The sequence below is a fragment of the Chelon labrosus genome (genome assembly GCF_963514085.1).
Source record: "Chelon labrosus genome assembly, chromosome: 7".
Classification (NCBI taxonomy): Eukaryota; Metazoa; Chordata; class Actinopteri; order Mugiliformes; family Mugilidae; genus Chelon; species Chelon labrosus.
The window spans coordinates 29,944,053-30,163,471 of NC_140343.1; the positions used below are offsets into that span (position 1 = coordinate 29,944,053).

Sequence of the window (219,419 nt, forward strand, 5' to 3'; positions counted from 1 at the left end):
GACCAAATACAAATCTCATGCTCCCTGAACCACTCTTTCACAATTTGAGCCCCATGAATCCTGGCATCGTCATCTTGGAATATGTGCATGCCATCAGGGAAGAAAAAATCCATTGATGGAATAACCTGGTCATTCAGTATATTCAGGTAGTCAGCTGACCTCATTCTTTGGGCACATAATGTTGCTGAACCTAGACCTGACCAGCTGCAGCAACCCCAGATCATAGCACTTCCTCCACAGGCTTGTACAGTAGGCACTAGGCATGATGGGTGCATCACTTCAACAGGCTAAATCTGGACTCATCAGATCAGACCACATGACCTTCTTCCATTGCTCCAGAATCCAATCTTTATGCTCCCCAGCAAATTGCAGCCTCTTTTTCCGGTTAGCCTCACTGATTAGTGGTTTTCTTAAGGCTAGACAGCTGTTCAGTCCCAATCCCTTGAGTTCCCTTTGCATTGTACATGTGGAAATGTTCTTACTTTCACTATTAAAATAGGCCTGAGTTCAACTGTTTTGCGACTACATTTCTTCCTCAAAGACGATGGTTCCCCACTATCCTTCCAGTTTTCAATAATGCGTTGGACAGTTCTTAACAAAATTTTAGTAGTTTTTTCCTTTTGATGCATGCCAATGATTTGACCCTTCTCAAACAGCCTAACATCTTTTCCACAACCACAGGATGTGTCTTTCGACATGGTTGTGTAAGAAATGAGAAGCTACTCATTGCATCAGTTGGAGTTAAATAACTTGTTGCCAGCTGAAAGCTAATCGTCCATGCAGTAATTATCCAACAGGAGGCTCGTACCCATTTGCTTAGTTAAATCCAGGTGGCGACTTTTTTTTTGGCCATGCAGTGTATCTCTACATGGCCGGCCTTAAGCAGATGGGCGCCCCCGTTATGAGCTGGGTTCTACTAGAGTGTTTTTTATGTAAAAAGGTAGATTTTCCTTGCCATCATCACCTCAGTGCTTGCTCTGGGTGTTTAAGGCATCTTCAGACAATTTGGATTGTTACTGACAATATATAAATAAAATTTAACTGAAAGATGATATCACCCCGCCTCTCGCCCAATGACAGCTGGGATAGGCTGACAGGCCCTGATTTTTGAGCAGACTGAGCGTTTTTATGCTGACACACTTATAGGCGTATCTGGTCATTTAAAAAAAATAAAATAAAAAAAGATGTTATCATTTCATGAAATCACAATCAAGTTAGTCTTGCCTTGTACACTTGTAGTTTCTAAAACAAACTACAAGCGTAATATAGGTCATGAATTGTCACCAGCCTGTGACAAAAAATTATATTGTGATGACATTCACACATCTTGACATGTATTTAATGGAAATATGTCTTAAACTGCATGCCTGTTCGCCTGTTCTGCCTATATGCCTAGCTAAAAGTGTCTGCCAGTGTCTGCAAAGTTGGTAACTTGGTAGAGGTCCTAGCATTTCCCTTTGCCAAGGTGTCAATACATATGCCTACACCTAGGTGGCGCTATAATATGCCACATTACATTTTGGCTCATATCTTGAGAACCGTGTGCCCTAGAAACAAAATTCTTTCTCCCGCTGATTCCTTATATAGCCCTTGTTCTAATGGACTAGGCTACGCCCATTTCCACCTGCCATTTTTTCCAACATTTTGAAAAAATTGCACCTCAAAGCAAAATCAACTCCTCCTAGCCCGTTCTTCCAATTCTCACCAAACTTGGCATGTATCATTTATGGACAAAGATAATGAAAAATCTTCAAAAGATCTTTAGGTTATTCATTACAAAGTTAATGGCTTATTCATTTTTACGGCGCGGTGCAGTATAACTCCAAAGCTAATATTTTGTGAAGTATATACCCAAACTTAATCAAACCATATCATTGATTATAATATGATTCTGTACAAGCACCCCAACTTTTGTGACCCTTGGCCTCTAGGGGGCTACACAAGCAACATTTCAATATCTCAAAAACTGCAAGGCCTATAACTTTTGAAGTATTCAACCAATCCTTATGAAACTTAGCGACCATCATTATAATATACTTGCATACAATCATGCCAAGGTTCGTGAAATTCGGGTTGTAGGGGGCGCTACAACGACTACATGTTTATATTTTACAAACCACCACAGTAAATGCATACAAGCCCACCAAATTTTGTTGCTTCCGACCCGCCTGACTCTCATTCACTTGTCAGTCCAAGGATTCCTCCTCAGACACTTTGCTTCCTTTCAGGCCGTGTCTGACCCACTTATGCCTCTGCTTCCCGCTCGGGGACAACTTCACCACAGCATGGACCCCTTTATGATCGCTTGCAATCATCCAGTTGCGATTTTTATTCTTCTTTGCCTTTGCCTTAATTTTCTGCTTAGCTAAATGTGTCTGACCAGGAGAAACTGCAAGGGCGAAAAGGCATCAAACCTGGTAACTTGGTAGAAGTCCTGCCATTCCACTTTTCCAAGGTGTCAATACACATGCCTAAACCTACCTGGCGCTATAATAAGTCAATTTACATTTTGTGCCCTAGAAACAAAATTCTTTCTTCCTCTGATTCCTTACATAGCCCTGGTTCTAATCGACTAGGTTCATCCATTTCTCACCAAACTTGGCATGTACCATTTATGGACAAAGATAATGAAAATTCTTCAAAAGAACCTTAGCAGGGTTATTGATTTCAAAGTTAATAGCTAATTATTTTTTATGGAGTGGCACAGTATAACTCCAAAGCTAATATTTTGTAAAGTATATACCCAGACTTAATCAAACTTCATATCATTGATAATAATATGATTCTGTACAAGCACCCCAAATTTTGTGACCCTTGGTCTTTAGGGGGCGCTACAAAAGCAACATTTCAATATCTCAAAAACTGCAATAGCTAACTTCATGAAATTTGGCATACACAATCTGTACAATATTGTGTAGACGCCCATCAGGTTGCATGACATCTACAGGGGGTGCTATAGGTGACACGGAAACATTTCATATGCCTTTAAGGCCTATATCTTTGGAAGTATTCACCCAATCCTTATCAAACTTAGCAACCGTCATTATAATATGCTTGCATATGATCATGCCAAGCGCTACAACAACTACATGTTTATATTACACAAACCACCGGTCAGCCAAAGGATTCCTCCGCAGACACTTTGCCTCCTTTCAGGCCGTGTCCGACCCACTTAAGTCTCTGCGTCCCAGTTATTGATCCCATGAAGTCTTAAATACATACTGTTTTCTCAACACATTCTTGCATGTAATTTCTTAAGAGGCAGTACATTATAGTAATTCTGCGCAGCAGCTTCAGAATGTACTGAAACGTACTGGAGAAAGCTACTGTTCTCCACCCCACTCCACAGAGACTTCCAGAGGTGTCATAAAAAGTATTAGGTAAAACAGGCCATGACAACATTATTACAAGTATAACTACTCTCTAGAGACACAGTTTGTTGTACGAATATGGCGAACATAACATATTTATTGAGTATATGGTTATCAAATGACATTGTGGTCTTTTTTAAATCGCATCGATGTGACTGATTGTTGATTCAGTATAATTAAAAAGTCAGAAGAACCACAAAGAAATCCTCAGCACAAATCACAGAGTTTACCAAACCTTTTTGGAATTATTAATTTAATGGAATAGAAATTTAATTTTGTTAAAGGAAGTTTTCATTCATACACACTGACATTAATTCTATACACCTAATGAGATGTAAGACAGTTGTCATAGATCATGTTAGCTTTCTCCTGTGTGAAGCTTGTGTGCGCTAGTCTTCCCTTGTGACACAGACAGAGCGTGTGATCATAGTGATGACCCTGAGGATGAGCCCACGTTCCCCCCCTCCAGCACGCTTCTTCTTTCTCACATCTCTGCCATGCAGACCCCCATGCAGACCTGCAATGCAGACCCCCAGGCGTCAACTAATAAATGTTCAGCTCCATAATCAATTTGCAATGCTTGGGGAGCATCTCTCTTGATTTAGCCTGTAAAAAAGGGGTGAAAGAGAGAGAGAGAAAGGGATGAGGCAAAAGACAAGGAAGGTTCCTGTGAGTGTGGTGAGAGCGTGATGCGGAGAAGAGGGAACGGGGGGTCTATTAGAGAAAAGACTTCCTGTGGTGTAAATAGTATTCATGGATGACAGAGTGGTCATGGAGGATAGACCGGGTTCTTCTTCTTTGCTGAGTTTGAGTTGACTCATTCTTTACCCGGCTTTTCTTCCTGACGTGCCTCGCCAAGGGGGCTCCTTTGTGTCTTAGCAGCAGGTAGCAACGGAGTGGCAGGTCAACTCTCGGGCCAGCACAACTACTCCCTTCTCACACTGACCCCTGCTGAGTGTTTTTCTGTGCAATAGTGAAAGTGTAAAATTGTGAGTGGGTGTGGGATACTGTATATAGAATAGGGGAATTCATGGGAAATCACAATTTGAATAAAAAATATTTTTTCCCCCCATGTCTTCTCCCTGTCTGTTTTAAAGACATTTTAATCTGATTCTTTTTGTTACGTGTGTAATGCAGTCACTTTATTTTGCGTGAGAGTTGATGGACAGCCACTGTTTATGGAGAAAAATAAATATATTTAATTCATTATTGAAATAAGGATTTACAAAAAAGAAAAACCATATTCTTCTTCCACTGCACATCTTTGACTATAATAACCACAGCTTATTTTTTTATGCTTTTCATCGCAGACTGTTTTCTCCCCATGGTGACACAGTTTTCCCAGTGGGTGGTTCATTTAGCCACGGGTCTGCAGAATGGAGTTGTCCACATAGCAAACAGCCTAATCGAATAACTACCTCAGCATGGCGCCCAGCGTGAGTGTCGTCCCCAGAGGGGAGCTTGACCAGAGGCTGCAGGTACCTTTCATTGCTGCCTGGCGGGCCGGTTTCATACCCCAGAGTCCTGCTGCTAAAAATTTGTCGGCCCCCACTAGCTTTCTTTCTGGGAGTGTCATGTGCGGGGCCCCTGTTGGGAGATTTGTTGATATGATAACTCGATTAGACTACAGGATGGATGACATGGTGGCAGCAAGCCAGTCAGCAGCACACAGGGTGGTAATGACTCCTCCGTTTAACCTCTCTTCAGGAGCCTGGCGCTCAGCACCTGCCTTCGGCAAATCAGTCACTCTCACTACCCAGGATGGTGGCCGGAGAAGAGGTTGAGTTCAGGACCTCTTGAGGGATGGTGCAAACTAACATTAGCCTGCAGCCCCTTCTCAAAGGACTTTCACTCTATTATTGGATGGAGTATTTCTGCCACACAGGAAAGTGTCGCTTACTCTCTCCAAAAATCCAGACCAGTCAATAAATTAACTTTCTATTTAGGTCTATTATATAAGTTGTTACAGTTGTAATTATTCATCATGCGAGGCCCCTTGGTTTGATTATCACTGGTATGTAAAATGGTGCACAGATTTTAGATGTGAACATTCTTTTAACAGTCATTCATAATTCCACATCACTGAGCAGGAGTCTTGTGACATTCATCATTCAACATGATATCCACAGGTTTGGTATTAACTTCAGTCCGGCTACGATTCATTGCTGAAATCAGGTGGTATGAAATTCTCCAGGGTTTCATCAGCCAAGAGGCCCACAGATTTCACAACTGTTAGGACAGCCAAAAACACTTTCAGTGTACCTTCTCTGTAACTCCTCCAACTTATTTGCTGCACAGTGCTCTGGGGCCACTCAAGTCAATTAAGTTCACATCTCCACTTTGGCCAAACAAGGGATTGTGGCAAAATGAGGAGCGCTAAAGACCAACAGGAGCCTCCCCTTCCAAGCCCAGGCATTGAGAAGCCGCAAAAAGGACACCAAACAAAGGGCGGCCTCTCTGTGTCTCAATGACTCCTCTCTTTGTTGCCTTCTTGGGCCCCATAAAGGAAGAGGGACGCTCTTGTTTGCCCAGGAGGTGGTTTAATGGCCTCTGGTAGAACAATGGCACCACATTCAAGCCATCCAGAGGGTCTCATTATATTGGGCCATCCCAAAATGCAGGGTCCCTGGACGTTCCCACTGGAGCCCCGGGTGAATGATCCTGATGGGCGTGGTGGGCCAGCAAGGGCATACAGGGGGGAGAATGGAGACCATTGAGGTGACAAGCAGGTTCCATCTGCCCCCAGTGCCTCCTTACCTTGCATCTCAACAGCTAGGGGCCTCTCCTTGCACAAAGGGCAAATTTAGTGTGTCGAGGTGGTTTAAAACACTCACTTTAGAAAAGACTAGGGGGAAATATCAACACTGTAGACCACGGAATGGTGCATTCATCCTCTGGCGCCCCTTTCCAATTGACAGAGTACCTTTTCCTTTCAGTCCTTTTCTCCTTTTAGCTCCATTCAAGTCCCACTTCTCTCATCTCCCAAGCTCTTTAGTCCAGGCCATTTTTTCCATACCTTGCAAAGGGGCGGATGACAAGAATTAAGTTAGTTCTGGCCCGGCCCAAAGGTTTTGCCCTTTCTGGGCTGTGGCAGGTAACTGTGGCTATGATGAAATGGATCATCAATCACCAGCCAACCCTCTCTGGTGATGTGACACAGGCACCAAGAACCCCAGAGGTCAACAGACGTCAGTATTATAGCATGTGGCTGTTGGTGGTTTCCCACTAAGTTGCTTGCACATAATCGCAAGCAATAAATGAAAAGTGATAAGAGGGCTTTAGCCAATATATTACCTCATGTATAAGTCACTAAAAATTTCTCAGTGTTTACACGTTTATGATTAAGATGAAGAAGAGCACTTACATTTAGCATTTTCGTAATGTGACATAAAAACTGGCCAAATACGCGAGAAGATTCCCTATAATTCAATCTTTTAATTGTAAATGAAAGAGGAAGTGAGATTTAAAATTTAAAAAGTTTACAGTTGTGAATATTCATGTATAAAAATGTAAATATTTAACAGATGCCAGGCTATTTCCACTCAGTGATGGTGACAGGAACTGAGGTTCATTTGCTCTGTTTAAAACTGGTTCTTGATGGGCACCTTTAAAAGATCTTTTCAAACAGAGAATAAAGATTGGTATACCAGTTAGTTCAACAAGGTTGAACAAGATAAGGTTGGTTATTTAAGTTTTTATTTCCAGCTGAATCAACCTCCCTTTGCACCGATCTTATATGGTTTATAATAGACTGCTTTCATTGTTTGTCATGATAAAGATGTTTTCAACATCAAAATGTTAAAATGTAAAACAAATTCTGTCACTGTGAACTAAAGCACATAATTCACACTATCACCAGAAATGACACCACTGTCGAGCAGACACATATGACGTCTATTCAGGTCTTATTTGTTTCAAAGGCCTTTAAAGATGAAAACTATGATTAAATGTTCTGAAATAATTTCTCAGGACCCTTCAGGGTGAGGCCATGGGAACAGCGGTGGCAAAGGAATCAACACAATCATCCATGTCTAAAAGCATAAGTCTGGGCCTGAGAAACGTTCTGTCTTTGCAGCCTGTCTGAGGGACAAGGCCTTCATGGTCACCACACCACTCCTAGCCTTATAGTCTCCAGAACCATATCTCCCAGACACCCCACTGTGCATCTCGCAGCTAGCGCTGGAGCTCCCACTGGGCAAACTCAGCAGGAGCCACGGGACAGCGCCTGATTGCACCCGTTTTGCGCCAGGCTTTTGTCTGTGAGTCTGCATATATGAGTATGCAGTCTAAAATGTATGTTTCTGGACAAATACATAGGAATATGTGTGTTTTGGGGTTCTTGTGTGTTTTTTCTATTTGGCTACATGAGTTTGAGTGGAAGGAAGATGCTTTCCACCAGATGCCTTCACTCCCAGAGCTCTTAGCGGGGTGCCAGCGAAGTCCCGCTGGGACACCACAGTAGGAACATACATCTCGCCGCAGGGGAAGGCCATCGGTCCTAATGATGAGACACATCAGTCTTCCTCTCAGCCTGGCCTGACATGCCTGAGTGTCTTGTTCATGGTGGCATATCCAACGCAAAAGAATGCATATGGTAGGGGTGCTTTATGAAGCCCTGTGGGAACCCGTGTTCTTTCTCAGCGGTGCACAGCATTTAAAGACTGCTCAGCACAGTTGGTGCAGTTTAGTCGCTTAGCGGGAGGTTATGATCTTATTTCTCTGCGCATAGTATCCCCCTGCGTGTGCAGTTGTTTAATTAAGTATATGTCTCACTTACTACTCAGTCATTGTAGTTAAACCATTTGATTTTGAATGTTATTAATAAGATTGTGTTTGAGGGTTTTATAACTTAACCCAATACACAAGCAACACTGAGGTAAGGAGGGAAAAAACAGCCTGAAGTGCTGGAGTTGAGTTTTGGTTTCAGAGGCAAAGCAGGTGTGCTTTCATATTGCCTACGAAGGCACTGCAGTCTTCAAGCCCTAGAACATGGCTGTTTTTGGTATTTCAGTGATGATACCAGTGAGACTCAGTTTCCTTCCAAAAAGGAGAGTATCCATCAGAGGTCACTCCATTTTGCCTCGCTCGCACACATCTTCCTCCCCCACTTTGCTTTTAACGTCTCCATCACTGGGAGCTATCCACTGCTACATATTATATAATGACCAGCATTTTACTTCTGGAGCAAAAGCACATCAGAAAATCAAGCAAACATAGGGGAGAGATGGAGAAGCAGAGGGAAGAGCACAGAATAAAAAGACTGGGCCCCATGCGTGGCCATGGATGACTCCAGAGGTTGTTTTTGCTTGAAAGACTTGCTCTCTCTCTTTCTTTGTCTCCATCCCTCCCTGTCTTTATTTATTGCTTGCTGTGTGAAGAGTGAGTGGTGCTTCGCTTGCCTACAGCCAGGAGGTAAAACTGAACTGCAGAGCCAGGCTGCCAAATGATGAAAGACTCTGGCATCCAGGGATGCTCTGTGCCTGGACCAAGAGCTCAAAGCAAGAGAAAATGCTCTCTTTTCAACTTAACACTTTTTTCCTGCTACATTTCTTCCCTTTTGCTTTTTTGGTGTTGGTTTTTCCATCATGAGGGCAATTTTTTTTCTTTTTTTCTTTATGCCGCTTGCACCTCAGCCTTGGAGCGAGAGTTCCTCGTGGGAGACGGGTGGATGGATGGAAGTAGTGAAGAGGAGGGACAAAGGATGGGCAGAGAACTGATTATTTGTGTATGTGTGTGAGAGAGAGAGAATTGTGGGGTTGCAGGGATGCTGTCACAATGTGGATGTGCAGTTTTCATAATGCTGTACTACCATGCCCCACATGCACAGTCTACATATTTCACATGGTCCACATTTATTTTGTTCTTCCACTTAATCTATGGTTGTTTTTCATCTGTGCTCACCTGCAGTTGAGATGAGACGTTTCACCTCCTTGAAGATCTGCTTTTTAATGATGCTTTGAAAAATCAGTTCGCAAGATGTCAAATTCTGGTAGTCTTGTTTCCAGTAGAGCTGAAAACACGACTTTTCTTCTTCCAAGTTTCTTCTTTACCTATACTTGATAAACTGTTCACTTCATATAAAGACATATGTACTTTGGTAATTGAATATCCACCCTACTATGACCTCGATGACCGAGAACCTAGACATTTTGTAAATGGAAATGTTCTAGTAACTTTGTTTAATTTTTTTTTACATTCTACATGCCATTAAAGCAGCGGGGGAAAATAAGGGGGTGAAACCATATAGTGCATGTAAAAGCTACAGTGACGTCAGGCATTGGTTTGTGTTCAACTGTTTTTAAAATGTCAAGTTGGAATTTGACTGTCGCCATCTTGTGTTTTTTTTGGAGGGTGTTTTTGGAACCAGAAGTTGCCATGTTTGGATGAGAGGGAGGATCTACGGATGACTGAGGGGTGGATTTAACTGAGAACTCCAAGACAACTATGTCTTCCAAACATGTCAGTCCAACCACGTACGGCACAAACATACTTCTCACTGAAGGAAATATTTTCCAGGAAGGGGATTTTGCTTATAGTATCATAATGAATTATTGGGGCCAGCACCTAATGACAATCATTTGTATCGCCCTTTTCAGACCAGATGGTTATAGCCATCTTTTACTTAAGTCTATAAATGAAACTAAGTAGAATGATGAGGCTTTATTTATTGTATTTATCGGGAAAAACAAGTAAGATCCTATCATGTAGAACTTATTTTGCCATAGTACAAATTTAGGTCTTTTTTGTCATGAGCTGCTCCACCTATGATTGTTAATGAGTGATTTTTGTGAAATTGTGTTGTGGAAGGAATGTGAAATTAGTCTGGCTTCTGAAGGAGGGAACTGGAAAAAAAACACCACAACAAGACAACCATCCACCATTTAAAAACAAACAAACAAACAAACAAAAAACACTCCTTCACACAAATCTTCAATTAGCAATCAGTTTGTAGGCCTTAAAAGGTGCCACATCTGTGTTCAGCATGGATGGAGGAGGTCTAAGGCAGATGAGAGTGAGAGTAAGGGGTAGAGGGGTCCAAGGAAGAGGAGTCAGAGGAAGAGGAGTTCGTGTGCGAGGTGGAGGTGTAGTTGGAAGGGCTCAAGTTTCAGATGAAATTCGGGCAACTGTTATTGATCACCTTATCAATCATGGCCTTTCTCTTAGAGAGGCTGGACAAAGAGTCCCACCTGTTCTAAACAGAAACACTGTCGCATCCATTGTCAGAATTTTTCAACAGGAGAACAGGTAATGTTGCTGTACAGTAGATACAGAAATATCTTATTTTATATACTTTGTTATTGTTTCCTCATTCCCATTACATGTATTCTTTAAAGAATCCAAAGGCTGCCATTCTCTGGTGGTAGAGGGCAAATTTTTAGTGCTGAGCAGGAGGCAGCCGTTGTGAACATGGTTGTGGCAAACAATGTCATAAGGCTGCGTGAAATCAGGGGAGTGGTGATCACAGATCAGGGCATATTTAGGAATATCAACAACGTGAGCCTGACCACCACTGACCGTGTCTTAAGAAGGAACCATATGGCCATGAAGCAGCTCTATAGAGTTCCATTTCAAAGGAACTCTGACATTGTGAAGGAGGCCAGATGCCAATATGTGGAGGTAAGGAAACATTACTGTACTGTAATGCCTTGTCATACCATGCAGTTACAATCAACTGGAGTCACTTTTCATAGTAATTTAGCCTTTTTTTACTTGGAGAATAATGGAGCTTGAAGCTGAGGGGACACATCATGTCTTCATTTATTTTGATGAAGCTGGCTTCAATCTCTGTAAAGTGAGGAGACGTGGGAGGAATCTCTTTGGGTATAGGGCAGAGGAAACAGGTGCAGAGGAATGTCAAGGTTGGATAAGGCATGCAAGAAGATCTTTGGTAAATGGTAAATGGCCTTGCTTTTATATAGCGCTTTTCTACCTATTGGTACTCAAAGCGCTCTACAGTCACAGACACATTTACACATTCACACACCAGTGCCACGCACTGGGAGCAACTGGGGGTTCAGTGTTTTGCTCAAGGACACTTCGGCATGTGGCACATTCCGGGGATCGAACCGCTAACCCTCTGGTTCGTGGACAACCCGCTCTACCTACTGCGGCTGTGGCTCAGTAGGTAGAGCGGGTTGTGGACCACAGCCGCCCCTTTCCCTCGGTGCATTGCAAGAGAGGACATTGAATGTGATGTGGATGAGGCCACGTGGCCCCATCGTCAAGACTGAGTATCAATAGTGGCTATTTTTTATACTCTAATAGATTTTTCTACTTTACTGTAATCGACTGGGTCGCGGGGTCTGCTGGAGCCTATCCCAGTTGTCATCGGGTGAGAGGCGGGGTACACCCTGGACAGGTCGCCAGTCTATCGCAAGGCTAACACAGAGATTTACTGTGATCTATTTTATTTTTATTTTCTTAATTTCTTATACTCCAATAGATTTTTGTTTATGTGTATTGAAAGCCTATGTAGAAATACAAGAAATGGCACTGGCAATAGGCTACAATGACAAGCAATAGTGCACTGAGTGCTGTATTTTGTATTTTGTTGTCCATTGTGTAATGATTGATTGAAAGAGCTCATAAACTTGTCTGCAAGTTGTGTTGTTTGAAGTCAAAATTTGCTTTGTTGCATATTTTAAATGTTTTGGCACTGTTAGAGCCTTATGCAAGCAAAATGTGTTATTTTGACAATGAGTGCCACTGTTTAAGCCTGTGTGTTAAAGGAACAGTATGTAAGAAATGTATTTCAATTAATCATAAAATGGCCCTGATATGTCACTAGACATGAAAAAATCATGTTCATTTCAAATACTTATATCACTGACAACAGTGGTCCGGCCAGGATATTGTCATTTAAAAGTGAGCGTTGCAGCCCTCAACTGATGTTGATGTTGTCATGTTGTGTTTTGGCCTGAGGCGCCACCCTCAAGCTATCTACTAATCACGAAGTCAGTAGAGTTTCGTCTTCCGGGTTGCCAGCTCTGCTCTAGTTACCACAGCTGCAGCTACGAACGTGTCGGATAAAACATGTATAACGTTACTAAACCGAAAAGACCTCGTTATGAATCCGAAATACGTCGTGACAAAGTCCGGAATGGCATGGAATTGACCCTCGACTTTTGGATGCTATATTCTACCATGTTTGTTGGTATAGGCTAAAAGCCCCGTGCTTCCGTACATATAGACAGTGGATTTTCCATGGTCGCCCGTGCTAAATGCGTTCATAAAAAGCTTTATATCGCACCACTAGCAGGGTATGAAAACAATCTATGTTCTGACTGAAATGTGGTATTACAGTACATCTTTACGAAATATTTGGCTAATCGCCATTAGTAAATTTTTGCGATACATAATTACTTCGCAAAACATCTCTCATGAAGCATAAACTTTATTAACAGAAAAAAAAACTTACTGTGTAGGACTCGTCACTTGCCATTGGAAGCTCCTTGTAGCAGCCTACGTTCCTGCTGGATCCTGCAGCTTAGCTGGCAACCTCGAGTCAGGGGGGAGGCTGAGGGGATACACCGTTCTACAGTATTTTGAAAGTGATTGCAGTACCAGTTTTGGCCAGTTTGGGCCACAATCCTACATACTGTTCCTTTAACTGTTTTGAAAATGCAGAGTTTGAGTTGATGGCTGCATCAAAGCAATCAAGAAATACTGTAACATGTGTTTTCCCTACTATGACAACTCAAAATATCTGCTGTGAAATAAACTAATAGAGAAAGAGCATACAATCTGACTACAAAGGTGGTGACAAAACATACTCCTTATAGTTATATAATGAAATTCACACTGTCAGAAGCTGTCTAATGTCTTGCTAGACTAGTGTGTATTTATTTGGGAGAGTATATCTACAGCCCTGCGATAGACTGGCGACCTGTCCAGGGTGTATCCCGCCTCTCGCCCGATGACAGCTGAGGTAGGCTCCAGCCCCCGCGACCCTTCACAGGACAAGCTGTTACAGAAGATGAATGAATGAGTATGTGTACACTGTGGCTGAATTCATCCACAAACACAGAGGAATCCCCTGATTCTCAGGTCAGGCTGTGAGCACCCTGCAAAGACTCTGGTTCCCTACCATAATCCTGTCTCAAACAGAGCAGAAATGTGATGCAAGGTGTCGGCAACACCATCAAGATTGTATTTTTCTGTCTTTACTGTAAAGCTACTCCCTTCAAAATTCCATCCAGGGGTGTAATCCTCTGTCTTACACCATTCTCTCTATTCATCACACTTCATTTTTCATCCATGTAAAGAGGAGAAGGTGAGGAAACTGGAGGAAAGTCTTGACTGTGTTTGTATGTGCAACAAAGAGAATGTCGCCAGCAACACAGTCAGGAAAGAGGCACACAGAGAGAGTTGGAGGAGAAAACAGAGTGTGTGTCTACAATCTGTGCTGTCTGTGAGAAAGGCTGCCTGCAGCTCCACCAATATACTCCATATTTTCTCAGTCTAATTTAGTTTGTAGCCCTTGTTCCTACGTGCATGTGCTACAATGTGTGTGTGTGTGTGTATGTGTGCGTTTGTGCGTTTGTGCGTGTGTGCGTGCGCACACCGATCAGCCATATCCGTTCTCTGATGAGTCAGAACTGCTTTAGAGGTGCAAGGGAGACCTGCACAATATTAGGCAGGTGTTCGTAATGTTATGCCTGATTGGCGTAGATGTGTTTATCTTTTGTGCATGCATAACAGGAAAAAAAGTTCCAAGCAGAGGCTGAAATACAGATCAAAATCAAAATCAGTTTCATATGTGAAAGCTGGATGAAGTGGTAGGGATGATAGAAGGTCTGTATACTGTCTGTGCGCGCTTGTGTGTGTGTGTGTGTGTTTGGGTGGTGGTGGGGCTTGTTTACGTACCACACTGTGCCGATATTGAGGCCTTAAATTGGAGCCGTGCTGCAAGGGATTAGGTTGAAAAAAAATTGTGTCTACAGTGAGTTTTAGTGTTATATCCAGTCTGGGGATTTAAAAAAAAAACAAAAAAACAATTCACCATAATAATAAGAATAATTTTTATAATTAATGAAGTTAAATAACTGAGGTTCAGGAACAAGGCCAAGCCTCAAACACCCAATTAACTGCACCTGCCTATATAGGCGCATCTAATCTCTCCTCGCCCGCTTGACTCAGTTCTCAAACGAGCGTTCGAGAGCACTGACACAACTTAAAAAACTAGATTACCTTCACCATGGACCACGAGGCACGTCCAACAGCGAATCGTTCGATTTCCCACCGATCATCCCAGATTCTCCTATTCCATCTACTTCCTTCCGTTCACCTCCAGCTATTCACCTCTCCCTAAGAGAGAAGGTCATTCGATTCCACCGCAGCAATAACAAGGCAAAACTTTTCGAACTTCTTCAAAACTCCATCTCCTCCACCAGACCAACAACGCGGCAACTGCTAGCGGCGGAGACACGCTTCGACTCAGGTCTTCCAGGTGGTCCCCAACACGTCATCATGTCCGCACATGCTGACGTCATCACGCAGTCCACAGCATGCTGTTGGGGCCTAGTTCCACCAGCCATATCCAGCCAGAGCCAGGTCGTATCCACCTTCTTCCTTTATCTCATCCCTTACCCATACATCCCATCATCCCAGCATTCTTTCCTCTTCCCTTCCTTCAGCCATTTCCAACATGGTGCCTTTGGCTTCAATAGCTCCCTTATCCTCATCCACTTCAAACACCTCCGCTTCGGCAACTGCTAGCCATGGGGACCCTTCTCTTCAACCAAATCTATTTCCTACGAACCTATCCCTCTTATCCTCCCTCCCTATCCTTAACCCAGCCCCCCTCCCCCAACAACCCTCTACGTTTTTTTTGCCTCCCACTCATTCCGCAGCAGCACCCTCCTCTCTTCCAACAGTCAGTCCCCTGGTTACGAACTTCACCTTGGCAACCGCCATTCCAGCCACCCGCCCAGTGCCACTTCTAACACAACGTCCATCTCCCATTTCCACTGCTTTGCGGTAGCAAATCCTCCAGCGTAATTATGTAGATCTAGCCCAGCTCATCCAACCCTCACTCTGCAATAACACATACACCATGGAGCTTTCCACCCCCCAAGGCCCAGCAATTCTGAAACTTGAATCTCCACAACGTTCAAGAGAAATTACACCTACCGAACTCGCTCTAGCCTTTTCCCTTTCTAGAGATGTTTTGTGCTCTTCATTCCCAAACTGCAGAGCAGAACTCGACGATTACATGTCCATAATTGTAGACCTTTCATTAAGGTTCGGAGGCACTGGCTTTTACTCTTACCACGTCCTTTTTGCTTCCCAGGCCACAAACAGACAACTGCAGTTCAATCCGGGCACGTACTGGGGTGCCCTGGACTCCAAGCTATACTGCAGAGTGTTCGCTTCTCACCCAGCCATCTCCTGCTCCCTTTGTGGAGCTCCGTCCCAACCAGCCATAGCATGCGTCGTTGTTACACCTCTCGAAATGAAATAATTACGTCATCGTCATCGTTGACGAAAACAACACTGGTACACCAGATATTGGACTTTAAGCTGTGGGAATGCGTCAATATTATTTACCAAGGGAATTCATGTCTGTTAACTTTGTGGGAGTTTACATCCCTCCCTCAGCGGACAAGGCAGCAGAGTGTGACACTATCCACGCCACTATTGCCAGGCAACAGTCCAAACACCCGGAGGCCCTCGTTGTCATTTCTGGGGATTTTAATCATATCACCTTGGACACTGTTTTACCCACTTTACACCAGTTTGTTCATTGTGCGACTTGGAAAAATAGAATCCCGGACCTACTGTATGCTAATTCAAAGGACGCATACAGTGCCATTGCCCTGCCCCCACTGGGACGGTCTTATCACAACTTGGTGTTGTTAACACCTGTGTATGTTCCTGCAGCGAAGAGACAACCTGTCTCCACAAGGACAGTTAGGATGTGGAGTGAGGAAGCTAGCGACGCTCTGCAGGACTGCTTTGAAACTACCAACTGGTTTCTGCCAGCCCCACGGGCATGACATAGACAGCATGACGGACTGTATCACGGACTATATCAACTTCCGTGAGGATACAGTAATCCCTACAAGGACTGTCTACTGTTATCCTGACAACAAGCCCTGGATCACCAGCCAGCTGAAGAATCTGCTGAACAAGAAGAAGCAGGCCTTCAGATCTGGTGATAAGGATACAGTGGCAACTCAAGGTCAAGCTGAGGGAATGTAAGGACTCCTACAGGAGGGAGCTGGAGGCCAAGCTCCAGCAGAACAACACCCAGGACGTGTGGAGGGGCTTGAAGCTGATCACTGGCTTCAGCACCAAAGCCAAGCAACAGGACGGCGGCCCAGACAGAGTCAACGTGCTCAATGCTTTTTTAAATAGATTCAGTACTGGACCCCCTGCTGGCCCTCCACCCCCCCCCACCACTCCAGTCTTTACACCCCCCAGATGGCCAATCAACAATTCACTACTGACCCCTTCCTACCTATCACCTCTGCTCTGAGAAGACCAGCCCTATGACTGTGACGCGTGGCCAGGTGAGAAGACATCTGGAGAGAGTCAAGCCTGGCATCCTGCATTTCATCTTCAACCTGTGTCTGAAGCTGGAAACGATACAAGTGCTATGGAAAACATCCTGCGTAGTGCCGGTACCTAAGAAGCTCATCCCATCTGTCCTCAAGGACTTCATACTGGTTGCACTGACATCACATGTCATGAAGGTCCTGGAGAGACTCGTCCTGGCTCAGCTGAGACCCCTGGTGGCCCCTGTTTTGGACCTTCTTCAGTTTACGTATCAGCCTCATGTTGGTGTGGATGATGCTGTCATCTACCTGTTGCACCGCGCTCACTCTCACCTGGATGGTGGGAAGGGCTCATGTTCTTTGATTTCTCCAGTGCTTTTAACACCATACAGCCCTTTCTGATGAGTGAGAAGCTCAGGTTGGATGTCAGCTCCTCTTCTGTCTCCTGGATTACTGATTACTTGCCTGACAGGCCCCAGTTTGTACGTCTGGGTGGCTCCCTGTCCGATATTGTTGGCAGTAATGCGGGGGCACCACGGGGGACTGTCCTGTCTCCATTTCTGTTCACTCTTTACACCTCAGATTTCAAATACAGCTCTGGGTTCTGCCACCTCCAGAAGTTCTCTGATGACTCTGCAGTGGTTGGGTGTATTAGAGATGGACAGGAGGTGGAGTACAGGACACTAATCGGAGACTTTGTACAGTGGTTGTGGGGTGAAAAAAGGAATCACCACTCTTGCAATGAGGATCTCGAAGTCAGCGTTTCTTTATTCAAGCAGTGCACAGAATCTCACACAACATAAGGTTATGGGAGAGGAGCTCCCAGAATAGAAAAATTAAACGGTATTTATACACAACACTAGATTATCGTCAGTACACGTCATACTGCCTAGCAACAAACATGTTAAAGGAGGGAGTATCTTCCTTGAGATGGCACCAAGGTCTCAGGCCTCCTGCACTCTCCTTGAAGTAACACTCCTTGAGTATAACCTGTCTTACTACAATACTAAACCTAGTAACTAAACCCAACATTTTTCTATCAGTGGTCCCAGGCAAACCACCTACTCCTGAATGTGGACAAGACCAAGGAGCTAGTCACTGACTTCAGGAGGAAGAGGACACCAACGGAGTCCATCACCATCCTGGGCCTGGAGGTGGAAATAGTGGACCAATATAAGTACCTGGGAGTCCACATGAACAGCAGACAGCAGCAGCAAAAAGGACATAAGTAGGATCGACAAATTGATCCGAAAGGCTGGTGTTATTGGCAGTAAGTTGGAGGAGACTGGACAAACTGCTCTCCATCATGGACAATCCGTCACATCCACTACACCTGCAGTGTTAATTTTGGCAGCAAATTCTGATTTAGTCTTAGTCTTAGTCTTTTGAATAACGCACCATTTAGTCTTAGTCATATTTTAGTCATCTGAAATCTTTTAGTCTTAGTCTAGTTTTAGTCGACTAAATATCATAAGAATTTTAGTCTTAGTCTAGTCTTAAGTCTTTTAGTCTTAGTCTTAGTCTAATTTTAGTAGACCAAACATTAGCAGATTTTAGTTGACTGAATCTACAGGGGACTTAGTTGACTAATATCTTATGGAATGGTATTAAGGTTTGAATATGCAATACAGACACAGGTTTAACGGCTGTAATACAAAACATGTATTTTATTTTTCAAAAACACTGACCGTGGCTTTTTCACAAAAGGAAAAATAAAGTGCAATTCTCAAAAACAATAATAAAACTATTGGTTGTAATGCCACTGCAGAAGGTATCTAAATACAGAAACTCAGGAAACCGATAGGAACCAAAACAACGTCTGTAACATTAACTACTCAGAATGTTACACACGTTGTTTTTGGTTCCTATCGGTTTCCTGAATATATACGTTCAGTTGTGGATGTGTAAATGCGTATAGTACTTTGTAGAAGCGCTCAATGAGGCGTCTCTGTATGTACAGTATGTGTATGTCTATGGTTAACGTAACCAGAGTTGCTAGTTATTGCACCTGACCAAATTCGATTTGGGCCTCAGTTGTATTTGCACTTGATAAACCAAAACTAGCGAGGGTAGCAACTAACAAACTTAAAACACTGAACAGCACACAGTAGTAGATACCGTAGACAACCATGACATACATTTTAGAGTTAACGAGCTAACTAGCTTACCTTCGTATGGATTTCAGGATAACTCGCTTGCAAGTGTCGTTTCAAGTTCGTTGTGTTTTTACCGGCGATAGTAGGTCCACACGGTTTGCAAAGCGTCTTGTTTTCAGTAATGGTAAACTGGAAATGAGTCCATATATCTGGCCTCCGCTTTCTCCCCGGCTGTAACATATCGCGGTGTTAATAAAAAACTGCGAGTGCATGTATATGATGACCCTTGTAGCAGTCTACCGACCATCAATGAGCGCCTTACCGCTCTCCAGAGTTTGTTCTGATTGGTTGTCTTTCCAAGTCGTCCAGCTTCACCATCTAAAGTCGTTCTGATTGGATTTCGTCCTTGTCAAATATTTTAGTCTCGTTTTTATTCGTTGACGAAAATGTCAATAACTTTCGTCATAGTTTTAGTCTTTGGGCATATTTTGTATTTAGTTATCGTCTCGTTTTCGTCAGAGAAAAAAAGGTCGTTGACTAAAACTATGACGAAATTTTTTCGTCAACGAAATTAACACTGTACACCTGACAATGGAGGGTCAGCGGAGCTCATTCTCCAACAGACTGATCCAGCTCTGCTCCCACAGTGAACGCTACAGGACTTCTTTCATACCATTCTCAGTCCAGCTGTACAACAACTCACCTTTCTAGATAACTCCAGTTTATTTATGATAATGGACACTATTGCATCTTACTATTATTCCTGTGTATATAATATATATTATTCCGTCTCTGTTTCTTGTACATTTGTTCATAACATAATTTGTACATTTCTGCTTATACTCTTTTTATTTTATTTTACTAGATTTTATTTGACTTATTTTCATTTTATTTTATTTAACATTCATTTACTTGTGGTTCTTAAGAGTGTTTTTTTATGTGCAACTAAGCTACTGTGACCAAGCAATTTCCCTTGTGGGTCAATAAAGTTTATTTAAGTCTAAGTCTATTTGGACATGCTGGTGGCAAGATATACAACTTTATAATCCCACTAAAACTAAGCAAGCAAAATTGTTCGCATCCCTCTTAGTTTCTCCACAGCTCCAGCTTCAGTTCGTCTCACCTATAAAATGTTTTCAAAACTATATATACACTGTCTGGCCAAAAAAAAATGTCACCATGGATATAACTAAGCAAATAGGTACAAGCCTCCCATTGCATAATTACTGCATGGGCAATTATCTTTCAGCTGGCAACAAGTTATTTAACTCCAACTGATGCAATGAGTAGCTTCTCATTTCTTAAACAATCATGTTGAAGACACATCCCGTGGTTGTGGAAGAGATAGAGTCTGCTTGAGAATGGTCAAATAATTGGCATGCATCAAGCAGAGAAAACATCTAAGGAGATTGTAGAAACTACTAAAATTGGGTTGAGAACTGTCCAACGCATTATTAAAAACTGGAAGGATAGAAATGTGGTCGGAAAAAAATCCTGATTGATCATGATCGGCGATCACTTAAACGTTTGGTGAGAACAAATCGAAGAAAAACAACAGTAGAACTCTGGGCTATGTTTAATAGTGAAAGTAAGAGCATTTTCACATGTACAATGTGAATGGAACTCAAGGGATTGTGACTGAACAGCTGTATAGCCTTAAAAAAAAAACACTAATCAGTGAGGCTAACCGGAAAAAAGGCTGCAATTTGCTAGGAAGCATAAAGATTGGACTCTGGAGCAATGGAAGAAGGTCATGTGGTCTGATGAGTCCAGATTTATCCTGTTCCAGAGTAATGGGCGCATCGGGGTAAGAAGAGAGGTATTGCAGAATCTTATTGAAACAAAGCCACAGCGAATGTGTGCTGTAATCAAAGCTAAAGACAGTCCAACAAAATATTAGAGTGTGTGACCTTTTTTTTTTTGTGGCGACATTTTTTTTGGCCAGGCAGTGTATTATTTTCAGTGAGTGAGGTCTTGGAGTTGGACAGGCTTTAGGGACATAAGTAGTGGTGGATGGGTCAAATAATGTGTTTGTGGAATTGGGAAGCAGGCGACCAGTCAACCAGCCAGAGACCAAGAAGGATCAGTGCAGTCCTCCATGTGTAGCGGATGTTTTCCACAAGCCGTGCAGCCAGCTTGGCCGCAGCTGTCCAAATCGTAGGCACTGGGAGAAGAAGGAGGAGGAGGGCGGACTGGGGAAGGAAGAAGGAGGCTCAGGGGGGCAATGGGGAGGGTGGCGGATTTGGCAAAGGTCAGACAGGCTGAGGCGGCCGGGAGTGTGGGAACTGTCCGGGAAGGCATGTGCAAAATGCTCAGAGACGAAGTATCATCTTACATCCAGATCGCCTGGGGGAGTGGAGTGCTGTGTGCCTGCATGTGCAAGTGTGTGCGCGTGTGCATGGGTTTATGTACTTCTGTGTGAGTGTGCCGTACATTCGAGAGGCTACCGTGATTCTTGGGAAAAGAAGGTGAGCTTTTTGATATGAAAAGATAGGGAGTGAAGACAGGAACAATGCACTGAAGCATGAGGAGAGGAGGAAATAGCTCTGAAACTCCTAGTACACACACACAGGCATGCACAGCTGTGAACATTCCTGCTGCTGAATAGGTTGTCTTTGAGAGCAAGTCATGTCAGCACTAAAGACTGTGTTCAGAGGTATGTAGCACATGTGTGTAACATGATTTCATGTCAAGGGAGCACTGACACTCTTAACTGCCCTGTCATAGAGAAATTGGCCTGCTGCACCATTAATATTGTTGTGGTTTGAAGTAATGTATGGCGTGTGCTCTGAAACTGTGTGTACAATATAAATTGCTTTGGAGTGTCTCAGTGAGCTCTTCAAAGCGGCAGTAGTAAGATTCCCTCATGGGTTTTGGAGCAAACTAGCGTCATAATCATCCTAGTTTGTGTGCTGCTGAGATGTACTGATGGTTTTAATGAAACACAGACATCCTTGCTTGAACTTTCAGTGCACCCATGAATAGTAGGAGAAGTTTCCACACACAAATGCACACGTACAAACACCCTGGCAGTGGTAGTCTGGCAAGTCTGGCTTGGCTCGGCTGAGGATAAGACTCCAAGCAGGTGAGGTGAAGCTTGATCCTTCTGCGTAGATGCCTCAACATGCAATCCTCACTCCCCCAGCACCCTCACACACACCCAGTCATCTTCTTCCCATTGTACGTGATCCTTCATCTTTGACAAACCTCCAAACAAACCCACACATCGTCTGGAATGGCTTTCAAACACAATCTCAACTTTCTGTGTGTGTGTCTTACTGTCATAACAGTGAGTGTGTGAGAGAGGGTATGTGTGTGTGTGTGTGTACACACTCCCACCTTTGTCTGCTCCTCCTTCTCCCATCTTTCACAGGGCCAGGCCTTTGAAGAAGACTAATCCGGGTTATTTGCTTTCCCATGCTTGTGTCAGGTCCCACTCTGAATTGACTGTGGAGAATACACTCTAGTCTGCCGGCCGCTCCTTCTGTCCCTGATTTATCCGAATAGGATGTGGTCGATGGGCGTATATAAAGCAGACTGAATAGTGGGTAAATATGATCTCACTGCCATTCTTTTTATCTACAAGGAAACACTCTCACTGTTGCTCAAAAACTTTTATGTAGCGTGACATCCATTCAGGGCTTGTTGCATTCAGCCTGGCTCAATGAGAGGTCCCCAAAGAGCGCCACGCTCACAATGGGGCCCAGTTCATTACAGTAAATAACAGTGGCAGCCGGCGCATCGTTTCTACAATGCAAGTTGATTTAGCCCACTTAAATTGTTTTAGACCCAGAGGAGCTTCCTCTATGGGTAGGAAACCAAGGATGGACCCTTGCGAGAGTGGAGGCCCACTTTCTCTCTCCCTACTTCTGAGGGAAGAGGGATACAGCTGGAGAGAGTAGGCTTTAAGTTGTTTCACAGGGAGAAAGGTGAGGCTTGACGTGGGAGAAAAGCTTGTGTGGGTTAACATGAATGTATGTGGTTTGTTTGAAATGGGAAGGTGTGTTTGTGGGAAGTGACTGCATGTGTCCCATAGATCTAAATATATCTAGAATGCATTTACAACATGTGGCGCCTAGATTATTTGTGTCTAAGTTTCACGACATAATACACATTTACATTTACACAAACATCATATATTACTGACAAGACATCCCTTTTGTGTGCGTTTCTCTTGATGTTTTTCAGACAGCCAATTTCTCACAGTGTAGTTCCCTGGTGTTACACACTAGTCATCCCTTTCCTACAGTCACGCGATGGCCCTGCCTGCCAAGGGCTCTGCGGCTTTCCCAAAGTTGTGCATTTTCTGTTCCCAGGGGCTCTGTCTTGCTCCAGCCAGGCCGCGGCACACCGCGTTTATGTCCTGTGTAATTGCAGACCTCAGTCCGAGCAGGAGGCCAGCGTCTGTCAAAATAGCTGTGTGTTCCTTTCAAGCAAGACCTAAATCACATCAACTCCTTCACTCAGACTGCGTTTCCCAGAACCCCCCTGCCTGACTAGGCTGGGTGCCCCTAGGCCTGCTTAATGGATAAAGGGTAAATGACTTGGAAATTCCACTATGAAACTCATAGCATCCTCTCGTGCACAACAAAACTATAGCTGCTGTTCTCTAATAAGTCAGAGTTCTCAAATACACATACACACACACAGATACACATATTTTATTCCCAAAAGTCCAATCACATTAGTTCTCCCATGCCCCCCAACCAGGCATGGGGCCCACACTTGGTCCTACACCTTGAGCAGGCAACCGTGAAATGGGGCCCTGTCTGGGAGCTGCTGGCATGCCTGGTGGAAACAGCAAAAGCGTGGTCCTTGTTAGACCCGATGACGCTAGCTCATTTATTGTCTCCAGGGAGCATGCTTGGCTACCGCTGCTGCTACTGCCAGAATGCTGGGAAAGTAAGGTCTGAGGCCAGAGATTGATCAGTTTCCTTTGATCACATCACCATAAACCCATTATTTGATAAGTAGCTAATAAGTTGATCTGACCCCAGATGTTTTTGTTACAGTTTCAGCAGCTATAATAACACAGTCTGACCTCGAGATCACCCAACCCACTGACCAGGAGTTCCCGACCACATAATTCACTTGACCTCCAGCGCATCTTTCCCCTCCCACCATTTCTCTTCCCCTGTTGGAAAGCAGAGGCAGATCAAGGGGTGGGTGGGGTGATGGGTGGGATGGTGACAGGGGAGCATAAGGAGAGGGGGAAATTCCTGAGTGCGTAAATCCCTTCACATCCACCCTGGAATCAGAGAATCCAGCTCACATTCTGCTCACTCAAACCCAGCCCCTGTGACACTCCTGGAATGCCGAAGGTTTTTTTTTTTTTTTTTTCTTTTTCAATTTAGGTAATTACCGCAGCGGTCATGGTGCTCAGAACAGAGACTGACCCTGGATGGTGAAAAGTGACAGCCTGTGTAGCTGAGGTGGCACTCTGCTTACACGATTCCTGATTTGGTTGAAATGTGTGCATACCATCATTCATTGTATGAAAATGTTGATCTTTTATCATCTATAGATGGGCTTTTATTTTTATTATTGTGTTTTGGATTAGTTCAGCAGTTTTTTTATTTTTTTTGTTTTTTAGCATATTTGTGATTCAGGACAGATTCACTGTACATTTTCTGTTTGTGTATGTGAGGCAGCACAAATTCTTCAAGTTTCTGTAAGACTTCTTAAATCTCAACATGACCTAACCTACAATCTTGTGTTATATTTTTTGTGCACAAAGTCCCTCAAAAACAGTGCAGACCTTGTATAATCCAATAGTAGTGGGTACAATCTATGTGGATAAGCCATTATGTTTGTTTATGCCACCAGGTATGAACCACCATAGTAATAAGAGCTATCGCTCACATCTTTGCTGGCTCTTCAAATTCTCCATAAGCATGTTTGTTTCTTTGTTTGTAGTTTTACAGACAGCTGATGTCTTATTTTTAAACCCAGTGAAACCAGTTCACTGTTGGATAAGCTTAATACTAGGGGTGGAACTGATGAAAAAAAAATAAAAATAAAAAATTAATCTAATTAATTAGAGGCTTTGTGATTAATTAGCCTTGATTAATCACATTTTAATCTCATAACAATATTTACCCCAAAAAGCAAATTTTTTTAATTTAAATGGATTTTAGTGGACGACAGAATCAAATAATAGACAGAGGCATGAATATTGTAAACTCAAGCTTTTCTAAAGTCTGGAAAATGCATTTAATTGCATTTCAATTCAAAACAGTAGAAAAAGAAAGAAAATATGTCTGGCCAAAACTGAACAGACCTAAAGTTAAAGTGCCACTGTAAGTACTTTTTCAGAACAGTATTGAATTTAAATGGTAAAAAAAAATAATAATAAATAAATAAATAAATAAAATAAAAATGTTTGTGCTGCCTCCACGTCTTGTCCGTACTCGGACCGAGACTGCCAGCGCTAACAGCTCCGGTGGTTTCTGTGCTCACTGCAACATGTTTTGCATTCAGATGGCACCGTAGGGTTGAAGTGCTTCGGTGGTATGCTAACTCTTTTTAGCACAATTTTCACAAAACCCCGCTTTTATCAAGGCTCCCATCAGGTAGTTTTTTTAAAATAAAGTTTGCCTTCCATTAGTCCTAGCAACGTGCTTTCAATCTGATCGAGCTGTGACGTGTGCATCTGTGTAATCGGTGTACCAGGAAATAGTGCACTGACAAAAGTTCCGCGTTGTTTGGAATACAAACTGCGATTAAATGCGTTGATTTTTTGTAATTAATTAATCGTAATTAACGCGTTAAAGTCCCACCCCTACTAAATACATATCTTAACAAAAACTGTATAAATGTATTCCAAGTAATTCAGTGCAGAAATAGGGCCTGAACACAATGAGATATTCAAATTTTAGCATTTGTTCTATGAGAAGTCGATGGATATAATGTTGTGGATATAATGGATATAATGTTCTTTGTAAGTGCATTTTACTATTGTTATTTTGATTAGATTCCTAATTTATTCCCTGGAAGTCCAAACAATCACAGACAAAAACCCAGATACACTTGTTGTTCACAGGTCATGGTTCATGAGTGCTCTGCCAGAGGTTTCAGTGTGTCTGATATCCCCCTTGTGTCCAGTGGCACTGACGTATACCTTATATTTCTCCTGACATCAGCCACCTGTAATAATCTTCAAAGCCATCTGTGGTGGAATGTCTGGAGTCATAAAGCCATAACCCTGACCCTGTGGAGGATTCTACAACCTTCCATCTGTGAGTCGGTCCAGTAAAGATCTCATTTCACTGCAGGTGTTCTATCAAAGTGCTGGCTGGTGTACTTCTGGACTCAGACTCTGGATATGTTAAATGCCTGACTGGCAGCAAAGAGCCAGGCAGTGATTAAACTGCATGCGTGCGCCAGGGCATGATGGTGGGATCTCTCTGCAGCACATCTGAGCCTTGTGTCCAGAGGTGTCATCCAGGGGATTCGCTCACCAGACTCCTCGAGGGCCTTGGTCCTCCCTCTCCTCCTCCTTTCCTTTTTTGTTCCCCACTGCTTGTAATTGAAAATGTATTTATTGCAGGGCCAGGGGCTGGGGCGAGGGAGGCACTGCAGCTGATGAAGATGTGGCTAAGGTGAAGGCTGCAGGGCTTGGCTCCTCTTCAGCACCACCAACTCACTCACACAGTCATTTTTTTTCTTTCTCCCTCTTTAAAGGCTGCTCTCTTTGTTTACTGCTCGCTCACGTACTTTTCCCTCCTAACTCCTCTCTGTTTGCTTGTCTTTTCTTTCAGCATCTTGCCTTTCATTTTTGCCCTCCTCTTTCTTTTATCCTTTGTCTCCTTTCATCATTCTTAATTGGCCGTGTATAAGGTCCATTTCAAATGCAAATGGTGCCACTTGGATTGATATAAGTTTTCTGCTGCCAGTAGCGATTTGTTCAAAGGAAAGTTTGTCCATTTTAAATCCTGTTTTGTCACTCTGACTGAGTGTCTCTGAAGATTGCCTGTAAAGAAATACATTAACTGTATGAATCAGTGACCTTTTCTACCACATAATTATGTTCTGTCATCCTTTACATGATGAACCATACATTTTGAGTGGATAAAAATTTTAGTACAGTTTAATTTCTGTTCATGTTATTTCATTGTATTTTTGTAAAGGACTGAAGACGCTGCAGAGACAAATTTCTTAACTCACCTCCTTATAACTTGTACCAGACTTCCTTGCCAAATGTGGATTTGGATAAAACAAGTCTCCAGAGCTATGTGTGGGAAATGCCGATGTATGACTGATTAAAAAAATATTCCATTTGCTCAAAGAGAATACCTTTTCCTTTGCATCATGTTGTCTGCAGTCTTTGGTAGTCTGAGCACTCTAATCTTAGTTACTTTATTATACTGGAGCAAAACTGCAAGACAAAAATGGCCTTTCCCCTCAACAGACCTCTTGAGGGGCCCTCATAAAGCGTGACTATATTTTATGAGTTCCCCTCTCATTCCCAGGTCTGGCTCATTGGGGAGTGGACTGGGCCTCCCTGCTTTATCAGACCTGTGGACGGGGGGGGGGGGGGGGGGCAATAGGTAAATGAGGTGCTGGGAACTTTCTCTCAGAAATCTTCTTGGTGTTTGTGCAGGCACCAGGTACTGTAAGAGCAACGTAATCTGAAACATATGGCTCATGGCTTTTGGTTCAGTGTGTGTATTATACTGCAGATAATGCCCACAGCAGTGTTTCCTTGAATTTGATATTTGATATTTTCTTAGCTTAGTAAAGACTCTCAAACAGCAGTTTACACTAGCAGCTCTTTGAAGTCCAATAGAACAGAAACCCCTGACTCATAGCTATGCAATGTTTTACATGTCTGGCATTTCTACCCATTTTCCAAAAATATTCCCAATAGAAAGTATTTCTGTGTTATGCTGTGTATATAGAGAAATGATAAGTGGGGTTTCTTAGTTCATTGTTATCGAGTCAGAAGTAACAAAACAGCTGCCCAAAGTCAATGTCTAGTGGTTCTTCCTGATGTTGCAGCAGAGATTTTAAAATCTACCTTCTTACAAGAGAACTTGAAAAAAACTGTACTTGTGTGGTTGGCACCAGGAAGGACTACAGGGCATCTTTAGCATGCTCTATTTCCTCTCCTTCCTTACATCTGTCTCTGCTTTGACCAGATCTGTCACTAAACCAGTGAAAATCATCAGCAGGTTTGCTTAAGGCGGCACAAAGATGTGATTTCTTTTGAGTGAAAAACGTTGAAACATCTGAAAAAAAGGCTTTGCCTTTTGTTGAGAGAGGTACTTGGAAGGCGGATGGTGCGGGATGGGGTGAGCGCGTCTTGAAATCACACACAAAGGGGTTGATGGCACGGCAGTAGGCCTTGGTTGGGGATAGTTATCACTAGAACCTGTTGCCATTGCCTCCAAGACACACTGGCTAAAAAAAGAAGCACTCCTGGAGTCTGTCAGCTGTTGATGGAGTTGAGCTTACAGTAAATACTGAAGCTTTGAGAACACAATGGCTAACTGAAAACAAAAAATCACCCTAGCAGATGGCTGATAGGTAACTCTCTGAGGGTATACATTTTATTTCTAAAATAAGATAGAGAGCCTGCACTACGATGAAATTATGGCCGCCAGCATTGTCCATGTAACAATTCTTTGATTTCTCTATGACGAATCCCAGTAACACAGACACTTGGCAGACCAAAGTGAGACACTTTGCGCTATAGAGTTCGCCTGCACATGAGAAGCCAAAGGGAACCTTTAAAACGAAGCAAGATGTAATGCAGCTTTTTTATGCTCATTCTGGGCCTCTGATAGCTGCGGTGGCATGGATTTGTATCCCAGCTACACTGAAAGGACTGCTGAACTGGATGAAGCTTTAAAGTGAAGCAAGAAAGCTCTGGAAAATCGGCCCTCAAAGGCACATTTCAACTGGAAAGCATTTCTTTTAAGCTGTCACTCCTTGGTCGTTGACAATCCTATTATGGCACCAACTTATTGTAATTAAGGAGGAGAAGAGATATATGGACACAAACACATTCATCGGGCCATCAAAGACACAAAGAACCTTGTTGTTGTTCTGCGTTGGGGGGCAAACAAAGTGCTGAGCGGCCAGATCACCTTATTTGCATTGACATGTGAGTGATGTAAATGGTATCCAGAAGCCAGTTTTCCTTTCTCTCCTTTTTTGTCCTTCCATGCCTTCACTTGCGGGCACAGCTTTAAAGAGACATAATGGAAAATAGGTTTTATGGCTTTTCTTCTATCCAATTTTTAAAGGTCAGAGAAATGGGGGCATCAAAAGAAAATCCTGAAGAGGTAACGATTCCCTCACCTCATCAAGCCTCTGCTAAGGTCTCAATAAGTTTTGCACTGAAATTGCGCCCAAAGCTCAATTTAAAGCCTCTAGGTAAGGATTGTGAACGGCAAATCCATATGCTGCTATTTATTTGCGCCACAATAAGAGGATTGTGTTTCTTTCTTCTTCAGTCCCTTCACAATGGGTAGCTTTTGAAGCAGTTTAAGGAGTCCTTGAGAGTGTCATCAGCTGCCACTGTGGTAACTGAGAGATATCCTGAAATTTAGGGACTGTGACAGAAATACAAAGCCCCATGTGCATTGTGGGTAAGAATTGGGCACATGTGGTTATTATGCAAATGGTGTTCTCCTTGGGCCCAATGAAACATGACCTTTGAGCTCTGTTTTCCTGACAACCTGCCTCACAGCAACACCAATTACATTTAAAACATTTAATGAAAATTAAACAAACCTGCGTCTGCAATTTGTGCTAAAATCACTGGCTCTTTATTTAACATGTCAGGTCCAGGGGTCACGGTCTTGCAGGGTGCTCATGAAAAGGTCAAAATATCGAGGGTCAGACTGCTGACACACAAATACACATAGATACTCCTTCACTGCTTCTCCACACCTCCGGTGGCTGCATTTAGGGGCTTCACTCATTCTCTGAAAACCTGTCTACACAGACTCCTAATACCCTTAACATGATAATTGGTCGGTGGAGAATTGCCTATTGTGTCTCAATTTCAGTGCATTCCTTTAGGTTTAAATCACACTTGTTTTGGCTGGATCTCAATCAGTGTAATGTTGGATAATCCCAAAATTTGATTGCAATTCTACATTGTGGAAACCTGTCTCCTAGAAATTATGTTTTAACAGGATGCATATCAATCTTCATGCATTATGTTTGGTGGCAGTGTTACATTGTTGGAGACATTGTATCACCAAAGACTAATGAAACTTATGTCAGTGTAACTGTAAAAAAAAAAAGGAAAACAAACATACCCATCGGCTGTTGCTGTGCTGTGTGCTGCATTTTAATATTCATTCTGCTTATTCAAAATTTAACATTAGAACACAAAATCTAAGGTTAATTCATTCTTAAATCAGTTTTAGAGAGAAACAATAAAATAAATTTACCACATCTCTGTTCTCCTTTTGTGAAAACTATCATCAAACTCATAGTAAATACTGTATGGAGGGAAGTACAATTGTAACCATAGATTTCCAGTTTGAAATGTAATGGATGAAAAGGGGAAGTTAGAATAAGTCCAGTTTGACTTATGGGATGAAGACATCGAATTCCAAAACTCTTTTTTTTTTTTTTTTCCAAAATATTTTTATTGGAAAAGTATATACAATCCAATACTTCCAATCACAGAAATAATTTTTTTAAATACATGCATACACGGTCAAATATACACAAAACAAAACAAGAACTGAATGCAGAAGAAAATAATTAAATTGAATTACAGAGTACCGTGTAATAAACAATGAACAACCCCCACCCACGCCCCTACTCAGCTCATCATGACCAACACACATAATACTGGTTATTTATGCAATATAAAAGGTATAACAATAACAGCCTCGGGGAAATAGAAGGATATTTATCAGACTTCCAACGTAACAACATGGCATTTATCACATTTGTCTTCCACTTAGTGGTACAGTTCAGATAGTCAGACCTTACAATGAATAAGTCCAAGATGAGCACAAGAGGTGGTAGATCGTATCCTCTCTATGGTTTTTTCCCAGAACTCTTCATGTATTTGTATTCCCAGTTCTCTTTCACCCCAAATAAAAGAACAAATTATCTTAACCAGTGAGTCAAAAAATGTTTTGGCAGAAAAAGACTGAAATAAAAATAGAAATTTTGGTAAAATATTCATTTTAACAAATGAAAGAGGGAGGTTACCCCATCTTTGAATATTGGATGTAATCTCTGAGATAAGGGGAGTGAAATGAGCAGATGCAAGGCTAGATAAGGAACAAGTCACGTTAATACCTAGGTATTTAAACCCTGATGGAATAAACTGAAAAGGTAAATCTGACTGTTGAAAATGACATGCTGCATTATTGATGGGAAAAAAACAAATTTTTCTCCAAATATAATTTAAAATCTGAAAAGGTGCTGAAGTTCTCCAGAATAATTAAAACATCAGGGATAAAAAGTGTAGGATCAGTTATATACAATAACAAATTATTCACATAGAGCAAAGTGAACATATTAATAATAATAAATCATTTATACTGAACTGATCCCTCTTTGGGAAATTATTTCTTTACATTTGACCCATCCATTCATTCACACAGTAGTATGTACGCTTGTGCAGCACCTGCGGAGCAAATTTTGGGTTAGGTACTTGCACGAGGCCCCTCAACCATGGACATGGGGATTGGGGAAGCTAACCTCTACCCCACAACTTCCCACAAACATAATACACTGCTCACACTACAAAGTAATCTATTAGAAATGTCCTCTGGCTTGTATTTAATTGGTCGACATCAATCTGGCTCTTTTTTGGCAGACAACCATTCAAGTTATTTTGGTGGAAACTGCTGTTCGTACACAGTGTCCTAACTCATACAATTCATTCTTGTGCAGTTGTTGGTCCTTTAGTATAGCGGGGGTTGTAACAAATCGAAATTAAGTTTTAATATGTAGCCATTGTCTATACCTTTCTTGATCTTTTTTTATTCTTCCAATCTGTGTGCTGCTGTCGTTCCCATTATGATTCAAGCCAACCTTTCAACCCATCAGCAATTCACCTACGCATAGTGATTACCCAGGTGTGTTATGCTTTTGGTTTGTTAGAGGACTGCACACATATGCATATCTCTGTAGCCTCCCCATTGTAGTAATTCCCATAATCCTCCATCCTGGGACCATAAATAGGCTTTAAGGAACAGCGATTTGCAGAACTCAGTTACTGTTCATCTAAGCCTAATTCATAGAACAGTTTTTCATTCTCAAGAGCTGATGACCTCCAATATGGCCGATAGAAAGTGTTTTCAGTCTTATAGTATTGTATACAATATGCACACACATATACTACAACCTTGCTAAACTCCACTTATTTCTATTTTTATACTTGCATAGTCATGCATTTTACCAACCTTCTGTTGTTGGAGCAAACCTCTGTTTTTCAGTCAATAAAAATCAAGTGTTATAAATGTGCTGCTGTCTGCAGGCCCAGAATTTCTAGCAGTACCTCTGTACGTGCACATGAACGCGCACTTTAAATACACAAATAGTATTTCTCACTAAAAGGGTACATCACTGGCTTGGCCCCTCTGTGCAGTTTGGCCTCTGTGATTTACACTGTGCGTGAAAGAGGAGGGCTGGCTGTGTCTTACTGTAAATTACCACAAGGGGGTCAGAAGTGGCCCTTAATGACTTGTGTTAATGAGCTGGTAACTCTGCTCCAGCCCAAAGTGCCACAGTAACCCTGCTCCCTTGGCTTCAAGACAGCACAAATATAATACGGTACAATATCACACCGAGCAGAATGCATGCGTTTGGAGAAGAAAGCACTCCAACATACTGTATATACAGTACATACAGACGTCACATCATATACAGATACATAGACAGTCCCACACACACTCCCGAATATGCATGTTCACGCTCATGTACAAAATGCACACATGCACAAACACCCGGACATACACACTCTCAATCCTAACACATACTCAGTCAATCAGCGTCTCACTCCCGGGCTATACAGGCCCCTGGCTTAGAGGCAGTTAATCTTCCTCATGTTGACATGTACTTGTGGACTTCGTACACCCAGCTGAGCTGCTGAACAGATCGAGAGTCGAATAACATTTGCGAATAATTCTCACTGTTGGCTTTTTCCTTAATGTAGAGCCAGGTGCCAGGGCTTTACCACATTTCACATAAGGTCAGTTATCAGGCAATAGCAGAAAAGTATTAGTTTTAGTATTACTATTAGTAGTTTTGAAGGTATTTCTTGTATTTCCTTAAAAATTCGAATTCCCGTGTTGTGATATCATCTCTCTTCTCTCCTTTTCTGTCTCTACCCTTAGGCAGATGGGTCCCTCCATATGAGCTGGGTTCTGCTCAAGGTTTCTTCCTGTTAAAGGGGAACTACTGTTTTTTACAACCTGGACATTATTTCTAGCATAAAATACGGTATATACGGTCAATAATTAGATCAACGTATATCCATATGGCGGGAGTGACAGGGCACCGAGAGGCAGCCTCTAAATAACACATTATCTGCCGCGAAACTCGTTCATTTCGCGTATGGTTCGTCCACAACCTCAGAATCGGAAAAATATTCAGCCATGTTGCAAAAAACTAGCAGTAGCAAATTACAGGTAAACAAGCCGACCGTTGCGGGCGCCGCTCAGACATGACATCATCCAGGTCAGAAGACATCATCTGGGGTCTGTAGGTCAATCTCCTGCTAAATGGATATACGTTGATATAATTATTTCCTAAACGAGTGCAAATGACACAAAAGTTATTTCGGTGAGTAAACAACCGTATTTTATGCTAGAAATAAGGTCCAGGTTGTAAAAAACAAAACAGTAGTTCCCCTTTAAAAGGGAGTTTTTCCTTGCCACCATCTCCTTCAGGCTTGCTCTGGGAATTTCAGGCTGGGTTTCAGACCGGATTTTGTAAACCGTCTTGAGACAATTTGGATTGTTATTGACGCTATATAAATAAAACTGAATTGATGTGCAGCGTTGTTCTCTATTTCTACAATGACCAGACCATACAGATAAAATTCATAATGATGCTGCGTGTCTCCACATAAAAAATCATCCATTTGCTCTTATTTTTGAGATATTTAGCCTTCCACATTTTCCAGGAAGCGGAAACTAATAAAAGACAATTGTCCTTGTTGAGACAATCCTTGATAATTGTGCATCTACTTTTTGTTTTGATAGGATTTTAGTCTTGAAAAGAAATGCACTGAAGTGCTTAATTTGCATTATGTTTATGGCTGCACAAACACAATTAAGGTAAGCTCCTATACATATTACATAGTAATTGAATGACTTTGTCTTTTGGAGCGGACGGTTGTTGAGACAGGATACCAGCCTGCCCTCTGCCAGGAGGACAAAAGCACTCTCTCTGCACCCACATAACGTAGACTGTAAGCAAATCATGCCACGGCTGATGCTAAGCCAGATAAGCCAGCTCTACACTTCTTCACACCAACACGCACTTGCCACCCGCTGCCTGATTCTCCTGATTCAGCTTGGAAAAAAAAGAGATCCACCTATGGAGTTTGACTCACCTGAAGGTGTGTGTGTGTGTGTGGGGGGGGGGGGGGGGGGGGGTTAATACATGAGGGTGAGAGCATTCTGCTGTTCTGAATGTGCATGTGTACACTGAAATGTGTGCCCCCACCTCCTGTTGGAGGCCTATTACAGTTTTTGCCCGTTGCTTGAACATGTTCACACAAATAAGACACAACACTGGGAAATAAACCATTCACATCTGTGTCAAACTGACATCAAAACCTAACAATCCTTTGTCAAAATGTCACTCTGATGACAAAATGATACCCACTTGCATCATATGAATACACTGTCAGATCAGCAGCAACACACTAGTCTGCTTTATATAAAACACTGCAGTCTTTTGTTTTCACTGTTTTTTTCAGTTCCACAGAAGGAAAGTTTTCACAACAACCTAAAAGTGAAATACTCAATTCAAAATCATTACATTACAGTAGTGTATTTTACAGTACAGTAAATTCAGTTAAAGCAAAAATAAAACAAAAGCAAAACAAACAATACACTACTGTAAACACAGAAAAACACAATTCTGGTCGTAGGTCTTCTAGCCATTCTGTAGAAAAATGCAACCACAAATTGTTATTGGTTGCTTCTTTTTTTTTACAGTACTGAATATACTGTACTTTACTGTATTTACCATACACAGTACTGAAACATCTCAATACATTATCACGGTATGTTTCACAAAACCACCACTTTTGTTCATAAAGGAGCATTAGCCACCCTGCAATACAGAACATATGATACGGTAACATGATATGGTACAGTACTGTAAATACTCTAGATACAGTCTGAGTAGAGTATAGAGTTGAAGACATACCTGTTTTCCAGTCGGAATGTCCTTATTATGGATGAGACTGTGAAACGGCTTAGATTAGGGTGGACTCTCTGCCCAGCATCCCTCATAGTCAGGCCATGGTTTATGACATGGTCCACCAAAGTTGCTCTTATGTCATCCGAAAAAATGGTCCTTGCATGACCTCTTCGACCACGTCCCCCTCTCTCTCTCTGTCTTCCTCTTCCTCTGTTTCTAGCTCTCCCTGCCTCCATGCTTGAAAAGTTCTCAAAATGGCTTAACTGAGGTCTTTTTGTAGCTGGCTGATTGGTGTTCAGTTTTCTAAGTAAGTATTTTTAAGTGTGTGTCTAAGTGCTTTCAATTAACCAATGTGTGTTGTATTTTGAATAGATGTATTTTCCCAATGGTACCCTGAGATTTCATTTTTGAACTAAGTGTCTTCTGTATGAAATAGTGTGTAGTGTGCAGGAGCAAGTGTGTTACAGAATTCCAACTAAAGTTCAAAGCAGCGCTTTTGTTTAAGGTATGGTTACACTTTGTTTAAGGTATAGTAACAACAACTTCAAGTTATGTTACTTTGGTTTAAGCATGTGTCTATAGTATTCAAGCAACGGGCAAAAACTGTAATGGAAGATTCTGTTAAGTGATTTTAGAGACTTCGCTGGAAATTGAGGTGAAGGAAGAAAGATGGCTGCCCGCAAGGTGCTTTAATAGTCCCTGACAGTGCCAGTGCTTTATAGCTAGCAGCTGGTCCAGGTGTCAGCCTCTGCCTGAGCTTGCATACAGTACGCACATGTACACATACACCTCCTGCCTCATTAAGGCTGGTTCTAACAGGGGGGCTATTTGCAGTTTTGAACCGAGTCTGACGCAGTGTGTATTTTCAGCCTGTGTGAACACACTTTAAACTGCTAGCTGTTTGCCCGGGAGGGGAGGAAGAGAGGAAAACAGGCAGTGATTGGGTTGGTTGTCATGCTCAGGCATTCACATTGCCATTTGTTGTGGCATATAAAATACCCCCAGAAATAACTGCTGTGTTTATAGTTTCTGTTCCCAGCGCTAGACAGAGTTTTACAGTCCGGCGTTTACAGTCAAATTTGTGTTCTTGTGTATGCAACCTTTGACTGTGTTACCTTTTTTTCCTTCTTTATACTAACCAGGGTGAATGTCATTAGCATAAGCATGGTCCGTGTTTTCACAGTATGTTTAACACTTTGGTACGTGGAAGTCCACTCCCTAAATTCGCTGGATAATTAAAGTAGGAGGGGATTCTTGCTGTGTCATGCAAAAAAGGGCTTTATGTTTTTAGTTTTTAATAATCTTTTAATTCTCGGAACTCAACAACAAATGTTTCCTAACTGGACCCACTGAATGTAGGAACAACGGAGGGAGATCTCCACATGCAATAATTGTAATTTGGCTATAAGTAGCTTAACTAGCGAGGGGAAGAAAAGGGGGCGACATGTTGGAAATAAGGAGCACCAAGGGGGAAGGAATACAAGAGATTATCAGTTTGGAGGGCACAGCCTCTCCGTCTCTCTTCACCCCCCACTATGGTGCTCTTTTTCCCTTACCAAAGCCAACATTCACCTCAGGTCAGCCATACCTAATGTTACCATACCTCTCTTGGCACAGAGGTTACAGAACAAAGGCGTACTTCCCATTCACGTACCCCACACTCTCCCCAGGTGTGCTAATGAACATTACCGACTGGTTCGCTAAGCTAAAGATGTGGCTGCTGGCATTCATCCTCCCACCTCCTGCTGTTTCCCAGAAGGACGACGAACCTCAAAGAATGTGTTTTCCTTTAAGAGGCCTTTTACTTTTTGGAGTGTCCATCCTCTTACTGCCTATGTAACAGGAAATGGGATGTCTTGTCTTGACTGTGTTGGGTGTGTGAGTGCGTGTGGTGTGTGAATACTCTCAAACACACATTAATTTTAACATGTGTTTGAGTAACATTAGCTTTCAGCGGCTCTTCAAAGCTTCAAAATTTGCTATTCAAAGCAACCTGAAATTCAACAAATGTCCATATTGGCATTAAACATTATGTGTCTTCGGACAACAGGTCAACTCACGTCATCTCCATTCTGCTTGTTTGTTTTTACAGGTTTTAGTACACACCTCACATTCGGATCTGACTGACATTTGGTTCCCAGTGGGAATAAATATTTTAGATTTGGAACCAACCTTTGTTTTTGGCTGAAATGTCCAGAACTACAATAGAGGAACAAACCGATACTCAAGAAGTCCTACGTATGACTGTGGCTAAGAAAGGAGGGTAGTCTGTAAGTCATGGCCCTTGTTCAATAGCTAAGAACACACATTGTCAAGTGAGTGATAGAGGACTGACTTATGACTGACTGAGTGAAAAATGCCATTTGGAGATCTTTTACATCTGCTGTCACAAGTTGTAAGAAATTTCTGTTAATAATTCAGACTGTGAAAAGTGTTCCTGTAACATCTGACAGAAAAGATGCTGAGTATACAAATTAAACATAAGCTCTCTCTGTCTGCTCACTCTCACAACTTGTGCTTTGATCTCAGGATGAATGTGTCTATTTGTGTCAGTTCTAAAACTTCAGACAGGAAGTCTAACCAGGGTTGTACATTTGTTGAGGCGGTGAGTTTTCAGGATGTGGGTTTTCTAAAGGATTATGTATCTCAGATGATACAGTTTGCCACAGTCTGTCTTTGTTTGTCATTAGCCCGCTCTCTTTGATGGTTTTCGAAAGGTATGGGTTTTTGCATTCACAAGTAAAACTATATGCTTCTCCTTGTGAACTTGAAAGCAATTGATGATATCACAATATTATTATAAGCTGACCAAAAGCCAGGAAAAAAAAACAAAAAAACAGACTGGCATTGGTGGATCAGACGGCAATGACAGTCAGTGCTCCAAAGATATTTAAGTTTATATGCTACTGTACAGTGTTTCAACAAAAAACATTCCGAGGAAGTGTCGCCACACAGGCATATCTACCTATATGCGACTGCATGTGTGGACGTGTGTGTCTGGATGCAGTGTATAGAGGAGCAGCCTGGTTTGGCAAAGCACTTGCAGACATGCAGGAACATGACATAGTTCCTCCCGCGTATCCTCACAAACCACAGTGAAGCAGCATTAATGATAAGCACCTGGATTCCCACAAGCTCCCAGTTAGGCCCAATTGGCAGTAACTGATAAATTGGGATGAGCAGGAGTTAGACTGCAGGGCCTCAGTGAATGAAGCCTTTTCACATCAGGATGCAAAAGAGAGCTCAAAAGAAGAGATGAAGAGCTTCTTTATACTGGCAGTGTGTTCACATGAGAGGAGACCACACGCTTGAGAGAGAACGTGATAGAAAAAGAGAGAGAGGGACAGTGTCTTTCCCAGACAGCCCATGAGAATCCAATACACTCCCACGCGTCTGGATTTGTGTGTGGCCTCCGCACACACACACACACACACACGCTACACACTACATGTGTCCATGTTCATCCCCTCCTTGTAACATCAACCCTTCACTTTCTCAATCCGGGGCACACTCGCTGCTGACTTTGATGCGTTTTTTACTTAATGTGTACAACAATAATCTTTTTCACCCCTCCAAAAGAGCAGGCCATGGGAAGAAAGGCCCTGCACTCAAGGCTTTGCTTCATCTTTTGCTTCGGCTCTCTAGCGAGACAAAATCACTTCACCGGCACCACAGTGTGGTTCAACTGCAGCTGAAAAGAGACGGAGACCAAATCCCTCTCATATACAACAAAACAACACTGTAGCCTTTTCAGTGTGACTGCCCACAAGGAAAAGGCCTTTCTGTCCGTGGTGGACACAGAGTCTATCTATCCACTCCCCACAGATGTTGACACTGTTTGTTGCGGGTTAAGTTGTTGCTGTTGCCCTCTAAAGACCATTGTTTCCCTTGTATCTTCTCTGTTATTGAGTTTTTCCTCTCTTTTTCGGACTGAAGGCAGGAGGCAGAGAGGGGCTAAAATGGTGAAAGACCTCCGGATGGCAAGCTGCACTCCAGGGGTCCTTTCTGCCCAGAGAGACCTCGCCAAAGGGCTTTATTGTGGGTAGCAGCAGGCAGCCTCTGAGGGCTGTATGCTGGAAGTATTGTGTTGCTAGATAGACCCGAGTCCCTCTCCAGCACAGGGTTAAAGGTTAGCCCCCCTGTGTGCTGCTCCATACCTGCCCTGCCCTGTCTCCCCACAGCCGCATACAACAGAAACCAGTCAATGCACTACTAAGGAGACTCTTAGGATTGAGAGGTAGCAGAGCAGAGAGACTAATTCAGTACCACTCTCCACTTTTCGATGAATAGGTAATTCTATTAATGGACCCATGAGAGGGAATAATGAGCAAGGCGGGACCGATTCTCCTATGTGTGATTTGCAAAGCCATCTCTAAGCACTTGAGCAAGATAAAAATCTTATCTCAGACTCAAAACAAAAAAATATTTGATGACATCTCAGCTATCAGTATTGTTGATGTGGGTATGAGTCACAAGGTGATGTATGTGTGACACATACATGTAGATATGCAAGTAAGTATTCTTTCAGAGACAAACATTTAGAACTCTGCTGAGCCAGATGTCACCCCTATCACCTTATTTTGACACCCCTGTGCATCCAGGGAATGCATGCTCTCATGCCTCTATGCTCTGTAAGCACTTCAAACTCATACAGCTCTGCCTATTAAGTAATGAGATATAGAGTATATAGAGAGAGTTCCTGAAAATTAAATCATCATCATGGTTTAACGTTCATTGCTGGGTGAAACTATATTTTAAAACAACATCATTGATATACGTTCGTATAGAGCTTTGTGTTTTTATTTGCGTGGAACAATTCACCACATTATTTTAATTTTATAACAAAATACATTTTTGTATTGTATTTGTATTTTTGTAGTAATTACCTTAAACATAGCACTGTTTTCCACATATTCTCAGTACCCCTTGGTATGCCTGCAACAAAATATACTGAAATATTTACTGATGAAACACATTTGAGATAGCTTCTCATTTTTATTTAGTTTCAGTCCCTTTCTGTTGGACGGCAGCAGCACTGCCAGTATAAAATCAATCTTTCAACCATCTCTTTTTTTAAAAACATTTCCTTTATTAATTGGTTGTGAAATTGCTTTAATTAAAAATAAACATAAACTCAACATAAAACTTTGATGACAAGTTACAATCTTTCTGCCATTTACAAAAATAAATAAATAAATTCTGCTCTTTGACAGTGATTCAGCTATATGGTACCAACGCGCAGCATTTATGACAGGGAAGATTAGGGCTGGCCGTCATCACTGATGGCTCCCGTCAGTGGTTATGTAGAGTGAAGAGGCATCTCCGACCCCAGATTAACAGTACATTAACCCTCTCCCTAGGCAAGACCAGTGTGCCTCTTAAAACGTGACCCTTGTCTCCACACACCACCACAGGGGGCCCGCTGTCACCACTCTCCCCTCTTAGCTCTCCAAGATGCCACATTGTATTCTCCCTTCACTGCTGTGTGCAGTGCTAAATATTCTGAATTCTATATCCCCTATTATTCAAGTGAACTTCGAGGGAATGTGCAGAGCTGTAGGGCCGGAGTGTCTGGTTTAAGTGTCATCCCAGAGGGGAGCTTGACCGTTAGCTGCAGGTAGCTTTCATGGCCCCAAGGCAGGCAGGCTCCTTCCCCTAGTGTCCTGCTGCTACAGATTTGTCATTCCCCTCTGGGTTTCTTGTTGGGAGTGTCAAATGTGAGGCCCCTGTTGGGAGATTTGTTGATATGATAACTCGATTATCCTCCAGAATGGATGACAAGTTAGCAGAGGGCCTGTGAACAGCACCCATGGAGCCACTGATTCATCTCCTTAACTCCTTTCCTCAGGAGGCAGCAATTAGTGGTGGTAATTGGTGAATAACAATGTTGCTACATATATTTCCCACTTCCTCTCACTTCCTGTAGGTTGCTGATGGACTAGAAACCAGTAAACTGCCAAAGATCTCATACTTAGAATAGTTCTGCTTCAGTATTTTAATTTAACTGTGATTCATGAAATCACTTTGCCTATTATGGACCTTCGAAAGCACTAAGTGACTACCCAAATATTTTGCTACTGAGGGCTATGTTGGCCATGGCCACTGCCTTTTCTTGTTTTTCAAAGCTGCCTCTCTTTATGTGCCTGCAGTTCATGGGTGATAATTCAATTAATGCGGCCAAGGCCTTCATTTCAAAACCGGGCCTTTTTCCCTCAGAGATTTGCATCATAAAACTCTGCCATGCAGCTGAAGGTCCTCTGAGGTTTTATGCTTTAAAAACTGTTTGAGATTGTCAAATGAAAATACACGTTCATTTTCAGACAAGGTTGTTACCTCGACAACAAGATGTCCCCATTGTTTCCTCACAGAGATGTTTCACAACTGCACAATGTCAACTATACAAAATGCAGACAGAGTCTCTTAGGCTTTCAAAAGTGTTACCTTTAAGTTTTGTTACCTGAAATCAGAGTGAAAGCTGACAGGAGATGACAACTCTAAACACAAAGAAGGCATCTTATTTATACAGCTGATAAAATTACTTTAGACATTGTTTTCATGTGCTTTTCCCAGAGTACAATTAGAGATATTTATTATATATTCTTATTTATGCATTATGTATGACAAATCATGTTATTTTTATGTGTTAAATATGTATTTGCCAACAGAGGACAATTCATTATTAAAATGCAGTAAAGCTGTTGTTCTATTTGTTCTGACAGTTTTTGTGGCATCAATGCTGGCAGTCCAGAAAGATGTTACAGGCCTCTTTCAAATCACTCCTTATCCCACACTCTGTGGTGCTGGTCGACTTGGGTGACCCCTGACCTGTCACGGTCCGTGGGTTTAGTCTGACGTATTCAAGGTGTAAGCATCTGTGCCCCCACTACCTCCCCCAACCCCTTGTTTCTCTGTGGACAAGTCCTCTATGTCCAGGCTCACTGGGCTGGAAAAGTTGCTTACAGTGGACTGTTTGTTTGGCTTTGTAAATGTCTCAGCCCAGGAGAGTTGGACAGAGGAGTAACGGGGCTCCTGAAGGACACTTCTTTCTTTTTTCTTTTTGTTTAACACTGCTCCAGAGGGCATCTACAACTTAACTTGTAACACAATGACCTCTGATCCTATGTATCTAAACAGGACTACTGTGTTGGCATGCCCATATACGTGTGTGGTTAGTGGTTTCCATTTGTGTAAGACATGGCAATAATTGGTCTTTTTTTCTAGCAATATCACACAAAAAATATACTCCATAACATGCAAAAGTACTGCATTCAAAACTGTACTCAAGTAAAACAACAAAAGCTAAATGTATTTTAAATAGGGGTGAGACTTTAACGCGTTAATTACAATTAATTAATTACAAAAAAAAATAACATGCTAAAAAAATTAATGCATTAAATCGCAGATTGCATTCCAAACAAAGGGGAACTTTTGCCAGTGCATGGTTTCCTGGTACACGATTACGCTGATGCACACGTCAGAGCTCGGCTAACGGCTACCAAAATGGAGGAATCGGATGAAAGCACGTTGCTAGGACTGATGGAAGGCAAATTTTATTTAAAAAAAACTACCTGATAAAAGCAGAGTTTTGTGCAAATTGTGCAAAAAAAAAAAGGAAAAAAAAAAAAAAAAATAGTTTGCATACCACCAAGCACTTCAACCCTACGGTGTCCTCTCAATGCAAAGCATGTTGCAGTGAGTACAGAAATCACCGGAGCTGTTAGATCTAGCAGTCCCGGTCCAAGTACAGACAAGACGTGTCAGCAGCCCAAACTGTCAATACTGTTTTGAAAAAGTACTTAAAGTACTTAAAATGGCACTTTAACTTTAGGTCTGTTCAGTTTTGGCCAGGGATATTTTCTTTCTTTTTCTACTGTTTTGAATTGAAATGCAATTAAATGCGTTTTTTGTTTTTTTTTGCATTTTTCCAGATATTAAAAGAGGTTGAGTTTACAATATTCATGTCTGTGGCTACTATTTGATTCAGTCGTTCACTAAAATCCATATAAATTAAAAAATGTTGCTTTTTGGCGGAAATATTGTTATCCGATTAAAATGTGATTTATTGGGATTTTTTTAATCGAGTCCCACTCCTAATTTTAAAGTATCAAAAGCAGACATTGTGTAATTTTAATGCTTTGTTGCATATGTCGCCTATTAATAATGGAGCTGGATAAAGAGTAACTATTTTGAGCTGCTTCATATATTTTGGGATATTTTAATCAATCACAATATGTTGCAATTCATAAAAAGATTTCCTATGTTTCTTAAATACAGCTGTCAAATTAGTGTAGTACAATTGTGGTGTAAAGCGGAAGTATTCAGTAGAGTGCAAGTATGCTTTATAAAGCATTTGAGTAGATGTATTATTATTATTATCACTACTGGGGTGTTGCGTGGCCTCTGCTTGGGTTCTTCAGATTAGCTAGGGTGACCCTGATGTCATAGGCACTTCCAAGTAGCTCAAAGCTGTTCAGGACCCTTCTGAATGCAGAGGTGATTATATACAACTTGACATAAGATAATGCTGACCCAGAATTTTGAGCAGCACCTCTGCCAGCAAATACATAAGTGCACATCCACCACGCTCATTTATTTTTCAGCTGTCTGCATGCCTGACATTCCCCCCAAAACCTCAGAGTTCATTGTGTCGGCCGGCTGCCTCATGACTGACACTTGAGGGTCGCCTATTAAATCGAGAACCATCTTTTGAAGGGAAATCAGTGACGTCCGTGTGGTTTGAATAATTTCTCACAATCAATGTAGAAATCAACAGCTTAACCAGCTAAACCATGTGCCAAAGCCTTAACAGATGGGGCTGCGGTATACACACACACACACAGACTCAGGACGTTCTCTGAGAGTGACGTGTCATTCTGTAGTAATGGCACTGCAAACAAGACACTGAGTGCATGTCCAATTTAGACATATTCAACATATTCATTATTCTTTCTCCCAAATTAATGGGCTGACAATGAGTCAACATTTTCTTTTACTCTCACTGAGCACTACAGTATGCTTTGGTGCTGGTGATCTAATAAAATGTAGTACATGGCGTTTTTTGGGTGGCACTACCAGGGACTAGATTTGGCAGTAAAAATGTCCAATTTAGTAGGAGAATACTGGCATCTAGTGGGCAAAGTCTGCATAAACGTTTACTGCTAAAAAGTCACAAAGAAATAATCCTCAACTGTTCCACCATCCATATGCTATTGAATAACTGCTCAGTAGATAAAGCACTGATCTTCGTAAAAATACCATTACATAAAACTGTATTTCAACGTATGTAATGTATGTAATATAATATTATGTCATAATTTTCGGTGCAATACTTAGCTATTTGAGTTTGTCATTATTCATGATATTCATGTATATCAATAAGTATAATCAACCTCCAGCACTTCAGCCTTTTATTTAATGTTTTTTTTTTTTTTTACCAAGCTGTAGTTATTACTGGTAGTACTAGTAGTTAGCTACTTAAAACTTGATACAAACTGTAAGTACTTTTTGTACCCTTTATATAGCCCTTGCTTTCACTCATCAGCTACCTCAGTATGATAAATGCAGCTTGTGTGTAAAGTTTAAATTTACAGTGGTCTCCAGAAACCTCAGTCTAGTAGTGAAAATAATTTCATTTTACATAACGACTGCTGCGGCTCAGTAGTCCATGAACCGGAGGGTTGGCAGTTTGATACACAGAAACATCATGTAACCTGCCTGAATGACTACCGTCCCAAGTGCTTTAAGAGGATAGTTATGATGAACATAAAAAAGACCATCCCTGATACTGTGTGGACCCATTATCCATTACCCTGTTCGACAGAACAGTCAGGCCTACCGATGATTCTGTCAGCGCTTCTATCCATACAGCTCTCACACATTTGGAGGGTAAGGACACATTACCGTGTCAGAATGCTATTCATTGATTGCACCTCGACATGGTCAACACGGTCAAACAGACTCTGTGAAAAGCTCCTGATTCTTGGACTGACACCCTCCCTCTGTAAGGGTGCTGAAAAATAACATCAGAAAGCAGGACTGTAGCTCCTCTAAGTAGTAAGCATGAGGCCCGAGATCGTTTTTAAAAAACAGGGTTTATTCACAGTCACCGACCAACCCGTGAGAACTGAAGAAAAGAAACAAATAATCAAATACATAAATATGCTAATGCACGACGAGCTTAATCCTATTACACAAATACACCAATAAACATACCTCGTAGGCTGCACACTACCGTAAGGGGCTTAATCTTGTCTTCTTCTTTTCTTTGTCTTCTTTGTTTGCATTTACTTGTTGTAACTCTTTAATTAACTTAACCTTACAATGTGTGGAGATAACCGACCGTGTTACTTCTCCCTTGCCATGCTCTGCCTGAAGGTGTATTATTAAAGGGGTACCGTGTAGAAACAAAAAAATTAAAAATAGAACAATGAGCCCTGCCTCAACTGAAACAAGTAAGTAGGAACTAAAAAATAAATGAATAAGAATACATTAAACTGACATGTATGGCAGTTACAACCCTCAGGGTTGTGTGCACAGTCCACTGCTGTACCCCCTTTTCATCCATGAAGGACCTCCCAGACCAACTCCAGCATCGTAGAGTTCGCAGATGACATTGGACCAATCTCTGGGGACAGAAGAGGGGTGGTGGGTGTGGAGGCCTGGTGTTAGGAAAACAATCTCTCCTTAAATGCAGAAAGACCAAGGAGATGATTATTGATCCAAGGAGGAGGAAGAAGGAGCAGCACCTTTCATTGTACATCAGTGAGACAGAGGCAGAGAGGATGAAAACCTTTCAAATTGGAACATCAGCGAGGATTTCGCCTGCTCTCACAACGCTCAGCAGCTCCTGAAGAAGTCCCAACAATGGGCATACTTCCTGAGAAGGCTGAAGAAATTTGGCATGTCAACCAAAATCATCAGCAACATTTACAGAAATACAGTTCAGAGTGTCATGACCACCTCATGGTGGTTTGAGATATGCCACATGTTGAAATGTCATTGGGCAAGACACTGACCCCAGATGCTCCCAGTGCTTGGCACTAGTATTTGAATATGTCCGTGTGTACTTACGTGTGTGAGTGAATGTGCCATTTACCATTCATTTTGCATTTAATGCAAACATATGAACTTAACAATTCAATAAAATCTTAAATTTCTAAATCACAATTGTGCCCTCAGGCTGTATATTACTTTAAATACACATATACATTAAAGCTGCGAGCAGCGTTGAACGGGCCCTTGCACCCCACGCCCGTCGAGGACCGGCAAGGACGGGGTCACTGCAGTTCTCAGGGGACACACTGGAGTAACAATGCGACGTGGCACGATGCACAGTCTGTGCAAATCAATATTTTTCACAGCAAATCATCTGTGACAGCTGTAAGTCTTGGCTGTTTTGAATGTATTCTCTCTGTGGCATCAAAGTATGTTAAAACAGTTTCACACACACACACACATACACACACACACACACAGACAACCCACCAGAGAGAAATGTAATGGCTGGACTGTCAACATTTGAAGTGAATCCAATCACCCTGACAGTAACAGCAGGTCACACTACAAACATACTACAAAATAAGACATTTCCTGTTCTCAATAGGTGGAGCTACAATAATTGTATAATTATTCTCTCTGTGGCATCAAAGTATGTTAAAACAGCTTCACCAACTATTACAGGTTAACCAACACACACTGACAGACAGCCACCAGAGAGAAATGCTATGGCTCTGAAATATATATATGACATATTTCCTGATTTTTAGACGTAACGGGTTTCAGGGGCTGGTCTGTAGATGGTGCTACAGAGCCATTTTGCCACGCCTGTGCTCAAGGCCCTTATACAATAAAAAATTTCAGGCGCACGAAGGCGTCTGCAAATTTTCAGGACTTTTCGTGCATGTTTAGGCATGATTTCATTGGAGGAAAGACGCTGAAAGTACAAAAACAATAGGGTCCTTGCAACTCCCGTTGCATGGCCCCGTTGGGCCCCTGCTACTTAATAAGTAGCCCTAATAAGTAGGGGGTCCCCGCTCCATCTCTCTATCAGTTTGGGGGTCCTTGGCCTGGAAAACGTTGAAGACTCCTGATGTAGACTAACCTAAAATAGCGGATGTTTTGTCGTAGGGGTAGTTTTCTTTTTCCACGTTTATTTTTTTTTTTTCCACATGTTGGATACCAGATATGGGCCACTAAGGGCCGCAATTCATTTATGCATGTGGGCCAAGTGCGAGTGGGTTGTGTGGCCCATCACTGGGCCAGACCAGTTTTGGTATGGGGGTAGCAATATTATCAAACGAGTCAAACATATATTTCAAATAGTAGCAAAACTGAAGATCTCTTGACAATGTTACAAAATAAATAATGAGTGTGTCTTTGTCCGGTCCACCACTCGCGTCCCATCGCCGTTATGTTGCACCTGGAAACCAAAGTGTTCCCACACTGGTGATTTAAATGAAGCCTGCGGAGCCTTTACTTTTCTTCTTCATCTGTTTTTCTTCTTCTGTAGACTAATGACGCTTGCTCATTACCGCCACCTGGATTGAAGCGAGGACTCGACTTTTTCTTTTTTTTAATAGGCTACTCAGTCAGACGTGTTCTTCATATGACTGCGTGCACCGAACCGTGACGCCCATACCATGACACCGCCGGACGAATACAAATACCGTTACACTACTATCGGATTAAGGTCAAGACTTTGACTTGGCCATTCCAAAGCATTCATTTTATTCTTCTTTAATCATTCTTTTGTAGAACGACTTGTGTGCTTGGGCTGTTTGTCTTTCTACATGACTCAGTTTCTCTTAAGATTCAGCTCCTGCACTCACAGAAATGAATCATGGTAGAGTTTATTTTTAAGCATATAAATCTATTTGATTTTATTCAAATACTCATATTTTTAAATTAATTAAAATATGTATAATTCTGCCAATTCTAAAATATATTAAATGTAATTACTTAATACATATTAACATGGTTTAAATAATCAAAGCTTTGAAACAAACAGGATTCTTTTATTTAAAATGTATGTGATTGGTTTACAGACAACTTAGGGGAAGTGAAATCGGGAAACAGGAAGTGACATCGTTATTTTCCGCTGGACGTGAACTTCATTACACGGACTGTGCTGCCTCAGGCTTAATGGTGAGTAATCCGAGTCATCCTTTGTCTACTTGCATACATCTGTGTATTATTCGTGCAGTTTTTTCCTCATATTACATTAATATCAGTTCATTGATGATTAAATCTACGTAGTTTATCTTTAGGCCTACTACGTCGTGTGTACCGGCGCTCGCTAGCTAACGTTAGCTAGCAACTCACTAAACTTGGTGCTCTATGCGGAGTATGAAAATAATCAATGATGGCGAATTGAAATGCATTTCATTCAAAACTTTTTGGGTAGGGGTGCACGATAATTATCGGCCGATAACAGGAAATTATTACGTTATTATTACGTTACGCTGTGTGCACTGTGTGCAGAGCTGGCACATATGTTTCAGTTTCTAACCCTCTGAGGACGGATTGGGCGGTGAGTTCAGGATGGTCAAGGAGGAAAATGTCAGTGGCTTGGCTAGCCTCAGTACATGCATGTTAGTGTGTCTCTGACACTGACCAGCATGGAATCCTGTAATGTTTGTTTCAGAGTGAAGACATCAATGGGAGGCGTGATGGTGTGCTGAGCTGTCAGAGCATCTACCTCAATGAAGACCTGGACACACTGGTCAAAGAATACGTGGTAAGTATGTCCTTCTGTCCTTTGTGCCAGATGTAATTAATTTCCCTCCAGGTGTGCCAGATAACATGTGGCGTTCATGAGAATTGGATGGACATTAGGTCACACTGACCAGCAATAGTTTGAGTCCATTGCATTTAAAAAAATTTTTTTTTGAGTAAGCCATTCCCTCGAGGCAAAGGTGGTAATGCTGTCACTTGTAGAAAGTAAATCCACATGGTCTGGAGGAGTCTGAGCTTAAGGGTCGGGTCCTGGAACCTAAGCATCTCCAGTATGCCAGTGACGACAATTTTGCCCCAAACAAGAAGGTGAGGACACAGAAACTTAATCGTTCTCATAAAGCAGCAGTTATGTAATTGACACCTGTTTTGGAAATGTTATTTAGTAAGAAAGGCCTTGGTGTTTCACGAGGATGCATGTTGTGGACTGTCTGCTTAGGAACTCAAACGCCTTGAGAACATCAGAGAAAAGGAAGCCTTCTCGTCTTCCTTGAAGTTATTGCAGGTAAGTGGACATGTTGACTGGAACTCTAACCAACACAAGACTGATCAACTGGTCTTTCTCTTCCTCTCTCTCTATCCTATCACACTTTGTCTGTCTCCCCCTACTCTCTCCTTTCTGTCTCCCTCCCTCCCTCTTTCTGTGTCTGGCCGTCTCCCTCTCTCTCTCCCTCTTCCCTCTATCTCTCCGTCCTTTTTCTCTCTTCCCCTAGGTCTTCTCCCTCCCTCTCTCTGTCTTGTTGATGATCATTGAATGTACAACTCCATTTATACATAATGTAACTTTTTGACTTTTTGTTTTGTTTTCCAGGCTTTTAGCAAGTCAAAGATCATGAGGTCATTGTGACCTTGAACTTGTGTCCATCTCATTCTCACAAACGCTATATGTACAGTGCCTTAAAGGGATTTCTTTAAATTAACACGTGCTTGATGAGCTGCTTAGAATTTGGTCAAAGGTCAAGGTTAGGGTGACACAGCTCATTGTTCTCTGTTCCCTCCATCTTTCAGGACATTGAATGCAGTGAGGCCGAGGCAGACGTCGCAGGGACGACCATGGCAGTCTACCCCGTTTGAGCTGAGGGTGATGATGATGATCATCATCAACATTTTTCATGTTCCATCTACAGTAGTAGATGACTTGGTTGAAGAGCTACACGACCTGCTGAGTACTGTGTCTGGGTGAAGAGAAGAGCTTTTAATGTTAATAAATTTGTTGAATCAACAAGCTGGTCTGATTGTTTGCATCATTGAGATATTGTTGAATGGACAATAGAAAAATTAATTGGATAAAAATACATAAATCTAATGTATTTTGATTGAATTTAAGCTTAATTAATATGTATTTCAAACACATACACAGTATTCATCTTGAATAGGTAACCTAATTACTATGTAATTCAAACAAATATACTTAATGTATTCTGAATACATAATCTGATTAATATGCATTTAAATTCAATAAATTATATTAATACTGAATACATAAACCTGGTGAATATGCATTTCAAATGAATAGGCTTTATTACACTGATGCGTATGCATCATGTAAAGTTTATTAGATAGGTTTATGTTCAAAATATTAAAAAAATTTAATGGAACTTTGTCATGTAATTATTTTACATAAATCTTAAAAGTTAGGGTTAAATATTTCTGTGAGTGTGGACAGATGTCCTGACATTTTCTTTTAGAATGTTCTTGTATAATTCAGAATTCATTGGCCCATGCTGGACTGAAGTGTTGTTTAATCTCTATTAATCTCTATCTCTTTCTGTTTTTTACTTTTTTTTTTTCAGTCAATTGGTGTCTGTTAAAAATAAATGAAAAAAGCTAGTCTTATATATGTGTGAGTTTTTGTTGCTTTTTTCCCGTTGTACCGAACTGTACTGAACCGTGACCCCCCACACCGAGGTACGTACCGAACCATGACTTGTGTGTACCGTTACACCCCTACTGGAATCACCTCTGAACAGATAGGCTATACTTTTGCCTTGAAATTAACTTATTATTGGCAATTTTTCCTGAATAAACAATTACCAAAGCATAATACTTTTATTTGTTCTTCTCTAGAGATGTGTTTAATTTCAGGTCTGAACACATACCTAAAGCTTTCAATCTGATAACCCAGATTGGAGCTTAATGTAAGGTTTGAACAGGCCCTTTGATGTAATGTTAAACTAAAACGTGGTTCAATTATGTTAGGGTACTGCATGCATCGAAGTGCCTTATTCACTTTTTTATACTTTGCACACCTTATCCCCTTGGAGCAGTAGAGTTCTGAAGACAGTAGTTTTTAAAAGCGCAACACTGCACGTTTTATTATTCAAGAGTGTCCTCTTGTGGAAGAGTGAAGAAAAGCAACAAGGAAACGTTAAAACATTTCAGTCAGGACCACTTGAATCAAAGAACATTTATTTGCATTTGCAGTAAATTATTTTTGGTGGTATGGCTCTGTTCTGGGATCTCCCTGGACTTTCATGTGCATACAAAGGAAGCCTACATGTAAGACAGGGAGAGCAACAGCAAAGATGCGGATAATGAGGCATCAGTGACAGAAATGATACAGCATAGGGAGGAGCTGGGGATGGAGGTTTCAAAGCGGCATGCTGAGGAAACAGCAAGGGTAGTCACGATTAACCTGATCACCTGATGCAAAGCTATGCTTAATTTCTACACTACAGTGCCTGTGGTGGGGGGGAGTGTTGTGTTTTCAGAAGTGCTGCAGGTAATAAGTGCATTCCCCAAAATGTCTGAAAGAAGTGCTTTTTTTATCTTTATTTGTTCTATCTATATATTTTTTTACATTATGCTCTGATAACTTAATTTTACAGAGTTCAAGGAGAGATTTGTGTCATATAAATTCACATTTCTAAAACTTGCAAAGAACTATTAAAAGAGAAATATAATAATGTTATTAATCAAACAATTTACATTATAACTTGGGTTGTGTTGAGTTTTGTGTTTCAGCAAGTGCTGTTTTCATTTACAGGGATTTTCCAATTCAGGAGTGTCAAGATAGCTCCAGAAACCTGTTCTATTGTCTGGTTAATGCACTTCTCTGAGAATAATAAAAAGAATAAGATCTCTTTGGGTTCAGTTCAACATGTTTACTCATTGAGTAGCATGCCAGATAAATGTAGAATGTCCCTCATGGGTCTCTCATGGGACCACAGTCACAAAACCTGAAATCTGAAATCTAACACCCATTATTCCAGGTCCTGTCTGTTGTATATTGTTTAAAACTGGGGCATTATAACTCTGCTTCCCAGAGACACAATTCCAGAGCTGCATTTGCTTGTCTGCCCACTATGACAAAGCACAAAGTTTATTTTGGATCGCCAGAATGTGGAGGTTGGGTCTTAGTTGGTTTTGGTCGATCACTTCTTGGAATCATATTTGTTGGTAAGAAATATATGCTTTTGAATAAAAAAACACAATAGAATTGTAAACCTCTCTGTTTTATCCGTTCTGTGTCATGCTGTCTGTGTGTGATATAAAAACATTAATGCAGTTATTGTTCTTTTTGAATCCCCTTTTATACAAATGTGATGTGTTTTGTTGCTCTCATTGTTTGACAGTAATGTTAGCAAAGAGTCTATGAAAGTGTCCTCAGAACATTGCATGCTAACCATGAAGAACTTTATGGCAAACCCAGCTTTGATTCATGTGGGGGAAAACAACTACCTCTCTTCTCATGGAAAGTTTAAAGAGAAAATTGAAACTGAATATGCATAAAAAAGCTGAAGCACCTAAGTCATCAAAAATCTTTTTATTTGTCCAGTTTGCAGCTAACAATTACAATTTGTACAATAATTGGATTATACTTACTCTGTTGCAGTGATATTCTGTTGCTTTTAAGTTCATTAAAAAACATGTGTGGTTGTTTGGGGGAATACCTTTGTTCAAACTTAAGACAACCACTGCAGTATTCCACTGCAAACGGTTATCAATATTTCTTGGAACTATCCTAGTGTGAAACTAGGTCAAGTTAATATTTGTGTATTTCAGCTGCACACGCTGTTTATTTAAGTGTAAAAAAAATCTTGACTTCTCATGATGTGTCCAGGATTGATGGTGCCAATGCAGATACTCTCTAACACCAATGTGACGGAAAATAATGCCCATAGAACAGGAAGAAGCTCTGCCAGCAGTGAAGACCCTGCTTTGCCTCCAAATATTCTGACCGCCTCTCATCTCTCGTACCTCAGAGATCTCTTGTCAGACAAGAAGATCACAGGTAACACATCCTCACTTAGCTTGTCAAAGCTTGATGAAATCAACAAAACATTATTTCAAATGAAGACAACCTAACCTTGTCAGGCCATGTTCGCTGTTTAATTTTTTCTACACACAGACTTTAAGCCATTAGGAATAAAAATTTTGATAATATTTGGTGGGTAAGGAAAGGCATTTATAATCACAAGAGAGTTTCTGAGAATTATTTCAGTAGTTTTCTACTACCCAACAGTAGCTGACATTTCCAGATAAAGTAAAAAATAGTAATAAATAGTAATGAATGCATTTTATATAATTAAACAAATTTAACAATGAATCAGTTACTATGCAACAGAGAAAATTAAATGAGAAAGATAATTAGGGGAAATCATTCTATGAAACTGAAGCTAATTAAAACAGAAATAGCTACTTATGCTGTTTGACTATTTGTTATTGATTCAAGCTGGTTTTAGTAGGGTTTTTGAAATAACATATCTTTAAAGGGAGAACGTAAGGACAGATCCTGCGCGCAAGTTGATTATTCAACCACAAGATGGCAGCAAACGAGATCTTTTCAGGGATTATCTGATGGTCCATGAGCACAAACGCCCTGACTAATGAATGTTTTTGTCTTTCTTTCTCCTAATCTCTTTCCACAAATATCTTCTCTGTTTCCACTGTCAGTCCAATAAACGCACAAAAGTTTTAGCTTGCTGACCCTCCTCGTAGTGTGTTTGCCTTGTCAAAACAGGAAAAAGTTCATATGTGAGACCTGGAAATGTTGTTGTGTGTGAAAGATTCTATGTCTTAGTCAAACTTTAATGGGACACGTGCTATTTTGTGTTGGACATGCAAACTTGTGGTAAAAGTTATTAATTAAGGATGATAATGGATCTTATCATTATGGTACATTGAACTTTGTTTTTGTTTTGTTTGTTTTTTTTTCTTTTGCAGTTCGCTTAGGTCTCTGTGTCTCTCTCAATGGTCCAAGTGAGTTCCTTGACCCTCAGCTAATTTTCCTGAACAAGGAGGTCAGTATGTTGACCCCAAAATTCACACAGCATTAACAGTGGAAGATTTTAAATGTGTAGAAAGGGAAATAAATGTCACCTTGAATTACTTGTGACTCAATGGTAGTTGTGGACGGAGTCAGTTAGCTACACAACTGAAACATAAACCACCACTATGTAAAAGAATACCTTTATTATGCACATATTTTTACACATAACTGCATTTAGATGTAAAAAAAAAAAAAAAAAAAAATCTGCAGGTTACTCTTCATTAGCCCATATTGACATGTCTGGAGTTTGTGTTTGAAGAAACAATTCACATACCACCCAACGAATTATTTTTTTACCTGAAACCTCTGTATTATATTGGTCAGTTTATGGCCATCAGTCTGACTCAATCTCAGACAGAGCAACAGAGGAAATAATTGATTTAATTTGGATTACAGTTGATGGACCCAACAACATTTGAGGCAGACAGCACTTTCTGATGAAAGAAGGATAATGGGTGGATTAAAGGATTAGAGTCAGACTTTGACAGACCGCAGATGTAGTGGCGCAGCATTTTTGACCTCACAATGAAGTCAGACATTCCTGATGCTATTTCTAAACAAAGCAGGTTAGACTTGTAAAGTTCTTGTTTTTGGCCTTATTCCTGGCATCTCTTTATTTCCTTGTTTCTCTGAATAGTCGAGAATCTACAACACTGGAGGGAAGCCAGGACCCTTTACCATGCGAATTGTGGGAGTAAAGAAAGTGACCTCCACAACTTGAGATTTCAGTAATTCAGGGAAATTCATAAAAATAAAATAAAAATAAAAATAAAAATACATAAAAAAAACACTCTTTTTTTCTTCGAGCCTATGTTTCTGGTGTTTTGTAATCTTCTTGGGGAATAAATGATTATGTATTTTCAAATAAATGTTTTGTGTTTTGTTATCCATTAAAGATTAATTTCATTGTGTTAAAATAACTCGGTGTTGGATATTGTTGACTGTTGGCACCGCCCATTGGATGGATCAACCAATAGAAATACGCGTCGAGCGTTTTATACGCACCGTCCTCCCTGATGACCATGAGGAAGTTTGCAGTTTACCGGTCAGGTCGCTAGCGGGTAATGATTTGAAGAGTCATAGTATATAAATACATCAGATCCGCACACTCGCAATTGCGCAAGTATGGCAGATTCGGCCATGGACGACACGTTGACCGGGGAGGAAAGAGAATTTCAGGAGATCATAGCTCAGATTGGAGGTAAAGAGAGGATTTATTTGGTCAGCGATGCCGGCACGAGTAAAGAGGTGGACGTAGATAACGCTGAGATAATGCAGGAATTTATACGTGACATGTTCCAAGACTGTAACCTGGCGTATCTTAATGGACTACCACGATCCTGTCCCTCAAGTAAGGATGACAATGCGGCGAGTGAAAAACACATTTCCTGCAAGACTGATAGAGGCAAAGACTTACCTCTAACTACGAAGCCCAAGGATGTGAAACTGGTGGGAGAGGACGGTGAAAAGGAGAGGCGCCCAACGCGCAATGGCATTGCTCAGAGAACAGCCTCGATGCGGGCTAATATTTACAGCCTAAAACGAACTATAGACTCCGCTGTCATCGTATTCATCTTCAGACAGACATTCATCAGCCAAGGTCTAAACGAGGTGTGCGTAAAAGAGATCCTGAAGGACATAAAGGCGCGCACGAAACATTCCAGAATCGCCCGACCGGCATTAATTGGATTAATACGCACCACACAGAAGAGCGCGCAGACGAGTCAGTGTGCGCAGCTCCTGGACAGTCTGATCCGCTCAGTGTTTCACAAACACTCACGAGAGACAATATGGGTCGGCAGCTTTATTCCGAAGACCGAGGATGAAATGCTCAATATCAAGAAAAACGCATGCAGAGTTATATACGCATCTCAAACAGCAGGTGTAATAACAAATATTTTGATAATAGTTTTACACATAATAATACAGCGCAAACTTTATTTGCTTCCGGCACAGCATGATTTCAAACTTTTTGAAACTGGCTGTTTGTTTGCTCATACACGCAGAGGTCAACAGGGCTTGTCAATATGAAGTTTGGACCTCTGTCACGACACTATGCAACTTTAAAGACACATAACAGATTGTCAAAATGAAAAAATAAGGACAGAATCCTGTGTCATGGATATGTAACAGGTTGTCTATTATATTGATATCAGTGTAGATACAATACTTTTACTCACAATAAGATCATTGTAAACTCACTAATGACTAATACTACAATTGAAGTTCTTGCAGGGGTAGCCTATCTGTCACACACTGTAATGATCTGTGGCAGTGTGGTCTGTTGTGTAGGTCAGCCCATGACACTCACAAGACCCCACATCTCCGCACACATTTTTCTTCCCAGGCATGGCTGCAAAGGGCTGGGAACAATGGCAGCATTCATAGAACAACTAGCCCCTTAGATTAGCTGCCAAATAGTTTAATGCTTATTATTGCCTTTCAGATAATACCAGGGATACAGGAAACACACTTTTCTGGCCATTCCAATGTTGGTTCAGACCTCAAAGTAGAGAAGCCAGAGGCCAGGCCAGCAACTCTTCAAGCAGCAGACAAAGAGGTATACGTATCGTCCCAAAAACTGTTTAGCTGTCTAATTTAGTACTAATTTAGTACTGTTCAAGGTTGTCCTGTGAACAGAGATTGCACAACATTGCCAGTTTATTGTCAGTTTATCACTGGGCCAATAGATAAAAACATTTACTCAATCACAGGCTTCTCTTTGATGCAATGTAACAAAAGAGGCAAAGGAGTCCTGTTTGGGTTCAATATTAAAATATGTTGCATTTTGGTAAATTGGTCTCACTCACTTTCAAGTAAAGTTCAATGACCCCAACTAAATAAATTCCAAAATACACGTATTTTTACATGTATGGAGCGCATCTATGTAGAATATGTATGTCTAAATCACACTACAGTCAGACTGTGTAACATTGAATATATTTGATTGAGCCCAGATTCACTATGGTTCGTGATGTTTTCATTGTTTTTCAGGTGACACTGCAAGCGCAGAGGAAGGAATCCCTCTGAGAACCAGTGCCTTGTCTGCTGAACCTCTTGTGAACAGGGAACCAGCTGCAGGAGACAGCTGATGTCAGGACACATGACCTGCATACTAATCACTGTGGACAATCATGTTTTTACTGTGAGAAGAAAAGATGGCTTTACGGTGCTTCAGAGCCTTATTACTTGTAACAGTGCTTCATGGTGCACAAGGTCCCATCCCTGAGCCAACATATTTGTTTTAAAGCAGCATGTTTTGGAGCTACACATTGTCTTGTACAATTTTTAACAGAGACCCTCAAATAGAAACATAGTACATTGGCTTACATGGTAGCAAGGCTAGACATCTTACAGCATTGACATAATATATAGTCAAGCACATTACGTGATACAACCGGAAAAAAGGACTGCTACTAATTAGCCTTGAAAACATATGTCTCAATATGTGTTCTGTTCTGTAGTAATTCCAATAAATATTTATCCTAGAATATTGAATATGTCACTAAAGCGCAATTAAATTGACAATCAAGAGGGGCTGCATACTCTACCAGGTTGTGAGTGAAAATGTAATTTCAAGAGCCACAAAATGTTAGTTTTCATACTATATATATTTTGCATTTCTCTGTATTGTTGTGTTGAACTATTACACTGGGACCAGTCCTGTCCTAGAATAACTGTAACCTGCTGTGCTGAAAACTGGAGTAACTGGGGATCATAAGGGGCCAAGCAGTTTTTCCTTAGAAAAGTGATTTTTTTTTTTTTCATTTTCACTTAATAGGATTTGTGCCTTACACAAGTGCCATTGTCACTAGCACCTATAATTGAAATGTAAAACTCTACTTGTCACCTTTTATGTATTTACATAGGCTATTGGTCTCTTAATTCATATTAATAAACACATTTAAATGTCTGAGAATGTGCTGGAGGACGTCCGATATTTAAAGTCAACTAATATGTGGTGAAAGACGAGTTGACGTTACACACATAAACACAGTATAAAGTAATGCTTTGCAACAATGAAATCTATATTCTTGACCTGAATACACACTGTATCATCTCACACAAAGGAAAAGGAAGCTTTTCTGTAAGGTAACTAAAAGTTGAACACGGGCTGCTTTCGCTGCAGCCCATACACCATAAACACCTTCAGTCCGACACTTTTAACATGCGGGTTGCTCGGCAAAAAAAACACAAACAAAAAAACACCAACTATGATCGCAAGCGGAAAGCAAATTTCAAGCAGTTCACTGTGGTGGTTTGTAAGATATAAACATGTAGTCATTGTAGCGCCCCCTACAGCCCGAATGTCACGAAACTTGGCACGATTGTACGCAAGCATGTTATAATGACGGTTGCTTGTCATATAAAATATTTCTGTGTCACCTGTAGCACCCCCTGTAGACATAATGTCACGCAACTTGATGGGCGTCTACACAATATGTTACAGATTGTGTATACCAAATTTCATGAACTTAGCTATTGCAGTTTTTGGGATAATGAAATGTTGCTTTTGTAGCACCCCCTAGAGACCAAGGGTCACAAAAGTTGGGGTGCTTGTACGGAATCATATTTCTTAATTTTGGGTATACACTTCACAAAAGATTAGCTTCGGAGTTATACTGTTGCACGCCATAAAAATTAATTAGCCATTAACTTTGTAATCAATAACCCTGCTAAAGTTCTTCTGAGAACTTTTCATTATCTTTGTCCATAAATGATACATGCCAAGTTTGGTAAGAATTGGATGAACGGGCTGGGAGGAGTTGATTTTGCTTTGAGGTGCAATTTTTTAAAATGTTGGAAAAAAATGTCAGGCGGAAATGGTCCATTAGAACCAGGGCTATGTAAGGAATCAGAGGGAGATGATTCTAGGGCGCACGGTTCTCGAAATATGAGCCAAAGCGTAAAGTGGCTTATTATACTGCCATTGATTGACACCTTGGCAAAGTGAAATGCTAGGACCTCTACCAAGTTACCAACTTTGATCGGTTTCGCCCTTGCAGTTTGTCCTGGGCACTTTTAGCTAGGCATAGGCAGAATGAACAGAAGGCGAAGAAGAAGAATAAAAATTGCAACAAAATCAACAGGGATCCTGCAACTTCGTTGCATGGACCCCTAACAAAAAACAAAAAAAAAAACAGGCTCTACAACCACAGTAGCAATGTCAACTAATAGAACACAACAGAACTGAACATAAGGACATGAGCTTATCAATACTATGTGCTGCAGATATGTATAGCCAACAGAGGTGGAAAGTAACGAAATACATTTACTCACGTTACTGTATTGAGTAGTTTTTTTGTGTATTTTGTATTTTTCAAGTAGTTTTTAAAATCGGTAATTTAAATTTTACTTGATTACGTTTTGAGTGAAGTATTGTATTTCGCTACATTACAAATCCCATCCGTTACTGAGTAAAAAAAAAAACGTTGACTAACGAAAACCGAAAAAAAAATCGCGCCCGGAACCACGTAGTGAGTGACGTATGGTCAGCATGTAGGCTACCACTACCAAGCGCCAAGTCTTTCTGTAGGAGATTGAGAACGAGATGGAGGTGGATCAGAAGAGCGACGACGGTTCAGAGACAGTTTGATTGACAGTTGATTGTTTGAAAAAGTTTTATGGGATGGTCAGAACTAAAATTGCACATTATACCTTTCTAAGGGTCTTACATGGCATGTGTGACATGTGTTATGTTGTCATTACATGTGTATACATTTGTATAGAATTTTATACATTTGTATGGATTGTTCTTTAATTAAAAACTAAACAGTTTTGGATGTATAACCCCTTGTCCTATTTTCACTACACGGGAGAGATCCCCCGCCCCGTTCTACAGGTTTTTTTTTTTAAATGTAACTAAGTAACTTTTACTTAAAATACATTTTAAATTAGCTACTTATTACTTTTACTTGAGTAATTTTTCAGATGGGTAATTTCATTTGTACTTGAGTAATATTTCATCCAAGTATTGGTACTTTTACTTGAGTACGATATTTTAGTACTTTTTCCACCTCTGATAGCCAATATATAAATCGGCATTTAACAGTACTTCACAGCATGTTGTAAGATGACCCACATAGCAGTTATCGATAATGTAAAAGAAATGCAGTATATCGCCGAAGACTTTTTTTTTTTTAGCAGCTAAAGGTCTAATAACTTTAGACAATGATATCCATCATCAAGTTGTTGATTTGCAGCCTTATTCTCTCTGTTACTGCAGGCAAAGTTGTTAACTGACTGTTGCTAAGAGGATGCCTTTGCAGAAGAGTGTGAATTGCTGTAGTTCTTTAGTTGTATTTCAGGACTGACATGTCATGGCAGAATAGGCTTCATCTTAAGTGAACTATTTTCACACACTTGATGAACTGCTCTTAGTTTGCTGCAATGACTCACTGGGCTCCTCGTCTGTCTTTGTTGTTTTCATGTGATCAGTGATTAGTCGACTTCCTGCTTAAAGCGTCACAGTACAGCAGTAAAGTCGACTAGTCAACTAGTCGGTACTACCCCTACTTGTTTTGTGTTATTGCATTGCTGTAGGAAACTGGAACAAACACATGGCAGCTGCGGTAAGTAGAAATAGTTCAACAGACTCTGTCATTACATATTCAGCATGAATTTCACACTGTGCTTTTGATTTCCATCATCTTCATTTGATAGTTACATTGTTTTTTTTTGTTTTGTTTTTTCAAATTCATACAAAGGGTACAGGTCAATGCAACATCCAGTACCACAACATGAACAACACTCAACAGTAATGGTGATAGAGAGCCGAAGTCCCGCCCCCTCTACTTCCGGGTTATGGGACCTATCTTTCGAAAAAATATGAACGGCAGTCTATGGCGAAAGATAAATGATTTTCTGGTCCCGATCGACTTGTGCCTTGGATTATACATATGTTGTTTTTCAGAATAAAAAATGATTTTACATGTCAAGAATGTCACAGTTTGTAGCAAGATAGTTAAGTAAAACGCTATGGAAAATACGTAATTAAACGAACTACAAGTCCCGCATGCTGGCGCTTACAGAACCGACCAAAACTCCCTTCGTGTAACTACAGCTCTCGACATGACCTGATTTATAATGATTTTCACCTCGTTTGATGCTTCTGCCTTCGTCCTGGAAGAAGACGGCAAAGCTCAACAAGGAGACAGCCATAGTTCTCTAGTTACCTACATTGTTCGAGACGAGAGATGTAGTTCACTAAGCGATCTCATACAAAACCTAATGTTGTTCAGCTTATTTACGTCAAATAATTTATCTCTTGACGTGAAAAATTATCTTTTAAATTCACACACATCATATGTGAAATTCATGCCACAAATCGATCGGGACCAGAAAATAATTATGATCTCTCCATAGACTGCCGTTCATATTTTTTCGAAAGATAGGTCCCATAACCCGGAAGTAGAGGGGCGGGACTTCGGCTCTCTATTCGGGATCCGGCTCCTTTAACCGGCTACCAAAGAGACTCAAGAATCGTGAATCTAGAGTCTATTTAACCGGCTCAGTTGAGTCCTACTATATTTGATTGATATAAAATCAATAAACGGCACCATTCAAATATCTCACTCGGCAGAGAAACAAAATGTACTTGACCACTATGCTTAATTATGCCTCGAGTGAATGTACTGGAAACACTTTCTTTCGCAATCGGGCCATTTTGGGTCAAGTGACTCAAGTGACTCGCACAACCCGGCTCATATCAGTGAGTGATTGTGAATGATCCGAATCCCTCAAAAGAGCCGGGTTTTACACTACTACCACCCTTCAGTTTTACAAACGGAACAGATACAGGCAATAGAAATGCCGGTCCTAAAATCGGATAAATTCAAATACAGTGTTTCCACAGTTCATTTCAAATGCTGCTAGAGTGTCTATTATTCAAAAATTTTAAGCTAATACAGGCTGATCCATCTGGTGAGTACTGAGTGAATAATATACTATTTCTGCGTATCTTTTTAATCAGGCGCAAAATAAGCCAGGCAAACTGAAGGTCCTTCAGATAGGGACTTGCGGTAATGAACAAAAAGGACTTAGCAGGCTCTGCGTTTGGTTTTACCGTAGTGCATTTCGATATACTACAAATCTTTTACTAACCCCCGAAATCCTTACATAATTTGACAGTTGAACCTGAACTGCGGGGCTGAGGCGGTAATAAAGAGCCAACCATGATAACATCGGCCGGTAAGTAGCAGAAGGTGGCTTTATTTTTGTAGCTGTAACTTTAGCTAGCTGCCATTGATTTAGCTGAGTCACACAGCTAATCTAGCACTTGTCACTAGTTGTTTACCGGTGGCATTCAATAAAATCACCTAAATGTTATTCAGGAAGACGTATTTTTGCTGTATATCTTTAGTGTAACTAAACGACGGTTTTAATCACAGTAATGTTGTTAAGATATGGGAAATTCAAATGATTTACAGTAACGTATTGCTAACAGTCTTGTGGAAGTCATCAGTCCTCAATCCTCTGCATAGGATGCAAGCTACGCGGTCCACTTTATACAAACACGTGAATTGTTTTTCATGTTGGAAGCAATTTCCAAATACACAAATGTTTGAATAAAACATTGTTTAAGTTTTAATGAACAAGTTCAGATTTGACGACTGCCTTGCCAGTTCTGCTATTTGCTATGTTTTTAACACGTGATCTAATACAGTAAAAATCAGTCTCAATCATGAGCTTAGTTTATAATTTGCAAAAAAATATTTAAAATTGCTACATGGATGATACACACACACACACATATATATATATATATATATATATATATATATACACACACACACATATATTTATTTTATTTTTTTCCAGCTGGAATTATTTCACTCCTTGATGAAGAGGAGCCGCAGCTCAAGGTAAGAAATGGTTGCATGGTAACTGACAACATACCTGAGTATGAAAAACGTTAATATGGAAAGAATTTATTGTCACATTATCTCAAACAGCATTTGGGTCTATAGAGAGCTGTGCGGTTAGGTGTGTACGGTATGGACAAAGAATGCCTTCACAAGCCTCGTCTCCGTGGCTTCTGCCTTGCAGCAGCCTGGACTTTTATAATTTGTCATTTCCGTTCTACCTTTTATCACATTTATTGCCCATCTCTCTACTTTGACACACATTTGATGCATCAAGTTAATCAAAGCTTTAATTTCTAGAACTGCTTGTAGTGTCAGTGTGGCCATTCAAGACTTACAGGTCTCAAATGTTTCATGTTCTTTCAATCTGTACTGAAAAAAATATCAGGGCTAATTAAAAAAATTTTTGTGTTTTGTCTGTGTTACATATGACTTCTAGCATTTGACTGTAATAGGTGACGAAACAAGAAACTGTCAGTGACTGGTGCCTTCCAAAGCAAGCTTCACATTTCAGAATTATGGTTCTACTGAGCTTTGTTAAGTGTTAAGGTTCCACAGAAGATATAAGTAATGATTACACTGAAGCTTGTCGCTGAATGGATATACATGGGCCCAAACTATGGGGGATATTGTATAAGCTCAGTTGGAGTATGCAGGGTGACAAAAGTTAGGATAGTATATGTGTAACCCGCATCGTTGTTTTTACTTGCAGGAGTTTGCTCTTCACAAGCTGGACGCTATTGTGAATGACTTCTGGGCAGAGATTTCAGGATCGGTAGATAAAATGTAAGTCCTGTTAATGACCTTGGAAACTATAGCTGACATAGGAAGGTAACAATAACTTCTGCTCATAGTTTAATTAATTGCATGCCTGTAGTGTGGTAAAAACAATCTTAATTCAAAGTAGATTCAGAAAACTTCATTTGTCCCCGGGGGGCAATTTAAGGCCCATGTAAGCAGCATGGCACATGTACTATATTTTTGTTACAATTTTTGTAATACAAATTTGACCTGCTTTTGACCCATTCAAAACACTGCTGACACACGAGACAGATGACTCCAGTAGCAGAGCAGTACAGTGTTAAATGTTTCTCATGATCACTAATAGGTATGCTGTAGTAGAATATTAAAGGGGAACTACTGTTTTTTACAATCTGGACCTTATGTCTAGCGTAAAATACCATCGTTTACTCACCAAAATCACTTTTGTTTCATTTCCACTTGTTCAGGGGATAATTAGATCAGGGTATATCCATATAGCAGGTGTGAACAGGTCACCGAAACGCAGCCTCTAAATAACGCATATTTTGCCGCGAAACTCGTTCATTTCACTAATATTTTGTTATGGTACGCTAGTGCTACTCCCCGTTGAGTCTGGAGTTACCTGTTATCATCATCCGGTGTCTGTAGATTGACCTACAGACCCCAGATGATGTCTTCTGACCTCGACGATGTCATCTCTGAGCGGCGTGCGCACCCGCGACTGTCGGCTTGTTTACCTGTAATTTGCTACTGCTATTTTTTTGCAACATGGCTGAATATTTGTCCGACTCTGAGCTTGTGGACGAACCATAGCAGTAGCAAATTACAGGTAAACAAGCCGACTGTCGCGGGTGTGCGCGCCACGCATCAGAAGACATCATCCGGGGTCTGTAGGTCAATCTACAGACCCCGGATGATGATAACACGTAACTCCGGACTCAATGAGGAGTAGCATTAGCGTATCATAACAAAATATTGGTTAAATGAATGACTTTTGTGTTATTTAGAGGCTGCGTCTCAGTGCCCTGATCACTCCCGCTATATGGATATACCCTGATCTAATTATCTGCTGAACAAGTTCCAATGAAACAAAAGTGATATTAGTGAGTAAACGATGGTATTTTATGCTAGAAATAAGGTCCAGGTTGTAAAAAAAAAAAAAAAACTGTAGTTCCTCTTTAAGCATGTTTGAATCATACTTACAGTGTTTTTTTTTTTTTTTCTTTTTCCTTTTCCCCCCCTTCCCCTACTGTGCAACCACACAGAGAGGTCCTGTATGAGGATGAGACTTTTTGTAGCAGAGAATTTGCTGCCCTTGTAGCCTCTAAGGTTTTCTACCACCTCGGAGCCTTTGAAGAATCTCTGAACTATGCTCTTGGTGCTGGAGATCTCTTCAGTGTTACAGATGACTCAGAATATGTGGAGACCATCATTGGTAAGTGACGAGTACAGCTCTCTGTCTGGTTTTCCTTACAAGTGTAAAGTAAATAACTAAATTAGATGGTAGTTGTTAAGTTAATGTGCCATGGCTCATTTGTATTTAATATACAGTAGAGTTTTATTTCCTGTTCTTTGTTGCAGCCAAATGCATTGACCACTACACCAAGCTGCGGGTGGAGAATGCTGAGCTGCCAGAGGATGAGGAGAAGAAGAGCATTGACCCCCGTCTCGAGGGCATTGTCAACAAGATGTTTCTGCGTTGCCTAGATGATCACAAATACAAGCAGGCCATTGGCATTGCCCTGGAGACCAGGCGTCTTGACATGTTTGAGAAGACTATCTTGGAATCGGTTAGCATCTGTTTAATAGTAGAATCCCAAAGACATGTACAAGGACCCATCGCACTTTACATGAGAATGCCCTAAAGAGTTTATGAGAATCAGTTTATTTGCCTAAAGTCTTGGTGACAGTTTATTAATTTGTAGAGGCAGAATCCTGTAATGAGTTGAGATTTAGTTGATTGTGAAGTGTCGTTTCATTTTGCTACGAGTCTTATTGATTATATTAATTTTTACTTTTCTCCACTCATGCAGAATGATGTGAGTGGCCTCCTTGCCTACAGCCTGAAGGTGTGCATGTCCCTGATGCAAAATAAGAAGTTCCGTAACGAGGTGCTGCGGGTGCTAGTCAAACTCTACATGAACTTGGAAAAGCCTGATTTCATCAATGTCTGTCAGGTAATTGCTGGAAAGTCAAAAACAAACTACTCCTATTGTGTAATCTGTAAGGCAGATTGGCTCTCAAGTTCTTTTTTGTCTATTTCTAAAATAAAATTTCAGTTTCATTTTTTCTTTTCTTTCTGCTGAACCTTTTTTTAGTATATCAAAGTGATACGTTTACGTCACATTTCCTGTGTGTGTGTGTGTGTGTGTGTGTGTTCTTTTATTTTCTTTCTGAATTTCTCTTAACATCTTTAACGATTTTTTTTTTTAGTGATTTTGATGTGGGATTACATATTCTATAGATTTGCTTCTCTCTAATGTAATTCAGTTAAGATTTTTGGTTTATGCCATAGGTTGGGACTACATCAAATGATTACATCTTAGGCATATTGTATGCATTAAGTAATCAATAAAAAAGTAAACTCCTTTCCCTTTGACCTGCTAATCGCCATTTCATCAAATCAGATCATCTTTGCGATATGAAACCCGCCAATATTAACACTCACTCATACAGAGGTATTAATGTAATGTTTAATGTAATATGACGTTTGTTCTTACTGCTATGTAATGTTGTTTTTATGAACATAGTACAGTTTTATGTATCAGTAGCAGTGTACATTCACTGTGTAGTTAAAAGTTCCACTTGTAGATCTGTATATCTGCTGTTTATAGAATCTTTTTGTTTTATTATTATTCTGTGTCTTAACATAACAATAAAACAAAAAGATTCTATAAACAGCAGATATACAGATCTACAAGTGGAACTTTTAACTACACAGTGAAGTCATGTTTATTGTCACTTCCACAACATGTTAATAAAAACATCTGCTCCTAATCCCACTGTGCTAAATATATGCTGCCAAGACATGATAACTATAGCAGTAGTTGCAGTTATTGTAGTTATCATACCTCTGTATGAGTGAGTGTTAATATTGGCGGGTTTCATATCGCAAAGATGATCTGATTTGATGAAATGGCGATTAGCAGGTCAAAGGGAAAGGAGTATAAACATGACTTGAATCTTGAATCTACTGTTCACAGGTATTGGTTTAACTTGACTGAACTTGATTTCCCAGATCTGTCTGAGCTTAATCTCCATTTGTGATTTTATCTATCTCCTTGCTGCAGTGCCTGATATTCTTGGATGACCCACAAGCTGTGAGTGACATCCTGGAGAAGCTGGTGAAAGAGGACAACCTACTGATGGCCTATCAGATCTGCTTTGATCTCTATGAGAGTGCTAGTCAGCAGTTCCTCTCCTCTGTCATTCAGAACCTACGTACTGTCGGAACACCTATTCCTTCAGTTCCTGGCTCCACAAATGCAGGCACTGTACCCACGCCAGACAAAGACAGGTAGGCCGGGGTGGAGGATGAGGGCACAACGAATGCCCACAAGCGCATTTTCGGTTCAAATTCACAAGTACTTGTGACTTTTCCACGCTGTTAATTTGGAATTGTTCTTAAGGAAATGGGTGTTCAGGTTTTTTCTGAAGCCATGAGTCTCTGGGAAAGTAACTAGAAACTCAAAACTTTGCCAGTATGACAGGGCAAGATTTCTGTAGGTCTGTAAATCATAATTTGCTATGCAGAATATTGAACATACCAGACAGAAGTTTAGTACACAAGATAAGACCATCAATTGTGTGATAAAAATAAAAAGCCTCAACATCTTTGGTCTTTGTGTGCATCTATTTAAATAGTCCTCAATCAAACTTGCTAAAGTAAGCCAAAGAAAAGTGAACAAACACTAAACATAGGAGATTGAATAAAATACTAATATACATGCATATCTTACTGCTCACCAGGTCAGTGAATATACAAGTATGGAAAACCTGGGGCTAGTATCTGAGACTCTAAATAATTTGAATCATCAAGCAAACTACTCGTGATGAAATTATGCAGCTTTGACCAGGGTTGTGTTTGTGTGTTACAGTGATGCAATGGAGACAGATGACAAGTCTAGCAGCTCACCCACAGGAAAGCCAGCAGAGACGGTAAGGCTTTTGGATTGTTTTATTTCTTTCCAGAGTTTTTGTGATACCAAGTGCTGGTAAGTTTTCTGTGTCTAAATAGAGCTTTAATTTGGTTGTCAAATCCTTGTCTCTGTGTTTTTGTAGAAAGATGAGCCTAAAGACCAGAATGCCAAGATGATTAAGATCCTTAGTGGGGAGATGGCCATTGAGCTGCACCTGCAGTTTCTAATCAGAAATAACAACACAGACCTAATGATTCTCAAAAACACAAAGGTAATGTAGACTAATGAGATGAACATAAATAAATAAAATACTGGTTACAAGATACTTTGAGCACATTGCACAAAGCCACTAAATGAGGTGTCACAGCATTCTCCTGAACTTTAATTATATTTTTCCCGCCATTGCACCAGGATGCAGTCCGAAATTCAGTGTGCCACACTGCCACAGTTATAGCCAACTCATTCATGCATACGGGAACCACAAGTGACCAGTTCCTCAGGTAAGTGATTACTGCAGAGATGACAGAAATGGAATGAGAAAGCTACTTATTCCAAATGACTGACCAAAGGTTTTATTTGTTCTTGCAGAGAAAACCTAGAATGGCTAGCAAGAGCCACCAACTGGGCAAAGTTCACAGCCACAGCGAGTCTGGGAGTAATCCACAAGGTAACATTATGGCACAGTGATCAAAATACAAAACAAAACAGGCGTTTCATTCTGTTTTGTCTGTCTAATTTTTAGACTTTTTTTTTCTTTCTTTCTTTCTTTTTCCTTAGGGTCACGAGAAAGAAGCCCTCCAGTTAATGGCCACCTACTTGCCCAAAGACACATCTCCTGGCTCTGCCTACCAGGAAGGAGGAGGCCTCTACGCTTTGGGACTTATTCATGCCAACCATGGTGGTGACATCATTGACTACTTGCTCGGTCAACTCAAGAATGCCAGCAATGATGTGAGGTTTTTTTTTTTGGTTTTGTTTTTTTAAAATGTTTGCTTTGAATGGTTGTTGCTAATAGTTCTAATAATTTTCCCTGATGGCCTGTTTTCTGTTTTTGTGGTTCATAGATTGTCCGTCATGGTGGCGCCCTTGGCCTCGGTTTAGCTGCCTTGGGCACAGCCAGACAGGATGTTTATGACCTACTCAAGTCAAACCTGTACCAGGATGATGCTGTTACTGGTGTGTAGACCCTTGACAAAATAATTAAACAAATATTTCCGTAATATGAAGAGTGACTTTACCATTTGCTCCTCAAGTTTGTGCTTAAGATACCTTGTCCTGAGCTAAGTTGATACATTTAGATAACATTTTCCTTACAGTTGCATAGAAATGTTAATCTTAACTGAATGAGGAAATTATTTGACAATAGAATGTCAAGAATACTGATCATATAATTTCATTTTCCAGGTGAAGCTGCGGGATTGGCTCTGGGTTTGGTCATGCTTGGCTCCAAGTCAGCTCAGGCCATTGAGGACATGGTGGGCTATGCTCAGGAGACGCAGCATGAGAAGATCTTGCGTGGCCTGGCGGTGGGAATTGCCCTAGTCATGTATGGACGCATGGAGGAGGCTGATGCCCTCATTGAGAGCCTCTGCAGAGACAAGGTACAGCTGAAAAGCTTTTAGACAGTGAATCATGTACACCTTGAAGTCAGAGGGGACAAGCTCTAAGTTGTAAAAAATGAATTGAACAGCGTCAAACTTGGAAATTACAGGTCGGAAATTACACACATATTCGTCTTTGTCCAAAATAAGCATAAATTGCTGCTGCATATGTTTTAAGTGTTCAGCAAATTGTGACAATATCCCAAACTTCTTTTTTTTTTCTCCTCCGAGTTAACCTGTAGCGTGAACGCTATGACTTCTCGGTTACTTCTGAGTTGTCTTGAACGCAGCAGACACAACGCAGTTTCACCGAAATCGAAAGATGGAGAATAAATTCATGAAGCCAGGGGAAGACATCCTAACTGATAAATGACTTAAAAATAAATGGCGCTGGGCGATGATAGAAGAAAGGGGCAGAGACGGCAAACCTTTTGGTAGCTGGTGCCAGAAATTAAGAGAGCCAGGTGCTTGTTTCTGTGTGTAGTGCTCAAAGAAGCTAATTTACGCTACTAGTGGCAAAAAAGTTTTACGGTGTCACGAAGGACACCCCGGTCACAGAGCAGCTGTTCGCGCTCTCCTACACACAAGTCGTTTGCCGGGAGCAACATCCACAGCTGACGTACCGGCGTCAATGACTGATCGTGTTTGCGACTTGAAAATACGAGTGTGCTCGTTCATTGCAGAACGTGATTTATCACTGACGATCGCTCAACCGCTTATAGATCTGTGTAAAAAAAAATAGCTGTTGATAAAAATGCTTTGACAAAACTGTCCGTTTCAAATCAGCTTGCCAGTTATAACACCAGTGGTATATCACCAGAGTTTAAGAAACGTCTGTCCGAGAAGCTCATAAAGTGTATGTTTTCTCTTAATGTTGGTGAAGCCACTAGCCAGAGCATGGACAAAGTTCTTAATGTACTGCTTCGTTTTTTTGATGACGATGCGTTCAGAATAATAACACAACATCTTGCAAGCAGGAAAGTTATTATTAGCAATGCTTCAGCACTTATGGTGGAACTCAGAGATGTCCTGCAGTGTTATGGTCGTAAGAGGAAACAAGTAACCAGTATTCTACTGGACAATTGTGCAGTTATCAGAGGTCATTATTTGTTTTGAACAAAAAACTGATGGAAATGCTGCAATTTGGAATCACAATATTATCTACAGTTCACTGTTGCACTGTATCTGATTATAAATTGTTTTTATGTAAATTGTCCTTTACTGAATTAAATGGTTGCTAATTGAATAATTCCTCATATTAATTAGCCTGACAGTTTCACATGCTCTTATAACATTAGGACCTTTAATTTCTAAAAATCATTTAGATCACTGGTGGCGCTGTGTGGCATCTCTGAAAAATCCAGAGAGAGGTGTGAGGTATCTCACCCTGTGTAAGCTGCTTAAAGCTCCTGTCTCCATTTTTACAGACCTTTAATTTCTAAAAATCATATTTTAGATTGTAGGTCATCTTGTACTCTGTTAAGCACAATACCAAAAGTTGTTTGCCAAATTTCCTAGCGTACGCGTAGGACCCACTGCGCCCCCGGCCCCCGGAAAAAAGTTCAGGCTCAGGATTTTCTTCTTACTTTAAGCCCTGTCTTAGTTGTGCATCCAGACACAAGGCCTCAAAGTGCTGCTTTCTTTCATTGTCTGATGACAGGATCCTATCCTGCGGCGTTCAGGTATGTACACTGTTGGAATGGCCTACTGTGGCTCCGGGAACAACAAAGCCATCCGTCGCCTGCTACATGTCGCTGTGAGTGTTTCCTTTTGCCCTTTTTGGCACTTACATTGAGGGGAGGACAGGTTTATCATGCAGGCAGTGAAACCATTGCCAGCATCCTGACTAGGACTTCACGAATGTGGATGGCCTCATAATTGATACTGCTTATTTTAGTATTGTTATTTTGATTGTTTAATGTCTGTCTGCAGTTAAGTATTTTATTAGGCATAAATCAGTAGTCTGACATTTTGTTTTGACTTAGAAAACTGATGTTTTTTCTGACGTTTTCACTCAGTTCAGGACACACAGTTGTTTTTAAAGTGTTGCTAGTTATTGAAATTGTATTTATTTTTGTATCTAATCTTGCCCAACTTAATGCTAAGATCTAGAGTTAGTTAAAACCGCAACAAGGAGCATGCATAAGCCAGTGGCTGAATTTACAAGATTTGGAAAGCATGTTGTCCTGTAGGTGGCACCTTGTTCATGCTAAATTTATTAGAAGCTGCAATAGTGGAGCATATTCCTGTCACTAAACTCCTTTTATGAGACATACTATACGGAAGTCACATCATCAAGACTATTTATTTTCAGCTTTAGTATCAGCCTAACCTATTTTTAATACTTTGATTATGTCATTAATTAAGGTGAGTGATGTGAACGATGACGTCAGAAGAGCTGCTGTTGAGTCCATTGGCTTCATCTTATTCAGGTAGGGTCCAGACTGCACTATTTGAGCTCTGAACGATCCTTTTTTCTTCACAGCCTCATGGTTTGGTTTATTGTATTTTTAGTATTTTATTATATATATATATATATATATTATTATTTTTTTTATTTTTTTTTTTGTGTCTACTGGGGAAATAGGACAGTGGAAAAATGTGTCCTTTCCAAACAAGAACAGCTGGTACGATGGTGGTGCCATTTCATAGTGATCATACAAGCGCTTATGGAGAATATAGTCAAGTCACTGCTTATGCAAAAGCAGTATAATGTATGTTTTTCTTTAGTTTTGCTTCTGTTGCCTTGGATAGCCTCCCTAATTTAAAAAAAAAATAAAAAATAGAAAAAATAAAATCTACAGATGACTAGAATGCACTGTAGAATTCACAATAATGTCCTGGTCTTAATGGTGGACATTCATAGTCAAAGAAACTTGCAAATTCTTGTCATTGTCACTCACACATTTCTTTCCCCAGCTATTTATAGGGATTCATCACTCTTACACCGAATTTATCCATCAGAGACCAGAGTAGTGTTAAACAGACCGCCTCGCCAGTGCACAAATATCAGGGTGTACATTTTTAAGCCCAAAAAAGGCTGTGATATTTCTGTGTGATCAATTGGCCGCTAGATAAACTTTGTGTAAATCTTCCCAGTGTTTAGAAAGACTTCTGAACCAGAGCAATTCAGTTGCCTACTGTTTTCCAGCTCCCCACCATAATGGCTCAAGGATAACTCCTGTGCTCCCTTAACATGCACACAAACACTCACAAAGAGGACAAGTTCAAAAGTCGCACGTTTCTGCTTTTCATATTAAATCAAGTTCCTGATTGTTAACGGGGAGGCAAAATAATGACCCCTTCCAACTTTGTATGCCAAGTTCTATCCAGATCTCACATTTCTTATTCTCTTGAATAAGCATGTTTATACTTTTATTTGGATTTCATCAATTTTCATGTGTGCTTCCAAAAAAGCATTGAAATTTTTTTTTTTTTTTTTGCTGAATATACTCACTCTATACTACTTGTTGCCACAGTCTTTTTAATAAACTTATGTTACTCTAAAGTTGAAGTGATTCTTAGGATTGATTTAATTTTCTTTGAAGTTAGCGAAACAGAATATATTTTATAGAACACAGTGAGGTTTCCATTTAATCAGATTATTCTTTTTTTTGTACAATCTTTTATTCTAAAACATTTTTGACATGTCATCAACAGGCTGCACTACACATACTATATAACAGTGCTTTCCAAAGGTCCAGTAGATACAATAGGTATCATTTCCAAAGTGCAACTCATTCATATGCCTGTTGCAGAGGAGATTTGAAAGGTACAGTTGTGGCTAGAGATGCACCGATTACAATTTTCCCGGCCGATTCCGATTTCCGATTTTTCATTGAGTTTGACCTGCCGATACCGATTTTAGCCGATTCCGATTTCATTTTTTCTAACCACTTTACAACACACACAAAGATTTATTTTCTCTTCTTTAATAGAATATTAATATTATCTTTTCTTTAATAGAACATTTTTTGAACAGATAATCGCTATCACTATAAAAATAGAACTATATAAATTACTCCTGGTGTGGGAAAAAAAATATAAAAAATTAAAATAGGCCCATTTGTGGAAAAAAAATATGTAATATTTGAGTTACATAAAAGCTTTTTATTTGTTTTCTTGCTAATTGTCCTTGAAATAGTGGTCAAGAACCCCCCCCCCCCCCCCCCCCCCCAACACAAAAATGGTTTGGCCACTGATCAAAATTTGATGTTGCCGTTTGATTTGAAGTTCAGTACGCTCAAAATGTCCGGTCAGCATTAGTCCGGTGCTCAGAAAAGGAAAGAGAAGAGAAGAAAATAGAGGCCTTAAAGATTGTCTTAACAAATATTTCAAAAAAGGTGGTGACGGTGAAGCTGGGACTAGTAAAGTGAACGTAGGTTAGAAACAGCGCAGCCAACGTTTACCAGCCTTGTAACGTAACCTAACAGGCTAGCTCTAATGTTAACGTCCATTAGCTTGTATAAAAGCCCGACACAACACGTTATCTTTGACAGAAACAGTTGAGTTTGGTAGCTCCGTCAGAGAGGATGAGACAGAGAGTAGAGCGATCCGGCTGCAGTCAAGTGACAGAGAGAGTGATGCGGGAGGGGCCCGCTGTCTCGGAGAGGAGGGACAGAGTCAGGCTACCGTTGAGAGAAGAGAGAGAAGGTCACAGTGGAGCGCGGGGGGGGGGCATCTAAGATTATCTCGTCCCGGGCCCAGGCAAGACAGTCAGCTGGCCTGCGTGTGATGCTGATGTTGCGCGATGTAAATCATGCGGCGCCCGAGTTCATTTGACCGGCAAAAAATCGGCATATGTCAGACTGACCGGCCGGTCTCCGGTCATGGCCGATCACGTGAAAATCGGCCGATTCCGGTCACCAGCCGATAAATCGGTGCATCTCTAGTTGTGGCTGTATAAGCATGTGACCTGAGGTTTACAGTATATTCAGATGGCCCAAGTCGAAATAATCCGCAGAAGAACTTATTGTATAATGCCTTCATAGAGCTCCAGGTTAACATAGTGTCTGGTAGGCTGAACTTTATAACTTGCCATAGATGATGTTTGTGTTTTGAAAGTTGAACGGTTACAGGTCAACTTTCTTGAGCTACTTCTCTTAAAGCTTTAATGAGTAACATTTTGACCATATACTGTACAGTTGCACACATAAAAGACAAGCTTGACAAATGGATGAAAGGTTGTATTTTTTACTTTTGGTCAAAAAAATACTCATGCAAACTAACATCTGATGTCAACAGGTTAGGTTTTGTTGTTGTGCAGTGTGCAATAAGTCAAGCATTTAATTATTTATGTATCAAGTTGAGAATATTGGTATTTCCCACTCTTGCAACTTGAAGGGGCAAGCTTTTGTCGTTGTATACATAAAATATTTATGGCATACATCTGATCCACTTCAAGTCCTCCCTTTTGTTGATGATTTGTCTGTCTTTATACGCAGCTGACATGTTCCTCCTGTTTGCCGTCTTCATGTTCTGTCAGAAGTATTGTGTCTAACATGACACCATTGGATGACTGTACAGGTGGTTGCCGGGACCTCAGTGGACTTTGATAGCTCACTGCTCCGATGCCATTCTTCATTCCCCGCTTCATGAATAGTTTAGAGTTCTCTGCCATTGATGATCTGAATGAAATCCGTTTAAGGGTCCAGTCTGTAGTTGATGTTTTCGGATGTGGTCCTGTTCCATGACTAGCACAGTTTTTGTAATTACAAGTGATGTAACGTGTGAATGCCTCCCTGAAAGTTTTGTTGAAGAGGGTGTAGACCAACGGGTTGATACCTGATGACACATAACCCACCCAAACAAAGATCTCCATGAGGCGGGCAATTATGGTAGTATCACAACTGGTGCATAGCACAGAGGTGATATTTGTAATGAAGAAAGGGCACCACATGACTACAAACAGGAGGAAGACTATGCCTAACACCTTTGAGGCACGCTGCTCATTGCTCAGAGTCTGCATTGACTTCTTGCCCATTGTTGACATTCTGCGAAACGATATTTCGTCTCTTGTGGGAACGTTCATTGTGCTTGTGTTTGTTTTTTCTTGCATCTTCTGTAGTCTGCTATCCAGCTCATTCATTTGCTCAGCTTCAGGTGAAATCATAGTCTGTTCCCTTTGGAACACTGTGGAGATTGCTGGGTAGCTGAAGCGCTGAGTCACCTTTGATCTGAGCAAATAAACCTTTTTGCGCAACACCTGCACAGTAAGTAGATAGATGACCATCATGATAGTCAAAGGGATGAAGAATGCTGCCAATGAGCCAAACATGATAAACTCCCAGAAGGTGTCTGTTTTCAGGAGACATGTGTGGTTGCTGTTGAATGTGATGTTGTTGGGAAGATGGTAGTTCTTAAGGCCCTTTATTGGAATTGGGATTGCAATACCTGGAAATGATGAGAACAGTTAATACAGATTCAAATATTTTCTTACTTTTATAAAACGTAACTAATACATTAAATACATGCAATAGAAATGATTTGCCATATCTGATTTTAAGAAAATAATTAAAACTTTTATTTGTCCTGCAATAGGGAAATTGCAGAAATTGGCAATAAAATTGGCATTTTAATGCCATTAGTAGTTCTATTTTTTACATTTTAGCTGTGTCCAGTATTTCTGTCTCTTGTAGCTATGTGGTTGTTTATTGCATTTCCGTGTATGGAATCCAGCTATTATTTCCCAGTCTATAAATCAGATCTGCCACAAATCTTAAGTCCAAAAAATTGTTGTGAAGAAAAGTCAAAGAAAGCTGAGTTGGTATGCTTACAAATGGATATGAGCCACACCAGTGCAATCTTGACCATTGCTTTGGCTCTGGACTTGTACTGGCTGTGTTGGATTGGCTTTTTGATGGCAATGTAGCGATCCAGTGAAATGGCACATAGGTGCATGATGGATGCAGTAGAAAACAGCACATCGAGGAAAAGCCAAATAGGACAGAGGAACTCCGGAAGAGGCCACCCAGAGTCTAAAGAGGAGATGAAATGGATATAATTGAGTACAGGCATACACTTTTCAGTTATCCCAAGAATATTAAGTAATTTAATAAACTTTTGGTGTAACTGATTTTTGTTCCAAATGGAACTTAATCTCTACCAGTTACTGGCGATATACCATAATGACAAAGGATAAAAGATCTGTGTTTGTTTAGCTCTGTGAGGAATGACTTTAGTGGAAAAAGAAGGGTTCATTGACTGTTTATGGAGCTAAAAGCTCTATGTGGATGTGGCAGAGATTGTGCTCAACAGTAGAGTTTATTTTGAGTCCCAGGCATATAACTGGTAAGTAATCGTTCTGGCTTTTGTCTCATTACCCATTAACACTGAAAAAGGCTGTTGGAAATATTCCTTTACGTAATTTTGTTTTACAATGCCACCCTCTTACCACTTACTGGGGGAGTTTTATTTGGCTTTCATGTGAAAGGTTTATTCATTGACAAATACTTCTCTTGTTCTCAACGAAAATCTGCTGTACCTATTTTATGAAGTGTTAAGTGACATGCCAAATTCAATAAACAGTGTAGCATGCAGGGTCCAGCATGCTACAGAAGGGAATATTGTTCTGTTTAATAAAATGAAGCTACTTAGAATGAGTAAACTTTGATGAGACAGTTGTATTATATATATATATTTATATATATATCAATTTAACATCCAAATTTAACTTGATTTGGAGCACCTCAGTTTGTGGTAGTTTTATAATGTTTTAATGTATAATGATTTATAATGTTCCCAAAACACCTTTGTCTGGACCGTAACTCTTTAAAAACATACATTATTGTTGTGGTTTAATGGCTTGCATTTTGAAAATATCCTGAAATGTCAGCCCATATAAATAGTTTCATGGTTGGTAATGGTTATACAGCTATTTCTGACTACACAACGCCGTGTTATTTAGAAATTGCATTTTCAATATTTATTATGTTTTCAGTAGTTTGTTCAGTCACTCATGTTTCATCATGAAGGCCAATAGAACATGCTTCTTGAAATGACTGGGTTCACGTTTAATTAGCAAAAAAATAACCTTCTGCTAACTACGTGCTCTTTATGCTGTGATTGTCACATAAACAAATTTAACAAGTAAACTAGCACAGGAGGTTGTTATAAAGACATCAGTTAGTTAACCACATTCCTTGTTTAATAGGTTTAGTAGCTGAAAACCAAATGCCTTCTATTGAAGTACTGCTCTCCGTCCACAAGCTAACAGTGTAAATTGCGAGTGATATGATTGGTTGATTAGCTGATCATCCCAAATCCCATTTGATTTAATATGTGACCCTCAAGTGCAAAAAGAGAAAAGAGACTGGATTAGCTGTAAAACCACTAAAAACCCAGTCATCACAGGAGCACAGTATTGAAACATTTCTTCTCTTAATTAACAATGGTACCAGTCTTAATTCAAAGCATACACAATACCACTTGCCTTGAGTCTCCTCTTTTTGTTCCCTAAATATTCTCTCTCCCCTAGTTACTGTAAGCCCTGGCCGTTTTGAACCATTGGATGCTACCATGTCCACTTTTAGTTGGCTATTACAGTGATTTTGTACTTTTATTCTATTAAGTATTGTGGGAGCTATTTTGGCCCGAAATATTACTACTGATGGTAGTAATATTGCTGGTTTACCCTGTCATGTACTATATGACTGTGTGAGGCTCATGTTCTTTTGCTAATGTAAGACGCATTGATTCTCCTTTCTGCACTTTGACGGTCTGCACTGTTGTCATCCCTGATATGCTTTGTATCAGTCTTATGTGCACATTGTATGAGTATGTGTATGCTTCTGTGACCTCTTCCATCTCAGGCCAGCACTCTGACCTTCATCTCTCTAAATAGAAGGGTAATGACCATTGCTTGGGACTCAAAACAGACAAAACAATTTAAGACTATATATCCAGAATTTTGTTTTTTTTTAATGCATCATTGTAGCAGACAAAAAAAAAATGTGAAGCTGTACTTTTTGGAGTAACAAAGACGTGCACTTATGCGTATTACTGCAATGGTTCTCAGTACATTTTATTAGGAGCTCATAAAATGCATTGGACTGCCCTGCATCCTGTGTAATGGTTTAAAGAGAACCATACACTTTGGATTCGAAACTTTTAATTTTTCTGAAGACATAATTATTGTTAAAAGGACTCGTGAAACTAGACAGTCATTGATTTAATGATTATCTAATATTTAGGTTAAAATAGCCAGTCATTATTTTTTAATAATATTTTTAATGTGAATAGCTTGTATTCAGATGCACATCTTTAACTTAATTACCATCTGTTCCTCTAATTGAATTATTAGTGAATAATGGTTCAACAATATTTTGTAGTTTTATAAAAGCAGAGAATACTAGTCTAACTCAGTTATTATGCAGCTATGTTTACGCAATACTATTACTGTAATTAAAGTAAAAACTGTTTTTGTTAATATCATCTTTCCATGGGTAATAATTTCAAGACCAGCTGCTTCCACAATAATGGCAGACAAAGTGTCGTGTTTATTATCCACTATCATATATATTCTTAAATTTAATCTAGATAGTCATGATTATATCTCATACTGCTCACAAACTAGTTTTGCTACACATACTACTACTGGCCTGATTTCTTTTGTAGATTATTAAGGCTAACATGGGTTAAATTTGACTCTACAGGGAATTTGGAGGACTTTCTCTGTAAAATGTCTGTAACTGATTGTCTTTATCCCACTGACAAAATGGTCACTCCCTGACTCACTTTTGAATATTTGTTAAAAATGGTTTCCTAAGTTTGTTTACCAGTCAACCTATAGTGTTAAAAAGGTTCATAGGTGTCAGAGTATTGTCTATCTTTTAGGTCAAATTTCATCAGGACTGTTTCAACAGCTACATATTTCTCTAGGTTGGTTTGAGTATTTATTGCTTTGGTGTTTGAGACAAAGGTAATAGAGATGGTCAGGTTTGCAAACACAACACCCATGCTAAACTTACTGTAAAGAACCGTGACGAGCGCAATAGGCATCACTAGGAGTCCCACCAGCAGATCAGCAACAGCAAGTGACATCAAAAAGTAGTTGGTGGCATTCTGCAGCTTTCGTTCAAGTGACACAGCAAGAATGACCAGGATGTTCCCTCCAATAGTGGGGATGATAACCATGACAATGAGCAGGGCAGCCCATTTCAACTGAATCTCAGACACTTCGTCTAAAATAAAATTAATGTGTGGTGCACGTGTTCCATTAGCCTCAAGATGTGCCATGACTGGCTGCGACATGTTGCTGCTGCGATTACAGCGGACCTGAGTGTGGGTCGGGGCTCTGATCTTTTTGGTGTTGAACACTCGGTCAGCATTGTCACTGTGTCCCACAGGCAAGGGCTCAGCTTCAGTGCACAAGATGCTCCATCTCTTGTGCAATGTACCAAAGAAAAAAAAAATGAAAAAAAAACAGTGCAAAAGAAATAGTATCCTGGTAATAATCCCGCCACGATTAGTACTTCCACACTGAAATGTTAGCAGAGGCCTTTGCTTTCCCAGGCAGTTGATTCTCTTGCTGTCCGCTGCATTCACTTAAAAGAAGAAAAAGGTCAGTTAATGAGACAATGAACAAGTCATTACCCATTTCATTTCATTTGTCGGAAATATGCCATAGTAATGGTAACAAATGAAAAGAGTCTTTCCTGTGGAGAGACACATTAAGAACTCTAGCTGGAAGAAAAAGTTTTAAATCTTATTGTGACTATATTCTAGCGACCTAACTAGGTATTAAATTGCTTAAAAGCGTCCCCTAGATAGATAAATAAAAGAAAAAAATACTGAATGAACTCGTTTTATTATAATTTTGCAAGTTTCTTACCTCTTCACCAAAGGAATCATTTGTTGTACTTTCGTTTTGACCTTCAAGGCGTCCCTTCTCAAAGCTCAAAAAAAAACAAAAACTGCAGGACCCTGTTCACTTAAATCTTTGCATACCATATGGTATCTTTTGTACCCTCCCCTATCTCTTCTTTATAGCATTCCCTCCCTCAGCTACAAAACCTAAATCTTTCTTGGGCTGAAGCAGTCCATGGTGTGGAATTTGCTTTGCTTCCACATGTTGGAGGAACCCCCAGTTTTTTGCTTCGCACCACCTACCGCGATCACGGGTCTAAAACTTTCAGATGTTGTAGCTCCTCTGCCTCCCTCTCTTTCCCACTTGCTGCCTCTTGTTCTCAGCCTGTGATCAGCTCACACTCTCTCTGGTCTCGTTCACTCTCTCACTCTTCTCCTCCCTCTCGCGCCGCCTTGCAAGTGAGTCAAACTCTATACAAAACAGATGAATGTCTTCATGCTGGCAACATGCCAGTGGTTCTGGGAGGTAATTTCTTTCAACACAGCCGTCCCACTGTTTATATTTGTCACTTTCTGTTCTCTTCTCCATTCGAAGCAACTGGTGTTGGGGGAGGTAATAGTGGTACATGGGGAAAAACATTTTGTGGGGTGGTAGGTGCTTGAAAAATATAATAGATATTCGTGTTCTCTTTTGAAATCCCTGCCTTAACATTACTTTTAAAAACGGATTCAAGAAATTAAAATTATTTCAGTAACCAGATTATGATTGGAGATTATTCTCTTCTCAAGAAAATATGAGAAATACAGATGGTAACAGTCCTAGGATCAGATATCTTAACCTTATTCCTTAATTCCCTTGTGGTGCCAACACCAACATAAGATAATATGTTATATATTAAGTTATGTTCTTTTAGAAATTTGCACGTGAGCATAACATTACTTTTTTGATACAATGTATGATATGGCACCCACCGCTAATACCTTTTGTGACAATTTCTTTCTACAATGTGGCAATTTGTGTCTCATTATCAAGCTTTTACAAAAGCTCTTACGCTTTGCATGGCATTGTTTGTACTTCTTATAATGGGCGGTCAGTACCTTGCTGATCAGGGCAATTTCGTTAATGAACGTCACACATTTGTCACACATTTGTATCCGGGTGGGGGGGCTTTACAGTCAATCAACTAAATATATACGTATGGATTGAAGGACATCATCAGGCTTCCAGATTAGAAACTATTTGAACTCTGTCCCTATAGATGAAACTGAAGGGCGATGTAGATCTCCCAGTGATTCCCATTTGTGATCTTGTTAAATCCTCTTGTAGTGTTTGGAGCTAAACCTCTAATTCAAAGCACACCAGTTGAGATTATTCATTGATTACATGCCGTGTACAAGTATCAAACTTATTTAGACCTATCTTACAGGACTTTACTGAGGCTTATTAGTTTTAATCATGTCAGATGGATTATTATTTCTTATCCTCCGACACGTTTTTATCCTGAGTGTTCAGTAGCTTGCTAGAAAAGTTAGTGCTCAGGATTTTCCTTTTTTTTTATGTTCTTATAGTTATATTTATTTGCTGAACCTTGTTTCAGTGGGCAAATATACAAATTAAAACTAGCCTTTCTAAAAACAGAAGACCAACCACAGCTATTTTATTTATCATTTTCTTGTTGTCATTGCTTTATCATTGCAAGAGCTTTGAAATCTTTGTAAGAAACAAAAACTACCTCTAAGTTTTAAATGAAATGTTGTAGAAAAATGTTGATGTTGGTACAGTGACAGTTTAATGAGGAACGACAAAGCGCAGAATATAGTTGCATACAACCTAATTGATTTACTCCCTATGGCCATTTGAAATAGAGCAAACCTTTCTCTGAAGTTCAAATGCACTGAGAAACTCTGCAATCTGCTCATCTGTCAGACCCGGCAGTGCTGGTGTTATCAGCACCCCCCTTCACAAGCAAATTGTCAGATAACCATCTTGGTATAAAACGGATTGCTTCAACCCGGTATCATGTTTGTGCAAGCCCGTTTTTCTTGTTTGCTTTCAAATCAGCTGTCTCTGTTGAAATAATTCAAGACAACACACAACACAGCAATTGCACAACTGTACTTATTTGGTTTTACGATTACATTTTGTGGGGGTTTTTGGTCACTCAGGCTGTGATTATATCTTTCATCCACTGATTGAAAACTGTCATTATGATTGGAAAGAATTTAAACTTTAAAATCTGAATTAGTACCACCCCATTTAACTCCACCAAATTACCTAACAACTGCATGTGGTTTGTGTCTTGGCAATGTTTTTACTCAATAATTTTGTCATGTAATCATACGGGAAATTAATGCACACAGTGATGTGGTGTTTAGCAGATGTTAAACTACTGTCTAAATGCCCCAAAGTGTTTTACCTTTGCTGCCCCAGCTTTGACTGCAATTTTGGCATTTGTTATTTTTTTCCCTTCATGAACAATTTCAGAAGTAAATGTTGACTCCTCTCGTGTCCGTTTCAATTAGTGTCACTTAATGTTCACAACTATTTAACAAGTAACGATTTACACAGGAGGTGGAAAGAAATAAAATGGAGCCACAGACTTTGCAATTATGCCTTGAGTCAAAAATTTGACTTTGCCTCAGTGGTTTCTTTTCTCTATATTTCACAACAGCACCACTGTGAGGACATAAATCAAAACACTCTTATGTCTATTTTTGTCTCTTTCTTTCATAATTTCCACTCATTCGGTCTCAGAAACTTAATGTACTTTTGTTGCATACAGTTTAATTTTCAAAGATATCATGCAAGTCCTTGCTGTATTTAGCAAAGATTGTTATTAAATTTAACTAGTGCAGTGCCCGTCGGAAGTATGTATTCCTATAGTGGGAGCCTACAGGTGCTGTGTATGAGGATTAGTGGAAATATTGGAGCGGAGAAAACCTATTTTACCGATATATTTTACATTTCTTATCCAAACAACGTAAAACTTAGCAGTGCACATCTTCGTGCCCGTAGCGAGACACCTGCCCAGTTTCAAATCAATCGGGCCAACGGTTCGCGAGATATGCGTGCCACAGACAAACAGAGTGACACACAGACAGACGTTCCTTGCATTATTAGATAGATTAGATAGATAGATTTATTGGATTTAGTTTTTGACTTTTTGTACTGTATTGTACAAATTAGCATCATATCTCATCCTTTCTTGAGCCGCCCAAACAACTTTCACCATTTTCTGATCAAGATAACCATAATGGCTCTGTTTTGGGTCTCAAAGCACTTATATGGAACAAATAGCCTCATCACTTAAGCTTTACCCTTTCTATTCTCGTGGGCCCAAAGAGCATGTTTTGTAAAAGCCTCATACCTCATCCATATATCAAAAACTGATCTGAACATCAAACCAGTGACTGACAATTAACCCCCAAACTGAAACATTTAATCCAAACTGAACCTTTTAAAAATAACCACCAATGTCAGTGCTAGATATATGGTTCTTTTCATCTAAATTCTTTAACCTTAATAATTATCAGAATTACTGTAACTTCGAGTGCCTTCAACAATATCCAGCCCCTTGTACTCCAGGAAAAACTCACCAGAATGCAAGTGGACCCCTGCGTGGTTGCTTGGATTTCCAGCTACCTCACCGATAGACCACAGTACGTCAGGCTGAAGGACATCACGTCTGACACTGTGGTCAGCAGCACTGGAGCTCCGCAGGTGACTGTACTTTCTCCCATCCTCTTCACTCTGTACACTGCGGACTTCTGCCACAACTCTGAAACGTGTCACATCCAGAAGTTCCCAGATGACGCGGCCATCATGGGATTTCAGATTCAGAAAACTTTGGTGTATCAGAGACGACAAAGAGGAGGAGTACAGGAGCCTTATGAGGAATTTTGTTGTCTGGTGCCACACGAACAACCTGCAGCTCAACACCTCAAAGACTAAGGAACTGGTCGTTGACTTTGGGAGGGACAGAACCAGCCCTAGACCAGTTCTGTTAGGAGCGGAGGAGGTGGAGGTCATGCAGACCTATAAATATCTTGGGCTGTGGCTAAACAAGCTGTACTGGACAAGCAATACGGGGCAGCTGTACAAGAAGGCCCAGAGCAGGATGTATTCCTGAGGAGGTTAAGGTCTTTTAACATCTGCAAGAAGCTACTGGAGATTTTCTATCAGTCTGTGGTCTTACACTGTGGTGTGCTGGGGCGGGAGCACCTCAAAAGCAGAACTTTCCATGTTGGAGAAGCTGATCAGGCTGGCCGACTCGGTGGTTGGCACGAGGCTGGCGACCGTAGCAGAGAGGAGAACACTGAACAAACTTCTGGGTATCCTGGACAATGCCAGCCACCCTCTGCACACTGCCATCAGCAGCCAGAGAAGCATCTTCAGTGAGAGGCTGCTCTTCCCAAAGTGCAGGACCAATAGACTGAGGAACTCCTTTGTCCCCCGTGCTATCAAACTGTTCAACCACTCACTTGGGGGGAGGAGGACAAAAAGAAAAGGGACTGTAGGACGGGGGAGCAGTCAGGCAGTCAGTTTTTCCTTCCTTCTGAATTATGTGCAATAATAAGGTGCAGTCTGTTCTTTCTCTTTAAGAAGGTGCAATAACAAACCATGTACAATCACAATATACCATGTACCATGTACAATCACAATATTTATTAATCTTTTTGGGGGGTGTTGGGTACTTGGGAGTTATTCATTCGTTTTCTATCCAATTCTTGTACATGCATGTCCGACAGTGCTGTATGCGATGGAGATGTCAATTTCCCTGCGGGAACCCCCCAAAGGGATCAATAAAGTTATCTCTCTATCTCTGTCACTATCTCTGTCACTATCTCTATCTCTATCTCTCTCTCTAAACTGACCATTTATTTTTGCTTGTCTTTTCAGGACCCCTGAGCAGTGTCCCAGTGTAGTGTCTCTTTTGTCAGAAAGCTACAACCCTCATGTGCGTTGTGGAGCTGCCATGGCTCTGGGCATCTGCTGTGCTGGTACTGGTAACAAGGTAAGTCTGTCCTCAATGAATCTCCTTTTATCTCTTTTTAACTGCATTTTTTAACCTCACTTTGCTTTCATCTTAAGCTACTTTAAAAATATTTCACACTAAAACCCGGCCAGGACACATAGTGATTTTGTTGTTTGAACTGAGTGTATGCTTGTAATGTTAAACATGCAGACAAGTCTAGGATAACATTGACATGATAAAAAAGTAGAAAGCAATAATAAAACTAAACAAAGGCATGCATCTCTCTTCACTTGATTGAAATTTTGGTGGTTTGCATTGTCTCATCTTCTACCATCTCTTTTTTTCTATTAGTAATCCAAGTCGAGATGTAAATAATGCATTTGTATTTAATTGTATTTACACGTAACCAGCTCGGTTTGGAGACAGTATTCATAATTGGAACTGTTTTTTCTCGAAAGCTTGTGTATTAGTAAAGGCTTAGATAGAATTTTTGAAAACCTCAAACACCAGCATTGGCCATTCTGTCCTTATTAATCCCGTGCGGTGTCTTTTTCTCTTACTATATCATGTGCTTCAGTGATTCAAAGATTATCTATGGTGAACAATGGGTTTTCTTTGGCAATAGACAGTAATATAGTAGTCTGACAGTAAATACTCAAAATTAGCCCCCCTCCAACAACCTGTCATGGACAGGATGTGGTTGTCTAGTGCAGACTCAGTCGTTCGGGGGAAACCAGATATGGATGACAGTAATGTCATTAATTTATGAGGTCTGGTTGACTCTGTAGATTATCGCCTTTCCTGTATTTAACCAAACAGACATGTCCCTGTTGGTGTTGATTTGTTGTGTTGGAAAGAGAGAAGAAATGGGTCTAATAGTCTAATAGACTGAGAAACTACAGATTTCACTTCACCGCTTTGATTACTGCACCATTAGAATTACGAGAGGTCCTCATGCTATCCCACTGAATACTTGTTAAGTCTTGTTCTTAAGAGACATATCCAATTTTCATTTCCTTCTTTGTGTTATTGATCTGTTGATAAAACATGCTTTATTTTATTTCTTTTACATGTTAATAGTGTGTTTCTTTATCCTCTTCACCAAAAATATGTGAAACTCATGCACAAGAAATGTATTTCAATTTAATTCTTTTTGAGATCAGCCATTCAATTTTACTTTTGCAGTATACTATTTACAAACCCCATGACACATCTGCAACTTAGAAAACACATTTGATTAAAAAAGTATATATATTATTTTAAGGAACATTATCAACTTCTGTTATCTCACACAGGAGGCCATCAATCTTTTGGAGCCCATGACAAATGACCCTGTGAATTATGTGAGACAAGGCGCCCTCATTGCCTCGGCCCTCATCATGATTCAACAAACTGAAGTCACCTGTCCTAAGGTAAGTGGATAGTGAAACTAGGTTTTCAGTCAGTAGCCGTCTACACCCTTGAGTACACCTACAGTGTAAAGCAGCAGAAGACTTTCTGTTTGAATGCGAGTCAGTTTGTAAAAGAAAAAAAAAAGTACAGTACAATATAAAAGTGCTCTGTTTTTGTCTTGGTGTCTATTGGTTATCTGCAAAATTACTACATGCTTTAGTGACTAGTTAAAATGCTGCTTAATTCCACTGGGACCAGAGCATTTGCTGAGTAAGCTGTGAGGAGAAAGAAAAGTAGAAGTCTTGACTGAAACCAGAAAGCATCGAAGGAAAGGAGACTGGGGAGTGACTAGTCCAGGCATAACTGCACACACTCACCATTGAAACGCCTCCTAGTTTGTCACAGACAGTTAGGAATGCTAGGCACATTTTCATATTATCCTCATCTGTATGGCAACAGTCCTTAAAGCTCAAGTCAGTATGCAGGGTTGTGCAAGAGGCAGTTTCTTTCTTTGGAGCATCAGGAGGTTTTACATCTGTGACTTTTATTTCCCAGGTTTTGTAATGGTGTGAGGGTGATAGATTGGCTGGTAATTACCCAGCATGGCATTTACTCAGTGTTTCACTGTACTAACATGCTGTCATTATTGGGACCACCAAAAGTACTACATTGTTGTCTTGGGTGTGGCAATACCATTATGAATGTGTTGTGAATGTTCTGTCGAGTGTGCTTTACAGTTACATGTAAATGTATACTTACTCTTTAGTTTGGAGAGCCTCTGACCCGGTGGCACACACTGTAGCTCTGTTGCATAGTATTTTTTTACTGATGATTTCTTTTTTCACATAAATTTCAGGTGAACCAGTTCAGGCAGCTTTATGCAAAGGTGATCAACGACAAGCATGACGACGTTATGGCCAAGTTCGGCGCCATTCTGGCCCAGGGAATTCTTGATGCAGGTCAGTCTCCGAACGAGGGCAATGGGTTTGCATATGTCTTGTCACTTAACAGGATTAAACTGGTATGTGGTCCTGTGCGCCCCATATGGCTTCACCCTCCTGGGTGTTACAAAAGATCTGCAAGTCTTTATGACACAGTAAAACAACTGCTCTAAATGTTATGTGGGTTTGTGGTTTTGTGTGTATCTTAATTTGAGTTCCTTTACGTTTGGGCAAACACAGAATAACCTTCTTTGGCTGACTACCTGTGCACTGTGTCTCTGGAACAGATCAGGTTAAGGTGCATTTGACGCCTGGCGGCCCTACCTCAGCCATATGGCCCGTTGGTCTCCCTCTCTGTGATTACTTTTTGTCTGATGGTGTCTGTGTTTGTGGACACAAGCAAGCAGGCTGTGTTTGTGTTTGTGTGAGGTCCAGGAGAGCTGCAGATCATCACATGGAGAGCTATACAGTCCCGCATACATGCAACCCACACCTACATTCATGTGTATCCATTCACCTCTCATGCACTTTTCTAGCACTAACACAAAATCCTATGTGCCAAGCCAGAAAGAAACCAGCTCTGTTTACACACTGCTGTCTAACTCGCCTCTCCTGCATTGCTGATTCATGGTTATTTTGTTCTGAGCCATCTTAATTTTATCATATGACAACTTTAGAAAATAAGCTTAGGCCAGGATGACCTTGTGTGAGACCATCCATCCAGACAAATCACAACCACTGGTGTCTTTTTTCAGATTTTACTCTATTCCAAACTTAAGCTCTCAGTGCATGTCCGTGTTTTCATTACAGTTCTCTGAGGTGCATGCAAACATATTCAGCGTTGTTTTGAACTGCTGTTTGAATGTCAGACATGCTGAAGCTCATGTGGTATGATTGTTTCAGTATTCTGGTTCTTCTGGAGCTTGAGCAGTATATGTGGTGCAGAGGTAATTGTAATCTATTGTCTTGACATGAATACATATTGTAGTGTCTCACACAAAGGAAGCTACGGAGGCTTTTCTGCCACTTTATTGACGCTTGAACATGGGCTACTGTCGGCTGTAGTCCATATCACCATAAACACTGTCAGTCTCACACTTCAACTCTCAACTCTACCATAACTCCCGTCTCTTGTCTGGTGCATTAACTGACATCAGTGACAAAAAACACGCTTTTCAACCACCCACAGCAACAAGGTCAAATAATAGAACACAACAGAACTACAGCCACTTATCAATACTGTGCGCTGCAGATATGTATAGCCTATATAAATTGGCACCGCCAATAGCGTTTAATAGTAGTTTACAGCGTGTTGTAAGATAGGATATTGTAGCCGGGATAAAAAAAAAAAAATGCGGCATACCTCCGAAGCCTTTTCCATGTATAACCAAAGGTTCTGATAACTTTAGACAATTAAACACGTGATGAACCTGCTAGTTTTCTGCAATGACCCACTGAGCTCCTCACCTGTCTTCTCGGAGGCGTCCGTGTTGTTATTGTCACGTGATCGGCGACTAGACGACTTCCTGCCAAAAGCATTATGGCGCAGTATTAAAGTCGACTAGTCCGTCAACTAGTATCCAGGTATCCAGGTCATCTCACGTGCCCAGCCTCCATTTATAGACCATCTCTCAGTAATTAATACAAATTGGTTAATTAGCTTTATTTAGTGGATTTTCTCTTTATTTAGTGGATTTTTTTAACAAAGCATGCCTAGTCTTTATGTTTTAATGGCTATTTTGTCACTACACTCTATGGTTGTAGTGACATTACACCTTTTGAGGGATCACAGTTATCCCAAGGCCTCCCTCACCAGCTCCTTGGAATGAAAGTTGGCCCACTGAACTAAGAGTTGGCAAAAACAGCAAGTGGGAGGAACCTGCTTGTCAAGTATACTCAACCTCTTCTCAAGTATTTAAGAGACTCTCGAGCACCCGGTTGTGGTGCTGAGACTCTTAAAGACTGACCTCGTAAGTTCTTCTGGCCAACGTTCAGTCCACCGCACTGGAATAGTTTCAACACTGGATGTCAAGATATGGCCCTGTAAGTAAATCATCATAGTGACCTCAGACTAGAATAGGTGCACAGCTAGACGGCAGCAGATGATTTAAGTGCTATTGTTAAGGTTGATTTAATTTTTAGTTGGAAGGATTACACACCATAACCTTTGTTTTAAAAAAAAAAAAAAAAAAAAAAAGGAAAATTCATCTTTTCGTTCTTGTAGTTATGACAAATCATCCTGGTTGCTTCCTCTGTTTTTATTCTCCTCTGCCTGTCTTCTGCTGTCCCTCCCTTCTGTGTGTCCCAGAAAGACAGAGAGAGGACTGTTACTCTTTTGTATTCGTTGTACTGTGCCATTGCCATCATTAATCACCCTCATCCACCCATAGATAAACCTCAAAACTTAAATTATATTTTTAAGGTTGAGCCTGCACTCACAGTGACAGTAAAAGTGAGAAGTTACTAGTTGGACAGAATTCCCCTCACATGTTCCCTTGTTCTACCCTAAAAGGAAATTCCTACATTTGCATGAAATGTTGGAATTTCCCGTACAGTAACTGCTTGTCTCTTGAATGCCATTGTCTAACCTGTAGAGGTCTGCACCTCAATCCATGGATACACCTCCTGATACCATCCGTGACCCACCACCAAACTGGCCATGCTGAAAGATGTTACATGCAGCATTTCATGTCTGTCTTTCATGTCCATCACATGTGCTTAGGGTGAACCTGCTCTCATCTCTGAAAAACACAGGACACCAGTGGCGGTCCTACCAATTCTGGTGTTCCATGGCAAATGAAGTCTGTTTCTGATTGTTCGGTCAGAAACACCAGTGGCCTGCTGGAGGTCATTTTTGTAGGGTTCTGGAAGCGGTCATCCGGTTCCTCCTTGCACAAAGAAGTAGATACCGGTCCTCCTGATGGGTTGAGCTGTCCTAGAGTAACTGACACAGCAAACCTTCTAGCAATGCCACATATTGATGTGCCGTCTGTGTAACCACTGTTGGGTCCAGGTATTGCCTTATGCTACCAGTGGTGACACCGACATTGCCAAATGCAAAACTAGTGAAAAACAGTCTGAAAAGATGACGAGGGGAAAGAAATATCAGTGACCAATCAAGGCAACAGAACTTCTTGATCTTACAAGTGAATTAAAAACAGATATGCTTTCTCTCTACATTATGTCTATATATATTTCTCCTCTTTCTATCACTAGTTCATTGCAGCTGGAAAAAGTCTGGTATTCTGGGACAGCTGACACACCTCTTACGATTAGTGATTTATCTCCCATGTATCTCAAATCTAGTGAAAATGGATGAGACCTATTTTATTAAATTAAATACAGGATACTGCAGACAATGCATTCTTGGGTGTAACTGGCTTGCCTGCATGTTCGTCCAATTTAAATCCTGCTCTGAGATCAACAGATCAGCCAAAAGACAATGTTTTCTGGGTGGTGAACATCCTGGTCTGTACCCGTGTTACCTTCCCACTCCCTGATCTTAGGGTTTTCGTGCCAAAAGTTCCACAATCATTAATAAATGCAACGTCAAAAAAAAAAATTTGATTTTAACTATTAACCTAACAATTTCCTTGTTTTCTGTGGTTTCACTTTCCCAGGTTAACACTGACATTTTGTCTGTATCCATTTTTAACTCTTATACTTCAGATGTAGTATGTATGGCTTGAAGTCTGCTGACCATGCTGTTTTTCAGCACTGTGAAAAGTCCTTTTCTTCGGTTTTTGGTACATGTAGCTGAAAGTCTTTTGTGCCTGTCGGTTGGCGTCCGACATATTTTCCAATGCGGACTTTCTGTCCGCTTTTTGTACATAGATATTGTTTGGCACCAATATTATGGAACTTTTCTTAAGCCAAATTATATCGTTTATTTATTTTTTATCTGCGTATCTGGAAAAAAATGCACCAATATTGTGATAATATAAAATGTGGGGTCATTTCGCAATCAAAAAGGTTTTATATTATGTGATAATAATAAACCTAAAGGCCTGTTCTATAATACTGAAGCCCTATGTAATCTTTCTGCTCTCTGCTTCCCAGGTGGACGTAATGTGACCATCTCTCTACAGTCCAGGACAGGTCACACTCACATGCCATCAGTGGTCGGTCTGCTTGTCTTCACCCAGTTCTGGTTCTGGTTCCCCCTTTCCCACTTCCTGTCACTGGCCTTTACACCAACAGCTATAATTGGCCTCAACAAGGACCTCAAGGTACTGAAGTATACTGGTTTTGCCTTGTGTTTCTGAGGGTCACTAATGTAGAGAGATTTGCCACAGCTGTGATTAAAATGTTGTATACAACGATCAGGCATAACAATATGACCATCTTCCTAATATTGTGTTGGCCCCCCTTTTGCTGCCAAAACAGCTCTGACTTGTCGAGACATGGACTCCACTAGACCCCTAAAGAGGTGTGCTGTGGTATCTAGCATCAATATCTTAGCAGAAGATCCTTTAAGTCCTGTAAGTTATGAGGTAGGGCTTCCATAGATCAGACTTGGTCCAGCACATCCCATAGATGCTCGATTGGACTAAGATCTGGGGGAATTTGCAGGCCAAGTCAACACTTCAAACTTGTTGCTGTGCTCCTCAAACTATTTGTGCTTTGTGGTAGGACGCATTATCCTGCTGAAAGAGGCTACAGCCATCAGAGAATACAGTTTCCATGAAAGGGTGTACAAGGTCACCAACAATGCTTAAGTAGGTGGTACATGTCAAAGTAACATCCACATGTATGGCAGGACCCAAGGTTTCCCAGCAGAACATTGACCAATGCATCACACTGTAGAAGGAAGGTGAGGGACAACAGGGTTAAAGTGACATACTTGCTGGGTTTGTCATGACGTGTTTCACTTCAAAACACAAGCCTTCACAGATTTAGCCTCTCACTGTTAGACCCGAGACCATTCTTGTCATGTAGAACAAACTTGACTTCCTTTCTGTACAAGAAATATCACCAGTCTGCTTCTTATTATTCCTCCATCTTGCAGTGAAACTGCCAAATTACAAGGTAAAAGAAAATGAGAAGTGCTCCCGGTCACACATTGTGCTTCATCCCAACTCTGCTACAGACAGTTGAATCATTTAGTTTCAGTGAACTGAAATTAGACAGTCTGCAACCTTAGTGGAGAAGCACTGCAATAACCGTTCCCTCAGATTAACGTACTCTAGGGTTTCTCCAGTTTAACCCTTACTTTAATAGTTTCTCCTGTTTAAACATCTTAAACGAATATTTGTTGCAAAGTCAAAATGTGGAATTGATTTACATTCTACCGTCGTTAGTGAGGTAGTTCAGCGCCCTAGTTTAGCATGTTAGCATGCAAACTCTTTCTAATTGACCTCTAACACATCTAAAGCAGAGGAGCTAATGGTACATTTATAAGCTCCTCTTAGGCTCTGTTCTCAAGTTGAGAAGTTGATAGCTGTGTGCAGTATTTGCGTGACAGCAAAGCAGGAATTTATTCAGGGAAGCCCTGACATGATTCACTTCTTACCATATGTCTGTATTTGCTCACAAGTGTAACCTTAGATCCCTGTGAGCGATGGAATGTAGCTTATAAGTGACAAAATGGCATCATTTGCCAGGTTTTAGCCAAGATTACTTATGCTGGCCAAGTTTCTATTTATATGAATGACTTCAGCGCTGCAAAATGTTGCAGACTTTTAGAGTCGTCGTTCTGACTTCAAGGGGACATTCACATGAATTTCCCCTGTTGGGAATTCATTTCTCTGGTTGTTCCTGCATCACTTGAATGCACAATAATACTAAAAAAAGATGACCGACTTAGAGAGGTATTTTGGAGTAAACTAGAGTGGGCAAAGTGAAATATTGACCAGAGGTTGACCCCAGAGAAGTGGTTATCAGACTTCCAACATTTAATTTCATATCAAAAATGTAAACCTCACTGTGGTTTTAGTTATTAGCATTTATTGTTTGAAGGACCATGAATTTCTGTATGAAAAGTAATCGCAGTCCATTATAGATAGATAGGTTGATAGGTGGGTTGATTGATTTATTGATTATTTATTAATCCTAAACTGGGAAATTTCACTGTTGCTGTACAGCTACTCGACACCATACATAAAATATAACAAAAAGCTAAAATCAACAATAAAAAATAGAACTAAAAAAACAAAAATCTGTACACAATATTTACAAGAAGTCCGGGGTGTTATATGCATAACGTTTGTTATTATGAAATAACAAACGTTATGCATCCACCCAAATTCATTTTGACAAATGTATGGTAACAACATGCATGTCAAGTTAGAGTAGTAACATTCACCTTTGAGACTTTGATAATATGTCTGTGATACAGTCTGCCACGCTGCTGATGTCTTCCCCATGAGGCTGGCAGAGTGCCTCCCAATCAGTCTACTCAAAGCAGTCCTACAGGGCCTCCTCAGCCTCTAGTGTCCACCACCTTACAGTCTTTTTGGACACAGGCTGCCTTTGGACAAGCGGGACATACTTAGGAGTTAACAGGACATGGTTGTGATCTGACCTGGGGGGACGGGGAGTGGTACTGTATGCATTGAGGGCATTTGCATACAGCAGGTCCAGGGTTTTGTTGTCATTATATTAGTTACGGGCATATTTAACTTTTTTTTTATACTTGCATTTAAAGACAGTCAGTTGCCTGTATCTATCATCTAAAAGCAAAGTACATACATCGAGTCAATCAGTCCTTAAGCATCGTTCACTGTGTCATACTGTGACCATATTTCCCACTTAGCCGCAAAGACACCTTCCCTTATTCTAAGCCAATAAGTCATTCTCTCCATGGTGCAAACCTCTCTTAGGATCTCTGACCTCTGCGTTGTTGTGGATGGTTCAGTCTTGCACCAGTTTCTTGTTGTTGCTTTTTTGCATGTGACCAATAATATTTTGGTTAAATATCTATCTTTTTCTGGGACATAATAAACTTCCAAGATACATAACTTTACATTCCCTGGGTATTACATATCCCAAAATGTCTTTCATTATGTTATGGATATTTTCCCAGAACGAGTTAAGTTTATTCAATTTTCAATTCAATTCTATTTATATAGCGTCAATAACAATACAAATCGTCTCAAGACTCTTTACAAAACCCGGCCTGAAACCCCCAGAACAAGCCTGAAGGCGACGGTGGCAAGGAAAAACTCCCTTTTAACAGGAAGAAACCTTTAGCAGAACCCAGCTCATATGGAGGGACCCATCTGCCTAAGGCCAGCTGGGTAGAGACAGAAGAAAGAGAGAAGAGAACAGCAAGATAAAATGATTATGACACTCCCAGAAAATGTGCGTGTGGTTTGCTTCTCTCTCTCTCTCTCTCTCCACATAACCGCCAACATGTATGTTGGGAGCCAGTTCGTTTACTCTTCAGTTTAGGTGTAATGAAATAACGGGTCAGGTTTTTCCATCCAAATTCCCTCCATGTTCTTGAATTTGTAGTTGTGTTTCACACATATTCTGCGGCATATTTCATATTTGACTAAAGTGGGAGATGCAGTAGGAGATTAGTTAACCATGTCATTATCTTCTCTAAAATGGATACTGTATGTGAACATAAACCAAAAATTAATCAAAGTTGACCATTTCTTTTGTGTCTTTCTATTCAGATGCCCAAGGTGCAGTACCGCTCTAACTGTAAGCCCTCAACTTTCGCCTATCCACCAGCTCTGGAGGTTCCCAAAGAGAAAGAGAAGGAGAAGGTAAGAACTGAGGCGCCACAACAAATCAGCTTGTTTTGCTTTCCTTTTTCTGAAATTATTAGTTCAGGAAAGCCGATATCGCTTCGTATTGATTTGTGAATAATTCAAAACCCTCCTCGTAAGACTCATCACTTTCTTGCCTGTTGTGTTTATTATTTTAGCATCTCTGGCCTATTTTTTCAGAGTTGCTCCGTTTCACAATCCTAGATGCTCTTGGAGAATATAATGAAAGACTTCATTTTGTGGTCGACTAGTGTTGTACACTTTAAGCCATGTTTGTAGAACGTCTGAATGTCTATGATATTATCTTACGTTGTGGAAATGTCTCTGCATTGCAGGTATCCACCGCCGTTCTCTCCATCACGGCCAAAGCCAAGAAGAAAGAGAAGGAAAAGAAAGAAAAGGAGGAGGAGAAGATGGAAGTGGTGAGTGGAAAAAGCGTAGAACCCCCTCCAACTTCACTGCTAAAAATGATTTATTTTCACTTGTTTCATTTTTTTAAAAGGCAGATTCATTTATTTGTTTATTCACTAAATACTAACAGTTTAGACTTCACAGTTTTATCTCCAGAAATAATAATAAAAAATAATAAAGGTAGGTAGACAAAGTCTGACTTACTCGACTTATTCACTCACTCGGTGTTCAGACTGTCAGTCCACTGCCAATTGAACTTTCATTGGGATATTCTTGGGGTGAGTTTCAATACTCTCTCCCACGCTGCATCTTAGCTCTAGTGTTGAAAGACGTGCTTGGAGACGTCCGATCTGCTCACATCTCAGGCTTTTGATTTTATTTGGCTTCAAAGGGAAGATCTCCACTGAAGCAGGGGTCAGGCACTTCAGAATCTACAGCTTTTGTCTATTTCTAGATCATCTATTTCACCCTTGTTGACTGTCTAGCTAGCCCTCATTCTTTATTGTCTTATTTATTGGTTTCCAGAAGAACCCAACAAATCATTTGCCAAGAGCAGGAAAGGCTCACAACAGAAAGATGGAAAATCAGAATTTATTACTTGTGACTCATCAATACGATTCTGATTGTATTCGGATTAGGGCTGGGCGATATGGCTGAAAAATGTATCACGATATAAGTGTTTCATATCAGTCGATATCGATAATTATTGATTCGTTTTTTTAACCTTCTACCCAGACTTCTCAACTGTGCTGAACTGCATCTGTTATTTCTTTATATCGCTTTGATGTTTTGTTGTATGGCACTGCTGCCGTGTACCTCTAGATCAGAGGTTGCGCTAGACTTTTTCGTTGTCTGTCACTTTGACTTAGCCTGGTCGTCACCATCCTACGTTTCCGCCCGAAATTTGATTTCGCTCTGCACGTTAGTCTGGCCAAACTGCCCTTCTACGGTTCGCGTGTAACCGTGCCAATCAGCGAACAGTTGAGTGATGACGCAAAACTCGCATGCCGAGTTGCTTGTAGTCCAGTGAAGTTTGTAGTTCAACAGCATAGCAACAATGGCGACGGAGGAAGAGACGCTAGAAGCCATCCGCGAAGTTGTCTCAACTCTCGAGACATGTCATTAACAGCCATTATCTTGATGAGTCATTGCCACCACGATGACAATGTGGTGATTTACCACCACGATCTCAAAACCGGTACAACATAGCCAGTGGTCTGTTTACTACTGAGAGCGGAAGTGGTAAGCGGTAAGAGCCTGAATTCCGGCGCACAATATACGTCATTACCAAACGTTGCTGATTGGTTAAGGGAACTCCAATGATTTTAAACGTCAATATAAGCATCCGCCCATTACGGAGACAGATTCCTATTACATTGGGCCAGACTAACGTGCAGAGTGAAATCAAATTTCGGGCGGAAACGTAGGATGGTGACGACCAGGCTAACTTTGACTGACAGGGTCATAAAAAATCCCGTCATAACTCATTTTTACCCGTCACTTTAATTTTTTAAAAATTATAACAATAACATATTCAATAGCATTTAATTTTCATTCATTTTTAATTAATATTCAGTAGCGGTGGAAAAAAAGATTCGGCTCATATAACTGGCACTCAGACACTCACTCACTTACGCACAATACGCAGAGAAACGAAACTTAACCGACTCATAACCGCTGCTCGTGGATCCCTGCTTAACCGAGTCAGCAGCCACTCACTCGGCCGGCAGAGAAACGAAACTTAACCGACTACTAATCAAGAGACAAGAGCCAATTAATATGCTCGCTCGCCACCAAGTTTGCAGACAACATCGGTCTGACTCTTGTCTGACTGATCAGGGCAAATACAGCACAGTTAAACAAGTGGCCCTGGTACAGAAAATGCTAATTCTTTTTTTCACAGGAGGTCCAGGAGGGTGAGAAGGAGAAGAAGGACGAGGAGAAGGAGAAAGAGAAGAAGAAGGAGGCAGAGCCAAACTTCCAGCTCTTGGAGAACCCGGCCAGAGTGATGCCGGCTCAGCTCAAAGTCCTCATCATGCCAGAGACCTGCAGATACCAGCCCTTCAAACCGGTAACAGCAGCCTCAGTATTAGTGTGTGAATGTGACAAGTAATTACTTAAAAGTCTAACAAAAAGTCTGTCCTTTCAAAAAAAGTTCAAAAAACTCAACTGGACTTGTAGAGTTTTTTGAGAAGATGTTTCACCACTCATCCGAGTAGCCTCTTCAGTTCAACTGGACTCTACAAGTCCAGTTGCCTTTTTTGAACCTTTTTTGGATATACCATGACCTGGATGACTGAGAACCTTCACAGACATGTCCTTTCAAAAAAGAAAAAAGAAAAATATTTAAAAATGTATGTATTATACAGTACTTTATTTTTCAAAGTACTGTATAATATATGCGTATTGGCATGGTGACCAAATGAGTCTTATGAAAGCATGCGCACACTGCTATAACTTATCGCTTCAGTTACAGTTCCTGATCAGATGATGGATTCAATAGCAGGGTGGCCTTTTTGCTGTTTTACCCTCACTTTGAAGTAGAAATAGAGCTTTTCAAATTATCACAAGCTGATTGTTTACTCCACCTCAGATTTTAACACAGGTTTTAAAGCTATATAAAACAGCGGCACCAGCTGTGCTAAAACGGTTGGGTGTTTTACACTGGACTGTGCTACATCCAACCTTGTGATAAATATTTACACCATCTAAAACTACGACCTGGCACAACTACATTCAGTGTTGAAGATGCACATCCACGCCAACTCATTCTATTCCAGTCACATTGCTACAGTTACTTATATTATTAAAAATGACATAAATAAATGACTCGGATTATGAACAAGAAAAACAATAAATCTCTACAGTATTCACTGTCGCAAAGTATTATGTCAGAGCCTTCACCATACCACCGCACCACCACATCAGCTATTTTCATGTTGGCAATGCACACAACCTGTGACAAAATCTCAGACTTGGTTCAAGGCCACATACGTACAGCCATAGAGCTGTTGTGGCCACTCATTATTATTTTGTGTCTGAATGCCTCCTGATCCTAAAGTCTGTATATTAGACACACCATCGTATTACAATAAAAACTGTCAAGACTTTTCACTGTTCGCCTGCCTCTCATGAGGCATAGGTGTTGGTCTCAGGGCTGCTACATACTCTGCGAGAAGTGAGAAATTTGTTCTCGCACCTAGGGCAACCCTCAGTTGTTCTCGACACATCAACTGGGCAAAACTTTTTTCTCATGGGTTGTCCGGCAACAATTCTGTGATTGGTCAGAAATCGGAGTGGGTGTGGTTAATGCAGAAAACCGTAAATGCTCGCGGCCACTGGGTGAGCTCCCACTGGGTGAGCTCCCACTGGGTGAGCTCCCACTGGGTGAGCTCCCAGATGCTACTATTCACACTATGACCGCTAATCTCTCCTGGGTAGAGATCGGCATACTGTGTGGGTACATGCTGAATGAACGGCATGATTCGACGAACAAGGTCGTCCGATCGTCTTGCCGGCATCCAAAAATAATAAGAAAAGTGCGTCTCATCGTCCATCTCCCACATCTCCCACATTTTGTTTTTGTTCTTGCTCGCCTCGAGAACAAGAACAAATTTCTCGCAAAGTATGCAACAAGCTTCAGACATGATGCATCAGGTACTAATTCTACCTAAGGCTTAAAATGTTGGGCTGGTTGCTAGTGCATTTCAGGGGCTAGTGCAACCAGCCCCTGAAATTTATTACTGTTGTTAATATTTGGGTGGTGAATAATAGGTATAGCTGCAAAAATTATTTTTTAGCTTGTCTTAAATACCAGCAGTAAATGTCAGATCAAGAGTTAAGGCTAACAAAGAATTCTAACAAAGAATTCATCACATAAATTTTCACCTCTGGTATTCAGAATATATTGGCCTTTTCTACCACAGCTACCACATTAAGTGTTTAATGTGTTGCAATAGTGTTATTTTATTTATTTATTTAAAAATATTTGTAGCACAATTAAATTCAATTCAATTCAATTTTATTTATATAGCGTCAATAACAATACAAATCGTCTCAAGACGCTTTACAAAACCCGGCCTGAAACCCCCAGAGCAAGCCTGAAGGCAACGGTGGCAAGGAAAAACTCCCTTTTAACAGGAAGAAACCTTGAGCAGAACCCAGCTGATATGGAGGGACCCATCTACCTAAGGCCAAATCTATAAATCTATAAAGTCCTGGAAGACTCCTAGATGACAACACACAATGTGCAAACAGCCTATAATAAAATTCAACAAAGTATCTCAGAGAGGGTTTTTTGTCTAAAATAAACAGTTTAAATCAGGATCCAGCCTGTTGGTTGATTTTGGCCACGTATCTAAGAGTCCAGAAACTCACCTCTCCAGGCTTATAAATCAGACCCCTGCTGTAAACGCTGACAGTTTTCCACTGTAAATGGCAAGACGACATGCAGTCGCCCAGTAAGCGCTCACCACAGTCCTGTAAAGAAGAAGCACTATTTGAGCTTTGCTCATTGGACACAAAATCAGAGTATAGTATCAGGTGCCAGAATGCTGCCTTTGCTTGTCTAAGGTTTTGTAATGCCGCTTTCCTTGTAAGGGTTTGTTTTTCATTCCAAGGCAAGTTTAGGAAGTGGAGAGGGTTTTGTAGACTTATCTTGAAATCTGGTCTGGAGATTTATTGAAAGACTAATATATCAGAACAAAGATGAAGTCTCCTTTGATTCTTCATTGGAGGTGTTTTACACTCCAAAACCACACAGTACACAACTCTATGACCTTCAGTTAACCCCTCAAATGACCCTGTTGCATGATTGGTTAAAACACATATGACGTATTCATTACATTTAGTACCTTTTGGAAACATGAGTGGAACAAGACCCTTAGACGCTCAACAGTAAATGCTCCAAGTTTACCATGTGGTATTTGTAATAATTGGCCTCACTGTTAATTTGTTTGACCCTGCATGCAGCACTTAAAGCCCAAATAAACGGAAATGCTCCATCATGTAAAAAAATAATTAAACTAAAATGTTTCAGCCAACGCTGCACCTCAATCCTTCAGCATCTCATCGTTGGTATTTCTCCCCATCTGTCACCAGCTCCACACAGGTGGGATCATCATCATGAAGGACACTAGTGAGGAGGAGGAGGAGCTGGTGGAGCCCGTCTCTGCTCACGGCCCCAAAATCGAGGAGGAGGAACAGGAACCCGAGCCCCCTGAGCCTTTCGAGTACATTGACGAGTAGAAAAGGCTCTCAAAGCAAAGGTATGTTCACACAAATCCCCCCTGAGCCAAGTTATTCGTAAGTTCACCAAGTGTCTGTTGATATTTAACACACTCGTCTGTCTTCCTTTATACAGATGTACAGTTGTGTGTCTGCTCACAGTGTCAGTGTACAGTCAACGTTACATCTAGTATATCATCTTTAACACACCTACATAACTTTCTGTGATAACACACAATGCAGGTCTGTACTGTTGTTTAAAAGCTGAACCCAGTTTTACCCACCACTAACTGAGGAATGTAAACATCCCTGCCATCTCCAAACGCCAGCATACAGGGCAAACCTTCTCACTGCACTCACCAGCAAATCTGGATGCTTGACGACTCCTGGCTGCTTGTTGTGTTTGTGTTGGACTGGCCGCAGCCTGCCTCCAATGTAGGAGCACACCGTTGCATGTGATGAGACCAATGAGGTGTCAATGACCAAATTAGGGCCTCTGTGTGTACTATGTCAAATTTTTATTAGGATTGAGTGCTGCTTGGCAGATTAAACACTGCAGGGATCATTGTCATCTTGACTTCTTGAGTTTAGGTGCCAAAGACGGCACGAGGGGCCAAGCAGTTGCAGTAACCTGGATGCAGATCTGATGCCCAGAGCACAAATATCTGCGGTCACAGTGACTTGAATGTGTTGTCTGGTCGATAAGATGCTACAGTGGGCTGTTGCATGGCTGTTTGGATGTGTACAGACTATGGGTTGTGCCGAATAGTCGGCTAGTCGATTTAACTGCTGCACCATGACGCTTTAATTAGCACGCCGACTAGCTCCCAATTATGTGACAGTTGGCAACTGCAGTTACTCCATTACACACTCATCTGAAAAGGCATCCGCTAACGCTAATGGACGGTTTATACTTCTGCGCTAAGTTGACGTAGCGGCTACTGTGACAACGCATACACATATGCAGAGCCTTCACAGAGCCTTCGCAGAGCCTAGTGTCGTAGCTGACATGCACCTCCCCAGAAATGTAACTACTTGCCGTGGCGACGCAGAGTGCAAGAGCTGTGATTGGTCTGCTAGATAGTAGCGTGTTTACCCTTTAGTATTTGTGACTGCTTCTCCAACTCTGCAATTTTGGGAATTGATTGTTTTGGGTCAATAAAGAGTCTCCATTGTTGAAAGTGAAGCAGGAAGTAGAAACAAAAATGAACCCAACTCTCAAATAAAAACACAACACCGACCAGCGTTTGGGTGGCGTTTTTACAGAGCAAGCCAGACTGAAGAGCCATAATAGGTTAATTCAATTCAATTCAATTTTATTTATATAGCGTCAATAACAATACAAATTGTCTCAAGACGCTTTACAAAAACCCGGCCTGAAACCCCCAGAGCAAGCCTGAAGGCAACGGTGGCAAGGAAAAACTCCCTTTTAACAGGAAGAAACCTTGAGCAGAACCCAGCTCATATGGAGGGACCCATCTGCCTAAGGCCAGCCGGGTAGAGACAGAAGAAAGAGAGAAGAGAACAGCAAGATAAACATACATCTGTCATAGATACACATATCTGACTAAAGTGTACACGTGGAATCTTATGATACAAACTGATGATGTTACATGACAGTTTGAAAATGTGCTTTTATGTCCCGCAGATGTATAAACTCTGCTTAACTCTACCTGGTGAATTTGATTGTCTAAAGTTATCAGACCTTTAGCTGCTATACACGTAAAAGGCTTCTGAGATATACCACTTCTTTTTTTTTTTTTCTTTTTTTAAATCCCGGCTACATTATATTATCTCACAACACACTAAGAAGCACTATTAACGATGGTGCCGATTTATATAGGTTAAACATACAGTATCTTCAGCGGACAGTATTGATAAGCGCATGTAGTTCTGTTGTGTTCTATTGTTTGATGTTGTCACTGTGGTTGTAGAGCGTGTTTTTTGTGATGCACCACGCGAGAGACGGCAGTTATGGTAGAGCTGAGAGTTTGCTGAGCGAGAGCCGCATATTGCAAGTGTCAGACTGGCGGTGTTTATGGTGTTGACGTGGGCTACGGCCGACAGCAGCCCATGTTCAAGCTTCAATAAACTTGCAGAAAAGCCTCCATAACTTCCTTTGTGTGAGACACTGCAATATGTATTCAGGTCAAGAATATAGATTTCATTGTTGCAAGCATTCTGAAGTCATTCAACCCTGAGTACAGACTTGACTTGCATGTCTGATCCTGAGAAAATCTGTGGAGAAACATTTCAGCATTTCACAGCAAGGATGCTACAAGAATAATTAACTTTACTAATGGTTGCTTCCTAAGGACGTCCCGGTCAAGTTTTTTCGCCCGCCGATCGGACTATTTAACATTGAGTATCAGCTGATCCGATCTTAAATAAACAAAATTTCCTCCCCTGGAGATTCAAGTTCAATAAATAGGGCTCTCAAAGTTAGACACAGTGTTTGTTGTTGTTTCAAGCTTGAGTCTGAGTGTACTACATGTATTCCATATGGTGATTTGTTTTTTGTAGTTGGTAGCATTGAATAACAATCTCCTCCAACCACCTTGCACAACATCCACAGTGCACAATTTAAGAATAGCTGACTGACTGACTTTTTTCAGAGAAATATTTTTCTACACAGCAGACATGCTTAGTCAGGTGATTTTTGGTTCTTCTTCTTCTGTTTTAATGGTGGTAGTCTAGTGTCTAAAAAGAAGTAGATTTGATGCTACAGGGACATAGTTTTGGTTTGGCAGACCTAAAACAAATAACTACAAAAGATCAGATCATTTTTAAAATGCCTGGGTTGGCCCCAATCTGGATCAGTCACTGCTGCTTCCTAATTATTTTATTTTATTTTTCCTGGTGTTCATGGATTCATGAGGTTCTAAATGCATAATTTTGTTGCTTTCAAATGTAATATGAACTTGTGAGAAATTGTGTACCCGACTCCTGAACCCAGACCTTGTGGAAAGTTTCCACCTACAAGGTTGTGAATACCAAAAGAACCATTCATATAGACTTTTGTTGTGAGCACTGTAAACATGGCCCCATTTGAAGACAGCACCAGTTGTTGGTGTCATTAGCTCGACTTGGATTGTCCTGATCTAAAAATCTTAAAAATTTTTAAAAACATTTTGATAAGTAACACTGTGGCATATAAGCATAAGTTGAACTTGTAATGTTAATGATGGCTCCATCTCAATGTCCCATTGAGCCTAGCCTTCAAAAACACTGCTTATACTAGTCTAAATGCTTGACCTGACATATCAGTGGTCTCTTAGACAACAGATATTTTTATAAAGCATTTTAGACACCATGTCAGTTTTACGCATTCAATGGGATCAACAGCAGAATAAGCAAGCAAGCAACATTTAAGGTGCAATTATGACTGTAAAATATTTTTCTGACAACCTCCATTGTCTAAAGTCTGAAAACCTAACAAACATGGATGTCAGTTGTTGTTTCAGGCAATTAAGCTCTAACGTTGTGGTGCTATATCATCAATGCACAGTGCGTGTAACCCTCACATGGTGGTATCAATTACAGATTTAGTTCCAATAAATTAATCAAATGACTCAAAACAGAAGGTTAAATTACTGTGAATTAAATTTCTGCTTGATATGTCCTGTGTCTGCCCATCAGTGTTCATCACTTCTTTCTTTTTTTTTTCTTTTTCTCCTTAGGCATCAGATGAATTCAGCATGTTGATCCAGCACCTCCTCTCTGTGCATCTGTATCCATCCGCGTCCCGGCTTCACTTCTTCCTCTTTTACACTTTTTTTTTTTTCTTCTTCTTCTTTGTTTACTGTTATGGGTTCTCATTCACCACACAGGGAATGTTTTACATTATCATCTTGTATAATTAAGAGTCAGTACAATTAAAAATAAATAAATAAAAAAAAATAAAATAAAAAAAGATGCTGGAGAGTGGTGTGTTTATTTTAGTGGATGTTTCACCAGACATGCGTGGAGGGAATCCCTCTAATCCCGTACATTTAAACTGGTTTACATTTTCAGCACTCAGCAGCAGCTGCTACAGTCCCCACATCGGCCTGCCTCTTTGTGAATGCAGAGAAGAAGTGCGCTCTACATCTGTCTCAAATATGTTAGCCAGAAACTCCAGAGGTGTGAATGAATGGGGGTTGTTAACAGGATGACACCCAGGTTAACCTGAACAGCTTCCACCTTTACTATTAACAGATCCCTCATGTGTCAGGTATGCACCACCCACAGATGACCCAATTTTTTGGGGGGGGTCCATGCAAATGAAGTTGCATGAACCCTATTGATTTTGTTGCAATTTTTCTTCTTATTATTATAATGATTTATCTTATTCTGCGTAGCTAAAGTGTCTGCCCAGGACAAACTGCAAGGGTGAAAGGCATCAAACCTGGTAACTTGGTGGAAGTCCTAGCATGTCACTTTGCCAAGGTGTCAATACACATGCTTGCAGCCAGGTGGCGCTCTAATAAGCCAATTTACGTTTTTCCTCATATCTCAAGAACCATGTGCCCGAGAAACAAAATTCTTTCTCCCTCTGATTCCTTATATAGCCCTGGTTCTAATGGGCCATTTTGTTCTGCCATTTTGGAAAAAAATGCACTTCAAAGCAAAATCAACTCCTCCTAGCCCGTTCATCCAATTCTCACCAAACTTGGCATGTATCATTTATGGACAATGATAATGAAAAGTTCTCAAAAGAACTTTAGCAGGGTTATTGATTACAAAATATTAGCTTTGGAGTTATACTGTGCCACGCTGTAAAAAATAATTAGCCATTAACTTTGTTGAGTATTTAATCAAACTTCGTATCATTGAATAATAATATGATTCTGTACAAGCACCCCAACTTTTGTGACCCTTGGTCTCTAGGGGGCGCGACAAAAGCAGCATTTCCATATCTTAAAAACTGCAATAGCTAACTTCATGAAATCTGGCATACACAATCTGTACAATATTGTGTAGATGCCCATCAAGTTGCATGACATTGTGTCTACAGGTGACACGGAAACATTCCATATGACTTAAAGGCCTATAACTTTTGAAGTATTCATCCAATCCTTATGGAACGTAGCAGCCGTCATTGTAATATGCTTGCGTACAATCATGCCACGTTTTGTGAAATTCGAGCTGTAGGGGGCGCTACAACGACTACATGTTTATATCTCACAAACTACCACAGTAAACTGCTTGTAATTTGACAGTAATAATCTGTGGATGACTCCCTACAGGCCCACCAAGTTTGGTGCAGTACAGTCTATAGGGGGCACTACTGGTGATTTATGCCTCTGCGTCCCGCTCGGGGACGACTTCACCAAGGCATGGACCTATTAATGATTGCTTGCGATCATCTAGTCATTTCTGAATGTGAATGGTGAAACATCTTCAGGAAAGCTCAAGCACGTTCTGCTGCCTTTGTTTCAGCTTTGTTTTTAGATACTTAATGACCTGGATCACTAAGAATCTTCACAGACATGTAGAAGAATTTATTTGATTGTGGGTTTTGGTTTTTAACTCAAGGTCAAGTTTATCATCAAGTGGCCATTTTTTTCCCCCAACCGAAGTATGGTTATATTTGGTAAACGAAGCTCCTTGTTGCAAAGTGGTTTGTATATGATAACACAGGCAGTTGTCTTCTGCATGAAATGCGCTGGAAGGCGACTTCTAATGCATACGACTAGTGGAAAATCTGCCTCAGCTCTGAAGTCAACGGCCGTCAGATGATTTGCTGTTCATCCACTCCTATCAAAGGAGCTGCCTATGTGTGCTTTGGCCAGACATTTGGTCTAATCGGTTCCTCCCCTCGCATTCCCAGATACTTGGTCACGGAAGATTGTTTAACAACTTGATGTTTCCATGTCTCAGTTGTCCGGGAACAAAATCATGATGCTGAAGATGGAGGAAAACAGTTCTCTGAGGTCTTTGACCTCAACCACCAAATCCATCATCATCGTCACACAACATGTGAGTTGCAGGCCTGCCAACAACACAACACTGCGTCTGTTCAAACTTTTCATACTTCCTCTTTAAAGGAGTGAACCTCATTCTTAGGTTTCTCCTCCTGGCAGACAAACAGCCAACACGAATCTGACTGACTCACTGAACAAAATGGCGAAGCTTTCCAAATTTTATTTTAGTTGTTTATTAAAGAAAAGTTTCAAAAGTATCACAGCTTTCTTATCAAATGGACCATTTCCTCATGTAGTGGTGTCCTAACGTGCCTTAACCAATCATCAAACATTCAGCTGATGCTCTTACCTTTTTTTTTTAAAATATATATACGTATATATATATATATCACTTTTTCAACAGAATTTAGGAAGCAGGCAGCAACTCTTATCTCTGCGTTTGGACCTGTGCTTTATAGAAGCATGGAAAAAAACTTGCACCTCCAAATTCCCTAATGAGTTCATCTACAGAGCACCATACAAGGAAAAAGTGATCCTTTGGTTGCATCCAGTCATGCAGGCCAAGCTGTGGAGAGGAGCTAATGTCTGTCAGCGAACTAGTAAACCAGCTGTCGAGGAGGGCGAGCAGACAGAGCATGTAGTCACTGTCTGTGGATGCAGCGATGGTAACTGTTTCGATGAAAGGCCGGAGGGCCAGCGGTGCTGTCAAAACAAGCAAGCGGACCCACCAGAGAGCTCGTCAGTCGGGTCAGCCAGTGTGCGACGTGTGGACAGAGATCTTGGCTGAACCAGAGGGCCAGCGAGTGACATGCCGGTGGTCCGTGATGGAGCTCTCCACATTCATGCTGCACAAACCCAGGATGTTGTGGGTTTTGGCTTCAGCAGCCTGCAGCTCGTAAATATCCTTCTGTATCTGATGGTGAAACAATAGAGACCTCCTTCAGAGAAGAAGTGTGGAGGAGAGATGATAGAAAAATATCCTGCTGTGTGGTAATAACTCCAGCACACTTTCATGTTTGTGCTTACTCGTTTCTCCTTTGCCTCACTCCCACGTTTCCTCATCTCTGTCCTAAAAGCTGGAAATCATCATTACCAGGTTGGATTTTAAGATAAGGCCACAATTTGACAAGTTGCTACTAACCAGAAAACTGAACACTTAATTGATTCATCAATCAACAGTATCTCTCCTCAGTCACTAGAGTGATGACTAAATGTTTAAATGTAAAAATAAATTATCATTTATGAAGCAAAAAAGCCAAATCATTCTGGGCTTTTAGAAGCAGATAAACTAATTGGAAGTCAACATATAAGTCAGGAGAGAACATATTGACCAATATTTTTATGAAATTTAAATAACTGTGAAAACGATCTTTACTTAGGACTTAGGACATTTAAGATCTGAAACATAAATTTAACGGGATGCCATACATTGTAGAAGCTAATGCTTTCTCTAAAAATAACTCACGTTTTTTTTTTTTTTTTTTTACTGTGTACTAAAATGGAACACATTGATTATCAGTTTATTCTAACATGGATATATGTGTGATAAACTAGATGCTGACTTATGGTTTGGCCTTCATTGAGGATATAAGAGATGTAAGTCAGCGCTGGATGTGTTTTTTCATTTGTTCATTTTTTTTTTTTACCTGCTATTAATTGATATTTATGTGTCCTTTTTATACAATCTTATGTTTCTTTAATATTAAACCATGTTTGGTTATAGTAATTCAAGGAATATCAAGTGACGGATGAAAGGTTGCATCTGTGTTTATTATTAATCTCAATGCGTCAGGTAGATTGAGTAAAACACCATCACATTTTGTTGCTGACCCGTTTTAATGAGCAGCTCTGGGGAGGTACATTCAGTTCTGGGTTTCTCTGCCACATGGCTGCTGTTTACTCAAACCCTGCCCCGCCCCAATGACTGAAGTTCAAGGCGTGCAGTTTCAAGAGTTATATAATGCTCCTTATTGGCACTGGCAACCATCAGCAGCAGCTGGGCAGGACAAGTGGCAAGCTCTGCATTTAATCCCCCCAAGCAGCACTTGGGGGATTGATTAGCTTCTTGAAGTGTCTGAGCCCTGATCTTGAATTCCACGGTTGATGAGAGCTGAGCAAAGCCCCCTCTGAACTGCAGGGGAAGGAGTCAGTGTTGTGTTCTCCCGGGTGGAAACATGGGCCTAAACATGGGACCAATAGTTTAAGTGTCCTGAAACTAACAGTTAAATCTGAAAATCTGGAAGTACTTGTACTCATATTTACAGCTTCTTCAGGCCATATATATACATATATATATATATATAAAATCTTAGAGGTCTTAGAATTGGCCACATAAAGATGCTAAGTACAACTAGAGCTGAAATGATGTCGGTCATTTGTTGTTTGCGGGTACAAAAATGCCAAAAACAAATCCAATCACTGAAGTGTATATTTTATGATAGTCTTCTTTGATGGTAAACTGTAATGTTTTGTGGGGCTAGACAGTTTATTAGATACCAGCAATCGGTATACATCAATTCATGTTGTATGTGAAACTTGATGGTCAAGTTAATGGTTAAAAACTGTGTAATATCTGATTAATTAATCTGATTAATAACTTGACTCAAAAGCTGATTTACTTGACTAGAAGTCCACATTCGTCATAAGTTATATTGCTGTTACTTGTGTTCTCATGTTGTTTACAAAGCCTGGCCTGAAGCCCCCAGAGCAAGCATCAGGGCGACAGTAGCAAGGAAACACTCTATTTTAACAGGAAGAATCCTCGACCCCTCTGTTTGAGGGCGTCCGGGTAGAGACAGGAGGAGGAACGAGATAAACATACATCTGTCATAGATAGATGTACATACATCCGACTAAAGTGTGCATGTAGAAGCTGACGATGATACAAGTACAAGATAAATAGTGGACAGGGACTCAGGGACCCCCAGCAGCCTAGGCATATAGCAGCATAACTAAGGGATGGTTCAGTGTCACTTGAGCCAGTCCTAACTATAAGCTTTATCAAAAAGGAAAGTCTTAAGCCTGACCTTAAAAATAGAAAGGGTGTCTATTCTGGATTTTACAGGGAGCCAATGAAGAGAGTTAAAGCTAGAGTAATATGATCTATCTTGCTAACTGCCATCACTGCTTTCGCTGCAGCATCATTGTCACTTTGCCTTGGAATGTCAGCAGCAACATTTTAAGGCATGTTACTAGTTCATTTGGTGAATTTAACCAGCACTGATCCGGTCACTGAGCTGACCTCTAGGCTCCCACTGCATCTATACTGTAAAAGAAGCACCTCCAGTCTAATTTCCCTGCAGTTGGCTGAGAGGAGAGTTCCATCTTCTGCGTGTCAGAACAGCTGGACACCAGACCAGCGGAGGAGCAGCTGGGGAAACCTGTAGGAAAAGCTGACTACTAACTGTCGCGGGGAGCACTGCTCTCTAGGGACGTTTCACTCTGGAAAAAAAAAAACAAAAAAAATCCCAACAAGATGGAAGAAGGAGGAAAAAAAAAAAAGGTGGAGGCAGCCGGGCCTGCTCATTCTGGGTGTGTTGAGACATAAACTAAACAAGCACAAGTTCTGGAGAGTGAAGCAGGGATCTGCAGGCTGGTGAAGGTGGTGCATGGTACAACACATTACCACATGCCTCGTCACACCTCAGACACCACCTCTTGTTCCCTTCCCCCCCGCACCCATTCATCATTAGCATTTAGAAAATATAGCCGGCACTGTTTGGATTCTCAGCACAAGGCTGCTCCAAAATATGAAGCTTGAACCTTTCTATTCAGTGTGAACACGGCCGGAGTAAAGATCAGTTAGGATTTAGAGAGGCCAGTGGTCCATGGCATCTCCATTGATTTTTTTTAATTGACTGGAGTTTGAGAAACAGAAGTTTGAACTGACTCTCTAAGCTCTGCCATGTTTTTCAGATTTTATTTTACTCTTTTAGACAGTTTGTTGATCTTGGTCATATTTCCATTTGTAATTTAGTGCTGCTTCATACATTTTATGGGTTATTTTCCATTTTACAAACCAGGGAATGAGCTCATAAAAAGCAACCAATTGTATAGACTGTAAGTGTAATAATCTAATAATATTATTTTTTTTTTAACAGTACAACATCAGATATAATTATATAGGGATACTTTAAAATAAAGTTGGATATCTGTGTTAAGGTTAATTAAGGACTCTTAAGTTCTATGACCTGAAAACTTCACCCACTACTGACTGAGCTGTGTTAACAAACTGACACATTTTTGTTTTGTGATAAACATGGACAGCTGAATAAAAAAGGTACTGCAGCATGTTGTCTTTAGCTGAGATAGAGCCACTTTTTTAGATCCAATTTTCCAAATTAAAATCAACCTAACACTTCTAAATCTTTAAGAAAGATTTCTGTGAGCATGTGTATAAGTAATTAAATCACACCTAACTTTTTTCTGTTGTAATAATAAATTGATGGCTAAAATAATGTGTTTGAAAATATAAACACATTTGACAAAGTAGGATGTTGGTTATGCTGTGTACAGCTGTATTCTGAAGACATGGATTCTTAACACATTCACACATTTCCTCTGTATACCTGACTTTACTTTTGTTAACCTTTGCTGCTGACAGCTGGATTTTCGTGTGGCTGCTGCAAAAATATTATCCTCTCTTTAACCCATACTTTTTCATAACTTAGTCCACGGTTGATCCACAGAGTGAAGAAAACATCATCAGGTCTGGACAGGAACCCTGAAAAATAAGTAAATAAGTAAACTTTCATGTCTGTATGTCAAAGTGAAGCAAGTCCTAATGTGTTGCTTAATTCAATAAAGTGTTGCGTTTTCTTCTTGCGTTGGAACTTAGTGAAATGATCTCATCTCACTGGCGTTTTGTGTTTGTTTGAAGAAAATAAGACTTCAGTCACCACTGGACTTGGTGACTTGTTAACATGAATATCTTCTGCAGTTTGGACCCTGGCAGTCTTGAGCAGCGTTAATGGGGCTTGGACCTCTCAGCGTTTGTTCACATGGTGTTTTTATGGAGGGAAACATCTCCAGCGGCGGCCCTTCGCTTCTCCACAGGCGCACAGACCGCAGACTTCCAGGAAAAGGACCGGTGGCTGGTACATGGGGCAATGCCAGTGAGAGCGGCGTGGCAGACAGATGGGAAATCATATGTAGACTAGTGTATCTTGAAAGCTTTACAGGAAAATGCACGATGCTAAAAACCTCAGCATGAAAGAGACTGAGCTGGTGAAGATCAGATTTTAACCACCTGGTTTGAAAAATCACAAATCTCACCAATCTCATGGGAAAACACATACAGTGTTCATTTGTACAGCCAAGTAGTCATTGTGGTTGACTACGCTTACACGGCCAATGAGGGAATAAAATGTATAAAGAAAGTCTCTTTTGACCCTGCAGCCGCAGCTGAACTGCATATTTCCACTTGCTCCTGTCTTTACTTTCTGTCACCCTGCTTTAAATACATCCTTTGTGTAAAATTGCTGGAGGATTTTCCGCGCATCAGGCAACTAAAGCTCAAACCTCAACAAAGACATGACAAACAAACCAATCTGATCCAGAGAATACAGTAATATAACGAACTTGAGAGGTTGTACATTTTATTTAATATACGCCTGTCCAGTAGTTTTGAGGTGAAATATGATCGTACGATCACTGTTGAAAATCTGGCATGTTTTCAGGAACATTAGTTTGCGGCAGACTAAACAAACACATTGGCCTACTGTACACATGCACACAAAGATGGCTATAACTCATCTGAAGTGGTGGGCACTACTGGCTTGCATGCCTCTCATTTAAACAGCTGCAGAAATAAACAGGCTGTAATTATTAAAGGTGGAATGAGACGGGGCCATAAATTCATGGATGTGTATCAAGACTTGCACAAGGGCTGGATTCATGACTTCACTGATGTATGTTAGAGGCCAACTGAGACTGAATGAATAGTCTCTTTATATGCTAATCAATCAACTATTATGAACACATAAAACAGAAACATTTCACAATAAAAAATAGACTAAAGCTCAGGTGAGGTTGAAAATAAATAAAGTGAATTAATGAAAAGTTGCCTTTCAGGATCCAAGCTGCATTTTCAGGCTGTGCAGAATTTCTCCTCCAGATATGAAAGACTACAAGGAGTCTTCCCTCTGCTGGCCAGACAGATTACACTGCTGTTTCCTGTAAAAACAACTCAACGTATTCAGCAAAAGTCTGCAAAGGGAATAACACCACAGCAGAGAAACAACAGAATCAGAACATCTCCAAATGATTGACTTTTCCTTGCTAAATCTAGAGTTTAACACACTAACAAAGAGGAAGTTATTAAAGCTGACCACAAATATCAATAAAACATCTCTATGCATGAGGAAAATTAGAATTTCTGCACTCTACAACTGATGCACAAGCATCTCTAAATAGCATGTCTATATAGTAAATACATAACATACTCTTTATGACAGTAATAAGATTGAAATTCAAAATCATTTTAGCTTTTGACCGACAGTCTCATTCAGCAGCTGAAATTATACATTCTGAGCAACAAAATACAGACACAAAGTGGGAGTGTCAGAGCCTCAGCGTCTTATGATGACTTTCAAACCCTTTTCAATATCTTGTAATCACAGTACCTCACATTAAAAGACGATTCTATTCACTAAAAGAAAAACAGGATACAGCCAATTCTGAGATATCAAAATGGCAGGCAGGATGAATCACTGCTCTTGGAAAAAAACTAAAAATAATCACAGGATTATGAGGAAATATTCTGCCTTTCTGAAGGAGGAGACATTTATAGAATCTTCTGGCCTTGACTTACTTGTCTTATGTGTGAATTAACACTTCTGTTATCACTGATAAAGTTTCAGTTTTATTTATATACCGTCAATAACAATACAAATTGTCTCAAGACGCTTTACAAAATCCGGTCTGAAACCCTGGGCAAGCCTGAACTCAACTCTCACCTCAACTCAACTTTATTCACAGAGCCGGCCCAAGCCTCCAGGGAGCCCTAAGCAATATCTGATTTTGGGGCCCTCTATTTCTGCCACTAATATTCATTGTTGGTCATTCACACACCTACTATAAACTCATTGCAGCTCTGGCAGTGTTGTTTACATTATCCTATTGTCAGCCTGACATGTTAATTTATAACAACTGTTGTTCTAGGTGTAATGAGGTTTATTTTTGTTGCAACTCACTCATCTGCAAACACAGAAACAGATAAAACTGTGTGAATGTACAGTTAAACTGTAGCGACTTTGTAAAGACTGGGTTCAGAGCTACAGTGGTCACCATGACAACAGAGCAAACTGAAGCATTAAGTCTGATATTGAATACAATGTAGTCTTACTAAAAGTAACAATAATAAACCAGTAGACAATGTATTTACTGTAAAAGTGCCATCTGGTTTATTTTTTTTATTTATTTTTATTTATTTTAACAATGTGCAAATAATTTGTAGTGGAAGAACAACAATAAAGTGCAACAACCAATAAAATCACTTAGATATATAAAAATAACAAATTCAATTGACAGAATTAAATAGAATAAAGAATAAAATATAAATGAAATACTTAAATAATGAGGTAAATGAAACTGCAACAGGAGGGAGGAAAGAAGGCCACTCAGCTGGGTCAACTGGTGGAGCTGACGATGATACATGGTGCGAAGGGGACACTGTGGTGGAAGTTGCTGAAGTGACCAAAGAAAGACAATGACTAAAAAAGAAGGACCTATGGACATTAAATTACAGTTTTGAACATAATTATTCATCTCAGAATGTTCTGTTAACTTACCAGGTAGATCAGCTGTGGTTGCAGACACAGAGGGGACAGTGGGCACAGCGGATGGAGATGCGAGACAGACCTCTGCAGAGGATGGAGATGGACCTAAGATGAAATACATATATGCATATACACACATATTAATGAGATACTTTGACTAAATTGATTTCCCTTTGGGTGTAATTCTTATACTCAGAAATTAAATGTATACTGTATGGTGACAGGTTTTTCCTCATCTGATGCATTACCCACAGTTGAGCCTGAGGACATGGACTGGCACTGGGCTGATTCTGTGCCTCCAAAGTACTTTAACAGTGCTCCTGGGGAAGTGTCACATACTTACGAGTTGATATAAAAATGATGTAAAAAAAGACAAATGAGTAGTATGTTGCCTACTTGTATAAAGAACAATCACAATATATTATAAAGCCTTTGTGATGTTATCTGGCCTTAACATCCCATATTTCACTACAGCTATTTTACTTGATCACTAGGCTCTCAAATGCTCTCATGGACAGGTGCTTTCAGGGTTAGCCCCCTACAGAACATATTTACACATTCACAATACTATGCATAGCACATACTGTATACTGTATAGTGCAGTTTGCAATTTACAGAAAATGCTTCTGATAAGATAGGCCTACGTCACATTAAATAAATTATGTAGGATGGTGTCTTATCATTATCAAAATGCTTCACCTCCTGCAGCTGACCTGCTGGCAGTTTTTACCCAGCTCTGCAATGGTGTGTTTCTTTTAGCTGCCTTCTTGAGGTCTTTCTCTTTCTTCTTAATCCGTCTCTGTTGTGAAGGCATACTTAAGCACACAAAATGAACATTAGTGAGTCTCTCTCTCTCTCTCTCTCTCTCTCTTTACATATATATATATATATATAAATGTATATATAAAGTATATGTTTAGTATGCCTACATTAAAAAGTTTTTTAAAAAAAGTGTTTTTTAAAAAAAAAAAAAAAAAAAGCTACTTTGAAAGAATAGCTTTCCAAACTACCATTACTTTATTACTGGAAGAAGTTAAACTACAGCAAAGCTACTCTAGGGATAAATCTAGTTTGGATAACTAAAGCCAAAGAAAAAATGTTCAAACTACTGACAAATTGACAATGAACATATGATATAAAATTATAGCAGAAGATATGGCCTGTTCATTGCAATTAAACTATAGGTGAAATTTCTTTCCTCACAGTTCATACATAAATAAAATAAAAATATCTAAAAATTAATTAACATTTGTTAACAAATAGCAAATTAAAACAATGAAAGTCTAAATAAGGAAATAAAAAAGGGGCCTGTTGTCTCGTCAGTTTTGAAACAACTGCAAAATGTATTTAAGCTAGTAGTTGAACTAGCCTACCTGTAGTTCACGACTCCCCAACACTGGATGTACTATATCACATCACATCCAATGGAGCAGATTTATTGTTTTATTCCGTCATGGGGATAGGGAACATAGCCCCACACGCAGACTTCAAGGCAGCGCTGCATGGAAGGCACTTCCCGCAGTTCCCGTAAGAACTGCACAGATTATTCGAGGTCAGATGGATACTTTTTTGTATTATTCGCAGAGCATTTGTGATCACCATAACTTCTAAAACTCACCTGACTGACAAACTTCCCTCTCGTGTTCAGTGTCAGAAAGTCATGTCACAAGGGGCAAAGGGCATCGCTGACGTTGTCAAAATAAAAAAGTTTGAATTATATGGCGATTTAATTTGTTTTAGTGCTTCTACTTTACCAATTACGGCCTCATTGTATTGATGTAGACACAACAGCAAAAAACAAAACAAAAAAGGCACTCCCTCAGCTAGGGGCAGCTCACTAGTTTTTTTGCAACATGGCTGAATATTTTTTCCGACTCTGAGGTTGTGGACGAATCATAGCAGTAGCAAATTACAGGTAAACAAGCCGACCATCGCGGGTGTGCGCAGCGCTCAGAGACGACATCGTCCAGGTCAGAAGACATCATCCGGGGTCTGTAGGTCAATCTAAAGACCCTGAATGATGATAACAGGTAACTCTGGACTCAACGGGGAATAGCACTGGCGTACGATAACAAAATGTTGGTGAAATTAACGAGTTTTGTGGCAGATAATGCCTTATTTAGAGGCTGCGTTTCAGTGCACCAAATTCTGGGCCCCATCCATGCCAGTGCACGAATCGCGTGAGCAAAAAAACAAAAATAAATTGGGGCCATTACACCCTCTCTACTTTTATGGTCAGGCTTAAGACTTTCCTTTTTGATCAAGCTTATAGTTAGGGCTGGACTAAACCATCCCTTTGTTATGCTGCTATAGGACTAGGCTGCTGGGGGACGATGCACTGAGCACATGTCCTCCTTCTTTCTTCTCTCTCCTCTCTCACATCCTCCACTTTCTTTTCTCTGGCACAGAGCTCTTGCCCTCTAATTTCCTATCTACTACTAGTCATGCAATTCTGTGCTATTACTGTATAGAATGTTTACTGCTGTCTGTCCCTCCCCTCCTCCTCCAACTCCTTGTGAGTATCTCCGGCCTGGAGTTGTGTGTTTCCTGTGGAGCTCCATACTACTACTACCCGGCTGGCCTTAGGCAGATGGGTCCCTCCATATGAGCTGGGTTCTGCTCGAGGTTTCTTCCTGTTAAAAGTCAGTTTTTCCTTGCCACCGTCGCCTTCAGGTTTGCTCTGGGGGTTTCAGGCCGGGTTTTGTAAAGTGTCTTGAGACGATTTGTATTGTTGTTGACGCTATATAAATAAAATTTAATTGAACTGAATTTATTTATAAATAAACAAGCATAAATTTTAAGCTAAAGTCAGATCATATTGATGACTGGTTCTTTCATCCACCACCTGAATTGATGCATTTGGCCTACTTGTGCTCAAACACCTATAAACATTAGGCTACATCTGGTTTGTGTACTAATGTTTTTGATCCATGACACATTTTGATTTAAAAACATTTATTCTTGAACAGGAGCCAACAACTGTACACAGAGAATCAAATCAAATAAACTATCTCATTTTTCAATGAAATTGTTCTTCAGCTTGCAGAAAAAGAAATAAAGCTTTGCTAAAGCCTTACACGAGATGTAAGGATGTAATTTCCATCCCAGTAAATGCCCACTGACTCTGGACTACGACAACGTTAACGTTAATTGGATGCAGTTACACAACAAGTAAACTCGTTTCACCTTTCTCTCTTCCTTCTTTTTCTGGTACCCCGATTTGTGTTTTTTGGGCGGCATGATGACAGTTAGCCTCCAGGTCATTCAATCCGGGCTCACTGATTATTGTATTTGAAATACATTATGACACCAATTAATTAGAGGGCCCATCATTCACTAAAAGAGATTTAGATGAGAGAGATCTGACATTTAAAAGACCATATTTAATTTTCCTAATCTTCCATTCAACCAATAAATTTGTATTGATTTGTATAAGGTTCCTAATGTCCTGTGAATAATTCCTCTTTTGTTGTTTTTAGATTTAAAGAATCTGGGAGCAGACAGAACATCTATGGAGTTCAGAGAGTTTTGGGTGTGAGACAGTCCTAGAGAAGCAGCAGAGAAGTGTGTAAGACTGCAATGCCTCAATGCCTTCAGAGAAGCTAAAACGTCAGTACGTAGACATATTGTTCGACTGGGATTTTGGATTGTAAATCATATTAGAAAAACAATTAACAGATTAGATTAGTATTCCAAAAGAAACATGCTTTAACCTGGTTACAGTGTTTGTGTAACATGGCACCAAGTCTTAAATGAAAAGCAAAGAAATAAGCAACATTCAGAATTGAATCCTTGGTCTGCATATGTATTGAAGTCCTTACATATTACAGGTATATCATACAGTACATGTATGTGGGTATACAGACAGGCAATATAAAATTAGCTAAAATTATGGAAGGATACAAAGAACAGCATATACAAAAGCTTATTTAACGATTCAAGTACCACTAACTTTATACTTCAGTAATCTATTCAAAAGCATCTGTACAAAATGTACAAGAGTTGTATATCATGTTGGCCAAAGGTTTAATGTCATGGCTTACGTCTACGTAAAGGCGACAGGTAAGTGAATATTTTGCAGTTTCATTGGAAGAGAAGTCACAGATCTTATAGTACAGTACAACGTTAACTTTACACCATTCATTTTTAAACATGAGGCTTTGGTATCTGAACTAGGTCAAACAGTATCACTTTGTTTCAACTCAACACATTAAACAGTTTCTTCATAACTCAAGTCAAACACTTCTACGGAATTCCCATAGTGTGTAATCTTTTATTTTGCAGACTGTATGTACGATGTTTCTTGTAATTTCAAAAACAAATTCCTAACAATGTTCTATTAAGTTTCTTTGTGGGACTTTCATAAGTCGCAACTAACATTTTAGTTAAATTACTGAATTAATGAGTGATTAACTGGGTTATAACACTGAGATTTTAATGAAATAGTTAGTGTTTCAGCACCATCCATTCACAATATTTCCTTTCCATAATTGTCCAACTACTAAAAGGTTTTTACTCTTTAAGCAGCAGGGTTTGCCATACTGGTGCTGATTTCAGTTGGCCTACCTGCATGAAAGTAAATCAATGTGTCAACAAAGTGAGTCAGTTTCCAATTTTTTTGGTGAACTGATCAGTTTTACTTCCTGCATGGGAAATGGTGGAAAAATAAGGTGCAGCCAAAGCGAGCTGTTGAGGAGCTGCAGGTGGCAGGGTGCACACCACCAGCTCCTTAGGCTGGCTAACCAGATTTAGTAAATTTAGCTAATTAGTAATTAATAAAAATGCAATAATCATTTAATTTAAAACAGAATGAAATCTATCTGTGATGCAAATCGGCTTTGACCAAACGTTTTATTGATAATGACACATTTTTAACAACGAGATTAAGTTGTTTGGATGTGCTGTAAAAAGATTCAACCTTTCTTTATTTCTGATAAAGAAGTTGCACAAGGGGTGTTTGCCGCCTCCAGTTTTATGGATCTTGCAGGACTAAACTGTGCTTGCTGTTACCTGGGTAACAACAGGTGCTGCCAGTAAACTTTACCAACATAAAGTACGTATTTACTCAGGTTTACATGGACCTAATTAAATTAAGTGTTACCAATACTTGAAACCAAATAAAATGACAAATCACACACATCGATTAGCCACAACATTAAAAAAAAATATCAGATGAAATAAATTACATTAATGATCTCATTATAATGAAATGTTCTTCTGGGAAACCTGGGTTATGAATTATGTAGATGTAGCCAGAAACATGGAGGCCCTACCCTACAACTTAAAGAATCCTACCTCCTGGAGGCAGACTCCAGAGTTTACCCTTACAGGTCCTGTGTGAATGCCTCATTTGGTCAGAGCTGTTCTGGTGGCACAAGGGGGACCTACACAATATAAGCCAAATGGTTTTAATGTTGTGGCTGATCGGTGTATATTCAGGTACAGGTCTACACAGTTGATTTCATATCAGCTTGAGACTATATCGACGCTTCAGACTAATCAACCTATACAACTATTTCATTTCCACAAAATCACAGCGTTCAAAGGCTGATTGCCTCAGTAACACATACTGCAGGTGAATGAAAACGATACTTAACTATAATCCGTTTAAAATTACAAATGTATCAACATCTGTGGCGATTTAAGACAAATACATTTGTGCAAATAAGTAAAAACATATTGCCATATATGCTGTGAGTTCTTTAAAGCAAAACAATGCAAAAAAAAGATAATGCTCATAAAAAAGGATCCTACTGAAAAGATTAAGGACTTAAAAAAGGAAATAGGTTATTGAACAGCCTGTGATGCACTCGCCTTTCTTTGCAGCGCACTACTTAATTTAAAAAAATATATAAAAGAAAATGACTTTCTGTCCAAAAGTGTGTCATGGAAAATTAAACAGGGTCAAAATAACCAACAGCCTTGACAGCAGCTCCACATTCAGACCGAGTTCAATCATCATTCATCTTATATCCTAGCAAATCCTTTCCAGTTCTTTAACACTGTACCATTTACTATAATAAGTTCTACTGAAAAGCACTATTTAAAAAATGTTCATTAACAGAAGTTCCCCTTAACTTGACTGAAGTTTTCAACAAAAGCTGCAAGTGAAATTAACTAGATGAAAGGGCTCTCCGATCACATTCAATACAGTGACGTGTCTCCAGCTGTGGGGGCCACATGTTACAGGCTTAAGGGCTTTCTGATGAGTGTTGAGGAAAAAGTGGAGATGTCATTTAAGAGGTCTTATTTCTATTTCTGTCATGTCGCAAGTCTTTCTGACTGCAAGTGGATGGTATTTGTGCAGTGTCAGGGTCGTTGTGTGTCGTACTGCTGGTAGCGATTCAGCTTGTCTGGGTCGTTAGAGGCCATATGGGTAAAATCCTGGAAAATGTCCTGGTAGGTTTCATCTCCTGTAAAAAATAAACAGAAGACAACAAAGGTACAAATTCAACTTTAAAAATGCAGTGGTTCACAACATTTTTTTTTTCCACAAACTTTTCTCTCTCTTAATTTTTTTTATGAACAATTTGTTATTCACTGAACAACTCATTATGTTCAAAACAAAGAAAGGAAAGGACTGCATAATTTAACATATCCTAAAATTAGTAACTATGTGTTAGTCAAACACATTTATTTCATAGTTTATCTCCTTCTGTAGGCTCTTAGATATAACAAGTTTTTTTTTTTTTTTTGCAAATCTGTTACAAAAAGCAGATTTTTTTTTACCCCACAAATGCATTTGTCAGAACTATTCGGGCACTTCCACTGAGCGGGTTCTGTCTAGTCCCTTCCACATTTTCTCTACATCACCCTGCTGCAACAAATCAATCAATCAAGACAGAGACTAAACTGTGCCACGACAGAAACCACAAACCAATGAAAAGTATAACTTACTGCCCCATGATAAAGGTTTAGAGCATAACAAAACATGCAAAGTCGGAGGGCTCATGCAGCGACAGTGTCATCAGTGTCAACAAGAAAGAAAAAGAAAAGAGCTGGCCATACCTGTAAGAGTGTTGATCTGGCTCGAAATGTGAAACAGAACAAAGCAGAGGCGAGAATGTAAGAAGCAAAAAGCAAAAGTTTAAGCCAGCGGGGCTCTCGTTAGCAACTGGAGACAGAATCAGAAAGAAAAGAGCCCACAGACTTTTTTTATGTGTCAACAACTGTATTGCATTTAAAGTGCAGGAAATTATATACAAAAAACAGTTGTGTTGGCCTCAGCATCCCAGAAAATAAAAGAGAACAGAAGAAAGGCACAAACTCTGAGGAGGAGAGTGAGAAAAGAAAACGCAAAACAGAAAGAGAAAAATTACATAAAATGAAGTGGATGACTGTTAACAAACCAGTGGTTCATAAATTGATCAAGTCTTTCCTATTCTATTTTTTTAATCATTTTTAGAAGACCACGTGTTTAAAGACATCATAATTATGGGAAATATTATAATAATTGTCTCAAAAATATATATTTTTCTAACCCAATTTTAAAAATCAAAGCCCACAAGAATAACTGCTCTGTGCTTCTACATACTTAATCAGGTAGAAACATTTGAGCTGACAGAAATGCAATTTTAATAAGAGTCCCATCATTCATCAGCTGATTGGGGTCGCTGATGAAGAGGCTCTATGGTTTCAAAGAGGATGGCAACAGCTCAAATCCTCTCAAAGCAAATAAAAACAACATGAGGACCCTTCAGTGACTGAAAGCACACCGACTCTAATCAGCTCCTTCTACTAAACATAAACGTCCTCCTGTTGCTTTCATAATTGTTGCAGTGTATCTATTGTTGACCTACAAGGTAACAACAATCAAACCGTATCCAATAAATATGAAACATTAAGAAGAAAGAACTTCTATTAATTTGCTGTCACACAGGCCCAAAATAATTACCACTTTAAAAATTCATACAGGCCTATAACAGTCCAACAACCTGCAGCAGCATGTTTAGCCCTCAATGTAAAATGCTCCAGTCTTTAAGGACAAATTCTTGACATATGTGAGCTGAGTTCTCCCTCCTGTCGTTAGCACTCATAAATGCACAAATCCCTTTGTTTAACAATCTAAGAGAAAACACTCCTGACAAACCCCTCAGCTTCTACTCTAAAGAACAGAAAAACTTCATTTGCTTTTAAAAACAAACACATCACAAGCAGTACTCAAATATCAAGCACATCAGCAGACATGTCAGTCATTCAAATCATCACAAATTGTTCTACCACCAGCAGGGGGCGCTGATGTTTTAAAAATCCATTAGTCAAAGTGCTTAGGTACCCCCTGAGGATTTTGGGCTGCATGAAGCAGACTATATTTAAATCATTCAATCACTATCAACACAACTCAAATGAGCTTCATCTCTTTTCACATTCTTACCATAAGCTACTATATGATAAAGATAACGATAAGCTTAGACGAGCAGGTGCTTAAAAAAAGCTATACATGTACAATATTTTTCTAGACTATTGCACTTATTGCTTAATCCTCAAATGGTCTGTCAATATATCACTAAAAATCCACTAACATTCGAGGCGATCAATGTGCCTTTTTGCTGTACATTTCAAGATTTCCCCATAGTTACGGGCAATGAACAAGCACGCTTAAAGGGAAACTACCATTTTTCTGGACCTTATTTCTGGCATATAATACAATCGTTTACTCACCCATATAACTTTGGTGTCATTTTTAGTCCTTCGGAAGATATTTAGCTCCAGCGGAGCGCCATGTATATCCATATAGTGGGAGTGATTGGGGTACCGAAACGCATCCTCTAAATAACGCATTATCTGCCACGATACTCGTTCATTTCAACAATATTTTGTTATGATACGCCAGTGCTATTCCCTGTTGAGTCCGGAGTTACCAGAAATAAGGTCCAGGTTGTAAAAAACGGTAGTTCCCCTTTAACTGACTACTGACACCTCATGGCACTCACCCCCGTGCAACAAGAGTCACTCTCAACTCTGCATATTCTGTCAAATACAAGCTAAAAAGAAATGTAGTATGCACATCATTTACAACATATGCAGTAAAAATAGCTATTTTGTGGTTCCTAGAGTCATCTCCATAAAAGAAAACTATTCTAAAATAGACTCATTTCTCTTACCAGGCAGGTAACAACAGCAAGATGCATTCTGTTTGGATAACACTTCAGAAAAGTAAACAGGCCTTGAAACTGGTTAAGACTTCAAATGAGAACCATATAGTCACGGGAAAAGGTACAGTAGTTGCATAACCATTAACAGGAATGTGCATAAACAACTAACAGGTCAACTGAAAACTTTTTACACACACATCATGCCTCTATGATAAAAAAAATAAATAAATTCAAAAGTCACTATTATTGCCAGATACTGTAATGAAGTATCAAACTGGATACGTTGGTAGTTACTGGGTAGATGTTTGCAAAGATACTGTGACTATTAGCAGAGACACAGTAACAAGTAAAAAGAAAGCTAATTTCTGACCAGATGCTACAAATCACTGAACACCTCTACAACAGAGGATTTTTTTGAACTTAAAGGAAATACAGACTAGTAAAAAGTGACCATTTCTTTCCCCATTTGTGCTATTCATTATTTGAGTAACAGTCACTTAATGGAAAAGGTGGATGTTCCACTTTTGAACAAAACTCATTACAGTCCAGGAGTCTGTGGCTTTAACCCTGTGACATGAACATAATGTAGCACCTGAAGCTTTATCACAGCGAGGTGCAGAGCTGGTGCAGCACCTGGCAGAAGGTGGAACGTTAAAGTGGAAGTATTACAGCAGGAAACAGGAGCACAGTTGGAGTTTGACTCAGTTCACTTGATCAAATATCAATATCATCAAATCACCTGGACACATCTTTAAAAGCAAATCACTGAGAATGAATTGCCTGGGATATATTGTGATAATGTATTTAATCTGCTGTTTTAGGTCAACTTTCTCCAACTCTGAAACCTGAAATTTTCATTTCTTAAGCCTTTGTACTGGGTTGCCCTGTGTAATGAGAAGAGTTATTCAGTTTCATCCAGCTGCAGGCTTATAAACTCCTGCATGCATTTCCTGTACTGCATCTCGGTGGGGCTGTTGGTGTTATATTGACCTGACTGGCTGTAAGGCCCCTCTGCCTCCCGCATCTCCTCATTCATCTTGGCCAGTCGCAACCTGGGCAGCAAATAAAGAAACAATAAGTTACAGAGAGACAAACTCACACAATACAATCAATAAACAGCCTTTCAACGTTTATCTCTTATTTCTGGGTTCTGAAACTCAAAACCGTATCATTACTCTGATAAATAACAGCTAAGATAAAGGACTTTGCTTAATGTAAAGATGCATTAATGTAAAGATACATTCAGAAACTGCTGGCTCAATATGGTGAAACTGTTATTTTCTGGAAACTGTTATTTATTTACTGGAAACTGTAATGACACTCGGTTACACCACTCGAAGGTTACTATAATTAATATGGTGTGTAAGTTTGCCAAAAGTATGTCAGACTTCGCATATCATCAATCCATCGCTAGTTATCTAGGGGGTGTCCAGCAGGCGATGTGGTCTTCATAGACAACTGGAACACTTTCTGGGGAAAGCCTGGTCTAATTAGGCAAGATGACATCCATTCCACTATGGCGGGTGCAGCTCTCATATCTAGGAATCTGTCCAATTTTATTAACCCCCCCCCCAAACAACAACAACCCAGAGTTCAGGCCACTTTCAACAATGGCGACTGAAACTTTCGCCGAAATTTCGCTGAAGACAAGTCATACAAATGTTTGTATCTTCTGACCTCCTCAGTTAATCTTTCCTCTATGTGTTCCATCTTGATTGATCCAAAATCATCAATTTCGAAAACTGTGGAGAAGAAACCGGAAATACACTACTACCAAGCGGACCAATCACCGCTCTTGTGTCGCCGCAACATGTAGTTACATTTCTGGGGAGGTGCACATTAGGCTACAGCGATAAGGTTTGATTTGATAACTAATCATCAGTAATAGCAATTATCGCATTTGTCAAAGCACAGGCAGAGGAGGACGGAGAGAAGTGGCAGCAATCTTCCACCCCGATTTAACTATTAGACCGAGACCCAGCTTTTTAACTATTTGTAGATGCATTTCAAATTAACAAAATATCCCCATCTGTCGACAGTGTGCCCATAGTAGAATAAAAAGACTTACAATGTGACAATATCGGCATTGGCAGCTTCCACCGCTATGGTCAGGGGAGTTTTCTCATCAATGTCTGAAGCATTCTGGTTTGCTCCTCTTTTCAAGAATAAACATACTTGTCTGCAACAGATAAAAAACAGATAATTTTTTTTTTAGAATCTTTAAAATGGCCAGTCACTTCCTACAGGCTGACAGGCTGGTCTAGTAATGAAGGTATGAAAATGTGGAAACAAACCCTGTGTGTCCCAGCGTGGTTGCGTGGTGGAGAGGTCCTCGGCCCTGGGCATCCTGCTGGTTCACATTAGCTGCATTTTGGAGTAGAAACTCACAGGTGACCAGGGAACCCTGAAACAAATTGATATGATTTGCATGAGCACTATCCATCCACAGACAATTACTTGTCTGAAGCTTCATCCCAACACTGATCTATCTTTGCCATCATCTTAAAACTAAATTTAAATGTTAATCGAAATTAGTAAAAGTTTTAAATTGTCTAACACCATCTATGATGAACTTTTATACATTTCGTTAAAGGTCAGTCAAAGAAGCTACTCAAAACAGTTAATAGTTCCAAATTGACTGGGTTTCTTGTGGTCATACTAACCCCCTGCACCGCCATGATAAGCGGCGTTCTCTTATCCTCCTCTGTGTTGACCCAATTGACCTCAGCTCCGTGGGCAAGTGCCTCTGCCATGTCTGGCAAGCTCCGGGCACATGATGCCCAGTAGAGCTGAAGACCTGGGCTGTACTCCTTGGGCTCACAGAAAACCATCTCTTTACAGGGAGGAAGTGTGGCAGGCATGGGCATGGGTGGACACTCAGCAGCTTCTGAACAATACAAAGACACGTGTGTTAAGTTTTTTCTACAAACATTTACGCTTTCTATTTTGAGAACTTTGATTTTTCTGTAGTAAAGTTAATATAGAAAATAAAAGCAATTTTTGATTAAAACCAACACAACAATATACAATAAGATCTAAACAGCTGAAATACCACTTTACCTGTTTGTGTTTTAAGGCAACATGAATAAATCCCCCTATAAAAAGCCGACTGCTCAAATGTTTTACAAAATATGTTGGTGCGTTTGAGTTTAGCGCAATTGTCTCTGAGTGGTACCAATGGTCAATGACTCATTCTTCTCTTATAATCTTAGCACTTGCACATAATAAAATAGCTAAAGTGCCATAAGAATTTGTGGCTCACTCTCCAGCCTCATTGATGCTTGTGCAAGAGTCTGAGAAACCAATACAGGTGGAGACAGAGTTGTTTGTGTTTTACCTGCATCTGCCAGGCTGTTATTGGAGGCGGTGGTGGCCAGCATCTCCCTGCTCCCATCAGCACTGTTCTGAATGCCGCTGTCTGCACTTTTTACTGTAAAACAAAGTGTTGAATCACTGTTTGTGGTGATGAGGAATATTCACTGAGCGTATAAAATAAAAGGAACACCTTCCTGCTGATAGTTCTGCTTTGGAAAGAAAAACAATTTCAGCACATAAACCTTATCTTGTAGGCTCCTCAGGAGCCATTTGTTTGTGAAGTGTGAATATCTTTCAGGTTGGATTAACAAAATCAGCAGGTTGTCCTGATATTTTTTACTCAAGGTGTACGCAGAGGAAACTGGTGGTAAAAAAAAAAAAGAATACTGGATGACAGATCCCTCCACCACCTTAACTTCCAGGTCCCTAAAAACCAAAAACAGGATGACACAGACAAGTGGAAATATGAGATACTGACCAAAACCATGTGTGAGACATGTGTGAGACAAAGCATCCCCACTCCACATGAAAAACAACACATGGTACACTGTACAATGCTCGTAACATGACGGGACAGCTCATTAGAAGGACTGGATGAGGAAGAAACAGGAGTGAATGAAGGGTTAGTTCACAGCCTTGAAACAGTGAACTGAAAAGGGACAGAGGGGATGGAAAGCAAGCGAAACACAAAGCGTTTAGAACTTACTGCTCCTGAGCTTGGAGGAGGTGTCAAAGTAGGAGAAGAGTGAGTCAAGCTCATCAGGACAGAAGAGAGAGTCACGGCGGGCCTCCGCGCCACTGGCAGCAGCTATGCACGGGATGATGAGAGTTTGGAGGGCGAAGGGTGTAAATTGAGTGGCAGTGTGGGGTTGGGGGGATTCAGTTAGTGTAGTTGGCGAGTGCAGGGGTTAGTCCAGGAGCACAGAACAACCAGGGGTGGAAAGATAAAGGAGAGATTGAGAGAAAGAAAAATGCAGGGTGAAAGCACAAATTGTTAGACTACTGTCTCAGTTGACACTGGAAGAGACAGACTACAGAAAAGCAATGGCAGGCAAAGAGGGTTTATGCTGTTCAGAATGAACATACAGCATGCAAATGGGTGGACACTTTTCCACGGCAGAACAAATATCACACAGGAGTGTAAAATCAGCCTTGAACCAAAGTTCAACAGTCAACCCATCAGCAGGACTGGCGGTATCTGGGGCCACTGTGGCTTGGTAGGTAAAGCGGGTTGGCCATGAACCGGAGGGATAGCGGTTTGATCCCCAGAATCTGCCGAAGTGTCCTTCAGCAAGACACTGCACCCCCAGTTGCTCCCAGTGCGTGGCACTGGTGTGTGAATGTGTGTGTGTGTGCGCTTGTGTGAGCGAATGGGTAGATGTGTCTGTGACTGTAAAGCGTTTTGAGTACCAATAGGTAGAAAAGCACTATATAAAAACAAGGCCATTTACCAAAGTTTTGTTTGAGCAATGAATGCAGAAAGAATTTAGTTTTAGGCCTGACGGATTCCAACTTAAGAATAAATGTATTTTGGAGAAAATTATGTGCCCAAGCAATTAATAAGCCACCATCCACTGATTTCTAATATACCATTCCAATTATAGGATGGCTTTGCAGACTGTTGGACTAAACTCAGTTCAGTTTGATCCTGTGAGTTACAGAGAAGCATTGGGTTGAACTACTGACAGAGTTTTATACTGACCTGACTGCCCAGAGACGTTGGAACCGGGTCGAAGATTTGGGGTGGGTGGAGGCGGTCTTGGTGGCAGATGCTCAGAGCTACTGCTCAGCCTCTTCTCCTGTTTGCTCAAAGAAACCACTTTGTTGCGAAGCTCCTCATCTGATGGTCGGCGGACAAATCGGCGATCCACATACTTGGCTTTAATGTAAGCCTCTACCTCGTGTCTGGAAAATTGTTTAATTGTTGTGTTAAATGATATGCATTTTTGCAACACTTCTATATTTGATTTACTTTGACTAAACAGTTTTGTGCAGACCCTGTCTAGCAACTGAAGACCGGATTCTTAATTTATCACAATAAGCCAAAGACTTCTATATATTAAGATAATAATTCTTCTATATACACCGCAGAAAAAATGAAAGGAACTATTTTTAATCAGAGTAAAGCATGAAGTCAATTCAACTTCTGGGCTATTGATCTGGTCAGTTAAGTAGCAGAGGGGGTTGTTAATCAGTTTCAGCTGCTCTGGTTTTAATGGAATTAACAACAGGTGCACTAGAGGGACAACAATGAGACGACCCCCAAAACAGGTATGGGTTTTAAAGGTACAGGTGGAGGCCACTGACATTTTTTCCCTCTTCATCTTTTCTGACAGTTTTTCACTAGTTTTGCATTTGGCTAGGGTCAGTGATTCCAGGACACAGGCAGTTACTCTAGGTCAACCCATCAGCAGGACCGGTAATTGCTCCTCTGTGCAAGGAGGAACAGACAGAGTCCTACAAATTGACCTCCAGCAGGCCACTGGCGTGAATGTCTCTGACCAAACAATCAGAAACAGACTTCATAAGGGTGGCCTGAAGGCCACGTGTCCTCTAGTGGCACCGTGGAGCTCGATTGGCATTTGCCAAAGAACACCAGAAATGGCTGTGAGAAAAACACAGGATCCCTGCGATAGACTGGCGACCTGTCCAGGGTGTACCCCGCCTCTCGTGCAATGACAGCTGGGATAGGCTCCAGTGCCCCCCGCTACCCTCCAGAGGACAAGTGGTTACAGAAGAAGATGAATGAATGAATGAATGAATGAATGAAAAACATAGGGTGCAAAAAAACCTGCACTCATCTGTGAAAAACACAGAGTGCCAGTGGCACACAGATGAGCACAGGTTCACCCTGAGCACATGTGACAGGCATGAAAAGGTCTGGAGAAGCCGTGGACATTGTTATGCTGCCTGTTAACATCGTTCAGCTTGGCCAGTTTTGTGGTGGGTCAGGGATGTTCTGGGGAGGCGTATCCATGTAGGGATGCACAGACCTCTACAGGTTAGACAACGGCACCCTGCCTGCCATTAGGTATCAGGATGAAATCCTTAATCCCATTGTCAGACCCTTCGGTAGTGCAGTGGGTCCTGGGTTCCTCTTGGTGCACGACTATACCTGGCCTCATGTGACGATAGTATGCAGGCAGTCCTGGGAGGATGAACGAATTAATACCATTGACTGGCCCCACGTTCACCTGACCTAAATCCAATAGAATAACTCAGATACATTATGTTTTGGTCCATCCGGCTCCACCAGGTTGCGCCTCGGACTGACCAGGAGCTCAGTGATGTCCTTGTCCAGATCTAGGAGGAGATACCCCAGGACACCATCTGTCGTCTCATCAGGAGCATGCCCCAACGTTATCAGGCATACAAGCACATGGGGGCCATACAAACCACTGAGTACCATTTTGAGTTGCTGCAATGAAATTTCAGGAAAACAGACTAGCCTGCTGCATCATTTTTTTTTTTTACTCTGATTTTCGGGGTATCTTTGAATTCAGCCCTCTGCAGTTTGATCATTTTCATTTCCATCTTTCGTTCCTAACACATTACCAGTACATATCAGTATAGATATCCAGCATAATATTTTTTTCCCATTGAGATCTGATGTGTTTTCGTAGTGTTTGTTAACTTTTTTTGAACAGTGTATTACTTTCTTTTTTATTGTCAGTACTACAATTACTTTCACAAGGTAAGATATACAGGAAATACTAATTACGAAGGAATAGTCTAAGTGAGAAATATATTTATTTTCCTGCAGGATTTAAACATAAATCATTTTGTCTGAAAATACCAGCTTTAGTCCTGTACCTTGGGTCTCCTGGTTGTGGCTTTCTCGTTCCTAGCTCCTCTCGTCGAGCTTCATAGATCTGGTTGATCACTTTGTTCCCCAGTTCACACATCAGCTGCAAAATATTCAAAATAAAATTGGTTATCGCAGTGGAGTAATCAGCCAGGAGGAGTTACAAATTATTCCTGCCAAGCATAGTAGAAAGCACAGAAAAAAAGTTGTGTAGCAATACAAGTAGTACTAAACTTAAACTTAAGACTTGTTCGTTTCTTATAGTCAGTTCATGTAGATACTCACTCACCTTAAGTAGTTCAGGCTCCCATGTATCCAAAGTTAAAGACCGAACCTTAGAGAAATGCACTCCCAGACTCCTGTAAATGAAAGAACGGCACAACAACATCACTCACTATGCTTTTACTGTAAAAAGACAGACACTTGATTGACTGATAAATTGATAAATAAAAGCTATCTGTAGCATTAGCTTTGAAAGAATCACCTACTTTACTCTTAGTATCTAGATGTTTTGCATAGGTTTTTTAATTGTATATTCATCTGGAAAATATAATGTACAGCATAGCTTGTGTAAATGACAGATGTCACAGATGGGGCTAGTAAAGAAATTATAAGTTCTATAATTAATTTAATTAAATCATATCACAGCCACTTTGGTTAGCTTATCATAAAGCCTGAATCCCTTTTGGTTATTGCGTCACACCGAGAGAGTGGGAGCAGAGCTGCCCCTGTTTATGTAAATTAAACTGGCCTATGCGGCGGTGAAACACTTAACGCTGGCAAGTAATTAAAGGTCGTTATAACATCCCAAGCAGACTATGTGTTTACACAGCAGCAAGTTGACATTTCATAAATCCCCAATGACAAACATTTTGAACAAAGCATTCACACCATGGCCCTGAAGGAAAATAGTTTTCATAACTAACATAGTTTTAATCATTTCTCTTTCCACATAGCTTAAATTAACTCCAAATTAACTGAATTCCTGCAAAGTGGTAAAAATAAATAAATAAATAAAATAACATTAATGAGGCCTTAGTTTATTAGTTTCCCAGAATTTTTGCTTAATGGAATTAAGCTCTTTAAATACTCATGGTAATATTCATTAAGTTGGATATTTTCACTTTTGTACGTCTAGCTGTTCTAAAAAAAGATCATAAAAACCTAATGTGAAGTTTGGCTTATGAAAAACTACAGTACTTTACCTGTGTATGCCAGAGCACTGTATACAGAGGGTGATGCCAAGATTGATGCTGGCCCATCGTGGATCTGGCTGGCCACAGTCGCAGCAGCAGGCATTGCCTGGGATGGCCAGAACCTTCTGTAGGGCACCCTCTCCCTTTAATGATCTCTCTTTTGGCTCCCCACCAGAATCCAGACTCCCAGTTGACGTGGATGACTTCCTATCCAGCTTCTGAAATTGGAAAATGCAGTCACCAAAAACGAATGACATGCATATTAAAAAACAAAAGAGAACTAAATTTAATGAAATATGCTCTGTGTCTGATAAGAGGGAAAAGCAAAGAGTTAAACAATATAAAATGAAAAATGACTTAAGAGCACAGAAAGTGGGTGTTATGTACATAAACAGATATTATTGATTGCTTCAAAATTGTATGTGTATTATTAATTATTAATGTATTATTAGCTCACTTATTTTTCCTCAGTTTTTGTTTTCTGGAATATTAGAGTTAAACAACTTGGAATGTATTCCTTTGAATTTATTTGCTCCAAAATGTAATATTATTTTAAATGTAAATGTAAATATTTGTCAGTGTCTATCTTTCAGATCAACCATTCAGGCAGTCTCAGGGTTTGGTTTTTACCTCGCTGTCATCTCCCTTGTCTCGGAAGGCGGTGGCGATGCTGTTCTGGACAGCTTTGATCCAGGCCTGACGCAGTTTCTCAGAGTCTGCCTGCATCATGCAGCTCCTGTGGGTCAAGACAGGCATCAGACAGCTGCTGTCAGCTCATAGTGCATCTGAGTATGTGGTACATATCTCATGTATCATTAGACTGATAGAGGGATGTTTCAGTTACTCAAACCTACTTGGTGGGTGACACCACTTCAAAACAGAAGCGACGCTCTATGTCCTCACAGTGTTTGACTGTACATAGTCTCAGGTCTTCTACCACCACTGTAGGGTTGTCCTGAGGAAACATCCCAAAAGCTCCGGTCAAACATAGTTCACACACACATTCAAGATTCTCTATAGAGCATGGGATAAGTTGTTGTTCCCTTGTACTGCAACTATTGTCATTCTTCCTTTTGTGATATTATTGTATTATATCAATAATATAATAATATATAGAAACCTATTTAGAAACATTTTAAACCACGCGGGTAGTGACAAAATTAAGCATTGGTGACAATAACATATAGTATCTGAAACATTAACTCCCGCTATCAAGACATACACTAATTAAAGTACGAAGAGAAAGCATGCCAATGATTTATAGTAATAAAAATGCATAAAGTGCCTAATAATAAATGTATGTAATGTAATATGTTTATAAATAGAGCAAAATGTGACTTACTAACTGCATTATACTAAATCAATACACAGAGAAAGATTTTCACCCTCAGCAGTGGCTTATTTTGCGCTAGATGACTGTTTATAATTTCTGCTCTAAATTGAGTCATTGGCATCCTGTTAAAAATAGATGGGGTTATTTGTGCTGGAAGTCAAACACATGCATATTTGAATGTGGTCGGTGTGGAGGGAGTCACTTGACATACCTTAAATTTCTTCTGGTATACTAGCTGATTGTTTTGGATGGAGAACCAACGCCTGAAACAAGATCACAAGCTGATTAAAAGCAAAGTCACATGCAAATGCTAGTTATGTCCTTTTAATAACACCCTTTGACATACTTTTGGTGGGAATGAGAAAAGCTTGTGGCATGATATAACCATCCTTTTGAAAACATGTTTTAAAATATTTTTTGGGGTATTAAAATGTCCCACTTCTTATATTTTTGATCCACAACCAGTCCACTAAAGTTATACCTTATCATTAAGTAGCTTTTAAGTATTTTTTTTTTATTCCAATACTTCTACGGCAACTAAGGGGAACCTTAGGTCACCTTAATTTCATTGTACCTGTACATTGACAATAAAGACATTCTATTCTATTCTATTCTATTCATAGAGCTTCACATTAAGTATCGTCTACTGTACCTATTCCATGTCTTGAAGGCATTGCTGGCTCTCTTAAACAGATAACCCTCCATGGCGATTCCATTGTCTGCATCCACGTTATATTCCAGTTTGGTGTCGTCATTCGAGAAATCCTGAATAAACAATTGGAAAGGAATAAAGGAAAGCAGAGACATTGTTGAAGTCAAATGTCAAATGTTTACATGACATATGCCAGAAATTGCTTAGTTTGTCCTGATAATACAAAGTCGGTATCATTTACCACCCGAGTACCATTTCTTAGTTTGTGTGCAAAAAACAAAAGAATAAAGTCAATAAAATAAAATGGTGAAAGTCTAATATCACACACTTTAACATCAGGAGTCCGATTTTAGTGCTATACTTGCATTGAAACAACATTTAAACTAAGACTGATTCAATATACTGTGGAAATTAAAACAGTTTTTATAATGTTTTTTGTGCAGTAGTTAGTTATTGTTCTCTAAGGACTAAAGTAGCAAAGTGTCACGCGTCCTTCCTCTCACTGACTCTGCTGTAACTCAACCTCATGTGTTGTCATGGGACTGTCCTTGTGGTCAGACTAGCTTTAACTACTTGAGCTGCCGCCACACTCTCCTAACACCTTTCCAGCTTTCTTAGCTTCAAGTGACATTGAACACCAGGATGCGTAAAGACATACGTGTGTGTGTGTGTGTGTGTGTGTGTGTGTGTGTGTGTGTGTGTGTGTGAGAGTGTGTGTGTGTGTGTGTGTTTGCATGTGTCCTTGTGGAGTCAATTTACAGAAAGTGTCTCTGTCTCCACAACCAATTACAGCTTGATAGATCAAGCTCTGTTACAGTAACCGGCTGACCAATTATCTTCTCTGTTGTCCTTCTACAAACTTCCAGAGTCAACAAGCCAATGAGAGCAAGCTTAAATCTTGAGCAGCGTTTGTGTGGTCAACTCGAACCTTGTTCTTTCTTAACTTTTCTGCACATGCATCACATTTACTGATCATCTTTTTGTCTATATTTTGATATGACTTTATGAGAAACTTAAAAATTTTGCATGTTTATGTATTGATTAACCAAGTCCTGGGTTGTGACCAAAACATTACACAGACTGCAGGCCAACCTACAGTGGGGTCACTAAGAAGCATATGTGAATCTGGGAAATTCTGTGATGACTGAAAATGAGTGAATCAGCAGGTGGCAACAATGGGTATCTATCAATACAAACTGTGTAATAAGTGTACCCAGACAAAGCTGCAAATCTTTAGATATAAAGAACAAAAACCAACCAACATCAAAGAACTATGGGCAATGAAGGCCGACTGTGACATTGTCTTACAACGCTTGCATCTGGACAAAAAGGTGCACTTAAAAGGGTGTGCATGGGTGAAAAGAAATAACTCTGAACTGGCCTCTCCAGAATTATGTTGATCAGCTGATCCGCAGTTTATTAATTAAAGATTATCATGTGGTTCCGAAAATATTTGTAGACTTGAATATTTATATAATATGTAAAACGAGTAGAGCCTTCTACGTGCTCTTTCAGCTGGGTTGGCAGCCAATCACAGAGTCTCACTCCAGAAGAACCACTGACTCAACAGGCTGAATCGGATGAAACGCAGCCAACAAAGGTCCAACTAGTGGCAACTGTGAGGGAAATGAATGGCCTGACACCAGTAAACAGCTGATCATTGGCTTGGTCTGTCAAGACTTAAATTGGATGGAATGGAATTACCATTTTTTACAACCTGGACCTTATTTCTGGCATAAAATATGATAGTAACTCCGGACTCAACAGGGAATAGCACTAGCGTATCCTAATAAAATATTGGTGAAATGAACGAGTTTTGCGGCAGATAATGCGTTATTTAGAGGCTGCGTTGCGGTGCCCCAGTCACTCCCACTATATGGACATGCAGATCTAAATATCGTCCGAATGACAACAAATTACATCAAAGTTATATGGGTGAGTAAACGATTATATTTTATACCAGAAATAAGGTCCAGGTTGTAAAAAACGTTAATTCCCCTTTAAAATTTCCATTTAGGATTAACATTAAAATCAGCCTCCCTCTTATTGCCTGAATCTATAAATGTAACCAAAGAAAAAGTTCAACAATCCCCTTTTCACCTTTACATCACACACATATTCATCATGGTGTACTGAATGAACAAGCATACCCAGAAGCAAACACAATTTTCCAGCATGTCATACACAGAGACAAATTAAGTTATTTTAGGTGCGCAAGGAGAGCAGCACGTGTCTATATTAAGTTTCTGAATACAAAGAATATGGAATGAGCTGGCATTACTTAATCATCTTTTCCTAGACGAAGGATAAAATTAACCTTGACACTGATGCCACATAGCTCTAACAACTATTCTGAAAACTACGATGTATGGAGAAATAATCACCCTTAATTTCCACTTGGACCAGAGAAGACATGACACTGAAACTTAGTACTTGGCGCATGCGTGCAGTCACTAACAGATGCATACACTATATGATTGTCAAGAATGACAAAAATGGCGTATTGTAAGTACGACAAAGTTGGCATCATGTGAAAATAGTGGTCAAACTATACAGCAGTAAGATTACTGTTCTTAGTTCGTCAAACATTTCAAAAACTGTAGAGGTTTGTGCATTAATAATCCAACATACAAATAAATTCACAATAGACCACAAAGCAACAAACCACTTTGACATCAAAATAGCAACCAGCAGGCCACTGTAGCAAATAATGACAACAACAACAAGCCAATAAAATGAAACATGCGGGATTATCAAGACATATCAACACCAGTACATAGGTTACACTTTAAAATGAGCACACAGACATAGGTACAAATATCTACACAACACCGCAATGCAGTCCTTTAGCAAGTGCAGGAGAGCAGATGAAAAACTGGGTCAAGTAAGCCTTCAAAACAGAAGTGAGATGGAATACCGATGCATTGACTCTACGTACGGAGGTCGACCTCCAAGCACAAAAGTTGCGGCAGTCTGGTAAATATTCGAGTTCTGTCACCTCCTAAAATATCACACAAACAGCAAGAGAACAACACAGAGTAAAAAGAATTTTGTATTTTCTTGTGTAGAGGAATTTATACTTGATTTGTTAAAATAAAAATAAAAAATACGTACAAACAAGAAAAAAACAAAAGTATAGGAAGCAAAATAAAACTGAAAGACTATTACTGATAGTAGCCATGGGCACAGTCACAATGTAAGGTGAAAGGACTCAAACAATAGTTTAACTAAGTTCCTCTTAAATGCACTCACCAGATACCAAACATAGTGAAAGCGACTGAAAATCTTCATCTTTCATGGATTGTTCTGTATCAGGAAACTTCGATGTCACTGACAACCTGTCTCAATCACAAACTCCCCTGTGTAGCATCTTAATGACTGAAGTCACTCGAAGCAGAATGGGCTGTCTCACCTCCTCTCTACTGCGGCGTAGTGTCTATTAAAACTTTCACAACAGTCTCTGCTCCTCCTCCTGAGGCCTCCTGCTCTAAGCGAAGGTCACCTGCATGTATGTGTGTGTGACTGCTGGGTTAGAATAATTAAGCAGACCATGCAGAGGAGCTCAGGCATCAAACATTTATAATGACTTTGGTTTAAAAGACATGCACTCAGCTTTTCAACTCACTCTCTCGTCTCCTTTTGTGTTACCAGAGTAGCCAATTCAATCATGCCAAGCCAGTCCTAGCCAAACCTGCTCACTGTCTAAAGTGTTTAAGCATTTAGTGTGAACTAAAAAGGCATCTAGTGTTTATGTCCGTAAATAGATTATTGACAATCATATGATTTTTATACTGTTACTGAAACCAATGACCCTGATTTGTTTCTTTATGAGATGAGACAGAAATCCTCTGACACCGTCTCATTTTCAAAATGGGGGAAACAAAGATAAAATTAAAAAAAAAAGACCGATAGGGTAATTTAATCAGTTTCTTTAGTCAATTTCCATGCTCTCAACTTTACAAGAAAAGCTCTTAACCCAACCAAACCTCAAAATGTTACTCGCTCCAAACACCTACTACACTGCCTGGGCCAAAAAAAAAAAGTCACCACCAAAAAAAAGGTCACACACTCTAATATTTCATTGGACCTCCTTTAGCTTTGATTACAGCACACATTCGCTGTGGCATTGTTTTGATAAGTTTCTGCAATGTCACAAGATTTATTTCCATCCAGTCTTTTCACAAAGACCTTGTATTGATGAAGGGAAAGTCTGACCACTGTGAACAGCCTTCTCCATCACATCCCAAAGATTCTCAACTGGACTGGAGGCCAATCCATGTGTGAAAATTATGTCTCATGCTCCCTGAACCACTCTTTCACAATTTGAGCCCCAGGAATCCTGGCATTGTCATCTTGGAATATGCCCGTGCCATGAGGGAAGAAAAAATCCATTGATGAAATAACCTGGTCATTCAGTATATTCAGGTAGTCAGCTGACCTTCTCCTTTGGGCACATAATGTTGCTGAACCTAGACCTGACTAACTGCAGCAACCTCAGATCATAGCACTGCCCCCACAGGCTTGTACAGTAGACACGAGGCATGATGGGTGCATCCCTTCATCTGCCTCTCTTCTTACCCTGATGTCCCCATCACTCATAAATCTGGACTCACCATGACCTTCTTCCATTTCTCCAGAATCCAATCTTATTCTACCAAATTGAATTTTTTTTCCCGGTTAGCCTCACTGATAGTGGTTTTCTTAAGGCTACACAGCTGTTCAGTCCCAATCCCTTGAGTTCCCTTCACATTCCCTTACTGTTGTTTTTCTTTGATTTGATTTCACCAAATGATTAAAGTGACCGCCGATCAAGATCAATCAGGATTTTTTTCTGATTGACCACATTTCTTACTCGAAGACGATGGTTCCCCACTACCCTTCCAGTTTTTAATAATGCTTGGACAGTTCTTAACCAAATTTTAGTAGTTTCTGCAATCTCCTAAGATGTTTTCTCCGCTTAACACGTGCCAATGATTTGACCCTTCTCAAACAGACTAACATCTTTAACATGACCACGGGATGTAGCTTTCGTCATGGTTGTATAAGAAATGAGAAGCTACTCATTGCATCAGTTGGGATTAAATAACTTGTTGGCAGATGAAAGACAATCGCCCATGTAGTGATTTTCCAATAGGAGGCTCATACCTATTTGCTTAGTTAAATCCAGGTGGCAACTTTGTTTTTGGCTAGGCAGTGTATTTTAAAGTGTGGTGTCCTACATTACCTGGAGAGAATGATGGACAGAGGAGGTTTTGGAACCTTGTGTATGGGTCAGTCTTAAATAGATTTCATTACAAGATGGACATTTAACTTAATGGTGAGAAAACTTGTCTTCTAACTTTGAAGATTTGGTCACTGCAACAGCCAGTATGCATCAACCAACATGCGCCTTGTCAAACTTGAACTTCGAGTATTACATTTAAATACATGGCATTTGTGTAACTTGTCAACTTAGGCAATTGGGGAAATGTTCATATTAAGTACATTCAATTAAGTAATACATCAGTGTTGAGTTTCTTCAAACGTATATCAGAGCATGACCAGTGTAAAGAGTTCTCAAATCACCCCTCTCCCACTTCTCAGTAATTTCTATATTCCACTGTACTTTCAACATTCTCACACCGAGTATTATCAGCATGTTTCACTTCATTCAACTAGAAACCACTGTGAGAAATCTGAAAACAAATGTTACACAGACCTTCCTTCTTGGCTCAAATAAGCCTTTACTAAAGATACTTCTTGCATTCCTACATACATCTGTAATACCTGCATGAGCATGAGTACAAGGCATTATGGTGTCAAAACCAAGGCAGAGTTTTACATACACTAAATGTAACACCAAGAACAGGAACATGCATGACAACATGCAGACATTGCATATGTTACCTGCATAGCAGCCTGGAGTGAGAAGAAGAGAAGGGAAAAAAAGAGAAGAAGTATAAGACAACTGTTTCAGTTGTTATGTGTACAAACAACAAGAGGAGAAAGAGCAGTCAGAGCAAGACCTCATAAAATAGCATCTAGATAAATTGCGAAGGCACAGGCGAAGTTGACACACGCACCATCAGTGACAGAACAAGAGGGAAGAGAGAGGACAGAATGAAAGAGGGAGGATAAAGAGAAGAAAAATACAAAAGGACAGCCTGAAAGAACAACAGAAAGGATGTTAAAGACATCAAAGAAGATTTGCGTGCAGTAAGAGACTGAAACAAGCATCACTGACAGGCAGATAGAGAAAGAGAAGCCCAGCAGACAACAGCTGGATAAGTAACTGGCAGATGTTGTATGGAGTTAATGATGCAGTGTCAAGGGCTATTTACCACTACTACACATTGTGACACAACAACCCACATCCTGCTTAGCTTTTATTCTGCAGGGGGGTTTGTACAGCTTAGAGTTTAGAAGTGGCTTTTAAATAACTAGTAAAATTAAAAGTTTAAGAAAAATAAAAGTAGTTTAAGTCTCCTAGTTTTGGTTTATGTCTGTTTATTTCTGGACAAGAAGCTGATATGTGAAACATATATGTGACTCATAGGGGAAATTAGTGTTGGCAGGCATGCTGGACAGAGACGCAGGACACAGGAGCACGCTGAAACCAAAGCTCGTTTAAAAATTTCTTTCCGTCACCTGTGAATAATGCATGGGCGTGTAGCTGAGCTCAACCTTAGGGATCCCATTACACCTGAGTACTACCTCCATTCACTCAAATGACAAATGCACAGTAAACTGGTGAAAGCAATATTCCACTACATTACCGCTCTCTTTATGGTGAGAAACTGTCCATAAATTAAGATAAATTATTTATACCAATCATTAATTTCAATTTCAATTAACTGTTTTGACCTTTTAATTTTAATTTACAAAACAACAAATGATCTGAATATTTTCCTTCAGAGTTACACAAGCTTGTAATATTATTGCATTGCGGCCCACAACTCTTACAGTATAGTGTTTGGACAGAGGTCAGTGCAGGTGAGAAAAAGCGCAAGGTCTTGATAAGGTGGCTTTGGGGGTACATGTTAAGTCTTCAACAGTTCAACAGTGTGTCTGACTATAATTTTAATAGGAAGATACCTGTGTACAGTAAGAAAGGTTTTGTGGCACAAGAGGACCTAACAGTCAGAAAATCAGTGCACCTGCAAGAACTTATTGTAGCTTTGCACAGCTTTAAGTTTATTTTTTCGTTTCTTTGAACAGACAAAAAAAGTCTGGCTGTAATTTTGGTGTGCACGTGCATCTTTAAAACCAAAATAAGGGCATATTGAGTGTGTGCGCACCTTTTGTTGGATGGTGGAGTGTTTCTGCTCCATGTCCCTCTTCTCTTTGGCAGCATCCACCACCAACTGGTCCAACTGCAAGAGACAGAACAAAGGACAAGGAACATGGAAAGTCAAGCTTACAGAACCAATTGGTCAATACGCATTTCACTCAAAAACAGCATTAACAAATATTTAAGTGTAGTCAAGGCAAAATATATACTTTCTAACTTGTCTCGCCATACAGTTACAGAGAAAGCAGTTAAAAAGTGAGTGGTGTGACAGTCTTAAACTCTAGTGCTGCTCAATAAAAACAAAAGATTTATCTTTCAAATACACCTGAGAGGTACACTACCGATCAAAAGTTTTAGAACACCACACTTTTTTCCATTTTTCTACTGAAAATTATTCAGTTTAGTGTCTCATTGCACTCTGAAAAGAGTGCAATGAGACAAATAAGCAATTTGAGTTGAAAAAGAAATCATGGAATCAATTTATAGACCAAAATGTAACTTTTGACTCATCAAAGTAGCCACCTTTGGCAGATATAACAGCTGAACACACTCGTGGCATTCTTTCTACAATAGAAATCAAATATTCTTCAGAAAGTTCTTCCCAAGTCTGTTGCAGAAGTTCCCATAAATGTGTGGCACTTGTAGGTTGCTTGTCTTTCACTCTTCTGTCCAGTTCATCCCAAACCAGCTCGATGGGGTTTAAGTCTGGAGACTGTGCTGGCCATCTTACCATCTTGTTCTTTTTTCCTGAGGTAGCTCTGGCATAGCTTGGACTTGTGTTTTGGGTCATTATCTTGCTGTAGGATGAACCTCTGACCAACTAGGCGCATACCAGAGGGTATTGCATGGCGCTGCAGAATGCTGTGGTAGCTGTTTTGGTTCAGAGTGCTTCTCACTCTGTACAAGTCACCGACCCTGGATCCAGCAAAACAGCCCCAGACCATCACACTTCCTCCTCCATGTTTGACAGTTGATGTCACACACTGTGGAACCATCCTCTCGCCTACTCGACAGCGTACAAAGATCCTGCGTGATGAACGGAAGATTTGAAATTTTGATTCATCAGTCCATAATACCTTCTTCCAGTCTTCAGTAGTCCAATGGCGGTGTTCCATGGCCCAGGCAAGCCTCTTTCATCTTAGCGATAGCTTTCTTCCTGCAACTCGTCCCGTCAAACCTGCTGCTCGAAGTCTTCTCTTCACAGTTGAAACTGAGATTTACTTACTACGACCACTATTAAGCTGTGCTTGAAGCTGTTGTCCTGTGAGCCGCCTATCACAAGCTGTTAACTCTCAGAAACTTGTCCTCTGATTCAGTTGTGGCTTTGGGTCTGCCAGACCTCTTCCTGTCAGAGTTTCCCCCAGTTTCTGAGTGCCTTTTGATGGTGAAGAAAACTGTACTCACTGACACCTTGACTTTCTTTGCATTTTCCCTGTAGGAAAGACCTACATTTTAAGTGTTATGATGGTCTGTCTCTCTTCCATTGTTAATTGCCTTTTTCTCGCCATTTTTGTAGCAACACACTACTTTCTGCAGTACAATACTGTTCACCTGATGCTCCTGAGGGTCTGGTACCACAGTGTGTTCCAACACTGCTTTTATGCAGACAGAGGGGGTTGTAACCAAGTAACCAAGAAAAGTTGGGACACCTGTAGGAATTAGTAGCACCAGCTTTCAAGGCTGATTCAACCTTCATTGCTGCAGAACAGCTTTAAATTGTTAACCCACTTCGTTTTCCCTGAAAGAGGCCTTTTTGTATAATTCTGAAATGTACATTATTTTTCAGTTTTGGGTAAGCAAACCTTTTTTTTTTTTTTAACCTCTGGCTGTTCAGTATTTACCTTTGTACCATTTCAAGCTATTCATTAGACTTGCACGACTTGAATTCCAATAAATAACTGGAAAAATTAGGGTGTTCTAAAACTTTTGACCGGTAGTGTATCTTGTGTGTGCGCAAGTGTGCGCGTGTGTGGGCGCGCGTGTGTGTGTACTGATGCTTCTTTATTTCCCCTTCCAATCTTGAGCGTAAAAATGATTTGCACAAATTAACAACTTTTCCACAGGGCAGATGAAAACAAGACATGCTTTCTTTTCTAAACTGAATGGATGGTGCTGCAAAGGTTTCATCATGTGTGAAATTGGATGGGAGATGTCCAACTCTCCTTGTTCGCGTGAGTAAATAGCATGTAAAAATGAAAACAAAGCATCTTTTGAGCAGAGATAAAGCAGTAAATTTTGAAAAAGACGACTTCAGTTAAGTGCAGGAGGTCACAGGGCAATGCAGCAAATGGGTCAGGGGGGTTGTCAATTTGTGTGGTTTTGAGGATGTAAGATGTTTTTTTTCTTTTAATTAATAACTAATTCACATATTATTTTCATCATTACCTTTATAAAATCAAAAGTAGATTACAGGTTTGTCTAGAAGTCATCTAACCAACCTATCACTCTTTATTATGTGACTGTAAGGGTGGAAATACTAAATGGACACCAAAGAACTATCGGCATCAAAGGCCAAATGTGATGTCGCCTCACGTATCTGAATCAATTGCACATTCTTCTTTGCATCATGAAACTTGGTTGTTTCTTTTACAGAATTTGAGCTGCTTTCTGTTTCTGTGGAGACGGAATTTGAGGGAGCCTTGTCTTTTGTTTTATTTAGAGAGGAAATGGGTGGACGGGAGAGTGGTACACTGATAACATCAGATGGGAAATGTTTTTCCCTTCTGCCCCATAACAACTACTTCAACCGGGTTCATGCTGTCTGCCTGCTTCTATCTGTATCTGAAAAGGCAGGTGTGTGTGCGCAGCACTCCACATATTTTGTGACTCCCCTTACCTTTAGCATCTTATCTGTCCTACTGTGCAGCCCCCATTGACGATGTCAGCAGAGACAACTGTTTCATTCTGCTTCTGTCACTTACATACTAGTGCACTTTGCTTAGATCACTCTTGAAATGTAACTACGATGACACGCTGTATTAATAACGGAAAAGTTCCAAACATCCCTCTGAATGAATATATTCATTGAACTCACATGTTCAATGAATATATTCTGATGTGATGTGTCACGGAAAGATAAAATCAGCAAAATATATTATGGTATATAGAGAAGTAGGCTTACTCTTTCCACTAGTACCAGTGGCAGAAGAAAAAACAGACTTGACATGAATCCTTGCAAGTTAACAAACTATTTCAAATGGAACATCAATAATTTTTAAATAACAACAAGTAATTTGATCCTCAATAATACAGTTTTTCCCTCAGTTAAATCTCTGTGAATGAGTTATGGCACTGGTATATCGATAACAGTTCATAACAGTTACACCATTACCAAAAAAAAAAGTAATCTAAAACCCTTCAGTTTTCTGTATTTACCAATCTTCATGTTTCATTCTGAGCACTGTCTTTTTCATCATTTACCTCTGTAAAGTTTGCTGGGGGATTTTAATTTTTTTGTTTTTGTCTTCCGTTCCTAAGCAAACCTAATCACACAGAATAACATGCAACTCCCCTCTGCCTTACACTGTACTGTACATCTCCCTTTTTCATTATTTCTTTTCAGCAAATCTAAATTAAGGAACAGTCTAAGCTCATAAAGCACTGATGGCAAGTGTTCCCAAACTTGATAATTTTCTCACTGGTTACAGGCATTGAGTAATATTATCAAACCTGTTGACAGCTCCTCCATACATCCCTGCACAGCCTCTCCACTTTCTTCAGCTTCATGATGGAGAGGATAAAAGATATAATACTCCTGTTGCTTCTTCCCACCACGTGGCCTCTGATCTTCCACTCTTTTTGGTTTTGCAATGCTTCAAATTCAGTGTGACAGGCTTATAATCCACAGCCTAGTTAGACTCCCGTTGCTTAAAACCAACTCTATAGCTTGGTTTCGATCCTCTTCAAGGGCAAGTTTGTAAAACTGTCCTCTTTAACTCTCTTCCTTTTTCCTCACAATCCTTGCTTGTCTCTCCTGCAGTCTTCTGAGCAGTGCAGCCACAGGCTGAAAGTCCATGCCTTTCCATTCTGCCTCAGTTACATGTTCCCTGTTATCCCTTCCTAAAATCTGAGTTTCAAAGTGGGTCCTGTCTTCCCCCTCTCTTTTAGCTTTTCTTTTTTTCTTGTCAATGCTGAGATATCAACGTCAGACGGTCCCAACTTCAACTCCTCACTCTATGGTTACACTTCTTTCTTCCTTGGTATAGAATGCACCTCTCGTCTTTTCATACAGCTGTTCTACCGCTTCAGCCTCAAAGCTGACAGTTTATATTGCACAACCATGAGCACCATTCTCAGCTTTCTTTCCTGCCTTTGCTCAGCTGGCTGATGGTGGGAAAACCCTTTTCCAGCCCTCCTACTGCTTTCTTCCGCATTCCTGCCGACTGCAACAGCAGCTACATCATGATAATCATCTTAAAGTCACATCCAGGCTGTGCTCTGGCTCAGAGGGAAGGCTTTGCTTATCAAAGGATGCACACAGACACACAACCACAGCTAAAAATTCTGTTGCCAACAAGATAGGCCTACATTGTTGAGATAAAAACGTAAACACGTTGTGTGAGTGGGGTTGTTGGGAGGTGAAGGCAGAGGATCTAACAGTAGATGCCCTTGTGGTTGAGCAATCACCCTTATTTTCATGTCACCGTAGATTACCAACAGACATTGTGGACACATGACACTAAAATGGCAGCTAACAACAAAGCCTGAGTGAGAATGGAGAAAGCACATTGCACTTGTCAGATTGAACCATTCAACCATATATGTCCAAAATAAAACACCATCCAAAAGTTTTAATTTAGCATCATTACCTGAGACAATCACATGACACCCTGAACAAGGATGTTGCTAAAATAATCAAACAAAATTGTGTTTACTCATGACGATACACCGTTTTATAAACCTAGCAAACAGTAATCCCACTGCCCTTCTGAAAGTAGCATTGAGTTTACTGTATTTACCAACAACACTGCACTGGTGACGTACAATGCACAACATATCCAAGTATTAAATCAAAAGAAATCTGCTAAACCTGGAGCAAAAGAACTGAGGTTTAAAGGAGAAATTAAACACACATGTGTTGGTACAAACTATATTAAAAAAAACAGACAGAAGGATTCAGGCTTTAGTCTGTTGGTCCAGCGAACAACTAGCTTGTCTGACTGAAATGATTTCTCCTCAATGTAGCTGTCCTCCAAAAAATGCTCACTGCACACCCTGGCATTGGTTCCCATCGGAGTGCTCTTTCTCTTCAGTGCTGCTAGCCAGCACATCAGTTCTCCGCTTCTGGGACAGTTTATAAAAACACACTATAGCCCTATTCGCATGGGGCCAGTTTTACCTGGGGACCACCGGTAATTTGTAATAATAGTGGAGGTCGTCTGTCATCTTAATCCCGTGCGAATCGGCCATGTCCGTGATTTGTAAAGTAAAAATTACACCGCAAATAACCTACTCTATTTCACGTAACACAGGGGTCCTGTGATAATACTAATCCAGTGCGAATCAGCATCCCTGTGATTCTGGGGTGTGTTTTTACTTTTTCATGACCTTTGTTTGATTTGTGGCTTTTTTTTCTGGCTCTCGTCATTTAAGAATTATGAAGGATGTGTTGTAAATCAAAGTTTGGACAGATGTTAGGGTACAACGTCAGGAAGTCTGACCCATTCACCCATTTAGACGGATGAAATCATTAAATCAAGCATTAATGTGTTCATCGACAAAGGTGGAGCTGATTTAAATACTGACAGGTCGTTCGTAATTTCTTTCCCGGAATCAATAGTCTCATCATGTTTTATTTTTAAAAATATTTTTTTTTTATTATCAATTAGAAATCGCGAAGTCAAAAAGTGTAAAATGTCCTCCGACATGCAGTGGAATGAAGCGGAAAGTAGCAGAGACATAAATATGCATAGTAAATTAGAGTGAAACACAGAGTTTGCTTATCCCGTGCGAATGCGCCACATGAAACACAGACGTAGGGGGGTCGTTTCTGAATCACATGACATCCCCAGGTAAAACTAGTCCTGTGCGAATAGGGCTTATTTTGCCCTCGGCTTTAATCCTGTAAAATTCATTACTACATCCAGGGGCAATGCATTAATGACCTCTCTTTTGTCATCTGATGTCCTGTTTCTCTTCTGTCTCCATCTTTCACTGTCTTTTGCCATCAGTGTTTCACGATCTTTATATTTCACTGTGTTTTTGAATAAATGTAGCGGTCACTATCTGACAATCTACTATCAACTATCTTCCACTTTGTCTATCCCTGTCCTCTCTCTGTCACTGTCTACTATCGGAATCGGGACATAGTACGGCAAGATAAAAAACATAACAGCTAAAAAAAACATACAACAGCGGTATTATTTTTTTCTTTATATGCCAACGTCATATGTGTTATATATTGTTGATAAACTGTTGATAAGAACGGAACTCCATTCATCAAATGCTGTTTATTTGACTGAGTGCTTCACTTCCCCCCTATAACAGCCTTTATTCATTCATTCATCTTCTGTAACTGCTGGAGCCTATCCCAGCTGTCATTGGGCGAGAGGCGGGGTACACCCTGGACAGGTCGCCAGTCAATCACAGGGCTAACACAGAGAGACAGACAACCATTCACACTCACATTCACACCTACGGCCAATTTAGAATGACCAATGAACCTAGCCAGCATGTCGGACGGTGGGAGGAAGCTGGAGTACCTGGAGAGAACCCACGCAGACACAGGGAGAACACGCAAACTCCACACAGAAAGGCCCAGTCGGCCCATGTTGGGACCTTCTCTCTGTGAGGCATCAGTGCTAACCACCTCGCCACTGTGCCGCCCTATAACAGCCTTTATTATAACATAAAAAAATAATAATGGATGAAAAAATGCCCTTTAATATATTTCATTTCTGGGTAATATAAGGACATGACATTATTACTTAAACACAGCCCTATTACATTGTTTCACTGTATGCATTACTGTAAACACTGACTAGTTGTTTCTTTGTTTTTAACACCTTAACATTCCTGTGATTTGTGTGTAAAACATCTAAAAAGGCATACCCAAAGTAAATTTAACGTTATTCTTGAATGATTGCCATGCCTGGTTTTGGCCTCTTTTGAAAGTTCCTCTCTCCAACAGTCAGAAGTGCTATTGCCTATTTTTTTTCCCCCAGTAATATTTGCCTTCAAAATAACTCGAGCTTGGTGGTGTGGAGTGGAAAACACAATGGGACCAAGGCTTGAAATCTTACCTATTCCCATTTCAAATTTCACAATAATATTACAAAAAAAGTATATTACACAGTTTTTTCTAAGGATAGCACCAGGCATGCCAATAGTGTGCCAAAATTGTGCCATTTGGAGACCCATGGGCTCTAATGAAAGGTTACACTTAGACACCTAGTGTTTCTGTGTCATAATTACATAACAATATGGACACACCAGCACACAGGTATAAATGCTTTCAACGGAGTAACCCTCTGTGCCGTAGCTACACACATTGAGTGCCATGGTGCTATAAGTGCACGCGACTGGTCGTTCCGAGAAGACACTGTAAACAGTCATCTATTGGTTCAAAAGAGGTGTCAATCAAAAGTTCAGATTTCAGAGCTGTTTTGATGAGAATGTGGAAAATATACAGCTTCCAACAGAGATTGTGAAAGTTTGCTGCAGCGTACATTGTGTTACTATAGATCAAAGGCTTGGTGTGGACTAACTATTTTACTGGACATTTACTGGCTCCTGGAATACTCTGAGGCTCAATAGATGAGTCGTATAAATTTTTGCAACTGGTCTGACATAAGTGTCTACTGAGCCTGCAGTTACGTTTCTATCCTGAAATGGTATGCATTATTCTAATCTCAAGAAATTAAGCTTTCCAACAGTGCATACCATGTATTGGCACACTGATAGGGGGCTGACTTAATCCCCGGTTTATATGTGAAAATAGCAGACGGGCCGCAGGCGGATCGTCAGAATGTCAAAGGGTTAATTTACCTGTTGCTTTTGTGAAGGTGTGTGAGTTTTGTCAGATTTTTAGATTTGTATACAGTCACAGATTTAAAAATAAAAACAAAATATAGTATATAGAGTATCCTGTACCTGTCCTCCCAGCTGTTTCATAAGAGGTTGCAGTTCACTGAAGAGGTCATAACCTTGGTGGAAGAATGTCAGATGGGCGTACATGAAGGACAGCATCTATGAAGAAGAAAGCGAATAACAGCAAGCAGGAATGATGTGCAGTTAATTTGACACAACAATGAAGAAAACTTACTGATTTCAGGATTTCTGATCTTCTTTTGGACTGCAGTACATTTATCTGCAATTAACAAAAGCAAAACCTATATGAGACAAGAGAAACAAACAAACTAAATTCTAAATGGACAAATGTTTGATAGAAAGATGCATAGAAAGATAGAGTTAAGAGAGTGGAAGAAACAAACATTACAAAAAGACTTAAAAGGAATATGAGACAGAAGGCAAAAAGAGATGAAACTAAAATAAAAGCTGCACTCAGAAAAGGTCAAGTCATGGTAAGATGGCAAGCATGAAATGAGTAGCACTGAAGTTGAAAAATCACCGTATATCCCCATGGACTACTAAATAGTGGTGCATGGCAGCGGCACCAGGGGGAGCCATGTGTCTCATATTTATCCCACAGAAACAGCTGAAGTCTGTTTCACCAATTATCCTCACTTCCCTGCAGCCTCCTGTCTCTCTGTCTCCTTATGTATGTTTAGGAGATTGCCTATTGCCCGAACAAATGCTATAGCATGGCTCACGTGGCCTGGGAGGTTATCATAACTTGAAATTGCTGAATAAAGATACATTATGTTGGATTAAAAATACAGATATTTATACTCGCAAGCTTCAGTTTACTAAAAGGAACCAGAATCAGAATCAGAATCAGCTTTAATGGCCAAGTATGTGCACATACAAGGAATTTGACTCCGGCAACTTTGCCCTCTTGTACAGAAACAACTTAAATAAGTGAAAGAAACATAAAATAAAATAAAACAAAATAACTCTCAATCTGTACACATAAAATATAGGATAAGAGCAGATATATACACCAAACCAGGGTTTTGTACAGTGACTATATACAATAGTGCAGAGTTATGGTTTATTGTTCATGTGAATAGTCTCACACTCTGTGACTGCTCAGAGTTCATCAGAGTGACAGCCCGGGGGAAGAAACTGTCCTTGTGGCGGGTGGTTTTGGCGTACAGTGCTCTGTAACGCCGGCCTGAGGGGAGAAGTCTGAACAGATTGTGACCAGGGTGTGAGGGGTCTGTGGAGATTTGACTGGCCCGCTTCCTGACCCTGGACCGGTACAGGTCCTGGATGGAGGGAAGGTCGGTACCAATGATTCTCTCTGCAGACCTGACTGTTCTCTGCAGTCTGTCCCTGTCATGCCTGGTGGCGGATCCAAACCAGACAGTGATGGACGTAGTCAGGACAGACTGGACTATTGCAGTGTAAAAGATGATCAGCAGCTCCTGAGGCAGGTTGAACTTCCTGAGCTGACGCAGAAAGTACAGCCTCTGCTGGGCCTTCTTCCTTACAGATTCCATGTGGGAGGTCCACTTCAGGTCCCGTGAAATTGTGGACCCTATGAACCTGAATGAGTCTACTGTAGGGACTGTCCTGTTGAGGATTGTGAGAGGAGGGGTTGATGGGGGTCTCTTCCTGAAGTCCACTGTCATCTCCACAGTTTTGAGCGGGGTTAGCTCCAGGTGGTTCTGACTGCACCAGTGGACCAGCTGTTCCACTTCCCTTCTGTATGTAGACTCGTCGCCGTCCCAGATGAGTCCAATGATGGTGGTGTCATCTGCAAACTTCAGGAGTTTCACAGAAGGGTCCCTTGAGGTGCAGTCAGTAGCGTAAATGGGGAAGAGCAGTGAGGAGAGAACGCATCCCTGGGGGGCGCCAGTGCTGAGGGACCGGGTGCTGGATGTGAAGTTACCCAGTTTTACCCAGTTTAACCAATAACTGCTGTGCTTAATGATGCATTCGGCTAAAAGCGAAGGTAAGACAGCTTCTAAATTAATGTTAACCTGAGTCTAGTGGTCAAAAAAGGGTACATAGGATGAAAATATCATGTTTTGCACTTTTTCTACATTTAGTAGTGTGTGTGACATGTATGCCAGCTCAGAAAAGCTGATAAAAAGCCATGCAGTCAGTTTGTTGAGAGTGGTCTGAGAGTGACAATGTGTCCTGCAGCGAACCGTTTCAAATTTGACTCATTTGTAACGTAACTAGCTCGCTCTGCCCTGTCAGTCAGTGGTCCCTACACGGCTTCAGACAGCCTCCTTCATTCAAATACACAGGTAGCCACGATGCTAGCGAAGCCAAGCCACATTTTGTTTCAGCAAGCATTGGATACACATCAACAATGAAGCCGTCCTGACATATAAGTTGCTCTGTGCTTGGCTGCAAAGGCTCACAAGCTTGCAGTTGTGTTCAAAACACTTTTCCCCTGACTGTTTTACCAACTGGGGCCAATACGACTTTACTTTTCATAAAACAATGTGAGATTAACAGTCCAGAGTATCGTTTCCTACCGTTATCTGTATCCTATATGAATTTCTGTTATCAATCTTATTATCGATCAGATCTTCTTAGAAAGACATTTTCACAGCGGACTTTCCAGGAAAATCTTGATATTGTGAGGAAAGGCCGCCTAATCCTGCAGCTAGCTAGCCTGTCCCAGCTGGGGAAAGGCTGTGCCCGGCACTTTCAGGTCAGCAACTTCGGGTTAGTTAGTTAGTTGTTAGTGGCTGTAGAGTGTGTTGAGCGAGTGAGAGCTGCACGTTAGAAGTGTCAGACTGGGGTCGCCGGGATAGCTCAGTGGGTAGAGCTGGCGACCCATGTGCCGAGGCTGAGTCCTTGCTGCAGCAGCCCAGGGTTCGAGTCCGACCTGTGGCTCTTTGCTGCGTGTTATCCCCTCTCTCTCTGCCCCCCTTTCCTGTCTATCTTCAGCTGTCTCTATAATAAAGGCAACAAAAAAGCCCCCCCCCCAAAAAAAAACTCCTTTATAAAAAAAAAAAAGAAGTGTCAGACTGATGGTGTTTATGGCGTTGGTGTGGAATATGGCCGATAGTAGCCTGTGTTCAAGCCTCAGTTACCTTGCAGAAAAGACTCTGCATCTTCCTTTGTATGAGACGCTACAACATACACTGCCTGGCCGAAAAAAAAAGTCGCCACCAAAAAAAAAAGGTCATTGGACCGCTTTTAGCTTTGATTATGGCACACATTCGCTGTGGCATTGTTTTGATTAGCTTCTGCATGTCACAAGATTTATTTCCATCCAGTGTTGCATTCATTGTTCACCAAGATCTTGTATTGATGATGGGAGATTCTGACCACTGCAGCACATCCTAAAGATTGTCACTGGGGTTAAGGTCTGGACTCTGTGGTGGCCAATCCATGTGTGACAATGATGTCTCATGGTCCGTGAACCACTCTTTCACAATTTGAGCCCCATGAATCCTGGCAATGTCATCTTGGAATATGCCCGTGCCATCAGAGAAGAAAAAATCCATTCATGGAATAACTTGGTCATTCAGTATATTCAGCTGACCTCATTCTTTGGACACATAATGTTGCTGAACCTAGACCGAGCAACTGCAGCAACCCCAGATTATAGCACTACCCCCACAGGCTTGTACAGTAGGCACTAGGCATGATGGGTGCATCCCTTCATCTGCCTCTCTTCTTACCCTGATGCCCCCATCACTCTAGAACAGGGTAAATCTGGACTCATCAGACCACATGACCTTCTTCCATTGCTCCAGAGTCCAATCTTTATGCTCCCTAGCAAATTAAAGCCTTTTTTTCCAGTTAGCCTCACTGATTAGCAGTTTTCTTAAGGCTACAGAGCTGTTCAGTCCCACTCCCTTGAGTTCCCTTCTCATCATACGTGTGAAAATGCTCTTACTTTCACTATTAAACATAGCCCTGAGTTCTACTGTTGTTTTTCTTTGATTTGATTTTACCGAAAATCAAGGTTTTTTTTCGACCACATTTCTTCCTCGAAGACAATGGTCCCCCACTATCCTTCCAGTTTTTAATAATGCGTTGAACAGTTCTTAACCAGGCATGTCAATGATTTGACCCTTCTCTAACAGACTAACATCTTTCCCACGACCACAGGATGTGTATTTCGACATGGTTGTTTAAGAAATGAGAAGCTACTCATTGCATCAGTTGGGGTTAAATAACTTGTTGCCAGCTGAAAGATAATCACCCATGCAGTAATTATCAAACAGGGGGCTCGTACCTCTTTGGTTAGTTAAATCCAGGTGGCTTTTTTTTTTTTTTGGCCAGGCAGTGTATATGTTTTGGTCAAGAATATAGATTTCATTGGGTGGAAGATTGTGATGGGTTTAGAAGAATTGTTGGCACTATTGTTCACACTGTGCTGTACCACTATGTGAAAATTCTTCTTTCTGTAAAATCTAAATAAAAAGAGACAAAAAAGAATATAGATTTCATGAGGGGTCCATGCAAACAAAGTTGCAGGATCAGTATTGATTTTGCGCGATTTTTCTTCTTCTTATTATTAGGGATCCATGCAAATGAAGTTGCAGGTTCCAATACACATGCCTGCAGCTAGGTGGCGCTATAATAAGCCAATTCACGTTTTGCCTCATATCTCGAGAACCGTGTGCTGTAGAAACAAAATTCTTTCTCCCTCTGATTCCTTAGATAGCACTGGTTCTAATGAACCAATGGACTAGGCCACGCCCATTTCTGCCTGCCATTTTTTCCGCCATTTTGAAAAAATTGCACCTCAAAGCAAAATCAACTCCTCCTAGCACGTTCATCCAGTTCTCACCAAACTTGGCATGTATCATTTATGGACAAACATAATGAAAAGTTCTCAAAAGAACTTTAGCAAGGTTATTGATTACAAAGTTAATGGCTAATTAATTTTTATGGCGTGGCACAGTACAACTCCAAAGCTAATATTTTGTTAAGTATATAGCCTAACTTAATAAAACTTCAGATCATTGATAATAATATGATTCTGTACAAGCACCCCTACTTTTGTGATTCTTGGTCCTAGGGGGCGCTACAAAAGCAACATTTCCATATCTCAAAAACTGCAATAACTAACTTGATGAAATTGGCATACACAATCTGTAACATATTGTGTAGACGACCATCAAGTTGCGTGACATTACATCAACAGGGGGCGCTATAGGTGACATGGAAACATTTCAACTTAGCAACCCTCATTATAATATGCTTGCGTACAATCATGGCAAGTTTCATGAAATTCGGGCTGTAGGAGGCGCTACAACGACTACATGTTTATATCCAGTGGTGGACAGTAACGAAGTAAATTTACTTGAGTACTGTACTTAAGTACAGTTTTTGAGTATCTGTACTTTACTTGAGTATTATTTTGGGGGGATACTTTTACTTTCACTCCACTACATTTGAAGGACAAATATTGTACTTTTTACTCCACTACATTTCTGATGATGCTCTCGTTACTCGCTACTTTTGAGCTTACGTCAGCTGATTATTTTTTTCATTTTTTTTTCAAAATTCTGAGAAAATAAACTGTTTCTGCTGATTCACATATGGTTTGTCTTAGTCGTGTTGTCGTACCTGTACGTCATGCCATACAATCCATACAATGGAGGAAGAAACTGGAGAAACACCTGGAGAAACTCCCACCGAGCACCCGTGGCCTTATCTCAAACCCACGTTTGAGATTTTTGCCACAAAAAGTGATTTGTTTCAGTTTAAATGTTTGTTGTGCTTACCGCGACCAAATTATATCACGGCCTACAAGAACTCGTCTTCCAACCTGAAAAAGCACGTCGCGGTATGTAAAGTAGCTACTGACGTTAGCTAGCTTAATGTTTGTTAAATTGCTGATGAACATTTTAAACGTAATTGTATGAGCTTGTAGTGAGTGAGTGTGTGTGTGAGAGAGAGAGAGAGAGAGAGAGACTGGGTGGGTGCGCGCGCGTACGTTAGTGATGTGTGTCTTTGATGTGGGTTATCTGGCTCATGTTTGGCTGTGATGCATGATATAAGTAAAGTAAACTAGCCAATAAGTTGTTTATCCGTCAATATAAGTTATTGTACTGCCTATTTAACTGAAGATTTTCAGTTCATATTTTCTATCTTTTTTTTATGTAGAGAAAGCATGGATGTCAGATGCAAAAATATACTGAACTGACCGCAGCTGACCTGCAAGAGAAAGAGTGAGGCTGTGGATTGTAGAGTGGATTGTATAATGACAATAAAGCTACTTTCCTTTCCTGTATTTCCTGAGATACTTTTTAAATACTTTTACTTAAGTATTTTTTTAAGCAAATACTTTAGTACTTTACTTAAGTAATATTTTGACTAAGCTACTTTTACTTGTATTGGAGTAATATTTGACAAGGAGTATCTGTACTTTTACTCAAGTAGTGAAGGTGTGTACTCTGTCCACCTCTGTTTATATCTCACAAACCACCAGTTACCTTGCTTGAAATTTGACAATAATAATCTGTGGATGACTCCTTAGAAGCCCACCAAGTTTGGTGCAATACGGTCTATAGGGGGCGGTAACTGTGATTTATGCCTCTGCGTCCCACTCGGGGACGACTTGGCCACGGCATGGACCAAAAATCTCTTTTAAATCTTTTTGTGGGCAGCAATAATTTCATGGTCGCAGGTTGTGAGGCCATTTTCTGTAGCAACACAAACAACATCTGGATTAACACCTCTAGTCAATGGTTATTTAAGTGGCACACTGCAATGTGGTGTCAACACAACAGCCACAAGCAAACTGTCCGAGCAAGTAGTCGCATAATTCGTTGTCAAATTGTGGTAATTCCATGCAAGTAGGAGCTGCATTTACTGCAGAACATATTTTTCATTTTACTTCAATTACATCATGTTTTTTTCTGGACTCCACAGTCAGTGAGGCAAACCCTGAAGTTTAAAATTTTATGATCCTGCTCTATGTGGCACATATTGGTAAAAGAGAAAAGGTCCATTCCTAAAATGACATGAATTTAAGTCTGGCTTACAGCCTTTCTCATATATGTCCAACTCCCTCTACCATGTTGTATGTCACTATAAACTGTGCACTGTATAATTAGGCAAAAATGCCACAAAAACAATGCCCAAAGAATAAAAAAATAAAGTTATAAAATATGTCAAATGTCTCATATGTTACCTACAAGCAAAGCTGCAGAAGTTCAGTGCATTTGTTGAAAATGCTGACAGTGTTACTTGAATGTGAAACTTTGAAGGAGACCGATTTAAATCAGCTGAGCTAGCTGCTAGCTTATAGATTTCCTATGAGCACATAAAAAGGCAAGATGAAAACTCAACTAATGTCTCACAGCCCGGCCTCATTTATTAGAGTCAGTGGAGAAGACCAACAAACCATTATTGAAACCTTCTGGGTCTCTATACCCCAGCTAATTGTGAGGCAAAGCATGCTGAGGTATTCAATGATACATGAACACATTCCAATGTGAAAGGTCAGAGTACAAGACAGTTTTTTGGTTAAAAAAAATAAAGTTTTGTCACCTCACATCCATTATACACAGATCATTTTTTGCAATCAAGCATCCAATAAGACAACATAAGATAATGAACTGCTTACATCTGCCTAGTTTTTTCTTGAGATGCCGGCCACCATGGACTAGCATTAGTGGAGTACTTCTAGATCTGTAGGTTTTTTGTACTAAACAACTGTTAAGTTCTTCTACTGGACGCTTCCTCCTCTCGGTAACTTCCTCTTCTGTATAATTTTAAATGACTCTGCCTAAAAATATGAATTACTTCACTTTTAAAGAACTTCAGCTAACTTTGGGGAGTGAAGGGAAGGAGAGCCGATGTAAGTAATGGTGAGAGATGATTTTGGGAGGAATAGGAAAAACAAAACACAAGCACAACGTTGTTTGAGCCGTGCAAAAATATTTCTGATTCGTTATGAGACCATGGCGGAGTAAATTAGACCCTTGTGATCCGCCATAGAATTTACAATGTATGGGAAACCCTGATGTCTTCTATGTGTGCACCAGCTGTTGTAAAATTTATCTATTGCAAGTGCTTATAAAATTAATATGCCACTCCTTACTATTAGGTCTTAGCAAATATTTACTTCAGATGTAGTATAATCAAACACAGCTGTGGTTCATTCTTCACTGTGCTACATTAGCATTTTAAACTCGATGCAGCTTAATATCTGCACTGGTCTATAACCAAATAAATGGTGGCTCAAAAAATTTCCAACATGAAAGCAGGAAGCTTTTTATAAGTTTCTGCGGTTAAGGCTGCATGTCAGCAATCTATTGCTCATTGTCTCATTTTTATCACTTTCTGGAACACACTGCAGTTGGAAAGTTCTGCCCTAAAACAAGACTGTTTCATTTTTGATGACTGCAAGTAGTGTAAAAAGTTTTCATTTCTGCAACAATAAAAAATGAACCGACAGCTTAAATGTATTACAATATTCATTCATAAGAGTTGTAGTACCTGTAAGACGTAGTCAAGGACAATATGCCGGAAACACTTGCGTGTGGCAGTGAGGATGTTGGTGGCCTCCTCCACCTCATGCTGCTTGTTGCGGGGAGCTTGAGCATTTTTGATAAGCGCTGCCTCCTTTTCCTCGCTCACTTTGTCAAATTGTTTCTTGGCTTCTTTGAATTTACGTAGGTCACTGGAAAGGAAGAAAAGGCAGAGAGAGAAACAGGTTTATTATTATAAACTAGGGATACCACAATTCTCAGTATAATATTGAAGAGTTCGGTACACCATCCACGGTTTAACTCGTTTGCTAATGGAAGTATTTTCATTTTTACATCTACAAGACATAGTATCCATGATTTATATTTTTTTTCTGGGGGACGTTGCCAATACTGGTGTCAGATTTTACACATTACTTCAACATGGCAGTGAAGATAGGCAGTAATATGAATAAGCACTTGGAAATCTGCAGTGTGCAGACATTTTGGCTTCTGCATTGAGTATAATTGCGAGGAAGAGAAACGGTAAACAAAAAACGTTTGCGAACATTGTTTTATATGTGTTGCTAACACACTACTAGTATACTACAAGTATGGAATACCAAAATACCAGCAACTACCCCCCAACTTTATTGTTGCATCCCTAACATAAATACAATAATATCAGTCCTAATTAGGTACATAGGCAAATTATGGGGGTATATAACTGGGGAAATTAAGTCAGGAGCCACTTGCTGAGGCCTGAAACACAAACAGCGCTTTTTTTTTTTTTTTTTTTAACCTTTGCAGGTTTTCACAAACGAAGGACAACAAGCACAAATGGACAGCAGGAACACACAAAGGTTAAAGGTGATTTCATGAATCTTGGTTCCGGGGGCATCCATTTTGTCTAAACTACTTGACCCTGCTATTGAGAAAGTCTTCTAATTCTATGACTCACATTTGTTCTATCGTGCTTTTGGCCTGTGTGAGATGAAGTCATATTTAAGTGCTACAACATGCTGAGAAATTGTGAGAACTGCAGCACGCTGACGGCATAGATACGGCGTAGGGGGTTACGCCATCGAAACCATCATTATTACCTGTGCGCTGGTGAGTTCATATCGTTATGTAATTGTACCAATGAAACACTAGACAGCGACTGGTCAGGTGTGTTGAGTTTCACTCTGTGAAAAAGTAGCGAGTGGAACTGAGAAGCTCATGTTGGAACTGAAGTTTATAAATGTGGACCAACAGTTAGTTTCACTAAAATCACTGCAACACAGAACATAGAGACATCTGTGTAGATGAAGTGAATGAGCCGGATCACAGGGAAAACTTTCTGCACTTGCCCAGCTGCTGAGTCACGTGAACAAGGACCAATCACAGGCGTTAAGGCGTGGAGGTTTGATAAGAGATTTGTAACAGAAAGATATGAGGTTCACGTTTAAACAGAAATACTATTCAGCCTCCAGCTTCTATACTAAAATCTAAATTAAAGCCATGCTTTGAAGGTGCAAGTTTAACAGATGTATAATGATTTTATTCATCTCTAACAAAATAATACTCACTCTTTGATAAACGTTTGAAGCTGGGTCTTGATTGATCGCTGGGCTTGATCGAATAATATCTGTGAAGAAAGACAAATGATTACGTATTTGGAAAAAATAGTAAGACAATTCAAGCATTAAACCATTTTAAGGATTTTGACTAAGAAAAAAAAAGCTGATAAATATACTTCCTTTTCAAGGCACAGCATAATTTGCAAGTATTCAGTGTCTCTGTTGAGCAGGATTTTTGTCAAGATCACAGGGTGCAATTAAGCAGCTAAATTTACACAAACAAGCTGACTTCGTAAACTCCCCGCAAAAAGACATAAACACGAGAAATGACGTGATTCGCTTATTGCGGCTTGAGTCATACCCTCATTAACCTGCATGCTTCCTTAAAAAAATACTAAGCAAAAAGCCACACAAACTAAATAAGGCTTCAATGCAATTTTATAGTCATACTAGACAATATAGGCAGTGTGCTGGGAGAGGCTACCAGTGACAAACAGAGTGAGCGCTGTGAGAGGATCATGTGCTGAAAGATCGCTGAGTGGCAAAAACCCTTGCAGCAGTCAGCTGATATGACCACAGTCTCCATGACGGATGAGTAACAGTCGAAGGCCTGTGGCTGCTGGGGACTAGTCTAATAAGCCAATAGGAGAACTTGGGGAAGAAAGACTGCTGTTGAGTCATTATAGTCTGCCCACACTGCAACTCTTAAACTAGTCAACAGGACATACAATATCTAATCTTCACTAACCGATTTAAATACCGATACCAGATAGTTTATAAATTCTCCCCTGGGATCAATACAGTCTCATCACATAGAATGTGCCACACGAAACACAGGCGTAGGGAGGGTTCTAAATCACATGACTTCCCCAGGTGTCTCGTCAAAGCCAGTCACTGAAATGGTTTTAATGTAAAACTTTGTCCTCATTTCATTCATTGTTTTTAAAATGTGGTTCACAATAAAAATCTAGAGCTACTGTACAACTAACCAGCAAGGGAAATTTTGTCTCTTTGGAGTGCTCTTGTAACATCAGTCCCTTCCTGTGCTTCTTGACCCTGACATTTTAATTTGCAAACAATGTAGTCTGCTTTATCTGCGCTTTAATGCCGCCACCCTAGCTACTCTTGCCATCCAGCAACAAGACGTTCATGCAGCTGCAGAAAATAACCTGGGTAATGCTCTCTTCATTGAAACTTGGGGAGATGGGTCTCATTAAGTGAAACCTGGAAGAAAAAAATAATTAACTAGAAGATGATCGCAGGTAATCATAAAGGGGTCCATGCCGTGCCGAAGTCGTCCCCGTGCCGAAGTCGTCCCCGAGCAGGACACAGAGGCATAAGTCACCAGTAGCGCCCCCTATAGACCGTACTGCACGAAACTTTGTGGGCTTGTAAGGAGTCATCCACAGATTATTACTGTCAATTTTCAAGCAGTTTACTGTGTTGGTTTGTGAAATATAAAAATGCAGTCGTTGTAGCGCCCCCTACAGCCCGAATGTCACGAAACTTGGCATGATTGTACGCAAGCATATTACAATGACGGTCGCTAAATTTCATAAAGTCATATGAAATGTTTCCATGTCACCTGTAGCGCCCCCTGTAGACATAATGTCACGCAACTTGATGGGCGTCTACACAATATGTTACAGATTGTGTATGCCAAATTTCATGAAGTAACCTATTGCAGGTTTTGAGATATTGAAATGTTGCTTTTGTAGCGCCCCCTAGAGACTAAGGGTCACAAAAGTTGGTGTGCTTGTACAGAATCATATTATTATCAATGATAAGAAGTTTGATTATATACTTCACAAAATATGAGTTTTGGAGTTATACTGTGCCACGCTGTAAAAATGAATTAGCCATTAACTTTACATTATCTTTGTCCATAAATTACGCATGCCAAGTTTAGTGATGAACAGATGAACAGGCTAGGAGGAGCTGATTTTGCTTTGAGGTGCAATTTTTTCAAAATGGTGGGAAAAAAATGGCAGGCGGAAATGGACGTGCAACTTTGTTTGCATGGACCCCTAAAAAACAAACAAAACAACAACAAAAACAACCACGATTCCCTCAATTCAAAGGTGATGCAATGTACCCCGCAAATACACCGCAATGTAACTTATTGAGGCTTTGAATGGTTTCTTGTGCTCTAGCTGTCAAGACAATGACAAACACATCATAAACTAGATGATCGCAAGCGATTATAAAGGGGTCCATGCCATGGCAAAGTCACCCCTGAGTAAGACGCAGAGGCATATGTGGGTCGGACGTGGTCTGAAAGGAGGCAAAGTGTCTGCGGAGGAATCCTTTGGCTGACATCAGAGGTTGCGCTAGACTTTTTCATTGTCTGTCATTTTGACTGACAGGGTCATAAAAATCCCGTCATAATCTATTTTTACCCGTCACTTTAATTTTTTAAAATGATAATAATGCAATTCAATAGCATTTCATTCATCATTAATTCATCTTCTATACCCGCTTATTCCTGTTAAGGGTCGCGGGGGTCTGCTGGAGCCTATCCCAGCTGTCATCGGGCAAGAGGTGGGGGTACACCCTGGACAGGTCGCACGGCTAACACAGAGACAGACCACCATGCACACTCACACTCACACCTACAGCCAATTTAGAATCACCAATTAACCTAATGAGCATGTCTTTGGACGGTGGGAGGAAGCTGGAGTACCCGTAGAGAACCCACGCAGACACAGGGAGAACATGCAAACTCCCCACAGAAAGGCCCAGCCGGCAGTATATTTATCAGTATATGACAGTATTGACTTTAAATGGTAGGGGGAAAAAAAGTTTGGGCTACCGACATGTCTTGTCCGTACTCAGACTGGGACTGCTAGCGCTAACAGCTCTTAGACCAGGGCTATTCAATTGATTGAGAATTGGGGCCAGCTCATGAAACTGAGGCAAACTAAGGGGCCAGAGAATAAAAGTAATCACGGTAACAAATAAAGAAATTACAACAACATACTGAAGGAGTCAAGTGTATTCTATTTTGTAAATGCAGAACAACATATGCACAAAGGGTTGCCAACTCCCTGAAAAATAAATAAGGGACACCTAGTTGGCAGGGCCAATATTTTTAATACAAAATAACAAAATTAACAGAATAAATATCATTCTTAAACAGAAACCTCTCCTGCTTAACTTAAAACTGTATAAATTAATATAAAACAATAGAAAGCAGAACATTCCTCCACAACTACTGAACAAATTTCTTTTGAAAGTAGAGAGAGATATTTTGTCTTGTTAGCCAACCTTCGTGCTTGAAAGAAAGAAGTCAGAGCGGTCAGAGCCAGGCGTATATACAGTCAGCGCTCAGAGCGTTGCACTCATGCACGAACTGCGAACGGTGACTTTGATTGGTCATGTGCAATCCCTCAAAATATAGGTCCGACTTAAACGTGTGCATACCATCTCCTACTGCACGAGAGAATGTACAATTAGCCATAGTCATGGGCTGTATTAGACTATCCATATGTAATAACAACACTACACTGTAAGGGCCGGGGGCCGCCAATTGAATAGCCCGGTCTTAGACGGTACCTTAGGGTTGAAGTGCTTCGGTGGTATGCAAAGTTTGCAAACTCTTTTATTTTGCACAATTTCCACAAAAATTCATCAGTCCTAGCAACGTGCTTTCATCCGATTCCTCCATTTTGGTAGCCGTTAGCCACATAGACATAGACATATATACATATATATTGTTTATATGTCTATGGTTAGCCGAGCTCTGACGTGTGCGTCAGTATAATCGGTGTACCTGTACAAGGAAATCGTGCACTGATAAAAGTTCTGCGATGTTTGGAATGCAAACTGCGATTAGAGATTTATTCTAACAAATAGTTTCCAACACTCCACCACATGGGAAGCTGGGAAAAAAATTTATGAGACTGTAACCGCGCTGTGGACTTGTTTGCTGGAAAAAAGTTTTTGTTTAGTTTTTTATGTATAAAGGCATAAATACATCCCAAAGTTTTGCTGACATCTCAATCGTGGTTAAATGAAAAAAGACAATGGGATTCTTTTTCATTTAACCCAATGAGGTTTAGTTTAATCACTTTTATGGAGGCAAAGGCAGGCACGTTTTCACGCACACTTTGCATCACATTTTATTCACCTGGAAGCTGCTTCTTAGAGCCACTTTATGCACATTCAAACACAAAAGGACAATTTCAGGGTAAGCCTCTAAAAACTATTCTTCCTCTCACTGATGTGTCTCCACTGTCTAGTCTGCTGTTCTCTTTCCCAGCAATAAATATAAGCTCTGACAGTTAAAGAGCTGTTCTGGACCATCAGCCCATCTGGGTTTTGTCATCACTCAGCTGTCAAATTGAAAAAATAATGACAACACATCCGGTTTCACAAGCAGTGACAGCATACCGTGTGGTAGTTGATCATCTCCTGCAGGCTCTCTGCAAACTTTGTGAGACTGGACTGTGAAGAGAAAAGGAGGGCAGACATGAAGGCAAGTAGAGAGAGAATGTGTCCATGTACTCTTATAATAATAAAAGCTGTGAGTAATGACAGCTAGGCCTACTTGAAAACAAAGTTACACATATGAGATGGGATCAGTCCACAGACACTTCAGGTATAGCTAAAAGTTGGGTAGCTAGGAAACAATTGCACTTTGGGAAAGAAATCTTTGGTCAAGTAATTCTCTCCAAATACATGCAGTGGTGAACTTCAAACCCTTAGGGAGAGGCAGTGAACAAAATACACAAAGGCAGAGAGGAAGTGCTTGCCCAGGCATGCAGAATTCATATGAGAAAACAAAACATCTGGCCACTGCAAGACCCAATGGACAGTACGAGGTTGTACTAACACTCATTTTTAACTCTGATTAGTTTGGTAACAGCAACAAGGATAAAACATTTTGCTCAATACAGAAAACAATGTAGTGTCTGCAAACTAGAGAGGAAGGACTGTAAAGAAACTGAAGATTTTTATAGATCAGATCAAACAAGATTATTTTGTGTGTACCTCAATGACCTCATCTTTGGTAGACTGCTGGGCAAGCTCCCGGATCCCGCTGACAAACTGCTTGTTGGCTGCATTGTAGGCTTTTCCTGCATCAATCATCCCAATACATAACTTCACCAACTAGAGAAAGAAGGAAGCAAAAGTAAATATTTAGAAGGGAAATGTGAGGAATTAAGAAATGCATTAGGAAAGGACGCTTCAGTGAATAGAATCTGTAACCAATGATTGTCATTTCATTATAACTAAAACTGCTAAGGTTTACTGCAAACAATAGAATTGGTGTAACCTGGAGATGGAGAGCTAACACTCAAATACAGGATGCTTGGTGTTTCTTGGCAATTAACAACAGCCCCCTTTTTCCCTTCTGACTCACTGCGGGTAAAGAGATTTCCAGGTTACATAAGCTCACAACAAACTCTGGCCATTCTCCATCTGCTTAGAGCAGCTAAATACCTCTACTAAAAAAGCAATTCTAAGTAACTTCATTCAATGATTAGCAAGTGAAAAATCATTAAATAAATAGGTAAAAGTGAGAAAGCAAAGGGTAACTTTAAAAGTAAAATATTTAGGATTTTTTTGTCATCAAACTACTTCTGCAGTGGGAGCACCATTTGGTTTTTATACCATTTTTGGTAAGGCAACACAATTTAAATTCAATTAATACAACCCCCTCTGTGGATCAGACTTGTTCCAGTGCATCCCACAGATACTTCATCAGTTTGGGATCTAGGGAATTTGGAGGACTGGTCAACACCCCAACATCCTGCTGGGGATGGCTGCAGCCATCACGGAGTGTCATTGCTATGGGGTGGAGGTGCCTGGTCTGGTCTAGGTGGGTGGGACATCCAAACAAATGAAATGTTTCTCCAGCAGAACATTGCATTGTCACAAGATGGTCCATGCTATGGTCATGTTATGTCTGATCGGTGTATATTGCCAAATAAGCAATAAGCTCAGTTACGCTGGTAACTGAGCTTATTTGGTGACATTCCTGGAAAAAAAGCTCTACTAATTTACTTCTAATATAATCTCTAAAAACAGATATGAGGATATGAATGCAAAATTAGAAGTTGTCATCGGGTTATTGCAGATGGATTCAGAAATTGCTGCTAATGCTACTGCTGGCACTTCACATTGAAGAAATGTTCACAAGAACATGAGTTTTGTCAGAAACCTTAGCGCTTGCTGAAATATGCATCTACAAAAATGGACAATGGTCATATTAGGCATTCAGAAGATGAGTTTGAAATACTGCAGAGAGTAATGGACGAAGACGGAGCAGCCACAGAGAGACGTTAGATGAAAAACTGCAGGAGACATGCTGCACACCTCCAACATCTCAGCAAAGTAACCAACTCCATTCACACCTTCACAGGCTCATGTCATGTGCAGAATAAAATCAAATCACAGTTGTCCACAAATTGACGGATGAAAGGCCAATAGTGCCAATTACTGTGAGATTTCTTTATTAAATTTTCAATAGTTTGTTACCTGTAACACTGAACCACATTTGTTGTTGCCACCAGTAACTACGTGTCACAAAACCAACTGGAACTTAAATGTTAGAGATGTGATGTAATTTACATAGTGTTAAAAGTTCATTTACTTTTAAATTAACGGGCTTTGCCTGTACTGGTCAGGAAGTTACTGTAGGAAGCTCCACAAAAAGTTGAACACTGCTCTCTTTAGACAAGACTCCACCAAAGTCAACACGTACACATTCAAAAAATACACACTCTATTACAGCCATAATTACGCACACAACACACACCCACTCTCTAGCAGATCCTTCCTCTCCACAGCAAGAAGGGAAGTGAGGCCGAAGTTGAGTCACAGAGGTGGGGTGAGGAGGAGGGTGGGACTCTGTACGACTGTAAGTCCAGGAACAATGAACTGGGTCCTTCCAATCTTGAGGTCTCACTCTCTGCTCGTGAACATACTTACAATTCTGTTTTTTTTGCAGGACAACATACAAATGCCGATTTACACTGTCTGGTTGGCTTAGGTCATATGAACACAAGAGATAAACTGCAATGTAAAACCATGGCACCACTCATAAGAAAGAATCCAAAAGGCAGGAATTATTTACTGTTATTAAACACAAAATTAAACACAGAAAAAAAGATATGTTGAGAAAACAAATCAATATTGCCTGCCATAACCCGACCTGTAGGGTTCAAGGTTCAAGATGTCACATGGATGTCCTCACATGACACCTGGTGAGCATGAGTTTTTAAATAGTTGTTGGAAAGCGCATGTTAACGCACACTTAGTGTATCACTTTTAATAGATTTTACTCTGGACTCTCTTCAAGCCAAGGCTTTTTTGTCCACAGTGACATTAGAGACTATGCAGGCAAGTCTGGCACTGTTTCAGAGAGGCAACATGGCTACTCTCAAACAATGTCAGAGGCTGTTGGGCCTGATGGCCTCCTTGCTGGTGGCCAATCACCTCAGTCACCTTTAGATGAAAGGCTTCAAGCAATGGGTAGTCTCCCTCAGTCGGAATCCTCCCCACCCTTCGTGGGGAGGGCTTCGGCGCACTGAATCCTCCCCACCCTTCGGGTGAGGGCTTCGACGCATTACTCAGTAGCTCTTTGCCAGTGGAAGACTTCCTGGCGTAGGGCATTACTGTAGGGATCGTGTCAGCAAGAAATGATGCCTCTTTGGTATAAACTGTTTGGTTGAGAATTGATGTGGTTAAGGATTCATCATGTCCTGGTGACAGACAAGTCCTCCGTCATAATCTGGAGCAGTGTGCACCTCCAGCCACTAAGGGTAACTCATATTTCAGGCATACTGAATCTCTGCTATCCCAGGAAAACCCGCTGTATGCAGAATGGAGGCTTCACTGCGAGGTGGTGAAGGGACTTCAGCAGTGGTTCGGCATCCATGGACCATTTGACTAAATGGAGAATGCCAAGTGTCCCCTGTTTTTTTCTCTACATGGTCTCTGCATTTATCTGCACGGGGGTGGATGCACTAGCGCACTAGTGGCTGATGACTCTTCTTTATGCTTTTCCCCAAGTGGCCTTCATTCTTCCCTGGCCAGAGTGAGGGACAGAGATTTGTCTCTGATCCTACTAGCCTGTGACTGTGTTATAGGCTGGATGTTACAGCACCAACCATGGCACATTCTGTCCTTGGTGCAAGCTCTCCTCAGAGTGTCGCATACCACTTGTTAAATGTTGCTGGGGTCAGTTTTCTTCTTTACAAGAATGTCTGGCAATCTGGGACACGGACACATTTTGAATGACAAAACTAGCAATTAGAGCTATGCCAGCCTATTTTATAGAGGATCAGTATCAGACTCTGCTGGCATAGATGCCACAGGTGCAAAAACATATTATGGTTGGTGTAATGTGATTTGAGCTTCTGATGAGGTCATGCAGGAGCCATTCCCATAGTTCCCGCAAATTACATAATTTTTAGCTTACAGTAAGATACAAAGAGAATGCATTTATTCATCAACATTATGACTATTCTAACTGACGGAGGCCTAATCTTCAGATTTTAATTCTTTCACCAGCAGTCTGCCTAACCTCAATGCTCTGGAGCTGCCTTTAGTTGCCTGCAACATCAACAAGAAATTCTTACTTCAAAGATTACACACTATCAACATAAGCTCATGATCTTTGTTTATGTTAACTTATACAGAGAGAGCTGCTCTGCATGCTAGCAGATAGCAGTGCTATTAATTATGATTTGAGGATGAGGATGAGGATGTGATGGTGTGAACACACTTGGAATTCAGTAACAACATGATTCAGAGCTGCTTTCTGTGGCAATAGGAGAAACAATGCAAGCACAACATTGTTTGAAACATGCAAAAATATTTCTGATTTGTTACGAGACCATGGCATGGCGAGTATATTAGACCCTGGCGGGCCACTATAGTATTAACACTGTATGGGAAACCCTGGTGGTACTCACTTTGTCAAGCTTGGATTCCAACTCACACACATCCCCCTCCACTTCCTCTATGGTGGCTCTGTGAGGACAAAAAACAGAAAAGGTTGAAATGAAATGAAATGTAAGCTTGAATAAGCATCATACACTACCGGTCAAAAGTTTTGGAACACCACACTTTTTCCAGTTTTTTACTGAAAATTATTCAGTGTAGTGTCTCATTGCACTCTGAAATGAAAGCATAGAACAAATAGGCAATTTGAGTTGAAAAAGAAATCATGGAATCAATTTATAGACCAAAATGTATTCTAAACTACTGACTCATCAAAGTAGCCACCTTTGGCAGATATAACAGCTGAACACAATTGTGGCATTCTTTCTACAATAGAAATCAAATATTCTTCAGAAAGTTCTGTTGCACAAGTTCCCATAAATGTGTGGCACTTGTAGGTTGCTTGGCTTTCACTCTTCTGTCCAGTTCATCCCAAACCAGCTCGATGGGGTTTAAGTCTGGAGACTGTGCTGGCCACTCCATGTTTTCAAGCTTGCCATCTTGTTCTTTTTTCCTGAGGTAGTTCTGGCATAGCTTGGACTTGTGTTTTGGGTCATTATCTTGCTGTAGGATGAACCTCTGACCAACTAGGCGCATACCAGAGGGTATTGCATGGCGCTGCAGAATGATGTGGTAGCTGTTTTGGTTCAGGGTGCCTCTCACTCTGTACAAGTCACCGACCCTGGATCCAGCAAAACAGCCCCAGACCATCACACTTCCTCCTCCATGTTTGACAGTTGATGTCACACACTGTGGAACCATCCTCCCGCCTACTCGACAGCGTACAAAGATCCTGCGTGATGAACTGAAGATTTGAAATTTTGATTCATCAGTCCATAATACCTTCTTCCAGTCTTCAGTAGTCCAATGGCGGTGTTTCATGGCCCAGACGAGCCTCTTTGTCTTATTCTGACATCTTAGCAATGGCTTTCTTGCTGCAACTCGTCCTGTCAAACCTGCTGCTCGAAGTCTTCTCTTCACAGCTGAAACTGAGATTTGCTTACTACGACCACTATTAAGCTGTGCTTGAAGCTATTGTCCTGTGAGCCGCCTATCACAAGCAGTTAACTCTCAGAAACTTGTCCTCTGATTCAGTTGTGGCTTTGGGTCTGCCAGACCTCTTCCTGTCAGAGTTTCCCCCAGTTTCTGAGTGCCTTTTGATGGTGAAGAAAACTGTACTCATTGACACCTTGACTTTCTTTGCATTTTCCCTGTAGGAAAGACCTACATTTTTAAGTGTTATGATGGTCTGTCTCTCTTCCATTGTTAATTGCCTTTTTCTCGCCATTTTTGTAGCAACACACCACTTTCTGCAGTACAATACTGTTCACCTGATGCTCATGAGGGTCTGGTACCATAGTGTGTTCCAACACTGCTTTTATGCAGACAGAGGGGGTTGTAAGTAACCAAGAAAAGTTGGAACACCTGTAGGAATTAGTAGCACCAGCTTTCAAGGCTGATTCAACCTTCATTGCTGCAGAACAGCTTTAAATTGTTAACCCACTTCGTTTTCCCTGAAAGAGGCCTTTTTGTATAATTCTGAAATGTACATTATTTTTCAGTTTTGGGTAAGCAAACCTTTTTTTTTTAACCTCCGGCAGTTCAGTACTTACCTTTGTACTATTTAAAGCCATTCATTAGACTTGCACGACTTGAATTGCAACAAATAACTGGAAAAATTAGGGTGTTCTAAAACTTTTGACTGGTAGTGTACTTCTGAATATCAATTTCACTGATATTCAGAAGTATGAAGAGTGAAATGGAAAAAGAAGTACGGTGGCCAGGAGGTCTAAACCAACATTACAAAATGTGAAACACTTTTACATAGCTTGAGACAAGTTTACATTTTAGAAAACATTTTTACGTAAAACAAATTAAAAGAAAACAAATTAAAAAGACACGAAACACTTTTACAAACACCGAAACAAATTTACAATTGGCAAAACACTTTTACAATTCCCGAAACAGATCTACAAATATCAACCATCAACCGGAAAGGGAATGTACCAACTCCAGGGTTGACCAGGAAGTGGTAACGGGAGCGGCCAATACGAGTTGTTGTCTACTCAAGAATCATGGATCTAGACATCTATTTACCGGCTCAGTTGAGTCCTACCACATTTGATTGATATATGATCAATAAACGGCACCATTCAAACATCTTACATCTCACTCGGCAGAGAAACAAAACGTACTACCCAACTTGACAGCCGCTCACTGACTTACGCACGATAGAGAAGCGAAACTTAACCAAGTGATAAATGGCAATCACAGGTAACTGTAATAATCCGTTCTTATGTGTTTACTGTGCTTCATTATGTCTCGAGTGAATGTACTGGAAACACTTTCCTTCGCAATCGGGCCATTTTGGGTCAAGTGACTCATGTGGGTCGCACAACCCGGCTCATATCAGCCAGTGACCTCAGAATGATCCAAATCCCTCAAAAGATCCGGGTTTTACACCACTACTGTAAAACCGAATCAAAACAGCGCAGCGAAGTCGCCTAGGGTGGAACAAGGTCACAAGACTAATGCGCATTGCAAGTTGAGGAGAGACACTTCACACTTTTGATTTTAATTCAGCTGCTGCACACTTAAAAAAATATAGATTTTATTTTTTTTCTGTTTGTTTATATAGCGTTTTTATTGCATATATTTGAAACTCATATAGCGAAGAGACTTTTTTTATTTCAAGTTGGCAGCACGGCACGTTACTAAAATGGTATTAGCCAGTTCAGAAGTGTTTTGTTTACTAATTGTTTTATCTGAGAATAGGCCTTCAGTTTCTTGATGTTCATGTTAAAAAAACACAGGCTTGTGCAATATTTATTGTAGAAGTTAGGTGGGTCAGTTGATGGCCCTTTCAATAAAACGATTATAAATTGACATAATTTGAAAACATTCTTATATAGCCTGCATATCATTTACCATTTTAAGCTCAGGCAATACTTCAAACATTTGTCTGGTAAATTTAAAACTTGCCAGTCACGTTGTCCGGCGCCAATTTTTTCTAGCGGAAACCCTGCCGGAGATGGTACATTGCCTTTACGGTTGGTGGTTGATATTTGTAAATTTGTTTCGGGTGTGGGGTGGGACTCTCTTTCTTTCTTTCTTCAGTTTTTTTTAAAATATTTTTTTTATTATTTTTTTTTATTTTTATTTATTTATTTATTTATTTATTTATTTACTTTTTTCTCTTCACCCACCCACCCACCCACACAACACAACACGTACAACTAGCACAGTTTATTTTGTTCAATGTTCTACACTGTTTTTGTCCTTTTCTTGTAAGCACCTTGCTTGTTTTTCTTAAAAAAAAAAAAAAAAAAATCTAGTTAATTAGAGGCTTTGTAATTAATTAATCTCGACTAATCATATTTTAACTGCATAACAATATTTGCCCCAAAAAGCAACATTTTAAAATTTATATGGATTTTAGTGGACGACTGAATCAAACAATAGACACAGACATGAATATTGTATACTCAAGCTCTTTTAATGTCTGGAAAAATGCATTTAATTGCATTTCAATTCAAAACAGTAGAAAAAGAAATAACCCTGGCCAAAACTGAACAGACCTAAAGTTAAAGTGCCATTTTAGTTACTTTAGATACTTTTTCAGAACAGTATTGATTTGAAATGGTTAAAAAAACAAAACAAAAAACAAAAAAACAGTTTGGGCTGCCGACACGTCTTGTCCGTACTCGGACCGGGACTGCTAGCGCTTACAGCTGCGGCGGTTTCTGTGCTCACTGCAACATGCTTTGCAAGTGCTTGGTGGTATGCAAACAATTTTCACAAAACTCCGCTTTTATCAAGGCCTCCATCAGGTAGTTTTTTAAAATAAAATTTGCCTTCCATCAGTCCTAGCAAGGTGCTTTCATCCGATTCCTCCATTTTGGTAGCCATTAGCCGAGCTCTGACGTGTGCATCAGCGTAATCAGTGTCCCAGGAAATCGTGGATTGACTAAAGTTCCTCATTGTTTGAAATGCCATCTATGATTAAACGCCTTAATTTTTTAACGCCTTAATTTTTTGTAATTAATTAATCGTAATTAACACGTTAAAGTCCCACCCCTAGTAAAAATGTTTTCTAAAATGTAAATTTGTCTCAAGCTTTGTAAAAGTGTTTCACATTTTGTAATGTTGATTTGCACCTCCCAGCCACCCTACAGAAGACACGCAGTGAAGCATTGTGGATGTCCTCAGTATAAAAGTTATTAGTTGTCTCTGTTGAGACAAACGCATATGGTTGGTTGATGTGTCACCACATTTCTGAAGCATTTAAAAAAAAAAAGCCAGCTCAACTTTGATATGTAGTTAGATGCTTCATATCATCAGAAGCTTGAGGCGTGTAGCTAGCTGCTACGCTGCTAATGTGAACACAGGACTAGAGAGTAATTAATGCTACGATATAAGTGTTTCATATCAGCCGATATCGATAATTACTGATTGGTTTTTTTAACCTGTTCTACCCAGACTTCTCAACTGTGCTGAGCGGGAGTGTTCTGACTCCTGTGTAATTGTTATTTTTCTGTCACGTTTATGTTCCTATGGTAACAATTGGTGCTAGAATTTGGTACTACATCTACATGCATTCCTTTGTAACGTAGCCGTTACCTGTCAGTTACTCGTCAGTATGATGAGATGCGTGCAACAGCTGTTTCCTCGTTTTGATCCTTGGAGTAAATACGTCCGTAAGTGTTCAATGAATGAGATACTGATAGTTATGAAAGAGTTACATAACTGTTACAGCGTAACATTTCTAAAGATAATAAGTAACAAAATGTTCATTTTAATGTATGAATACTTGTGTGTTAGCATGACATGTTTAGCCATTCTGTGTATTGCTACCTAGTAAGCTAGCAACCAAATACCGTTATGTATAGACCCTTTTTCAGCCGACATCATATAATATATGCACGCGCATTTTGGCAACCGAAGTAGTATTGTTTTCCGGCAGCTCTGACTGACAAACACGAGGTAGCAACTGGTTAGCAAGCTTTTACAAACTGGTCTTAGCATCAACATGTCTGGTTGTTGCGTATACGGTTGTACGATCACTATTCCACCGGCAGACTAAAGTTTTATAGGATTCCGACAGGATCACGACAGAGATTTGCCTCGTAGCTTGCTAGGCTAAACAAACGTGTTTGTGTTTTATTTAAATAATAATAAGAATTTAATTGTTCACTTCTCTATATTAAAGCTGAAGACGATATCCCAGTTCCAAAGAGAGAGTACGATGATCTGAACCTGAGATACAGTCAACTTCAGGAGGACTGTCAACCTGCGACAGGAGTTTGACACACTACGAGCAGAAAATGTAAACCTGTTGTTGAATGAATGAATGAATGAATGTGAATGAATAAATAAATCGTTGTTGTTCATGTTTCAAACCCTGGTTATGAGAACGTTACAGGGCAAGGCATACGATTTTTGATATATGAGTATTAGCTAGCTGAAAGGACAGTAACACAAAAGCATAATTCATCTTTACATAACCACTACGTATATCATAGAGCTCTGAACTGTTATCCAAGCCCACAACACCAAATAATATGCTATTTAACCAGCCATACAGGTGCAATTCGCTATGAGGACGTAGTTTTCTCGTTGGTTGATTATAACCCAAGCCTCGTACAGTGCTTTGTAATGGACACAACTGCCAGGACAGAATAGGGAGCATGTCCTTCGCTAAATGATACGCCACTGCGTCCGTTATTTCTTTATATCGCTTTGATGTTTTGTCGTATGGCACTGCTGCCGTGTATCGCTTGATCAGAGGTTGCGCTAGACTTTTTCATTATCTGTCATTTTGACTGACAAGGTCATAAAAATCCCGTCGTAACCCATTTTTACCCGTCACTTTAATTTTTTTTAAATGATAACAATGACATATCCAACAGCATTTAATTTTAATTGATTTTTAATTAATATTCAGTAGCGGTGGAAAAAAAGATTCAGCTCATATAACCGGCCATCAAAGACGACTCAAGAATCATGAATCTAGAGTCTATTTAACCGGCTCAGTTGAGTCCTACCACGTTTGATTGATATAAAATCAATAAATGGCACCATTCAAACATCTTACATCTCACTCGGCAGAGAAACAAAACGTACTACCTGACTTGACCACTAGCAAACTAAGGTTAACGAAAAGCCAAAGTAGATTGGATTAATAACTTAAAAAAAAAAGCGATGAATATCAGACATTTTTCAGAAACTTGAGCTTCAGGGTGACCTTGCGAAAATGCTGACAGAGAATAAGAAAAGGAGGGGCCCTGGCAAAATGAAAATCTGGGCTACTGGCTCACAGCTCTAACTTTGGAGTGCAACATCACTGACCTATACTGAAAGTAGTTTTTGTCATCAATGTAAAAATCTACAGTAAACTCAATTAAAGTTGGGGGATGGAGAGCAAAGATCATCTCAACCAACTAAGCCAAAGGAAAAAAAAACAAAAAAAACACAAGATTTAGCCATCACATATTTCCAGAACCCATTTCTTAACTTGCAGGCTTGCAAGACATCAATACAACTGAATCTCTCAACAGCCCATATGGTATGTTACAAAGCCTCCCAAGGAGGCTGGATCATGGAGGTATGGTCTATTCCAGAATTCTGGACCAAACCTCTGATATCTGGCTTCATTAAAGGAAGAAGAGGAAAGAACAGCAGCTGGTGTCAAAAACAGACAATCAAATGGACTGACATGTAGAAGATTAATCAGATGACAATCATACTCCAATGTTATATTATTGTAAACAGACCAAACAATGTTTTTAAAGAACCTTTTCACACCTCAAAGTCCAAACCAATCTCAATACCAAGGTTTATTTTTAGTCACATTGCAGTGATTCCTTGAAGTGTCTGTGTCGGTGTCCATCTGCATCATTAGTCTCCTCTCAGTGTGATACCACATTTTGTTTTCCATTTCTTTGTAACTTCTTGCAATTGGTTTGATGGACTGTGACATCTGTGTTACCCTGTGAGACATAATTGTGTCTGAATTGAACTTGAGATTAAGATTCTGAAACTGTCATGATTTACTTTTTTTAAGGTTCCTTTACTTTTGAGAAAACATCCTTAAACAGCTAAAGGTAAACATGAGTCCAGATTGTAGTATGCTTTCAATAATGATCATATTTCATAAATACATGTTTATATACATTATTTATTTATTTATTTAGACTGACTATTTTATCTATTTTTAGTTTGTTTGAACTAACTTTCTGGCACTGAAAGATATGAAATTTAATATCGTAGTGGACTAATAAAAAAAGGCAGTGTACATATTAACATTACTGTTATAATCACCTACACAAGTAATTAAATCCTGTTTTTTGTGTTCTTACACAACTGTCAAAGAGACTGCATTACAAGAGTAAATGCAACAGAGGTCATGGTAGCAACTCCTCGTATTAGCTATAACTGCACACACTACATTTTTGTCCATTTGGGCAAACTTTTCCTCTTCATCTGGCCATCATTTCGTCTGTGTTAGTACATATGGCACAATATTTTGTAACAAAGTCTCTCTCTCTACACAGAGTTTGGTCAACAAAGCAAAAAAAATTTACTGCCCTCTTGAGTCATTAAGGACAAAAATGTCCACATCCAAAAAACTGCTATAAAAACTTTTTAATGCATACATTTCAGCACTTTACAAAACTTCAATCATTTTGAGGATTTTACGAAAGTTTTTTCCTAAAACTAATGTTGGGAGGCTGGGGCTGTGTGCAGCCACATAGTGGGTAATCTCTGCTTTAGTAAAAAACCAGACCTGCCCACTTTTTGAAGCCTTTTCTGTTGCAGGATCCGTTGTGCCCTCTGTACTCACAGTGGAAAGGGCAGGAGAGAGAGAAGAGGAAGTGGAAAGATCTTTCTCCACAACAAAGTCCACATCAGACTCTCCTTCTGAGGATGTTTCACTTTACTGCATCTCTCTGGGAGTTACAGGACACGTTTTCATGCTGACCCCACAGAGAAGAACCTCTTCATCTTGCTCCTTGGTTGTCAAAGGAATGAAATAACCAGACAGCCAAGCTCCAACAGTTTGTGACAGGACTCCAGCCAGGTGCATAAACTCACTAACTGTTGTTTTCTCTACAGTGAAGTACAGTAAGAGAAGGGGCCCATGTTTTTTTTTTTCTTGAAAGAGTGCATATGGCTGTACACACTCTCTCTCTCTCACACACACACACACACACACACACACACACACACACACACACACACACTTTAAAGTAGCCTGCTAAGCGCAATGACACACACAAAAACTAATGAAATAAACATTTTATGCATATGCCCTATAATATAGAGAAATGGCTGACTTTAGTGTTTAACACTAAAAATGACAGATTTGAAAAATGAAACCCCAATATTGCATGACTATATTGTGTCATGGCTGTGAGATTAAAAAAAAATGTAGTTATAATGGCAGTCAATGTGACATTTTTATCCACTAATGAAGTAAAATGTACATTTTAAATCTGATGCTGCACATAAACTAATAATGCATTCAAGTTATTTTATTATTGTTATTTTAGCTAATCTTGGTCATAACCAAGACTGATTTGATGGCAAATATAAAAATAAGTGTTTTGTGTTTTTCTGAGTATAAAAAGCAGAAAAAATATTAATTAGTTATGTTTTTATATAAGTTTTTTGGAAGTGGACATTTTTGTCCTTAATGACTCAAGAGGATAGTAAATTTAACCGATGTCTGATGGTTAAGAAAGGACTCTCCCTTTGTGACAAAGTTAGGCTGGCAGGCAGAACATTTTAATGAAACAGCAACATATCATTAAAAGCTTTTTTAATACATGAAACAATATAAGTTAGGGACATAAGGCATCCTGAGTTAAGTGCTGTTTGGGTGAGAGTGAAGTTGGGGCTAAATAAAGAGAGACATGTGGTGTAAAGGAGACTAAAGCCTATGAAGAAGAAGAAAAGCCTGCCTTGTAAACCACATCAGGGAGAAGGAGGCCAATTCAGCATCACTTAGGGGATGTTTAAGCCCTGCTTCTCTTTAGTGTACTTTTGTGTTGACCAAGTGGACACAAACGTACACTGATCTACAGAATACTTCAGATAGAAGTCACTCGCTTGGATTATAATGGTATGGTAGAGCAAATGCGTGACTCTTCTGGTTTTTCCACTCATTTGCCAACATATTGTACAAACATCTTAAGATTTCACATCACATCCCTTAAACTTTAACTTGTTTACATTTGTATACCTGTAATCTAGCAACAACTACAAGGTAAGCTACATAATGTAATGTAATTTACTGCTTTATAAAAAACATTTCACTTCAATATATCTTACTTGGATATATTCTGTAGTTTCCATAGCTTAAGTTGGAGTAATTACTTTGAGTAAACACCCACATAAATGGTGTTATTTTAGCCACAGATGACTAAAAGTCACTGCCAACATCCACTTAACATCAACAACAGAAACCTCAAAGTCTTGGATCTTATTGTGCTGGTTTCCCCCAGCCTTGTAGCACTAGTCATAGATCAGACCGAGTGGTAACGCTACCAACACAGAGACACCTAAATTTTCAGGAGTGATTCAGCGACCAAACTCCAAAATAAAGATTGCTTCCTCTGTGGCTGTTGGTAGCCAGCCAGCAGCTTGTGTGGACTCTGTTAGGTGGTCAAGCAGGTTTGTAATTCATGTTGAGCACAATGGAGTATTCTATGGGCCTGTGGCACAATCCTAAGCTCTTCAAAGACATAAGGCGACACTCAAAGACCATCTGCTATTCACATATTTTCACTTTCTTCTTAACTAGGATATTTTCTAATCTACTCTGAGAGTGCCTGGTCTGGATAGAAATTGGTTTCCACGAAACAATATCTGAACAGCTATAATGATACTAGTTATATGGAGCTGAAACGTCAAGATAATTTATTGATCATCACTGGATCAGCCAGAAGGTTAATTTGCACCGTCCATGCTCTGCTTTTCTTAGTTTCAACTGAGAGTAAATTGTATCTCTTTGGGTTATTGACTAAAAGACAAACAGATTCTCATGGATCTGTTTAAAAACATTCTATACAATCAGCAAACTAATTAGTATTTACATGTGTCTGACAGTTGAACACCTCTGAACTACCATTTCCTTTTGATGTTCTAAATATATTTGTGTCCAGCAGTGTTTTGTCATCTCTTCTTCCCTCTAATGCTTCTGCCGCTATTAACATTGTAAAATATAGGAAGAAGATTATACATGGCTTTGTTGTTTCTTTAAATTACATACTAATGTGTGCCACAAGAGCTGATCAAAGGCCATGAGAATGGGTCATTTCCCTGGACTGAAATAACAGCAGTTGAAGCGAACCATTCAACATTATGAATCTGTTACAGTGGATGGAAATGTGAAGAATGGGGTGAGCTTCAGTGCTGTGACGTAGATCCTGTAATTGTTAGAGAGTGGAGCAGTGGTGACATAGAGGGGGGTCCCACTGTGGTAAAACCCAACATTAGATTCAAAGGCTTCAACAACATCAACAAGATGAAGTCACTACTAACAGTAAACACTTGGTTTTGGGAAATTCTGCCGGGTGTCGTAATGACTGGACATGAGGCCAATTTTGCATTTAGTGTACATCCTCTGTTTTCCTATGATATACACAAGTTGCAGGAAGGAAACACAGACAGAGGGGGGAAGCTGCACCGTGTTCAGTCGCCAAAGCAAAGACTGAGGAGTGTAGCTCCATAATCTTAAAGGAGTGCTGTCTCACTTCAGTGTGTACTGCTATTTATGGTTGAAACACCCCTTGACTTGATGCTTGAATTGAAAATGACTAATATCTTACGCAGAAGCTACGGCGACAGCGCACTTACACAGACAGTGCGCAGACCCTAGCGTATTTTAGTATACGCTAGGGTCTAGGGTCAGACCTTTAGTATTTCAGCCTGCTTCTCCATCTCCGCAATTTTCGAATTGATTGTTTTGGATCAATACAGATGGAACACATCGAGGAGAGGTTAACCAAGGAGGTTCGGAGATACAAACAATTGTATGACTCGTGTGCCGCGAAAGTTTCAGTCGCCATTGTTGAAAGTGAAGTAGGGCTGGGCGATAAAATGATAGCGATATCTATCGCGATAGACACGTGATCAATATCAATAGAAAATACATTCGATAATTTACAGTATTGGGTAACCAAACCTTTTTTTTTAACCTCTGGCTGTTCAGTACTTACCTTTGTACCATTTCAAGCTATTCATTAGACTTGCACGACTTGAATTGCAATAAATAACTGGAAAAATGAGGGTGTTCTAAAACTTTTGACCGGTAGTAAATATCGTGATACATTTTTCAGCCATATCGCCCAGCCCTATTTTAAAGTGCTTTATAAGTAAAGTTGAGTCGAAAAATGACTTCTTAGCAAAGCAGTTGATACATTTTCTGAAGATCAACTCATCGATTTCATTCCTGACATGTTCAATATAAATATAAATCACACGTCTTTGAGCTGCCACTGCTATGATAAAATAGCAATCACTTCCAAGTAAAGTAAATAAAGTACATGGAAGACTTACTGCTCTCTATTTACTGACATAAGTGTGCAGCAGTAGCACTACCCACACAGTAGCATTAGTCCTCTTATTTCATTAGCTCTTAACTGCCTTAATTAATTACCATTAAACGGAAGTGAACCATAGCTTAATTAAATCAAACTGCAACAAGCCCAGCATACTAACAAGCCTACAGCTGAACTCCTATGGGAAACTAATCAAGGTGATAATCTCAGTACAAGCACTCCTCATCAGTCTCTGGGTTCTGTATTAGAGATGTGCGTCAGTGATTTGCTGGCTCAAGAGCCGCTGTCAAGGACTCGGGGAAAACTGCAACGGAAGACGTTCGACTAGTGACTTCATATGATGGCACTCAGCCACGTTCAAAATCAGCAGATACGATCGGGATAGACAGGAATGAAGACAGGGAGAAATGTTGACTGTAACTGCAGAAATTAGCTCACTTTCTTTACAATTAATGTCTACAAGCTTTAAAAAATATTGTCCATTAATCTCCTGATGTTATTATTTCTTGTGCACTCTATTTGGAAGCCTTAACATTGCAGTTTGGATCAGCTAGATGGAAATGAGTCCAAGATCACTGCTTCTTGTAGGTGGTTTAGACTTATGCGTTAAGTTGACGCAGAAGCACAATTGTATGACTCGTGTGCCACAAAAGTTTCAGTTGCCATTGTTGAAAGTGAAGTAGGGCTGGGCGATAAAATGATAGCAATATCTATCGCGATAGACACGTGATCAATAGAAAATACGTTTGATAGAATGTTCGATAATTTCACTTGAACTGTGTTAGAGAAAAACAGGAAGAAAACCCTGAGCCAGAACTGCAAGTCATTCTGGGGGATGTTGGCAGAGGAAGGTCTTTAGCCTCTTGACCTATCACGGCCCAGCTAAGCCAGGCTGGTGGCATCAACAACAACAGCAGCAGCAGCAAAAAAGAACGCCGTGGAGTGAAAGGAGAATATGAGTGCAACAGCACAAGAGGAAATTGTAGATAAAAAGGGAAAGGTCACGTCACCAGTTTGGCAATATTTTGGTTATTTTAAGGCCTCGTCCACACGTACGAAAACGATCTTTTCCCTCTCCGTTTTCGAGGGCATCGTTTCAAGAAATATCCGCGTCCACACAGGTCCGTTTCAGCACGACCGAAAACGCTACTTCATATTCCAGGCCTATAGGTGGCGCTGTTTCAGTTTCAGAAATTCACCAAAAACGGAGAGGAAGAGGCGGAGCATGCGCACAAATCTTGAGCGCTGTTTACAAATCGCCTTTTTTGCTCAGCGTGGTGGCACAGGAGCATGATATGTTGCCCTAGTAACCCTAATAGGCTCAATATCTTCTCCAGCATGAAAACTAGCATGTAGTCCGCCATTGTTGTTGATGTTGTTACGAGACGTCTCGCAGGATGTGGAAGGCTGCTCGGGAGTGTGGCGATGACGTCATCGTTTTCCCCGTTTTCGCCGTCCACATGAAAACGCAAGAGCTGCGTTTGCGAATTTCTCCACCCTGGGACCCGTTTTCAGAAAAGTGCGTTTTAGGGCAATGCGTTTACAGGATACGTGTGGACGATCAGCCAAAACGATGAAAAACTTATGCGTTTCAGCGTTTTTGCGTTTCCGTGTGGACGGGCCCTAAGTCAGACAAGAGTCAGACTGATGTCTGCAAACTTGGTGCCGAGTGAGCATATTAATTGACTCTTGTCTCTTTTGTTTAGTAGTAAATTTTTATGACCCTTGTCAGTCAAAATGACATACAATGAAAAAGTCTAGCGCAACCTCTGATCTAGAGGTACACGGCAGCAGTGCCATACGACAAAACATCAAAGCGATACAAAGAAATAACAGATGCAGTGGCGTATCATTTAGCGAAGGACATGCTCCCACTCAGCACAGTTGAGAAGTCTGGGTAGAATAGGTTAAAAAAAACAAATCAATAATTATCGATATCAACTGATATGAAACACTTATATCGTGATACATTTTTTCAGCCATATCGCCCAGCCCTAAAGTGAAGCAGGAAGGACCTTACTTGATGAAAACATATCTAATATGTAAAACATTTGCTCCTTTAAATGTGGCGTGAAAAGCCACAGCACTCTGAAGGGATATCATATTTGAAGAAGAGCTAGGAAAGCTGTCAAGTCCAATATCTATTCTCAAGTGGAAAACTAGGCTGCTAGCGTTAACTGCCAAAAATACATAATTTTTGCACTGGTGCGTCTTTCTTCCAAGCTAAAAGCATGGTTTACGACAAATGACAGTTTCCCAACTAAAATGAGGATAGGAGTAAAAGAAAAAAAAAAGATGCGGGGTGTGCGGAATTACCACTTAAAAACAACCTCTCTGCATTTGGGGGTTCCATATTCTCTGGCACTAAGTTGAAAGCAAACACCAAAATGGAAACAGATGTTGAGCAAGTGAGAGCTGCTCTACGCAAGTGTATATTTTATGTTTTCATCCATTCTCTTTTTCTCTCCAGCTCACTCGTCCTCTCTGGCCAAACATAACGAGTGGGGGTTGGAAAAATGAGCTGTTAAAGTGGAAAACTGTGTTGTGACGGTGGCTGATAACTACAAACCCAGGATGAATGTACAGTGGAGTTTAAGAGAGGAAATGTTGACAGATGACTCTCCCAGAGGATAAAGGTCACAAAAATATAGACAGACGTCAGTTATATGCTGGAAATCTGGTTGCAAGGAATCACAGAAAGTTGCTTTGTATGAGATTCTACACACATTAAACAGAGAGTATTCATAATGTTGGACTGAACTGACTATGTGTGCCAAAATACACGTCATTAACATTGTCTATTAATAACTGAGTAATGACAGTGATCAATAGCTTAATTGTGAAACAAATAAAAAAAGAAAATCCAAAAAATGCCAAAAATGTTCTCAAGTCTGACCAGTGTTGGTTCCAAAACATATTCAGTTTACAATCACATATAACATATTATTATTTATGCATTTTTCCAAGACATTAATCAATGTCAACCATGTAACTAAAGTAACAATTTATCTGTGCAAATTAAACCTCTGTCAAACCTCTGAAACGTCACTAAACAAAAGCTATTAACAGTAACTTGGCCACTGGTGTTAAACTAATAAGCAGAATAAGAGCTCAGTTAGAATGAAAATGCCTCAAGGAACTACCTCAATCTAAACAGACTGGGCCAATTGAAAGGAATTTTCAATTAATATGGGGATGTAGTAAACCTCTGGATAATCTAATAATATTAGCTCCTAATAACCATGTAAATGCTTGATCCAATCATTTCTCTCTGTTCGGAATAAACGCATTCTGTAATTTGCCTGGCAGATTTAACACACCAGAGCGCGCAGAACCACTTTGAAAAAGTCAGCAAAGTTAAATGGTAAATGGTCTTGTTTTTATAGAGTGCCTTTCTACCTATTGGTACTCAATGCGCTTTACAGTCACAGATATGTCTACCCATTTGCTCACACACATTCCAGTGGAAGCAACAGGGAGTTCAGTATCTTGCTCGAGGACACTTTGGTGCGTGGCACATTCCGGAGATCGAACGGCTAACACTCTGGTCCATGAACAACCTGCTCTACCAGAATGATTTAAACTGGACTGACCAAATATTGACCAAGTAAACTTAGCCAGTGATAAAATTGAGTGGCATTTTTCCAACCTAACAGGGGCAGCAATGTTCTAGGTCTGTGAAATGTCTGTCATGTACAATCTACACAGAGCCATAGTCCTAAGGTAAAGGTAAAATAAGTGATAACAGTATATATACAATTATATATAACTTTATAATTGTGATTTAGTATTTATTGTGACAGTGTGAATTTTCTAGTTAAGCTATGAATAAAGATATTTAAGTTTGTTACCTGGTTATTCATTTTGTTAAAACCAACCAGTGTTTTCTTTTTCAGGATAAAAACCAACACACTTCAGGATTATTTGTTATTTATTTAAACGAATTGCAGAGCTATTCAACTGTCAAGAATATAAGCCTACACTGGATTGATTTTTAAGTTTATTCGATTTAAAACAGCTGCACAGATGATCTAGGAGAATATAAGAAAGAAAACTTTCATGAATCGCCAAGGGAGGAAATTTTGTTTTCAAAACTTGTAAAACAATCATAATTTAAGAAGTTGTCTCAGTCTCAGATTGGCCAATACTCACACGGACACAGGGAGAACATGCAAACTCCACACAGAAGGGACAAGTCGGCCTATGGATTCGAACCCAGGAGCTTCTTGCTGTGAGGCATCAGTGTTAACTACCACGTCACTGTGCCGTCTAGACTGCAAACTTGATCAATACAATTAATACTTTGGAGTTGGCCATTTTGATGCATTTCTTTTAGGGATGCACCGAAATGAAAACTCTTGGCCGAAACCGAAAACGAATAACCCGAGGCCGACACACCGAAAGAAATTATTATGGCGATTATTAGTACCATAGCATTTATGGCTATGACTGTGTACTAACCTCACTAAAATCAAGGCATTGCAATTGCATAAATTAATATTAATGTTTCAAAGAATAAATCAATTACAAAATTATGAAAATATTTATTTAGCACATTCCAACAATGCACAATATAAAATAAAATAAAAATTCAAAATAAAATGTTTAACTTGACCCCACTCATGTGTACATTAAATAATAATGGAGCAGACGCTTTTGCAGCTGGAAATCTGCATCGATCCACTGTGCGGTTAGACTGAGCATATTTGTTTTGATTTTTACTAGGAAAAATTGGTGCACTGCACCTTTAGAAAAATAGCGCTGTCCCTTTAAGAAAGATGGTAGTCTCAATTGAAGTTGCGCATGGCTGTGGATGTGTGCAGCTGAACGGGATGTTGCAATAAAAAGTGAAAAGACAAAACAAAAAGATGAACGTTTATCTTGCTGTTTGTTTTGGAAGTGCAGCAGATAAATGATTAGACTAACATTTAAAACATTTTTTTTTCCCCAATGGCACGCGATCTACTCGCACTGCATTCGCAATCTACAGGTCATCGCGATCGACATATTGGGCACCCCTGCCCGTTTGCCTTGACACCATCACTGGGAAACTTCCTTGCTTGGATGTTTGGATTTCAGGTGGTAAATGAAACCCAACATGGAGAAATTCTTTGCAGGTGCACGCCTCTTGAAATTTCAGCATTACATGTTTTGCAAATCGCTATCAGTGGGTCTTTATATAATATTTATATAATACTTTATATACTGAAATACGCCCACACGGCAGACATGCCCGTGCTGGCTGCGGTTGTTGCTTGCGTCATCACAACTTCCTGTTTCGGCCGTGTCGTTTCGGTGATAAAAGTCTTTTGGCCGAAAACCGAAAATGCACTTTTGGGCCATTTTCGCCCGAAGTTTTTCAGTGGCCGAATATTCGGTGCATCCCTAATTTCTTTGTTATTTATCAATGGCCACAGAAGCCTTGTCTACAAATGACTGACTTTCAATAGGGAAGAAGGTGCCTTTTGGAAAATCCACTCTTGCGTATCATTTATGGACTAGAGTCATTGGTTAAAGGCATCAGTTTCAAGCTAAAAATACATTTTAACCACAGCCTCTGTCTGCAGTCCAATTTAAGTTATTTCCTCACTTTGTTTGAAAAACGGTACATCACTGATACAGACAACTTCAAAGTGTTTTCAAAGTGTCAACGCTCTGTTGTCCCCATTCAATTAAACATGAGCTATGGTGGTATGATGATACTGATGATATAAAAGAGGAATAAAAGGAATGAGCTCTACAGAGAAGGCTGCATTTTCTAACAACATTCCACACATCTGCTTTAAAAAGATAATTGGACAAGTGAGACAGCTTGGCAAATGTTCCGAATTTACAACAGTAATATAACGGCAACCATCCTGGTTAGTGTAAAAGCAGCAACCCCCAAAGCCTCCCTTTGTTCAGCTTACTGAATATGATCCTAAAGGAAATGCTCCGATTAAAAAAAAAAAGAGAGAAAAAAAAGTGCTCCATTCTTCTGCAAACAACTTTCTAACATCTGTTCCTCGTTTCTGTGTGAGAGGATGTTGCAGCAGTGGAGAGTGTGGGAAGGGAGGGAGGAAGTAGCTTTCTCAAAAACACTGGAAAATACAAAGTGACTGAGGAGCTAGTCGATAGGAAACAACCAACTTTTACGCCTGAAACAATAAAAAAAGTAAAAGAGATGATGTCAGGAATGCGATGCTGACAAGATTACATCACATGAACACCAATCACCTGACTACAGACCCTTGTCTAAGTACTTTGTTCAGGTTTTATGATGTCCTATCTGATTTGACTGGTGTAAAAACTGAACCAATCAGCTGAACAACAAAATTCTAAATAACTGGGAAGCATGTTGATTATATTTAAGCATAAATTCAACAACTCTGGCTTCATAGGTGTAAATATTTTCACATCGTTCTTCAATTAAACTGATCTGCACTCACTTGCCAAATTATTACGTACACTAGTAAAAATGCATTCTAATGTATCTGTCTTGCACTAAATGCTGTTACTCCCACTCTGTTTAGTTTATGCTGAAACAGCGCAAGAAAAGGTAGTAATTTAACTATATGAGCATTTTGAAGAATGAGGAAGTAGTTTGTGGTGCTAATAAAACTAAAAGAATGAAACACAATGGTGTCTAATTCGATTTATTTAGTATACCCCACTGACTAAAATGGGGTTGTTAAAATAATAGAAACATGTGTTGGAACAACGCATTACAAACCACAGCCTAAAAAATGCAAAAAAAAACAAAAACAACAACACATGTTGAATACCATTACCTTCATTAAGCTAAGACTATATGCAGGAATGTTATATAGAATACATTTGTTTTTGCTATTGTACTTATTGAACTAGCAAGTAAGTGTACCCTTAGGTTGGACAACACAAACAATCTGAATGTTAGTCTGGGCTAAGGGAAATTGTGAACAGCTTTTTTTTTTTTTTTGTCATTATTTTCTGACATTTTAAAGCGAGAAAATGAATATATAATGAACACGATTATTAAGAGGCGCCATCTGTGTACTTTTCTGCAGAAGCCAAGTGAAAATAAAATACATTCCTTGTTGAACAAGGTATGGTACTATGTGCTGTCACGCAAACAATTAAAAGAAATCAATAACAAAGTGTCATAAAAAGATAATATATATTCCTGTCTTTACATAATTTATATTTAGAAAACAGATAGTGGAACAGCACATTGTGTACCACAGTTCTTTGTGAGTTTGTGTTTGGTTTCCTTGCCACACCAGCAGCCTCCCAGACTGGCCCCTGCTTTCTTACGAGTCAAAAATAGAAAAGTAGAAGCCAACAGCTAGCTACTTAACTGCTGACTGATTAGCAAGAAGCTAGCTTGATACTTTTCACTGTGATAAATACATACACACTCAACGGGACAAAAACACTGGCTGTCATCACTCACCTGAACCGTGGGGAGTCTTTCAGACATTCCTCGAAATCCACAGTTATCTTCATTTTCTTTGCCGCAGAGCGTTGACCCCGCAAACCTGCGCTTTCTTTGATAAAAAATAATAATCCAGTCTTTCTTGCTAATTAGCTTGTTTGCTAACGTTACCGTTCCTCCGTCTGACCAGCTGGCTCCACTCAGTCACCGCTCCGCTAGCCAGCTAGCCCCAGAGGCCAGCAGCTAAGATGAAAAAGTCGCGGAATGCAACCATAAACGACGGTGTGGTGAATTTATGAATGCCAAAAACGCCGCAAAAATAGTTTCAGAGGCAGGGGTCAATGTTGAAAACAGAAAGTGTCGTCCGCGGACGGTAGGTAGGTCATAGCAGCCAGCGATAGAAGAGCTTTTCTCCAACGTACATACTACAAACCCGCACAAAGATCGTCTATAGTGGGTCGAGAGGAATCACCAGTCAGTGCGTGTGCCTCGCCTGCGAGCATGAAGTAATCTGTTACTTAGAATAGACGAACCCAGCAGTCCCATCTAATTAAGCATCGAAGGTTAATGCTGACTTTTGTAAATATAATGTGACAAACAAGCCAACTTGCTAGTTTTTCCTATAGCTGGATTTAAAACCCTAAAACCCAAGGCTTAGGCACTGCATTAACTGTCAAGTGATCAAGGTAGCCGATTATTGCTTTTCCACATACAAATAATGGTAATTGTTATCTCAAACTGCTCTGAGAGGCATGTTTAATTTAAATATGAATACGAAGAAAGTATCGTCTTTATTTCCGCTTTGTGGCAGCAAGAATAATTATGTAAAGAGCCGAAAGCGACGACGAAAACGAATCTATAGTGATCGCTCAGTCTTTTCTTTCACAATCTTTGAGTCAGTTGACAGGGCTGACATGGGCTTCCAGATCCACCGCACAAACTGTTTTACACTTGAAATAAACTAACACTCCTCCAGCCTAATCTCCTCCTTTTTAAACATTAATAGAACGAATGCTTTGAACATTTGACATTTTATCTAAGAATGAAACAATTCGATCTCCCACTAGCATTGAAATCTGAGACACCAGACGATGCATTCAATCTTAGCTGTAAACATGCAAACATGCAGGATAATCCTATGCGGTCGGTCTACTTGCTTTATCCTTTTAGAATGATCAGACCCGCAGGAATGAAGGATGTGTTGTGGGACAGCGCCATCAGGGGGATCAGGAGAGAACAACTCAAACATACTGCCATTTAATTTTCAGAATCAGAATCAGAATGTCTTTATTGCATTCCACGCAGTACAGAGTGAGAGTTTAAGTTTCACAAATGAAATGTAAGTTCCCTGCATTTTACCCCTTATGTTGAATACAAAATGGTCACTTGTGTTCTTTGCAATTTAATTTACACTCTAACTTAACTAAATTTAAGTCAATTCCATCTTATGATGGAAACTATATGTTTGAAATGTGTTGCTTTTATTTACTTTAAGTGCGTTACTTTAATGTTTGTAAAGTTGACTCATTCATAGATCAGATATATACATTTTCTTTGCTGTTTGGCAGCTGATAAACACATATTAGAAATAAAGCTCAACATCGTTTATGAAAAAAAAACAAAAAAACATCAGCTGTATGTGTGAAAAAAAAAAAGAAGCTGTGTAGTTTGAGGCTTTAATCAGACACACACCCTCTCGGTTTTCTGCATCATTTATCTAAAGACACACGAAACCAAACACTGGTTTCTAACAACATCAGTTTAATGAAAGGAGACACAACACACAATCTGACGAATAAGAACATGCAAACTGTGAAAAAAAAAACATGGATGTGAGACCACGTCATTTTTGTGACACACACAGTGCAGAGTCAGTTGGGCTACTTAACAGTCTACCATACTTAAACAAACCCAACAGAGATGGTGTGAAACAAAAAGCGAGACGCGAAGCAATAAAACGGCACACAAACAGCAACATGGAGCATAGCCTGCTCATTTTACACACATGTACATAAATACACAAGAGGCACATTTGACAGATTATAACCACCTACAGGGTGATCATGTCAGTCACGTTTTGAATAAACTTGTCCTTTTGTCTTTAGTCTGAAAATAAACCGATCATCTTTCAGTTGTCTTTTCTGTGCGTTTATAAATTCAGTGATCAAGATAAATGGACATCTTCGACACAGAAACATTCCTGTTTCTCAGAAACAGCCTTGTGACAACTAAATGACTGGATGCTTTGTCTGCTCACTACAAATTTTATTTGTTTCTTTCAAATCATGGAGAGGAAATGCCACCAAATATTCAACACCAAGGGAAGAAAACTATGACGGGACATTGGCAGAAGTCATACTATCAGTCAATTTGTACTGCAAGGCTTAACACTTTAGATCACAATGAGGAATTAAATGGTCAGAAGAAAATTAAGAGATCACAACACAAGACATACTCATTGTTGCTGCATGCTCATCATTTAATTCTTCTGTCAAGTGAAATCATACAGTACACAGTCAAGAGTCCAGCAGCTCGCAAGCAATGCGCAGGCACCAGGATGAGTGTCTTTCTTTCCTCAGTTGACCCGACAAGTTTTTAAGACTAGGATCTTCTTAACACCTGTAGGAATCCCAAATATTACAAAAATCCTCAAAAGCCTTAGTGGTTTAAACACCATCTCCAACTTCTTCTTTAATTAAAATCAGTAGCATCAATAACATATCTTTCCATGATGTTCCCAAGCTGCATCATACAACATTAAAGTGTGAGGAACTGAAACACAAGCTACACGATTGTACCTTCCTCCAGATAATTTAGAATTTCTGTCTGGCGAAGCTCAGACGTGATGAGCGGTCAAATAGACACATTATCTAAGCAAGAGCACAGTGAGCGCTAGCTTCTTCTCAGATCTACATCAGAGCACAGTGCCTAAAGCTGAAACTGGTAACAGATCTTTTTCCATACAAGACAATGTCCAGTTCATCAGTAGCACGTCCTATAGGTCAGCAGCGTGGTGTCAATACTGTTCCTCCTACTTATCTTAAAGAACTGAAACATCTGAAGTGCCCAATATAACATTTATAAATGGATAACCAGCCAGTCCTGCAATCATATTTCATAAAATAATCTGGGAGAAAAAAAAAGATATTTACTGAAAAAGTGCCTCTCAATCGACAATTTATGACTCTATGAGGTATACCTTCAAATTAAAATGAGGTTTGACATGGTGGTCTTGTTTGCACAGAGAGAGAGAGTAGATAAGAAATTCCAATAAATCCAAGCGCCAGTATAATATCATTGATTTTGTTTAGTTGACAAGCATCATGGTGAGGCAGTGGTTCCCAAACTTTCTGTCATTCCCACCTAAACAATGACATATTTCATTTTGATCAATTACAACCAAAAGTAATCAATTTTATTGAAACAGACAAAAGGTTTGGGGTTCACATAATTAGCCATATTAATGTTACTTACTGGTTTACCTGCACATGACTATTCATGCAACTAAGGTCTGTTGAACCTCATTCCATCCAGTTATCTCTGCTGGTTATGTACTGTATCCCCTCCACAGTCTCACCCTCCCCAGTTTGAGAACCACTGCACTGCAGCATATAAATATTTATTAGCAGTAAATATCGTCGGTCATAATGCAAACTTTTTGTTTTTAATAATATAACTTTAGACTAATACCATGATGCCATATTATTATGTCATTTGAAGTAACCATCTTTTCGTGGAACAGCATTAATAGCTCATGAAGATGTGAGTGTGGTTAAAAAATAAGTAAGTAGTTAAGGGGAAAAGAAAAGGTGACAGACAGGCGGGTCACAAAGCAAAATAAAAATAAAAGTCATGGAAGTGCACTCAGCAAAAGTGTCATCTTCATGTTGCGTGTGCCTTTTATTTGAGGCCTTCGGGTTTCCCCTGCCAGCTCTGTGGCCGCCTGGGGAACTATGCAGTGGCCAGATGGGAGTCCTGGTCATCCAACGTTTTTTTTTTTTTGTTTGTTTGTTTTCTTTAAAAAAAAAGGCCTTGATCCTCCTTTCAGGGTCAGAGAATTATCGATTTTTCAGTGCAACGCCTGTCCAGAGCAGTTGGGAAGAGGAAATTCTTGGCAACGAGAGGGGGAGGAGGAGGGAACAGTCTTTACTTGTGTGTTGTATGGATTCTTGGAGCTGAAAACCATTGCATTTGAAGGTTACATTGCACAGTTCTAGGGAATAGCAGAGACAGACAGTTGACTGGGAAGTTTTTGGCTGTTGAAAGTTGTAATGTGGGTGGTGAAGCGGTGTTAGCTGTATGGCCCAGTGCTAAAACACAGAGCTCAGTGTCATTGTCTGTCTGAATCTTGGGCTGACACATGGGGCTGATGGTGGGAGACAGGCCTCACCTACGAGTCCAGAGAATCAGCTGGAGAGGAGACAAAGAAATGCATGAAATCAGACAGATGTGGAAAAATGTTTCTTGTCTGTGTGACGAAAACAGAGTACATAATCTTGACCACTATTAGGCCGCTGTGTTAGAAGGTTTTAACATCCGGTGATTTTTCACGTCTTTAAAGAGACAGTCTCAATATGTTGCCAATAACTTATTACCTTACAGATGCCAGGCTAAATCTTGCAATTCTTGACATACTAGACATGCATAATGCAGGTCTGATTCATAAATTTAAAAAAAAGGTAAATAAAGTCCTGTTTCTCATTATAATGCAATGTGTTCAATATGTTACAACAGCAGTCAGTTAAAACACTATGGCCTCATTCTGATGCACAGCTGTGGAGAAATTAACCATGGGGACGGCACAAACAAACTTAACTGACATGCATGCTGATGGTGGAAGAACCATTATTTCTTACCATTTCGCTAAAAATATGAACACCTAGAGCTTGTCTAAATAATTCATACAGATGTGCACAGAAACACATCCTCTCACTGTTGTTACCTTCCTGTGGTGGGTCAACACTGATCTCCTCCGTCTCCGTGTCCTCCCTCAGCTCCTCTGTGTCGTCCCTCATCTCTTCATCTGCATCTTCATCATCTTCTTGCTCGCTGGCAATGAGCTGACGGGCCAGCTTGATGTTCAAGCCCTCATTATAGTGCATCTTCCTCATCATCTGAAAATGCTTCTTTTTGGCTACGGGTAGAGTGACATGTGAAATTACGTGAACTTGCATGCAATCATGGTCCATGGAAACGTTGCACATGAGTGTGTGCTGCTCCATGGTTGCTACAGCATGAGACAACAAGAGAAAGCTGACCTCTAGGATTTGGTTTGACAAAGTTACACAAAGCACTGAAGGATTAATCACGTTTGTGTTTCCTGAGCCAGGTTTTACCATATGTGGTAGGATATGCTGGTCCGTGTTTGTGTCTGCAAGTATGAGTGACATGACTCAGACAACTCTAGCATTTATTGTGCACACATCCCTGACATGCAGAGAGGCAGAGTAAACAGTAAAATCTGAATTTGAGGTTGAATCAGCCTCTCAATTATGCAAAGTGTGCATACTACAACACAACACGTATTAAAAAAGAGCTGTTAAAAGTATATACTATCATCATTTCTAAATTACATTACTTATGGTGATAAGTCTTGAAAAACAGAACTGAATTTACTTACATACTCATAAACAAGATTACTGTATATTTTATCATTTGAAGAAAATAAGTCAAAGGCAGACTGTTCCACCTCAATCCATATAATCTGGTATAACAGTCAGACATAATATATTTAATATGTAATTTAAAAACGCATGCAGTTAAGCTCTTATTGTTGCCTGAGTAAAACGCCATCTCCAGGGATACAGCACGCATGTGGCAGGGAATTCAGCATTTATTAAACTTCAGGAACAGCCGGGATCCATCGACAGCAGCTAACACATAACACATAACACGCTGGCAGAGGATCTTAACCACTTCTTTGTCCGAATTCAAGAGAGGTCTGGATGAAAGAATGTCTCTCCAACCAGAATCTGCTGACCAGCCACTTACCCTTACTTACATTTTTAACCTTTCCCTAGCACAGACCACTGTGCCAGCCTGCCTGAAAACCACCACTATCATCCTGGTGCCCAAGCAGACGAACATTACCTTCCTCAATGACTACAGGCCAGTTGCTCTAACATCTGCAGTCTCCAAGTGCTTTGAAAAACTGATCCTAGGTCACCATATATCATCTCTCCACTCCCTCATTCGACCCACACTAGTTTGCATACAGAGCACATCCACAGATCTGCTGAGGATGCCATTAACACAGCCCTCTATGCTGCACTAAAACACCCAGAGGAGATGGGGTCATATGTCAGGTTGCTTTTTGTAGATTATAGCTCAGGTTTCAACACCATAATAACAAGCTAGTCACAAAAATGCAGTGGCCAATGGAAATAGAGGGAGTGGACACGGAGAGGATGCCAAGTATAAAATTTCTGGGGTCAACATACTGCATCACTGGTCTTCTCCTGCCACCTCTGGAGGACATTTGCCAGTCCAGATGCCATAGCAGGGTCTGTAACATTGTGCTACATTCTGGTATAGGTCACTTAAGACACACACAGCCAGACTCAAAAACAGTTTTTATCCAACGGCCATCATTGCACTGAACTCTGTATCCCCTCTGCATCATCAACTTTAATGTCCCTTTAGACTGAATTGCACTTTATACTTGTAATGAGTGAGTGAGTGAGTGAGTGAGTGAGTGAGTGAGTGAGTGAGTGAGTGGGTGGGTGGGTGTGTGGGTGGGTGAGGCAGGGAGTGTAAGGGTATGTGGAATTTATATTTGGGTTGGGGGAAGGAGGGTGGGAGTGTAATTTAAATGTAAATATGTGTAGTCTTATTCTAAGGAGAGTCATTGTAATTTTGTTATACAGTATGTGTCACATGCAATGACAATTGTGATCTTCTGATTCTAATCGTCTGGTCTTTGTGGGTTTCAGGCATCACTCATCTCAAAAATGGTTGTACTAGAGACATTTAGTCTGTGTTTGCGTGCATTAGATGTGTGTTCAGAGAGTGTACACAGAAGGGCAATGTGAGAGAACAGTGTGTTTAAGGCAAGTCAGCAAAAGGTCAAAAGCACAAAGTAAACTTGAGTCCTTTCTCAGACTGTGTAGCGTCACCGTGGATTCAGTCACCCTCACAGCTGCAGAGGACACGTTGTGTTAAGATGAAGGCTATAAATAAACAGGTGGACTGTTGGATGCAGTTGCCAAAATGAGCAACAATCCCCATTACCATGGATAAATACATAAACCTCTCTCACTTTGCTGTTGAAATAATGGTTGTCTGGTTCAATTTAACAAGAATGACAAATTATTGACAGAAAAATATCATCAGTGGCATTATACCATTCATCCAAAAACATTAAATCAAGGTGTAATATTCCTTGTGGATGTGACCAATTAAGAGGAGAAATGTACCTTGTTCTTCAGGAGTCAGCTCCTCTTCCTCCTCCTCGCTGCTCTCCTCTTCCTCTTCTTCTTTCATGAAGCGAGGCTCTGAGCCCTCTGCTGCCACCAGCCTTAACAAGATAGAAGCAGATAGAAAGCGTAACATGTTTTATTATAATTATTAAGTAATCCCACGACCATTTTTCCCTCTGTCCAAGAAGTGTCTGCAAGTGAGCAGTGGAGAGTTCATATTCTGACCTAAATAATCCCAGAACCCACTGCTTTACAAGAGACGGTAGCATCATACTGCTAACATTATATGCTGTTGTGCTGGACTCGTTTTGCAGGACGGAACATCTCCAGGATATGGGGAACGTTTAAATCAGGGGTGACCATTACGTCGATCGCGATAGACCGGTAGATTGCGAAGGTAGTGCGGGTAGATCGCTACATATTTGCTACATGCCCTCAGTTCAGCGGCACACATGCACAGCCACGCACAAATTCAACAACAACTCAAGACTACAGTCTTTCTTAAAGAGACAGCTCTATTTTTCTAAAGGTGCAGTGCACCAATTTTTCGTGATAAAAATAAAAACAAAGCAACAATTAATATATATATATATATATACACACACACACACACAGTGTTGGGTATAGTTACTTTGGAAAGTAGTTAATTAGGTTACAACGTCACCATCAATTAAAAGTAATCTGTTACGTTACAGCATTACCTATGAATAAAAGTAACGCGTTAGAGTACTCATGCCTTACCAAAAATTAAAAGCCGTTTGCAGCGCCTCGCACATGCTGCAACTTAACTGACACGGACACACAGCCTCCTTTAAATGCACCGAGAAGTCCTGACAATAAATAACGTCATTCAGCCAACCAAATTAACTCTGCAGGATAACAATACCAGGGTGATAGAGTGGTGCTTGGATACAAGATGTTTTTTTTTTGTTTTTTTTTTTAAATTGGAAGTGGAATTTTTTGCGGTCGACAGAAGCTTTTCACCAACGCAGTGTGTGCATTTTACCGTTGTTCTTGTCCTTTTTGCTGGCGAATTGAAAATAATGTGCGTATTTCGGGGCGACTGTGGCTCAGTAGGTAGAGTGGGTTGTCCACGAACCAGAGGGTTAGCGGTTAGATCCCTGGAATGTGCCACATGCCGAAGTGTCCTTGAGCAAGACACTGAACCCCCAGTTGCTTCCAGTGCGTGGCACTGGTGTGTGAATGTGTGTGTGCTTGTGTGAGCGAATGGGTAGATGTGTCTATGACTGTAAAGCGCTTTGAGTACCAATAGGTAGAAAAGCGCTATATAAAAGCAATACCATTTACCATTTACTTCCACGATTCAAAAGCTGTCCTCTCTGCCATCTTGCCGGTGGTTCGAAAACACTCACACACACACACACACACACACAGGTAACGTAGGTCAGCAGGGCACAGACGCATCATCACAGCGCTGCTCCTCCGCTGACACATCCGCAGGTGGCACAATACTGTCTGACAAAAAGCAGGCTGCAGTCGGAATTTTTCTTTCCTTATCCGGAGGATTTCTTAAAGCAACGGATTGCTTTTTTAAAAAAATAATGAAGGTACTGATTACTTAACGCTTAACGAAACTAACGCGTTACGTTACAAGTTACACGAAAAAAGTAATTAGAGTATGGTAACGTGTTACATAGTAACGCGTTAGAATAAAATGTTTTTTACACAACACTGTATATATACATATACACACACACACACATATACATATATATACATACATACATGTATATATACACACACACATGTATATATACATACACACATGTATATATACATACACACATGTATATATACATACATGTATATATTAGGGCCGGGACTCGATAAAAAAAAAATTAATCTAATTAATTAGAGGCTTTGTAATTAATTAATCGAAATTAATCACATTTTAATCGCATATAAATATTTGACCTGAGAACAGTGAGAAGTAATTTTTTTCATATGGATTTTTAGTATACCATTGAATAATGACTGAATACATAAGCTTAAGCAACAAAATATTGTTTATTTTTGTTCAACCAAGTCCAACAGACCAGTGCAATTTTGCCATTAAGTGTAGCAATAGCATATTTAGAAATATAGTAGCCTACATTTCAGAAATTCAGGTACCCTATAGGTAGGTAGACCTTCTGTAAACTATGTTTTTTTAAGTAAAACACAATACTTTCAAGTACATTCAGAACATTGGAAACCCTGACTATTACTCTAGAAAACATCTCTCTGTTGCTTCAGAGGCCATAACAGACTTTGTTGATTTACCAACAGCTGGTTTCAAAAAATGAAATTAAAAAAGTGTGGGCATCCCTGGTTTAAGGTGTTCAACTATTTTATATCTGACACATCAGCAACACTTCTTTTCGTGGAAAAGACTCTTATTGACAGCCAGGAAAAGGAAGTTGTACCATTTTATGAGTATCAAACTGATATCGATTCTGGGACATGCCTGGCTGATAGCGTATCAGAGTTGCAGGGGGGGTTTAAGAAAGCATTGCATTGGACACAAAATTTGCGTTGCATTTTTCTCAATGTTGGACCAGATACTAGTGTATGGGTGAGTTATAGTATACATATATAAATCACTTAATCATTGTATATATGGCCTTCAAATTAGTAGCTAATCAAACAGAAAATCATCAATACTAAACGGACAAAGAAAACACTTCTGCAAAGTATTAACTGGAGATACAAACACAGAGGGAGGGAATTAGATAAGGTGGAGGAGAGGGTTGGCAGACTGAAAAGAGTAGAGATGTGAGTATGTGTGACTACTCAAGCATGAGACAAAACTAACAAGACTTAGTATCCCCATCTCTCACACTCAAAACTCAAAAGACAAAATGAATGATGGTTTATGGCTGAGTGGATGGTAGTGAACGTGTGGAACTGCCCTAGGGAAGCTCCCATTTACTGTATTACTGCTCTCCAACCAACTGGCCTGATTCAGCCACAGAGAAGACATTTTCCCTAGAGAATACGAGAATTTGTGAATTAAAGACGAAGGAAATAAATTTAAGAAGGGTACGTGATGGATAAGAGGAGAGAGAAAGATAAAGGAACAAGAGAACAGAGGAAAAGAGCAGCTGCTTTACTGCCTGGAGGGTTTAGTGTACAACAATGGAAGGCACTCATTGTGGAAGCAAACTCAAGCGGCTAATTAACTTGCAAGCCTGGAGCTAATCACGATTCTCTCTGTAGCGAGTCAAAACACTCATCGCTCATCCAATCCCTACATCACTGCACTTATGTAAGCACGATAGCCCACAGCAAATACACTTCTCAAGCTCCTATTACTGCCAAGATAGACGTAAAGTACTTCTTAACCCAGACAGACTTTTCAGACTGAAGGTGACAATAAAAGACATTATTCACACCCTACAGTTACTTCTGCTAGTCTAATAATGACTATATAATCAATTAATCAAACCTTAGTTCAGCCCCCAAATGAACATCTGAACAAAAAATATTATCTAGATTTGTTCATGCCAAAACACTATTTGTAAAAATATATTTATTTCAGTATTCAAAACAAACTTAGCACCATGTAAAGTATCTTCAACGTGACATAAGACATGTTTATTGATCCCACGTATGGGAAATTTCCATGTCACAGTAGCGCGGAATTTGGCCAAAATATATACAAAAAACAATAACAAATTCGACAGGAAAATTTCAAAATACAATAACAAATTTGAAAAATATATACAAAAAATAACAACACTCTGCAAAATATATAGAGAAATAGAAATATAAAGACATTCTGTATGTACACTGTGGTGGATGGAAAAGTTTACAAATAAATAATTGCTAAAACTATAAAACGATATAGTTTTATAGTTTTACGAGACGGTGACGTAGTGATTTGTGCAATATTAGGCAGTGCAAAAAAAGCAGATTTAGTTTGTGCAAGAACATGACTTAGAGCTGTGCATTGTGTTAGTCCCTAACATGTATAAAACTTTGGTGGTTATGTCAAGAGCCAGTGACAAATAAAGGTTTTAATTTGATTATTATGTAGTGTTATTTTGCATTTATGCAAGGAGTATGTTGTTGCTGATTGTGAAAACTGTAAAAACTAATTCACAGAGCATGTGTTGAGCAAGCCAATGTAATAACAACAACAACAACAACAACAACAGTGTTGCAATCACCACATTAAGTCTGAGCAAACAATTCGATTGGCCAAGTAATTCTGAACTTCGTAGGCAGGGGAAATTCAGGCTGGTTTCCTTGCTATTGTGTGTGTACCGTTTTCAATTAAATAAGTCATTTAAATGATTTGCAAATCAGTGCACTTTAACCCATTCAGGCCTAAATACTCTTCTGTAAAGCCCCTCTCAAAACCTGAGGTTTTTCAAAATATGTCAACGCTTACTAAAACCTTAATTTCTCAGGCTCTGTAGCAGATAAAAACATGAGATAAAAAGCATTTGACAGCTTACTTCTTTGGCTTTCAACTTGACTGACTTGCTAGGGCATAATCTTCAAATGCATTTTTTTAAAAAATCAATAAACACCAAACATTTTTAAAATTTTGAAAATCAGTAAAGATCTATTTTTTCCAATTACTTCGTCAATATCACTTCCTTCACTTGAGTCAGCCATGACGGATCGCTAGCATGGTGTTTAAAAATTTCGACCAAAACATACTCCACGTGTAGGCTTATTTCGACCAATCACAAAGCATTTTATTAGTCACATGAGTTTAAAAAAAATCCCTAAGCATCTCTGTCACTCACCCCAAGAATATTTCAGCCAATCACAGTGCATATAATTGGCCATGTGCCTCGAAAAAGACGACAACGCTCAAAATGACGCGTTTGCCGGTCTTAATGGTAACTACGCATAGATGCGTGATCCGGTCTTAAAGGTAAACACGCACAGATGCGTGATCCGGTCTGAATGGGTTAAACAACATCTTATATTTTGTACTTATCCTTCCTTTCAATACTTGCTTCCACTCTCTAAATCTATCCTAGGTTTGTATTTGTCTCCCAACATTCAGGTTTAATTCTTACTTTGATGCCAGGTCATCCGCTGCAAGCCCACTTTGGTCATCCAAGTCACTCAGCGCCCCATCATCATCGTCATCCCCAACCATTCTGAAAGAGAGAAGAAGAAACTAAGAAATTAGGCATTGGAGAGGATATTGGATAGGAAAATAAGCACAGACACAAAGCGTAGCAAATAGCCATACTGACAAGTTGACAATATGAGGCTGAGAGGAATGAGAGCAGGGATGAGAAGGAAAGAGGTCGATGAAGAGTGAAAAAGTAACTGTGACCAGGGTGAAGAAGCACCCAGACACACTAGATAAAAAATCTGCTGAGACACTAACACATATCATTGTAACTCAAGAGGCATAATTGATGAGAAACTACAAAGATTCAGCACTGTCACTAAATCAGCAGTTAGCCTAGCTCTGTATAAACTCATGAACAGGACATTACTAAAAGAAATAATCGGCATGCTTTGAGGCTATTAACCTGTTGAATGGTGTGCTGGGTTCATCAATCTTCATTAGGCCATAATCTTTGTCAGCTGGATGGTATGTGGCCAGAATGTTCATCTCATCCCATTTTTGGGATTTCTTCCTGTAAAGGGATCAAAATAAAAGCAGAAGAAGAAAATGAGGGTTAAATGGACAGTAACACAATGTAGACCACTGCACATCAGCTACAAACCCAACCCCACAGCCCACTGTTTCCCTCCAGGGAGAAGAATGACCAGCTTCAATCTAGGACTGAACGCGCCCCAGTTGTCACTCAGACCGCATTATTTTGGGAACACAGTGTCATCCGCATCAGTTTGTCTTTTTGTGTAATTATGTTGTATTATGTGTAAGAGGTTTGCATTTGCGTGGGAGCCCGTCAAAAACTTGTCCATCTCATCGCTAGCAGTGTCCTTTATTCATTCATTCCATCTAGAGCAGTGGTTCCCAAAGTGGGGTGCGCCATTGCAGGGGGGGTGCAGGGTGACAATTTTTCGGGAGTCCCGCAGGTCACGGTATTCCCGGGAGTCAATTTCACTGTTGGTAATGTGATAGGGACGGGATAGAGCAAACAATCAGCGGGAGCGGGCAGCAGCGGGACGGAGCCGGAGATTAAATTAAAAAATGACGCTGCAATGTGGTGAGTGAGCCCAACTTTTATTTTATTTTTTGGGGGGGGTGGGGGCAGTCACGTGATCGGGATATGTGTATTTATGTTCAGTGTAACAGGTTTGTTAGCGGTGTCCTTTATTGATTCATTCATTCCATCTAGGGTGACACGGGTGCCACTGTCGCTCCCATCCCATCCCGAGCCCACAAAAATACTCCCGTCATATCCCGATCATGTGATCCCCCCACCCCCCCAAAAAAAAATCCTTTCCTGCAAAATCCCGAGAGAAAGACTCCCAAATCCCGTCCTGCTCCCTATGTTGTTGTCTAAAGTTGGGCGCACTCACCGCATTGCAGCGTCATTTTTTTATTTAATCTCCGGCTCCAGCCTGCTCCCGTTGTTTATTTGCTCTATCCCATCCCTATCACGTTACCAACAGTGAAATTGACTCCCGTACCGCGGGACTCCCGCCGGAATACCGTGATTGTCACCCTCTAATTACATCCGCGCCCTGCGCCCCCCCCTGCAATGACCGCACTTTGGGAACCACTGGGTTAGACCAACTCTACTTCCCCAAATCTCTTCTTCCAAGGTGCTGTGCATCATCCCTGACCTTATTCACAGAACAAAAAGTCTGGTATCATGGGACACAGGAAGAAGGTGGGAGACAAGAGAGGGATGCTAAATCCACCGCCTGCAGCTATAACCCTGCAGGACTCCCCTACGTCTTTCCATAAAACACAACTGGTCCTTTTAGACTTCACAAAACAGCTATACAAACTGAATTGATCAATTTAAAAAATTGTGTTCCAATAGGCATATTGCTCAACTATAAAAGCATCAGTTCACAGAGACACACCAAACAACAGGATGTGTTTGAGAAAGTGAGGATTAGCAAATGCCACAATGGAAATAAATTTTGCAATAATCAAGTTTAAGAAGGTCATGGGTGAGACTAGTACGCATTAGATGCAAAATGACAAAATAATGGCCTGCTGGTCTTTTTATTAGCAATAAGGTGGCCTTGCGGTTCAAGAAACTACTGTGTAAACAGGCCAATGTTGACTGATAAAATGCCCTTGACCAATATACTGAGACCTTCTATAAAATTACTTCCTTGTCTGTTGGGACTGTGTCCACAAAGAGTGCATATTCATGGAAATATTAATTAATCAAAATTTACAGAGAGATGGACAAAAATAATGTGGATTTTTGGAGACAAGCGGTGTGTCAAGATCTTTAGAACAACTGTATAGACGTCCATAGAGGCCAAAATCTGCTCCGAGTTATTTTGAGAGAGCGTGTGCATTACAAAGTTTAGCGTCAAAAAGTATGTGGTGCTTCACGTGTCTTCTGAAGTTCAAAACAACAGAAACCCCTGTTCTGCAGTTGCCCTTATATCAACTCTCCTGTTCACTTGTTCATTCAGGTCAGTTTGTTACACAAAAAAACACAATGATGCTGCACCTGTGTCTGCAAGGAAAAAAAAACAAGACCAACTACTAGTGCACACTAAATATAGAACTCTCCCTCTTACGTGATGATGAATATCAATAGAGGGTGGTCAACAGCTGGCGACATAATGCTTCAGGAAAACTCATTAAATGGAGTGAGTCATCACTGAGAGCTGACATACTGAGCTGTGCTATCAGGTAGCATAGTCAGAAGGCAGTGATGAAAGGTCCAACCCTGTGCTCTTCTCTATACACTGAACCCACCTACACTAGGCTCTTGTTAGTCAAAATGTACTGCCTCCACTATCTCTTAATGTATCAAGCTACACGTAGTACCAGTCACAGGGCTTTACATGTGTTTCTTCCAACTCCTAGTGTAACTTGGCTGATTCACATGCATTTCATCAAATCTAAAAATCAACTCAAAGGACCTAAATAAGTATAAAATAGAAGAGGCAGTGTAGAGAAGGAATTCTCTGATAGCCGAGGCACTCCTTAATTAAAATGTCTTTATTACAAAAATGACATGTCCTAACTGGACAACTTTAAAATGCCCACGCGTAGCGGCATGGGGCCTTCTTCAGGGCATAGTGAAGCAGATAGAAAACTGATCTTATAAGGGCAAAGACACACAGGTAGAAGCGGACACACAGGTGCTGACAATCAGTGTTGTAATAAATTACATCATTTTTGTAATAAAGACATTTTAATTAAGGAATGCCTCGGCTATCAGAGAATTCCTTCTCTACACTGCCTCTTAGATGTCCTACCTTGGACCAAAGAGCACCCAAACCAGACTCAAAAGGAATCGAGCACGCCATTCATCTTGAATCTGATAAGTATAAAATAGATTGGTACAGGGAATTCTAATTCTTTATTCAGTGTACTTTGATACACTGCCTGTAAACTCTGGTGTAACTCATCAGAGCTGGAGTTAAACCAAACATCAAACTTCAAAACTGGACTGAGTGAACGTTGGTCTGGTTAATTTGTGGTGTGAAACAAAACAGACTTACAACTGTATACATTGCAGAACAATAAAACAGAGTAATATTTTTGCTAAGTCCACACCAATAGAACTAAACAACACAGACACAACAACGCACAGGTAATGCTTTCAACGCCTTAACCCCCTACCCCGGGGCAACACACTCAACTGTAAATTAAGCTTAAGTAACATTTACACAAATGTCTGGTCTAAAAGTTTCCCAGCAGAACATTGTACTGTCACAAGACGGTCAATGTTATTCACTTCACCTGTTAGTGGTCATAATGTTATGCCTGATCTTTGACACTGAATTCATGGCTCAATTCAAACAGTATTGTCTTGTCACTGACTATGTATTTTTCCCAGGTCCCACTAGATCCCATCTATAAATGTCCTTGCCCAGTAATCCGACAATTTCTTAGAACTCTTAGAAGGTGATTTAACCTTTTGTGGCTCATTTGACAAGTGTGGAAAATAATAAATGCAGAATTACTTTTCTTAGAAAAACTCTCTAAACCAATTTGAGATATTCTGCCTTATTCCTTCAATTTTTGATATGCACTTAACACAAGAGCAGCTCAGACGAGTTGGCGATGACATGACAATAACAATACGTATGCCTCAGAGAAGACAGGTGAGGAGCCCAGTCAGTCATTGCAGCGAACTAGGAGCGGTTCATCAAGCATGTCAAAAACCTTCATTAAAGACGAAGCGCATTCTACTGTGACACGCAAAATATGTAAGTCAGTCCTGAAATACAACGTGCAATGCACACTCATCTGAAAAGACATCCGATAACGCTAGCAGAGGAACTGCAGTCAATTACCAGCTTCACCAAATGCCCTGTGGTAAGAGAGAGAAGGATGCTACACATCAGCAACTTGACAGTGAATTTCATTGTCAAGTTATAAGACCATTAGCTGCTGTACACAGAGAAGGCTTCGGAGATACACTCACCAGCCACTTTATTAGGTACACCTTGCTAGTACCGGGTTGGACCCCCTTTTGCCTTCAGAACTGCTTTAATCCTTCGTGGCATAGATTCAACAAGGTACTGGAAACATTCCTCAGAGAGTTTGGTCCATATTGACATGATAGCATCACGCAGTTGCTGCAGATTTGTCGGCTGCACATCCATGATGCGAATCTCCCGTTCCACCACATCCCAAAGGTGCTCTATTGGATTGAGATCTGGTGACTGTGGAGGCCATTTGAGTACAGTGAACTCATTGTCATGTTCAAGAAACCAGTCTGAGATGATTCGCGCTTTATGACATGGCGCGTTATCCTGCTGGAAGTAGCCATCAGAAGATGGGTACACTTTGATCATGAAGGGATGGACATGGTCAGTAACAATACTCAGGTAGGCTGTGGCGTTGACACGATGCTCAATTGGTACTAATGGGCCCAAAGTGTGCCAAGAAAATATCCCCCGCACCATTACACCACCACCACCAGCCTGAACCGTTGATACAAGGCAGGATGGATCCATGCTTTCATGTTGTTGACGCCAAATTCTGACCCTACCATCCGAATGTCGCAGCAGAAATCGAGACTCATCAGACCAGGCAACGTTTTTCCAATCTTCTATTGTCCAATTTTGGTGAGCCTGTGCGAATTGTAGCCTCAGTTTCCTGTTCTTAGCTGACAGGAGTGGCACCCGGTGTGGTCTTCTGCTGTGCTGTAGCCCATCCGCCTCAAGGTTCGACGTGTTGTGCGTTCAGAGATGCTCTTCTGCATACCTCGGTTGTAACGAGTGGTTATTTGAGTTACTGTTGCCTTTCTATCAGCTCGAACCAGTCTGGCCATTCTCCTCTGACCTCTGGCATCAACAAGGAATTTGCGCCCACAGAACTGCCGCTCGCTGGATATTTTCTCTTTTTCGGACCATTCTCTGTAAACCCTAGAGATGGTTGTGCGTAAAAATCCCAGTAGATCAGCAGTTTCTGAAATACTCAGACCAGCCCGTCTGGCACCAACAACCATGCCACGTTCAAAGTCACTTAAATCACCTTTCTTCCCCATTCTGATGCTCGGTTTGAACTGCAGCAGATCGTCTTGACCATGTCTACATGCCTAAATGCATTGAGTTGCTGCCATGTGATTGGCTGATTAGAAATTTAAGTTAACGAGCAGTTGGACAGGTGTACCTAATAAAGTGGCCGGTGAGTGTATATTGCATTTATTTTATGCCAGCTACATTATCCTATCTTACGACACGCTGTGAAGCACTATTAAACGCTACTAACGGTGACGATTTATATAGGCTACACATATCTGCAGAGCACAGTAATGATAATCTGGTGTGTTTATGTTTAGTTGTATTTTGTTCTATTAGTCGACATTGTTGCTATGGTTGTAGAGCTTGTTTTTTCGTCCTTGATGTCAGTTAATGCACCATGCCAGAGATGGAAGTTATGGTAGAGTTCAGAGTTAGACCTGCATATTAGAAGTGTCAGACTGAAAGTGTTTATGGTGTTTGCGAGGACTGCGAGGGATAGTTGCCCATGTCCAAGCTTCAATTACCTTGCAGAACAGTCTCTGTAGCTTCCTTTGTGTGTGATGCTATAAAAAATGGTCAACAGCTGTTGTACCCCAGTAGAATAGAATAGAATGTCTTTATTGTCATTGTACAGGTACAACGAAATTAAGGTGACCTGGGGTCCACCTTAGGTGCCGTAGAAGTATTGGAATAAAAATATATAAAAGGAAATGTAAAAAACTAGAATAAAAAATATGTACAATACAATAAACACTAACAACATCATTCACACATAATAAGAAGTCACTGTTATTGCACATCACATGAAATTATTGCACATTCGCACAAATTATTGCACGGATGTATTGCATATTACGAGGATAATGTGCAATGGATGCCAGAATATGTGTTGCGAGCTTCACAAGCCAACCGAGGAGAACTCTACCTCGTTTCTTATGTTCTGGTTTGTAAAATGAATTATGTTTACATCTGTTATGTATATTTTTGCCATTTTATTGGGTCAACTTTAGTGCCCACTGCAGTGAGTGAGACTTTGTGAATTGTGTAGTTCGTGCTTTAGTAATGGCATGACAAAACGTCTTGTTTTATTGCGTATCCGTATGTTGTTGATAGTTTCTACAGCAGTGGCATCATAACAATCTATTAAGAGGTGTTTTGAATAAGGTTGAAGGTCACTGAGGTCATTGAAGGCCTAGTAGGAGAATGCACCTAGTAGGCCCATCACTGGTAAAATCGGAAGTCATTCAACCACTAGTACAGAGGAGGGTAAAATGTCTAAGCGGTCGAGGTGGTATTTTTCAATCCACAGTATTCAGCATCAGAGATTCACTGCCTGCCAGTCAAACTGTCTACCCTACTGTCAGGATGAGGCTTTCAAGACAGTGCAGAAGAGATTGAGTTTCATGGAAGCATCCATGAATTATATATGACTGGGTGCGAGGCTCATACCTCTGTTAACTAAATAATAATGGGTTCAGTGATTAAAGGAATGACAGAAAGGTTTGTTCTCAAACGAGTGAAGGAAGAGCTCCATTTCTTTCTTTAGGTCTTTTTTTCCTAAGTATTATGTCTTTTCAGTCATCTACTTTTACCTCTAGAAACTATGGTGTTGCGTCTTGAGAGGCCAATTTCTTAATGGAAATCTATGCTGGGAAGTTGAATTGTTTAAACACAGACAGGTGGTCAAATAAATGAATGCTGGGTGGTGCAGAACTAGTTTATGATATCCTCAAGAAACCGCAGAATGGGCTGGGAAGGCAATGCAATATTTGGGCTATAGACAAGCTCAGTGTGACCTCCGCTGCATGAAACAATGGAAGCTTTCGGATATGTATTCTATTGTGAATAAAATGGTGAGTAGGGTAAATTCCTTGCTATGCAGGCTGCCTGAATAATTAAATCCAGGCAAGTTCTTTAGCATGTTGTACACACACCCTGACTTTGGAGCATCCTGAAAATGATTGAGAATTTTAAAACTAGTTCACTTTAATCTTAACGGTTTCTGAATTGGTAACCACTGGATTTCCACTGATAGGCTGTGATATAAATGGTCTCAGATTATACTGTAGTTTTGTTTATTAGAACATCCTCCAAAATGTAGGTCATTAGAAGGCTTTGTGGAGATAATAATATATAACAGTCATGAGGAATTGTTATTAACAGTATATTAATGTCACATGTTCTTATGAACACAGACTAATAGTGTATTTGCTTTAAACTCAGTTGATAGCAGCAGCATGGTAAAGCATGGACAGCCATGGCTCTCCTCTGTGGAGTTGGTGCTTGGTTGAACACAGGATTCTTCCAGAAAACTTTCCCCCTTCGCTTCCTCGTCACTCAAAGAGAAACTATTTTTGTAACAACACAGAAAAAGCTTGATTCACTGTAGGGAAAGGGATTCACTAATAACTACCATCACACTATGGCCTAATTTGTCAATCCTGCAGCTCAGAGAGGATCGTTTATAACACCTAGAGCTGTTGGCATAGGGCAATCATGAGGCACAGTGCATGATATATCATTCAGATTCAGATTCAGATAACTTTATTTGTCCCCGGGGGGCAATTTAAGGCACAAGTGAGCAGCTTAACATGGAAGTACAGACATTTTAAGGTGCAGGAAGGGCAGCAGAGCCGTCGTCCAGAGGGGAGCCACTGGAATGCTGAGTGGAGGACGTGTGAGGGGTCTTTGGTAATTTTTACTGCCAAGTTGAGTGTCTGTTGGTCATGAATATGTGTAAGAGTTCTTACAGGCAGGCCAATGCTCTTAGAGCAGACCGAAACAGTGCTCTGCAATCGGTTTCTGTTGTGGAGGCTGATGGAGTAGAACCAACAGGTTATTGAGAAGGTGATGATGCTCTCAATAAAACTGTAATAAAAAGTCCGTAGAATGTCTTTGCTGACTCCAAAGGAGCTGAGTTTCCTCAGGAGGTGGAGGCGTTGCTGGCACCTTCTGAGAGTCTCTTCGGTGTTGGAGGAGAATTTCAGCAGGTTGTCAAAGATGGTGCCCAGATATCTGAACTTCTCGACCAGCTCCACTGGCTTCCCATGGATGATGGTGGTGGCTGCTGTAGTCAGGTCCCTCTGCTTCTTGGAATAAGTCACCACCATCTCCTTGGTTTTACTGACGTTCAGTTCCAGGCGTGAGGTGTTGCACCACTCTATGAACTCCTGAAGAGCTGGTCCGTGGTGATGTAAGGGTCCCGACAGCAGAGACAGGAGAACTGTGTCATCAGCGTACTTGACCGGGTGGCAGTTGGGCTGTGTGGATCTGCAGTCATCGGTGTACAGGATGAAGAGCAGGGGTGATAGCGCGCAGCCCTGGGGGGAGCCAGTCGAGGTGAAACGGAGGTCTGAGAAGGTGTTGTTGACCAGTACTCTCTGGGACCTGTTGGTGAGAAAGTCCAGGATCCACAGAATTAACTGGTCGTCTAGGTGGAAGCGGGAGGAAAGTTTTGTGGCCAGGATGTGGGGCTGCAGGGTGTTGAATGCCGAGGAGAAATCAGCAAACAGTAGCCTGGCTGAAGAGTCAGGGTGCTCCAGGTGTTTGTGGATACTGTCCATGATGAATGAATGTCTTTGTATCATCAACACCTTTGCCTGCGCGGCAAACTGGAATGGCTCAATCAGGGGGTCCGTTGCTCTGATGATGTGGTGTTTTATGATCCTTTCCATGGCTTTCATCACTAGGGAGGTGAGAGCTACGGGTCGAAGGTCATTCAGGGCTATTGATTTACATTTTTGGGGATGGGGATGACAGTGGAGTGTTTCCAAAGATGAGGGACGGTGCTGCTGTCCATGGAGCTCTGGAACAGGGTCTGGAACACGTCCTGCTGAGCGCAGTGCCTCAGGACCCAGCCACTGATGTTGTCTGAGCCAGGTGAGCTGTTCTCTCTGGTTCCCCTGAGGGCTCTCCCCACGTCATGTGAGTTGAAGGTGAATGCAAAGCCGCCAGGATTGAGTGTAGATGTTACACTCTTAAGCTGGATGGTGTTGTCTGTTTCGAATCTGGTGGAGAAGGAGTTGAAGTCGTCAGGGAGGGATGTGGGGCTGCAGCCTTCCACCTGGATGGTTCTGGGGATGGTAGCAGCAGTGTTAGCGGAGGCCATGGTCTTGAGGCCCTGCCAAGCTGAGCGTAGATTCCCTCCGATGAATTTCTGCTCCACTTTGTTCTTGTACTTCAGCTTGGCAGTCTTAATGGCCCGCTTGACCTCCTTGTTGACCTCTTTCTTTTCCAGTTCAGAGCCCGTGAAGAAAACCCTCTTCTTTTTGTTGAGCTCTTTGGTGAGCCAGGGTTTGTTGTTGGGGTAGATGGTGACTGTTTTTGATGGGATGATGTTGTCGACACAAAAGGAGATGTATGATGAGACAGTGTCTACTTGCTCGTTGATGTCGTTGTTGGAGGGGGAGAGAAGGCTGTCCCAGTCTGTAGTTTCAAAGCATCCCTGTAGAGTTTGAAAACTTTCCACTGTCCATTGTTTGATGTTCTTGACAATCTTCTTCAACCTCCTGATGACTGGTGTATATGCTAGACCAAGCAGGATGGTGTAGGGATCAGCAGACCCGAGAGGGGGGAGTGGGAGAGCTCTGTATGCATCTGGCACAGAACCATAACATTTGTCCAAAGTCTTCCCCTGATGCATGGTGCATGTTATACACTATATTACCAAAAGTATTCGCTCACCTGCCTTTACTCATTCTATGAACTGAAGTGCCATCCCATTCCTAACTCATAGAATTCAATATGATGTCGGTCCACCTTTTGCAGCTATTACAGCTTCAACTCTTCTGGGAAGACTGTCCACAAGGTTGAGGAGAGTGTTTATAGGAATTTTTGACCATTCTTCCAAAAGCGCATTGGTGAGGTCACACACTGATGTTGGTCGAGAAGGCCTGGCTCTCAGTCTCCGCTCTAATTCATCCCAAAGGTGTTCTATCGGGTTCAGGTCAGGACTCTGTGCAGGCCAGTCAAGTTCATCCACACCAGACTCTGTCATCCACGTCTTTATGGACCTTGCTTTGTGCACTGGTGCACAGTCATGTTGGAAGAGGAAGGGGCCCGCTCCAAACTGTTCCCACAAGGTTGGGAGCATGGAATTGTCCAAAATGTTTTGGTATCCTGAAGCATTCAATGTTCCTTTCACTGGAACTAAGGGGCCAAGCCCAGCTCCTGAAAAACAACCCCATACCATAATTCCTCCTCCACCAAATTTCACAGTTGGCACAATGCAATCTGAAATGTACCGTTCTCCTGGCAACCTCCAAACCCAGACTCGTCCATCAGATTGCCAGATGGAAAAGCGTGATTCATCACTCCAGAGAACGCGTCTCCACTGCTCTAGAGGCCAGTGGCGGCGTGCTTTACACCATTGCATCCGACGCCTTGCATTGCACTTGGTGATGTGTGGCTTGGCTGCAGCTGCTCGGCCATGGAAACCCATTCCATGAAGCTCTCTGCGTACTGTACTTGGGCTAATCTGAAGGTCACATGAAGTTTGTAGCTCTGTAGCAATTGACTGTGCAGAAAGTCGGCGACCTCTTTGCACTATGCGCTTCAGCATCCGCTGACCCCTCTCCGTCACTTTACGTGGCCTACCACTTCGTGGCTGAGTTGCTGTTTTTCCCAAACGCTTCCATTTTGTTATAATAGAGCTGACAGTTGACTGTGGAATATTTAGGAGCGAGGAAATTTCACGACTGGATTTGTTGCACAAGTGGCATCCTATGACAGTTCCACGCTGGAATTCACTGAGCTCCTGAGAGCGGCCCATTCTTTCACAAATGTCTTGTTTCACAGTCTGCATGCCTGAGTGCTTGAATTTATACACCTGGGGCCAGGCCAAGTGATTAGAACACCTGATTCTGATCATTTGAATGGGTGAGCGAATACTTTTGGTAATATAGTGTATATTGCTGGAAACCTTTGAGAGACTTGTCTGAAGAGCAGTGGTTGAAGTCTCCCAGGATGAACTTAGGAGAGTCCGGTGATATCTGTTCTATTTATTGAACGTGCTGGTGATATGCTCAGTCACTGTAGCTGCGTTGGCTCTGGGGTGGATGTAAACCAGAATGAAAAAAAGTTGTGGGAATTCTCTGGGCAGGTAGAACGGTCTCAGGGAAACAGCCAGGAGCTCGATGTCTGCGGTGCATAGTCTCTCTCTCTCCACGATCGTGGAGCACCAGCTGTTGTTTACATACAGACACACACCACCGCCATGTTGTTTCCCGGTGCGTTCGCTGTCCTGATCCAGCCGGAGTGGTGGGGCAATGCCGTCAATGTGCAGCGTGTCATCAGTGTCGTTATTATTTAACCACGATTCAGTTAGTGCAAGAATAGAAGCAGTTCTATATTCATGCAGGTGGCTGACGCTGGCCTGCAGCTCGTTGATCTTGTTGCGGAGGGAGCGCACATTGGCTAAAATGATGGACGGGAGCGCTCGGTGTTTACATGTCTCCCTTTTGAACCTGGCTTTAACACCACCCTTCTTTCTTCCCCTTCTGGTTACCTTTCTGTTGTTGGAGTCACGTAGGTTGGATGAGTTCACACGGAGTATTTCCTCTGGAAAGTTATCCGTGATGATGGTGTGCTGTGACTGTAGTCCGAGCTGTATAAGGAAGTCTCTGGTGTATACGTTGTTTGCGGAAACCTCGCAGAAAAGCAGCCACTGCAAGCATATCGCCATCCAGATTAGTCCGCGGATATCCATGCAGAGAATTATCCAAGAGAAAGAAAAGAACAAAGTGTAGGACGTCCGGTTGTTGCCGTGCAGTAGAACAAAAAGCTAACTGCTAAGTGCGCTAGGCTAAAGGCTAAGGGTTGAGTGCGCCCCGGGTGCGTATCGGGACACAGGATAAAAGTCGCTCCTCTGTGGTAAGTTAGCGGTGGAAAAGTTAAGGCAGGCAGACATACACTTGTCCAAGACAGGGAGGGTGTAAGACCCATGTAGGATGAAAAAAAACAAGTAAGAACAATAAAAACAAGAGAAAAAACTGCTCAGCTGACCACCGGTCGACCGCACGAGCAGCAACCCGGAAGTAGACATACATTAAGTAGACATACATTAAAAACATGCATGCCAATTTAAATTGTTGTGTTTATTTTAAATTTGTGTTAGACCACTGTTTAGGGGATTAAAATGCAATCCAAAAGCCTGAATCTCCAGCTAACATCAACGTTTTAGGAGCGTTTTTAAGGTGTGTGATGTTAATTTATACCCATGGCTGATAAACAGACAGTTCATGTAGAGCCTGAAAGGTCTCATTTGATTGTGTATTTATTTATTTGACTGAATCATGCCAGCATAAAGTCGTTGGTTGGAAACATGGTAATTATGTCTTTCTGTTAAGCAACTTGGTAGATGTTCTTCGCAGCAGCATACTCTTGCTGAAGGGTGCTGCGAAAGATTTCAGCCCAAGTGGGATTTGGATGGCCGATGCCTTAACCTTGAGACAACTTCCTACACCGACCTGCACTCTTTTTGTGTCAAGTATTTTAGGCAGTTTCTAAAATATTTCAGTAACGTTCTCAGATGACATACATTGCAAAAAATATCCAACTTGTATCACTTTTTTTTGTATAATTCCACAAACCTCAACATATCTCACCATAACCTCACCATATCTGTAAATCTCCTTAACATAGTCTATTGTATGATTAACTTGAAATCCAACACAAGTTATTAATCTGACTATGTTGGTAATAATAGCAGGAGCAGTGAAGAGGCACAGGTGACTTAGGGCTATATATCTTGCTGCCACAGAGTCACTGCCAGTGAGAGAGAAACAAACCTCTAACTCTCGTAAATGTGTCCCCTGTGACCAAGTACACAGAACAGCTGATTTAGCAATCCCAGAGCCAAAGTTCACAATCTGCATTCCAGCATCTCATTAGAGACCCTAGTCACGTCCCTAAATTGCAAGACTGTTGGCCTACTACAATTTATTTCCCCTGCAATGCTCTTGACCTAATCGCACCACAGTGCCATTGAACACTTGACTTCACATTTTAGCATCAGGATGGCGTTTAGGCCAAACAATGTAAGACGTCCAGTGACACAAAATCAAAAAGGTGAGTAGACTGAAGGGCACATTAGATGCATAAGAAAATAGAGGTAATAATGACAGACATGTATATGCAACAGCAGACATGATTGAATTTGAAAGTAAGAGGCAGAAATGTGATTATCAGATGAGAACAGTTAGACTGATACCCCAATTACAGTGCAAGACTGTAACACAATTGTCAGTGTCAGATGAAACATGAAGTGATTGTTGCCAGAGAAATAAAAAGAAGAAAATCCAGGTCTGCTTATTTGCCCACTGGTATGTAGTGATCTCAGTCTCAGTGTCTGTTAGAGGCTTTTAATAACATACACTGGCCCGCTTTTATGTGAAAGACTGAATACATTCAGTTTCCATATACTGTACATTTCAGATATGTTGAAAATTGCATATATTATGTGATAACAATGCTGAATCCAAAAACATTTGTAAAGCTAAGATTTGGTGCAGGACTGTTATATTAGAATGCATTCATTTTCACTTGTGTAGCTAATGAACTTGCAATTGAATGTACATATGACCACTTACATATGAAAGAGTGACACTCAATGAGGCCAAATATATGTTGTAAGTTTAACTTATATTGTACATGGCCAAGATATTGATCACCCTAATGCATCATATAATGTGCTAAGCAATGTACTTACAATGTACGCTAATGTTCATTTTTATTTAATGTACAGAGGGTTTAATGTAGCCCTGATACATGTTAAAACAAATCGAGTGTTCAAAGTTTGAGCTTTGAAATAATCTGACAACCATATTGAGACGAGTCAAACAAATAAGTCAACATTACCTCAAGTGGACGTGACAATCAGGGGAAAGTTAGCATAACCTCAGTCAATATCTTAAGTTATTTCGCTGTTATGATAATAGTTAGCTGGGGGTTGTCCCTGTCATTCTAATTATTTATTTAATTTATTCATCTTTAATGTTATCGTGTGTTAACTGCTACAATCACGTAATTACCTGTACTGACTCTGTCAGTAATGGCTAGCAAGCTAACCCGACAAACGGCTCCAAGGAGTAAATGTTAGCTCTCGGTTACACATGCCATCAAGAGTTTATCGGGCAGGAGAAACCATCTGATACTCGGGAGAAACGCCCAGAAACTTCTGAAATGTGCAGCTCACTGCTGGCTGACATTTACAGCCAAAGACCTGACAGCAGGGGTAACGTTAGAAAGGCTAACAAGTGTTTAGCTGTCTTTAGCTAACGCTACATGGCTACCAGCCTCATCACAACGGGGGACAACACTTACTGTTGGTCATCTTCCGAGAGTCCAGGGGCTTGTTCATTATTCTCTACCGATGCCTCGTCCGGCAGCGATTTGACGTTTGTACCACTGTTCTTGTTTTTCAGGATGCCTTTTATCGGCCGGGGAGCTGCCATTCCCGCACACGCTGACTGACTGTTACACCGGCTGGCTTGCACCGATTTGTACTCAAATTAATTTCTGATGCTGCGAATTCAGCCCTTCAGTTAACAAAGACAATGATCTGTTTGAAGAAGGTGCTTCGTCATAACTCAATGCCATAAACGGGGGAAAAATCTAGACAGGATCCTACGTCCACTGGTGGTTTCCCATGCAAAGTCTCTCCGGGTGTTCACTGACTGGAGGACCAATGGGGTAACAGCGCTACGCGAAAGTCTCAAAACATCGCGAGATCTATGACGCCAGGCATATACATAGACAGTATGAAGATAATTTTACAGTTTATGCATGACAAACATGTGACAAACAGCCATGCATATGCCTTTTTTTAAGAAATTACGTGGACCTCAGCAACAGTAGTATTATTTTGGTGTAGCTATGCTTTGATATTTTAGAAATAATGTGAATAAGAGAATGACATAATTTGTCATTAGTGACCTGAATGGCAGGATGTGAACAAAAATGTGTCCAAGTAATGCAACTGGTTGTTGTAATTTATGATAAATGTAAATATTAAAGAGCATAAAATATTAACTGCATTGTGATGATGTTCCAACTAAAACATTTTGTGTATGCAACAAACATGGCAGACACTATTCATTCCAAAAATGCATGTTTTACAAGAGAGAAATAGTAAATAGTGACTCTTGCAACACAGTCCCTTTCTCTATCTGTCTAAATGCATATATGCATATATATTTCTGTGGATAAATACACACATATATTGCGGCACATTCCATTCAGGTGTTTCAGGTCATTCTGACCTGTGCACTTGGTCATTCAGTATATTCAGGTAGTCAGCTGACCTCATTCTTTGGGCACATAATGTTGCTGAACCTAGACCTGACCAACTGCAGCAACCCCAAATCATAACACTGCCCCCAAAGGCTTGTACAGTAGGCGCTAGGCATGATGGGTGCATCACTTCATCTGCTGCTCTTCTTACCCCGATGCACCCATCACTCTGGAACAGGGTAAATCTGGACTCATCAGACCACATTACCTTCTTCCATTGCTCCAGAGTCCAATCTTTATGATCCCTAGCAAATTGAAGCCCTTTATTCTGGTTAGCCTCACTGATTAGTGGTTTTCTTCAGGCTATTGTAATCGGAAATTATACTACTGTGTGATGTGCTGCAAACTCATGTAACCCTTAGAAGAGAGGATGCTTGTACAACATGCTTATCTCTCTCTCGTGCAGCTGGGTGCAGCAGTATAACAGAAAAGAAACATTTTGTGGCCTTGACTGTGATAGAAAGGGCAGAAAAAAGACAGAGTTAAAATAGGCGCTCCCTGGCTGAACGGGCAGAGACACTTACAACCTGACTTGTGTGTGTTTCCCCGGGTTGCAACTTGTAATAAACTAAATCTGTCTGAACTCATCTTTCTCGGATCTGTTAATAAGAGTTTGTTCATAACAATTTGGCGTTGTCGGCAGGATCCCATGAGTGAACACAGAGGACCACAGGACCGGGTGACTGATCATCCTGAAGAAGAAAAACTTCAGTCCCACCGAGATTGAGAAAAAGGGGAACTCGATTCCTGGATCCTCTGGTGGACACCGCTGGGATCCTCAACGAACCTCCTAGAGATCGGTCACGAATGATCCGGTGAGATGTTTTCTTTTATCCATCGAGGCACGCTGTATTGTTGGTGGTTGTCTGTTTAGGGTGATAAGTAAGACTTGAAACACCCTGTGTCAATAAAATAAAAGTCAAGGGAAAGGTATTTTAGCACTTTTGCACATAGAAGGCAGAAAGGCCAGCAGAAGACGTTCTGACTGAAAAAATGGGTACTGGATCCAGTAAAAAGGAGCAGCCACCTCCAAACAGTGCTGTCTGCAATGATATGCGTTGGATATGCGTTAAATATGTTCGACAATGGGAAGAGAAATATGGGTTCCCAGAGGGAGGTAGTCTCAGTAATAATCAGTTAAGTAAGACCGAAGGAAAGTTGAAGGAGGAGGTTGAGAAAATGGGAAGAAAGAAGAAGAGAAAAGGATTAGTGTTGGAGGAAATAAGGACACAACAGGAAGTTCTAAGTATGTGGGTGACGGAAAGTGAACTAAGGTATGGAATTAGAACGCTGCCATAAATCGTGCGCGCGCAATGAGACTCGCGCGAGCGCAAATCAAACATCCGCGCGCGCAATGAGACTCGCGCGAGCGCAAATCAAACATCCGCGCGCGCATTTTTGCCCCCCGAGCGCTTTTCCAAGCACTCGCGAGCTATTTTGTAGCTCGCGCGCGCGCAGAGTCCGCTCGCAAAACTTTCCCCTGCTCGCTCGCGAAACTCTCCTCTCCTCGCGCGGAAAACTGTCCCCTGCTCGCGCGCGAGTTATTTCTTTTAGTGGGCGTTTTTGTCAGTGAGGGGGACGGGCCTGGGGGCATGCCAATCACCATTGTATCCCCGAATATAATTGGTTGAGCGTATTGGCCAGTTGAACAGCAGGGTACGGCAACACTACTAGGACAAATGGGACAAACCACACTTATTCACACTCCAGAACAGAAGGTGGCGGTAATGCACCAAAAAGCTGGTTGCCGAACCGCCATTCAGGTAACGTCAAAGACAGTACCCTGCAAACATTTCATCAACCTTGACGGTAGGTCTAAGGGGCGACCTCTAGCGTGAAACGAGTTTAAAATAGGTCTAGGTCGCGCTTCGACCACAAACCAACTTGATGAAAAAAATAAATGTAGGTCTAGGTTGCACCTCGACCACAAACCAACTAGAAGAAAAAATTAAATTATACAACCAATCGGGTGAGAGCCCTTCTAGCCAATCAGAGGCGGAAAGGGCGGGACCTTCTACTCCAAACCTGGCAGCGGAACGACTGCAGAGAAGCAAGTACGGCACGTACCGAACAGTTTTTTCGGTAAGTTCGTTGACATAAAACATTAGAGACGGTTTATATGTGTTCATTATCATAGACTGTAGGTTCATATTGCAACTTTCTGTGTTTTAAAAAGTGTCATTGACCGACCGTGCGTTATGTGTTTAACTGTCGAGTGGATTTCAAGCTAGCTGCTCACTCGGCTAACATGAAACAGGGCTCTTCAGTGTGCTTTCTGTCTAATATTCTGATATTTTTGGACTATTGGAGTTTAGAAATCCAGACATAAATCAGTGAAGCACTTATACAGACGAGCTGACATGGAGGTGTCCAGAAAATGCATTTTTTTCCCCAAGATAATTTGAAAATGTTAATTTATCTTCATTAAAAAACAAACAAACAAAAAAAACAATAGTAGCCTAATCTATTGATTAGCTGTTAAAATGTTAATATTCAGTGGATTGTGAACATAAAAATTTGACTCCCAATGCAATGCCTAATTGTCTGCTTTGTTAATCAACAATGTTTCTTCTGTTTAAGATCATGTAATGTTTTTATTTTATCATTATCTGGGACTTTTTGGCCTATGTAAATATAACCAAAAAGCAATTTATGTCTGTTTCATGACTTAACATTCATGTGATGTATGTAGTATGTACGTAGGTGAATTAGATGGTAAAACGGTGTATAATTTTCCAAGATGTGTTTAAGAATTGTTAAGTAATATACTTCAAATGTTTTTCCAGCTTCACATGACAGAGTGAGGATCTCCACTCCAGGTGAAGGAGCCATTGATAGGAGGGAGAGGGGTCCAGAGGAGATCGTGATCGCCTACAAAGTGTTTTTCAACTGTGTTGGTGTTTTTATGTTTATTGCACATACAGCTAAAAATAAAGAGACCACTGCTGCGATTAAATTGGGATTATTCCACTAATGTTGATTTCTAAACTCCTCCTAAGTTTGAAAAGTAGTGTTGTGTTCTAAAATGAATATGAACCTGTTTTCTTTGCATTATACAACGTCTGAAAACACCAGAATTGTTTTGTCATTTTGACCTGTTGCCATTTTCTGCAAATACATGTTCTAAATGATAATATTTTTATTTCCAATTTGGGAGAAATTTTGTCAGTAGGTTATAGAATGAAACAAAACTGTTCATTTTACTCAAACACATAGCTATGAATAGTAAAACCAGAGGAACTGATCATTTTGAAGTGGTGTCTTAACTTTTTCCAGAGCTGTATGTGTAAGAATCATGTTGGTCTCATTAGTTTTTAGTTTTTCAAGTGTTCTGATTGTTTGTGTAATAAAACTTTAAAGAAATTGCACTTTTGTGTTGTCAAACTTATAATTTCCCCCCAAAGGTAGGTTCTGTTAATACATTGTATTTATATAAATGTGTTTATTTATAGCAAAAAATATTTTTAATATCATTTATTATTCATTAAATGTATTATCTATATGTAAACACTAATTGTTACAGTTAATCAGTCAGTTTGAACAGATAACATTTCGACGTTGAACAAACGTTAAAACGACGTTGAGACCTAGACGCAGCCAGGGGCTTTAAAAGTAATGCTGAAATGCAGGTTGAAAAGACGTCAGATCGCAACGTCAACATCTTCTCCACCTGCATTTGTCAACCTCTTTTTAACTC

The 219,419-nt window shown here is 40.4% G+C and overlaps 5 protein-coding genes across 6 annotated transcripts; 2 read left to right on the forward strand and 3 right to left on the reverse strand.

Annotated features, from left to right (window-relative positions):
- The first annotated feature begins 55,419 nt into the window (after positions 1-55,419).
- On the forward strand, positions 55,420-58,471 carry LOC311490235 (uncharacterized protein). The gene is made up of 3 exons (XM_084547636.1): positions 55,420-56,213; positions 56,778-56,891; positions 57,326-58,471. Exons 1-3 carry the CDS (start codon positions 55,457-55,459, stop codon positions 57,421-57,423), a joined length of 969 nt encoding a protein of 322 aa, XP_084403762.1. The 5' UTR covers positions 55,420-55,456; the 3' UTR covers positions 57,424-58,471.
- A 3,891-nt stretch (positions 58,472-62,362) lies between these two features.
- Positions 62,363-105,066, forward strand: psmd1 (proteasome 26S subunit, non-ATPase 1). Its single transcript, XM_084548627.1, has 25 exons — positions 62,363-62,521; positions 63,152-63,195; positions 63,908-63,981; positions 65,223-65,392; positions 65,539-65,747; positions 65,991-66,134; positions 67,248-67,474; positions 68,055-68,115; positions 68,239-68,367; positions 68,508-68,596; positions 68,685-68,763; positions 68,874-69,047; positions 69,161-69,272; positions 69,501-69,697; positions 71,358-71,453; positions 72,065-72,129; positions 85,404-85,518; positions 86,775-86,891; positions 87,728-87,830; positions 91,872-92,041; positions 95,435-95,527; positions 95,866-95,952; positions 97,845-98,012; positions 101,042-101,208; positions 104,848-105,066. Exons 1-24 carry the CDS (start codon positions 62,506-62,508, stop codon positions 101,186-101,188), a joined length of 2,886 nt encoding a protein of 961 aa, XP_084404753.1. The 5' UTR covers positions 62,363-62,505; the 3' UTR covers positions 101,189-101,208; positions 104,848-105,066.
- htr2b (5-hydroxytryptamine (serotonin) receptor 2B, G protein-coupled) lies at positions 74,057-81,923 on the reverse strand. The gene is made up of 3 exons (XM_084548207.1): positions 79,666-81,923; positions 76,474-76,674; positions 74,057-76,090 (listed from the first exon to the last, which is right to left on the reverse strand). The coding sequence occupies exons 1-3, from the start codon at positions 79,946-79,948 to the stop codon at positions 75,132-75,134; spliced, it is 1,443 nt and encodes a 480-aa protein (XP_084404333.1). The 5' UTR covers positions 79,949-81,923; the 3' UTR covers positions 74,057-75,131.
- A 12,730-nt stretch (positions 105,067-117,796) lies between the features above and the next one.
- LOC311491003 (arf-GAP with coiled-coil, ANK repeat and PH domain-containing protein 2-like) lies at positions 117,797-188,410 on the reverse strand. 2 transcript variants are annotated; one of them, XM_084548836.1, is made up of 23 exons: positions 187,467-188,410; positions 168,464-168,521; positions 164,532-164,651; positions 163,932-163,985; positions 159,549-159,607; positions 158,009-158,192; positions 149,781-149,825; positions 149,609-149,704; positions 141,525-141,599; positions 134,248-134,360; positions 133,807-133,858; positions 133,117-133,217; positions 132,893-132,998; positions 132,272-132,480; positions 131,356-131,425; positions 131,075-131,169; positions 128,964-129,166; positions 127,284-127,376; positions 126,610-126,833; positions 126,241-126,350; positions 126,015-126,125; positions 124,937-124,998; positions 117,797-121,264 (listed from the first exon to the last, which is right to left on the reverse strand). In XM_084548836.1, exons 1-23 carry the CDS (start codon positions 187,517-187,519, stop codon positions 121,161-121,163), a joined length of 2,397 nt encoding a protein of 798 aa, XP_084404962.1. In that variant the 5' UTR covers positions 187,520-188,410; the 3' UTR covers positions 117,797-121,160. The 2 variants fall into 2 exon arrangements, with proteins under 2 accessions (XP_084404962.1, XP_084404961.1); XM_084548835.1 differs by lacking the exons at positions 168,464-168,521; positions 187,467-188,410 and adding an exon at positions 166,992-167,830.
- Positions 188,411-189,110: 700 nt separating this feature from the next.
- On the reverse strand, positions 189,111-215,718 carry ppp1r2 (protein phosphatase 1, regulatory (inhibitor) subunit 2). The gene is made up of 6 exons (XM_084548472.1): positions 214,754-215,718; positions 200,374-200,481; positions 199,906-199,989; positions 194,864-194,964; positions 192,391-192,582; positions 189,111-191,858 (listed from the first exon to the last, which is right to left on the reverse strand). Exons 1-6 carry the CDS (start codon positions 214,882-214,884, stop codon positions 191,839-191,841), a joined length of 636 nt encoding a protein of 211 aa, XP_084404598.1. The 5' UTR covers positions 214,885-215,718; the 3' UTR covers positions 189,111-191,838.
- Between the last annotated feature and the right edge of the window lie 3,701 nt (positions 215,719-219,419).

Coding starts and splice junctions, on each gene's coding strand:
- LOC311490235 (XM_084547636.1), top strand. CDS start 55,457: ATGGCAGATTCGGCCATGGACGACACGTTGACCGGGGAGGAAAGAGAA. Junction 56,214..56,777: donor ATACGCATCTCAAACAGCAG/GTGTAATAACAA, acceptor ATTGCCTTTCAG/ATAATACCAGGGATACAGGA. Junction 56,892..57,325: donor TTCAAGCAGCAGACAAAGAG/GTATACGTATCG, acceptor ATTGTTTTTCAG/GTGACACTGCAAGCGCAGAG.
- ppp1r2 (XM_084548472.1), bottom strand. CDS start 214,884: ATGGCAGCTCCCCGGCCGATAAAAGGCATCCTGAAAAACAAGAACAGT. Junction 194,965..199,905: donor GCGGATGACCTGGCATCAAA/GTAAGAATTAAA, acceptor TATCTTGTTAAG/GCTGGTGGCAGCAGAGGGCT. Junction 192,583..194,863: donor GCTGACTCCTGAAGAACAAG/GTACATTTCTCC, acceptor CTCTACCCGTAG/CCAAAAAGAAGCATTTTCAG.
- LOC311491003 (XM_084548835.1), bottom strand. CDS start 167,159: ATGCCCTACGCCAGGAAGTCTTCCACTGGCAAAGAGCTACTGAGTAAT. Junction 133,859..134,247: donor GCCTTCAAGACATGGAATAG/GTACAGTAGACG, acceptor ATCTTGTTTCAG/GCGTTGGTTCTCCATCCAAA. Junction 124,999..126,014: donor AATGCCGATATTGTCACATT/GTAAGTCTTTTT, acceptor TTTGCTGCCCAG/GTTGCGACTGGCCAAGATGA.
- psmd1 (XM_084548627.1), top strand. Junction 66,135..67,247: donor ATTTCATCAATGTCTGTCAG/GTAATTGCTGGA, acceptor TCCTTGCTGCAG/TGCCTGATATTCTTGGATGA. Junction 98,013..101,041: donor GATACCAGCCCTTCAAACCG/GTAACAGCAGCC, acceptor ATCTGTCACCAG/CTCCACACAGGTGGGATCAT.
- htr2b (XM_084548207.1), bottom strand. CDS start 79,948: ATGTCGCAGCCAGTCATGGCACATCTTGAGGCTAATGGAACACGTGCA. Junction 76,675..79,665: donor GCTCGTCACGGTTCTTTACA/GTAAGTTTAGCA, acceptor TCTCCTCTTTAG/ACTCTGGGTGGCCTCTTCCG. Junction 76,091..76,473: donor GGTGTGGCTCATATCCATTT/GTAAGCATACCA, acceptor CATCATTTCCAG/GTATTGCAATCCCAATTCCA.